Genomic DNA, 283,628 nt, shown 5'->3' on the forward strand with positions numbered 1-283,628 from the left:
TTTAAAAAATTTTAAATACGTGCAAAAAAACAAAAGGATCTGAAGCCATTACACAAAAACAAAGAAAGAAGGACAGAAAGAAAGAAAGGCAGGCAGGCAGACAGGCATACCCAATGTGGCTCAGCAGAAATGAAACTGACTAGTGTCCATGAAAACTAGGTGTAGGTCGCAGAGGCAGCTTGGATTCCGAGTTGCTGTGGTGTAGGACGGCAGCTGCAACTCCGTTTTGACCCCTAGCCTGGGAACTTCCATATGCTGCAGGTGCGGGCGTAAAAAGAAAAAAAAATTGAAAATGCATGTCCTTGGAGAGCAGACTTGTGGTTGCCAAGAGGGAGGGGCAGGGAGGGGGAGGAACCTGGAATTGGGGGTTAATAGAGGCAAACTATTGCCTTTGGAATGGATAAGCAATGGGATCCTGCTGTATAGCACTGGGAACTATATCTGGTCACTTGTGATAGAGAATGATGGAGGATAATGGGAGAAAAAAGAATGTATACATGTATTTGTGACTGGGTCACCTTGCCGGGCAGTAGAAAACTGACAGAACACTGTAAATCAGCTGTAATGGAAAAAATAACAATCATTATAGAAAAAAAAGAAAATGCATGTCCATAGAAAAATTTGTTCGCATATGTTTTTAGAAGCATTATTCATAATAGCTAAAAATGCAAACAACCCAAAATTCCATCAACCGATGCATGATAAGTGAAAGCTGGCATATCTATACAAGGGAATAATATTCAGTCATAAAAGGAATGAAGTATTGACATACGCTACAACATGGAGGAAACCTGGAAACAGCACACTTTGTGAAGGAAGCCAGAGGCCAGGGCCACATATTGTATATTCCACTTATACAAAAAGTCTACAATATGCAAATCTAGAGATAGAAAGTAGATTAGCAGCTACCTGGAGCTGGGCTTGGGTAGAGGGTGGAAAGGGGAAAAGGGAGTCACTACTAATAGGTATAAGGTTTCTTTTTAGGGCGATAGGAATGTGCTAAAATTAGATTGTGGGAGTTCCCATTGTGGCGCTGCAGAAACGAATCCGACTAGGTTGCAGGTTCGATCCCTAAGCCCTGCTCAGTGGGTTAAGGATCTGGCGTTGCCATGAGCTGTGGTACAGCTTGCAGATGAGGCTCGGATCTGGCCTTTCGGTAGCTGTGGTATATAGGCCGGCAGCTGTAGCTCCGATTAGAGTCCTAGCCCGGGAACCTCCATATGTCGTGCGTGTGGCCCTAAAAAGACAAAAAGGACAAAAAATAAATAAATAAAATAAAATTAGATTGTGGTAAAGGTTGCCCCATTCTGTGAATATACCAAAAAATCCATATATTGTATACTTTGTGGCATATGAATTGTATCTCATTAAACCTGGTTGGTTTGGGGATTTTTTTAGCTGCGTGGCGGGCATGTGGAAGTTACCAGACTAGGGATGGAACCCACGCCACAGCAGTAACCGGAGCTGCTACAGTGACAATACCTGATCCTTAACCCTCTGCACCACAAGGGAACTCCATGTTTTCAAAAAAGTCATCAAAAAACTTGTTGGCAGCTTTCACTTTGCTAATTCCAAAGGCCTTTGTCCCTGTCCCACCCTTCCTTGGCTGCTCAGCTGCCTGACAGTTGCCTGTTCCCGCCTCTCTCTTGCCTTCACTCTTTTCAGGCCCAGATGTCACTGGCCACACCCACTCAGTCTCCTTTGCTGGCTCCTCCCCTTCCACCAGCCTCTAAATGCTGGAGGGCCCAAGGCTGTGTAGAACCTTCTTATCATCTCTATGGCTGCTTTATTACTCTGAGGGTTTATTCAATCCTACCCTATGACTTTAAAGACTATCTTACATGCTGATGACTCCAAATAAATAGAGAGCATTCCCGGTAGTCTCAGATTTATCTTTCAGCTGCTTCTTCAACATCTCCCTTTAGTGATCTGAAGTTATCTCAAACTTAATATGTTGAGGCGTTCCAGTGTGGTTCAGTGGGTTAAGGACCTGGCACTGTCACTGCAGGGGCTCAAGTCACTGCTGTGGCCTGAGTTCCATCCCTGGCTAGGGAAATTCTACATGTCATGGGCATGTCCCCCAAAAAACTTAATATGTTGAAATCTGAGCTTTCCATTCTCAGTCTCCCCACCCCACCATCAATCCTATTTCTCCTCCGGTTTTCTTGTCCCAGTAAATAACACTACCACTCACACAATTGCCCAAGGCAACCCCTCTGCATTTATATATTCTCCTCCCGCCCTACACCTCATGTCCTATCTTCCACTTCCAAAATGTACCCCAACCCCACCCACTCCTTTTCATCTACTCACCATTGACTAAGTAGAAGCTACCAGAATCTTTCTTCCTTTCTTTTCTTTCTTTCTTTCTTTTTTTTTTTTTTTTTTTTTTGTCTTTTTGCCTTTTCTAGGGCTGTTCCCATGGCATCGAGGTTCCCAGGCTAGGGGTCTAATCAGAGCTGTAGCCACCAGCCTACATCACAGCCACAGCAACACCAGATCCGAGCCGCATCTGCGACGAACACCACAGCTCACGCGGCTACGCCAGATCCTTAACCCACTGAGTGAGGTCAGGGATCAAACCCGCAACCTCATGGTTCCTAGTCGGGTTTGTTTCTGCTGCACCACAACAGGAACTCCAGAAGCTACCATAATCTTTCAATAGCAACCACCTCCTAACTGTTCTCTCTCTGTTCACTTATTATGTTACTTTCCTGATTAAGATCCCTCACTGAGTCCCATGGCATGCCAAGCCCTGACCTGCCCCAGGGCCTTTGAATGTGTGGGGCTTCTGCTCAAAATGCTCTCCCTTCAACTCTCCATATATGGATGGTCCCTTCTCTACATTTCTCCCTCAGCTCATGTCACCTCCTCAGAGAAGCCTTCCCTTCAGACCCATCTGTATTCTTCCTTCCACTAAATTACTCTTTAACATTCATGCTGTCTTTTCCTTCCCTGCACTTACCCAACCCGGAATTATCCTCTGTGTTTTACTTACACTGGTTAATGAATGCCATAAATATCTATTGTTTCTCCTCTGTGCCAGGCACTGTCGTAGGTGCCAGGGATAAAGTCACTGAATAGACAGGTTCCCAGTCTCCAGACAGCATACAATGCACTGCAAAATACAGATATTCATCAAGTAATCCTAGAAATGACAATATGACCACAAACTCTGATAAGTACTCAAATGAAAAACTATTAGAGGATCAAATGCCTTACATTTGCCGGAGGCTTATCAGGTGCCAGATACAGAACCAAGTTACAAGCTGTCCAAGTGGGGGCTCGCTAGGTCCAGTTGGCTGGTGAGGAAACCCGGGCTGAGTGCCCTTAAAAAACTCAGAGTCACATCATCGGTTGGGGGCTGAGCCGAGGTCAAACTCAGGTGTGTGTGGCCTCGGAGGCAGACACTGTCCTGCCACCCTGTCTCCTGCCACTCTGTCTCACGCCACCTTCGTGAGCACTTGGTCACCGTCTCCACGTCGCATCCACGCCCTCTGCTCACTCCCCAGATCCTGGTGCTTCCTTGGTTTCGGTTCTCAGCCTTCTCTTCCCCGGGGGTTCCAGCGGGGCTGGAGCCGAAAGGTCTCCATCAGTCACGAAGAGTCAGGCAAATGTGGGAAAGCAATCTGGTACTACTTGCTTAAATAACACTCTGACTTTTCTGCTCTGAGATCCCAAAGTTATTCTCAGCTCTCGAGGCTCCCTGAATGCACAGAGTTGCGATGGCATTGCCCGTGATGGGGTGAGGCTGGGCAGACAGGTGACCCTCATCAGTGGGCACACCACTACCCGTGGTGGCTGCACAACACGAGGTATTCTGCACCCCCTAGAAGCAACAGATTCGATGTAAATACCAACAGGGCTGCGTGCAAGAAGGTAAGAAACAGAAATAGACCTACAGCAAAATATCATGTATATAAATGAAAGGTGCATGTGTACAAAACAAGAATATGCATTTTATTAAAATATATAAAACCAGGGAGTTCCTTCCGTGGCTCAGTGGTAATGAACCTGACTAGTATCCATGAGGCCACGGGTTTGCTCCCTGGCCTTGCTCAGAGGGTTAAGGATCCGGCATTGCTGTGAGCTGCGGTGCAGGTCACAGACAAGGCTCAGATCCCAGGTTGCTGAGGCTGCGGCGTAGGCCAGCAGCTGTAGCTCCCATTCCATCCCTAGCCTGGGAATCTCCATATGCTGCGGGTGCAGCCCTAACAAAAAGACACACAAATTAAACAAAATAGAATGGTTGTTAGAAGGACACGGGAACAGACAGGGAAGTGGGCAGGAACCGTGTGTCCTGGTTTACACCTGAGCTCCCAGCATAGCAGTTATTAAAGTGCTTCTTTTTCTGCTCAAAAGTGTTCCTGTTTGTATGATAAACATATATGGTCGTCATTCTAGAAGAAACAAATATGGGCAGACCATGCACAGATCTGGTGGAGGTAACAGCCTTCTGCACTAAGACCCCCAAACAAAATCAATGAATAAACAACAGAAATTTATTTCTCATCGTTCTGGAGACTAGGAGTCCAAGATCAAGGTGTCAGCTGGGCTGGTCTCTTCCGAGGGCCCTCTCCTTGGCTCACAGATGCCGAATTCTCCTCCTTGTGTCTAAACATCCTCTTCCGCCTGTGCCTTCTGTGCCCTAATCTCCCTTCTTATAAAGACACCGGACGAACTGGCTTGGGGGCCTTTCACCATAATGAGCTCTTTAAAGGCCCCATCTCGGAACACATCAAATGCTGTGATGCTGGGGGTTAGGAATTCAACATATGAATTTGGAGGTGGCAGAGGGTATAATTCAGCCCACAACAGAGTTATCCTCGTTTTATGGATAAGGAAACTGAGACTCAGAAGGATTAAATAGCTTTCTACTACTATGCAGGCTTCCATAACAAAACTCCCACGGATGGAGTGGCTTAAACGACAATTTGATTTTCCGAGTTCTAGGAGCTTGGGAAGGCCAGGTCAAGTCCCCAGCAGATCCAGTCTCTTGGCTGTCCTCACCAGGCCAAGAGAGGGATCGTATCTCTCACGTCTCTTCTTACGAGGGCACTAATCCCATTCGTGAGGTCTCCACCTTCATGGCCTAATGACCTCCCAGCAGCCCCACTTCCAAAAAGCATCTCAGGAGTTAGGCTTCAATGTACGAACTTGGGGGTCACGAATATTCAGCCTAAAGCACTTGCCCCGGTCACTCAGGCGGCAGGTGAAGGAGCTGGGTCTTCTGCTCCAAGTCCTGATGCTTGTTGCTACACCCCACAGTCTCCAGGGTCATAGTCTCTGTCCCTGGTCCTCTCTAAGAGCACTCTGACACCACCGTCATTTTCTGGCCATTTCATTTCCTACAAAGCTCTGCATGTCACACGAACACTGGTGATCAGGGCCACGGAACTGGAGGACATGGGACTGGGGGTTCCGAAGCCAGCCGAGGCAGCTGCAGTGGAAGGTGGGGTGGGGGTGGGGCTGCACAACAAAGAAGAGGTCAAGGGTCTATACTTGGGAGCCAAACCACCCAGGTTCCAATCCAGGCTCACACATTGTCTGCCTGTGTGGTCTGAGCCAAGTCACTCAGTTCCTCCATGCCTCAGGTGTGCCATCTGTAAAATAGAGATAGTAACTGTACCCAAGTCATTGTTTATTGAGATGATGAAATGAATCAGTATGTGAACAGTGACCAGTGCTTAGAATGCCCTCCTTGGGGGGCAGTGATGATCATTCCTATCATTTACTAGTGACGGGGCTTCCTTGTCTGATACTCTCCCTGCTCAGTTGGGTTAAATCGCCCTGACACAGGAGCGCTTCTGGATTCCTGTTGAAAGCTTGCAGGAGGGAAAGAACAGGCAAAGACGGATCTACAAAACAGAAGCAGATCACAGACGTGGACAGCGGACCTGTGGTTGCCGGGAGGGAGTGGGTTGGACAGTTTGGGGTTAGTGGATGCAAACTGTTACATTTAGACTGGATCGGCAATGAGGTCCTACTGTACAGCCCAGGGAGCCATGTCCAAATCTCTTGGGTTGGAACATATCCACGAGGAATTAGGTTCGATCCCTGGCCTCACTCAGTAGATTAAGGATCCAGTGTTGCTGTGAGCTGTGGTGTAGGCTGCAGTGACGGCTTGGACCTGGCATTGCTGTAGCTCTGGTGTAGGCTGGCAGCTGCGGCTCTGATTTGACCCCTAGCCTGGGAACTTTCATATGCTATGGGTATGACCCTGAAAAGCCAAAAAAAAAAAAAAAAAAAAAAGAAAGAAGGAAAAAGAAAAAAAATGATGGATAGGTGTCTCCTATCTGAGGAGCAATGATGAAAATTCCGGGAGACACAAGAGCCTTAGGATTTCAGGCTGGCAATGCCCTGGAGAGATCTCAATGGCCATCCCTCTGCCTCCAGCCAGCCCTTCTGTATATCCTCGGCTAGGACGAGGCCTTGAAGAGTCGGGTGACAGTGTGTGGCTGCCAAGAAGCTTTACGGTGCCTCCTACCAGCTCTGACTGCTATTTCGGGACCCACAAAGGTCAAAGTCAGTCCCTGCCTGCAGGAACGGTGAGACACGTGCCAGCAGCAGCTGGGTTCCCCTGCCTCCTGGGTCCCACTAACCTGGAGGCGCGCACCTCGATCCCATCAAGCACAGGGCTGACATAAACGCCAGTGCTGAGCCCCAAGGCACTGCTCTGTACAAAATCCCCAGTGAGCCCCAAGCAGAGAGAAATACAGCTTCTCAGGGCTCATTCCGGGCCTCACCTGCCTCCCCCTTCTCCTACTCCCCACCCAGTGGAGAAGCTTGGCTAACAATTAAACACAGTAGCAATTTAAAACCACCCTGTGGTGGGGGACCCTCTGCCCACCTGCCCAGGCTGCTGTTTACTCTGGCGGGCTGGGCTCCCACCCGGCTTGATGCTGGCACTGAACACTCGCCTATAAAACACCCTGTAAAAGACGCTCCAGGGGCCAGTGAGCCAGGTTTGTGACAGGGGCCCTGTCCTCAGACCTTCTTTTCCCTGGAGCTTGCTTTTTGCTTTACCCCATATCCCACGGGCCTTGTAGATTTTTTTTTTCTTTTTAGGGTGACACCCATGGCATATGGAAGCTTCCAGGCTAGGGGTCGAATCAGAGTTACAGCTGCTGGCCTATACCACAGCTCACAGCAATGCCAGATCCTTAACCCATTGAGCGAGGCCAGGGATTGAACCCACATCCTCATGGTTCCTAGTCGGATTCATTACCCCTGAGCCATGAGAGGAACTCCCCATTAATGTATTAAATAACCACTTATGAGGCATTGATGTCCCTAAGGTAGTCTATGCCTTTGAGACCAGACGAGACAACTCTCTAAACATTCTCCAGGAAGAGGGTCTTGGATTCTTTTGTCCAAACCCAACTCCCTCTCTGGTTCTGTGTGTTCACGCTTCTGCTTCCCCAGATCTCACTAGGAAATGGGTGAAAATTCGAATCAACTCTGCAGTTCAGTGATTAGTATTGCACCAATGTTATTGTCTTGATGGCTGTGCCATGGCTGTGGGCAAGGAAGGGTAACATTAGAAGAAGCTGGGCGAGCAGTACGTGGGAAATCTCTGTACAATTGTTTTCAACTTTTCTGTAAGTCTAAAGTTGGCTGGAAATAAGTTTAAAAAAATAAGGATGTCTTGGGAGTTTCTGCTGTGGCACAGGGGGTTAAGGATCCAGCGGTGCCACAGCTGTGGCTTAGGTTGAGGCTGCAGCTCAGATTCAGTCCCCGGCCCAGGAACTTCCATATGCTGCAGGTGTGCACCCCCCAAAAAAATTAAAATGAAGAAAGAGGAAGTCTCACGAGGAGTTTTGTTGACTCTAGAGCTTCTGTTCCATCTCATGCTTGGACTCCATCATTCTCTACATCTTTCTGCAATCCTTTTGGTATCTCTTTGCCTTTCCCCTCTGTCTGTTTCCCCTTCTCAGCCCGTCTGTGCCCTTCTTTTCTCCTTCCTGCAAAAATCTGCTCTCCCCCACACTCCTCCTCCCTACATGTAAACACCTAATCAGTCACTGAATTCTCTTAATTAAACTTCCTGAATATCCATCAGCCATTGCCTCCTCTCCCGAGCTGCTTCCAAAGCTCCTGGGTTGTCCCACGTAGTAACCCCGATTAGTCCAAGGCCCCCCTTGCTGGACTCGGGGGATGGGCTCCAGTTGGTTCATTCTCCACACTGGGCAGCTCCGAGCAGGTCTAGCCCCCAATCCACGCCATCACTGTTTCGGCATCACCTACTAAAAAAAAGCCCAATCAGGTGGCATTATACTGTGATCCCTATGTCCCCGGCTTCCACTGGTGTCACTGAATCCCAAAGCAAAGTTTGACAGGGCTGTCTGGGCGTGACCTGAAGAACAGTGCTTCTTCCTTCTGAAGGCAGGGAAGAGGGTTTGTATATGTGAAGTTGAGGTTCATAGGCTGCAGGTGCAGGAGAGAGGAGGGAGGAGCAGCGGGAGAAGAGAGAGGTTTCCAGTTCAGTGTCGGCAGAGGACTCAGGAAGGAGAGAAGGCTTCTTAGGATCGTGATCTCAATGGTTTGACTGCAGCTGGGTGGAGACTCCCAGGGGTGCCAGAGTAGCCGGTGTCTTCCAGGCGGATGGGAAAATGGACTGGGGTCCAAGCAAAGGTCATGGCCACATTCCACTCCACCTCTACCTTGTCCCTTTCAGCCACCAGCTTTCAGCAATGCCACCTCCAATCTGTCATTGGAATAAGCTCCATGCAAACGCTTTAAAAACCCACAGATCGACTGTTGGCCAGCTCAGTCGGTAGAGCATGAGACTCTTAAAACCCCACAGATCCTATGAACGCAGCCTTTGCTTCTTCCTAGCTTTATAGCTACCTACTTTTCCCTCAAGATTTTATATTTCAACGGCACCAGACATATCACAACTTGGACGCCATTGGGAGGCAAAGGAGTCAGAGGGTTCATGGGTTTGTGTCCATCAATCATTGGTCAAGGGTGGGGTGGGAGTTGGCTGCCAAAGGGAGGCTGCTGTGTTAGATGGGGGGGCCCAGGGAAGACCTCCTGGAGAAGATGGCATTTGAATCAAATCCTTCAGAACGCGCAAGCAAACTACCCAGGTAGCCCCTAACATCTGTCACTGCACCCGGCAGATAGCAGATGCTGGGTAGGGTCTGTGGGATAGACGCATGGATGCATGAGCCATGAGTGATGCTCTGGGTTCCTTCTCACCTGCAAGGGTAGGGTTCAGGGCTCCTGGTCCCCACCTCGAGGTCCAGGCCCGATGTGGCAGCATCCACCAGCAGGCCTCTTCCAGCTTCCCTCCTGCTGATCACCCAGAGCTGCAAGAGCAATTAGAAGCCGGGGTCCCAGAGCATCCTCGTGAGGCAAGCACTCCAAGTGGTGGAGAGCTGCAAACTTGCTGGGTGCGTGTGGGCTGCCTCGGGAGCAACAAATGAGCCTGTGCAGATGGCGCTGAGATAAATGGCACCATCTTTTTACTGTAGCGGTACCGTCGTAATTTTCCAGCGACATTTATTAGGCGGCATCTCCTTTCTGTAGGAGTGTGCTCTGGCTGGCACGCAGACCGCTGCCAGCAAGGTGGAGTGAGGGACCCAGAGCCAATAACATGATGGGCACCCAGATCTCCGTCTCCCATTTCTTCCCTCCCAGCCTCGCTTCTCACAATTTATAGGCTAGTCTGATGCTCGAATAGCTGTGTCTCTCCAGTAATATGTATTCTTTGCAAGTATTTCCTGCTGCGGCATATCCTAAGAGAACTCCATCAAATAATTATCTTCCCTTTTATTTATTTTTCTTTTCACAGGATCTGCATCACTATAAAATATTCGCTGGGCTCCTCAGAGCAGAAAGCCTTCCCCATGATTGTAACGTGTATTTATGCACAGTATTAAATCCACGCCCCGCAGCTCTTCATCTCAGCCCTTGCTCCATCTCTCAGGGCTCAGGGCCAGCGGAGGGTTCCCAACACCTCCTGATGGAGCAGGGACAGCTGGGGTCCTTGGGGCCATGGGCTCTGGCCACAGGCCCCAGTGGCATGGAGAAGCGGGTCAAGAACCCATGTCCAGGGGCACCCCCTTGACCTTGAGGAAGCAGCCCTTCCCCCAGGGCCTGTGGACTCTTGGCCCAGGATCCCCACCCAGGGAGCCCCCTTTGCCACTGGGAGTCTTGGTGCAACTCAATCTGACTTTCCCTGCATCTCAGAACCTAGAGAAAGTGAGGCGCCCTGGAGCATCTGGGTCCCACAGCTGGGGCTCTGGGCCCTGCTTGCGCTAGTATTTTCCACGCCTCTACACGCACCTTGCTTCTCTGACTCGATGGAAAGCTCCCTGTGGCCAGGCACCATGTTCTCACCTCCCTTATTTTTCCCAAAGCCTTTAGCACAGAGCTGGGTGATCAACTCAGAATTAACAGTGAGTATTTATTGCTTCGGGTCCCTTCCTAGGAAGCATTCTCTGATAAGGTCCTTCCTGCCTTGACCCCTATGCTATATCAACTTTTTGTCTTTTCTTTTCTTTCTTTCTTTCTTTTTTTTTTTTCCCTTTACGGCCTCATCTGTGGCATATGGAAGTTCTGGGCCAAGGGTTGAATCAGAGCTGCAGCTGCAGTCTACACCACAGCCATGGCAACACTGGATCCAAGCTGCATCTGTGACCTATGCTGCAGCTTGCAGCAATGCTGATCCTTAACCCACTGAGCGAGGCCAGGGATCAAATCTGCATCCTCAGAGAGACAAGGTCGGTTCCTTTACCTGCTAAGCCACGACGGAAACTCCTATTAACTTTAACGGAGGCTTTATGATTCTGAAGGAATCTCTCCAACTAGATGGCGCCCCTGCAGCATCTTAGACTCAGAGCTGGAAGCCTTCCCTGGGGCCCCGCCATCCCATTCCAATCCAGCGTGTGCACGTGAATCCTAGATTCGGTCTTATTTTATCTTCCCAGTACCCAGAATACACAACTCCAAGGAAGAGGCAGCAGACTTTCTAGAAAGAGCACACACTAGAAAGAGTCGAGACACTGGATTCTGATGAGTTTGGACACTGTCCTTCTGCCAAAGAGTCACAGAATCTTTCCCGCCTTCATTTTCCTCATCTGGAAATACGGAAATACCATCAAGGTACAAAACCAAAGCTCCAAAGGCCACCGTCATCCCCCTGCCTCCAGATGTGCATCTCTCTAAGTGGAAAGGACACCAGAGGTGGAAATTCAACGACCTTACCTGTGCCCTTGGGCTGGTCAACGCCCACTCCTTTCACCTCTCCATCTTGCTTGCTGTTTAAGTGGAATCTCTGCGTTCTGTCAATTGCTTACCAGGGAGAGCATTTGTGTTTCTCTTTTCTCCTTGCATGGTCTGGAGCTGAGGGGGAGGTTAGAGGGAGGGGACGTCAGGGTGTGGAACCCTCCAGGGAAAATGGTTTTCTATCCAGTACTGTGTCAGGATCGCCTCCCCAACTTTAAACACTTATGCTTGGATTTGCTGGATTAGGTTCTGGGGGCTCTTCCCAGTGGGTTGTGAACCTCCGTCAGGGTTAGAGAGGCCCCGTGGGAGGCCCAGTGGCCCCTCCTCAACCCCCCAACCCCATAAACAGGGTCTGGGCAAACCCCTGGGGTCTCAGCTTCTATCACTGAGCTTGGGAGGCAGGATTTATAGACAAGGCAGCTGACAGCATCCACTGCAGGACCACAGGGACAAACCTCGAGACAAGCCAGGACAGCAGGGAGGGTCGTGCACCAAGAGGAGGGCTGAGCATGAGGCTGACCCCTCCCTTCCTAGCAGACCATGAGGCTCTTAGACCTGCCAGCACTGCCTGGAGAACCTGTCACCCACACTGAGTGTCTGGCCGATTGGATTGACACATGTCCTTCCTCTCGTGGTCACCTGTGGAGTTTCCTCCTCTGCAGCTCATCGCATTCAACTTCCTAGTTGTGTGTAGGCTTGCTGCTAAGATCAGTTTTCCCTCCTTCAAGAAGCTTAATACCTACGTACTGAACAGCACAGGGAATTATATCCAGTCTCTTGGGAGAGACCATGATGGAAGATACTATAAGAAAAAGAGTGTATATATATGCATGGCTGGGTTACTTTGCTGTACAGCAGAAGTTGGCAGAACACTGTATATCAACTCTATTTTAATTTCAAAATAAAAGTTAAAAATATTTTAAAAAGAAAACAGTGAAAAAGAAGCTTAACACCTACAGTGATGCCGCATCCCACCCCCAAGCCTCAGACCCTGCTCTATGCACAGAATTTCCTGAGGCCACAGCTTCAGAGGCCTCTGCATGATAAGCCCTACTGCGGAGACTTCAGGGTCCACCTGACATCCCAGCAGAGGCTGAATCAACTTTAGTCCACATCAGGAAATGGGCTTTGTTGTAGCTTTCTGGGAAGGAGCCATCTGGCCACACAGGGTCACCTCTGGTCTCAGACCCGAGGCCAGACCTGCCTCTGCCTCCTAACTCGCCTTAATGACCGTTTAGAGTCTTCTGTACCTTCTGGGTTTTGCCAGCTTCTCCGACCTGACTGTTTCCCATGGTCTGTTTTTTTTTTTTTTCTAGGACCGTACCTGGGCCTATGCAGGTTCCCAGGCTAGGGGTTGAATCAGAGCTACAGCTGCCAGCCTACACCACAGCCACAGCAACGTGGGATCCCAGCCACATCTAGGACCTACACCACAGCTCATGGCAACACCATATCCTTAACCTACTGAGTGAGGCCAGGGATCGAACCTGCATCCTCGTGGATACTAGTTGGATTCGTTTCCCCTGAACCACGAAGGGAACTCCCTCCAATTGCCTTCTTGATTGACGGGAGGACCTCGTATTTCCAATACACATTTCCATCTGGCAACCTGCGCCGCGCTGCTCGCCCTCTCAGTGCAGGAAGGCCTGGCTCGGGGAGCACCTAGCGTGGTCTCCCCTCTCCTTCAGAGGGCTCTTCTGGAAAAGATATTGCTGAGCTGCTCTCCAAGCTCCCGTCTGAGCATCACGGCCGGGACGTGGACTGTGGACAGGGGGGCCGCAACCTCGAAGCCTTCTCTCCTGCCATGACCTGCTCCAGGAGACTCTCTTTCTAAGGCTGACCCTTGTGCTCCATCCTGGCTGGGGCTGGAGGGTGGGCGAGACGGTTGCCAGCTGCAGACAGGGGTGGGGCCTCTCCTCCGGCTCCCTCCTGACTGCTGCACGCCTCTCTCGCCCAGGGACCAGACACCAATGGAAAGTTCAGCGGCAGCTGTTCGGCATTTACATTTTGCACAGTGCAAGGTTATTTGACTGCCACGATTTGATCTTCTCTAGTTAATAACCTTGACTTATGGAATAAGAGCAGCGATGGCTCCGTTCCTTTTCCTGCCAGGATTCCCGCTGCTGGGTGTGAGCGGGGAGCACAGACCCCTCTCTCCGTGACCCCTTGTCTTTTTGTCCCACCGGGGAGGGGGCCTTGCAGGACAAGAGGAAGCAACAGGCTGTGCCTGGGCCCAGGTCTCCTATCAGCATCTCTCCCACTTCCTCTCTTTGTAGGACAGTTACCTGGCTCTGGTCCCTTTCTTCAGGCACCACTCCTTTCCTGCCTCTCGCTGTCCTCAATACGGAGCCACAGGTAGAACGGGCTGCCGTCCTGATCCCTCTCCTCCCCGTGAGTCCTTCCTGGCAAGGGTTAACCGTGTGTAGAAAATTGATTGCGATTTTAGTAATTCGGTATAATCACAGTCTACCAGCAGGTTGCTTTTCCAGCAGGAGGGTTTGGAATTATTTTCTGGAGTTTGCAATATAGAACTTAAATTAAGCCTCAGAAGTCAGGGGAGCTCCGCGGCATCCCTAATGTGGTGCTAAATTCTCAGCAGCACAGTCTCTGTATTAAAGCCTTTGCTGGCAATTAGGTTCATTAACTATCACAATACCTTATTTATTACTCGTCGTGCCATATGGTTTCCCAGCTAAAGAATGGCGCCCGTTCTCCTACAGACCATTTGGCATCATAAAAATGTTAACAAATAATATTATGGCTCTCGGGGGCACGCGGCCTCGCTGGGTTCTGGGTCTGAAGCGGCGGGAGAGAATATGAAAACATTTTTCTTCTATGGCGAAATAAAAAATTCCTCCAGACAGAAGAACTCAAAGAATAGAGCACTTGCATAACATAAATGGGAGTTTTATTTACTCCCATAATGGTTAAGTCAATATTCCCATCAGCTAGGATTTTTACTCATCTTCCTCTCCACTCTTTGGGGGTTGTTTTCACTTCCGTGGTCCCCCCTCTTACTTCTCTACTTTCGTGGTATGAGGCCAACTACAGCCAGCACCGCCCAAGGTGAGGGGGTGAGCTGCCCATGGGGTGAGGGATATAGTCGGGATTCTCCCATGATTCCCTGGCCCTCATGCTCTGTTGCAGTTCAGCCGCCTGGTGCGGCTGCCTTCTCTGCTCGAACCCTGTCTCGGGGCTTCGTCTCCCAGTTCTATCTGCAGTGGGTGTTTTCAGCAGAAATAGGGAAGTGACGTATATATGCCAGTGTTGACTTGTGACACGAAGACATTCTGCTGCCCCCCGGGCCTTGCCAGTCCTCCCATGTGGAAGGTGGGCATCGGGGTGGCCACAGCAGGAAGTGACACCTCAGGAGGATGGAGAGATGTGCCTTGGACGGCCCGTCTGAGAAGGTCATCGCGGGAGGGCAAAGCATCCCGCTATTGCTTATCCTCTGGATGCGAATGTGCAAGGCAGTTGCCTGGTGTCTACAGCAAAAATTAGATAGAGGAAGAACTCCCTGCTGATTCTCCAGTGTGCAAGGAGCCAGTGCTCAGGTGCGAGGGGCTCCCCTCTTCTCAGCCATGGCTTTGCTCTGAAATGGGCACTATCCAGTCTGGGTTCCACGGACAACTTAATGACTTACCTTCTCCCAAATGGTTCCTTGGGCCTGGATGGAGATGTTCCCTGGGAAGCAATATAATGTCATGGTTAAAATTACGAAAACAGGGAGTTCCCGTGGTGGCGCAGTGGTTAACGAATCCGACTAGGAACCATGAGGTTGCGGGTTCGGTCCCTGCCCTTGCTCAGTGGGTTAACGATCCGGCGTTGCCATGAGCTGTGGTGTAGGTTGCAGACACGGCTCGGATCCCGCGTTGCTGTGGCTCTGGCGTAGGTCAGCGGCTACAGCTCCGATTAGACCCCTAGCCTGGGAACCTCCATATGCCGCGAGAGCGGCCCAAGAAATGGCAAAAAGACAAAAAAAAAAAAAAATTACGAAAACACCAGAGTTCCCTGGGGGCCTAGCGAGTTAAGGATCTGGTGTTGTCATTGCTGTGGCTCAGGTCACTGCTATGGCTCAGGTCACTGTTGTGGCTCAGGTCACTGCTATGGCGTGAGTTCGATTCCTGGCCTGGGAACTTTTGCATGCTGCAGATGTTCAGCCAAAAAATAAAACAAATAAAATGACAAACGCCGGATCTACACTTCCTCAGTTTTGAACCCTAGGATTGTCATCCACCAGCTGTGTAACTTTTTATGGCTCAATGTTCTCATCTCATATAATGGGGGGGTTATATGAGTACCCACCCCCCGGCATTGTTCCAAAAACTAAATGAGTTGGTCTCTCAGAGGTTCTAGGATGGTAGCTGGCAGGAAACAGTGCCATGCGGGGGACAGTTGCGATTAGGAACCATTCTCTTGGGTTATCCCAGGTCCGTGAGGGCTGAGGCACCCCACAGCCTGCCCACTCCTGAGGGTCACGCTGCCCCCTGGGGTCGCCCCTGCCCCGCTCCCTGGGCAGGTCTGGGAAGGGGAGGGTCAGGCGGACGGACCTGGGGTGGCTCTCACCAGGGCTGTGCCCTCCGGCCCACGCCTACAGGGAAGGAGTGCAGAGCATGCGGAGTACATTTCCCCAAAGCTGAGATTCTGAGGAAGAGAAAGAGTAGAAGTGGAGGATAAGAAGATTGTTTTCAGGAACATTAGAGACCAGTTAGAAGTGGGTCATTTTAATCCCATGCAGCTGCTGGAAATTAATTTAATTGTACTGGTGCTGGCTCTTCTCCCTTCCAGCCCATTTCTCTAGCTCCTGATGGAGGGCGAAGCCTGAAGAGAACCAGCTCAGCCCCTCCAGGGAGCCTGGGGCACTGCAACCCTACCTACCCTGGGGCTGCTACCAGTGCTGATGGGTAAGCTGGCATTTTGTCAATCAAGACTTTTTTTGAGAAGGGACTGAGGTGAGACAACAGGGAGAACTTCCCAGGAGCAGAGTGTGAACTCTCTGAATGGGGGAAAGGCTGTAAAACTCTTCTGACAGGACCCTTGCTCCTTGCGTCTCTCCCTGGGGTCTGAGCTCGGCTCAGCCACACACTCGGGCACAGGATCCTCAGCGCAGTCAGGACCAGGAGCAGAGACACGCTGTCGCGGCGGGTTGGGGGGGGGGTACTCACTAATTCAGAGACACACTGGAAGACAGACATTTTCAGCCGCATTCAGATGCTGACATCACAGCCCCCTGCTCTGGCACACACGAGCAAATGCCCGAGTCTGACCAAGGCTGCACATTAAAATGACCTGGGGAGCTTTAAAAAAATACCAACGTCGACGTTTCATCGTCAGAGATTCTGACTTCACCGGCCTGCGGTGGGACCTGGCCAGGGGTGTTTTCAAAGGTCCCACGTGAATCTAATGTGCAAAGCAAGGGTGAGAACTCCCAGGCTCCAGACACACCCTGGCTTCCCTCTCTGGCCCATGTCCTGTCAGTTCCACGGCGTGACCACTAGAGGTCAGCAGGGCTTGGAGGAAGTGGCCGCGGGTGGCCGGCCGACCCCGCCCGGCTCTGGGCTTCTCTAGGCTTGGGGGAGCGCTGTTGAACCTTTTCGTCCCCCGCGGCCCAGAGCGGATGGAGATCCGGCCCCCCGCCGAGAGTGGACACAACGAGGGGGGGTGGCGGCTGCCTGATGGCAGGGTCAAGGCCTGTGAAGCAAGAAAAGCCAACTTCACTTACAAGATATTTTAAAAAGTATCCCTGATGAAAAGCTCTCAAGCCAGGCCTCCTGCAGCGTGTGTCTCTGGGCACCAGGATTTCTCCACCTGGTCACCACCTTGCTCCAGTGCAGGTGGGCGCACTCTGAAGATGGGCAGCGCTGTGACCTGCACACTGAGGGCCTGCATCAATTAAAGAGGAAGTATTTTGCCTTTTTGGTGGGAGGAGCCAGCGTTTGGATTCCAGGGTTGTTTATTTTGACCCACTGCTGCTTGTGCTGGAGAAGAGTCAAGCAGAAAGTCCCTTTACTTTGGCTAAGATGGGGCACACAGAACTGCACAGTGTCCCAATTTCAGATGAGCAAATAGGCATGAACCCGTGGTTCAGTGTCTTTTCATCATATCCAAGAAGGATATAACATCAAGGGTAGACAGAAAGGAGGCCTCCCCACATTTCAATTTAAGAGAAAAGAAAGCCAGGGTAACCCTTACCTTCTATTGACAATACTCGAGCTCAAGAGTGAAAAATGAAGGAGGAGCTGGGAGCTGTTCTCCCATCCTCCTTCCTGTTCTAGTTCCAGCTCCCACACCCCTTGGCACACTGCACGTTCATGCTTCTAGGCTCATGCTTTCTCTTTCCAAATATCCACCTGGCCCTGGAAACTGAGAGGCAGCTCGATGGCAGAATACATTCCTGGCACACAGTAGGTGTACAAGAAAATCTGTCAAACCAAAATGTTTATTGCCAATCTTGTCTTCAAGCTAACTTGAACAGTATTTATTTTTTATTTGCTTTTTAGTGCTGCATGTCTGGCATATGGAGGTTCCCAGGCTAGGGGTCCAATCCGAGTTGCAGCCGCCGGTTTACATCAGAGCCACAGCAATGCTGGATCCAAGCCACAACTGCGACCTACACCATAGCTCGTGGCAACGCCAGATCCTTAACCCACTGAGCGAGGTCAGGGATCAAACCTGCATCCTCATGGATGCTAGTCGGGTTTGTTAACAGCTGAGCCACGATGGGAACTCCTTGCATGCTATTTAAAATCAACCCACAGCAAAAATGTTCTAGATTCTTTTCTATTCAGCATTAATGACCTTCAAACAAAAATGCAGGCTCCTGGGAGTTCTCTCATGGCCCGACAGATTAAGGATATCGCACAGTCACTGCAGTGGCTTGGGTCGCTGCTGTGGCGTAGGTTCCATCCCTGGCCCAGGAACAGAACCCCCACCCCCACCCCCCTCAAAAAATACAGGTTCCTGAGCCTCATCTCGCAAAGAAACAATGACTGGATAGGTTTTAGGGTGAAGTTCAGAAACATGCATTTTTGACTGAAAGCCTTAGGTGATTCTGAAATTGTTGCAGCAATGAGCCCTTCCCTCTTCCCATTCCCCCAACTCCTGGCTGGGCTCTTTACCCAACTCCGTCCAGGGTGGGTTTTTATGCTCCCACCGGGATGTCAGTCCTCCTGTCCAGCCAGCAGGGGGAGCAGTGGAGTGCCCGCTCCATTTCCAGCAGCACAGAGAACCTGGTGTGCGCACTTTCAACAGCACAGCGTCTCTCCTTTCTCCCCCGATTTTATGCTGTCCCTTTCCTTGGATCCCCTTACCAAGCCCAGCAGCTGGGGCAGGACAAACATGCCAGGCCCCCATCCCAGTATGGGGTAATTGGGTTGGGGGGGGTGGGTCCTGACCTTGGGGCTCTGGTCACAACCTGGCCCTTCATGGAATGAAAGGATTTCGGGCAGTCAGAGGAGAGAGGGGTCTGAGAGCCTAGAGTTTAACCTGGTCCCCACCTGGCCACTGCCTGAACCTCCACCCAGACCCTCTTCGTGGCCACTCAAGAGGCACGATTCGGATGTGCTCCACAGCCCATCCTCCCCTCTCACAAAGACACTGTCAGAAGGGCCGCCATCTGCAGGGGGCCATCTCCATGGTCCAACGAGGCTGGGGACAAAAGTATAATAAAAGCTACGATTATTCAGCACTTACTACTTGACCAGGCACTTTATGTTACAGAAGAACTCCTATCAAGGCTAACAGCAGCCACATATGCCTCCCTCTCTCCACTTTACAGATGACGTGAATTTAAAGAATTTGCCTAGGGCATAGCTAGTCAGGGGCAGAGACAGCATTTGAACTCAGATCTGTCAGGCCAAAGCTCCAGAGCTCAACCTGAAGAGAGAGAGAGAGAGAGAGAGAGAGAGAGAGAGAGAGAGAGAGAGAGAGAGAGAAAGAGAAAGAAAGAAAGAAAGAAAGAAAGAAAGAAAGAAAGAAAGAAAGAAAGAAAGAAAGAAAGAAAGAAAGAAAGAAAGAAAAAGAAAAGGAAGAAAGAAAGAAAGAAAGGAAAGAAAGAAAGAAAAGACAGAGCCTCTGGTCCCTCTGGCTGGGCTGGTTGCACAGAGGCTTTCAGGCCAGGTACCCAAAGCCACCAAAGCTCAGCGACTGCTTGACACCCGAAAACCTGCCCTGACTCCAAATCACAAAGGGAAAATGACAGACTTTAAATGTTTTAAAATATCTATTTAAATAACAACAAAAGGATAGGCCTTAACCACAGCTTGCCTCTCAGGTAGAGTTTTGCACAAATGCTGTTTCCAAGGGGACTATGCATATTCTGATGCCCTAAGGAGGAGAGGCCAGAGGCCACCCCTACCCCCACCGCCAAAACCTTCTCCCGCATCTGTCAACACTGTCAGCTGCCCAGGCTCCAAGGATAGAAACCGAAGGAAGCAAAGAGAGCCAGAGTAGACGTCAGGAGTCCTGCTCCGAGCCAGCCCCTGACAGCCACTTTCAGTTTTCCTGCCTGCAGAAGGGGGGCATATATTTGTCCTAACTCCCCCATTGTCATCAGGCTCAACTAAAACCATCTTTTGAAAAGCGTAAAGTCCCATGGTCAAGCCAAAGAGCCTGGATTGTAAAGAATGATAATCTCTCAAAATGGAAGGTACAGGTTCAAATCAGAGCAAGGAACATCTAAACAATTTTCCTGTGTGAAAAAGAATTCCCAGTGTCTTAGGTAATTCTGTGCTCTCCCAGATTTCGGGGTGGGGGGGCGGTCTCAGATTTCATAAAGATAATGATTAACACATAGCACCTCAGAGTCCTTATCCCATTCATCTGTCCTAACTGGCTTATAAAATGAGGAATATCTCTCCTAGTTGCCATCACAGATGCAATGTAACTGACATGCAGAGAGGTGAAGCGATTTGTTTCGGGTCCCTCAGATATAAGAGCTACAGGCTGTAAGGCCAACCTAGACACCAGCCCTCACCAGCTGTTTGATCTTGGGCTACTTATCTAACTCTCTAAGCCTCAACAATCTTATTTGGAAATGGGTATAATAGGAACCATCTTTATGATGGGTAGAGAGCAGCCCTACCTAAGAGATTAAATGAGACAAGGCTTAAAAAATGACCTGGCCCAATTGCTACAGAGTTAGTGCTCCGCAAAGGTAGGCATTGTTATTCTTGATTATTATTGCATTATTATTATCGTTGCTATTATCCAGCGTGCATGGATAATAATCACTAACTTTCTTCTCTAAGCTTCTCCCAAACATACATCAACTTTCTTTCCAGGGAAAAAGATCTCAGCGCTGAGCTCCTTGGGGAGACAGGGCCAAAATGTCAGCCTGACTTTGGATTGAGTCTCAAGATCATGAAAAGAAGACAGAAAAGTTAGACACGGAGGAGGGAGGAAAACAAACATGAGAACTTAGAAACCGGGGGTGGGGGGAGCCGGGCAGAAGGCTGGGCTCTGCGGTGCCCGCCTATTCCGGCTGCAAACCAGTGAAACACCCCTGACCCTGGCAGCTTGGGAAGCTGGACGCCAAAGAGCAAAGTCTAAAAATAAGCCCTGGGTGAACCAGGGAGGTTCCAGGCCACCTGGGAGCCTGGTTTCGCTTTGTTGCCAACAGCTTGGATCCTCATTGTTACAGCAAAATATAAAGTTAGCTCAGGAGTTCCCGCTGTGGCTCGCCGGTCATGAACCCGACTAGTATCCACGAGGATGTGGGTTTGATCCCTGGCCTCGCTCAGTGTGTTCAAGTCCCAGTCTGTGTTCTGGACTAGTGCTGTCAGTTTCAGGTGGGTTAGGGATCTGGCATTGCCATGAGCTGTGGTGTAGGTCTCAGACGTGGCTTGGATCTGGCATGGCTGTGGCTGTGGTGTAGGCCAGTAACTGTAGCTCCCATTCGACCCCTAGCCTGGGAACCTCCAGATGCCTCAGGTTCAGCCCTAAAAAGCAAAAAAAAAAAAAAAAAAGTTCAAAGACTAGAGTCACACTTAGCCAGGTGATGAAGTCAGCACTGCCCAGGCTGAGTGTAGGAGGGAACCTTCCCCACACAGAGCTGTCACTGCACAGAATGTGAGAAGGGGCCCTGGGAGGCCCTGACTGCTGGCTTGATTGCTCTCACCTCCTAGGTCGGGTACCTTCTGGCCACCAGAGGAGACTGGGTTCACATCAGCGTTACTCCAGGTCTGGAACATCTTGTGTGTAAGTGGCCTTGGAGTTAGGCTTGGAAGGGTAAATGATTTTGCCCAGACAGACAGGGAGGGGGGCCCCAGGGCAGAAGACACAGCCTGCCTAAAGCCTCAGAAGCGTGACAAGACTTTGGAGACAGAATGCTGCCAATGTGTAAAGTGTCGTAAAGAACAAGCCATGTAGTTTAGGCCTTAAAAAAATGTAGGCATGAGAAGGGGCACTGACGTGGGGGGAGTGACAGATCGATCCTTTAGAAAAATAACTTCAGTGGCCACTTGGAGGGCACGTTGCCAAGAAGTGGCTAGAAGCTAGTTGGCAAAGCGAGTCAAATGCTTCCCGAGAGCAATCCACCATCTAGTCATGTTGATGATCTTTCTAAAAAAAGAAGTATCATATGACACGAGAGAAAAGGACAGAGAACTTGCAGAAAGCTCCAAGGAGCAGGGCCAGGACCAGGTGAGGCAAGCATGGGGCTGGGCTCTGAGATTTAACAAGGCATTTCTCCAAATCACCCCAGAACCCAGGAGTGATGCTTCCTTAAGCTCTGCACCTGCTTTCTGTGCCTCATCTGCCTCCCTCTGGAGCTGGGTCCGCTAAGGAGCCTGTTATCACTGGCGCCGTGTGTAGGTGGGCGCTCGCCATCTCTCCACGGGGGCAGGTATGGGAGCCAGGCAGCTTGGGTTCCTCTGAACAAGTTTAAATGCAGAGGCAAGAGCACCAACTGGATCCAGTTTTGACTTTAGACTCGACAATCTCAGCCACGTCGTTGAACCTTGGGTGCCTGGGTCCTCATTGATGAAATGGTAAAATGAGGGGAAAGTATTGGGGACAGTGCTGCCCGAACTCCAGGCATGGTCCCCCATCCCGCCTTCTCCCTGGCGGGCACAGAGAGTGGGGACATCACGTTGGAGGTGTCTTTTGGAAGCCCTATCAGGAAAAAGAACTGTGCGATCGGCCCAGCTACCTCAGAGCCTGTGGAAGAACCTATTCCTGCTTCTTCCCCGGCTGTGAATTATCTAGGCCTGAACCGCTCATTCTCAACAACAGGCTGCCTGTTTGTTTAAAAAAGTCTTCCTGGGGAGAGAAAAAAAAAAAAAACCCAGCACATTTCTTGTTTTGCTCTTTCACTCTTGGAACAAATATTTCTTAGGAGCCTACTGTGTGCCAGCCTGGTCCTGGTGCTCCCAATACAACCTCCTGAAAGGGCCCAGGCCCCTGCCCTCAGGAAGCTTACCTTAAGTCGGAGGGAGCTGTAGGGAGGCTCTGGGGGTAGCCAGGAAATAAACAAGCAGTCCTATAAACAAAGGAGGCAATTTCCGGTACTAGCAAGTGCTATGAAAACAAAAATGCAGGGCAGAGGGCCCCCCAGGGGCAGGAGGCAGCTCCTGATAAGGCATCTGTAGGAAGGATTTCTCTGCAGAAGGGTTGTTTGAGTTCTTAAGGTAGAAACAAGTGTATGGTGGGATGGGAGGAAGGTTTTCGGGGGAGGGTGGGAGTCTGGGATCCATCAAGTGCCAAGGCCCTGAGGTGGGAACCAGCAACCTTGGGTTGGGGGATGATTTCTGAACGAGAGAGGAGAAAATGTGTTTCTAGACCTGATGCAAAGCAGCCTATCTGTATTTATATCTCTATCTAATGCTCCATCGCCCTCTCTGTACCAAGGACACCTTATTTGGGTCACAGTGGAACACTGACTGCACTACAGCTGCCCTGCCCCCTCCCCCTGCTCCTTCCTCTATGACCTGGCTAAGCTTCACCACTGATATCTGCTTTCCTCTCTAGAACCACAGACAGCCATCATCGACAGAAGAAGCACTTACCATTTCCTGCCCAGGCTGAAGCCCAGCTGCCCTCTTCTGGGTCGTCTGCTCCTGTGTGGAGGGAGACGGTGCCCGAACGCCTGGGTTCCTCCTGGTGGGAATCAGGGTTACGATGAAGAGAGACCATGTCCCTTCCACACACCTGCTTCATACCTTCTCTCCGTCCAAACGTGCTGGGACCGAGTTTCAGGGGGTGCGATGGAGTTCGCAGAGTGCTAAAGGATTTCATAGCTAGAGTCGTCGGCTTGGCAACAAGCCTAGTCCGATACTTTCATGTGATCCTCGAAAAACTGAGGCCCCGAGGAGGGGAAGCGACTTGCTCAGAGTCAGGCAGTAAGTTAGGGACAGGTCTTAAGGCTCTTCTCAAAGAACGGAGCAAGGACTTTAAAATGTTCAGAGACTGGAGTTCCCATTGTGGCTCAGTGGGTTAAGAACCTGACATAATATCCATGAGGATGTGGGTTCGATCCTTGACCGAGCTCGGTGGGTTAAGGATCTGGCATTGCCGTAGGCTGCAGTGTAGGTCATACCTGCACCTCCGACCTGGCATGGCTGTGGTGTAGGCTGGCAGCTGCAGCTCCGATTGGACTCCAAGCCTAGGACTTCCATGTGCCACAGGTGAGGCTGTAAAAAAAAGAAAAGGTCAGAGACAGGTTCCATGTAATAGCACCGTTCTTGCAGAGGAGGACTTAGAAACACGGAGAGGTTAAGTGACCTGCCCAGGGTTACACAGGAAGCATTTGTCCAAGCCGGCCTTGAATCCAGGTCTTCTGACTGGAAGTCAGTGTTCTTATAATTTCACCTTGCTCTCTCCAATCTGCCTAACAGAAAATCAGCAGGTAAACATTTCAGGATGTTCCAAGGAGATATTAGGGAAGAAAAAAATATCACCATCCTTCATGATTACTTTTTTCCCCTTTTTATTGAAGGCGCTCAATAGGCAGTAAACTCAAAAGAAGGAAAATTCTCTTTCTGGGAAGATAGGCTACACAGTCTTTGAAAAGAGCTTCCACACTGTCAAATATTGGTGCAGTTTATTTGAGTGCTTCTTGAAAGGAGCTCCTACAGAGTGAGACTTTAATAAACCAGAGAAATCCAAGTCTCGCCGTAGACTCTGCAGTCAATTTATAGTCTTTCTTGCTTTTCACCAAATTTCTCTTCCTGGTAGTATTTTTGGCATTTTAATTTTAGACATGGGTGAGGGAGTGGTACAGGATTTTTTTTTTTTTTAAACTGAAGTCTAACATATATATCTCATGCATCATATGTGATTGAACCTATCTGGGCCTCTCACACAGAGCATAGGCGATGGCCCTTAAAAGAAAAGGCTGGGCGGGGTGCAGGCCTCCTCAGCAGGCTTACCGGCCACTTTCCTCCTAAGGCAGAGGGGTATCCAGGAAAAAGGCGCTTTGGGGAATCCAATAGACCTAGTTTTATATCCCAGCTCTGTCCCTGACGAACGGCGGGATCGTGGCCAAACTCTTTAACTTCTTTGAGGCTGCAGAAACCTTAGGTATTCTCATGACATAGAGGAGGAAACTGAGACTTGAGTCAGGAAATGGGCCAAATTTCACATCACTTCTCGGGGACAATCTGGGTTTGAGACCCATGTAGTCTGATTCCAGAGCCCAGATGACGGGGCACACTGCTTCTTCTTCACAGGGTTGTCACCTGTACTAAACCCCAAAGGAACACAGTCATGGGTCGCCGATATAGGAATCATGACTATCAAAGAGCAGTAACAATGTGAAATTAAATTTAAATGAAATTAAATTTCAGAAAGGATATATTTGTGTGTACATATATGTATACGCACACATAGATTTAGCTAGAAAAGGCATCTCCAAATGTGTATCACATGCTTTTCATGGGCCGTACTTCTTACCATCACATGATTAGTATTGCTGGTTATGAGCTGCAGGAAAATCTCTGCCTCACTGCTCTCCAGTCCAACTAATTCTGACCCCAAATTTTCTTTTCCAGCTTCATCACCTTCTTGAGCTTGTTTTGCAAATGAAAGCTTCCCTCTATGGGCAAGATATGTCATAACCAAAGACTTTGAAAAGATGACCGCTACGAATCCTGGTGAAGTGGGAACTGCTGCTAATCTGACTTACATGTGAAGAAACTGAAACAAAGAGACTTTGAAGGTCATTTCATAAGATTTCCAAGAGTGACTGAATGGCTTCAATGACATTCTCCTGATGGGCCCCCAAATGGCTCTGGTCCCAAGTCCTGGCTCTGACGGACTCTATGGCTTTAGGAACATTGCTCTGCTTCCTCTCTTGTAAAATGGTGAGATTGGACTAGATGATGGTTCATTTTGTTCTGTTTGTTTGCTTTTTTTTTTTTTTTTTTGCTGAGGCATGCAGTGGCATGATGTGGGATCTCAGTTCCCAGACCAAGGATTAAATCTAGGCTACAGCAGTAAAAGTGCTGAATCCTAACTACTAGACTGCCAGGGAACTCCCACTAGATGATGTTCTAAATCCCTTTCAGACCTGAGTGTATCGGGCATTTTGAAGCAGGTAACCAGGGTTTGGTTGTCTAAGGTCTAGTATGCTCACAAAAAGTTAACTTCTTGCCTTTTAGTCATGCCTAATGCATATGAGTGGGTGGGAGAACGTGGCAGGACCTCATTTGGAAATAAATGCAACAGCTCCACCCATTCTTCATATCAATCCATGGGCTCATTTCCCCCTTCAGCCTAGAGAGTTCACAGGGTGTGAAAGGAAAAGGGGAGGCACCACCTTCTTACAACCAGCGCGTCCAGGGTCTTTTAACCACTTCCTGGGCTCCATTCGCTTGGTTCCTGCCATCTTACATTGGCACCATGAATATGTCTGTAAATTCTATCACTACAAAGGATGCTCTTTGGTAAAAAAAGCTCCTCCTCAACGCTTCTTTTTTTTTTTTTTTTTTTGGTCTTTTCACCTTTTCTAGGGCTGCTCCCATGGCATATGGAGGTTCCCAGGCTTGGGGTCTAATCAGAACTGCAGCCACCAGCCTACACCAGAGCCACCGCAACAAGGGATCCGAGCCGTGTCTGAGATCTACACCGAAGCTCATGGCAACGCCGGATCCTTAACCCACTGAGCAAGATCAGGGATCGAACCTGCAACCTCATGGTTCCTAGTCGGATTCGTTAACCACTGAGCCACGACGGGAACTCCCGCTTCCTCTTCTATTTCCCCAGTGGGTCATGCTGGACAATTTCTTTTCATCATTTGCAGGGAATTGTGAAAACACACAGGCCATGGGAAAAGCCCATTCACAGACCTGCACTCTTGCTCCCTAGCAAGTGGCTGGGGGTCTCCATGTTCAATCCCCAAGAAACAGAGTTCCCCACCCCACCTACTTCTCCTACTTCCAATGGCCTGGTGGTTAGACTGGAAAAACTCAGTGGTTTACCATCCTGCCTCGGTTGGCCTCCTTCCCTGCTGCTGCTGAAGGGGACTCTGCCACCAAGAATGGAAATTGACCCAAAGGGGAGGAACGCATGGTAGCAATTCCAAGCTTGGCATTTGGAAGCCGGCTGCCTCCTCCTCTTAGTTGTGTGGCCAAAGGGAGGCTGCTTTCTCTCTCTGTCTTAGTTTCTTTAGCTATAAAATGGGAATAACAACTGTACCCACCTCAGGGATTATCTGGGGGAGTAAGGAAATGACCTGTGTCAAGGGTCAGGACCTTTGGTGATTAGCAGTGTTAATTACCTCGCAAGCCGTGTTTGATACATGTCAGGGCAAAAATAAACTGAAGGCATGACTTAAATTTGTTTAAGCCTATCAAATAATATTCATTCCACATAACCACCAGAGTTTTTCATCCTGTTGGCAGTCTTTCTAAGAGACTGCGGAAGGGGCTTTAACAAAATCAGAGGAAATGGAGAGGTCAGATTTGGGCTTTTTTGGTGACTCTGTTATCATTGCTCACACAAAGGTTCTGTGTGGTGCTCTTCCACCCAAATGCCCCCCTCCCCTCCCCACTTTTATTTTGGAAAAAAAAAAAAAAAAAAAGGAAGCAATAATGCAACACCACCACTCCCACCTGTCCTCTTGGAGTCCAGCCTTGTTTGTTAGCTTGTACTTCTGAGGGCAGAATTAGTTTTTCTTGACTCCACACTTCACCCAGCAGGGGATGGCAGGTACACTTGGATTTTTAACAAAGAAGCAAGGCAGATAACCCAAGGCTGAGGGGGGGCCTCTGTTCCTCCTAGAGATTTTTGCAGAGACTAAATCGTTGAGAAAAGCAAAACTAGCTGCCCACGTTGAGATCAGCCTTCCCTGCCAATCCATGATTAATCAACAAGGAAGAAGTTTCCTTTAAGGAAAAGAGAAGAAATATGGACTGGAAGAGAGAGAGCTTGCTTATCACTTTCCTCCAGCCCCACAGTCCCCTGTGAACCCGGGTCTCCAGGATAATTATGCTAAATAGACATGTCTGGGTGAAACAGCTAGCAACTGCCCCTGAGTGTTACAGCTGGGTAAGGTAGCATCTCACCAAAGCAGAAAAAAAAAAATTGAATATCAAGGCACCGCTGGAACAATTCTTATCCTGCAATTTCCCTTCTTACCCTCAGCCAAAGGCAACAGAGGATACCATCTCACCATTCGCCCAGCCAAAGAGACAGTCACCTGTGGCTGGCAGACTGGAGCCTCTCTGCAGAGCCTAAGTGAACAGTGCACATGCACTGGGCAGAGAGGGGTGGGTGGGAGCCTGAGGTCCACACCTGCCTCATCCTGGGCTTCTCTGCAGACCCGTTGGTCTTGGAGCGCAATCCTAAAGGTTAATAATAATCACAACAGGCAGCCCATCATTGCCTCCCTGTCTGGCTGAGAGGTTTACAACTTAAACTCATGGCAGAGGGAGAAATTGGCTCAATCACTTGGAGCAATGGTACATGGAGAGCCAGTTGGGCATGACTGCTATTTAACTCAAGGAAAGCAGGCTGCCGCGCTCAGCGCACCTACATGCTAATAAACACGTCATGCTCCGAGGTGGAAATTAACACTGCCCCATGCCCTCCCAGCCTCACTGTCCATTTGCCATTTGCCTCACTTACCTCATCCTGACCGAATAAATGGGACAGAACTGGGAGGACAGGGCTACAAACAGATGCTCCCAGCGACAGTGTCAATAATCACATCTCAAAGGGAGTTGAAGTTTATTTCTCACAAGACCATACCCCAAATATTTATAACACAGCTTTTTTTTTTTTTTTTTTTTTTTTTTTTGCTTGGCTGAACCAGAGGCATGCAGAAGCTCTCAGGCCAGGGATCAAACCAGTACCACAGCAGTGGACCCGAGCCACTGCAGTGACAAGGCCAGGTCCTTAGCCCACTGAGCCACCCAGGAACTCCTACTAAGGCATTTTGTAGGGAAAACATGAAAAGAAAGAGTATCTGAGATATCTCTAATGACAGTTAATATTTTCAGATATTTTTTGGTGGCCAGGCACCCCTTGTGCATCTTCCTGGCAACTCTAGTGAGATGGGTACCTTCATTGTCCCCAGTTAACAGGTGAGGACAGTGCAACTCAGAGTTTACGTAACAGATGCCCGATCACCCAGGACCTAGGAGGTCCTGAACACAGACCCACGTGAGCAAATCCGAGCCCAGTTCTTGGCCTTTTTGCTACACTGGCTACTCATGGGACAGAGGAAAACATAGGGAATGGCCCAGCGTTCCCAAATTCATACTTTTATCTCTCAAAAGCTTGGACAGGTCCACATTACGAAGTCGTCTCATCCACCTTTCCCCAGCAGGCATGCTGCTCTCCCACCACAAACAAGAAAGCAGCTTTACCCCGGGCCAAGTACTGCAGACACGGAGGTAAACCCCACAATCTTCTGGAGCTCCTGCTGTGGCACAGTGGGTTAAGAATCCAACTGCAACAGCTGGGGTGGCTGAGGCCCTGTGGGTTTGATCCCCTGCCTGGTGCAGTGGGTTAAAGGATCCGGCGTTGCTTCAGCCGTGGCTCACAGTCAATTCCTGGCCCAGCAACTTTCATACACCACTGGTGCAGCCATAAAAAAATCCCCAACCTCCCCCAACAAAACCCCACAATCTTCTTTGTCGCCAAAGAACTTAGTCTAGTGAAAGAGACAGTGAAAGAATAGCATATTCACAGGATCCCCTAGAAGATGCTGGGATCTTTCCTAGTTTTCCCCTTGGCCCTGTCCACATAGGACACTCCATTTTCCAGATGGACCTGCACTACTCAAATCTAATTGTCAAGAGGACCTGGGGTCAGCCCCTTGTCCCAGGCCAGAATGCCAGCTCAGGTACTGTGGCCCTGCTGCTCTGACAAATGAAACTGGGTGTATTAATTAAGGTAAGGCTAGCTACTACAATAAACAAGCTCTAAAACGTATAAGAGCTAAAAACTAGGGTTGTCAGATTTAGTGAAAACAAAGACATCAATTTAAATTTGAATTTCAAATAATTTTTCATGTAATTATGTTCTGTGCAATATTTGAGATATACTAAAAATTATTCTTTGTCTGAAATTCAGATTTAACTGAGTGTCTTGCAGTTTATTTACCAAGCCTCCTCAGGATATCAAATGTTTATTTCTTGTTTCTATAAAGTCCACAATGGAAGCTCTCAGTAGACAGGTAGCGGCCCTCCAGGTTGTGATGCAGGGATCCAGGCTCCTGCCATGTTAGTTCTGCTGACGTCCCCATCACTCAGCTTTCAAGGTATCTCTATGCTCATGGTGTCAGGTCACCAAGGGGAAGGGCATGGATAAATCCACCTGGGAGTGTTTACGGGCTGGCCCTGGGCACAATGGTCTTCTGCTCACAATCCATTCATTGGCGAGAATGCAATCACATGGCCTGTATCCAGCAGCAGGGAAAGCTAAAAAATGTAATGCATCATGTGCTTGGGAAGACGTTTGGAGAACAGCTAGCCAGTCTCTGCCACACTGGGTCATGGCAGAACTAACCTGTCAGTCCTTGTGCCCAATGCATTTCTTATGTGCAAGTCCAGGATTAAGCTGGCAGTCCTCTACCCACTGATGTCCTTAGCAGCAGATCAGATGCTTCCTCTCAGCCCTGGACTGGTTAACTAAGAGCCATTTGGGATTGGGAATACAAGGCCACTCTGGGAGTAAGGAGTGAACTCATATCAATCCATTTCAATTCAATGCAATGTAATCAATCAATTCATCAACAAACACCCAGCATGCGGGTTTCTGGGCTAGGGATTGAATCCGCCCCACAGCTGTAACCAGAGCCACAACAGTGGCAATGTGGGATCCTTAACTCACTGGGCCACCAGAAAACTCCAAATAAATATTTACTGATGCTTTTAGGATAGAGAGAAACGCTTGGTTCTAGGGCTCTGCGGAAGATATAAATTGATATAACCTGAAATAGAACCCAGTCATACCCTCAAAGAGCTGCATGCCACTAAAGGATCCTCAAAGCTTATCTGTATCTCTTAGATTTTTTCAAAGGCTGAGGAAAACCCCATGGGTACAAAGAAATCTGCCCTGAATGTTAAGCTACAGAATAGTCCCTGCTCGCTCAGATTCCGAAAGTCCCATGGGTCTATGTCCATGCCTGCCTGCATGTATCCATTTGTTCGATTAGTTCATTCATGAACGTTTATTGAGATCTGCTCTTCTTGACAGTGTGTAGGCCCTGAGGGCTGGGAGTTGAGGATTTTAAGTTGAATAAGACTGAGACCAAGCCTTCTAGAAACTCACAATGCAAGGGGTGGTCAGAAGACACGGAACTCAGTCAGATACAAGGCCATGGCGGGCAACACCATGATGAGTTTTAAACAGTGCCAGCCTGGGGAGGAAGGAGACATTCATTATGATGGGAGGGTGGCGTGGAGAAGATTACCTCAAGGGTCCAACAGGGAGGAGTTCCTGTCATGGCACAGTGGAAACGAATCCGACCAGTATCCATGAGGACGCGGGTTCGATCCTTGGCCTCGCTCAGTGGGTCAGGGATCCAGTGTTGCCGTGAGCTGTGGTGTAGGTCGCAGACATGGCTCGGATCCCATGTGGCTGTGGCTGTGGCGTAGGTCGGTGGCTGTGGCTGTGGCGTAGTTCGGCAGCTGTAGCTCGGATTCAACCCCTAGCCTGGGAACCTCCATATGCCACAGGTGCAGCCCTAACAAGCTAAAAAAAAAAAAAAAAAAAAGAAATCCATCAGTGAACTTCCCAAAGAAACAAAGGAAGCAGGGTGGGAGGCCGAGCCCAAGGGTCTGGCTCAGCGCCCTCAACAGCCTATGCCCACAGGGCATCCCCTAGTCTCTCACCCCCTTGGCCCTAATGGGGAAAAGGCAGCGAGCTTTGCTCAAGGAAGAACACCAAGGCGGTCTCTCATTTTATCTTCAAAATTCATACGGATTTTGAATTCTATGCCACAGGATCCCAACGTTTGTTTTGCTTTAATGATTTTAACATAACTGGCTTCAACTACCTGTCATGGAGTAAAATCATTTCATCTTGTGGCTTGAGTACCCAACCCGAGCCCTTGTGTTTGAAGAAGCCCATCTCCAGATATTCAGCTTCTAAGAACCTACGGCTGGGAGTTCAGTTTTGGCTTATTTTATCCCTTCTCTTTTCTCCTTGTCCGGATAAAGGGATCATTCATTCAGCTTCGAGGACGCTGAGACCCTTTGTGAAAGCGCAACACAATACCCGTGGACGAAGCCTGGATTCGGTGAACACACGCGTTTACACACCCTTCTGTCAGGTCAGGTGAGAAACATACAGAATAATGCAACGGGGACGTGAGTTTTATTTCTGGACCAAGGTGCTTCTGGTGACACCTTCAAGGAGCATGACCTCCTGGTGCGCGTCCTTCCAGTCCTTCCAGGTTGCGCATGAAACCATAGCTCTCCTGCGGTAACAGCTGCCGTGGATTCAAATCTGCAACTTAACACCTCAGCAGTTAAACCCTTGGCCATTTAACCAGCTTAAGAAAATGTTACATACTTCCCCGCTTCCTGGCCTCCCCACAGAGAAACACCAACATGTGAAACAGAAAAACAACAAAAAAAATACCCCCAAACCCCACACACTCCTCTGTTTCTGATGAGGACTTGGGGGTTACTTTTCAGCAGGGTGCTGGGGATTTCGCTGTGGGACTCCCATGAATGGGAGTCACACGGTTTCACTGCACCCACTTGCTAAGTACCTCTCGACAGCTACAAAATTTTCCTTTTGAAATTGAGGCGGTCTTTCTCAGAACAAATGACATTTCAAGAAAATACCCAAACCACTCAGTCTTGGCCTGGGGCCTGTGTGTTTGTGCTTGTGTGTGTCTGAAAGGGAGAAAATGCCTTTCTCTTCGGTGCAGACGGCCCTTTCAAAGACAACAACATTAAAACATGACGCCTGATAGCTGACAGCCATGGTTGCTATGTCTCGCCCCCAAAGCTTTGTTAGGATCCCCATAAAACCTGGCACATGGTATGTGACACCCAGTGAAACACTGTGCTTCTCCATAATACCCTGAGCCCTGCTGCCCGTCATTAAGGGACCTCTCTTATTAAGCATCTCTTTTTTAAATGGCTGCCATCATCTGGTCCCAGTGTACATTAAATCCCATTATAATTATAAACACACTTCCCCATAACATCCGTTGTGGATTTCATGCACACGGTCTACCCCCTCAGGGCATCTTTGCACTAATAACAACTCAGATTTGCTATTTGAATCGACAACATTAGGTCCCAACACCATTTGCAATATGCCGGAGAGACAGAAAGAGAAGAAAAAGCTTTCTCTTCCTTCATCACGAAGACCTGGGGGTCATGGTGACCCAAGGCCTCTGGAGCGAAAAGAAATAACACTTCCTCTTCTGCTTTTGCCGTACAGAGGAGAAGGGCATATTTCGTCCCTGGAAGAGAAGCCAAGGTGTAACCATTACTAATCAGGTCTCCATGGGGGGATAAAGATGGCAATTACTAATCAAGAAGCCATCTTCTTATCTGGTGTTCTGGGCTTCAATTAACCAGAACCCACACGTCACCTGATTAGGTGCCCCTCTGTTTTTTGGTGGAGGCATGTAAGGAAGTGACATGAAAGAATTAAATTAAATTAAAAAAAAAAAAAAAAAGACAAACTAGGAGTTCCCTGGCGGCTCAGGAGGTTGGGGATCTGATGTTGTCATTGCTGTGGCTCTGCCTACTGTTGTGGCTTGGGTTTGATTCCTGGCCAGGGAACTTCTATATGCCTTGGGCATGGCCAAAAACAAAACAAAACAAAACAAAACAAAAAACCAACCAAGCCAAAGAAAACTATTAACATATGCACTGAGGGCAAATTTGACTCTGCTTAGTGTTTTTTTTGTTTTTGTTTTTGTTTTTTTGCTTTTTAGGGCCACACCCAAGGCATACAGAGGTTCCCAAGCTAGGGGTCTAATCAGAGCTGTAGCTGCCGGCCTACACCACAGCCACAGCAATGCTGGATCCAAGCAACATCTTCGACCTATACCACAGCTCACGGCAACATCAGATCCTTAATCCACTGAGCAAGGCCAGGGGTTGAACCTGCAACCTCATGGTTCCTAGTTGGATTCGTTTCTGCTGCGCCACGATGGGAACTCCGTCTCTGCTTAGTTTTTGGCATCATCTGCATCTGTCTAGGAGATATCTCAACAATGACCTTGAAGCAGATCCTTTCCTTCAGAAAAGGACACAATAGGCCTTCTGTGTCTTCCCCCCAAGAGTCCCCAGTGGGGGGAAGAGCTGAGAGTAGTGTGACAGCCTGGGCATCCTCCAGTAGCCACGGGCACTTCTCACTTGTGGAAGAGACCTCTTTGTTCCATTCAGGGGCTTTACTACCAGGATCCCTTCTTGAAAATTTCATTCTCCATTCATCGCAAGGTTCTGGGGACATAAGAAGTAGCATCTTCTCCCCCGAAGATAGGAGTCCTTGATATATTTTTCATGATGAGAAAGTTTATCTTTAAAATATAAAACTCAAAAATAAAAAAAAAAAAAGATGGAGTTCCCGTCGTGGCGCAGTGGTTAACGAATCCGACTAGGAACCATGAGGTTACGGGTTCGGTCCCTGCCCTTGCTCAGTGGGTTAATGATCCGGCGTTGCCGTGAGCTGTGGTGTAGGTCGCAGACGCGGCTCGGATCCCTTGTTGCTGTGGCTCTGGCGTAGGCCGGTGGCTACAGCTCCGATTAGACCCCTAGCCTGGGAACCTCCATATGCTGCGGAAGCGGCCCAAAGAAATAGCAAAAAGACAAAAAACAAAAAACAAAAAACTCTTGGAGTTCCTGTTGTGGCTCAGCGGTAGTGAACCCGACTAGTATCCATGAGGATGCGGGTTCGATCCCTGGCCTTGCTCGGTGGATTAAAGATCCAATATTGCCATGAGCTGCGGTGTAGGTCACAGACACAGCTCAGATCCCACATTGCTGTGACTGTGGAGTAGGCCAGCGGCTGCAGCTCTGATTTGACCCCTAGCCTGGGACCTTCTCATATGCCTTGGGTTTGGTCCTAAAAAGACAAAAAAAAAAAAAAAAAAAAAAATTCTTTTCCAATTAAAGAGCTGGGACAAAATGATTTGGAATATTTTATGAACTCTGAGGCAGAATACCCCGAACAGAACAATAACCTTCTTCCCAGGCCCCTGTGTAATTGAAGTTTTATTGTAATTCAAAACTCCCTCCTCAACTTTTGCCCGAGATGGCAAAGAGGGGGAAGAATGCAGAGATCCAGGCCTCTAAGTCTACTTACCTAGTGGCCTGACTCAGTGGAGGGCTGCTGGGTCCTTAGCTTGGCTGGCTGCTGCGGAGACCTTGGCTTCTGTGGAGTAAGACGAGAAGGGAAATTAAAAGCCTTTATTTTCTTTTTTCCATCTCACTAGAGGCTGTTTAATCTAGAAGTTAAGATCATGAGCTTTGCGATCGGGAGGGTCCGATTTAAAATCTCAGCTCTATTTAATAGCTCTACAGTCTTGGGTAAGGCACTGAATCTCTCTGAGCTCCATGTTTCCCACCCAAAGAAATGGAGGAAAGAGGGAGTTCCTCTGTGGCTCAGTGGGTTAAGGATCTGGTGTTGTCACTGCTGTGGCTGGGGTCACTGCTGTGGCTTGGATTTGATCCCTGGCCTGGGAACTTCCACATGCCATGGGTGTGGCCAAAAAGGAAAAAGAAAGAAATGGGGGAAAATTAGGAATGCCTTTATTATGAGAGTTGTTATGAGGATTACATAAAACAATATGGGTGATGTGTCAAGATTCATAGTCAGCACTCAGAGTGAGGCATTATTCCCACTGCCTCCTTCCTGTAAGATCACTTAGCCCTGGCACGCCTCCTCTTCCACACACGGAGCTCTGAAGGCTTGTGACCAGTGTGCTCGGGGGTGGGGGCCAGCACCTGAGTAAAGGAGAGGGGGAATGAGAGATTTAGCAGTGGAATCCCACCCAAATCATCTATCCTCTGCCTGTAGCATGACCTCCCCGTAAGGCTGAAGTCTCTCCAATGTTTTTCGGATCTGTCAAAACTGTTGTCCCAGCTTACTTCTCATACCATACCCTTTAAGGAAAGAAGGGAAAACAAAAGAAAACACCTACTACAAATACATGAACGAGAGAGGGGGGGGGGAGGGAGAGAGAGAGAGAGAGAAGGAGAGAAGAGGGAGGAGAAAGGGAGGGACCCGGAGTTTTCTGTTGTAATTTTCCATCCTGCTTGTTTTTAGGTGCTGCCATATGAAATGTCTGAACTGGGGATTCTCATCAGCCTTCCGGAGACCCAAGGACAGAGCTCTGGCTATAAATGGTGCCAGTTTTGGTGGGGGAGCTGCTGCCGCTTTATCTGGGCCCAGTAAACCTTATCAAACTGCTGTGCAGCCAGCCTTCAGCGCTAAGTGGAAATGCTCGGAGCCCAACGCTGGCACTCAGCCCACAGCCTTGCCTGCCTTCCTCCTTTTTTTGTTACCTTCTCCACCTCTTAAATTCGGGCATTAATCTCTCTTTAACACTTACTAACAAGGGCTGGGCTATTTAATGGGCCGAGTTTATGAAGCAAGGGAGATTTTCACATAGCTTGAATATGGCATGGAGGTGGAGGGGCATGAAGGGATTGCTCTTCCTCTCCCATTGTTTCCAGAGAGTCGCTCTTTCTCTGATTTGAGGATTAATAGGAGATTAGATCAGGGGTTAATTGCACACTTCTCCTACTACTGCCCTCGGGAGGGGCTGGTAGGTGGATGTGGACAGAGAGGCAGCAACCTTTAGCAGGTACCATCTAGGCAGAAGCTCAACAGTTTAATGATTCTTTCTGCTCTTTCCCTGGGGAGGTGTTAGGCCCATTTTCTTACTTCCCTCCTCTCTTGCCCTCCTTGCAGAGCAGTTCATTCCCTCTTTTTAAAAATTGAAGTGTAGTTGATTTACAATATTGTGCTAGTTTTCAAGGGTACAGCAGAGTGATCCATTTACACACACACACACACACACACATTTTTAGATTCTTTTCCATCATAGGTTATTACAAGGTATTGAATATAGTTCTCTGTGCTATACAGTAAATCCTTGTTGTTCATCAAACCACTTCTTTCTTAACTTTCTTCAAATCCCTTTCCTCTTACAGACTGCAAAGACCTTAGCTAGGAAAGCAGTCATATCCTAGATGGCTCTTTATTGTTAATCAAACAGAACACCCAGGGACCTGGCTTTCCCAGGCATCTGTTGGATGTTGCTGTATTCACTGCTCTCACAGGATAACTGACTCCCTTCCTTTACTCACCGTGTGCTTCTCCCTCAGCTTTGCTTCTCTCCTCTGACTCCTGCAGGTCTGAGCACTTTTCTTGTGAACAGAGAGGGCTGCTGGCTGGGATGGAATTGCCTATCCTTGGGACTACCCCATTAGCAGCTCTTGAACCCAGATCAGTTCTGATGTAAACCTCCCCCAAGGGGCCTTATGGGGCCAGAGCAGATTTTTGCTTCTATTGGCTTCTGCCACCCTCCCTGACTCTTTAATTCCTGGGGCCCGACTCTCCGTTAGGGACAGTGTCTGAGATGTGCCTGGGGATGTGATAAAGGCACTGAACGTGGGGACCCAGTGACTGAAGCCCCTCGTTGCTAAGGCTGAATGACCTCCAGGGCTGACTCTCCGGAGACCCAGGGAGGGCGCTCTCCGCCATCACCCTCACCCCAACGCTCCTGGACGTTAGCCCACTGCGCCTCTCGAGCCCTATCTTCAACAAGCTCTAGGGAAAAGGGCGGAGAAGGGGACTCTGCGCATCCGGAGATTTCTTCTGGTGGCTCTACCCGGGGGCTACCGACCTCAACCCCATCCTCTAAAGTGGAGGAGCCAGATGAGAGGAACCACTTGCGGTTCTGAATCGTCTTCGGGCTTTTACTCGCCCCCTGAAGACTTTGCCCTGAAGGGGGTGCAGTTCTCAGGAAATGTTTTCAACTAGGTTCCCTGGAGGGCAAAGGCTAGGGGATGGCCAAGACTGGGAGGGAGAAAAGTTTCTCTCAGACCTCGACCTTGGCCTCCAGGGGTCGCGACAGCCAAAATGGGGCACCGCCCCTCGACGATAGAGCCCGCGGACCCTCTAGCATCTGGTTTACCCGGGCCGCGAACTCTGCGCCTGGAGGCTACTGGCAGTCTGGGTGCTCAGAAGACCCGGAGGCACAAAAGGCCTGGGCTTAGGCCGGTAAAGCGCCCTTCAAAAACCGATGTCGAGGTACAGGCAGTGCCACCCCGAGTACGTTTAGAAAAAGTGCAAGGCGAGATGACACGCACTGAATAGGGGCAAATACTGGAGCCAGGGACAAAACTCCAAGCTTGGAGCAGCTGGGGAAAACAAAACCTGTGTCCAGTGGAAATTAAAAACCTGGGGGGGTGGTTGCTCCTCGCCCCTCACCTCCATTGCCCACTCTAAGGCTTCCGAGTCCCTGACCCTCCTCTCCGCCAGCTCCGTTCCTCTCCGCTTGGCCAGTGAGCGGCGGCCGCCGGCGCCCCAGCAGCAGCTAGATGTCAGGCAAAGCCCGGAGCGCGGCGCGCAGGGAAGGGAAGGGAGGGGAGGAAAGGGGTGGGGCGGGGAGCGCGCGCGGGCTTGGCCAGTGCGGGGGGTGGGCGGGCTGAGTCCGGGGACAGCGCGGGAGGGGGGAGGGAAGGGGGGCAGCTGTGGGCAGGGAGCCGGGCTCGGCCGCCAGCACTAAAGATGGAGAGGCGCCGGGGCCTCGCAGGGGAGGGGGCTCGGCGTTGACGTGGGACGCGGCGGAGGCGCCGCAGCCGGTGGTGATTTGCTAACCTCGCAGTAGAGAGGAGTTGAGGGCGATGAGAGCGGGTACTGCGAACTGCCGGGCGATGCCGCCGCTGCCGCCTTGATACCGAGAGCAACAGTTCCCCAGCAACACCCCCCTCCCCGACACAGGCACACCCCCCGAGGAGGCACGCACACCCACCCCACGGCGCCCGGCTCGGCAGCGGTGAGTGGGGGCCCGGGGAGGGGCGCACCGCCCAGCTGTAGCCTTGCGCCGGGGCGCCCCGGGGCTGGAGAGGTCTGGGGGGGCGCGCTCGCTTCGGCCACTCGGCCGTTGGGCTTCTGCCTTGTTTTATTCTGCTTGTTCCCTTCCTGCTGCTGCGGCCGTCGCCACCGGCGGTTGGGGGTCGGCTAGAAGCGGGAGCCTCGGCTGTCAGCTTGGGCGCAGCTGCGTCCCCAACCCTTCCGCTCCAGGGCACGGTCGGGGCGAGAGGTGGGGGGCAGAGCGGTCTGCGGGGGCTGAGGGCACGAGCAGAGGGTTGGGGATCGGGAGGCTTTGTACCACCAGGGGCCAGCGGAGGAGCCGGGAGCCTGTGGGTGCTCATATGTATGCCGACCGGTGCGCGGGCGCGAGATAGGGCTGTGGTTTATTTGTGTGTTTATTCGCCGGCCGGCTGGGAAGCTAGAATCGGAGGATCCGAGGAGTAGATTTAGGGCGAAGGGAAGCAGAACTGGGACTCAGTTGGGTTTTGTTTCTCTTTGCAAAACGTGGTGGGCTCTTTTTTCCTGACTAGAGTTGACCAGCCCCCCCGCCCCAGGTTTTTTTTTGGGGGGGGAGGGGCACCGTGGCCGTGCGCTCTGGAGGGTCTCCAGCGCTCCGGGCCCTTCTCGGCTCTCGGCGGGACCCGCCGTGGCGCCGGAGCTCGCAGTTGCGCTCCCGGCCGCGCTCGGTGGGTGCTCGGCTTTGCACCTGATGCGTTCGGGATGCTTTTCTCACCCCGGCAAGCTTGCGGCTCGCTTGCAGAGCCACTGGAACTCCCGCACGCGCTCGAAATGCGCACGATCTCGCCGGCCCGCGGACCCGCTGGAACGCACAGACGCGCTCGGCAGAGACTCGCTCGCCAAGCTCCCCGGGACGCTCGCAATGTGCTTGGGCCCGGCGCGCCGGCTGCTGGGCGCCACCAGCCCGAAGCCCGGGACCTTGCTCATTGCTCCCGGGGGTCACGGCCCTGGGGCGGAGAGGGAGAGCCCGCAGACCCCTTTTCGTCTTTCCTCCCCCAACTCGCTGTCGGGCTTTTGTGCTTCTCCTTCGCCGCGGGGCGGGTCAGCCTCCTCGCAGCTCTCGCCCAGGCGTCCGGCCCGCCCGGAGTCTCGCCTTTCGTCCGGGTCTCTTTCGCTTTCCCTCTTGCTAGCCCGACTGCCTTTCTCTTTGCCGTCTGGCTCCCTCGGAAAAGTTGCTTCTCCAAGTTTGCTGAAGTCTTCAAGTCTCCGTGGGGGTGGCTGAAAGCTAGGGGTGTATGAGAGCGCGATCGATCCCCGGAGCTCGAGAGGGTTAGCGCCGGCTTTCCCTCGCGCCGCAGGGCTGGGCGCTGCAACCAGCGCCAGCCGGATCGCGGGCGCCAAGCCGCGGGTGGCGGGGACCGCTGACCGAGGCACCCTGATTTCCCTCAGGATCCAAGGAGCTTGCGTCGGGGAAGGAATTCGGGTTAGCCCAGCTTCCGTTCTTTGGATTGACCCCTCCTAGTTCTCTGAAATCCCGAAGTCTGGAAAGCGCATGGTGGCAAGGCGCCCATGAATGGCCGTTTCCCCCCCACCAGCCGCTGCTTCAGTTCTCACCCCAGGGTGAGGAGCTAAAGTGTCTTGATTAGTCGTCTTGTTAACCCTTTCTGCATAAGACTTGTGGCTATAGAGTGAGTAGGGCGCCTTTTGGGAGCGAAGGCCAGCAGCGTTCCAAGAGAGAGGGAGAGCCCTTGCTCCGCTTTGCTCCCAGGTCATTTCACTGCAGTATTGACCACAGCACAGCAGAGGCTGGGAGGGACCTGGGCCTGCGAGGTCTTTCTGACACTCTTTAGACACGTTTGGGAGTCCCACAGCCCTGTTACTGATCCCAGGCGGTTCTTTGGGAGACGCCTTTGTCTCCAGCCCTGTCTTCCCTTCGTATTCATCAAAACTCACACCATAGATACTGTTGTCAGTATCACTTCTTGCACCTCCAAGCCATGTCCAGCATCAGTAACTGCTCTGGGTCATAGGCCTTAGCCACTCCTGGGAGCCTGTGGGACACACTTGGAATTCACCTTCCCAGCATGTGCACTTCTGGGTTTAGGGGTGCTTATTTCTTAGGATCTCTCTATAGGTCCTTCATGACCTAGCTTACATTATACAGGTCCCCCTGACCAGTGGGCACTGGTGGGCAGCAGATAAGTACGACATATTATGTAAGTGCACACATGTGTTAACTCTCTCTTCCTCTCTGGCTGGTACGTGCACACACGTGCACACACACAGTCCAGGTTTTGGATTACATTTCGATTATGAGCACTTTGAGGAACCTATGGGCGGCAGTCAGCCAAGCTAGAATGTGGCTTATGTGAGTGTCTTCCTCTCAGTGTCTAAGGAGGGAGTCAGGCATGGGTTCATCAGTCCTTTGCAGCCTTGAGGAGAGCAGGAGGACAGAGGCATTGGCTGGAGAAGTCGATTTCTGTGCACCTCAACTCTAGGCTGCTAGCCCCAGCTAGATTTCTGTGCACCTCAACTCTAGGCTGCTAGTCCCAGCTAGCCTGGGCTTTGCTCCTGGGTCTACCACGGTGAGACAGGATTTAGAAAAACTTTGTTTTGAAGATAAGGTTTGCTGCACCAGGGGTTTGAGAATGACCTTGCCTAGAGGAAGGGGTTAAATTCTTCTTCTTATTTGTTTTCCTTTGGCCACACTCATGGCATGTGGAAGTTCCTGGGCCAGAGATCGAATCTGAGCAGCGGCGACCTGCACTGCAGCAACGTCAGATGCTTAACCCACCGTACTAGGCCAGGGATCACACCCGTGCCTTGGTAGTGACCCAAGCTGCTGCAGAGATAACGCCAGATCCTTAATCTACTCTGCCCCGTCACGAACTCTTCAATTCTTACCAATTTAAATTAAGTGCTGGGCACCTTCTCTTAATGAATGTTGGCTTTGCACAGGAGCCCCTGACTCTCAGACTTACAGAAAGCCCAAGATTCCATAAGACGCCGCTGTAATTCTCATTTACTTCATTTACTGTCATAGAGCAGTGAACTAGGCCTGTGCTGTGCAGAACCTTCTCTTTACTCTCATCATTCCTGGGCCTGGGAAGGCAGACATGTAGACTTTCTAGGAAGGCCCTTCTCCTCCTTGGAAATCTCTGAGATTCCCTTGCCGAGGGTTTGGGGTGGGTGCTGTTGTTTGAATTCTTAGTTTCAGGTACACTAACTAATCTACCTTTTGTTCTTGCGTCTCTTTTGCCTCTTTTCCCCTTCTCCCGTCTAGCCCAGGAAATCTACCCTGCCCCACCACGCAGAGCCAGGAAGGAAAGAGAGCCTCATGCCTAAGCCTCGGGGAGCACCATGGATCTGACAAAGATGGGCATGATCCAGCTGCAGAACCCCAGCCACCCCACGGGGCTCCTGTGCAAGGCCAACCAGATGCGGCTGGCCGGGACGCTGTGCGATGTGGTCATCATGGTGGACAGCCAGGAGTTCCATGCCCACCGGACCGTGCTGGCCTGCACCAGCAAGATGTTTGAGATCCTCTTCCACCGCAACAGCCAGCACTATACTCTGGACTTCCTCTCTCCAAAGACCTTCCAGCAGATTCTGGAGTATGCATACACGGCCACGCTGCAAGCCAAGGCGGAAGACCTGGATGACCTGCTGTATGCGGCTGAGATCCTGGAGATTGAGTACCTGGAGGAGCAGTGCCTGAAGATCCTGGAGACCATCCAAGCCTCAGACGACAATGACACGGAGGCCACCATGGCGGATGGCGGGGCCGAGGAAGAAGAGGACCGCAAGGCTCGGTATCTCAAGAACATCTTCATCTCGAAGCATTCCAGCGAGGAGAGTGGGTATGCCAGTGTGGCTGCCCAGAGCCTCCCTGGGCCCATGGTGGACCAGAGCCCTTCTGTCTCCACCTCGTTTGGTCTTTCAGCCATGAGTCCCACCAAGGCGGCGGTGGACAGTTTGATGACCATAGGGCAGTCTCTCCTGCAGGGGGCTCTTCAGCCTCCTGCCGGGCCTGAGGAGCCGACTCTGGCGGGGGGAGGTCGGCACCCTGCGGTGGCCGAGGTGAAGCCGGAGATGATGCAGGTGGATGAGGTGCCCAGCCAGGACAGCCCTGGGGCAGCGGAGTCTAGCATCTCGGCTGGGATGGGGGACAAGGTTGAGGAAAGGGGGAAGGAGGGGCCCGGAACCCCAACTCGGAGCAGCGTCATCACCAGCGCTCGGGAGCTACACTATGGACGCGAGGAGAGTGCTGAGCAGCTGCCCCCTCCCACCGAGGCTGGCCAGGGCCCCCCAGGCCGACCAGAGCCCCCCGCGCCCCCAGCCGAGAAGCACCTGGGCATCTACTCCGTGTTGCCCAACCACAAGGCCGATGCCGTGTTGAGCATGCCGTCCTCGGTGACCTCGGGCCTCCACGTGCAGCCCACCCTGGCTGTCTCCATGGACTTTAGCACCTACGGGGGTCTGCTGCCCCAGGGCTTCATCCAGAGGGAGCTATTCAGCAAGCTGGGGGAGCTGGCCGTGGGCATGAAGTCGGAGAGTCGCAGCGTCGGGGAGCAGTGCAGCGTGTGCGGGGTGGAGCTTCCTGACAACGAGGCAGTGGAGCAGCACAGGTAGGCCCCCCTCAACCCCCGACACCCGGGCCCTGAACTTCCAGCCTTGACCTCTACCTTCATGCCCAGCTGTTCCCAAGTCCCAGGGCCTGGCTCCCCTGTTCTCCTTGCTATTTGTGTAAAACCACCTGGGGCGGGGGGCACACTTTTCAGGTGTGGCGAGGGTAGGGGAGTCTTTCCTAAACATCGGGGAACTCAAGGGCGCAGTTTCTTACGAGGCTCTTTCCTCTTTTTTTTTTTTTTTTTTTTTTGCCTTTGGGCTCCCTTTTGCTTTTTCTGCTGTTGCGTCTGTGCTCCTTTGCCCGGAGTGACGGAGAAGTGGGGTGAGGAGGATGGTCCCATGGCCTGGATCTGGCCACGTGGCCGGATGTCAGGTACCTGGTTTCCGCCAAGGCAGCCTGTCTGCACCCCTGGAGGATGGGAGGGGCTGGGTGCTGTGTAGACCACGAGAACAGGTTCTGAACGTCATTCCTGGTGAACATTTATCACCGGAATGTTGCTTCCTCTCCCTTCTCATTCTCTGTCCCTGTAAACACATTTAGAGGGAGTTGATTTAAATTCACGGGGGAAGAACGGGTGTGAGAGACATTGGTCTTGCAGCCTGCAGCCTTATTCTTAGCCCACCCCTGCTCACGTTGAATTAAACACCACTTCGGGCCAGCCTTGGCTTCCCTCTGGCTTCTGTTTCTATATCTCTGGGAAATAACCATTCACTGAGCTTTTATGACCTGCCTGGTGCAAGTGCTTTCCGAGGAGTCCGGTTTTTGTTGTGGCAGTTTTCGAGGTAGATAATATCCGTTGCTGTAGGAAGGTCCCAAGATCTTTTCCCAGGACCCCATAGATGTAAGAGGCAGAGGTGGATTCAAATTCAGGTCTTAACCTTCTTGCACTTTGCTGCCTCTTGGCACCCTTCAGTTCCAGAGAGGCTTGTGTGTACAGAATGGAGGGCTTTGAACATTGCAAGTCAGAAGTGGAGTAAACACGGAGGGACTCAGTAGTGAGTGAGGTGTTTGCCTGCATCGGTGGTACTGATATGCCCATCACATTACCCTCCAGTCCTTTGGGTCACGTAAATGATGTCAGGAAGTCCAGTTCCTCTTCTCAGCTGGGATAGCTTTTCCCTGCACACCCTTTTGCCTGCTGTTTTGCTGATCCTGCGTGGATTCTTCACTTTTGCTCCTCTCCCCGCACTGCCGACCCCACCCCAGTTTCTACTGCTCATTTGGGTACAAGACAGGATGTCAGGGAGAGGGGGTGGGGACACAGAGGTGGAGGCCTCTGGAGGTCATCTGGTTACCCCCAGCTGAGCCCAAACCTCTGGAACCTGCTCCAACACGGCTTAATCGGGGGCTCTTAGATTTGCCTTGTGGAAAGTGCCACTAAGCTAAACGTAGCTGACGTTTTTCCGGTGGGGTGCAAAAAATAACTGCCACTAAGCTGTGTCTTCATGATGTTTCAGCTGCTCAGAAATTTACCAAAGTTGTGTTTGTTTTTGCTCAAACTTTCCTAAAGAGGAAACCCATTCCTCAGATTTGACCAGATAGATTTACTTTCTCCGGATGCGAATTATTTCGGTTATGTGCTATGAGAAATGGGGTAGGATGGAAAGTAATTTTTTAAATTGAGATATAATGGACGTATAACATTATATCAGTTTCAGGGGTACAATGTAACGGGGGCTCGGTGTGTCTGTGTTTTACGAAATGATCCCTACGCTCATTCTAGGTAGTTAATGACAGCCATCACCATATATAACTACACATTTTTTTCCTTGATCGCTTTTAAGATCTGCTCTCTTAGCAGCTTACAAATATACGGTGTAGTATTGTTAGCAGTAGTCATCATATTGTACATTATATCCTCAGGACTTTTGTTTGTTTGGTAACTGGAAATGTGTGCCTTTTGACTCCTTTCACCCATTTTCCCCAGCCTCCATTCCCTGGAAACGAATTTCTTTTGTTCTGGCTCTTGTTGGGTCCTATTTGCTCCTCTTTACCTGGGAGAGCTGTAGAAGGTACCACTCTCCCAGGAGTTCCAGTTTCCCAGTCTGTGGGATGCTTGTTCCTCTGGGGAGAGGTGGAGGCCTGGCTGTGTTCTACCCCCAGAGCAAGGGTGGCAGCTCTGTCTTAGTGTGAGAACTTGGGAAAGTTATGTAACCCCTTTCTTCCTCCCTCCCCACCTTCCCTCTCCCTCTCCCTCTCTCTTTCTTTCTTTCTTTTGGCTGTGCCTGGGGCTGGGGATCAAACCCGTGTCAGAGCTGTAACCAGAGCCATACCACAATGACCGTGCTGGTCCCCCAACCTGCTGAGCCAAGAGTGAACTCCTTATGTAACCTTTTGAGCCTTGTTTTTACCTTCTTCGAAAAGGAGCTAGTCTGCAGGGATGTTGTACTAATGAAGTAACATCCAGAAATCCCTGGAGCTGTGACTTAGTAACTGGGAGGATGAAGGACTGGCCCTCAGTCTCCCATCTCGTGTGGGTCTCATGTCTTCCTCACCCCATCGGCTCTGCGTTCTAGGGTGTCACGTCCACAGCACTGCCATCGATGAGTTGAGTTGGCTGTGAGGCCGTGCAGAGAATGTCCCTGTCCTTGGGAGCTTGTGATGGGGAGGCGCTGGTCCTGGCGTACTCGGCATCACGCTGTGGGCTGCTGACATGGAGAATGTGCTTTTGACTGAGGGTGGAAAGCAGGCTGCGGCAGCCCAAGAAGCTGGAGCCTGGGGCTGTGCCCTGGATGGAAAGCGGTGGGGTCTGAGGACATCTATGACCGAGGGAATGTTCCTTCATGCGCTCTGTCCTGGTTCTGATTGGCAGCCCCTTGGCTCCTGATCAGATGCAAACCTCCAGAATTAAGATGCTCTCCCCCCTAGTTGCTGCCATTCTCTGTTCCTCCCCCTATATCACAACTCCGAGCACAGCACAGACAGAAAGGCAAGACACAACAGAGTGGGAGATTTTGATGTTGGGAGGCTGCAGAATTGCTGTTAATGTAACAGGGATGAACATGATGAAATAACAGGCCACAGGATTTATTTTTATTTTGTTACTAAGCCAGTAGGCTAGAGCACTGATACAGGTTAAGTACCTGCTAGTTATTGTTGTTGCCTTTCTTCTTGGGGACAGCGGGGGTGGGGGTGTGGCATGGAGAGGGAGAAAGGGAAGAGCACTGCATCTCTGGGATGGGATGCAGGAAGGAGGATATGTCAGGAAGCCCATCAGTAGTTTTCCTCATGACCTGCTCCCAAGCTGGTGGCGGGGGGAGGCTGTTGGTGTGACAGTTTGAATGAAACTTTGTGAAGTTGTGGTCCCTGCTGTGCATGGTGAGATGTAAAAGCCGTGTAAGGTAGCCATGCATTGATGGAAAGACCACACAAAGATGCTACTTGGCGAAATTAAACAACACTTGCCTGCCTAAAGTATCCAGAAGCAACTCAGCACAATCAGAACACCTGATAGATCTCAGGTAGATGCAGGGGCCAACTCTGGACCCCCAAAGCTTCCCAGTGGGCCCACATTGCAGGGGATCATGTCTGTTTCATCAGAGTTCCTTCAGAAGGATTGCACGCTCCCTTCCTAGGCCTAGTCTCTCTTCTTTCTCTTTCTGTCCCTGAAAGATGGAACCTGTTCTGCGTGTAGCCTTGTCTGGGTCTGATCTAGGAACCAGCACCACTAGGCCAGGTGCACGCTCTCCTTCTCAGGGTTATGTACTTAGACGTGATAAGATGATGGGGATAGTGTGGTTACTTAAGTGTCAACACAGCCCTCATAGTCCTCAGTCTCCACAGGCTTGTATAGCCTGGTCTTTTTCTTTTTGGCTACACTTGCAGCATGCAGAAGTTCCCATGCCAGGGATCAAACCCATGCCACAGCCAGAGGAGTGACCTAAGCCACTGTGGTGATAACCTCTGGATTCCCTAACCCGCTGTGCCACCAAGGGAACTCTTAGCCTAGTCTTACTATGTTTCTGAATTTAGCTGCAGCATCAGAGTCGGGTCTGGTTTCCCAGGAGCCTCTGGATCTTCTACAGACGAGCCCGGGGACCAGCTCTGGTGTGTGTCCTGCCTACACGCAGTAGGAACTCTTGCCTGATTCGTGAAGGGATGTCAGGAGCCACAGAGCTGGTCCAAGCCCACTCCCTGTACTCAGGTGTGCAGACCTACTCAGTGGTTTCCGGGGCCAGCTGTAGGGTGCATGGACCATGTCGTGGAGACGTCAGGGTTCTGCCTGGCCCTTTGTCTTGACCCCTTTCGGGTGGCCAGCTGCTCGGTTTTCGGTGGTTGGCCTTGTAGAGGGCCAAGAGCCATTGACCTCAGTTTAGGGGAATTTAGAAGTTGTCCTGAACTCTTGATCCCCTTTCATCCTTCTGCCAGCTTCAGGCACCTCTGAGGTCAAACCGAATTCTGTTTGGACACGAGTGTGCTGGGGCGTAAGGATAGCAACGGTGATAATATTAATAATGTCTTTTCTTGGTTGTCCCACTTTTTCCTTTGCAAAGCGCCTTCAGTGACTTGCTCTTGCTTAACTCACAGCCTCCCCTCAGGGGGTGTGGGTCCCTCATTCCATATCTGGGATGGTGAAATCTGAGAAGCTCTGAAAGCTAAAAGGGTTTGTGTAAGTTGGCCGCAAACTCGTTTAGTAGCAAAACCTGATCTGAACTGATGCGAGGCTATATTTATCCTGCCGATTTTGAATATTCATATGTTTTGCTGCCAAAATATTAATGTGTTTGATTACAGAGTGCTTCCCTAGACGACTCTGGGACTGGCAAACACTCTAGGCCCCATAGCACCTTTCTAAAATCTGAACAGTTGGGATTTCTGAAGCACCCAAGGGTTTGGAGTAAAGGATTGTTGGCCATTATCGGCCCTAACATACAGGTGGGGACCGTGAACTTTGGGTAAGTGACATGCCCAAGGTCACATAGCTATAAATGGTTAGGGCCAGGAGCTCAGCTCACTCTCAGATTCACAGTCCCGGGTGCTCCTCCACAGGCCATATAAGCACATGGGCATTGCCGTTCTGGGTCAGATCCATCTGACCTAGTCTTAAGGTGCCAACACCATCCCTAAGATACCACCCTTGGAGGCTACGGGTCTCTTCCTTGACGTCAATCCTAAAGGTCAGGTGGAGCCCAGATCTCTTAGGAGCTATTTATGGCTGCTCTGTCATTCACAGATTTGCCTAAATCCTTTCTGAAACCGTTCCTGTTTCCAGGAAGTATCCTTTTGGGGGTGATGAATGACCTAAGTTTATAAGCTCCTGGGCTCCTGGAGAGCTCGTCTTTTGGAGCCGTCGATTGTTGGTTGTGAAGAGCGGAGGATGGCAGCGGGCTCTGGGGGGTTGAGGCCCGCTGTTTGGGAGGCTGGGTCTCCGTACTCGGCTTGACTTTGCTCACTCGCTTGCTTTCTTCTTTTTCTCCCTCTGTCACTCTCATTGGTCTCTTTTTCATCTTGAGCTTATCGTCTTCATTTCTAAAACTAGCCAGTTGGATGAGCTATTTCTGAATTGGTGAACTCTTTCAAAAGTTTGCCGCTTCTGCACTTACTTATAGCCTCATGAAGTCCTTTTGGTTAATTGAATTTTGCTCTGTTTTGGAATCTGGTTTGGGAGTCAGCCAGCTAAAACAGGGTCAGTTTGATTTGATTCTGTCTACTTGGACTTCGTTGCTTTTTTTTTTTTTTTAGTACTTTAACCTGCTTAGGGTTACTGAGTCATCTGGGATCTAGGCTGAACTCTTGGAAATTTGAAGATGAGTTCTTTAGTTTTCTTTCTAGCAGAAGTAAGTTGCCTGCTCTCTCATCTTGGTGAGAAGTCCCATTTTAATTTGCTGTCGCTATTGGATGGAGTTGCTAATTGCTGGAAGGAGAGGGCAAGAACGCTTTCATTCAGCAACACTTTTTTTCCTTCTGCTTGTTCTGGGACAACTCTGAATCTTTCAAATTGTGATGATCCTACAAGTTAAAATCGAAACTCCGTTCACAACTCTGATTTGTTGCTAATTTGGGGAAAAACATTTCCAATTATTTTAAGTTTTAAAAATGAATGACTTGAAAACAAGTCCAGCTGAAAGCCCGTGTGTGAGACATGAGTCTTGCTAAATGAATACAGGCCTGCCTCACTTCGCCCATTGGAGGGTTCTGGAATTTTCCACAAGAACAAAAGCTTTTCTTGGTCAAGTTCTGTTCTGGTGGTGGTAGGCGAAAGCTCTGACTCAGTGGCATTGACTTTGGTGGAAAGGAAAACTTACCATGGCACCCCCACTCCCTCACCTTCGACCCCATGTGTTTCACGTAGTAAATAGACATTTTGAGCAAGTCAGACTCTCTGGGTCAGAATCCCAACCTGACCACTTACCAGCTGTGTGGCTCTGGTTACATTACTTAACATTACCTGACATTACTCTTGGGGACATTACCTTATTGCGCCTGTTTGCTCATTTGTGAAATGGGAATAATAACAGTACTTACTTACTGGGTTGTTACAGGGATTAATCAGTAAATACTGAGCACTGGCTAGGAAGTAGGTGACCCAAAGTAAATGTTTGCTGTTGTATTTTTGCTGCCATTGTTGTAAAGCTGGCAGTGCAGGGTAAAAATTATGTTCGTGTTGGTCCAGGTCCTGCTTTCCCCCAAAGGTATTGTTTATACGGCACCTAAATAAGAGCTGCCACCTCTGGCGTCCTGTATTTGGAGCTGATACACAGTGACCACCGAAATTTCCCCCTCAATCTGATCTCTTCTAGCGCGGTGGCCAGGGTACTCTTTGTCCCATTGACCTGAAGCCTGATGAGTCATCCCAGTCCTCGTTTAAATTTAGCCGGGCAGCGCTCCACTGGCATCGTTTCCAAATGCCGAGGCAGCTCACCACTGCCCTGTCCCCTTGCCTGTGCATGTGGTCAGGCCAGCAAATCACTGCAGTGGCGGCAGAGCCTAGGAGCACAAACACCTCCTTTCCGAGAAGCCTGGGCTTGTGGACGGAGCATGTTTCAGAGCCCCTTCCCATTCCTTCTCCGCCGTGCAGGATGCTTCTAAGGGTGGATTCAGCAAACAGCGCTTTGAGGGCTTGACACGCCTCAGGTTCTGTGCCAAGTGTGTTTGTATCTTCCCAACCCCTCTAGCCGCCCTGTAGGGTAGATATTTGTTTCCCGTTCCCTGATGGGCAGAGGGGAACCCGAGAGGCTAATGGACCTGTCCCTGGTGAGCCGGTGAAGGGTGGCACCAGAATTTGTGCTTAGGTCTTCTGGCTCCACGTTCATGCTTCTTTCCATAACGTCCTGCTTGGATCTTCAGCCCCTAATGGAGTCGGAAGGGAAGGGGGAGTTACAGGAAGGACCAGCTCCGTGTTCCCTGTGGCCGGTGACCAGGAGGCTCATCACTTGGCCACTAGCTTCCTCTGATGACCAGAGAGGAGGGGGGAGGGAGGGCGCTGCTTAACTGTGCGAAAGGTTTGTGTTTTCCGGGCCGGGGCCACGCGGGTCCAAGAGCACTCCACCATCTCTCACACAGAGAGAGACCAGCTTCTAGGGATAGAGGCCTTTTATGCTGACTCCAAAAACAGAAAAAGGGAGAGAAAAAGAAACCCACTTACAAAAATAAAAATTCCATGCTGTTAATCTCATGCCAGCATAATCAGAATTTCCCCTTTCTACTGTTTCCCCTTAAAAGCCCCCATGTCCTTATTATGCTGGCTCAGTCTGGAAAAACTCTGGTTGGGTTTTTGCCTACGTGAGGCTTAACGCTGCAGCTGCAAAGAGGGGATCCGGTCCTTGATCGTCAGCACGGAAACTTCGGGTAAAAACTCACAAAAACCTGCTGAATTCTAAATTCCTCCCTCACTTTCGACTCTGTCCTTAAGATCTGATTTTCTTCAGCAAGAGCAGACTGTGTTCAGCTTTGCAGTAGGAAAAATCCAAGTCAGATAAGAGAAAGAACTTCCCTAGACAGGGGGGGTATGACTGGCGAAATTACTAGAAGATGGAGTTGGAGAAATCTTGATGGGAGGTTGCACTGTGGGCCAGTTGAAAGTGGTGTTTACAGTTCTCCCCTCTTTAGGGCCCTTTAGATGCCCCAGATGATAAGAGCGAACATATAAGACAGGCATGCTGAGAATGAGACAGGCACCGCCAGACCCTGTGCCTGTCGGTGTGTAGGGCCAGGGCACAGACGGATCTCAGATAGACTTGGCTTTGCCTGCTGGCCCCTCATTGTGAATTGGGGCAGGTGGCTTCCCTTGTCTGACCATCAGGCTCCTGTTCTGTGAAGCGAGCTTAGCCCTTCCCTCTCGATGGGATTCAAACAGGCTCAGTGAGGTACCCTGTCCCCTCGATCCCACAGCAGGGACTCCATGTGAGGCCGCCTCCCTGTTTCCCCGCTTCGCTTGTGACCTCACAAGGGAGCCTCTCGCCTCCCAAGTCCCCTGCCACCCTCACCGGGCATCAGTCTCTAAGTGGATTAACTGAGCGTTGTGATCTTAATGCCATTAGGCCTGTTGGCACGACCCTCCTTGCCATAGTGAGAAGCAGATGTGGCCGACCGTAATGGCCCTGGGTGATCCATCAGGCCTGGAGCGCTGGGGGAAATGCTATGAGCGTCCATTTGGGGGAGTCTTTTATGGCAGCTGGGGGACATGCAGAGCGATGGTCTGAAATGTATTGATTTCAGCCGTTCGGCAGGTTAGATGCTGCCGGGGGGGTCCACAGTGGCTAAAGCTCCCTCTTCCCCTTAAAGAAGGCCCCTCCCCAAGCCCGAAGCCCAGGCCTGATGACTTCCAGAGTTGGAGAGACAGCTTAGCAGGCTCTTGTTTCTTGCCGATGTACCTTATTAGTAGCACCTGGCATCATAACCCACTAATGGGAACCAGCGCTCTCCTCCTGCGTGGCCAGTGACAAGTAGCCCTGTCAGCCGGAGCTCGCCGTGCGAGGAAGTTCCTATTAGCTTTATGGTCAGGAGGACTTGTCCTGTTCAGGAAATGAATGTTGCCGCTAAAGGTCCGCGGCCCTGACCCTGGCGGCATAACCTGTGCGGGCCGGGGAGACCTCGCTCAGGATGCTTGGGATTTCAGCCCCTCTCTGGTTCTCGTCATATGTAAAGAAGGAATCATTGTGGTATGTTGCAGCCTTGAACTTTTGATTTATTCGCTGAGGGCGACTTAACCGTTTCCATGCCTGGATGGCTGTGTGTTGGCAGAGCTGAGGGTGTGGGCCTGGATGTGGGTGTGGAATCTGGGGGCCGGGGCTTGGGGGGGGTGGAGGAGAAGAGACCCCCACATGCAGGCAGAGCTTGTCTGGGGGGGGTGGGATCCAGGGGAGGGGGCTTTGCTTGCTCTCCCTTCCTGGTGGGAGTGTCTGGATATTCTGGGCTGGTTGCTGCTTGCAGAACGGTGGGAAGCTGGGAGGCATCGTGTCTGCGGCCAAACCCCGGTTTGAATTCATCCTCCGCCCATTGGAAGCTTTGCGATGGATGCCTAGCCACCTGCTTCTTCGTTTGCTCGAGAAGTTAAAGACACTGACTTCACACGTGTGCCGGATGTCCTTCGTAAGAGACGGTGCCCACGGGACAGCAACCCCCATGGCCAGGCATGTGGTATGGTCTCAGGGCACAGTATTGGAAAAGATGTGCCTGTTGCCTTTTTTCTTATCATAAAATGGGTCTTAAAATGGAAAACAGGAGTTCCTGTCATGGCTCAGTGGTTAACGAATCCGACTAGGAACCATGAGGTTGTGGGTTCGATCCCTGGCCCCACTCAGTGGGTTAAGGATCCGGTGTTTCCGTGAGCTGTGGTGTGGGTCACAGACGTGGCTCGGATCCCGCGTTGCTGTGGCTGTGGCTGTGGCCAGCGGCTACAGATCCAATTGGACCCCTAGCCTGGGAACTTCCATATGCCGTGGGTGTGGCCCTAAAAAGACAAATAAAAAAAAAAAAAAGGAAAACAAAGGCAGAGCATTTTTTCCTTTTCACACATCAAGCCCCCCACCCACACCCCTCATCACAGCCTAGAATCTTTATAAAAAGACTTCTTAGGTGATTTCTTCTGTATTTTTTTGGCCTGTGAGTAACATTTTCTAAAAGTGAGTTTTGCAGAGAATAGCAGCATCTGACCTCCTTCTTGAGGGGAACTTTCGCCTGACTCTTTGAGAAGAGATGTTTGTGAATTGTCTGGCAGATGAATACGGCACTTTTGCTGCTCTTGCTGCAGTGGCCGTTTTTAAAGGCCCCTGGTGCAAAGGAGTGAACTGCACTTCAGGTCAAGCAGTGGAGGGTGGCCCAGAAACGGTGGGCCTGCGGGGGTGGGGGGAGGGCTTGGACAGGACACCTCCTTCAGGAACCTCAAAACGAAGCTGTCCCCTTGTCACTGGCATTGATGGCAGCGTTGACAGTCGTTCGAGGAAAAAGAAAGATAACTGTGGGCTCGGGTGCAGAGTCAAAGACGGGCGAGGTCACTGGTGGAGGCAGCTGGACCTGGAGTTTGGGGGATCGGGGCCCTGGCCCATGGCTGGGCACCCACACTCTCGGGAGGCATGTTCCCACCCCTCGCAGCCCTCTCTCCATCCTCTCAAAGAAACAGCAGCCCTTGCCCCTCTTAGAGCAGGTGAAAGCTGCTCCGAGGGCGTTCGCCGAGTCGGGATTGGAAATGTTCGATGCAAAAAGTGAAATCGTGACAGTTGTCCCCTGGGTGCTCTGCTAAATTAAGGATCCGCTCGCATTTCTGAGTCTACCTCCCTATATACCCCCACCCCCGTCCCCTTGGCAGAAGGGATAAAGATGGTACCTAAAAGCAATGAGAAGCCGCTGCTAAATCGAGTGACTCTAAAAACATTTTTCTTTCCTTGAAGTTGAGCCTGGAAAACCAGGGCTGGACTTGCAAGTGTGGCAGAGACCCGTTTAGGGTCCAGGGCTGGCCCCTTCCTCAATTCCTAGCACAATGGTTTTCATTGCCACCTACCCCCCTTCTTCCCCCCTTCATAATTATCCACTATTTTACTTTTTGTGTCCTGACAGCCACAGAGTGGGTTTTGTTTTTTGAGCTGAGTAGCTGCTAAATATTCGCCCGGCAGCCAGATTCAATGGCTTGAGGGGGGATAGGCCAAACCTTGGCATCCCCTGTTGCAAAAGTGAAAAATATTTCTGTTTGCAGTTAATTTTAGTGGCAAGCAGATCATGTTAACTGGATGTAATTGCTTCCAGATATGGCGGAGGGTTTTGTGTGTTGAGATGAAGGGTCTGGTAAGTGCTTACTTCCTGTGTAAATTAGCCTATTCCATTCAGGCTTTCATTCTGGGCAGCCCTGGATTCTGTCATTCTCCCATTTTCCCCCCTCCCCAGCCCACAGCCTGGTGTGAGAAGCAGCTTGCTCCCGTCTGTCCGAGCGCAATTCTTTTGTCACTGGGAGCCGCTCACCTCTTGGTGCTTCTGTGAATTTGCCCTTCAGATAATGAGAAGAGTTTGGAAAGGTGCCACCTGGACCCGCTTCTTGCTGGGCGAAGGCGGATCTGCAGAGTCCAGGGGCAGGTAGCATCTCCTGGATCGTGTGGGTGGTGTCTGGGAACCCAGAACTCCTGGTTTTCCTCGGATGGTTTTTCACTGCTTCCCTTGGACCCCTGTTCCCACCCTGGAGAATACCTTTTTCTCCCTTTCTGAACCAAGCACATTCCAGTGGGTCTGAATCCCAGAGAAATGAAATAAATGGCCAACACGGGGAGGACAAGCTTGTGGTCACAGAGGGGAGTTCTATTAGGCACATACGGAGCCACTACTCTTGGCAAAGCCGGTTGGACCAACCCACACGACTGCTTCTCCCTGCAAAAAGGGAGAGGCAGCTCCATCCGGGGAATCTTCTCCAAGTTCCTGCGGATTTCCAGAATTGGAACGGGGGAAGAGTGTTAAGATTCAGGTTCTCCTCAATTCCCATTTTGTCCTGTGGCCAGTCTCGCATTCTCTGTGCTATTTGCATAAGAGGTTGCTGTTTATCTTCCTCTCTCAACTCCGCTGATAACCCCTGCTGTCTGTTTAACAAGCTATGAGGAGTAGATGACTTGATAAATGCCAGTTTTTCCAATATGCAAAGATAGACTGTTGGGGTCAGGGTGAGGGGTGGGGCGGGGCAGGGGGTTGGGGAGCCAGGACCCTCTTTCAGATCGGGGCGGAGATGTGTGAAGGCACCTGATGGCAGAAAACAGGTATCTGGTAAAACACGGTTGCTGCTTTTATCACACCGTTTATCAGCTTCCTGCCCTCCCTGCTTCTCCCCCCCTTTGTGTGGACAGGCGGCCTCTGAGAACAGCTCATTGAGTGGGCCGCCGTGCCCGTGATGGTACAAAACGGGAAATGATGCCTCTTGAGTTCCTATCTTTTCCTCCCTTCATCCTCTCCCACTCCCACAAGTTGCTGGCCGGTAAGCAGTATGTGCTTATTGAAAATATGTAAATCTGAACTCTTACATGGGGTGACTTTTCCCACCTGCCCTGAATTTGCTTCTGCAGGCCGCGTGCCTGATTCTGGAAGAAGCTAGGTGAAAACTTCTGACCCCATCACCTAGTCAATAAGCTGTCTGAGAATCAAACAGAAAGAGTTTGGACTGGCTGCTCAAGCTGGGAACCCAACTGATAGCTTTGTTTTGATGTCCTTGTAATGTTTGCAGATCACGGAGGGTGCTATTTAGAGCAGAGGGTATCTACCAGTGCAGACTTACCGGGAAGTTGAACCAGTGAGTGCAAAGTCCAAGAGATGCTGGAGATCGTGAGATATAGCCCAGGAATTGGGGTGGGGGGGAGCCATTCCTCACTCGGGGGGAGTGAGGGAGCGTGGTGTTTTCTAGGGACCGGGTGGAGTGAGGGGAAGAAGGCAGGTTTCAGAGGGAGGCCACCTGGATAAAAACCTCAGCTCCAGAATTTACTAACCGTGGGCCTTGAACAGGTTACTGAGCCTTTCTGAGCCCCCATTTCCTTGTCCTGTAAAAAAACAAGCCTGCCACCTTTTAGGTGGTCACGTGGGTAAAATACGTGCAAAGGGCACAACATGGTGACCCTTCATTTTGTAAACAGGCCCTACCAGGCTTTAGAACTAGGTACCTGGAAGCCTGTTATTTTGGCTCAAGGGAGCAGCTATGAAAGGCACCGGGGAACTCTTTTGTTTTGGGCGCTGCTAAATGGAGGATAGTAGTGGCCGTGTGCTGGCGGCCAGCAGGTGAAATAATAGGTGAATAATTTGAGTGCGTGGGGAATATGAAGGTTTCCATCTGTGGAGGGCGGCTGCGGGTCTAAAGAAACGTCCGTAGCTCATAAGTGATCGCTTGATCCCGTGATGTGGCCACAGCCCCAGACATTTGGAAAATCTTGTGGAATCCTGTCCAGAGTCTGTGCCACAGTCCTGTGCCTTATCCTTTGGGTAGATTTGACTTTTGGAAATGGTCAGAATAATCCAGGGACAAATCTGAGGAATACAGTGTGTGTGATGACATTGGCGCCTGAGGCTGACGCGGAAGGTGGATTCTGGAAGGAGTGTGTAGAGAGGGCTTGTCAGCTCAGCCCCGAGGTGCATGTTGGCCTGACTTCTTGGGTGGGAGCTGGACAAGGCCAAGGTGCTTTTGTGATTTCCAACCACTGTCGTAGAAGGAGTCGTTGCCGCCGATCATCCAGGCCTGGGGCGGACTCCTCTCATTGCTGTGATGTTTCTGCATTTGTGGTTTGGCCTCCCGTGAGTTTGGGTTCCCAAGAGGCACGGCTGGTGTTTAAAAATCTAGACCACCACGGGTGGATGTCATTTGGAGTTAGGGAGAATGGATTGAGTTCTGACTCATACACTCCAAGGGGGTAGGCCCAGAAGGTTTGCTGGTCTGAGTGTGAGTCCTGACTTCATCCTTCGGGAAGACACTAGCAGGAGAAGGAGCTCGAGTGTTAAAATCCTAGCCTGGTACCTGGCACATCCTCGGCTGTGATTGGTCCGCTTTTCTAACAGCCTTGCTTGTCCTGGACACCTGGAGGGTGGGGAGAGGCTTATTTGTCTTTCTCTCCATGGGAACCACCACTGGGCTGTCAGTCGAGCTCAGATCCACCGTGGGTTTGTCGGTCAGACCTGGATCTTTTGTGACCCGGCTGTGCAGGGGCCCAGGGCTCAGGCTCTCTCCCTCTCTCTCCTCACTTTCCGCATTATTTATAGTAAACCATATTAGAACAGAGTGTTAAAGAGGAAGGCTGAGTCATTCCATTGAAACCATTGATGACATAAATAAAAGCAAAATGCTTACTATGTGTTTTGCACAGTATTTAAGGCCAGGTTGTGCTAATTTGAACGCTCCCAAACTGGATCTGTGAAAGTATACACATGTGGGAAAAAATTCAGGCTGAACCAGAGGGAAGTTATTTGTTGAAAATCCATTTCAGTATCTCCTTTCTCCCTTTTCTTTATTTCTGATCCATGGTCAAATCCTGGTTGTCATCCTTCCTAATGAGAGGATTGGCTTATTCACTAGCTAGGGCTTGTTTATTTTTGGAAGTTGAGGAGTAGTGCAGGGGGGATTCTGCCTGCCCCCGTCCTCACCCCTCTTCTCACCACCTGTTGAGGGAAAGCACTTAGAGTTTGCCACCTGCTTTGCAGGTGTGGGTTCTCAAGGTGACCGAGAATCATAAACTGTTCGAGCTCCAAGGGCCCGTAAAATTGTTTATTTCAACATGCTTGGAGTTCCTGTTGTGGCTCAGCAGATTAAGAACCTGACTAGTATCCATGAGGATGAGAGTTCCATCCGTGGCCTCCACTCAGTGGGTTAAGGATCCGGTATTGCCGTGAGCTGCGGTCACTGATGCAGTTCAGATCCACTGTTGCTGTGGCTGTGGTGTAGGTCATAGCTGTAGCTCCCATCGCTGTAACTTCTAGCCTGGGAACTTCCGTATGCCACAGGTGCAGCCATAAAAAGAAAAAAAAATAGGTTCCTGATGGAGGAAAGACCCCACAGCCAGAGCGATCAGGCAGACACATTGGTAGAAGTATTTGCAGTAATAAAAACCATCTGGGAATTGATAGCCCCTAGAATAAAAAAGAAAAAAATGATCATTTAGGGTGGACTCAGTGGAGGCCCAGAGAGGTTCTCTGATTTGCCCAAGGTCACACAGCACACTGGTCAGGACTGGACCCCATATCTCTGACACTCTGTTTACTTTAATTCCTCCTTCACAAGCTTGCCTGTGACTGCTCACTTCTCCTCCCCACGAAAGAGGAGGTAAAAATAGAATCTGACTTAAGAGCAGTTTTATTTTTTATTCTTTTTTTTTTTTTTAGGGCCACACCCACGGCATATGGAGGTTCCCAGGCTAGGGGTGGAACTGAGCTGTAGATGCCAGCTTATACCACAGCCATAGCAACTCGGGATCCGAGCTGAGTCTGTGACCTACACCACAGCTCATGGCAACGCCGGATCCTTAACCCACTGAGCAAGGCCAGGGATCAAACCCATGTCCTTGTAGATACTAGTTGGGTTTGTTACCGATGAGCCACAATGGGAACTCCAAGAGCAGTGCGAAGTCTTTGGATCTGCTGGGTGGATTTTGTTGTGGCTGCTGCCCACCCCTCCTGGGGGTTGGGTACCACCCATTAACTTCTCTGCCACTCAGCCCGAGTAGCCTAAAGTGCGCGGAGTCCTTTAGATCTACAGGCAGTGCACTGCCAGGGGGTTCGAGTATTCATAAGACCTGGGACTTCCCCTCGAGGAGCTTATACTTTAAGCAGAGGGGTTAAAATACTTAACAGGGGTATGTGAGTGTTGATACCTAGGAGAGAAAGTAGAAAATGGAAAGATTATGGTAGATAGAGGGAAAAAAAAAAACACAAGGAGATTCAGAGATGAAATGCCTTTCACTTGGTGGGAGTAATTTTTTTTTAATTAAAAATTTTTTGTTATGGTTGGTTTACAAAGTTCTGTCAATTTTTGATGTACAGCAGAGTGACCAGTCTCTCTCTCTCTCACACACACACGTATACAGTTGAGAGAGTCATTTTTAATTGAACATTTTTGTTGAACTCTCACCGCATGCTGGGTGCCAGGCTAGGCCCCGGGAATTCAGTGGTGAGCAGGACAAATAGGGCCTCTGGCCTGTGGGGCTTTCTGAATGGGGGAGAGAGATTTGGCTAGCATTCCTGTGAAAAACTACCGCATTGCAATTGTGATAAATGCTAGGATTCTGGATAATGTCACTTCCTTTGCCTGGAATGAGGGTGATTAATACTAGACTTGGTGGTTGGGGTCAGATGGAGGTGCCAGAAATGCCAGGCCAGGGAGGGGACAAGGCAGCATGGAGGGGTGGCGAGAATGTGGGCGGACCTGAGGACAGACTTTCATGCTGCCACTTGCAAGCGCTGATCTTGGCCCCGTGCCTGAAACACTGTGAACCGTGGTTTCCTCATGCCTACGGTGGGGTGAATGGTGAGGGAGACGGTGGGGGCTCGCCTGATGGTTTCAGATAATGCCCTTCACACGTTCTGCAGGGTGCCTGGAACAAGGTAGTTGCTCAATAAATGTAACTGTTGTTGGGTTTGGGGACTTTACTCTGGGGCAGTTGGGAGCCTCTGAAGGCATTTGAGAAGGAGAGGGACATGCTCAGAGCTTTCCACGTTAATCATTTGTGTCTCCCCCCCCCACCCCCCACAACCTGTGTCCTGCCTACCTGTTTCCTGACACCCCGCCCCATCTCTGCCTTCAAGAGTCAGTCTAGGAGTTCCCGTTGTGGCTTCACAGGTGAAGAAGCTGACGTAGTGTCCATGAGGATGCAGGTGCGATCCCTGGCCTCACTCAGTGGGTTAAGGATCTGGTGCTGCTGTGAGCTGCAGCGTAGGTCACAGATGTGGCGTTGGTCACAGATGCAGCGTGGGTCACAGATCCAGCATAGGTCACAGATCCTGCATTGCTGTGGCTGTGCTATAGGCCAGCAGCTGCAGTTCTAATTTGTCCCCTAGCCTGGGAATTTCCATATGCCTCTGGTGTGGCCCTAAAAAGAATAAATAAATAAGTAAATGAATATTAGACAAACCGTAAAAAAAGGAAAGAAGGAAAGAGTCCGTCTGCAGAGGCGTTTGTTCCGAGGGTGACCCTCAGCCCCTTGTCCTGTGTTTTGTACCCAGCGTGGCACGAACGAACCCTTGCCACCTTCTCTTGGTGGGCGGAGGCCCTGGGAGAGGGAGGGGTACTGGGGAGGGGGGCTCCGGCCGTGGGATCGTAGGAAATGACACCACGAAGCTGGCCGGCCAGGCTGTTACCGTCTCTCTGACTCTCTTTTAATAGAAGCCTGAATGTCTGCGTGCAGCCTAACCGTCCCCCGCCCCGCTTGCCTCCCTGATAGCGGCCCAGGGGCCGGTATCTCCCGTGGGCCAGTCTGGGCTGTGGTTGGAGCCCCAGGCAGTGTCTGCAGAGCCACAGCGGCTCGGGGAGATAAGGGCCACGTTGTGTAAGAGGGGCTCGGTCTGTTGGGCCGGCGGCTCCCGGCCCCTGGCTAACTGCTAACCTCAACGGAGCGGCGGGCCCTTGCTGGGAAAGGCCGTTCCAGGGCCCCTCGCTGGTTCCACTGATGCCTTTTTGTGGTTGGATAAAAGGAAGCTCATGTAGGCCGCCCACAGAGCCCGCTCGGGCTACGGGGCTTTGGTTGTTTTGTTTTTCTCTTTTCTTTGTCTTTCTTAAAAAAGAGAAGCTGAAAGGGGGACAGTCTTGCTTGGCACCCACCATCCGTAACCCGAAAAAACATAGGAAACTGGCAGTTCCTAAACCAGGTGGGATGGACACCCCCCTGCCCTGCCTGACACCCCCCGGGTCCTCAGAGGCCAGCTTTGAAAATTCGGTTTGGGGGGACTCTGGGTCTTGGCTCTTGTACTATCCCAGCAGGTGGGTCCAGGGAGCTGTGGCAGAAAATGAACTCTGTATTTGTCCTTGGTGTCCCTCCTCCCTCTGTCGTCCCCGGCCACTCTCAGAATGGATGAGTGAGCCATACGGTGTGTCACCTGCCCTTTAAGGGGTGACAGAGCCCAGTGTCCTGGCTTCTGGCTTTGCCCCATGGTGATGGGCGATGGGCTTCAGGGACCTTGGTGGCCAGCCCCATGCTGAGGCTCTCGTGTGCTCCTTGCCACCTCGCCTTTCTCTTGAAACCTCCCCCCCCGGAGAGGGATGTCACTATTCCCTGAGCAGCCAATTGTGTTTCCAGAGAGTTCTTACTATCCTACCACTACTTCTGCTCTCCAGAGTCACAGAGACGCTGGGCTACAGCCTTTGAGGTATTTGTAGGGTAGCCACGTGTCTTCCTTATTTGGGCAGTGGTGATTTTAGTCCCTTTCACCAGTCTCATAATTTTATTTATTTATTTATTTATTTATTTATTTATTTATTTATTTATTATTTATCGTTTATTTTTTATGGCCACTCCTGTGGCATAATGGAAGTTCCAGGCCAGAGATTGAATCCTAGCCCCAGCTGTGACCTCTGCCATAGGTCTGGCAACGTCAGATCCTTGAACCCACTGCGTGGGGCTGGGAATTGAACCCACTTGACCCAAGCTGCTGCAGTTGGATTCTTAACCCACTGCACCACAGCAGGAACTCCGTCATAACCCTCTTTTAGGTATTTCTAGATTTGTACATTTTATACCACTCCAAACATCCGGGCGATTCCCCGCCGTGACATAAGCAGGTGGGGTTGACCAGTTTGAAGAAGAACCAGCCCCTCAACCTCATCTGTTTAGGATGTTGTACGTCAGCTAAAGTCTGCTAATAGGCCTTTGGAGCGTCTCCCTTCTGTTGTTTTCATGGGCTGCTCTGAGGTTATTTCTCTTGTTCTTGGCTATCTGCGCCTGGAGACGAGAGTGTGGTGTGTGTGTGTGAGAGAGAGAGAGAGAGAGAGGGAACCGGGTGGGGGACAAGAATTAGGAGTTGGATGGGAGATGAGCTGTCTTTGAATATGAGCTCGAACGGATGGTCACTTGCAGGCGTGGCGGTTGCTCCATGCCCACTGCAGGGGTCTGGATCAGGGATGGTCAGGGGAGGGAAGGTGTGATTTAAAAGATTCGAGGTGGTGGCTTATATTGATTTTAGCTTATCTGACCCTTTAGCTAGAGGCTGCTCTTCTCTCAATGTGTCTAACTAGCTGTAACTTAAAGCAGCAGAGAAATGTATATCATCCTTTTCTTTGCATTAATTAGGGCTGGGAAATTCATTATTTAGAGGGATAAGTGCTCCTGGGGAGAGAGGCTTTTAAACCAGTTTGGACCTCTGTGGCCAGGCTGCGTGATTCCCAGGTAGCAGGTGGGGGTGGGCGAGAGTTGGTGAGACATGCGTGGTGGAGAGGAGTGACGGAGGGTCAGGAAGGCGAGGACCCGGAGCCCTTGCAGCCAAGCCTGGATCAGATGTCCTTCTCCAAAGGGCCCGCAAGTGAGCAGCCCTGGGAGCAGGCTTACCCTCGATCTTCCAGGGATGTTGCTTTCCAGGTTTAAAATCCAATGTTTAGCGGTGCAGCAGGTTAAAGATCCAGCATTGTCACTGCTGAGGCATAGGTTTGATCCCTGGCCCCGGAATTTTCACATGCCATGGACACAGCCAAATTTTTTTTTTTTTTTTAAATACAGTCTTTAGATCAACTATTGCTCATGCACATGGCCTGGTTCACCAGAGGTTAAATCCTGCATCTCTTTTAGTCACAAAGCCAGTTACACCTCTGCCGTAGAGCCATACATACCTTTTTGCCTCGGTAGACAGAGTCTAGAGGACCTGCCGGAATAATCGGTGAGTGGTCATTTGTCCGAATTCCAAAACCCTATCAGGATGATTCTCTTCCGAAGCTATGGGGGATGGGCAAGTGGAGCGTACAGCGATTCCCCCACCCCACCGCCCCGAATTCTCTGAAGTTATGTTTTAGATGAAACCTCTGATAACTTCTTTTTTATTTGCTGGTTTATCCTAGAGTGGAGGCTGTGGGCCACGGTGAACAGATCATTTCCCATCCCGACCCGGGGTGCACACAAACATACCTGAAACCAAAGGTGCAAGGGAACTCTGTTTATCTCTCCTGTGTGCTGTGGGCTCTGATATTTTCTCTTCTGCTTTATCTCTCCTATTTCATTTAAAAATGTGAAATCCAGTCTCTCGGGGATAGACCATGATGGAAGATGATATAAGAAAAGGAATGTGTGTATATATATATTTATATGTATGTGTGTTATTTATTTATATGTGTATTATTTATATATATATAATATATATATTATATATATATGACTCAGTCACTTTGACGTACAGCAGAAATTGGTACAACATTGTAAATCAACTATACTTTAACAAAAACCTGTAAAAAATGTGAAGACCCACTAATGGATTGTCACTCAGAGTTTAAGGAACACATCAGTATATTGAGGACTTAGCCAGGGGTATTCAATTAATGAACATTTACTGAGCACCCACTGTATACTAGTTGGTTGCTAAGTGCTTTGGGGTAGTGCACATAGCAATGAAACCCCTTAGGAGTTCCTGCTGTGGTGCAGCGGGATCGGTAGCATCTCTGCAGTGCCAGGACGCAGGTTTGGTCTCCAGCTCGGCACAGTGGGTTAAAGGATCCAGCTTTGCCACAGCCGTGGCGTAGGTCACAACTGTGGCTCGGATCTGATCCCTGGCCTTGGAACTCCATATGCTGCAGGGCAGCCAAATCATAAAATAAAATAAAATAAAGCCCCTTAAAATCTCACAGTGAAACAAAGGATAGCTACACACATATATATGGGTCTGTGTGCATGTGTGTGTGTATACATCAGCCCTTATGCTCAACTGTTATATAAGTGAGATGCTTGGAGAGCACGGCAGAGGAATGGAACAATTCTGATTGAAGCTTCAGGAGGGCTTCATGGAGGAGGCGGCATTTGACTAGCCCTTGGAGGATGGCAAGGCTTTGGAGAAGTAGATAGGAGCTGTCACTTCCATCCAGCTGTGACAGAGTATGAGTGGGGTTGGGGAGCCCATAGATGGCTTAGAGTGCTGGAGTGGGGGAATGGGAGAGCAGGTGGGAAAAAAAGGATTCGGACTGGTCATGGAGTGCTCTGAATGCTGTGCTGGAAGTTCTGGGCCTTTGCAAGGCTTAGTTGGTTGGAGATAAGAGGTTTTAGTAGAAGACAGACCTGGGAGAGGTGGAGGCCATTCAGTCGCTCAGAATGTTAACCCCTCTGTGGCCATCCAGCCTTCTCTGAGTGTTTTGAGGTGGAGGGAGGTGGGCGCAGAGCTTTTCAGGCGGCCTGAATCGGATGCTGGCTCTTCCTGAGTTTTTCTAACTCCTGCCCTTGGTCCACATCTCGCTTTAGGGGAGAGAGAGCTGCCCCTGGAGCCTGCTGGCTGGGACCTTGAATGGGAGCTGTCAGACCTGGCGCACACCTGTCCTTTCTCACATTCGGGCTCTACCTTTGGCAAACATGACGCAGCAGTGCGCACTCAGCCCTGGGCCTCCCAGGAGTCAGGCCCCTTCCAGGAGAGCAGGGTTTGGAATGAAAGTGCTTTTGTTTGGGGCATTTTCTATGCCCCCACCCCCACCCCACCTGGATCGTCCTTCCCATTCTCCATGGTCCCCAGGTTGGGCCTCTTTAGGTAACACTTCTCACCGTTGGGCCCTCTGGCTTGCCCTTTGTTTGTCTCCAGCAGCGTTTCTGGGTGTGCACCATTTCATGATAAGCTCTGCTGCCGTCTTTTTTTTTCTTCATTTTTGGCTGCCCTGCAGCATGTGGAGGCCAGAGATCAGATCTGAGCCATCATTGTGACTTGTGCCACAACTGTGGCAACGCCAGATCCTTTAACCCACTATGCCGGGCCGGGAATCAAACCTCCGTCCCGTTGCTCCAGAGACGCCACCGATTCCCTTGCGCTACAGTAGGAACTCCAGCTCTGCTGCCTTCTTATGAAACCGTTCATGTTTATGTTTTGTCTCCCCAACTACAGAACAGGTTCTGTGAGGGCAGTGACCGTGGTTTCTCCATCCTTTCTCCCTGTGCCACCTGATGCCTTGCTGAACAGGCAGCAGGTACTCGGTAACTCATAACTGAGTGAGGACTCACTCTGTGCTAAGCCCTTCCCCTGAAACTAGCACGCTTCACCCTCACAGCCACCCAGCGGGCTGGGTGCTCTTGGAGGAATACTTGGGGCTTCACCGGTGCCCTCTCCCCAGCTTTGGACTTAGATTTGTCTGCCCCAGGGAGCACCTCAGGCATCTCAGTCCAGCTTTCATCAGGGGACTATGTTGACACTGTTCTTTCAAAGGTCACCTGTGACCTCCTAGTTCTCGAAAGCAGTGTACCTTCCTGGACTGTGACATTGACCCCCCCGCCCCCGGCATTTCCTGAAACTCCATCCTTAGAGGCAGTGTGATCTGGAACATGGAACCCTGCAGCGACTGTATTTGCCTCCCTTTAAGAAAAAAATATCTACTGGCAAACCTTTTTTTCTTGGTCTTTTTGCCTTTTCTAGGGCCGCTCCCGCAGCATATGGAGGTTCCCAGGCTAGGGGTCTAATCAGAGCTGTAGCTGCTGGCCTACACCACAGCCACAGCAACGCGGGATCTGAGCCGTGTTTGCGACCTACACCACAGCTCACGGCAACGTTGGATCCTTAACCCACTGAGCGAGGCCAGGGATCGAACCTGCAGCCTCATGGTTCTTAGTCGTTTCGTTAACCACTGAGCCATGACGGGAACTCCGTGGCAAACTTTTAAAATTAAAGAAACGAAGTATGTATACATGTATGTGTAACTTGACCCCCATGCTGTAGAGTGGGAAAAAAAAAATTTTAAAAAGAAAAAAAATTAACGCCCCCCCCCCCCTTTTCTTTTTACAGCCATGCTGCAGCATATGGAAGTTCCCAGGCCAGGGGTTGAATTGGAGCTGCAGCTGCTGGCCTACACCACAGCCACAGCAATGCCAGATCTGAGCTGAATCTGTGGATTCTTAACCCACTGAGTGAGGCCAGGGCTCCAATCAGCATCCTCACAGAGACTAGTCGGGCCCTTAATCTGCTGAGCTACCATGGGAATTCATGAAATTAAAAATATTTTCAATTGAAGTATAATTGCTTTACAGTGGTGTGTGAGTTTCAGGTGTACAACCAAGTGATTCAGTTATATTACACACACAGCCACACACACACATTCAGGTTCTTTTCCATTATAGGTTATTACAAGATACTGAGCATGGTTCCCCGCGCTACACAGTAAGTCCTTGTTGCTTTTGCATCTTATATATGTGTCTGCCTCTTATTGAGGGGCAGAGGTTTGGTCCCCGTAGTCTGCTTGCTCACCTGCACAGTGCGGGTTGTTTCTCTTGTTCACAGGGAAGGGGATGGACACTGAAGGTGACCCTTTTTCACCCTGTGATGGCACAGGCTCCTGGGGTGACATCCCTGCTGTGCCTCTTCTCTCTCCAGTCTCTTCTTGGCCATCTCATGGTTTCCATGCTGTCCTCTCTGTGGGACTGCCAGATCTCTATTGCTAGGTTTTTGTGTGTGTGTGTGTGTGTGTGTGTGTGTGTGTGTGTGTGTGTGTGTGTGTGTGTGTTTTGTCTTCCTTGTATTGCACACATGCCTTTCTAACTGCCTGCTGGGTACACCGGTCCTGCCAGAAACCAGAACTTGGTGTATGTCGGGCCGAGTTCAGCCTCGTCCCTCTCTAATCTTCTCTGTGTCCTCACGTTCTGCCAGAGGCTCCCCCCTCTTCCCTGGACTGTGGTTTTGTCTGTGGCCTAACCTGCCCTTGGCCTCCCTGGCCCATCTTCTCCCTCTCACTTAACCAGATGGTCATCCCGGTCTCCTAACCAGCCTTCCTGCAGTGCCCCCAACGGTGGCTTGTCACCACATCCTCCCGAAGCAGAGCTCTGGCTGTGTTGCTGCCCTGCTCAAAAACACAAAGTGGCTATTACCGCTTTTCAAGAATAAACTAGAGAATTCTTATCTTGGGGTTCAGCGCTATCTAGGATCTTAGATTCCAGCTATGTTTCTACCTCTTCCCTTACTTAGCACCCCTTGGGAGTAGGGACCATCTTTGTCAGGTCTTTGTTATAACCTCTAGCCCGTCATCCGGCCCGTCACAGCTCAGTTTGATGCTGTTGCATTAAACTCTCGTTCCTTCCTTCATGCGTCACAACGTCTCTGCTCATCGAAATGGGTCCAAAGCTTTCCAGCCCGGGCACAAACCCCATCTTCTTCTCTAGCCTTACTGGGTGTATTGTTCCCCTGGCTTCCCATCGGAAATAAGATGCCTCCCTTTGAACTCCCATCCAAAAGAAGTGTGGATAAAACTTGATCATACTATCATTTCTGGTTATTTCTTCACCAAGGCACCCTAGGTTTTCGTGGTAGGCTCTGGGTGCTATTCAGTTCTATAGCCTTCTCTCCTCCACACCTCCCTCCCCACAGCCTAGCACGGTGTCCTGGACATTATAGGTGTTCTGTGAATTGGAACTCGTTGCTCCGTGAATTGGAAGTTGTCTGATGGATGGCGATCTTCCTGCGGTGGACTGAGCTTTCTGAATATCTGCGATGTGCTACTAAGGGTTGGTTAACCATTGGGGCAAAGCTGGCAGTGAGGCGGAACCCAGAAAGTGGGCCCAGGTTCGGGTATTGCCAAAGCAGAGCCACCTTAGCTTTGGTGCTTTTTCTTTTTTTTTTCTGTCCCCCCCCCCTTTTGTCAGTGCCAAGTTTATCTTAATTGGCATCTTTATCATGGCAGGATAGTCCAGGCAGGAGCAAAGGGCTGGGGACGTGCAAACACCACGTGAAGTGAGATGGCCGGGCCCACACACAAGGCCTTATTGTACAGGAGCAGGTCTTCACGTGCCACTGCCTGTCTTTGCCCCCTGGGTGACAGTGAGCAGGCTCCAGTGACAGGGGCTCGTAGGATCCTCCTCCCCTTCCCTGGCCCTCCAGCACCCCCAGAGGGGACCCACCTTCCAAGGAGAAGCAGCCCTTGGGGAAAGGGAGGCAGAGAGAGCTTTGCTGGGAATGGCAGCAGGGCTGGGGATGGGGGAACATTCGCTGGTTCTCCAGTTGGGGTTTTCCTATGGGTTAAGGGAACCTAGAAGGGGCTGATGCTGAGGAAAGGGCTCAGACAGGACTCCCCTTTGCCCCTGCTCGCCTGCTGAGGGCAGTGGTATCACTGCATCAATTTCTGTGCCTCACTTCAGTAACTAGGGAGCTCCTTGAGGGTGGGGACCATGGCCTTTTCTTTTCTATTCTCCGCCCACCCCCTTATCTGGCCACCCCACCGCATATGGAGTTCCTGGGCCAGGGATCAGATCTGAGCTACAGCCGGGATCCTTAACCCACTGTGCCAGCCGGGAGTCAAACCTATGTCCCAGCGCTCCAGAAATCCTGCTGATCCTATTATGCCACAGCAGAAGCGCCTCTTTTCTTTACCCCTGTGCCCAACCTGGCACAAGGTAATGACCCATGATGTGCTCAGTGGGTTGTAGAAGTGCCCCTGATCCCTGAGACCCAGGGAGGAATCAGCCTGCTCTAGGCTCCTAGAAATCTTTACCTCTCCACACTGGGCTTGGCCAGGGAGAGACAGAGCCTGCTGAGTTAGCTGGAAGGAGGCAGAGGGGATGATGAGGTAGCCGCAGCCCCAAAGTGCCCACTGGGGAATTGTCCCTTTGCATCTATGCTGTGTGTTCTCTGCAAGATTCATGAACCTGGGGCAGGCATGAGCCAGATCTGGAGACCAGAGGGTTGAGGGGTTGGGGGGCTGGTGGGGGGAGGGCCTGGCCAGTCCTCCCCCTTTTCCTCCTTTAGATTTGGCAGGTAAATTTCCAGGTGTTTGCAGTGAAAAGGTCCAGGGGTTTTCTAGGCACCCAGTGGCAGGTGTGAGTCGATGACTCCACTTGGGGCCTCCCTGGGGGCAGCTAGCCAGGCTCAGGGCAGGAAGTGTCTGATTCTGGGTCACTTGGCTGTTCTTGTTGCTGCTGAGATTGTTCCTATAGCCAAGATCTTTGATCTGGAAAGGATAGGAGAAGAGCATCCAGTTCAGCTCCTGACCTTCTGGCAAGAAGAGGGGTATTAATATTCTCAGGTCCATTTCATGGGCAGGTAGCTGAGGCCCAGAATGATGGACCCACCTTATAACTTATAAGTCCTTGAATGTGGCTCCTTCTGATCGTTTCTTTTGGTCCTGACCATGACTCGCTGTGCATGGTTGGGGAGAGATCGTGCTTCACTGACAAGGTGCATTTTCTGTGGGGCGAGGCCATCCTTGTCACTCGAGGCTTGAGAGGGCCAGCAAGGATGTCCTTGCTCTATATTTGGGGCCTCATGCAGAGAGGGTGGTAGGAAGACAGGGCGGCCTCTTGAACTTTGGGGTTCCTCTGAGTTGAGACCTTGCCTGGCTGGCCCCAAGAGGCTGTTGGTGGCTTGGGAAGCAAAGTAGGGATGCCTGGCCTAGCCAGAGCTCCCGAGTTTCCCTCCACCAGCTCCACATCACAGAAATGCCTGGACTTCCTGGTCGTAAGAGGGGAGTTTTGGGAGTTCTGTCGTGGCTCAGTGAAAACGAATCTGACTAGCATCCATGAGGATGCAGGTTTCATCTCTGGCCTTGCTCAGTGGGTTAAGGATCCAGCATTGCCATGAGCTGTGGTGTAGGTCACAGATGAGGCTTGGATCCCACATTGCTGTGGCTGTGGTGTAGGCTGGCAGCTGCAGCTCTGATTCAACCCCTAGCCTGGGAACCTCCATATGCCATGGGTGTGGCCCTAAAAAGACCAAAAAAAAAAAAAAAAAAAAAAAAGAAGAAGAAGAAGGTAATTTTGGAGGACCTGTGTGGCTGAAGCTTTGTTTTGGGGCTGTTTGAGGTCGGGGTAAGAACTTCCTCACCGGTGGCTTAGAGACCCAGCCTTTTGTCTCTCCATCCTGAGAAACACATTTTTAAACTTAAAAAAAAGGACTGCATTTTCTTGGCTGCCATGGGGGCCAGCCTCGGGCTGTCATAAGAGCAGTCAGAGACGACCTCTATTCTCCTGGCCAAGATAGGGGCGTGTGCCCTGTGGCTGCCCTGCCCTTTCTCATAAGATAACTAATATCCCCACGAAACTCAGATTGTTTCTGCTTTTTTTCTGCTCCATTTTCTCTTTGTGGGAAAATTGAAGCAAAATGTTGTTTGTGCTTATTTGCTTTGTCCTCTCATTTTCAGGTTTCTTCCTCCTCTCCCGTATCCCCGACACCTGCCCTAATAAGGTGGAGTTAGTGACAATCGGGGGTGTTATGGCATGGTTAAGGGTCCTTATGGCCTCCTACCTGGCTTCGGAGAGGACAGGCAGTCGACGTTTAATAAGGAACCTTTCGCCATAGTCCCATGTCTCTCCCCCCCGCGCCCCCCCCCCCCCCCCCCGCAAGCTTAATCGAATAGCAGGTAGACGTGAATTCTCAGTTCCTGGCCTGTGTCTGCTGACTATGGTCTGAGCCGCTCGGGGGGGAGGGGGGGCAGGTGGCCTCAGTTTGGTTAGGGGTTTGGTTGCTACTTCTGCACGTCTTTGTGCCTTTCCCCCTATCTTATCTTGCCTTCTTTCTCCTCTTGATGTTTTTTGCAAGTATGTGGCTACACCTAGTGTGATCTGGATCCTTTCTGCTTCTCCAGCTGGCTGGGTCGGTGTCCTGTGGTTGCGATCAAGGGTGGACTCCGGTCTCCCAGCCCACTCCCTTTCTCCTTGCTTTTGTCCACTTGGCCGGACAAAGAGAACAAAACTAAAGGGCCACCCCTCCCCCTCTCCTAAACCAGCCCCGCGGTGCTGTTCTGCGCTGATCTTCTGCAGCCGTTTAAACAAGGGCTCAGATGCCCCAAAGTCATGGGGACTGGCTGGGCCCAAGCGCCCCTCCCCACGAGAGCCCCAAACCAGCTAGGACCCCGTCCTTCTGCCTTCCTGCCCCGTGGTGCCCAGTGGGCGGTGGGGCCGAGTGGAGCCTCTGCGGTGGTGCTGCCCAGCAGCTCTGGTACAGTAGAGGAGCAGGAGGGCCGGGGGCCGGGGCAGGTCAGACAGGCCTCTTTTATTTACAGTACTCTCTTTCACGGCCCCAGTGAAACAGGAGCCCCGAGAGGCTGCAGTGAAAGGGCACTGTGTTTGTGCACCCAGGCCTTCCAGGGCTTGCTACAAAAGGTGGGGGCACCCGGAGCACTGAAGGGCTTTTTGTCACCGGCTTGGGGTGGAAGGGAGGGCGAGCGTGCGGGGGTCGCCGCTGCTGCTGCTGCTGCTGCTGCTGCTGCTGCCGCCACCGCATGGATTGTGAGCATGTGTGTGTTTGGACGACTCTCCGATGCCGCTTAGAACGAATTCTGTGGGCTGGGGCTGGGTGGGGTGGGGGCTGTGTCTCGATCCTCTGGATTTGTTGTAACAAAGGATTCCTTGCCCCCCAGTGTTTCTCCTGATGGTCCGCTGTCTCACAGGAGCTGTGGTTGGGGGTGAAGCCTTGAGGGGGCCCCACCTTCCTCCCCTCACTCTCCTCTCTCCAGAGAGCAGTTTCATGGATAGTCATCAAGTTCCTCGAGCTCCTGGATCCTCGCAGCTGCCATTTCCTGACCCCTTCTCCCCACGTGATCCTTCTGAGCCTCAGTTTGCCCATCTCTGCAGTGGGGGCACAGAGCATCTACCTAAGACACAGGGTTGTTGTAAGGATCGGCTCGCTCAAGGTTCCCTCCTTTCAAACTGACCAGCCGTGGTCCCTTTCTGAGCCTGAGGAGCCACACTGGGGACCCCGCCGAATCTCTCTTCTCGCCTCCCTGGTTCTTGGGGTTCTTCATACTTGTCACCCTCCAGTCTGCCTGACATGATAAAGGGAAGAGGAGGTTTCCAGAAGAACATGCAAAGCATGAAGGTTCGAGGTTGTAGAACAGAGGAAAACACCCCCCAACCACCCCACCCCCAAATTGCCCTTTAAAATTAAGAAGATGAAAAAACCCCTGGTGCCTGCCCAGCCTTGGTAAATTCTGGAAGGCTGACAAGGCTTCCTTCATTGACCCGCTGTGGCTTCAGTAGCTGAGTCCAGATGGGTGTGGAGGCCTCAAGTGTTTCTGCCTTTGCCCTTTAATTATATCTTTGAAACTGTATTGTCAGAGCCAAAAATCAGGGCTTAGTGGGGGCACAGAATGGTTAAATTCAAGCCTGTTCCAGAGAGCCTCGGGCCATTGAGAAGCCATGGGTGGTCCACTGCTGGGGAGGTGGCTGCCCCCAGCTACCGAGGGGCCCTCTGCCTTTCAGCCTTTGTTTTCTGCCCCCTTCCTCCCCTATTGCTGCTCCCACTGCTGCCCCCGAGGGGACTTCCCCCCACCCCAGCGGGGTCCTTGTCCATCTTCCGGAGAGGCAGTTAATAAGCAGCCACGCGTAGAAGGAAGAAGGCGAGCAGAAGCCCAGATAAGGGTGATGCACCTTGGTCTCAAGCGTAGAATTAGAAGGAGCCTCGGAAAGTCTCCTTACCGTGTGCTCATCCCTCAGGCCACATTGGCATTCTGGAAGCAGCCAGAGCCTGGAAAAAGATTGGAAGGACACCGTAAAGGAAGTTTTCCCTCTTTGTCAGGACTGATTTCTCTGCTGCCTGGTTTCTCTGAGGGACTCGTCTGTAAGAAAAATGGAGAATTTTATTTCTCCCACTTAACTCACATCCATTTTCTGGATGGTTTATAGAAAAGACGTCACGCTAGCTCTTTGGGACCATCCTATGGTAGGAATGGTTCTGGATGGTTCTTGTGTTGTCAAGAGATACTTTTTCTTTCTGTATCTCTGTGTGTGGAGTAGTGATGCTGTCATTGGTTCAGACATTGGGCCCTTCGCTGGTTAAACTCTTCAATGTGGACCCTTAAAATATATATATTTGAACTTTTCAATAAAACAGATCTAATTAGATCTTTGATAGTCTGAGATCCTGGTTCATTCACACAAGCCACCCGGAAAGGTTTACTGTCCAGGTGAGGGCACGGACCACCCCGTGGACTGCGGTGTCCTGTGACGCTTTGGGTACCCAGCTCCTGGAGGCGGCTGGGGGACTTAGGCAGACGATGGCAAGTGGGTGGTGCCTCCAGAGAACCATGGCTGCTCAGGAAGTTTCTTTGTGGGCTTGAGCATGGCTGCTGGTAGTCCACGTGGTGTTTTTCTGTGAATTAGAAAAGGTGCCCTTTCATGGGGGGCAGGGCACTCCTACCAGGGCCCGTGACTTGGTGAGCAGGATGCGGTGGGATTTGGTACCTGCTTGCCCCTTAATTGGACCATTGCACGTGGTCCCCCGCCCAAGGGGGCTTCCATGGTTGGAGTGATTTCGAAATGAAAGCTGTTCTAATGAGGTGTTTTGAACCATCGGCGCCTTGGGTGTCTGTGGGTGGGAACAAGAGTTTCCAAAGGTCAAGGCCTCTTGGGGGGTTTCGGGGAGCCCTCAACCAGTCTCGGTGCTGCCTTAGCCCAGGGCCCGCCAGGGCCTTACACCCACCGCACCAGCCTGCAGGCCACCGCGGCTCAACTCCGCATGAGCCAGGGGCCCCTCTGCCTGTTCTGGCATCCTTAAAGCTGCCAGAAACGTCAGGTGGGGTTTATGGCATCCTTTCAGCATGACTGTCTCTTGTGACCGAGGCCAAGAAAAACAACAGGAAGGGGTAGGAGGAATGAAGGACGCCGTGCGCGCAGTCCCGGAAAAGCACAGCATCTTATGCAACCGATTTCTTCGACTTAGATGTGGAGCTGGGGGAAGGAGACCGGTTAACAAGGCAGGATTCAGCCCTTTGCAAGAAGATCCGATGCCCTTACCCCTTTTCTCGTAGTTCTGCTCCCCAAGGCTGGGTCTTTCAAAAGCAACTACTGGGCATAGGCCCGGGGGAGAGTTAAACCCTAGGTCCCTTTAACCTGAGCACCCTTGGGTGCTGTGATGTCAAGGCTCTCTGAAGGGCCCATGGTCAGTAGACCAAGGCCTGAGAATAATTTCCATTTAACTAATTATTATTCTTACTCCAACAGATTCGAAATCTATTTAACTTTTCAGGGTCCCACAGCCTTTTAAATGTTTCAAGTGTATTCTCTCTGATAGGTTACCTTTTCTCTCCCTGTAGGCTATAATTAGTGTCCTTTAGACAAAATTGGCTTAGAATTGGATTTAGAGAAGATAAGAATCAAATTACCAGTATTTATCTTGTAAATTCCAAAAGATCTACTTAAGACACTGTATTAAAAAAGGGGGGGGGGAACGTTTAAAAGAAAAGTTTATTCTATGAAAAAGTAAATTCCTCATAGTCTGAGCATCCCAGGGCCATTTTAATATTAAAGCTGTGACTTCCTTTGGAGGAACAGAAAATTGCCTTTTCCCTTGTCTCAGTTTTTATCTCCTATTGAGCTTCCGAAATATGTTGCCAGGCTTCAGGTGGTGGAGAGCTGAGGTGCTCTGGATTTTCATTAAAATTTGGAGGGTTTGGATTATCTATGAATTGTGGTTTGTGGTAAGACATAACCTTCTAAATATGCCTGTCTTAAAATATACATGCATTTTTTTTTTTTAATCTTGGCATTTTAAGTTATTAAGCTGTTGGGAGATGGGTGAACAGAGGTCTCCTGCACCTTTGCGTGTCCCAGAATGTCAACATGCTAGTTTTCCTGTGCTGCCTAGTACAGTGAGTCCCTAGCAGGTTTGAATAAGATCATGTCAAAAAAATATGCCCGAATTTTTAACACTGTTGGCTCTTAAAGGTGCCAGGCACTCATGGCACATTCATATTGTTCATTAAGCTGTTCAGCTGTGTTCCCTGTACCTGCAAATCCTTCCTTTATTCAAGCCCACTTCTGCTGCTGAACTCAAAACTCTTACCCCTCCAGTGAGGCAGCCTCAGGTTTTGACTGCAGCCCCTGGTTTGTGGCCGAGGTGGCACTTCCCAGGCACTTCTGTGACCGCGTAGGCACTCTCTGCATGGCCTTCTGCTTTAGCAACATGATTGACTGTAGTTTTCCAAATTGGTTCTGCCTTTTTTTTTTTTTTTTTTGGTTCTTATGAAGGTGTTGGCTGTCAAAGCACAAACAACCGATTCCTTTTAGGGGCACAAAAATGTATTTTGTCAGCAGTTCCACTTGTAGGTATGGACCCCAAAGAATGGAGAGCAGGGACTTAGATAACTTGTATACCCATGTTCATAGCAGCATTATTCATAATAACAGAAAGATAGAAACAACCCAAATGTCTATTGACAGATGAACAAATCTGAGGTAAATACATAGAGTGGAATATTATTCAGCCTTAAAAAAGGAATGACGTTCTGACACAGACACTTGGTACAGCGTGGATGACTCTTGAAAACATTATTTCAAGTGAAAGAAGCCACATGTAAAAGGTAAGTCCAGTAGAGTTCCATTCATATGAAGTACCATGCATTTGAGAAACAAATCAAAGAGACAGGGAGCAGGATAGAGGCTTCTGGGGGCTGGGGAAATGGGGGCGGGAATAGGGACTTAGTGTTTAATGGGTACAGAGTTTCAGCTTGGGGTGATGGAAAAATTCTGTGGATGGAGAGTGGTGGTGGTTGCACAACAGTGTGAATGCACTTAATGCCACTGACCTGGTACGCTTAAGAATGGTTAAAAATAGTGCATTTTATGTTATGTCTCTTTTACCAAAGAAAAAATGATTTTATGTGAATTGTGATACCTGCCATTTGAGACAAAATTTCTTGGAAAGCACTTAGCTCATCATACTGTTAAACGCCCTTGGCTAAGTGTTAAAGAAACAATTACCTAAATATACAGTCTTGATTATCGGCTACCAGACTGGCACCCTTTAACCATCGTTATTGTTACTAGCTAGACGGAATATTTCCACTAGGTATTACCTCCCAAGAGGCGTGATTATTTGTTGCGGCCCTGTGTTTTTATTACTCATCTGATTCTAGAAAGGTCTCCCCATTTTTGGCTCTGGAACCTTCTCTCATGACCTCTTTCCAGAGGGAAGGCCGGGGAAAATCTTCCTCTGATTTTTTTTTTTTTTCCCTACGTCAGTAATTTTAAAAAATGTCTGTGGTTTTACAACACAGGGAGGTTTCAGTGAGGAAGGAAATTCATTCCGGGTTTGCAAACTTTCTGAAAATTATGGAAGAGGTGTTTATGCTTTTCGACTCGGTACCTGTGTGGTCAGGGTTTTAGAAGCTTTCTGTTCCCCCTCTGTGGCGTGCCTTGCCCACCCCAACTGGTTGCAGATGTAGCCAGAGATCTTGCGAGCTTCTGAGCAGAAACTTTCAGCTCCTCTTAGTTGGGTTTTTATGTAAATGACAAATTTTCGAAGTCCTAAGGAGATGCACAGTGAAAAATCTATGCCCAAATGAGTTGGCATCTTGAGATGAAAATATCAGCTCTGCAAATGGAAGTTTCCTCTACGCGGTGGTGGTGTGGCAGCCAGCAGCCTTGTTCTGTGCTTCTGAGGCTTTAGTGGCCAGCCAGGGAAGGGACGAGGCTCGCCGTATATATAGTACCAGGCGTGTGGGCGCCTTGGCGCTGATCTGAAAAAGCTTAACTTTGGCATTTCTGGGTTTATTTTAAACCTACAACCTTTAACGCCAGACACAGAGCTTCTTTCCCACTTAATGTAACCATACATTGATGGCTTTTAATTAGTGTTGGATCTTTTTTGGTGTTTTGCAGCTTGGGATATATAAAAAGTCTGACTTAAATTAAAAAAAAAAAAAAAAAAAGCAAACTCCAACATTCTCACGAAGCACAGGAGCTTTTGAAATCCTCACCACCTCACTCCTCCCCTCCCACCAGTTCCTCTTTATTTTTATCTTGAGTCAGGTGGGCTGCAAAGCAAGAGTCCAGTGGAAGCCACGGAATAGATGGAGGCAATTTCCTTATACCGTTTTGGCAGAAACGAAACGTTGGTATTTAAATAACAGCGGTGGTGAGCTGGATTTTCATGGCATAAACATAGTTGATGAAGATCAGTAAGCGCCAGAGTCATGGGCTCTTGGCTATAGGATGAGAGGGGTGGGGTTGGGCCTGTTCCTTCAACACTTTGGAAATGCTAATGATCACTTGTGGTTTCCAAGCCAGAATTCCTCATATTGGCTTGCACGCCGCCACCCCGTGTGGGAAGCCTCTGTGCCACCGCCGAATTCTCCAGTAAATATTTCAGACATCCTGGGCCCTGCTCTCTTTCCCCTGCAGTAAATTACATATTAAAGTAGCCTGGTAACTGAGCACTGGTTGCTGTGAGATAAGGGCCGGGAAATCAATATGTTTGCCATGTGGCTGCTTGTTTATGACACCTGCCTCTGGAACAGTTGAGCAATGTTTTGTTTGTTAAGGCTGCATTTCAGAAGCTTGTATCCTCCTAAAACAACCTCGATCTTACTCGGGGAGAGCGAGGTGCTACAACAGGTATTGATTTTAGTTGTTCTAAGTATGGAATTGCCCTTCTAAACAGCCTGATTCCACCCCCACCCCCGCTGCCCCAAACCTTGAGAAAAGGGAGGTAGATACTCTTGATCCCCCGAACATACAGATCCCAAATCCATCATAGAATGTTTATGATGTGGTCAGTTACAAGAAGGAGGGTCGCTTATAATAAGGAAGCGTAGGTGTTGTTCAGATTTATCTCTTCTCAGGGTACCTGGCTCACACCAGTTCCGTTCTCTCCAAACTCCTGATCTTCCTTGATAAATGCTTTTCCCACAACCACAACCAAATGCAACAAGAAACATATCTATAGCCGCCAGTAAATAAGGATTTTAATCTCAGTCTCCAGTGGGGTTGTATTTTAACTCGTGGATAATACTATTGTCTTGTGACCCAGCCCGCTGATGAGTTAATGGTTCTTAGAGCTGTGCATTGTCAACTCAAGTGAGTGAAGGAGTGTATGTGTGTGTGTGTGTGTGTCTATGTGTGCTGAGGGGTGAGAGGGGTGGAGCAGGCAGCTTTGGAGAGGGAGGGAAGCAGCCTGGTTCCTTTCTTGGCCTTCTCTTTTGGAAAAGGAGCAGTGATACAGCTTCTCTGCTTGCCTTGGGGATGCAGGAGTTCTAAAGTCCATCGCAGACACGTTCAGATGTCAGGGGGTCAAACGTGCTGGTGCACTTGGGGGGCCAGTGGCACACACCCTCCTAGTGTTCCTTCACCTAAGAAGCATTCCGCTGTCTCCAGTTGCTGCTCTGTGCCTTCACATGCGCTCACACAGCAACAGTCAGGTCTGCTTTGTTTTGCCAAAAAGTGAGTTAAAGGTTTACAAAGAAACACGAGCTCTTTAACCCAGAGGCAGCCGCCGCTAAGCTGCCACCCTGTGCCAAGGTCCAGCATCCTGGGGAGATGATCTCTTAATGACCCTGAGATATTCTGAGACCCGATTTTTGTGTGTTCATTTGTTTCTTAACCCAGATGGTCAGGTCCTCCTTAATCAACCGTGGCAAAATGTCACTTTCCTTTCTGTTTTCCATGGGATGGTAAGTGGCTTCTCTGATCATCTCTCTCGGCTCGTGTTTTTCCGAAGGTGACACTTAAAATTAGATGGAGGTGCCGTGCGGGAGGGCGAGATGAGTTGGGTTGTCCCAGCCCAAACCTGGGGAAACTGAGACTGGGCCCGAGCGGCTGACTGAACGGCAGGGGTTCACGTCAACAAATTCCTTTTCCACCACCCTCCACTCCCCTATTCCCTAATAATAGAGTAGGCACAGTAGTTGGCTCATTCTGGGGAGGCTAGTCCATATTTGAGATTTATTTACTTTATGCAGCCCTGGCCCGGATGGATGATGAAAGCATTTAAACCAAAACCGATTCTAGCAAGTATTTGCCCCTGTTGATCGTGGGGTGCCGTTGTAGAGCGTGTGTGGATTTGGCAGGGGGAGTGGTAGGTGAGCTGGCCTCTCTCCTCTTGAATTTGCCCAACCACTGGTGGAAAGAAAAGAAACTTGATCAGGACCCTTCTAGTGATTTTAATTTCCCGGAGATGTGTAATCACCCTGTGGTACTGAGAACTGAATCAACTCTGGCCTTTCTGACAGACCCTTTGGTGAGCTGCAGTACACCCAGCTTTATGAAATTATTAACCTTTTATAAGACTGGGATAGTTATAAACGTTGAGCGAGGCCAGGCAATGACTGTTGGATTCCTCCCTTGGAAAGATCAGGTATTTACTGCTTTCCCGAAATGCAGTGCTGGTTTGGGAGTCCAGAAGGACCCCCAGGATGGGTAAAGACCCTGGAGTAGCTTTGAATGAAGAGATAGCCACGTGGCTGGCTCTCAAGGGATCCAGACGGTCTCTTGAGACCAGGAACATTGCAGGCTGGGTTTGGGGGTGTTTTATGAGTGTTTATGTGGGGCAGTTACCTCCTATAAAGGGATTTAGAACTTCCAGTCATTTATGACCCAGCCCTGTCCGTGTCCTCCAGCTCAGCATTGCTGTTCTCAGGCGCCGTGGAGGCACCTTTTCCTGGGACTGCTTATTAATTCATCCATTTAACCAGATCTGTTTGAGAGGTTCTAGAGAACCTTGCGTGGTTGAGAGAGAAACATGATATGGTAGGAAGAGTCCATATTTTGGAGGTAAGATAGATCTAGATTGAGAGATTGGCCACTTTAAGAAAACATAAAAAAATTTTTTTTTCTTTTTATGGATGCACCTGCAGCCTGTGGAATTTCCCAAGCTAGGGGTCAAATCGGAGCTGCAGCTGCCAGCCTACGCCACAGCCACAGCAACACAGGAGCCTTAACTCACTGAGTGAGGCCAGGGATGGAACATGCATCCTCATGGATACTATGCCAGGTTCTTAACCTGCTGAGCCACAATGGGAACTCCAGGCCACTTTTTTTCCCCTGTCTTTTTAGGGCCACACCTGCAGTCTATGGAGGTTCCCAGGCTGGGGGTCGAGTTGGAGCTACAGCTGCTGGCCTGCACCACAGCCACAGCATCGCAGGATCTTAGCCGCCTCTGCGACCTACACCACAGCTCCCGGCAATGCCGGATCCTTAAGCCACTGAGCAAGGCCAGGGATCACACTTGAGTCCTCATGGATGCTAGTCAGATTCGTTTCTGCTGAGCCACAGTGGGAACTCCTAGGCTACTTATTAAACTGTCTGTCCTTAGAGGCTCCTGTAACATGGGGTTGATGGCACCTCACTTGTAAGGTTATTGTGAGGATCAAATGGAAAAGCACATGTAGTTCTCCTTGCTGTTAAGGTAGCGTCCGATAAATGTTAGTTCCCTGTCCTCCTTTCTCTTCTTAAGAGCAGAGGACCTGCTTGTATTTCTTTGTTTTTTTGATGCCATTGTTCACAGTAGAGATGCGTTTGCGTATCTGTGGCTCTGCTTTGTGTCCATCACAGTGGTGATGAAGGAACGGGGGGGGGGGGGGGGGGCGGGAAATGGGGGGGGATCCCAAATGGGGAGGAACAGGCAAGGTTCTCCCAGGGCTTTTCGTTTCTCTTCCTTGGGAAATCAGGGCGTTCTCCGGGGAATAGACATCCTGGGACTGTCACTCTTCCCTTTGGCCTCGGCATCAGGGACCTCTTTGGTTTGGTGGTCTGTGTCCAGCTCTGTTGTGGATCCTGTCTGGCGTGTTGGGGTTGGCACTGAACGCAACCCTGACGGCTGCGTGTCCTCATTCACAGACCTCTGAGCCTGGGCCTCAGCTGCTTCGTCTTGCAGACTTGCCATTTCCCTTTCCAGGAAAAAAAATGGTCCTTGAAAAATGCTTTCTTACTGTGGCTGTAAGGTGCTGGTGTGTTGTTGGCAGCCAAGTTGGGGTTTGGATCTCCCTGGGGTTTGAGGTTGCTCAAGGACTGTTTCTAACATGCTCTCGCCTTTTTATGCATGGACCGTCCAGGGGATCCTTGGTGAATGTTTCACTCTGGGGCTTTCAGGAGAAAGGTTTGTCATTCGTCATCACTCTCCTCATCCATCACAGCTGCAGTGAGAGTGGTTAGAGGGAAAGGGTGGAATCAGTTGTTCAGATTTTTCCTTCTTCCCGCTCCCTCTGTCCCCATCCCCCATCCCTCCCCACCCCATCTTTCTGGATGTGGACCCGTTGGGAGATGCTTGGGCCAGGTTTCTGGGGTGATCTTGGCATATGTAGGAAGAGGGATGCTTTCTGTTGCTAGCCTGGCGTTGGTCTTGTATCCCTGAGGTGTGGTTTAGTAGGAGGTAAACAGTCACTTAATAATTTATTGGGTGCCTGCAAAATTTTATAGGCAGGAGAGATGAGGGCAATTCTAGGGGAAAGAAAAGGCCAGTCATGAAGCTTTTTGGGCAGCTCCCTTCTTGGGCTTGAAGCCTTTGATGCTTCCCCACAGTCCTCAGAGCTCCCAGTGCCACCCAGGTGTCCAGAGGGGACAGTTGAGTTGGTGGAACCTTGCTCTTTCCATGTGTCCATATGAACCCACTCCGGTCCCATGAGAGCGCCTTTCCAAACCGTGATGTCCTGCTCCGCTTGGCTGCTGGGGACATTGAAAGGCCTTATTTGAAGGCAGCCGTCACTGTATCAGGGGTGCTGGGAGTGGAGGTCTGTAAAATGGCTTTTGGCTGCATGGGTGATGATTCCGCTTTGAACCCCAACACTGTGAATGTTGAGGTTAAAATGCAGGAGCCGAGAGAGCCCCGAGTTCATCGGAAGCCGTCTCCTGCCTTTAGGCGGGGCCTTGTGCTGAAAGGAGGGAGAAGTGTGGACAGTGCAGGGGGGAGGATCCGGAACTATCTGGAATCCTGGAGGTAGACCTGCTCGCCTCCCCTGTCAGCCTGCGTCCAGAGCACCTTTTAACCCAGAGAGGAGCGGGAAGGGCTGCCCAGCACGGCCACCTGGCTGAACATTCTGCTTAAACACACTTTTTTTTTCTTTTTCCCGATTGCTTTTTTAGCGTGTACCGTCTGTTAGGACTGAGGAGGTTTTGGTTGTTGTTTTTGTAACTTTGGGACATAGAAGTCTCTGCTTGCGTTTGTGTTTTCGGTGACCACATGTAAGGGCCGGTGGAATCTTTCTTGTCTTTGCTTTCTCTGAACTTTCCAAAGAGTGGGCCCCTATCTCTCGGCGGGGGGGATTAACTCCTTGTGGCCCCCTGGGTCGTTGGTGCCCCCCCCCCACCCTGTGTCAGCATCTCAACCTCTGTACACAGGATGTTTTCTCTAGCGCTTATCAGATGGTTTAGGAGATGTGGGGTGGAGATACAGGTAACGTTTAACCCATCCTGAATTCCTTTCTCGAGCGGGGGCCCAAGATGAAACTCGGCCGCAGAACAGAGGGTGGGGGGGGCAGGGGTGGGGGGGTGGCTGGAGTGAACCACGCCGCTTTCTCTCTCAAAGGGAGGTGTGGGTGCCTGTGGTGCAGGGGCACAAAGGTGCTTCGTTTTGGTGGCTTATTTAACACCCCTCCCTGACACCAGTGTGTGGGTTCAGAGCCCGGGAAATCAAAGAGAAATTTAACAAACTCTCCTCTCTTGGGTGGAGGCTGAGTAATTGAATTGGTGGGCGATCCACTCCAGTTTCTTCTCTTTTCGCATCTTTCTTCCTTCCTTCCACTCAGACCAGCATCTTGGTCAAGGTGCCCGGTTTGAGCTCCTTTGGCAAAGGGGAGCAGGGAAGGGAGAAGAAACCAGAGCAGGCACCTCTGCAGCCACAGAAGCTTGTCTTTTTTTGTTGTTTTGTTTTTAACCTGGATGTGTCTGGATTCGACAGAGGTCGAGAGTCTCTGTTATTATCATTGGCTGGACATACATGGAAAGGGGGCAGCTAAGGATGCTCATCTCCTTTGAAGGCAGGGAGGATGCAAGCAGAGTAGGGGGTAGTTTAGCACAGCTTTGTAAGAAAGTTGCAAGCCTCTGCCAGCCTGTGGACCTGGCCTGCTGTCTGCGGAAGGACGCAGCTAGTGAAAGACATCCGCCTTCACCTCCAGCACCTAAGATTGAAGCATTGCTCATGCTTTCTGGGCCTGGCTCTCTCTCTGTTACCTTTCCTTCCCACCTACCCTTTTTTGTTCCCATAGCAGGAAGGGAAAAGAAAGTACTCTGGAATATCCAGCAGTCGGCACTGCTCCTAGGAGGCTCTGTCTTAGCAGGGCAGAGGATGAGCGGGGAACATGGAAAATGGATTGGTGCTGTTTTGTGATGGTTTGCTGGCATTTTCCAAAATCTTTTTGGGCATGATTCTCAGATTCAGTGAAGGGATGGATCTCCCAGAAATGAAGAGGTAGGAGATCTTGTGGCCAGGGATCCAGGAGGCCTGGGTTCTGGGATTAGCTCATCAGAGGCTTCAGCCTACCCAGCCTCCAAAAAAGAGAACATCCTTTTAGCTTCTGCAGCATGTTTCCACTGGAAAACCATTCTCCTGGATGGGCATTGACTCATGCACGCTTTTCTTCTAGCTCATATGAAAGAGAAAGGTATATTGCCCTTTAGCACCGGGATAGTCTAGTAGGGGCACCAGAGTCATCGCAACCACTTTGAGTTGCAGGCTTAAGAAGTCCCTTTGGGCATCGGAAGGGGAGTTTGCCTGAGATCAGGCTTGGTCACCACACTTGAGCCATGTTTGCCTTTTTCTGACCCGTTTTTAGCCAGGTGAGTTAGCAGTTTTACCCATCGTCTTCCACCCACCCGGGCAAAACACATTTGGGAAAAGTTAGAGCAGCTGGCGTTTGGCACCTGCAACGCTGACATAGCAGTTCGCCTGATAACGCTTCTTAGTTTCTCTGGTGATCTGAATGTACTTTTCTGAGTCATGCAAGGAGCCTGTGAGCTGAGGCTGGCCAGATAGCCCCAACTCTGAATTAATTCTCATGGGTAAAACCCTGGGGGTGGCTATTTTTTGGTGGAGGTGACCAAAGAGCGGTGGCGTCCCTGCTAAGGCTTCCTTGGAGGCAGTGAGACCTGGCCTTTCTCTGGGTTCCCCCTGTTTGTTAGTTGTGCTCAGATGAGGTTTTTTTCCCTCTCACTGTTCTCTCCTCCTCTCATCCTAACAGTCTCATAGGTAAACTTAGAAGGAAGACAAATACTTCTCAAACTGTCACCGAGGGGGCCATAAAAGAGACATTTGGACAGTGGTGCTGGGGAGATCCTTGTCTTTGTTCCATGTTAATACAAAGGGATCGGGGTAGCCCCCATCACCAGGGAAAGGCGGTTTTTCTTCATTTAGCTTTTAATTGCTTTCTTTCACTTTTATGTATAAAAGATTGTCCATTTAATTAACTCAAGAATGCAATTTCAAAAACACTAATGCTTTACACATGATGGCTTTTAAAATAAAAGTAGCATTCTAATATTGCATAATGCTTTCCTCTCCCTGCCTCTCCCCCATCCCACCACCTCCCCTCCAGTCCCTATTAACCTTTTGCAGTCGAGGGTTGTTAGGAGGAAAGTGCTGGTCCCGCTGTCTCTGCTTCTACTTTCCACGGGGTGGCCGCTCCCTTCTGAAGTGTTCCGTCGCTGCCTCAGAGAAGGCAGCTCATCCCTTCTGCCTGGGGTTGTTTCGTGGCTATATTTACCTTCTTTTGAGGTCACAGGGCCCTGACTCCTGTTGCCGACTTTAAAAAAACCCCATCATTATAGCGGATTACACAGGAAAATGGAAAAGGAAATAAAATCCTAATTCTTAGCCCTGGTTTCTTTTGGAGATTTTATGAGAAGCCCATGTGCACTGGCCTGAGGGTTCCTGGTTTCAGCAGCTTCTCTCTTCTGATTCTCAAGGAAACCCTGCTCGTTCTCATCCCTTCAAACCCCTTACCATGTGAATTCCTCGTGTCCGTGGTCTGTCTTCTGGCCACGGTTCCTTGGAGCCCAGACTTTCCCCCTTCATATCGACTCTCACAGGCCAGTCCCTCACTTGATGGCTGTTGTATCTTCACCTGCTGGACTCGGAAGGGGCAGGAGGACCCATAGAGATGCACACACATCCCTGCCCCTGAGAAAGACAGTCCAGCTGTGAGGTGGGAGATATCCTGGCGGTCCCTTTAATTTTGTAGGCGAGATGAGGGAGCCCCAGAGGGTTCAGTGACCAGTCCAGGGTCTCCTGGTCAACAAGGGTCCTGGGCTGAATGCGATCCACTCGCCTGGCTGATTGCTTAGCCATGCACCTACTGACTTCCTGGATTTTTTCCAGATCCGGGTCCTCGAAGGGACCTTGGACATCACGTGACCCACTCACTCACCTGCTGGAGCATCCTTCCTCTTGTGGTTCAGAGGATGTCCAGAGAACAGCTCTGTAGACCTTGTAACAGCACCGTATGTCAGACGCTTTGTGTTCAGATCTAATTTAACTCCCTCCCATTAGCCCTGTTTCCCATGCTCGGGTGATGAAACGCTTGGTCGTTGAGCGTGAATAAATCCAGTGGCTGCCAAGTATAGCAAGTCATTTTGGAGAAACATCCTCTCTCTCACGGTGTCTCTTCTCCAAAGAACATGATATTTGAGCCTCCCAAAGTGAGGGCAGTGCTGGATTTCCCACCTTGGAAGAACGCTTGTACCGCTTCTCCAAGTGACCAAAAGATTTTGCTTTCCTTGGGGTTGGGTATGTAACCCTGACTTTTTCTCAGCCATGTGACGTGGATATATACACATGCAGCTTGGGAAAAGGCTCTTCTTTGTTTTTATTGGAGTGTGGTTCACGTACAGTGTTGTGTGAGTTTCAGGTGTATTGCATAGTGATTCAGTTATACATACATTTATGAAAAATAAATATAAATGTATATATTCTTTTTATGATTCTTTTCCCATGTAAGTTATTACAGACTCTTGAGTATTGTTCCCTGTGCTATATGCAGTAGGTCCTTGTTGTTTATCTCTTTTAGAGAACTATATAATCGTTATTTATTTATTTGAAGTACTGTTGATTTACACTGTTGTGCTAATTTCTGCTGTACAGCAAAGTGATTCGGTATACTCTTTTATATTTTTATGTGTATCTTTTTCTTTGTATGTTTCTTGTAACATGTATTATGTTATGTAAATGTTTTGGTTTTCTTTTTGGCCACACCTGCAGCATGTGGAAGTTCCCCGGGCCAGGGATGGAATCCAAGCTGCAGCTGCCATCTACACCACAGCTGTGTAACACCAGATCCTTAACCCACTGCGGGGGGGCGGATGGGGGGGGCACTGGGATCGAACCCACACCTCCACGGCTGCAGCCAGATCCTTAACTCACTGTGCCACAGTGGGAACGCCTGTAAATGTATTAAAGCATTTTTTTTTTTTATTAAAGTATAGTTGAGGAGTTTCCTTGGGGCACAGCAGGTTCAGGATCCCGCTATGTCCCTGGTATGGCTCCAGTCACTGCCATGGCATGGATTTGATCCCTGGCCTGAGAATGTCTACATGCTGTAGGTGCAGCCAAGAGAAAGAAAGGTGCAGTCGAATAGATTATAGTTGATTTACACGGTTGCGCCATGCACTCTTTTTTTTTAAAAAATATTTTTTCCGTTATGGTTTATCATAGGACGTTGAATTTAGTTCTCTGTGCTCTGCAGTAGGACCTCGTTGTCTTTCCCCTCTGTGTAGTAGAGTTTATATCTGCTAACGCTGACCTCCCACTCCATCTCTCCCCCAACCCCTTCCCCTTTGCAACCACAAGTTTGAAGAACTCCCTGCTCTCGATTCCAGAATAGGCTGGTAAAACTGGCTTTGGAGGTAGATGTTTTCCCAAGAGGAATAGTGTGCTGGACTGGGAGGGCTGGAGTTTGGTGACAGTACGCTGTTCAACTTTTTTTTTTTTTTCCTGTCCTATTTGGAGAGAGATTTTCAAATTAACCTGGAACCAGTAGAGAATTTAGTAGGAGATTTGGGGCTGGGTTTTTTGTTGTTGTTGTTGTTGTTTGTTTGTTTTTTTTTTTCCTTTTTTGAAATCTGCTAATGGAATCCCTTTCCCACCCCCTACTTTTATTATTATTATTATTGATTTGTACCTAGGAAGCATTCATTGTGGAAGACGCTGGGAGGGTTTGAATGCTGCTGGGGAGAGGAGAGGTTTGATGGGGACCACAGGGCTTTATCATTTATTAATTCCTGGGTTCATTCATTGAGCTGTTTAACTCTCCGTGTGTGAGAGGGCAGCCCCAGATGGTCTTTTGGTGCCAGATTTAGCTCTGAGATCCCAGGCCCTGACAAAAGAGGACACAAAGAATAGCTGAATGTACAACATATTTGCAGCCATTAGGAAGTCTTTGGGCTCAGGCGCTAGCAAGAACACTTATCATCTCCAGCATCTTAGGAATCCTTTTCTCTTGCCTTTTTCCATTTTTAAAAAAAGCCCAGCATGAATCAGTGAGCCAGCTTTTATTATTGCTGAAGTGGTCACAGTTCGTATCTGATTTTTAGAATGGAATCCATGTCCATATGTTTGTTCCCGGATCGCCTCCGTCAGAGCTCCCTACCTTCTGTTCTAGAAGGAGTTCTCTTTAGCATCATGGTGAACCTTTGAGCTCAGGTCCCTTTTTCCCTCTTCACCCTCCCCTTCCCCATTCAACTTTCTCTAAGACACCTCAGAGATTGCAAAGTTGCCAGTAAGGGTTGAGGAGGGTGGCCGGTGGTGGTGACCGATTTCCTTAGGCAGCGGGTGGGGTGGCTCCTAGGGGGTGACCGCCTTTGGTGTGGCAGGCTCTGAGCTCAGCACTGGTACACATTACCTCCTTCAGGCCCTACCACAGACCTTTGGCATCCTGGCGTTGCAGATGAGAAACCTCCTTGGGACATGAGTTCAAAGAGATTAGACATTTAGCCCATTCTTGTAAGTTGGGTGGCTGGGAATCAAACCCAGGTCTGTCTCAGTGCTTACCCTGTGCTCTCAATGCCTTCTGGGATTTTCTCTGTGGATATTGGGATAGGCTGGCTTTAGGGTTGGTGGTTAGACATGGCACCCAGCCAGCACTGGCTTCACCAACTGCAGTTATGCCTCCCTCTTATGTTTGCTTTTTCAGTGGGTCAGTCCCATTTGGGGACTGCAGATGGGGCACATGTGTCATCCTGTCCTATGATGACCCAGGCTTCATTGAGCCTCTCTTCCCTGGCCCTGTGGGAGGGGAGGTTGGGGCAGGGGGGAGCCAGGGAGAGGCAGGGAAGAGAATGGGGTACCTCCGCATCCTTGAGAAACAGGGTCTGTTTCTTCGTCTAGTGGAATTCACTTTGGCCTTTCAGTAGCTCTCCATCTGAATGTGGCAGTTTCCTAAGGAGCTTTGTCCCAGGGCTGAACTGGCCTGCTGGAAAATGCTGTTCCCCAGAAATAAGAGCCAGTCTGTGGTGAGCGAGATTGGTTTTCCGCACGTTGAGGTGGGACATCTTTGGCTTGGCTAGACTAAAAATGCCTGCAGCTTTCTTGGCCTCCCAGACCCCGAGGCCAGGCCCTGTCCCCCATATCTGGTGATGCTGTTCACTCTGGGGAAGACCCGGAGGTTGAGGAAGCTCCCCAAGGCTGGAGTTGGTTGCACAGAGAGGCCCAGATGTTTTGCATAGTTTTTTCCATTGCCCCATCAGGAATGTGTTCCCTCCGGACGGGTTATGGCCTGGAAGTGAGCCTAATGTAAACATCCTTGCCGTGGCTGGTCCCCTTAATCGAATAGAAATGGTTTGGGGATAAGCTGGCTCGGGGTGGGGGAGGGAGGGGAGGGAGGGAGGACAGGGGAGAGATTTAACCATCGAATTGAGACACGAGGCTGTCTGTTGTGGGGGCTGTTCTCCTGGTGGGCTCCAGGCAGACGCAGAGTGGGCACAGCCTTCCTGCCGTTGGTGCAGTCCTGGCCCGTTCTCTGAGGCAGAAGGATTTGCTGAGGGAAAGCCTGGAAACTGTGGTTTGGTTGACCAGCTGGGCAGAGCAGTGAGGGAGAAGGAGATGAGCTAGAAGAGCCTGATGGGGTGGGGGGCCAGGCAGGAGCTGGAGGGGCCACATGAGGACTTTGGGGTGGTGGGCGGCGCTGTTAATTCTAGGATTTTAAGAGCCTTCCACGACCTATTCAAAACTGCTCTTTCTTTCTTTCTTTCTTTCTTTCTTTCTTTCTTTCTTCCTTCCTTCCTTCCTTCCTTCCTTCCTTCCTTCCTTCCTTCCTTCCTTCCTTCCTTCCTTTCTTTCTTTCTTTCTTTCTTTCTTTCTTTCTTTCTTTCTCGTCTTTTTTCTCTTTTTTTTTTTTTAGGGCTGCATCTATAGCATATGGAGGTTTCTAGGCCAGGGGTTGAATTGGATGGAGCTGTTGCCGCCGGCCTATGCCACAGCCACAGCAACGCCAGATCCGAGCCATGTCTGGGACCTACACCACAGGTCATGGCAACGCTGGATCCTTAACCCACTGAGCGAGGCCAGGGATCGAACCCACAACCTCATGGTTCCTAGTCAGATTCGTTTTCTCTGCGCCACGATGGGAACTCCCAAAACTGCACTGAAACTGAAACAGTGTACTTTGAAAGGGCATAAGACTCCCAGAGCAGGGGGTGTGAAAAATGTAGGAGAGTTGTGTGTGCCTGTGTGAGTTCTCTGTGTGTGTGTGAGCTGGGGGGTGGGGGGGGCTTGGGGCTCTTGGTGGGGAGACTGACCCTCTTTACTCTGCCCCCACCCCCCTTACCTCTCTCTTTGAGGGGCTCAGGCTTTCTGGGAGACCCTGGTGCTTCATCCAGACCTTAACGTGGGAGATGGGCCCTAGAGCAGTCTTCTGCAGCACCCTGTGTACAGACACCCCCCACCCCCCAAGCATAATCTGGGGTCACTAAAGGACGTTACACATTATACGTCCGACTTGGGTAGTTTTCGCTTTTATGAGGACGTCGAGGCAAACTCCAAGCAACGTCACGGCAACTGCTCTTGCCCAGCTCCTACACTTTTAAGGGCTTTTGCCCAAGGTGGATTTAAAAGAGCTGGCAGAGATGCTGAGACTGGTGGGTTGGTTTCCCTGGTTCAGATTCTAGGACTAAGAGTCAGGCAGCAGGGGAGACCTCAGGGTCTGGGAGACAGCTGGAACCTCCCCATTCTGACATCTTGGAATCTTGGTGCCTGAGTGTGCCGAGGAGAGGGAAGACGTAAACAATTTAGTTTGCCTTCAGGATGCAGGATCTAATCTAAACATGATTAAGCTGATTTGATTTCATAGATTGGAATTTCTAAGTGATAGAAACTGATGAGGTTAATGTGAAATATTTACTTAATAAAAAGCCTCATTACCTGATGATGCTGAAGGGTAAGGGGAAAACAGCTTCTCAGTAACGCCCGTCTGATCTTTTGGAAATGAAGTTGGGTTAAAGTTTTCTTGGTAAAAACTGAATTCTGTGATCTTGTTTTTACACATGCTGTGCTTAAATATTAACACCAATTGAGCAAATTGCCTTTTAACTGCCTTTATTTGCTTTCATTAACAGTATAATTTAAAAGCTCAAGAATTTGCATAGAACCTGTTGTGCACGTTGGGGGGGTACTGTTCATAAATTAATTAATCGTGAGAACATTATCTTTAAGGAAGGTCATGAAACACAAGCATGGTTTCTGAAAAGCAATGACATGTTTTTTTTTTTTTTTTGCTATTTCTTGGGGACTTGATGTACTTTTGGCTTAGAGATCTCTCTCTCTCTCTCTCTCTCTCTCTCTTTCTCTCTCTCTCTGTGTGTGTGTGTGTGTGTGATAACTTGGCAGGATCAAGAAAAATTTTAATGACTGGACATGTTTTAAGTTAAGTTGAGTGAACCTAATTACACTGTAGTTTCCAAAGAGCTGAAGGCAATACCATTGGTATTTAAGCACTAGTTTCAAAATTAAAACCAACCTATATAATTGGCTGCGCTCCTTAAATTGTTTCTCTCCTCCTCTCGTCATCTCGGAACCACCCCCACCCCCTCACTTTCACACCAACTGGGAGAGAGAGAAACTGGCGCTGCTGTGACTTGACCACCGCATCTGCGTGTAACATGACCTACATTGTCCTTTCATGAATCGACTCCCGACATGTGAAAAGTTTCCAGAATGATTTCACTGAAATCAGTTGCCTTCTTCTGTACAGATGTTTCTGTGGTTTAGAACCTCAGCCAAGGCAAACGTTCTGAATGAGACGGAGACCACCGTGCCCTGCGATGCACTCCTGTGCCCAAGCTCTCTGACACCTCTGTTTTGACCATGCTCTGCCTCTCGTTCCCCTTCCGTCTCCCTCTCCTGGTGCTATTGGTTTGTTGTGGGTGGTTTTCCTAATTAATTTAATCTGCAGTCTTGTTTTTCTGGGTCCACAGATGCCAGAATGCTGAATTTATTTACCTCTTCTATTTTTATTGGCTACCATTGAGACATTTTTTTCCTCTTCTCTTTTACCCTAAATCTCTGCTCTTTTTTGGAGGCTTCCAGACCCACTTCCATAAAGAAAGAATTTCTGTCTTGCGAACACTTGTCAGATGTGTTTTCTTGGGTAGGGGAGGGGAATATATATCTTTTAAATAATATATATGTTTAAAAGAGCATATTCAAAACTCAAAGAATATGGAGTGTTATTACCTCTGTATACCTGACCACATCAAAAGTTTAAAACATTTTGCATGCTTTTCTTTTTTTTTTTTTTGGTCTTTTTGCCTTTTCTGGGGCTGCTTCCTGCAGCATATGGAAGTTCCTAGGCCAGGGGTCTAATCAGAGCTGTAGCCGCTGGCCTGTGACAGAGCCACAGCAACGCGGGATCTGAGCCGCATCTGCCACCTACACCACAGCTCTCGGCAACGCCGGATCCTTAACCCACTGAGCAAGGCCTTGGACCATACCCGCAACCTCATGGTTCCTAGTCAGATTCGTTAACCACTGAGCCACAAAGAGAATTCCTCTATTGGGTTTTTGTCTGTGCCTTAGACATTTGTGGATTCTCTTTCTATATAAATCAGAAGTATTCATCCTTTGTTTGTTGAATGTGTAGTAAATTTTTTTTCCAGTTTATCATTTGTCTTTTAATTTTGATTATGGTTCCTTTTATCATATATCATTGTAATAATTTATCTGATTTGAAAATGTTACATTGATGTCTGTAGAATGGGTAGTATAAAACCTTTAATGGTCATGTTTTAAAATTTGAATTTGTAAAGATAATTCAGATATGGGGGAGAAGGGGGAGAGAGGGAAAAAGGGAAGAAGAAAAGAGAGGATGAAGTTAAAAGGTTGATTTTTTTTCTCTATAAAAAATCCGTTGTCATCTGAGGCCCCCTTCTCTCCAAGGGGAATATTCTTCTGGTGATTTCAGCATGTACTTGTCTCACGAAGATGTCCCTATTCTGAAGAGAATCATCTTAAGAATTGTCCATCCCCAGAAGGCAGCCTCACCCATTCTTTCTCCTAGACTTCTTTCCTTCTTGGTCTTATAAGACCTAGTGAAAATGAAAACTCCATAAAACCACCTCTATTTCTATACACTTTATTTTAATCTTTCAGAGGACCTATTGCTTTCTGGCTTATGGCAGAAATAACTTGTGCGTATCTAATCTCGCTTTCAGGCAAGGACTCTATTCTGTCTTACTCATCTTCAAATTCTGCACAGTCTTCAGCGGTCACTGTACAATCATTATTTTATCCACCTTTGTCCTACGCACTCTTCTGAGACCAGTATAGCCTTCAAAAGAGGCATCTTGGGCCTGGAAGTCCAGTGCTGCATGTATTTTGCATGAATAAAGTTGAGGTATTGACTTGGAAACTGGTTGGAGTTTGGGGAAGAAAAAAAGGGAGAGAAGAAGGAATCCTAGAGCTGCTAAATATCCTTGATCTCAGGATAGTCCCCATCTACAGACCCATCTACTCATGACCCTCCCCTCTCCTCCTGCCCCAGAGTTGAGTTCCTGGTAGTTTATTCAACAGATGAGTATTGAGCACTGATGAGTGTTTTGCTTTGAGTGAGATGATGGAGGACAAATAGATGGCCTGATGCTTGTCCTAGTGGAGTAGTCTCTAGTTTGAGATTTGTTCAGGAAAGGGGGCTAAAAAATGCAGACATTCTGTCAAGGACCCCTTCATGTTTTATCCCTTGTTCTTTTTGGATTTCGCCTCCTCTCATTCCCTCTTCTTAAATGAAGCTGGTTGGGGTTTTTTCAAAGCCAACTCTATGGAGGTTATTGGATCCCCAGTCGTTAACTGTCTCATAACCCAGACAAGACAGGGGTTACAAGTTCTCGTTCTTCATCTGGAACCTGGCATTCATTCTTTTATTTGTGGATTCATTTATTCATTCACTTAGTCATTCAATAAAAAATTTGTTTAGATATTTAAGTACGTGAAGCAGCAAAGCTCTCTCTATTAAAAAGATGATTTTTAATGGAAGTAATGGATGATAAGGATATAATTGTTACTGAGAAACTTACTCTGTCAGCTTAGAACCTCCAGATGATTCAGTAGAAATAGTGCTATTTCTGTCTCTATGACACACTTTCAGAAAGTAAGTAGAAACACTATGGCTCTTTTCTTAAGAGTCTAGGATAACCTGATATTCAAATTGGAGATGATTTCTGGAGAATATGTTCCTGATACTTGGCACAATATTTGTCACAAAGTTGGGGACTGATTAATGTTTGTTGGAAGACGGAATAGTGGATGAATACTGGAAGTAGGAAATTGATGAGAGAGTTATTTTCAGATGTTGGGGGTGGGGGGAGAATCTGATTGGGGAGGGACCGATGGGGCTCCAGTGTTTATATGTGGCTCGTATATCATTCTTTAGACCTTGGAATGTCTGGAACATTAAAAATATTCTTTCGATTCTCTCATCCAGTTGATCTGTGCCTTTGCTGTTAAGTTCCAGCCTTAGGGCTATAGAAGCAGCAGGGAGATGATTTAAACTGTAGTATTTGGAATCTGACTCATATCCCTGAGGACTCGGTTTCCACCCCTGGCCTTGCTCAGTGGTTGGGGACCTGGCGTTGCCGTGAGCCGTGGTGTAGGTCGCAGATGCGGCTTGGATTCTGCGTTGCTGTGGCTCTGGCGCAGGCCAGCAGCTGTAGCTCCCATTCGACCCCTAGCCTGCAAACTTCCATATGCCTCCAGTGTAGCCCTAAAAAGCAATAAGTAAAAATAAATAAATAAATAAACTGTAGTGTTTGTAAAAAAAAAAAAAAAGACCTTCACCTCAGTTCTTTATCAAAGTTCTTTCCAGAAACAGAACATACTTTTTTTTTTTTTTTTTTACCATGGCATGGCAGTCAGGGTGGGAGTTAAGGTGTTCCCTGGAAAGTTCCAACCCTGAGCTGACTTTACGTGAAGTCGTGCAGATCATCCCACTCAAGCGGGCTATTGGGGCACAGAAATAAAGATCCCAGGCGCACAGATTCATCCATTCATTCCATTCTCCTGCCCTCCCACCCTCCCTCTCTCCCTTTTCTTCTTTTGTTAGGGGGGAAGTAGGACCAGACTGTGGAAGGATGGGCTGTCGCTGAAAACCTGTAGCCCCTTTAATTTCTGTATATTCACCTGAGGACCTGCAGCTCTGTATTACTCTCTCTAGAAAAGACCTTCCAGAAAAAGGAATCATTGCATTTATATGTGATGTGAGCAGTGCAGGGAGTATGTTAGTCTCTTTGATACAATTTAAAGTGTTGGGCGGGGGGAGGAATTCCTGTTGTGGCTCAGTGGTTAACGAATCTGACTAGGAACCATGAGGTTGCAGGTTTGATCCCAAGGTCAGGGATCCGGCGTTGCTGTGAGCTGTGGTGTAGGTCACAGATGTGGCTCACATCCCGAGTTGCTGTGGCTCTGGCTCCAATTCGACCCCTGGAATGTCCATATGCCGCGGGAGCAGCCCCAGAAAAGGCAAAAAGACAAAAAAAAAAAAAAGTGTTGGGGGGGGGGTCCTGTCCCCTCTCCAGAGGTCAAAGGTGAGATAAACTTTTTGTTGGTGTTGCTCCCTGCCCCCCCCTTAACTCCCTTTCCTTGTTATCTCAACTCCCAAACATCAGCTTTGATGTCTATTGTTGGGACTTCAAGAGGACTCTTAGCACATGGGCAGGTGTTGGTTTTAGTGAACAGGCGAGAGTCCCACATTCTTCTGGGGCGAGGCGGGGGTCCCACACATTCCTTCCTAATGCTCCCTCCCCGATCCCCGTGGGCGGCCCCAGGATGGGCCAGTGGAGGTAGAGGTGGGAGCAGGGTCCCCAGGCCTCCTCCCGGGCCTGCTGCGGGGTGGTGGTTGTGCACCAGGACTTTCTCCCCTTACTTTTAAAGCCTGTCTGAAGGGGTCTGTCTTCCTTCAGAGCTGCTGAAGAGAGGTTGTCTAACAGCCGCGTATTAGGGTTTCATTAATCAAAGACACTTCCACTGCCCCTTTACAGAAACACAACTGCTTTGGCTGTCCTCTGCTGACAGGCTGCTAATTTATCTTTCCTGGAGGAAGGGAGGGAGAAGGACAGGGAGGCGGGTGGGGGATCGCCACGCTGGCTCCCAGGGCGCACACGTGCGCTCACACGCTGCCTTTCACGTGTGGGTCCAGAGCGGTGACCTCGGGCCACACCCCCTCCCCTCCCTGCCCAGGCAGCGCAGGAGCAACACTACGAGGGGCAGTTCTGGAGAGGGGTCTTTTTTTGGCATATGGAGCTCCCGGGCCAGGGATCAGATCCAAGCCGCAGCCGCAACCTATTCAACCTGTGCTTAACCCACTGTGCTGGCTCGGGGATTGAACCTGCATCTCCATGTTCCCAGAGATGCCACTGATTCCACTGCATCACAGCGGGAACTCTGGTTTTTTTGGGGGTTTTTTTTGGGGGGGCGGTTTTCAAGAACATTTTCACTTCCGATTCCCAAGCAGTGTACATGACTGTGCATTTGCTGAAATCGGGGGCAGAAAGTCTTCGAAGAAAGAAATGAGTCCGAAGGTGTGTAAGTGTGTTTAATGGACACCCTAGGTGAAGTGAGAGGGCCCTTAATACCTGGGAGCCACTGACCTGAGATGTCCAGTCTTCCTTTTCAGCTTTGCTGAGCTTCTCCTGGTTCTCAGGTTGGAATCTGACCCTCTGTAACCTCAGCTTAGAAGATGGACATTTGGACGTTTGGAAACTACTCAGGGCCTCCTAAGTAGGTGATTGAGCCTTGTGTGTGTGTGTGTGTTTAAAGCTAGAGCTCCACTGGCAAGTAGCTTTGAACTCACTTTATTCAGTTCATCAAATATTTACTGAATACCTCCTAGATGTGTCTGGTTCTGTTGGAGAGGTAATGGGGAGGCATAATCCTTTTCTTAGCTCTTAATTTGGGGTTATTACTAGTACGCAAATGGCTGTCATAGAAGAGAGGATAAAACACATTCCCTAAGACAATTAGAAAATGCATTGGAAACGCCAGTACCTTTGACTCATTCTTTCAACAAGTATTTATTGAGCTCTGCTGTGTACCAGACAATGGGGACATAGGGATTCAAAGACACGGTCCTTGCCACCAATCTTAGAAGCTCTGGGGGGGGGGGGGTAAGTCCATAGACACACCATACATTAGAGTGATAATAAGACAAAATTACAATACAAACGGAGTAATACAATGAAGACCAAAGTATAGCGGGAATGCATGGAGGTAGAGCAGTGATTGTGCTCTGAGAGGGGCTGCAGATAAGACTTTGCTGAGAAGGTGACATCTGAGCAGGGTTTGGAAAGACAAGAGGAAGATCACTAATTAGGCAGGAGGTACAGGCATTCCAGGTAGGAGAAACAGCATGGGCAGAGGCTCAGGGGAAGAAGGAACAGAGAACTTCCAGGCCATTGGGTTTCACTGGAGCTGGAGATGTGCGATGAGGTCAGTAGCAGTGGTGGTTAGAGGCCAGGTCGATGCTGTTTGGAAGGTCTTGCTTGCTCAGCAAAGGGGCAGAAACTTTTTCAGTAAGTTTGGGGCAAGATGTTGAAAGCTTTTCATCAGGAGAGCGAAATAATGGGAAATAACACTTTAGAAAGGGCACCCTGACTGTGGCATTGGGGTTGGATATATGGGTGTGAGCCTGGAGTCAGGGGCATCACTTAGGAGCCTGTTGAGTGGTTTGGGCGAGAGGTGATGCAGGTGGAGTTACGGCAGCGGCAGCAGAGGGGGTGGAGGGTGGAGGGTAGATGGCAGGGGCGAAAGGGATGGGTCTCGTTGGCTGGGGGGGATGATGAGGAAGGAGACCCCCAGTTTGGGCTCGGATAACTAGTGGATGGTGGGAACATAAAAGAAGTTCCGGGTGGCAAAGTCATCACGTTTCCATCTCGGACCTGCCGTCAGAGGACATCTTGGGGAAAGTCTGTAGAAGCCGTCTGTGCATTTGCCACCCGTCTTGCGGGGAAGATGTTTTGACAGGAAGACGTTGTCTGTATACGAATTCAGTCGTTGATTGACTTTTGATGATGTTTTAGAGTGCAGTAGAATCAGAAGTATCTTAATTCTGTGGCAGAGAACAGTATTTTTGGAGTCCTCTGAATCATGAGAAGCGTTTTCCTCAAAGACCTTTATTTGTGTGTGAGCTGACATCTGGAGAGCAGAGATAGATACTTTCCTTAGGTCTGAATTCCAGAGCCCTGGGCTCTTCCTTCGCTCCTAATTAATCCTTTGTAGTTAGTGACTGATGAAATCATGACTCTATGAAATTTTAATCCTTGGCTGTATAGACACAACTGACTTTATCACAGGACCCCAGGTGTGTGTCTGAAATTGGTGCATTGAATCTGCTGCATATTTGATGACTTTATAAAATCCACAGAATCTGATGAAAACAGACTAGAGTTTAGGGAAGGTTTTTTTTTTTTTTTTAATTGTTAGTATTATTTTGGCAGCTTTGACTAATTCTCGTATGTGGATCACAGAGTCTCAGCCCTGGGACCACGCACTGTCACCTTCCCTGAGGAAGGTTAGGCCCTGAGGGGTGAAGTGACCTTGGCCTCCTGCTTCATAGACCCTTTCTTCTCTCGCCCCCACCCCCCCCACCCCCTGCCCCAGCCCCAAGGAGATGGGTCAAAGAGAATCGGTCTTGAGGGAAGGGTAGGAAGAGAATAGTGTTTCTCATGGAGGGAGCGTGGAGTGTGTGTCTGGGGTGTGTGTTCCCGCTCTTGTGGTTCTGTCTCCGAGGAGGACACTGCAGGCTGGGGCAGCAAAGGATAGGAGGGCACAGATCCCTCAGAGGACTTGGAGTTCAGTAGATATTTCAGGGTGACCTTTGTGTTGAAGGAGGTCATGTGTGTGAGTGAATGAGTGACTGTGTGTGTGTGTGTGTGTGTGTGTGTGTACATGTTCACTTTCCACCACTGCCAGCCCCTTTAGGAACCTGGACTTGCCTGTGGGATTTCCTAGGAAGGATTCCTACGAGGGACCCGCTAATTCAGCTTCCACTGTGTTTCTGAATGATGCTCAAGTCTATCTCTGCATTAAGCTGGACAGAGAGGACTTTGGAAGCGCTGTGTGTGTGTGTGTGTGTGTAGCACAGCAGGTTAGTTTTGGACAGCCTGGCAGAGGGCCTCTGTCTGGTCCCACCTGGGTCTCTGCAGCGCTGGGGAGTGTGCGTTTCAGCGGCAGCCAGGGCACCAGCTCTCCTCTCCGAGCACCTTGCTTGTGTCCGTCCTTGTGTAGGTGCTTTAAAAGCCAGACTTGATTTAATCCTCACAACAGGTCTGTAGCATTTCATTGCATCAGAGTGCAGATAATAAAGTGATGCTCAGAGTGGTTCCATGCCTGGCCTGGTGTCACCCCGCTAGAAGGGCAGGGCCGGGACCTAGACTGACACCCCGGCTTTCCCACTCCACGCTTGCTGCTAGCAAGGAGAGCTCTTCTCACTGGGGTTCTTGCCTCTGGAGGGAGAAGCAGCTCTCTGGAGAGTTGGGGTTTCTCAGAAGAAAGATTCAAGGGTCTCGTGATAACACAGAGGGCAAAGTCTGGTGGACAGAGCCAGGGGTTCTTGCCTGGAGGGAGCGGACGGAGCCAGGGGGCCTCCTGGGGCCCTTCCAGGAGGGAAGTTGGTGAGAGGGGAGGGGGTGCTAGTCAGCCACTTGGAGCTCTGCCTGAGGCCAGCAGAGCCTTCGACTTTCCTAGGGACCCGAGAGGCTCGTGGAGCCACCCCACACCCTCTGTTTCCAAGGTTCTCTCCAGACTCTGGGGCAGAGCAAGCACTTGGTAATGAGCCGGGCCAGGGTAAGTCTACAGCGTCATTCGCCTGGAACCTCCTTGTCCCCGTCCCCTGTGTCATACCACCTCCCGTGCAGGGTCTGCTCCGTATCGCGTTCTTTAAAACTGAATTCTCTTTGAATCGCTAAGTTGCTCTCCTCTGAAACGAGTGGCCGTTTCCCTTCTACTCTCTCTCGTTTTCTTCCTCTCCGTCTTGGGCCCCACGCTGCACGCAGCCCTGGAAATCACCGAGTTTGAGTTCCCCTGCCTGCTTCTTCTGCATCTCTCCGGAGGCCTTGCTGCTTCAGCCCCATCGTAAGCTCTAAAGGGTGGCCGTGTCATGCCAGGAAGCAAGCCAGGGTCTTCTCTGGGACCCAAGGACCTTTGTCAGCATCTGGCGGCGGCAGTGGTGATTGGTCTGGAACTGGGGTGACGTGCTGGGAAGCAGACGGGAAGATGAAAAGGGGAAGGGCCAGCGTGGACTGCAGGGTCTCTGCCTCCTCATCAGTCTCCATTTTTTTTTTTTTTTTTTTTTTTTGTCTTTTTGCTATTTCTTGGGCTGCTCCCACGGCATAGGGAGGTTCCCAGGCTAGGGGTCCAATCGGAGCTGTAGCCACTGGCCTACGCCAGAGCCACAGCAACGTGGGATCCGAGTCGCATTTGCAACCTACACCACAGCTCACGGCAACGCCGGATTGTTAACCCACTGAGCAAGGGCAGGGACCGAACCCGCAACCTCTTGGTTCCTAGTCGGATTCGTTAACCACTGCGCCACGACGGGAACTCCCAGTCTCCATTTTTAAAGCTCCTGCTGGTCCTTCAGGACTTTGCTTTCCCCTCTGGAGAAGCCGCAGAGCCTCATGCGCTCCAAGAAGGCGCCTCCTCTGTAGCGCCTTGCCAGGGAGCGAGTCCACCTCTCAGGGAGGCCCCACTGCAGTTCTTATGTCCTGTGACGTCCTGCCTGGGAGACCTTGGGATGGCACAGAGTCTTAGGGACAATATTCTTTTCAGATCCCGTTTTCTGGGTAAGGAAGTTTTGCCATTGGCCTGCTAGGAAATGTTGAACAACGAATTCTGCAAGATGCAAACCCCCTGATCTGTAGTGTTTGCTAATTTCGCTAGTAGAAATACTCCCACCCCAGCTGAGGTCAAGCTGCCAGTGTGGAGTCAGTGCAGGCAGAGTTGGGCTAAGAGGCGTGCAGGGTGCAAGCCGGCTCCAGAGCAGCACGGCTTCTGAATGCGAGCATCAATGGACTGGCAGCCCTCGTCAGGCTCCAGAGTGGACTCTCATCCTTGACTGGCTGCCAGGAAGATGGGGAGGGTAGTTCCTCGCTGCATCAGAACGTGAAAGCCCTGGCCGTGCTTTCTGTCTTCGCTGTTCCCACATCTGGTTCTTGATTCTGGTCAGCACCGTGGATATTTAGCAAATATCCTGCCTACGTTGCTTCCATTGAGTTGAATACCTGTGTACATTATCTCATTTAATTATTACGATCTTGCCATGAAATAGGAACTATGACTGTCTTCATATCCCACGTGAGAAAACTGGGCCATGGAACTTGCTCTGGGTTACATCACCTCTAAGGGTTGGAGCCTGAATTTGAAACCAGAACTGTTTGATCCCAGATCCCAAACCTTCACCTTATCTATTATATTTCCAGTTTCTTTTTTTTTTTTCCTTTTTATGGCTGCACCTGCAGCATATGGAGATTCCCAGGCTAGAGGTTGAATTGGAGATGCAGCTGCCGGCCTTGACCACAGCCACACCAGATCTGAGCCACATCAATGGCTTACACTGCAGCTTGCGGCCACGCTAGATCTTTAACCCCCTGAGCGAGGCCGGGGATTGAACCTGCATCCTAATGGATACTCTTAGAGTTCCTTACCTGCTGAGCCACAACAGGAACTCCTGTGTTTCCAGTTTTATAGTATTTATAGACCCAAGGGAGGGTCTTCTAGCACGATCCAGCTTCTGTTGGCAACTGTCTGCTTTGGACCAGCAGGATAGATTCTCAGAGACATAAAGTGTCATGACCCTGTCTTTGGTCACTTTGGTGGCAGGGTCTTGGCTGTCCTTGAAGACCCTCCCTGAGCCTCAAGCCCACAGATTTCACCGAGGCAGAGATGGCTGCATTCTTCATAGACACTGGGTTTGCCTGTTCCAAAAATGGTGATTTCTATAGCAACCATTTATTCTAGCAGATGTGTGCCTGGTATGGTTGGCAGAGGGTGGGATCAGAAATGGAAACGGCCTTTTATTCTTCATTTACTGAACACACGCACACCCTGTATGTGAGGCACGTAAGAGGGGAAAAATATGGCATCCTTCAGGTCTGCGTAAGATCTGGGGCCAAGCAAAGAGGCGGTTATCGTTTAAGGCTGATTTTTGTCTGGAGCGTGAGTTGGGCTGTATTTGGTTTCTGGATCTTTAAGGTGCATTTTTTTTTTTTTTTGGCAGATATACCTGTTGGTTTCAGTTCAGTGGATGTTTGTCACTTTGGTTTCTGTAGAATGTGGACATTTACCGTGGGGGTAGGGCAGTTAAACAAACACACAGAAGACCGCCCTGGTTCTTAAAGAGCTCAGTGTCTAGGCTCATGTTTATTACTTCGGGCTTTTTTGGTAGTAGGTTAAAAAAAAAAAAGGTTCGTGTCCACTTAAGCTAAACAAGACAATTTGTTGTCCTAATACGGGAGTATTTCATGGTACTTCAGGGTAGGATAGGGCCCCCCTTTGAAAGGCAAGTGAACAGAACTGAGAAGCAGCTGTGTCAGAAACCCAGGCAGTGTTCTTTCTTTCTCATCTTCTATTCAGCCCATGCATCTAGTTTCATTTTCATCTCTCTCCAGACCACAGAGTGAGTCTAGAAGTGACCAGCCTAGGACTCCCAGGGTTACATGAAACAGGACCTAATTGAACCTCCCCCGTCTGTGTCCCAGATCCCGAGAGGGAATCTGTGGATGCTTCTGGTCTAGGTGTCTGCCCTTGGCCACTCAGTCATGGAAGGCTTTGTGGGGAGGGTCCTGTCTGGGTCTGCTTGAGCAGACCGGGGGCCTTCCACAACAGTTTTCTCCCAGTTCTGGAGGCTGGAAGGTCCAAGATCAAGGTCTGGCTTGTTCAGGTTCTGGTGAAGGCCCTCCTCCTGGCTTTCTGACAGCCACCTCCTTGCTGTGTCCTCACATGGTGGGGTGGGGGGAGAGGGAGGAAGGGAGAGAGGCAGGAGGGAGAGAGAAAGAGAGAGCAGGGAAGTCCTCTCTTGTGTCTTATAAGGGCTCTAACCCTTTGAATGAGCACCCCACCCGAATGACCTAATTTAACCTTAATTATCTCCTTAGGGTCCTGTCTGAATATAGTCAACTTGGGGGATAAAACGTACAACATAAGGGTGTAGATGAGTGTGGGGTGGGGACACAGGCCAGCCCATAGCAGTCATGGAGTCTATAACACGGCTGCCGGAATCTACCCTGGGGCCTTCTGGACTGGAAGGGGCTTTATCAGCCCCCCCCCCCCCCCCCGCCCATCCCCCGAGAAGGAGGCCACCATCGATGGGAAGGCTGCCCACCGTGCTAAGACAACCCCACCTGCCAGAATAGAATCTGAACCTCATTGTCAGTACAGTGCATTTGGGGTGGATGGCTCTGAGGGGTATCCGTGCATGCGTGAATGTGCACATGGGTGTGTGTATATATGTGTACACACGTGTACATCTGTATCTAAAACCAGAGAGGTCTTTCTGGAGAAGGGATGAAAGGATGTTCGAGCATGGCCTTGGGTCCCTGTCATCTGTTAAGACACTGAAATGAGCTGCTCTCCATATAGGTTTCCACGTGGCATTTGAAATCAAGTATAAGTCCCCATTTCTCATATTCCTGGGCTCTCTGTCCATTGGAGGAGCTGTCCAGAAAGTGCTGGATTCACAGATTGCTCCCAGCTCTATGTTCCCGAGGAATTAAGACTCTTATTGACAATGGCCTTAAAATAGTGTTTTTAATAAAATTAAAAGAGGTGATACAGTGCCACACACCCCTGTAACTTATTGCTAAATGGATACACGGGCACGAGCCTTTTGTGGCTTTAGGCTCCCAAGCCAATGGATTGTGCTGCTACAGAGACCAGATGATGAATATATTTTAAAACTTGGAGCCCGTGAACCATTTATTATTTCTGCCCCCCCCCCCCCTTTGGCTTTTGTCTTTTTAGGGTCGCACCCACGGTATGCGGAAGTTCCCAGGCTAGGAATCTAATTGGAGCTGTAGCCGCCAGCCTATGCCAGAGCCACAGCAACGCAGGATCCGAGCCTCGTCTGTGACCTACACCACAGCTCACGGCAAAACGCCGGATCCTTAACCCACTGAGCGAGGCCAGGGATTGAACCCTCAACCTCACGGTTCCTAGTCGGATTAGTTTCCACTGTGCCACAAGGGGAACTCCCACTTATTATTTCTGAATTAGGAATGAAAACATATGAATAATTTCAACAGGGTTCTCAGCAGATACATTCTGCTTTTAAGGTCCCTTTGTTTTGGGGGAGATGCTCGGGGAGTGATGGGGAGCAGAGTCCAGCTTGATTCTGTCTGTGACTCAGGATATCCATGTCACGTGGGCTCAATTTACCCGTCACCGTGAGGGTTGCGTGAGACGCCTGGCCGAGGGGGTCAGGGTGGCTCACAGAAGCAGATAGCCTTCTTTATTTTTTAATACAGCAGTGTCACCAGGGCTTACAGCAGAGCTGGGCGAGGAAGGTGGGCTCCGGGAGCCGTGTGCTCACAGCGGTGATGACGACGGGAGAGGCAGCAGCCTGCAGCCGGGTTCACAGCTTGGCCCCGATCGCTTCTCCCACCCTCCCCTCTCTCGGGCCTCTTTCCCCAGCCTCCTACCAAACAAGGTCCGGAACTGAGGTGTTCTGGAATGCCGCCCTTGCTAAGCTCGGGGATTAGGGCCGGTCATTTGGAAAAGGGGACGGTGGGAGAGGAAAAAATGCCCCAGCATTAACCCCTTGAGCCCACGGCACTGAGCCGCCTCACCGTTTCGGCCACGGGCAAATCAGCGACTCTTGGCCACCTCCCTGAAACCCGAGCTTCATGCGCCAGAAGGTGACAGTTAAGCCAAGCCAGGCTGATGGAAATCTCTGTCCTTAATGACTCTGCCGGGCACACCTGCTGCAGCCTCTCACTCGATCTCATTGTCAGATGGACCCAGGTATTGAATGGCCACCGGTGCAGACCGTGGCTCCAGGGGGGCTGGGGCGGAGGAGGGGCCCTCTCTTGTCCTCAAGGAGCTTGCATGAGGCAGGGGGCATATTCATCTACACGCGGCCCCAGCTCTCAGAGAATGGCCGAGGCGAGGGGACAGCAGGGCACTGACCCTTAGGGACTGCCCTCTGTGTCAGGCACAGGTCCTAGACCCTCTTCCTCCCTCTGTTTTCCTGTAGCATTTTGTTGGCGTTAAGAAAAAAAGACAGCAGAAACACACACACTCATTTAAAGAAATGAAGCAGTGCAAAGACAGATAAAGAGCTAACAATGTCGCTTATCCTCCCTCCTCCGAGGAAACTGATGTGTGTTTGATATTTATGGCATCGTTTCAAACTTCCAGAAAAGTTTCAAGAATAATAGAGGGAATGCCCTTATCACCTTTTATTAATTTGGGGTTTACTAGTTTTTAACTTCTGGGCTCTGGGTTTCCTTCCTGATCTGGTGGAAGCCTGCAGCCTTTGGTGATAGGAGGTAGGTAGTCTTCCCCTTTTTATTTTATTTTATTATTTTTATTTTTTGTCTTTTTGCCTTTTCTGGGGCCGATCCCATGGCATATGGAGGTTCCCAGGCTAGGGGTCGAATCGGAGCTGTTGCCACTGGCCTATGCCATAGCCACAGCAACGCGGGATCCGAGCCTCGTCTGCACACAGCACAGCTCACGGCAATGCCGGATCCTTGACCCACTGAGCAAGGCCAGGGATCGAACTCGCAACCTCATGGTTCCTAGTCAGATTCATTAACCACTGTGCCACGACGGGAACTCCTATTTTTATTTATTTTTTATTTTTTTATTTTTTGTCTTTTTAGAACTACAACCGTGGCATTTGGAAGTTCCCGGCTAGGCGGGGGTCCATTTGGAGGTGTAGCTGTGGGCCTACGCCACAGCCACAGCAACGCCAGATCCCTAACCCACTGAGTGAGGCCGGGGATCGAATCCTCGTCCTCATGGTTACTAGTCAGATTCGTTTCTGCTGAGCCACCAGAGGAACTCCCGGTCTTCTCCTTTTTGAATGTGAGGAAGCCATGGCCCAAAGTGGTTGAGTGATGCCCCCAAGGTCTCTTAGCGGTCAGAGGGCGTGGCCAGGGTTCCCCCCACCCCATTCCCCATGACATCACCTGCGTGTTCATTTTTGTCTTTCCTCCTAGGACTTCTTTTTCAGTCAAGACTGCAGAAAGTGCCTCCCTTTCCTTCACAAGGAGGAGATGGTGGTGGGAAAGTAGGAGGTGAAAGCCTGCCTTCCTTTGTCCCCCCCCAGACCAGTGACCTTCTGTTCCCCATTCTGGTTTGGGGTGGGGAATGGGGCCGGGGTGCAGGCGGCTGGTTGCAAGAGTGGCTCCCTGCTTCAGACCCTTTTGGCTTTGGACGGTGAGACCCCTGTCAAGAATATCCACACACACAAAACAAGCAGCAACCCAAAAGAATACTTACTCCACAAATGCATCTTTTTTCCCAGTAAGAGGCAACAGCAAGAACAAAACCAGCCAAGTTGCCGTTCTCATGCAGAGATGAAATTGCCACTGCCATTTGGCTGAACATGGGTTTTTGCAAACCCTTGGGACTGATGTGTCCTCCTGTGTGAAAGGAGAGGACCAAGATGCAGTGGTGCTGAGCCGCCCCCGCCCGCTAAAGGTGTCCTCCCGGGGGTGAAGGTTGGATAAGCTGCGTGAGGTTCTGCCATTTTACGGATCTTTCTGGCTCTGAACCTTTTGCTTCTGTGCGCTCTTACCGGAATCCCTCCCTTTGGCCCAGGCGCAGATAATGCTTTTATCTAATGGCAGCTCTGGCCCAGCTAGTCTTTAAACGAGTTGAACACGCTACTCTGAACAGAAATATCTAGGACGGAGCCACAAAACCGGAGCCTCGTGACCCCATCTCCCTGTCCTGTTATCCACGCCGAGTTTTCCTGGCAGCTGCCCCTTTGGTCTTGTTCCCACCCTGGGCACAGGTCGGGTTCTTGGGGGGGTGGTGGCCCTGAGTGTAACCGGGTCTGGATGGACCGACCCAGCAGGTCCTGTGTGGATGGTCCCAGGAAATCTGCCCACGGAGGAGCAGGACAGACAAGGCAGTGAGGGGCTTCCTGTCTGATTTGAGGAGCTGAGGATTCTTGCTGAGAGAGGCTCTGGCATTGCCTTTGTCGAGTGGGGCCGGCAAGTTCTCCGGTGGTGCAGCAGGTTAAGGATCTGGTGTTGTCACTGCAGTAGTTTGGGTTTCTGCTGTGGTGCGGGTTTGATCCTTGGTCTGGGAACTTCCATGTGCCACAGGCCACAGGCGTGGTCGAAAAGTAAATTAATTGATTTACTGGTGGTGGGGCTGCAGTGCAGTGGGGCATGAGAGCTGGGGCAGTGGGCACACACTGCTGCCTTGTGAAGGAGGGGCTGAAAACTTACTTACTGGAGACTTGCCCAGACTGGAGCCAGGCCCTGTGTGTGTCCTTGGCTGAAGCCCGAGGCCCGTGACCTGCACAGGGAGGCCACTCCTGGCCCAGGGACCTTGTAAGTTCCTGCACCTGTGAGCGGCCACCGATCTCTCCACCTCCCCATCCACAGCAGAGTCCCTGCTGCACAAGATGACACTTCCTTACCTGGCGATCAGCTGTGATGTCCCCGACGGTTCCAGGTGTCACAGCCTCATCTCCCCCCCCACCATAGGTATCCCGAACCTTGACCAAGTCAAGACCTTGGACTTTCTTCTTCTTCTTCTTCTTTGCTTTTTAGGGCAGAATCCATGGCATATGGAGGTTCCCAGGCCAGGGGTCAAATTGGAGCTACAGCTGCCAGCCATAGCCACAGCAATGTGGAATCCAAGCTGCATCTGTGACCTACACCACAGCTCATGGCAACGTTGGATCCCTAACCCTCTGAGTGAGGCCAGGGATTGAACCTGCGTCCTCATGGATCCTAGTTGGGTTCATTAACCACCGAGCCACCAAGGGAGCTCCCAGGCCTTTCTTCTTCAAGTTGGGGAGAAGCAGGGAGTGCAGGCTGCTGGAGCCCACCTTGGGCCCTGCGGTGAGGGTACCCTGGCTCCTGACTCCAGGTTGCACTGCCTTTTCCTACCTGTGCCCATCCTGGCACCCCCAAGCCCTGGGAATCACCCAGCCTGGCAACCACAGCATCTCTCCAGGGTCCTGGTCTTCTCAGGATGAAGGCAGGAGGGGACGCCGATGTGCCTTCCTGTGCAGCACCTCTCAGGAGAACCCCTGCCCTGGATGGTTCTTCTCCACAGCATCCCACAGATCACGGGGTTCTCAGGTGATCCGTTGACCCACCTGTGTTGGGACCCCATGGGGCACATGTTAAAATCGCTTGCCCCACAGGGATGGGCTGGAGTCAGAACCCTGGAGTGAGCGCAGAAATCTGTATTAGGCTCCCCAGATCATTCTAACATGCCCTGAAGTTAGAGAAGCTCTGTAGTAGGCTGAAGCCACCACGCCCCTCCCCATAAACACACCCCTGTTAAGGCTGCTGAGATGCCTCTGCCTTCCAGGGGGTGGATGGCAGTGCCTGAGTATGGAGTCAGGTGGGTTCTCGCCTGGGACTCAGGTCGGAGGCTGGAGGAAGGAAGGGTGGGAAGAGGGATCTCAGAATGGGGTTCTTTGGGGGTGCAGGGGGCTCAGGGAGGGGCCTGCTCCATTGCTGCAGAAGCCTGAAGCTGCCACCCACGTGGCCAGCCTGTGCCACACAGGTCTCTTTCCTTAGATGTCACGGGTGCCCCTGGCCATCCTGAAGCAGGGTTTAGGGAGTTTATGGGATTAATCTTGTGCCCTGGAAAATGCAGCTGCATGTGTGTCTCAGAAGGGAGTTGCAGAATCTCGGTGCTGTCTCCTCTCAGGAGGCTAGAGACCACTGGGTGCTGAGGGTAGGGGGTCCTCACTCCACCCACTCACCCCACTTCCCACTGGTATCACTAGTGAGGTGAGGCAAGTCAGTAAAGACCCGACTCGAAGGCTGCAGGGCTGGGACTCAGCCCCTGCCTGGCTCTAAGCCTTTCTTGCACAGTTTTGATAGGACTTTGGTCAATTTCTTTCCCTTTCTGGGAGATCAGTCTCCTGTGCCCTTGTTCCCGCCCTGTCAGGGGGTGCATTGTCCACTGCTACAAGGGGGAGTGGGAAACTTCAAGAGCTGCATGGCTTCTTTAGGAAGGCTGGGGGATCCTGAGGTGTTAGGGACTTGGAGGGGTGATGCTTCTGGGGGATATGGCGTCAATTTGCCCTCACACCTGCCCCGTGCTGGCACCAACACCCGGAAACACCTATTTGGGGATCCCTCCCAGGCAGAGGCAAGGCAGCCAGCAACTTAGATGGCTCTTGCTTTATCACTGGGAAGCCTGGTAGCCCTGGGTGGACCACTGGCTGCTTCCGCAGAGGCCATGTAAATGGTGGCCAAGCCATGGCTCTGGGGAAGGGGGATGCCACGCACACGGGTACAGCACAGAGGGAGGAAGATCTCTGGACCAGACAGTCTGGGTTTGAATCTCTACCCTCACACTTTCTAGCTGTAGCATCTTGAGCAGGTTGCTTAAATATCCGACCCTTAGTTTTCTCATCTGCAGAATGAGAGGCAAGTATAGCAAGTAGCTCCTGGGGTGTGTGATGTTAGGAGCATTCAGAGAAGTGAAGCAATGAAATCTTAGCCCATAGTCAGCACTCAAAATGAGGGTTGGCAGCACTTGGGATCCTGGGTCTGTTCCCTAGACTTGTTTTGTGTGTGTGTGTGTGTGTGTGTGTGTGTGTGTGTGTGTTTAGGGCCGCTCTGAGGCATATGGAGGTTTCCAGGCTAGGGGTCTAATCGGAGCCGTAGCCGCTGGCCTACACCACAGCCACAGCAACACCAGATCCGAGCTGTGTCTTTGACCTACACCACAGCTCACAGCAATGCCAGATCCTTAGCCCACTGAACGAGGCCAGGGATCGAACCTGCATCCTCATGGATGCTAGCTGGTTTCGTTTCCGCTGAGCCGCGATGGAAACTCCTGTTCTCTAGACTTGTGAAGCGAGGCTCGGGCCCTTGAAGATAACCAGCATCTGGTTTGGGGCTTTGGCTGGTAGAACCCTGGGGCCTGAGTTAGTGCAGTTTGCCTTCCCTGGAAGTGGGTGCACACCTGTCACCTGTCACGGTCCTACCCAGGCTCTCTCCTGGGACCCTGGAGCAGCAAGGGGACACGGCGACAGTTCCTGGTGTGGGGCTGGGGTGCACAGGAAAGGGAGAACCAGAGCCTGATGGGCATCCAGATGCCAAGAATCTGTCCGGCAGCCTTGATTTTTAGCCTGGGGTCTGGGTGGGAGGGAGGTGGCTGGGCTGCGGCCCCGAGCCTGTTGGGCCGAGGTCTACACTGTTCATTCTCTGACTCCAGGACTACCTATTTCTCTCTTCTTTACTTCACTTTGAAAAGAGTCAGCAAAATCCTTATTTCCATAAGCATTTTTCTGGCTGTAAAACGCTGAATCCCAAACCTGTTATTATAGCTGTTCATGCTATTTTAATCTGCTCTGTTTAGAGGTAAGAGGGTAGCAGTGACTCTGCAATTACTGAGTACATTTGATCCACGGCGCAGCTCCCGGAGCCGGCGGAGGGCCCTCCGAGTGGGGTGGTGCCGTGTGTGGCAAATCACTTTCAAATTTACTAAAAATATGCCCCTTTGCAGCCATGCAGATATCATAATTTTCTTCCCTGAGGCTTATTGAAATTCCCGTTTGCTTTCTGCCATCCGCTCACGCCCAGCACGTGTCCCTTGGCCCTCCTGCCTGTTCCCTTTCATTCTTTGTCTTGGCCAGGTTCTGTCTGGTCTCTCTCGCCCTCCGCCCCACCCCACCTGCTTTTTCTTCCTCCCTCTTCATTTCCTGCTCCCAAATATTTTCTATTCTACTGACTGGCATGCTAGTGGAACCATTTTTGTTTGCCACAGTCAGGAGAAAAATACTTAGAATTCTAAGTCTACCAACTATTTCACATTTAAACAAGCTGGACCGGCGCTGCGCCTCCTCCATACAGTAATTGTTGCATCCCCAGGCTCCCTTTTCTATCTCTGTTGCTATTTCATTCACTTTTCTATTTGCAGCCGGCGCAGAATATGGGCTTCTCCCCCTCCCTGCCTCCTGCAGCCCGCTTTCCAGCCCGTGACCTTGGCTTCCCCGAGGGCTCCACTGTAAATGAAATGTGGCATTGCCACATGTATCTTGATAAAATATATCAGTGGATGAATTGATTTTCATATTGATTTCCTTGGACGAGCAAGGTGTGTGTGGAAATCGTGTCTCTTAATGATAGTCCTGGAGAGTGGCGGAGGGGAAGGGCAGGCTTTGTTTTGCTCTCACTTAGGAAAAGTTTCTGCTTCTTAGCTTGGGAGAGAGGCCTCTTGGTTTTGTAAGCTCATCCTCTTTGTGGGAGGAACAAGCAGATGTTCCTAGGGTGTGGCCTTCCCCCAGAGAGGACGTGCCACCCCGGTGACTGCCTGGGTCTTTGGGCGAGCATGTGCTTGGATGCTCCCATGCACCTGGATGGCGCCTATTGGAGAGAGCTGGGAAACTCTCCAGCCCTCTCGGAGACCCCGCAGCATAGAGGATCTTGGATGGGCAGATGTATTTGCGTGTGATCTTTATACACCCCCTGCCCCTTTCCAGTTTCATTTGTCAGGTTAGTTGAGAAGTGGCATGTGAATCCAGGACTGATGCTGTGGCCCGAGGGAGCCACAAGGATGTGCTTGACCAGGCATCATTCGTAAGTGTCAGTATCATTGGCTGGGCTTGCATCACTGTGTGTGCTTGCAAGCGTGTGCCTATAAAGATCTGTGTGAGCCTTGTGTATGGTTTGGGTGGGAACGAGGTAGACAACAGTCTCCAGGCTTGCAGTGGCTTTTATTACCAAGCTCTGGACCACCGAAAGGACAGCATCCAGTGCGGTGATCAAAACTTCATTTTCTCTCCTCTGCAATTGCCTTCCCAATTCCCTCTCCCAACCGCTCCTAAATAAAGTAGATGCTTTCAGCCCTCTATTCAATCCAAGACGTGAGCCGATAGTTGAATCTCCATATGAGGCTAAATAAGTATAGCTTAAGGTGATACTGTATATTATGTGTATGCTCATACAATAAAACACAGTTACCTAGAATATTTGGGGATGAAGCTGTGGTAATTCGTTAATGTTTTCTGGCCAACCGAGGCTTAACTAGGCAATCCTTTTGGTTATAAGTGCTGCTGAAAGGCTTTTGCAAAACCAAAATAGTACGCTTTTCTGCTTTCTAAGCGCCAAAGAGTGACATAATTGAATCCTTTGACATTTCATGATCTTGCGGCATATGAGGGCTCGTCCTTGGTTCTTACTTATGATTATACATGTCGCATGGAAAGTGTAGAACTGGTTTGAGTTAATGTTTACTCCAAGAAGGTGGTTCTCAACCGGGGACACTTCTGGCTCCCAGGACACATCTGGCAATGTATGGAGACACTTTTAGTTGTCACAGCTGAGGGAAGCTGTTCCTGGTATGTAGTGGGTAGAGGCCACTGACACGTCTGAGCTCCTTAACAGTGATCGGGGAGGCCCCCTTCCCCACCCCCACTACAAACAATTATTTGCTCTGAAACGTCAATAGTGCTGAGATCGAGAAATGCCCGTTTAGGACATATCTTTAAAATTTGGGGTCCAAAAATTTTGACTAAATTCTTGCACACAAAATATTTTGTTTTCATGGATCTGGCTTTTCAGAAGAATCAGGTGCTGGAAATGTTCTGAATCATTGAAGCCTCTAATTCATTGACATTTATTGTTCCATAGAACAAATAGGGAAGCCTGCCAGTTTGCAGATAGGCAGGCCTGTCCCCAGATGGCCCGCCACTGAATGCTCAGATTCACTGAATCATTTAGGACCATTAAAAACCATTAGGGCCACACTCGCTTCGGATTGAACTAAGCAGAATAAATAATCCCAGAGGGGGCCGTGGCTCACCCTTTTCTCTTTGTCTTTGCAACCTGCAAACTAACTTCTCAGAGACTTGCAGCAGAACTTTCTGATGAGACAAGGTTCATGCTACTTCCTGCAGGTCAGGGATGGCCTGGCCTTGGCACCTTTGGCAGGGTTTCCAGAATATGCAGATCTAGACCTGTATCCTGGTAATTTGATTTGGTTTTGTTTTGTTTTTGTATTTTTAAAAATTAAAATATAGTTGACTTCCAATGTTGTGCCAACACACACACACACACACACACACACACACACACACACACACACACACAATTTTTCTTATATCATTCCGCATCGGGTTCTATCCCGAGATTGGACACGGTTCCCTGTGCTGTACAGCAGGACCTCCTTGCTCATCCATTCTGAATGTAATACTTGGCATCTACTAACCCTGTCCTCCCAGGGCATCCCTGTTTATTGGTTTTGAATGACCCTTAGTGAGCCTTTGGCGGACCCTGGCTGGTTTGGGTTTGGTGGGTGCATCCAAAGGCAAATGGGAGGATTTTGCATATCCTACGTCTTTGATCCTCTTGGAAGACATCGTTGGAAGACGATGGGTCCCTATACTACAGAGTCTTTAAAGCAAAATCGAACTTGTTTGGGGAGAGTTAGGAAGGCTTTAGGGCCTTTCATTACAGTACAGGAAACGCTTTTACTGTGAACTTAATCTCAGACGAAACTTCGGTGTCAGACATTCTGGATCTGTATTTCGCATCTTTGTATTAACCCACACCCTCTTTCTAGGACACTGTAAGAGTCTAGTTAAGTGAAGTCGGTGTGACTGGTGAATGCATGTGAGTAGTTGAAGGAAAGATGTTCAATGCTTGGTTTAATGTGCAGATTACCAATCCACGGTGCCCTCTGGCAGGGGTTCTTTATTTCATATAAACGAAGAAGGAAAAATCTGTCCTTGCAAGACTGACTGATTTTCCAGATCAATCACAGAGGGTGGAGCCATGCAGACTGAGGCGTGGGTCATCTCTTGGGTTGAGTTTTAGAGATTTGCCTTACATTGTACCTTGGGGGTGGCGGGGGGTGCGCAGGGAGAGAGGACGAGAGGTGGAGTCAGGCGGCCCACATCTCGGCCTAGTTGAGCTGACCGCCTTCTAGCTCTGTGACCTTGAACAAGTTGCTTAACCTTCCTGAGGCTCATGAGGACAATAAGACCCCTGTCCAGGCTTGGTTTGAGGATCAAGGGGGTGGGAAAGCACTTTGTAAATTGCAAAGAGCTGAGTAAACATCAGGCACTCGGGACATGGTTCCGGTGTTAAGTAAGAGCAGTGCCATTTGTAAACCAGGTTTTGGGTGCATCCCCAGCATTGTTGGTGAGGAGGCCAGCCTGCTCTGCACGCTCTCCTTTAAGGAAGATTAGATCTCCCCATCGGCCGTCTTCTAGCTGAGATGCTAAATGGAGCCATGGGTGGTACCTGGGGTCTTTCTCCTTCCCCTGCAGACTCTGAGGGGGCCTAGATGTGTCTCCCCTCCTCTCTCTCAGATGGAATTGTATTTATAGCCTGGTATAAATACAATCAGAAGGTTCCTATAAAACTCTGTTATTACTGCAGCACGAAGTTAGACGTGCTTGAGGTTTCGGCTTCTTGGCTCTTCCATGCGGCAATGAATATTTTATGGGAAAGGAAATACTTAGTGTCTGACTCTTTTTATAGTGCAGCTACTCACAGGGCTGGTAACTGTCCAGATCTCTCCAAAATCAAAAGCGTTGCCTGTGTCCATCTCTCTGCTCCTTTCTTCACCAGAATCCATCCTGCTGGTGTTGGTGTTCTCCGGGTGAATCCGTCCATTTACGCCATGTGTGGGGTGCCCTTTCCGACCCTAATGAACACCCTAAACCCAAGGAGTTGGCTGCTCCCCAGCTCTGCCCCACCTCTTCTGGCACTTGGTGGTACTGGTCAGCCCCAGGAGAGGTGAGCTGGAAGGATGCCCTGTGGGTGCTCCACTTGAAGGCCTCCATCCTCTTTCTGCCTTGCTGCCCTCACTCAGTGCCTGTCGCCCCCGGAGGATGTGACCCAGCCTCTCCAAAGCCTCCTTGGATCTTGGGATTCAGAAAGCACTCAGTGAACGTAAGGTCCGGCAGAGCCCAAGGGGCTCCTCCCTCTTAAGGCCTGAGCTTGGGGTGGAAGGCCTTACCCAGAGCAGCCAGCAGGTCAATGAGATGTCCCTTTCAGGCCCTTTTACTGTGGTCCCTGTGGTGACCACACACCTAAGACCAGAAAATGGGGCCTGGGCAGTCTTGGCCCTGGCTTGCTAGGCCCAGGCCTTTAAGTAGAGGAAATGGGTCTCCTGGCAGGTCAGCATTGGTGGAAATGGCTCCTCTGGCACCCAAGGCCGTCCTGGCACAGGTGCTCAGCTGGATTGGCCCAGTGATCCTCAGGCCCGTGTCATGACAACAGCAGCCCCGCAGACCAGGTTTATGGCCAGATAACGATGTCAGGGAACACCCAGCCTCGGGAGCTTGCCCACGGGGCTCTCTCCCCAGAGGCCCCCACAGGCTGGCCAAGGACTTAGGTCTCCTGTGAATTCGGACAAAGCAGCCCGGGTAAAAAAATTACCAATGCCCAGAGAGCCCCAATGTGGAGAGGATGGCGAGTGTGAAGTGTGGCTTCGGAGATACAGATGCAGAGCTGGCTGGGCTTCACTGCTTAGCAAGGATGGGTCTGTGCAAAACACTTTCCATAATCTGCATACGGATCCCACACTTCATTTAGCGGGACCCTGGGAGCGCACCATTTCACCACGTCTGCCTTCTGCTCTGTGTTTGTCTTGGCGCCAAAGTAGGTACAGGGAGAGCGTGATTTACAAACCTCTGGTGGCTTTGGTTTGTCCTTCCAGCCCTGATTGCGTTACCACCAGATAAAGCTGTGTTTCCTCACTGCAGCTTTGTACTGGCTCTTCCAGTGTCCTTTTTACCCCCTCGTCTTTCCTCTTTTTCAGTTTTCAGGCTCCCTGGTGGCACAGAGTGGGCGGGGAGGAGAGGGCTTCTGGTCTTGTAGGATCACAAGCTCCACTGTGCCTTCAGCTGGGAAGGCGAGGGAAGGGTTATTGCTTGTTTTTAATAGATGGAGTGGGATCAGCTGAAGGCTCACTGGAGAAACTGAGCACACATAGCATTTTTTTTTTCCTGGGGTTGGATACACAGTGAGGGTATTGAATGCAAGTGAACATGTAGGGTCCGCCAGGTTGATGGGTGGGATGGAAGAACTGAAATCCTCAAATGGTCTAAAAGCATCATTATTGGTCCTTACTCATCTGTAACTGGCCCTCTTCGTCTGTGAGGTAAACAATGGAGATGGGTAAGAGAAAAAGAACCCAAGAGAGAATAAAGAGGGAGAACGTCTACTAAATGTTGTATAGTAAGTAACTGCCTTGTGCTTTTAAATGAATAGCTTTCAGGTTAATTCCAAAGCTAAGACTGGGCAATTTCCTGGTTCTGGGATCTGGGTAGTCTATAGGTGGAATCATGGGTCTGGGGATCAGATCTGGGTACCAGTATTGAGTGTCTCATTCCGTGTCTAGATAGAGATGTGCTGGATCCCATGGAAGATTCAAGGGTGTATATCTGTAATCCCTTCTCAGAGGTTAAGGCCACACACACACACACACACACACACACACACACGTGCACACGCAGAGGTAGACATAGCCTGTGGATCATGTGAGAGCTGCTTTTCATTCCAGTGCTCCAGAAATTCACAGAGCACCCCCAGGGTATCAAAAAGGAGACACGAGGCGTTCCCGTTGTGGTGCAGTGGGTTAAGGACTTGACGTTGTCTCCCTGAAGACGTGGGTTCGATTTCTGGCCTTGCTGAGTGGGTTAAGGATCCGGTATTGCTGCAGGCTGTGGTGTGGGTTGTAGATGTGGCTCAGATCCGGTGTTGTTGTGGCTGTGATGTCGGCTGGCAGCTACAGCTCTCATTCAACCCCTGGCCTGGGAATTGCCATATCCCATAGATGTGGCCATCCAAAAAAAAAAAAAAAGAAAAAAGAAAAATTAAAAAAAAAAAAAGGTGACACGAGACACTCTTCCTCCTTAGCAGAGCCTTATGGGCTGCCATGATGGAAAGTTTGGGGACCACAGAAGATTATTAGGACGGGAAAACCCACTCCTAAAGATGTATGGTTAGTGAGTGGGGTAGCAGAATAGTCCCCCCCATCCCCAAAGATGTTCCTGTTCTAACCCCTGGAACCGACAAAAATGTTACTGGGAGAGGTAAATTGAGATTGCGAATCACCTGACTTTAAGAGAGAGAGGTTATCTTGGATTCTCCAGCTGGGTCCAGGGTCATCAGTATAATCACAAAGATCTTGGGACGTGGAAGAGGGAGGCCGAAGAGTCAGTGTCAGAGTCAGAAAAGGAGACCGATTTGAGGGTAGAAGCAGAGAACCGGAGAGATGGCAGTGGCGGAAACAGCCTGTGTTGCTGGCTTTGAAGAAAAGGACCATGGACCGAGGAATGAGAGCTGCCTCCAGAAGGTGAGGGACCGCATTTTTCCCCTTGACCCTCCAGAAGGAACACAGGCCTGCCAACACCTTGCTGTTAGCCCGTGAGACCCGCTTTGAACGTCCTGCCTTCAGAGCTGGGAGAGAAGACATTTGTGTTGTTTTAAGCTCTGACCTTTGTGGTGGTTTGTTACAGCAGCCACAGGAAACTCATACCGCAAGGTGGGAGAGATGTGAGCGGCTGGTCCACAGGGGCAGAGGGACCAGTACTCTTATTTTTACTGTTCTCAGGAGCTTCTGCAACAGGTGGCGATTTTTTTTTTTCATCCTTCGCTGGAAAGCCAGGTAGGACTGACCCTCGTCCTGCCCAGTCTCTTGGGCAGCTCCAAGCCAAGCCACCCTGTCCTCCCCGGTACCTCCCTTTCTTCTGTGTCATGGCTCCTCTCTCCTCTGCAGTGCTGTAAATTCACTTCGTGGATCCAAATTCGCATGGTGACTCTGGCTGAGGGAGGGTACAAGGTTGCATAGAATTCGGTTGACGTCTCTCTGCCTTGAGGGTCAGGCTTGGACCCTGGCCAGTGTGAGGTGAGGGGTCCTATGCTCCCCACTGTACCACCGATGCTGCACGATGTTGGGCCTTCTGATGTGCTTCTCCACCTTCCTGCACCCAGATTCTTTTTGAAACTTGTCTTCCTTGTATAAACAACCTGGGTGAAGTTTTAAAAATGGGTAGAGGCGTTCCCATCATGGTTCAGTGGAAATGAAGCTGACTAGCATCCAGGACGATGTAGGTTCGATCCCTGGCCTTGCCCAGTGGGTTAAGGATCCGGCGTTGCCATGAGCTGTAGTGTAGGTCGCAGATGCGGCTCGGATCTGGCGTTGCTGTGGCTGTGGCGTAGGCCAGTGGCTACAGCTCCTATTTGACCCCTAGCCTGGGAATCCCCATAGACTGTGGGTGTGGCCCTAAAAAGACAAAAAAAAAAAAAAAAAAAAAAAAAAAAAGAAAAAAGAAAGAAAAGAAAAGGGTAGATTCTCCCAGGAAGGGCCAAAAATAGCAAGTCTTGGTGTTTTGTGAAAGTTATTTACCGCTGTCTGGAGGGTAAGGGGCTCCATGGAAGGCCACCCAAGGGCAGCTGGGGAAATGAGGTCTTGCCATATCAAGGAGAGGGGCTGGTGAGCTCACAGATCACGGATCTGTCCATCGGCTATCAGAGTCGGGAGGAACAGATGGGGAAACTGAGGCTTGGAGAGCTTACATGGTCCGCAGAAAATCTTAGAAGTCTGTGACTGTCTGAGGGTTCCCCCCCCTCCTAGCTCTGCTGTCTTCTGAGGGTCTTGCCTTCTAGTGTTGCCAGTGTGGGGGCTCTGGGTGAATTGTGATGGTGACAGAGATCAGCTTTCCAGTGTTCCCCCCAAGAGATGAATGAAACTAATCAGATAGAATATTGGCTGGCAGAGAGTTCAGTTGGAGAGGTTTTACTCTCCATCGTGGAACCTGAGATAATGTCTGCTGAGAATGACTGTCTTGGGCATTTCAGTTTTATTTTTAAGATTCAAGTGTAGTTTTAAGGGAAGGGCATCAGCCTCCTTGAAGGTCATATCGTGCAGTCTCTGGGGGTTATGGCTTCACTCTTTTTGCTGGTTAGCAAGTTCCATACCTTCTCTTATTGTCCTATTGTCCTGCCTCTCAGATCTCCACAATTGTCCCATGTTCTTGGTGACAATTCTTTTCTGGGAGTTTAAAAATATTCCAGGTTTTCTGTCTGTAATGCTTGAGTACATTTATTCCTGGATGCCGAGGAGGCCCAAGGACCTCGCAGTCTCTCTAAGGCCTCTGATTCTTAGAAGGTTAAGCCATGATGGAAACAGACGCTGCATCTGTGTCTTCTCTTATTTCGTGCATGCAGGGGTGACCTTGGGGTGGGGGGATGCATTGTTCAGACCAACCCTTATCTCCTATTTGAAGTCTGTTATTCTCATTTCTCTACCAAAAGAGGAACTAAACCTCACTGTTGCAATTAAGGTCACGGCCAACAGCCAGCTAAAGAAGTCAGGGCTCCCTCCTCACACTGCTGCCCTCTCCCCAGCTTTCTGATCCTCTCTAAGATGCAAGTGTTTGGGGAAAGAGAGGGCGTGGAGAGTGAACGAGAGAGATGCAAAGGGTACCTGGGGTACTTCCCATCCCTCGGAGAAGGAACTTGGCCACTCGCTTGCTGAGTGTACTGCAGTGACAAGATGTGGATGTGCAGCTGGCAATTAGGTATGTAAGTGACCAGAGCCAGGGATTTCCAAGCACTTTCGAATGCTGCCAGCCTGCTTGCGGGGAGAGGCTTGGAGGCTTCCAGCAAGACAATTAGCGCGTGTTAGATTGTGTCTTCTGGATGGGAGCTGAGGTTCCCTGCCCACTCTGTTAGAGTTTATTTCATTAAGGTCGACCCAGTCCTTCTCTCTGGGCAGAGAGCATGGCGATGGGTTCTATGGAAAAGACAGCACAGCGGTGGCAGTGGAGGACGACTCCATGGATGGCAGGGGCTTTCTGAGACCCTGGTGGAGTCTCAGTCCTCCCCTAGTGAACGATGCAGGGTTGGGGGAGGGCCCTGCATGGTTGCTCTGGGCACATCGCCCTGTTCTGGTGATGAGGGCAGTGAGCCCTGTGCTCTGCACTGGCGAGAGGGGCAAGGGGACCTTGGTCCTGTTTGGCTCTCTAGGTCAGCTCCCCAGAAGGCAGCAAGCAAGGAGTGGCATGTGGGCCCCTGGGAGGAGCCTGTTGGGGACCAGGATGAAAGGGTGCCCAGGAGCCATTGATCGGCCCACCCCTATGTCCTCTGTTCCCAAGCTGTAATGAAAAGAAGGTGACAGGGAGAGGGTTACAGACCAGACTAGTTTCCATGAGGATACAGGTTCGACCTCTGGCCTCGTTCAGCCGGTTAAGGATCTGGCACTGCTGTGGCTGTGGTGTAGGCCAGCAACTGCAGCTCTGATTCGACCCCTAGCCTGGGAGCTTCCATATGCTGCAGCTGCAGCCCTAAAAAGCAAAAAAAAAAAAAAAGTGATAATGAGAACAGGAGAGGATTCTGAGGGCCATGATGTGGGCTGCTGCCCTTTTAGAGCGGGCCATGTGACTCAAGAGTGGGTAAGGTGAGTGTTCCCAGCTTGACAGACCACAGAGTTTAGAGCCAGGAGAGGATGTAAGAGCTGAGGGAGGAATGCTGGGGGTTTAGAAGAGAGGGTGATACTTCCAGACAGCAGTAAACCTGGGACACAGAAGGAACTCTCTTCGGCTTTGTTGCTTGGAGCCTATATGCAAAACTTGTAGCACCCGTTATCCAGCCTTCAGCCCTGCATCTCCCCTGTTCTTGTCAAGTGTTGTTAGCTTTTTATATGCCTACAGCCTGTGTTCCCTACTAAGTTTTAAGGTCTTTGAGGGTACAGCCTGCGTATTACATGTCTTTGAACCTTTCCATGGTGGCTAACGCCATGCCTTGCATTTAGTGGGCGATAAATAGCTGTCAGCTTTGAGTGAATGGAACTGCCACTCCCTGAGCCCTTCCTCTTAGGGCAACGGCTTGCTCATATTCCCATGGTCTCATTCCTCCTGCCCCCCAGCCAGCTCCCTGTCTTGAAAAGAAGTGGATGCCAGCCTCTTCCTTCTCCAGAGGTGATGTGAGGATTTGTAAGATGAAAATCGTGGGACATAAATGGCAGCCTCAGGACAGAGGGGTCCTTGGAGTCACACCTCTGAAACCTGATGGAGACCCTTCTCCAGGCTCTCTGTTGACTCATGGACTTTCCAGCTCGTTGGTCAAGCAGATCCTCTGTCCTGAAGGGGCGGTGGGGCTGGGGGCTGCCTAGAATTCCCTGGCATCTCCAGTTATTATTTTTATCCTGCTTCCTTCCTTCCTCCTCCTCGCTGAGCTCCTTCATTCGCCAGCTCCGCCGGCGTGTTCAGTGTGATTGTTTCAGCTTTATTTGGAAACTGGAAGCCTCATTTTACTGTAATAGTTCCTTAATGATTTTCTAAATGAAACTTACGTACTTCATCTGCTCCCCCACTTTTCAAATATTAAACAAATATCTCTAAGAGGTTTCCTTTCCCTTTTTACCTTTTTTTCCCCAGAGACCAGCAGTTTGCTCAGCCAGATGGTGGGAGATGGGGTGTGTTGTGGGGATGTGTCCGCTTGTGCGTGTGTGTGCAGTAGGAGGTTCTTAGGGTGGGTGCAATTTCTGTCCAGTCTTTGCTTGTCTTGCTAGAGAGCAAGATGGAGCACCCTGGCAAGTGACCAAAACGGAGTGGGTGGCAGGAAGGCCCTGTTGCCCTGCTATTCCTGCGAGGAATCCACTTGTCCATTGTGGGGAGGCTGTGGATGAGGTCGGAGAGCCAGCATCTGGCCAGTGTCCAAGGCCAGAGGTCATGATAGGAGGGCTTCTAGGGCACGTCAGAGCTCTGCTCTTGAACCACCACTATCCTTGAGTCCACCCTTTCGGGCTCCACCTCCTCCCCCCTCAGCCTTCTGGTCTACCTCGCTGCACACTCCCCTACCACCCTCCCCTAACCCCCACTAACCTGTCTCTGGGCCGGCTACCCCTCGCTCAGAGACGAGGCTGTTCCTGTGCCTGCTTCGCCCTCATCCGACATGCCTCTCCTTTCCTTTGCCTGCTACACTCTTGGTGCCTTCTGGGTCCAGCCTCGAGCCCACAGCCCCTCAGGGGGCCTCGGCATTTTTGATTCTGGCTGACTCTGGGTGTGGTCCTTGCTGGCAGGACCAGACATCTAAGCCTGGGTTCATGCAAGAACGGGTTCATGTTATTTTCTGTATTGTCTTTTCTTTTCAACTAGATGGCAAGCTTTGGGGAGGTCATTGTCCTGCGCTTTTGTTGTATCTTTCACTGTGCCAATACCTGATTGATTCTCAGCCTGTCTGGGCTCGTGAAAGAGAGAGGGCCTGGATGTTTTTGCTCGCCACCATGCTGCGTTGGTGACCAACTTGAGATGACGAGGAGGAAGAAGAAACGCAGCCTAGTGTCTCCTTGTTGCCACCTGCACTCTCATCCATCAGTAGCTGATGGCTTGTTTCATTGGAGGGACATTGCTGCCAGGTAGCAAACAGAAGCAGCCTTGGTATCTTGTAGTCCACGGAGCCAGCTGTCTGTGCTAGGCAGGGAGACGGGGCGTTTGTTCCAATCTTTCCCTTCTTATGCCATCCTGGGGGACAGAAGTATCTGAAGGATGCGTGGCAGGGATGTTGTGTTGGCATTTTGTTCTGGAAGGCTGACCTGACGACTGTCTTTGGAAATGTCCTCATTCTCAGGACAGAATTTGGGCAGTTTTCTCTGCTCCCCTCCTCCCGTGGTCCCTGCCCACACCTCCCACTCCCAGCCGGCTCCATTGTTTGTTTCAAGGAGGGTTTTGGTGGCTGGTCAGTGACTACAGTGCTTAGATCAAAGTCAGCCTCAGTCCTGGGACTTCTCACAATCTGGCCCCCACTACGACCTCTGCAACCCACTTCCTCACCAGACCCCTCTGGCTAGGTCAGCCAGACTCCCAGAGACTTGTCCAGATGACTTGGCCAGCCTTGGCTCATATGATGCCACCATCACGTGGAACTATCCCTTATCCGAGGCCTTTCTGTTCTTAATATTCCCTAAGCCGGGAAGGTAGAGTTTCAGAGCTTACAAAGCGCCCTGAAAGGACCGGCTGAATCTCCCCATGCCCTCAAGCCATCTCTAGCCACACCTCCTGCCCTTTACCTGCTCCTCTTCTGCACACCTGTAACATGGAGTATTTGACAGCGTTTTGGCACCAACCATGTCTTCCTTTTGGGGTTCTTTCTCTGTCTCTCACCAGCTAGGTGGTGAACCCATCAGAGAACCAGAGTTTATTTTTTCTTCTTCTTCAGCCTCATACTAGTGAACATTTATTTTCCACATTATATTCTCAACACTGTGCTGAGTCTTTTTACATACTCCATCTCATTTTCCTACCTCTGGGGTCACCATATCGTTATCCTACTTGACAGATGAGAAAACCGAGGCTAAGAGAATCCCAACATTTTAAAGCTCATAAATCCGAGACCCGGACTTTGCACCCTGGCATTGGAGTCTGAGTTTTTAAATGGTTTGCTCCACCATGTATTAGCATGGTGTCCTCAGAGAAGGTGTTCATTTCCATGTGCCTCAGTTTCCTCCTCAGCAAAACGGAAACAGGGTTGCCTATTGCCGGTCCAGTAGGGTTGCTCTGAGGATCGGGTGAGACAGGGTGTGAAAATGCCTGGTGCATCATGAGTGTTGTATATACCATTCTTGTGATTCTTCTCCGTTATCCTCATCATCTTCATACTGTTGTTTGCATTCCACTGTCACCGCTCGGGCCTCCGCATCATCTTAGCGCCTGAGACAAGGTGATGCACGTGGCTTGGGTTCAGGAAATGCTTAATGAATGAATGAGGGGGCACTTGGGCTTCCAGAGGTGACTTGGTGACAAATACTCAGGATGATGTATTTGTGGCAGCTTCTGATGATGAGGTTGTCTTTGCCAGCATTCGTCCGTGACAGGGTCTTGCGGTGTTGGGGGGGATGGGGGGTTATCAGACATTGTGGGGTGTGATAGACACTGCGGTCGAGAACTTCCTTGTAGCCTCAAAACTACTTTTTCCTTCCCACCCCCTTCCCTGGTAGCTCTGAGCCCTGCCAAGTCTGTGCACAAGCCTTGAAATGACAAAGTACCCTTTAGTTAATTGCAGAACGGATTGCCTAGAGTTAAAAGTTCTGATTTATATGACTATAGCTCTAACTGCTCAATAACACAGGCCTGTAATCTACTTTCATTTCAAACAGAACGGTGATTTATAGGACAGCATGCCGCTTTAGCTCAGAAATGAGGTGTTCAACATATGCTCTGTTGACATAAATTTGGAATTTATCGCTGTTGTCAAAACTGCCTGTTGGACAAAGGTGGGTATTAAGGCAATAAATGGCTCAGAATAGTTTTCTGTCACATTTCCTAACCATTGTATTCAGTCTATTTGAGGGAAAAATATATACTTAAAAGTAATCAAATGTCCAAAATCCATGCATCTTGTTTTGAATGGTGAGAAGAGGGGGGTGGGGTACAGGGAGGGTGGCTGGCTGTGGGGGCTGGTAGAGGGGCGGGGGTGGGGCAGGGGTGTCGTCGAGGAGAAAGCTGTTCCTGAAGTTATGGCCCGTTTTTAAAAGATTCCACTTCGCTTCCTCTCCCCCGTCCCCATTAGGAGGTGGACTTTCCCTTCTCGTTTACAAAGAAGGGGAGGCAAATGAAACCTCATTAAATAAAAATAGTAAAGGACATTTTTATGTGTGGGCTTAAAGCCAGCAATGCCAAGGGGGGAGTCAGTGAGTGGGGCTGTGAGCGAGGCAGAGCCTAATTTTGTTTATGGGGGAAATAAAGCCACCGGCTCGCATCAGTGTCCGTTTCTCTGTCACCCCGGCGAGCCCACGTTTGTTTCCATCTTTTCTCCGTGGGCTTGGAGGCTCCCGTGGGTCACGTGACCTCTCAACCGCTAGATGAGGGTTAGGAAGAGTTGGGTACCAGGCTCTATGAGATATTCTATATGTACCCCATCCTGGTCCTGCTTGTTTATTACTCACAGTATCTCCAAGTCACGCCCACCCACTTACCCATCCCCAAAATATGTCCCGGGCACCCACTGGTCCAGCCCTTAGTGAGACTGGAGCCTGCAGAGAAGTGAGGTTGAGTCTGTCTTGGGGTAGTTTTCCATCTAGCTGGAGAGTCAGAGAAGCAAGCAGCTGCAGCCCCAGTGCTATGGGTGCAACGCACCCATAAAGGATGGCGTAGAAGGGAGGCCTGATCTGCTCGGGGAGTGAAGGGACCCTGGAGGCTGCCTCGGGGTGATGCTCGCTCTCCTGCCGAGCCAAGTGTCCCTTTGTGGCTCCTAGGTGCCACAAGGAGACTACAGAAAAAAATACCCTAGTGATAGGCTTTTTGAAGAAGATGTGTGATGTTGTGGTCAGGGAATGGCTGGTGTTGGGTTTTCCGTGCTGTGTATTATAAAATCCAGGCCAGGGTCCCTGCGCACAGAGGCTGCCACCTCCATTGTCAGCCCCACGCCCTGGAGGGTCGCCGCATCCCTGGAGTTCGGAGGCACCAGGCGTGAAGCTGGGAGGACTTAGCCAAGGCGGTCAGAGTCAAGGTTAGGCATCCCTCTCATTTCTGCATCCTCTCTTTTAAGATTGCATCGCTTGCGGTCTGTGGTCCTAAGAGTGTGTGTCTGTGAGGTGGAAAGTACGAGCATGTCCAGAGAGCTGGCTGTGCGGGGGGCTGTCAGCTGGGCCCCGAGTCTTGGGTATTAAGCGTTTCCTGCACGCTCGGCTTGTGCAGGCTTCCAGGTTAGGAGCCTGAGGAGCAGGCCAGCCGCGTGGTACTTCTCCCTGTGAAAACCAGGCCCAGCGGAGGGAGAGGATGCGCATTTGTTGCTTTTATTTCATTTTTCCTTTTATCTCCATGCCCGCATGCTAGGAGCATCTTGGCCTTGATAAATATGTGCTCTCACACACATACACACCGTCCCCCTTTCTCTTGCCTGTGTGTGTGACACCCACACGCACCCGCACGCACACGCCTACGCACCCCCGGCGTGGACACCATTGTAAGCCTCCTCTGTGTGGTCACCCTCCCTTTGCCACCAACCCCTGTCCTTTTCACACAAAGCTCCCCGTTGGGAAAACTCATAATTTTTACACCACACAGTCTTGACTGGCCATTGCTGGAATTACTGTCTCTTTGAAGTGCTTTCTGCTGGGGCATTTACAGGCCGTTTTAATTACCTGCAGCTTGCAAGGGGCCTTGCTCTGTCCCAGCCTTTGTTTGTTTGTTCTTTGCAAGGAGTCTGTGCAGAAAGAACACGGCTGCCTTCTTTGACAAAGAAAGAAAAGGGGAGAAAAAGAAGTTGGCGGAGCCCTTCGCAAAGCTGCTTCCCCTGCTTTGGGACGCACCCCCCCACACCCGCCCCCTCGAACAAGAGCCCGCCCTGCTCTTGGTTCGCCCATGGTCTCAGCTCCGTGGGTCCCTCTCCTAGGGTTCGCCTGGGAGAGTTTTGTTGGTGTGTGTGTTTTTAGTTCAAGTGTTATTAAGTATATTTTCAAACTTCCCGTCATAGGCAAGCAGGGCTGTCAGATAAAGCTTCCCTCATTGCTGACCAAATCAAAGTCAGCTGCAATGGAGCTGGGATCCTGCTCGTATTTTTTCAACTAAATCTGTTTAAGGCGTGTGTGTTATTAAATTATTGAGTCTGGATGCGGGGTGGAGGGAGGGGGTTGAAAACACATGAGAAGGTAGAACCCACTTGGAGCTGTCTGGGCGTTTCCTTTCCTTGTCTTCCTTTTTTATTCAGTTTTCTCTCTCTAGAATGAACTCAATAGAAAGAACCTTCTTTGGGGGTTTCTGTTGAACGTGTGGCCTGTCATGTCTGCAGATGAAGATGCTTGCTTACCACAGGAGCCTTGGAAATTTAGCTCCTTTTCTGCAGACTTTTAGCACAGAAGGAACCTTCATTTATGTATTCATTTACCCCCCAAATGTACTGAGAAACCAGAAACCTCGTACATGGTTGATGGGAAGGTAACATGGTACAGCACCCTTGGAAAAGAGTGTAACCTCAAGAGGTTACACATAGAGGTGCCAGCAAGCCCACTCCTAGGTGCATTTCTAGGAGCAGGGAGAGCACATGTCCACAGGTAAACTTGTGCACAAAGGTTCGTAGCCGAAGCATTATTTATAATCGTCCAAAGGTAGCAACAAGCCAAAGGCCATCAGCTGGTGAATGGATAAGGTAGATGTGGTGCATATACAAACGACGACGTAAAATGGACTAAAGGACTGATGCTGGCTCCGGTGTGGGTGAAGCCTGCAAACATTATGCTAAGAGAAAGAAGCCAGACACAAAAGGCTTCCTGTGTGATTCCAGCTCATGAAATGGTCAGAAGAGGCAAATTTATAGAAGAAGATAGGTGGGTTAATGGTTGCCAGAGAACTGGGGGCCGGGGGGTGGGTGGGTAGGAGAATGGGGAGCGACTGCTTATGGGTAGGATTTCTTTTGGGGGTAATGGAAGTGTCCTGGAATTAGATAATGGTGAAGGTTGCCCAGCTCTGTGAATATACGAAAAACCAGCAAAAGGTGCACTTCCAAAGGATGAAGTTTATGGTATGCAGATAAGTGCAATAAAGCAGTGATTAAAAAAAAAAAAAAAAAGAAGTATGCCTACCTGGTCCAAAGCACCATGCCAGACTCTGAGGACATAGCAGATGGTTTCTGCCTTCATGTAGCTCCAAGTCTAGTTGAGATGAGGAATGTTAGTAAAAAACCCAGTATGTACCTATTAATCATGTTACGGGCAAGTGCAGTGATGGAGCAGAACCCTGAGAGGGACCTACCCAGAGGGAGTGCGGCTCACGGGCAGTCTGACTTTCCCAGAACCGGGCGCCGTAGGGGTGAGGCGGCGTGTCTTCCTGAGGTCTTCCCCGTAGGAGGGGATAAGGTCCCTTGAGACCCATCCTGCCCTGGGCTCTGGGTGCCCTCATTGGACTCAGCCTCTGTTCCTGCTTCTTTCCCAGGAGGGTCCGGCGAATCCTGGGCGTGTTTTCAGTGTCTCCTCTCTTGCGGGGGGGTTTTCCAGTGCCTTTAGGGGGAGGCAGTGAGGGGACGGGATGGATGGGGGGAGGGGGGTGTTCTCTCAGGTGGGCAGGTGTGAATGTGGATCTGGAGAGGAGAGGGACCTCTGCCTTCTTACACAGGATGCGAAGTCTCTCAGCCTCAGTTTCTTCATCCACCAAACACAGGGTGGTTGAGATGATGGTTATCAAAGCCTTTCAGAGTCAGATGGGCTCTATATAAATACATTAGCATTATTATCATACAATCTCAGCTGACTAGGGCTTTTTTTTTTTTTTTTTTGCATTTTTCTAGAAGGAAGAAACAAAGAACCAACAAAGAAGTGGCTATTGGGCTTTTGCCTTTTTTCGTCATTAAAATGACAGTAACTTTCACAATGCAGCTGCATGTTCATGTAGGTTCATCTGCCCGTTCTGTTATCTTGTGTCCATAACCAGTATTCAGAATGATGGCTCTCTAGGTGGGAATCCTCATAGAGAAGTCATTCAACTTTCAGTGTACTAAAGCAGAAAGAATGAGGCAATATACATTAAGCAGATTTTCAGAAGGGTTTAATTCCTTCTTCTTAGGCCCTTAATAAACCTCAGTTATTTTCAACAGTCTCTGAGGATCCACGGCTGGTCTGTGGGATTTGAAGGTAGCGTTTTGGCTTCCTGGCCAAATTGAGAACATGTCAAAATGAGTTTGGATAACCAGGAGATGCCACATACCCGTATCCTCCACATACCCAAGCAAAACAGGAAGATTAAGGAGGAATCTGCAGCTTTTTGAAAAGGGCTTTCCCAAAAATTGGCTATTAGTGCTCTCTGAAAGCCTCATATGGGAGGGAAAGAGAGAGAGAGAAAGCAAAAATGCTATTCATCCATAACCATAGTTCAATTCCCTTATAGGGTCTTTTAGGATCTGGAGAGAATATTTTGGATTTATTTTTGTTTCCCTTGGGCTGACATCATCCAGCATGCATCATGGTGCCCTGTTTTGGGGTTTGGAAAAAAAAGCTCTGAGAAGCTATAAATCTTAAGGCATTTTCCTCTTTTTTCTCTTCCCTTTTCTAAAAGTACAACTTTTTTTCAGGTTTCTTAAAAAAAAAAAAAAAGAAGAAGAAAAGAAAGAAAACAACAGAAGTGTGTATTGATCCCTTTCCCTCAGATCTTAACTGGCGAGGCTGTAATACCTTGCTTACATCTGCCAGGTTTTTGTGCAGTTTTGCAACATCTCCTTAATCCAGTGAGCATAAATAGAACATTTCAATCATATTTGGCTACCAGGAACTTCGCAGATAAGCACGCTAAGACCTTGTTGAAAGAGACTGTATGAGATTGTGCACGATAAGATCGTCCTATAGCCTGGCGCACAAATGAAAAACTTTTGTTCTTGGTGAAATTTGTTGATAGAGATATTTCAAATAAATGACTTAGGAGAACTCAGTATTTTAAAACAAAGGACCGGTTACCCAACAGCCAGAAGCCCAGGCCTCCTGGAGCTGGGCAGCCATGAAGCTCCTTCTTGGAGCAGTTGCTGCGGGGAGATTAGCAGGGCCCTTTGTCGTTTCTGATGTATTTCAACGCTCTCAGGCAGCCTTATCTGAAAACACTGTACTTGGTGTGGGTATGGCCGCGGGGAATGCCATTGTCCTTCCTCATATTTTCAAGGCTCAGGCAGCTCCTACCCCTCTTCAGTCAGCTCCAGGTTGGCCTTGATCCCAGGCCAAGGCAGAATGCAAGGCTCTCTGAGAACCCCAAGGAGGTTCTCTTCTGGACAATAGGGACAACTCTTCTTGTACTGGTGGGGTGTGTGTGTGTGTGTTTAGGGGCTGTCTGTTTTTTTTTTCTTTTACCTCTACATTTTTTTCTCCTTTCTGAGTCCCCTTTCATGTTTGTTTGTTCATTCATTCAACAAAGGTGCACTGGGGCCCTTCTGTGTTCTGGGCTCAGTGACAGAGGTTGCAGGGATGAATCTGATAGGGATGCTTCAAGAAGGAGGTTTAGTCTTGCTGGTACAGAGTCCTGTCCACACCGCAGCCTTTTAATGTCCTAAACCTGATAGGAAAGGACCTGTGAAATCATCTAACTCAATTCTTGCATTGTTGCAGAGCTGCAGCGTGCCATCTAGAGAGGGTAAGGGGTTTGACCAAAGTCATCTGGATGGTTGCTGGCAGAGCTGGAGGAAACACTGGGTCCCCCACCCCTAGTCCAGTATTTTGGTCAATATACCACACCTAGTCTAGATATTTGAGAAAACAGGCCTTCTTTGGTATTTTCTCTTCCTCCCTTTCAAAGGCTATGGAACAGCCAAATGGCCACCATCTTCCATAGCCCATGGGTTTGGACTTCCAGCAGAGGGGTACTTGCTGTATGCTCCCCCCCTCCGCCACCATTCTGCAGCAAGGAAGGTGTTAACAAGCACTCTGTTTGTTCTTGGCTGCTTTTTTAAATCTGTTGTTTGAAATCCTTGCCTTTTATTGGTATATTTACTTTATGGCATACATAAAGAGCTGTATTAAAAAATAAATTGTGTTGTAAAAGCATTTGGTAATGTTTATTAATATTGACTAGTCAGAGAGCAGCGAACTCTATTGCTCGAAGGATAATTTGTGGTAATACCAGCTAAGCATTCACAGCTTGTCAAAGGACTGTCTAATCTCAACGTTTAAAAAAAAGTAGGTAAAAGGATAATTTTCCCTATTAATGCCTTGAGAAAATGAACATGACCCATTCCCTAACCAATATTAGAAGTATCCTTTCTTTTGCTCCCTGAGGGCACCAGGCCTCCTCTCTGAATCCAGGCAGCCCCAGAGCTGGATTTCAGTGGTCCCGTAGCCGTTTGTCTTGGATGGTTAATGGCTGCTTCCCTAGCAGTAGCTTCTTGTGGGTCTGCTTTGGCTGCCGGTATCTGTGCTGAGGGATTGGGAGGTGGAAATAGGAGCTTGGCTCCTTGGTCCTCCAGGAGCTTACAGTTTTGAAGAACTTGTAAATGGCTTAGTCCAGAATTGTGGACGTGACACTCCAGTAGGTACATCTGGAGGATGACCCTGGATGTGACTGTTGACCCATGGGGACTGGACTGTGTCACTCAGTGCTGGCAGCGCTAAGAGGCATACCTTGGGAAGATACCCTGTTACCCTTAGAAGGTAAGGAACATTCCCTGAGCATCCCAGATGTCCTGTGGATGACCGCCCTGGTTTAGGGGGGAGGCCTCTAGAACAACATGTGCAGAAAATACAGGAGGCTGGACCACGTTCGGAAAAACCCTATAGTGTCTCTGGAAGGTGCTTTTGGGGATAAATCCCTGGTTGCTTCGTAACTTTCTATGTATCTCTTCTCTTAAAATTTGGGCCCAGAATGTCCACTGACTGTCTGGCCTTCCTCTTGTCATTTGGATGGAAGGTCAGTGGACATGGATAGTACATTTCGAGCTTAATGGTCTGGGGAAAAAGAGCGAACTTGTTACTAAAGGGCATAAGCTCTCTCTTCTCTCAGTTCCGTTCCTACTCGGAGAAGTGAGTGAGGCCAGGTGAGGTTCTCTGAGCACTGGGTTGAGGAGTCATTGCTGCTCTGGAGACCTTGCCCACTGTCAGAGCCCATGAGGGGACCCGCCTCACCCGGTGCCTGCGCCAGGGACCCGGCAGCCTGTCGGGGCCCATTGACAGGTCCTGCTCAGGAGGGGAGCCAGAGGTTTGCAAGGTGCTGGGTTCCCAGGGTAAGTGGAGGACCTTGGAGAGTAGATTCCCGTGGGTCAGCACGCTTTTGAGAGAAGAGGATCATTTAGACTGTGGTTTGGAGCTGACTCACAGAGTTTCCTGTGTTGTCCTTGTCTGTTCTGGGTACCCCTAGAAGCATTGAGTAGATCAAGCGGACGGTCATGGGATCAGAAAGCAAAAAGCTCAAGCATCGAGGCGACTTCTGCATGTGGGGCGGCTCAGACCACGCAGAAGGGGTGAGTTAGAAGGACCTTCAGGCTGCCGGAGCCGCAGTGTTGTTGGGATCAGGGGATGGAGTCACTTAGGCTGAGAACAAGGAAAACGTTATCTTATAAAAGCCCTTATAGGGTGGCTTCGCCACTGTATCTTTCCTCATTGAGAGGTGGGTAGTTCTCTCACTTGCTTTCCCTTGTGACAGGTGCCAGTGTTCAGTGTTGGTCTGCCCAGCAAAATTCACTGGGCAGGCACTTTCCTCTCCTGGGAGGAACAGATGGTGGAACAGAATTCCCTCTCTAGACCTGCCCTGCCTCTTGGTCTGTTTTCACTGCCCTTTGCCTCTGGCAGGGGAACTTGGGAAGAAATGGAACGTTGGCCGTCCTGGGCCTTGAACCCATCTCTTTCAGGATTCTCCCCCTTAGTGTGGGGTGGAGGCGGGCTGAGCTTCTCCTGCAGAGCTGACCTACAGAGGGTGCCCCTTAGGGAACAGCCGTGGGGGTCACCCTGGAGGCTGAGGGTGGGGAGGGCGGGGTTGGCATCCGTCTGTCCCTGCTGTCACTTATTCTGCTGCTGTGTTCGGGTGGGCTGGGGAGACAGAGGCTCATCTTGAGGGTGAGAGGTTGGCCTGAAGCTCAGGCTTTATGCAGCTATGATGTAGCCATGGGCCTTCCTTGTGTAGACTTCAGGAACACAGGACCAGGTCCAGCTCTGGGTTGGAGGGTGCCTGTGACGCTCTTGGACTTGGAATCCTGTTTTTTAAAATAAATAAATAAATAGAAATATAGTTGATTTACAGTGTTGTGTTAGTTTCAGGTGTACAGCTAAGTGATTCAGTTATTTGTGTATATATTCTTTTTCAGGTTTTTTCCTATACAGGTTATTATGAAATATTGAGTATAGTTGTTCTATGCAATATACAGTTAGTCCTTATCGTTCATCTTCTTATATATAGTGTATACACTCTATATATCTTATATATACTCTATATATTTTATAGAGAGAGTGTATAGGTCACCCCCCAAATTCCTAATTTATCCTCCCCCACCACCACCTTTCCTCTTTGGTAACTGTAAGTTTGTTCTCTATGTCTGTGATGTGTGTTTCTGTTTTTTGAATAATTTCATTTGTATCATTTTTTTGGATTCCACTGATAAATGATAGCCCATGTTATTTGTCTTCCTCCGTCTGACCTCCATCGCTTAGTATGAGAGCCTCTAGGTCCATTCATGCCGCGGCAGTTTAGCATTATCTCCTTTTTCTATGGCCGAGTAGTGTTCCATTGTGTGTATACACCAGGAATAGTGTTAAGATGAAAGGAAGGTGCGTAGACCCCACCTCAGATGGAGGAATTCCTTTAGCAGCACTGACCAATCACTTCTAAATCAGACCCTAGGCAGAGAAGGAAAAATCAGCGTGGCTTCTGCCATTATATAGTTTACAGTCGAAAGCAGACAGGTTCTTTATGAATTTTCAGACTCACGATAGCACAAACGTGGTTTGAGTGAGCACGTGTCTTGCTAGCCTGGTTTCACACGTGAGAGGTGTGTGGTTGAATCAGTAAGGAGTGTGTCCTTCTCTCCCCTTGTTAAAGGGTTCATATGGCTTACTTCTCATTTCTCATAATGATTCAGTTCCCTTGAGAAAGTAGCCAGAAACCTATGAGAGGTTAACGCTTTGTCTTTTTGGACAGATGTGAAAATCTATTACCTTCAGGGGGGGCGTACCGGGTGGGCCGGGTGTGGTCTGTGGTCAGGCAGCCCCTGGGGGTGGGGGAGCACCTGAGCCTGCTCCCCGAGAGTGGGGACGGGGCCCTGAAGCACCTGGAGGGTGGGTCCTCCACAATGTGTCATGGAGATGCTTGGGCCATCTCGAACGGGGTTACTTTCGAAACAGTGTTCAGCAGGGCTGCTTCTCAGAGAAGAGAGTGTGAAAACGTATATGCAGAAAGGTGCAAAGATGTCCCTGCTGCCCTCCTTCCAGTGTTGCAGGGGAGGCTGATGACCTCAGATGGCCACGAGCAGTCTGACCTTGTGAAAAGGCAGGGCCAGACAAGGAAAATATGAGTGCGTGTGGTTAAGGAAGAGGGAGGCGGAAAGACTTTCCATTTTCATCAGAATGCTTTGCAAGTGGCATCGTGTGGTAGCGGAGGGGGTGGCGGTTGTGGTTTAGAATGACAGACCCTGAGTTCCTACAATGTGTATTCTTACTCCAGAAACCAGCTGGAATTCTATCTCCACGTTGGCCATTCCACGGACTGTGTCTTAGAAAGGCTGTTGGTGACCCTCGAATGCACTCCGATGCTTCCCTGCCATCTCCCTCCCCTTTCAATTAGAAGTCTCCCCCTCTCCACGTCCGTCCCTTGCTGTCTGAGTGATGATAAGAAGGGGATGGGCAAACCAGAGCTGGGCTCGGTTGAACTCCCGGCCCGGGAAGTATCCCCTTTTCCTCTTCTGAATTTTGTGCACTGTACCCTCGTCCACCTGCCAGCGAGGCAGGACCTTTGTCCTCGTACCACATGGGAGGAGGGGGTCACTTGAAGCCATGCTCACCTCTGGGAACTTGCATGGGGCACTGAGTTAGTGGGTCAGGTACGTAGAGGCCGTCACCTTACCCCAAAGATGGGGCAGGAGAGGACACTCATGTCTCGGCCGGAAAATGCGTGGCAGCAGAATGGTTCTGAAGAAAGGCTGGTCATGAGTTCTGGAAGGTTCTTTCACTGAAAGAGAGACCACAAGTGGGTAAAGGAGGGAACTCAGGTCATCTGGATTAGAAGGTTTTAAAATGAGTAGATTTCTGAGAATGGGTGTCAGCTTTGTGTGTGGGCTGTCCTAGCCTGACTGCCTAGGTTTTCTGAGACATCACACAAGTGAAACGAGGCTCGGAGAGAAAAATAGTGTCCCTCAGAGGATTCCTTGGAGGCTGCGCAAAAAGATAGGGGGAGGACTTTTGAGTCACATTGCCTAGGCTCCATGAGAAGCCAAAACCTCAGAGATCACCCGTCACTTTACAGGTGAGAAAATGCTGGAGGTTGTGCTCACGTGATTTGTCCAAGGTCCCAAAGCAAGTTGATGGCAAAGTAGGACAAAAAGCAGGTCTTCTGGCTGCACACCTGGCATCCTTCCCTGTGCCCTGCCTCCCTCTGTGGTAGAGGGCAGGAGTGCATCACCTTACCTAGCACATCCACCCAGTTGGTCAAGAAAGCCACTGATGCCAGTTGCCAGGCAAATCCATTCACACCAAAACAAAAGGCAGTGGGGTTACCCGGAAAGTGTTGATTGGGGTGAGAGACTTGATCTGAGGTCTACAGGAAGAAGAGATGGGAGTCCAGGGGTGGGGACGCTTCTCCTGGTGGTGGCTGCTGAAACCTAAGGTCTGGCCATTTCATTGTTCTTGCGGAAAACAAATCTGAATGGGTGTTTGTCCTTCTCTTCCTCCTGACAGCCACCTGCTGAGAGGTGGGCACCCCTGGAAACTAAGAAATCATTAGTAAAGAAAAGGATGGAGATAAATAAGACCAGGACCCATACCCTGCTGTCGCCCAACCTGACCATGATCATGTGCGTGAGGGTCCCCTCTGGAACCACATAGGAATGGGGCTTTTGCTGTTCCATGGAACAGTTCTTGGGAAAGCAAACATCTGTCATGCCTGGGAAGGGACACTTAGCTGCCGTGCACGCCCGTGTGCGCACGCACACACACACACACACACACACACACGTGCCCGGGTACATATTTTAACACATGCTTTGCCAAAAATGCTATTAGGGCATGTCCCAGTGCCCAGCATTGTGAAATATATTTAGAGTTAAGGCTGTTCAGTGAAAATGTTCTGTACTCTTCCTATTTCTCAATTGGGACGGGTCGGCCTCAGCTGGGAATCAGATAACATGGGGCGGGTGCACTACAGTGTCATGGATGAGGGCCTGCATGCACTTGCGATTGAGAAAGCATTTGTTGTCTTTGGCAAGGGGGCAGGGTGAGCAAGCAAACAAAACCGGGATTGAGAAAGAGTTCTGTGAAGGGGACTGGGTGTGACAGCCATCAGAAGCTGCACACACTGGACACCATATGCTGGCTTCAAGCCACTAGACGGGGATGGCTCAGTCTGGGGCCCACTGGGTTTTGACGCCCCGCTGGGTTCTTGTGGGGTTTGGAAGGTGGCGGCCCTGGGTGGCTTGGTTTAGCCGGCATGATTTGGGTACCAAGACCCAGATCTGGGTACTGCTGGCCCCCGTGTATAATCAGCCCCCTCCTCACCTGCATTTATCTCACATCAGTATCAGCAGCTCTCCAGCCTTTGACTGTTGGTCATGACACATCAGCGTCCCGATGGCAGAGGGCTGGTGGCTCTGAGGGTGCTTACCTGCTGGCCCCACTGCCCTCAGCGCCTGCCTCTGGCTGCCACTGCCTGCTTGCCCTGTCATCAGGGCTGAGGCCCCTGGGGAGGGAGCGGGCCAGGCGCAGAGACAGGGTGGGTGTGGATCCTGCATCAGGCAGAGGCACGTAAAGGCCTGAAAACAGGCGTGTGGGTGGCAGGAAAGTCAGAGTTCCGGGCCAGACAGCCCCCACTCCAGCCTGCAGCTCAGAGTCTTGGCTGTGCTTTTCACGGACCCTCCCCACTAGCCTCCTGCTTCTCTGCATCTGCCCAGCTCCATTGCCGGCTTCTGTCTGGGCAGTGGGGTGGGGTCTGGTGGGAAAGGCCCCCGGTCGAGGGTTGGGATGGGAACGCTGTTGCAGGCTGGGCCCCTAACCAGTGGTTACCACGGCCTCTGTCCCCCGGGGGTGATCACGTGTGCCACGTTTGCCCTTCCAGAATGGCAGGGGTGGTCCAAGGAGATAACGTGCGTGCAAGTCCTCTGGAAAGCCAAAAACCACTACCGCCCCCTTCCATTTATAGAAGGGCATTATCCACTTTCGCCAGACCTTTCTTTCTGTCAAGGCTCAGGCCCTGGCAAGGAATAGAATGAAGACATTTCCAAAGCTGGGCCTTTGGGGAAGGTTTGGCGTGTTGGGGCGTGACCGCGGTTCTCAGAACTTCTGGATGCTTGAGAGGAGCATCTCGTGTCCACGAAGGTGTCTAGCCGTCCATAAGCTTCTTCAGGGCCTACTGTGTGCCTGTTGCTACGTGGGAGCTGGGGATGCGAGGAAGAGAAAAGGCGAGGGAGAGAGAGAGGGGAGGGTGGGGGGTCCAGGTGCAGAGAGAGAGGTTCAGGTGCAGCCCTCCTGGGTCAGGGGTCCCTTGGGGAGCCAGGCACATCTACAGTACAGCCCAGTGAGGGCCGTGCTGGGAGCGGGGTGAGCGCAGGCCCAGCGGCCTCCACGCGTGGTCTGTGCTATTCGACTGAGGGTTATGTCTGTCTTACTGTCCCGGTGCTTCTTCCTTCCTCCCTCCAAAATTGAATCTGTGTTTTGTTTTGTTTTGTTTTGTTTTCCCCTTGGTCCCTCTGCCAGCGGGTGGAGCAGTAGGCAGGGCCCTATTCTTCCTGCCCTTGGACAAAACCAGAAATAGGTGCCTCCTTGGCAGCTGTCCCTGGGAAAGGGGGCTTCAGGCTGCCTGTGGATGCAGGGCTATGTCCCTGTCATTGTCCACCCGCAGCCCTGGTGCCCTCTCTTTCCCTTCCTCCTATTCGCCTGCTGGAAGGATGGCTGCAAAGCCCCCAGGTGGGGGTGGGCCTGCCTTCTATTCCAGCCAGAGCAGCAGCAACCTGTCTTTTCCTTTCCCTACAGGAAGCTGCACAGTGGGATGAAGACGTACGGGTGTGAGCTCTGCGGAAAGCGGTTCCTGGATAGTTTGCGACTGAGAATGCACTTACTGGCTCATTCAGGTAGGCAAGGATACCCTGACCGGCCCTTCCAAGCACAGGCAACTACCCCCTGCCCACCTTTGCGCCCACTCAGAGCATGGCTATTCCCACAGCCCACCGGGCCTTGGTCTACCTGGTCCTGTGGGTGCTCCCTGTAGGCTCCTGGAGCAGAGTCCATCCTGACCCATCCTCCTGCTCTGCTGGGCTTCCTGGGACATTGTCAGTACCCAGTGCCCCGTGTGATCCACCTTCCGAAGTAGACTGCAGTTTCATTAGCAGAACAGTTGTGGAATTAGGTTCTCGCTGTCTAATGAATCTGACTATTGGGTTCACATTATACAGGAGCCTTTAATTAAATAGATATAGAAAGGTTGGAATACAAAGCTAGTTACAGCATGCTCTCTTTTGCAAGTTAATTTTATCCAATTTTAGCAGGGTTGACTCTGCGGCTGCTGGTGATTTTGCTCCAATTCGGGCAAAGCTTCTCTGCCCCCGCGAGGCGTGGAGAGGGGAGAGGGCACTGACCTGCAGCATGGCAGGTGTTCTTGGTGGAGGGAGGGATTCAGCAGGTCCAGGGCTGCTGCTTCGAGGCCAAGGGGGTCACCTGGGTTCGGTGGGAGAGGCCTCCACACTTCCCTGCCAGGGCCAGGGCTCTTTTCCCTCTGATTCCCTTGCCTTTCGATCTTGGGGTCACATTTTGGGAGAGAAGAGAGAGAGCTGTCTTTTCACTTGGTCTTGCTCTTTCCCATCTAGCCCACTGCCAATGTCTGCTCTTCTTTCCCTCGTCGGCCCTCCAGGCGGTTGGCGGTTCGGAGTTGGTAAATGAGCCTAGGCTTTGGGGTTGGGCAGGTGAAGGTTCACATCATATCTGTGACATGTGCTGGATGACCTCAGGCAGATTTGTCCCCTAACCCCCCGTTTCTGCATCTGTAAAGGGCGGATGTTGCTAACTCATATCAAGTAGTTAAGAGAATGTATGATAAAGGCAGCTACAGCACGCTCTCTGCCACACAGTCAGTGTTTAATACATGACCATACAGTTGGTGTTTAATAAATGTCCGTTGCTTCTGCTTCCACCTTCCTCCCTTTTCCCCAGTCCTAAGTTGTTGTTCTGGAGTGTTGCCATCACCGTACACCTGTTGAGGACAGTCTGGCCTCCAGCACGGAGATGCCACTGGGGAGCTTCGTATGCTTCTGCGAGCCCCTGTCTCGCTGCCCAGCCCCTGGGCTCTCTGCACTGTGTGGGGTGCCACTTTCCCAGGCCTTCACAGCCCTGTGTAAGGTGCCCTGACTCCTCACGTCCCACTCTTCCCTCTTCCAGATCCAGGGATGGGGCCACACCAGGCAGCTGTCTCTTGTATCCCCATGTCTTTATGTTCCATTCCTCCTTCCTATGGGGCCTCCCCATACCCACCCCTGGCTCTATGGAATTATCCTGATCCCTGAACCTGCCCCACATGGGCACACAGTCCAGGTGTCCCTGTGTTTGGCATCTGCTTGGTACCCGTACGCTCATTTTATTTTTATAACTCACACCTCTGGTCTTCTTGCTCCCCTTCATCTTTGTAGGTTTCGGGGGTGGGGGGTGGAGGTGTCATGAGCTGTCTGCCAACCGGTTGGTGGCCCTCCCCAAACGCAGAGTGCGGCCTCCCATTTCATTTGCTCTCTGCTCCAGGCCCCTGTGTGGTCTCGAACCACGGGGTGTTGGACATTGCATGTTGGTAGAAGAGCTTGTGGTTACGCTCCCTCGCCCTCGCTGTAACTCAGCCCGGGAAGCTTGCTTTCTCCTTACAGTTTCCTTGCGTCTAGGGTGCTTGCCAGATGGGTGCGCTATCACTTTGCTCCGGGTGCCGACCAGCACAGCTGGCTTTCTGCTCTGTGTGGAATGACCCCTTTCCCTCCACGTGGAGTAACCTTCCCCAGTCTCCCCACATCCTCCAGGGTCCTTCCCACCGGAAGCAATCGTGCCTTCTTTGGGGTCCGTATCTCTTTAGCTGAAGCTGTCTTTGGGCACAATCTTACTTCTCTTGACTTAACCTCCCCCTACTTGGGAGTCAGGATTAGGAATTTGGGCGTCTCCGTCCTGACCAGGTGACCTTGGACAAGAAACAGAAGCCCTCTGAGCCTGAACGCAAGGCCCCCCATTAGACACTCAGCACTTAGCCGAACACACAATAGGCTCTCAGAAATGTAACTTCCCTTTTCCTCTGTTCCCCTGATAGACTGGATAAGCTACTTGGGGACCTGATCTGTTCCCGTGTGTGGAGCATGTACGTGGCACATTACCGGAGTCTTGTAGATACTGGTTGAATGGATGACTACAGCCTGGGAGGTCGGGCACCTCAAGGGAATGCCATGCTCCATCCGGGTCTCTCCTGCAGTAGGAAGCATCTCAGGGCTTCACTGGAGGGCCGCTAGGAGCCCACTGGCCCGAATGTGCTGTGCTGCCCTAGCCAGGGCTCCGTCAGGAAGCGCACCCCAGCAGTGTCTGTAAGGCGGGCGGGGGCAGCACTGAGGGGAAGAGCTGCTTACACACATTCGGGTGGGCCCGAGCCCCCCCTTCAGAGAAGAGGAAGGCCTTTGTGTCAGCCCCCGAGATGCCGCCACTTCAGGGTCCTGTGGTCTCATACGCATACCCTAGCAACTTTGGGCCTCTTTTCCTCTGCAGTCTGTGCAAACGGTTCATCCCTCTGACTTTCACTTGCCGCTGCCCTTGTTAAAGAGGATTCGGTGATGGGGAAGGTGTGATGGGTCTTCACAACAGGGCCTTCATTCCCCCTGCAGATAACTCTTAACCTGCTTCAACGCTGTTTTTTCTGGACCCGCTTACCACTCCCCTCCCCAAGCCCTGTGCCAAGATGGCTTGAAAATAAAACAGCAGCAAGGGCTTCGTGAGGCTAGAGCACACCCCGAATTGTTTTTTGCCCTTGCTGTTAAACAGCAGAGGCCCCAGGCCTCCAGAGAAACCTGGCTGTGTCAGGGAGGTGGAGTTGGGGGGCTGGGCCAGCAGTGCCAGCTTTTTTCCTGGATTCCAGTAGCAGAAGTTGGGTTTTACCCAGTCCAGTTCCTCCCCGAGTCTCACAATAACAGAACTATGTGAGGTTTGAGAGGAGACGTTTAATTAGATGACCAAGGTTTTCTTGGTGCTGAAGGCTCCGTGCAGGGAGCCGACAGCAAGGCTGGCCCCTAAGGGCCTGTGGTGTGGACCCAGCTTAAGGGAGATCAGCAGGGCAGAGCATCACAGAACAACAGTGGTTCCAGAGCCTGGGACCATGTTTTGAGAGGGGGCAGGCCGTGGAGAAGGGAGTCTGGGCTCCGGATCGGGGTCAGGATGCTCCTGGCTTCCCCTCCATGTGGTTGCTGCCCTGGAAAGGCTCGCTCCTGCTGGTTCTCCTTCTCAGCGGAGCTGCACGGCGCTCACTTCCTCGCGGGCTCTGCGTGCTCGGCGCCCCACCCCCTCTTGGCGAGCGTGGCCCGTGTTTGTTATTGTAGTTCTGGCGCTGGGCCAGGCCTGGCTGGGCGCCAGCCTTGTGGGTACAGTGTGTACAGTGAGTGCCGAGCCAAGTTTGTCATCATACACGATTAATTTTTTTTTTTTTCTCATCTGGTAGGGGTGGGGTGAAGGAGGAGGCAAGACGGAGTTTCTCGGATGCTTGAGAACAGGCCTGGTTGAATTCTGCGGAGATAATATTTCCTTCCCAGCTTTCCTTTCTCTCGAATCATCTCCCTCCTCTCCTCCACGTTTTCCTATCCAGGGAAATCGGCCTGTGTGAGATCGACACTGTGAGGTCTTATTTTCAGTGACTGGAATACCAAATTTACACTCCTAAATCAGTTTTCATTGTGTTGAAATTGACAATTTGTTTAATTAGAAGTTTGCCCTGTAGGAGGCCCTTCTCAGAGACAGTTCTTTCTTTCTCTTTCTCTTTTTTTGCTTTTTTTAAGACCCTGCGTGGTAGAAGTGAACGTTCGGTTTCAATGAAGTTTTGATTTCGATTTGAATGCCTTCACTAATCAAGTGTTTATGAGATATACCCGATGATCACAATACGTTGAAATTAACAAACAATCACCCCACTCACTAACTAATGAGATTGATCTGGCCGGACCCTGCATTCTCAGAGGTGGTTTGGGGATCAAGAGGTTTGGGGCCTTGGCAGAGGGGCTTGGGGTGGGAAGAGTGACCTATGGGGTTCTCCACAAAGCTGCTCTTTCTGGGAGGGGTTGTGAATTTGAGGAGGGGGTGCAAGGAGCCGGGGAAGAGACCCAGCCCCTCGTCATCCCCAGATCACTCTGCAATCTCCTACCCATCGTTTGCTGCTGCCGTATCCCTTGTGGGAGCATCCGTGAGCTGCTATCTCGTGCCCACTCCTTGTTCTCACTTAGGAGAACGTCCTAACCCTGGGAGGTCCATGCAGAAACCGCACACCTGGGGGATGAGTTGAGTGGGTTCTGCGATTTGCCCGGGTCAGGTTTCCCATTAGGTAGTGTTTCCCACAGCTTGGCCTAACGTCCTGGTGGATGCTAAGAGAGCACACCCTGTTTTTGCCTTGGCCACATGCTATTTAGAGGCTTGCAGAGTTCTGTGGCCAGCTTCTATTCTGGGAGCATCATCCGTCAGGCTCCGTGTGCTTCTTACTGGAGAACAGGCATCACCCCTGCCCTCCAGGCGCTTACGTCTCATTGGAGAGATGTTTGACCGTGAAGTTGGGATAAAAGAAGGTGGTGTGTGCTGAGTGCCCAGAGTTCTAGAAGGGATTCGGAGGAGGAAGGGGGCTCCTTGGAGAGGAGTGAAATTCTGAGAGGACCCCCACCCCCTCCCGCCCCCCTGGGTTACGGGGTCTCTGTGCAGTGAAGCTGGGGAGTGTAGGCTGGGTGTGGGGGAGGAGACAGGGTTTACAGGGGGGGCTGGGGCAAGATTGCAAGGGCTTTGAATTGCAAAATGATTTGCATTTGACCTATAGCGATTAAAAGCCACAGAGAGATTGGCTGGGGAAGGGGCACCAGTTCCCTCTGGAACAGAAGGGATGCTTGGGCTGGGCTGGAGCAGAGAGTTTATAAGGCCCTTGGAGAAATGGCGTGAGTGTCCAGGGGCAGGGCTGGAGGGTGGCGTGCCCTGTGCATATTGCACTGGTTGGGGGCACGCAGCCTTTCTTTGGGGTCTCCTCCTACACACTCACTCCTCTTCATCCTTCTCAGGGCACTCTGAGCCATGGCCATTGAGAAACCCCCCCAGTACCAGACTCTTCCCCATAGTCAGAGCCACCACGAAAGGACATGGTCCTCAGGTGACAGATTTTCTGATTCCAGCAGCAGCATGGTGTGGTCAGGGCATAGCATTGGGGGTCGGGTCACCGTCTGGCAGGGAAAAGGGCAGGAGGGGTTGGGGCCAGAAACCAGATTGGTTCTCTTATGCTTTCCCCTGTCCTGATCAGACGGAAGGGGAAAAAAAGAGAGAGAGAGAGAGAGAGATGTCAAAGCTCTGTGGATTGCATTTGTTCCCTTTGTTTTTTTTTTCTTTGGGGAACCCTAAGCTTTGGGGTTCAGGGTCCTTCTTCTCAAAGGCAGAGAGTGTGAGAGGAGCAAGGTAGCTGGATGGTGCCCTGTGAGTGCGAGGCGAGGTGAGGGTCTCCACGCCCCACAGAGGCATCGTAGGATGCAAAGACGGTTTCTCGGGACCTGCAGCTTCCTCCTCTCGTTCCCTGCTCTCTTATCTGCTGAGAGCAGAAGACTGGGGTTATCCGGGCAGCTCTGAACCCAGGGTCCACTCCATTTACTCCGTCTCGGCTCACTCCCTCCTTCTGGTTGGCTTTCTGCCCTCAGGGTAAAACCAAGAGATACCCAAGAAGGAAACTTCCCAGGTCTCCTCCGTCTCCCTCAGCATCCCTGCCGAGGTGGGTGCCATCGAAGGTTTGGGTTAAGATGGGATGTGGGTGGTTCGGAGACCGCCATCCCTTTGGCCCTCGTGGCTGCTGGGGGCACAGGCAGAGGGAAGAGAAGCCACTTTCCCCGGCTCTCTCTCTCCACCACCCTCCTCTCTCCCTCCCTGCTCTGAATCTGGCCGGCTTCCCGAACTTTTTCCCAGAGTGGTGTCGTCACTGGCCTGCCGGCAGGTCTGGATGTTCTGCCAGCATTCCAGAGAGTTTATGATCACTTGCAGATGTGCCTCCAAGAACACACTGTACCCAAAGCAGAAATTAATGCAGGCTTGACTGCTGTCCAAGCCCATACCCGGGAGAGACGAAAAGGAAAACAAAAACTGTTTAATGCTGTTTATAAATTATACACTGGCTGATGAAAAATACATTTCTTCCCCCCACTCTCCTCCCCCTTGCTCACTGCCCCCGACCCCCGCCCCCTGCTTGCTTTCTGCCTCCAGAGCCTAAACGGAGACCAGAAGAATATGGTTTTGCCTTTTAGCTCCTGTTTTGGCTGGAATCCGAAACCCCGCTGCTGATTCACAGCCAGGGTATTTTTCCCCTTTACCTGATGAAATATACTGATTTTTCCAGCCCAGATGGGGTATTCTTGGTTTTGTTTTCTGGGTTTTTTTTTTTAACTTTTTTTTTTTTTTTTTTTTTTGGCCAGGGGTGTTGTTTACAGCAAGTGACAGGTCCTGTGATGGTGTTGGGTGCCATGCTGGCTCCAGGGCCATTAAAGTTCCCCCATCTCTGCACCTCAGTTCGGCTGGATGTGTGTGTGCCTGGGTCCCCCAGCCCTGAAGATGTCACATCAGACCCGCCGAAGAGAGAAAGTTCAGAGAGTTCATTGCAGGTCATTGTATTAAACAGTGTTTTCACTGCTTCTCTCCCACCCCTTCACCTCCATACAGCCCCCTGTGTGAAAAGGGGGTTCACGGAGTCCTCCCCCGAACACACACATGTCTCTCCCTCCATATGGTGCCTTAGCAGGGGTTTGGGAAGCTCGTGTATCTGCCCCTCTGGAGCCCAGCCTCTCCCCCTACCCTCCCGTCCCCCATCCCAATTTATTCTATAAATTCGTTTCCACATTATGTCTATCCATTTACATGGCTTTTGTGTTTTTTAATACTGCTAATGTTTATCATTTGCCCAACAGGCTCGACAGATTTTGCTTCCTGTAGAGCATCGAGGCTTTAGAGCCCCCTCGTTGCTAAGTAGCAGTCTCCCTGTACTGTAATGGGCTGATTTTGTATTCCGTTCAGCGCTGTATCTTATTTTTGTATGCAAGACAAAGTGTTTTGATGGAGGACGATTGCGGCAGTGTCTGGAGGCTGTTTGGAGTTTTATGGGCTGTACAGTACACTGTGTGCTCTCTGAACAGAACACAGGCTGTTGAATTTTGGATTGGATTTGTCATTTTTCCCCCCTCAGAGAGGATCCTGTCAGATAGAACATTACTTGAAGGGTGGAGGGACGAAAGTGGAAATTATGTAATAAGCGTCTTTCTCTGTTTTGCCCTCTGTCTGTCTGTCTCTCTCTGTCGCTTTGATTTTTCCGCCCCCCAGATAGGGTGGTTTCTCCCCCCACGCCCCCTTTCGTACCATATGATTCTGTCGGGTCGAGGGTGACGTTCCTATCAAGAAATGAATGTCCCTCGAGACACGGATGCTGGGACATCCTGTCTGTCCTGTTCTCTCCTCCCCTCTGCCTGCCTCCCTCCATCCTCCTGCATTCCGGGCTCCTCTGCTGGCCCTCGTTTGTGTCGAGGGTGGATGGCCATGGGGTTGTCGGGTAGGAGGTTCGTGCGGGATCCACCCAAAGCCGATGCCATTCTCTGATTTCCGAGATCTTTCCGCCTCTCGGGCGTGCCCCCTGCCTGAGTGGTCCTCCGTCGCCCCCTTCTCGCCCTGCCCTCGCGCCCTCGCTCTCTCACCGGGCTGTGCCTGGGGCCCGATGTCCGAGGCTGTGCCCGAGAGACCAGCTGCCACCCTTCCACGTGGTGGCGGCTCTCCCTGCTGGCTGTCCTTCTCGGCGCTGTCTTCTCCGCTCTCTCTAGTGGCAGGTGTTTACCTTTCAGATCTGCTGTCTTCCCCTCCCTTTTCCCCAGTCTCTCTTCATCTCATGCCATCTTTTCATCCCTGTTCTTGCATCTGTGGTGGCCACAGCCTTTTCTCCATGCTCGTGTGCACCTGCTGTCTTCCTTCCTGTGTCTTCATCAGACTTGGTCTCCCCTCCATCTTGGTTGGCTTTCTCTCTCTCTCTCTCTCTCTCTCTCTCTCTCTCTCTCTCTCTCTCTCTCTCACACACACACACACACACACACACACACACACACGCCTCAAAGTGTCTTAGCTTGGAAGTTGGGTGGTGATTGGGGTGGGGGACGAAATGTCACTCTGGCCCAGAAGCCTGGGGAGGACTCAGGAATGCTCTTGGCATCCTGATCCTTGTGTGCTCCTGCCCCTTTGCCTCTTGGAGACCAGAGGGGGCTTTCTCTGGCCTGGTTCCTCCTTTCTCTGGATCCCTGGATGTTTGAGCTGAGCACAGGCGAGTGGATGAGCGGGGTTAGGGTTTGCAAGATCCTTATTGGACTTTGAGGCTAAAGAGCATGTTTTGCTGGCACTGTGCTTTCAGAGGCCTGTGACCGTGCACCTGCGTATGGAGCCGTCAGGCACCTAGGGGTGTGTCACCCTCAAGGACCTGTGGCCTGTTCTGGTGCCCGGCTCCTAGAAAGCTTTTGAAAAGTGCTTGTAGATACTAAAGTGTTTGTACTTCTGGGCAGGGTCTGGGTTTGGTGGAGCTTTCATGAATTGGGGTGCCCTCTTTCAGAAAAAGATTATGGATATCAAATGCTAGAGCCCTTCCCAATGTGGGGGAGGGGGGCCGGGCGCTGAAGCACCTGCTTTATTAGCTTCATGAATGGGGCCTAAATAAACAGAGTGAAGAGCAGCCGGTTGAGGCCCCCACAGTTGGAGCAACCGGGTGGGGAGATTCAACGCTAAGGCTGGGATGGTGACATCTGCTGTGCTCTGAGGACCCTCAGAACGAGGGGCAGCCATGCAGACCTCAGGTTTGCATTCTCCAAAGGGCAGGACCAATCCTCCCATCTTTGGTAAACTGCCACTGGACGTCGATGCCCCTGGATTTTTTTCTCTCTTCTTAGTGCGTCTGGTTGGGAGCCACAGACCAACCCTGAGTCCCACCTCACCCAGAGCTGCCAGGTAGATCAGTACACATGGCGGCGTCCGGCCTCCATGCTGCCCTGCACGGACTCTCTGCAAAACAACACGATGGCCATGCCTTTCCCAGGTGCCCCGTCTGCCTGGGCTGTAGAGCTGTGTCGGATGGAGGCAGAGCGCTGGTCTTCTCATGGTCTATGAGTGTGTGTGTGTGTGTGTGTGTGTGTGTGTGTGTGAAAGAGAGAGAATGTGAGACTGTGCATGTGTGTGACTCTGTGCATGTGTGTGTGTGTGAGACGTATGCGTGTATAATGCTGTGTATGTGGAACAGGAGGGTGAGGGGTCCTGGAGGTGATGGGACGTGTACCTAGAGGTTCAGGGGTCTGTTCTGCTGACCTTCCAGACTCATCCATTAATTAGGGTCAGGGGAGCAAATGGAATTGGGCGGTTTTTTGGGAAGGAGGCTACTTACTTCTTGGAAGATGTGGGAAAGCTACGGTTCTGTTCCCACTAAGGAGGGGCAGCTGTGTGTGCGTGTGTGTGTTTGTGTGTGCACACATGAAAGAAAGAGATTGAGAAGAAGCGTTTACATGAAATACTCAAAATTGTTCCTTTTGCTGTAATGGCTCCACACAGACCATTACCTTGCAGATTTAAAAACTAAATGAGCTCATCATATCTAGTGACTTCCCTCGACATTCATGCTTGATTGCGAAGCCTGCCTTACCTTTGCATTTCAACTTCATTGTTTGTTATGAATTCTCGGATAGCCGTTTCTCCCCCTCTTGGATTCAACCGTGAACACGCTGATTTTGTGCGAGGGGTGGACCTCAACAGGACCCCACTCAACAGGGCCCCACTCGAGAACCTTTTCATGTTAAAGACGGCCCTGTGACCTCTAGGGCAGAGCCTGGCATTTTGAGGGATCCAGGGCGCTGAGGTGGAGGCATGGGTTGGCTTTGGAGGGGGCAGAAGTTTTGCATTTTGTAATTCAATAATTCGCGTTTCGTGTGAATGGTTCTGCGTTCCGTGCAAGACTCTGCATTTTCATAACTGTCTCTTCCACTTTGGGCAGAGGAGGGGAGGGAAGAAATAACAGCAGCAGTATTCTGTGGGCAAAGGAAGAAAACAAGAGAATGGGGCAGAGAACAGGCTAAATTTAAAATTGTAATTGGCTGACTTCCACTGGCTTGCGGGTGTTTTAATGACTCATAATAACTTCATTTAAAACCAGCTGAGCAGAAAATAGATTGGAGAGGAGCCTCGGGCCATTATGGATTTGTTTTTTTTGACAAGCTCGGTGTACAGCAGCCAGGAAGGCTCTCACAGAGGGCTTGGCTGTGTTCTCTCTCTCTCTCTCTCTCTGAGGGTTGGTGGTCTGCCCGGGAGAGATTGTATAGAAACCTAGGGCTGCTTTTTTTTTTCACCCCCCCCCTTTAAAACTGATTAAAAATAGACGCCTTGAGGTATTATTTTAGCATCAGTATGTTTTTTTTTTTTTAACTTTTGATGTGGTAAATGGAACATAAATAAAATTGTTTTTGAAATTACCGAATTAATTAGGTAGTAAAGCCACGACAATGCATAAATTTCCTTTGCTCGTTGCCCTGATCCATATTTGGGGGGCGTTCCCCCCTTTTCCCATCCCCTCCTCCTGTCCCCCACCAGTCCCACCTTCCTCCCCACACGGATCCTCCCTTTGAATGGCAGCGTTCTTTTATCATCCGGGCAACATCCAAATGATTTTTTTTTTTTTTAAAGATCTGTAGGATTTTGACAGGATTGGTTCTATCCCGCTACTCAGTCAGCTCGAGGAAGCACGAGTTTTGGGAATTGCCAGAAAAGGCTCTAACCTGCCTCTGGCTGTTTTAAATAGATCCCGCCTGCTTCCCATGCTAGGAAGTGTGCCAGGCAGGCGAGTGAGCCTTTTTCTCTTCTCTTTTGAAAGTCAGCCGGCTCAGCCATGGGATGCATCTGTCTGGGCAGGACAAGAGGCCGCCCCCCCATCTGATTGCTTGTAGCCATTTATCTATCCCCTCTTATGGCACCTGTCACCTTCTTTGTGTCATAGCTATTTATTTGCTTGTCCTTTTTCGCCTCCTAGACTCTCAGCTTTTTCAGAACGTGTGATTTATTTCCATGTCTCCCATACTTCCTAGCGGAGTGACCTGCAAGGTGGTTACAACTCAGTTGTTTTTGGAATAAACTAATGGCTGAGTGGACCAGTATGTCTCGAGGCACCTGATGGGGAATTGCCCCTGAAGCGCCACCCTGCATCCTTGCAGCCCCAAGGGCCAGCTGTCTAGACTAAAGGACAGGAGTGGAGGCAGGACCTTATCGGTGTGTGCTCCGTGGCATCTCCAAGACCTGACACACAGCAGGCTCTCAGTAAATACTGTTGAATAAATGAATGGCTCTGGACGCACGGTCTGGCTGAGGGGAGAAGACAAAAATCACTACGTAATTGGATGCCTACTGTGGTCCAGGCCCGGTGCTTGGCCTGCTGCAGGTCTAAACTCACTTTTCTCATGTTGACCTTGGTGGTAGTTATGCTGATTCTGTTTTACAAGTAAGGCTTCCAGCATTGCAGTAGCTTGTGTAAGGTCACACAGCCAGGAGCGGCGAAGCTGGATTCCTAGCCAGGGCTCTCTGCTCTCTGAGCTCTTACTTTTCTAGTATGTGGCACGGCTGTGCTGGCCCAGAGGCTTGCTTTCCTGTGTGTAAAGACAGCCAGTGTCTCAGTGCCTGGGGGCTGAGACAGGGAGAATCAGTGAGGCTCTGTCCCTGGGGGTCCTGGGGGTGGGATGGGCGCATGGGCTACTGCTCAGGGCCTTGTACCTGGGTGGCCAAGAGCAGGTGTGTGACTTAGCCTCTTCCTGCTCTTCCCTAGTCATGTGTGTTCAGTTGTAGCTGCCATGGCGACCATTACTCCTCCCTCTTGCCTTAAGGGCAGGGGGAAGGGTAGTTCTGGGAGTGTCGCTAGAGGGTCTGTAGTGAGTAATTGGCCCTCCCACCCAGGTGAGAGCCTGGCTATTTTTTTATGTGTCCATAACTGTCCCACACAGAGAGGAGGGGCTGCACCAGAGAGCTGCCTGTGGTTTCCCACATGGGGACCCAGCTGGGTGCTCTGTTCCTTAGGAGGAGGCCCTCTGCTCTGTGATGCTGAATCAGAGTGAAGGGGCCAGCTGGCCAGTGCTGCATCCCAGAAAGGTGGGCGCTCTGGCAGCTAGGGGTGTCACCAGCCCTTCAGACTTCAGTGTCCTGGGGTGGGATGCGGCAGGAAGATTCCAGCCTCCCTGACCTTTGGAACCTGTCCGGGCAAGCTGGACCACTTGGCATGAGGCTCGTTCTGTCTGTTCTCCAACAACCTCATCTTCCCCAGGCACGCACTGGGGAGGCTGGAGCCTTCTCTGGGGATCAGAACATCAACCAAATGGGAACCAGATGGAGAAGGAAAACCTCAATGACTGTCCTGGGTGATGAGATGTGGCTCTCTTTGGGGGAGAAAATCCTTCATGGATGAGTTCATCAGTTAGCCAGTATCAACTGAGGGCCAGTTGGTGCAAAGCCTGGCAGGACAGACAGAGGGGCTGCAGCTGGGGCCCTTAACCTGCAAGGGGCTGTCGGTCTGGCTAAGAGGATGATGTGAGCCCCCAGCAAGGCCGAGTGGGCCCCACCCCTACAAGGTGGGGGAGAGTTGAGTGTGACAGTTTACAGGAGGGAGAAACTCCTGGGGCCCAGGTTGATGAGGAACAGCGTCGGGGAGGAGGTTCCTTGGATTTTGATGGGCTCTTTTCTGCTGGGAGGGTCCACATGGAGCTTCATGGTGGGCACTGGACCTGCTTCTCTGGAGGACAGGGACCAAGAGCTTTTGAGAACAAGAGCCAGTTGGTCAGGGGTCTCTTCCCTCCCCCTCTCCTTCTCCTCTTCCTCCTCTTCTGCCCACAGAAAAGGCCTTAAGCCCAGTTTCTCCTGCTGGAGAATCCTCAGAGTTCTAAGGATGGCATGACCTTCCTTGGGCTGCCAATTGAGAAACACCTGCATTAACGATTAAAAGCTGGCCCTTCCGGTGGACCCTCCATGTTGAGCTGCCCACAAAACAAATACGACCTTGAAAGTAGGATTTCAAATTGGATGCAGATCCAGAATATTCATATTTCTCATGTCAGACTAGATAAACCCCCCAATATGTGGTGAGTGTTCAGGCTCCATGAAGCCCACCTTGAGAACACACAGCATAGGGGGCTGCAGTGTGGTGGGGCTGAGTTCAGAGACTTGGCCACCCTGGAGGGCAGGGAGGAAGGGGGAGGGGGTCCTTAGGCTGAGGCCCCCCCCCAGCCCCGCCCACCTTCTCAGACCAACCCCCTCAGTGGGGAACCCCTGTATGTGCTTCTTGGGAAGGTGGAGCGGAAGTCCCTTCAGTTGAACCCTGTCTAGGATTCAACCCAACAAAGACATCCCTTCTAGACTTTTCCCTGGTCGTTAACATGCTCGCTCTTCTAATTTTGATTGGAATTCGTTCACTTGCCAGGGAAAAGAAAAAAAAAAGTCAGTTCTAAACTTTTCATTAGGTGGTTGGGATAAGAAGTCTTCTGGGGTAGTCGGATTAAACCTCGGCGGCTCTCACTGACTATTACGAGCTAATTGAGCACGGGGAGCTCATTGGCGGCAGCAATGAGCATTTTGCTGGAGTAGTTATGCAAGGCCATGGTCGTTTTCAGTAACAAGGTAACTCCAGGTAAAGAGAGGACTCCCTGGAACTTTTGATTTGCTGGAATCCTCCTCATTTTATGTCTTCGCTAAGATGAGTCCAGGAGAGACAAAGGCTCAGAGACCAGCTCTTTTGGGAGGTGCAGTCCACTGGGGATTTCTGCCTGACGGGCCCTAATTGCGCGGTCCCTTTGTTGGGGGCTGATGGGGAAGACGCAGCATATCCGGAGAGAGCTCTGGTGGGCCCGGTTTCCACTGATTGAGATTTGGGGTCCAGAATCAGAGGCCAGAAGCCTGGGGACAGCAGACCAGGGAGCAAAGAGACTCGCAGGCCAGCATCTTCCTTGTTGACACATGTGCGTGCTGAGTGCAGGTGTGACTGCAGGTAACGAGGCCAGAATCACACCCTCTGTCTCAGCGGAGGTCTGTCTGTCCTTTGTGGGTGTGGTGTGGGGCTGCATCAGTAGGGTCTTTTCTGCCCCAGAGGTTTCTTGATGGTGGAGTTTTCTTAGACCTGCTGCCCTCCCTGGCACCGCACCCCCAGCCACAGTCACCATCAGAAGGACTAGGCCACCCTCAGGTCCTGGGCTAAGTGGCCTGGCACGGACCTTTCAGTGCCCTTTGGCAGGGGCCCCAGGGCCTTGCCAAGCTGACCTTGTCCTCTGGGTGGCCCTGCCCGGCCCCTGGCCCACCGCCCACCTGCGTTGAATCATGCCCCTCAGAGGACAGCGTGTAACTGTGCTTCCAGATATAGCCCCTGGCCCCCCAGGGGACAGGCAGGGTCATTGTCACAGAGCTGTCCATCTTCCTGACATCGCATACCCCTCCTGGCTTTCTTCCCTCACTTCTCAGCCCTGAATTAAAAAAAAAAAAAAAAAAAAAAAAAGAAAGAGAAAGAAAGAAAGAAAGCGCGTGGCCCTTCTATTTTTTTCCATTCTCCCTCTCCCTTGTCAGTGTGCAGGACTCTGCCTTCAGCCTCTGGCCTGGACGTCTTCTTCCTCCACCTCACAAGTATAAATTTGTCCCAGTCAGAGGCTGGCTGCAGCAAGGCAGGAATGTGTTGTTTGGTTAAATTGTAAAATTAGCTAGGAAAGTTAATGAGGCATTCCGCCTCTGCCTTCCGAAAGAGCAGGAAGTTTATGAAGGTGCTTTGAGTGCCTTGCCTAGGAAGGAAAGAAGGAGGGGAGGGAGCTGGCCGGGAATGGGGAAGAGTCTCGTCCAGGTGAGTTTGTGGCCTCTTAGCCGGGAGGGGCCTGAGAGGTCGGCCCTCAGAGCCTCCCTCAGCCACTGCGAATCCACAGGCGCTCCCCCTTCATGTGCAAGGACTCTGGGACTGCACAGCTGGCTACTACGGTTGGCCATTGAAGCGCCAGATTCCTTTTTTGTGGTTGTGCAAGGCTGAAGAGACAAAGACCAAACACTCCGTCTCAGGAGGTGCCCACAGCAGAAGGGAGAAAGGCAACAGTCGTGATGGCGGCTGGCATTGACCGAGGGCCGACAGGTGCCTGGTGCTGTGCCGACATTACTCCATGGTCTCATGTGATCCCCTCAAGACCCCTGCGATGCCCCCTACGTTAATGTCCAGTTTATGGATGAGGAAACCGAGTAGACTGGCCCAGACTGAGTTGTAAATGCCTGCTACCCCAGCTCCTGGTCTCCAAGTTGGAGGCAAAGTCGTTTCCGGTTCCGGTCCAGGCTGCCCCCTCCTCCCAGCCCCCAGCCCACGTGGCACACACTGCCTGCTTGCCAGGGCAGACCCTGACGTTTTGGTCTCAAAGGGGCCTGGCGGAGGAGCTGCCAGCAGCCTGCGTTCCGCATTCACCAATTTCTCAGATCCTCTAACGACACCAGACCAACCCTCCGGTTTTCCAGCAGCAATTCAATGTCATTTTAGTTGTCAGATGCACTTTTCATAATGCCTAACACGGGAAGTGGTTACCCCGCCTGGACCTTTTTGCATGAGGTCAGCCAGAAAAGGCGAGGATTTTTTTGGAGGGGCAGGGGGAGGTGGTGGGTTTATGCTAAAAAGCGGGCATTAAATGTGACAGGCGATATTGCTGTTTTGAAAAGCGTGGCGTCTCAAGGCTTCTGAATGTTGAGCCTGGAAATGTCAAAGCCGTCGTTGTAATGTAACACCTCAATTATGGTGCAGGGGGGTAAGGAAGAAAGACTCTGAAACCTGCAAGCTTCTTTAGATCCGCAGCCTGAGCCACAATTAAGGTTTCAGAAACACCAAAGGCAAGCCAATGAGTGTCATTTTTAACCAGTTTGAACATTTTACTACTTCCTAACATCAGAAGCACCCAGGCTGGAGAGCCTGCTTCTTGTCCTCAATAAAGTGATTAAGCTGAATGGGTGTTGGGGAGTATTATTAGGCTGAGAAGTGCTAAAAATAGAAATGCTCTGTTTTCTGAAAGCCACAGCAGGCCCGGGCAGACTGGCAGCCTGGAGGTGCCACCGAGGGGCCTGGGGAAGGGGAGAGAGGGTGGCAGTCTCCAGGGCCCCAGGTCTGAGATGGGGTGTGTTGGGTGTTGTGATGGGGGAGCCTGGTGATGGGCCTCTTTCCCGACTGTCATCAAGAAGAGGGTGACAGTGGAAGCTGTGGATTGGCTGCTTCTGTCTTGGTTTTGCAGAACCCTCCAGGGTGTGTGTGCGTGTGCGCGTGTGTGCATGTGTATTAATGAATTTAAAGTAACTGACAGTGCTGGAGTCTAGGATGGACACCTTGGCCTAAAATTTACATAGTCAGCCCTAAACTAATTGGATTTACCTGCTGTTCTTGGAGGGAGGAGGGAGGGATCCAATTTGGGCAGTGAGTAAAGGGCAGATTACAAGGGACACATGCAGAGAGAGCTGGGGAAGGGGAGCCTCAGAGTCGAGCCCAAGTGTCTGCTGTGTGGATCCTGGACTAACTCGGATGCTCAGGAAAGGTGGAAGAAAGGGACTTTTTGGTGAACTGAAGGTCAACCAAAGCCTTGTCTATTTCATTCTTTGTAGTTTGCTGCCATTCATCAATATGAGAGGCCGCTTTTCTACTTTGAGTGAATACAATTGATTGTTTTTAGAATATCTTGCTTGCTTAGAAGTCAGAAGGAGAATGCCCAGGAAGGGAGCCAATTGTGGAAGGATATTCCCAACTGTGGTTTTATTGTAAGTCAGTCTTTTTTCCCTTCTTTGGTAACTTTTTTGTAAATTTTTTTTTCTTTATAAGGCTGCTCATGGGACATATGGAAGTTCCCAGGCTAGGGGTCAAATGGGATCCCCAACTGCCGGCCTGTGCCACAGCCACGGCAGCACCAAATCGAAGCTGCCTCTCCGACCTGCGCTGCAGCTTGCGGCAACGTGGGACCTTTAACCCACCGAGCGAGGCCAAGGGTTAAACCTGTGTCCTCATAGACAGTATGTTGGGTTCTTAGCCCTCTGAGCCACAATGGAACTCTTTTTTAAAAAATTTTTTTGGCCACACTTGTGGCATGCTGAAGTTCCTGAGCCAGGGGATTGAACCTGAGCCACGGCAGTGACGATACTGAATCCTTAACTGCTAGGCCACCAGGAGCTCCTGTAAATCTGAAGATTGGTGGTACCATTTCTTCTGTCAAGCCCGCCACATTTTCATGTCATGGACTCATTCGTCCCCCTAACAGCTTTAGGGGGCTGGGAACATGATGTCCATTTTACAGGTGGAGAAATGGAGGTTGAGTAATACGTCAAAGTCCACAACAGAGCTTTGCTCTGGCACTGCTGTCCCCAGTCCAGGCTCTTTCTGATGGACAGTGGTGATGCATTTCTGGAACAAGAGGGGAGGGTTGTTTTTTAGACAAGAAGGAATGAGCTGAGGAGGTGGCCTCAGAGCTGGTGGGAAGGGTCCCCTATGTCCAGGGGTGAGCCAGGGTGTGAGGAACCACAGAGGCCTCTAGCACCCTGCCTCTGGGACCTTTTCCTGCTCCCCTTCATATGAACTTCCTCCTTCCTCCTCTTTAACCTCTTAGAGAGTTAAAGGCCCTTGAACTTTGGCTAGGTGGGCTTCCCATGCTGCAATTCTGATTGAGTTTGTTTCTTTTTCTTTACACGGATTGGCTATGAGACCTTGGACCTTGGACCAATGAACTAAGCTTTTCGAACCTGTATTTTCACCTGTATAAAATGAGGATGCTCCTAGGATTGACGGGAGGGTTAAATGGTATATGGCACGTAAAGTAATTAGTATGGTGCTTTCTTTATGATAAACATCCAGCGACGGTTAGTTATCAATGTCCTGTAACGACTCTCAGTGCTGCGGCAGCAGGGGCGTCATTGCTCCTCCTTGCAGAGCAGCCTTGTGGGGTCCCCAGCACCCTGGAAAGGGAGGAGTTAGGGAGTAGCTGCCAGGTGCCAGTTCCCATTGCTGGGCTCCTGCATGTGCTTCATCTCAGTGCAAACCACGCAAACCTCCTAAGAAGCTTGTGGTCCTGTTTCTGACTGAGTGGTGCCCCCTGCAGTTGTGCAACTTCAAAGACCTGCCTGTAGGACAAGAGGGGCATATCATTACCTCTTTAGCAGACGAGGAAGCCAAGGCTCAAAGAGGCTAGACTGCTTCTGCTCTTGATGTAGCTGGTGCACACCTGAGCTGGAATCTGTTGCCATCAAAGCCGGGGAAGAGACTTGAGTGTGACTGAATTCTGCCTCCTCCTGGCAGCCCAGCTGGATGTCTGGGATGGCTGTGCCATGGCTTCCTGGTGGGCCTCTCAGGCGAAGAGACGCTCCTGTTTGCCTGATGCTTACAGGTCACAGCCAAGGGGACAGTCAACAGGAGCTTGTATGCAGAGCCCTGCCTGCTGGTTTCTTGGAGGGGGCTGGGGTTCTCACACTGTGACAGCATCTGAAGCCCTCTGAGATGCTTCGTTTCTTGTCAGGTGTTGCAGTATGATGACCTAAGGAGATTTTAACTTAAAAACAAAGTACACACCATGGTCGCGAGCGGAATTGGAGAGAGTTGCTTGGAGGAGGGCGGGAGAGCAAGGGATTCTGCGAAGAGCAAGGATGAGGGAATTTGCTCTGTGAGGGTGTCGAAGAGCCCCCGTGTTGTGAGACGTGGGGGAGGGGGGTCCTGCCAGGAGCAAGGAGGGGCCAGGATGCAGGTGGGGCTGAGCAAGGCTGCCCTCTCTTTTCTCTGAGAACACCTCAAGGGAAGATTTCATTGGAGGGAGTTTCAGGGGATGTTGGAGGACCGGGGTGGGGGTGGGGTGCAGGCAGCAGCTTGTGGTTTTGTGGGTGGTCGGGGTGTTGCTTCTGGCCGTACCCCCTGGAGGGGCCTGGCTTTGCTTTCCTTCCTGTCCAGCAGTTCCCCTGACCCTTCCCTGGGAAGAAGCCCTTCCTGCCAGATTTTGGGTGAGGTCCTAGACAGGGAACTCAGGAGGTGCTTCCGTAGAAGGTAATTGAAGTTGAGAGGAAGATGCCCAAGGCTCAGGTCATGAAAAGTGCTTTGAGGCTGCTGGATGCCAGCAGAAAGCCCTCTTTCGGTCATGAACTTCCCACCTGAGAATCCCCAGATGGGGACCAGGGAGGGAGACATTTGTTGGTGACCAAGGATTGAGGGGATGTCCTGTAAAATCATGGTGGAATCCCCTCCCCCGGGGTTTTTCTGGCCTTTTTGCCTGGTCTTTACAAGTGCCAAGATGGCAGGGCTACCTCTCTCAAGAAGAACGAAGCTGGGAACACACCCGAAAGCTCCAGTGTTCCCTGGAACTCGGGGGTCAGCCTCTGCCTCGGCCTCGCTGGCTCCGCCAGCTCTGTCTGGCTAATGATTCTCTCAGTGTCTGGACTCTCTGTCCTACTTTTACTGCCTGATGGAGCAAGGTCTTCCCCTAGGGGAGGAATCCCCTGGCTGAACCAGGGAACCCAGCCTGGACTGACCCAGCCAGCACCCTCCCATCGCCAAGGGTTGTAAGCCCTTGAGCCTTCTTACAGCCACATCTTGCCTTCTTAGCCATGTGCTTCCAGCTTCTCCAGCAACACCCATTCATTTGTTCCTTCTCCCTTAGCTCTCAACTTAAAACTTGTCATTTACAGACGGAGAGATGGAGTGACTCCCCCAAGGCCACGCAGCTCTGGCAGGGACTGTTAGGACTCTGAGTCCACTTTTCTTTGTGCTGCTGCAGGGAAGCTGGGGTGCCCCTGGGGTTCAAGCAGAACCTGCCTGGAGCCATTTATCCACCTACCTCATCTGAAGGTGTCCCTTCTCTTGTTCCAAATGGCTGAAGACCGTGCATTCAAGAGCCCCAGAGAAGGCAGTATCTTGCCTCTCTGGGCCCCTTACTCATTGCAGGTGGACCTTCCTCCAGGAACTGTGGGGCTGGAGTATTATGAGTTGGAGTTCCTGAGGGCTCAGACCAACAGCTATTCCCCTGGAGCCCATTAACTTGATGAAGTGAAATTATTCCATAATCATAATAACTATTCTGGCACTTCCCACGTACCTAGTACTTCATATAGGTTCTTGTTTAAACTGTCTTTTGAGAATGGATAACCCGCTTTTAAGGAGGGAAGTAAGGCTGCAAAGTTGATGCCAGGACCATACCACCGAAGAATGGCAGAACCCCAAAGCCCTGTCTGCCCACTGGCCACTGGCGGGCTTTACCTCGGGGAGATCGCTAAATTGGCATGATGTGTCTGGAAGGAATTCAGCTCCATCACAATAGGAGCTGACATTCCTCTGGTCAGAGAGGTTTTTGTGCCTCTGCATCAGTTCCCGCCATACCTTGATCAGCCAGTTGGGGAGGTTGTTGGGGGGGAAGAAATGGGTTAAAGATAAGGCGAGCTCCCAGATCAGTGCTCTTCAATTTTAGGAAGATTTCTATGCTGTTGTTTTCACTGCAACAGACTTGCCATCCTACTTGTATCTTAATTAAAATAATCCACCTTAGACTGGTTTGTATTCATCTCAGTAGGAGGACAATATTGGCATCAAAACTTGGCCATGAGGGTTGGGATCTTCTCTTGGTGGAGGTGATCAGGCAATAATGCCTTTACCTGTGCATTGTTGGTTTGTATGGAGTCTTTTGGGGGTACACCACCCTCAGGGGCATTTGCCTTTATCTTCCTCTCCCCAGACCAAGTCTGCTGAAGACTTGTTCAAAATGGGCGTCTCCTCTTTTCTTTATTCTCTTTGTGTTTGGGCTGGGGTGGGGGGGGCAAGAGTATTTTAATGGTATATGTTTGTTGCACGCATTTGATGTCTGTGTGGGTCTCAGACATTGACACAGGGGAGGAAGTCATGGTAATAATGAGATGTTCGTGATAACTAGCTTTTAAGGAGCAGTTGAGGCGGTGGTAGAGACCTTACATGTTACTATTTAAATGAATCATCACTCAATCCTGTGAAGCAGATGCTCGGTTTTCCAGGTGAAGAAATAGGTCCAGAACAGATAGTTGCTTACCCGGGGTGGTGCTAGAAATGGTAGAGCCCAGGACTTGAACCTATGTTTGGTTGATGCCAGAGCGAGGGTTCTATCTACTGGGCTGTGTATATTGAGCATGCGTGTTTGTACTGGCCATGGACTGTGTTTCTAAGCCTGTTGGGTTTCCTGCTGGTGCTAAAAGTGGTAACAAAGGAGCTTTCTGAGCCTCTCTGGGCTGAGAACTGAGTGGCAGGGATCAAGGGGCAAGGTGGATCTCTGTGTTCTTGGTGGAACCTGAGATCAGGATGACAGGATCCCAGTGAAAGCCAAGGGCACCAGGGCAGCTCCTGGTCTTATGACATCCCTCGGGCGGGGGTAAGAACTGGTGGGGAGCTGACTTCCAGAAATGGGAAAAGCCCCCAATTCCCGGTCATTTCATGCCCTCTCACCTGGTCAGGGAGACTGTCCCGGTGGCTTTGTCAGTCCTGCCTTTGATGGAGGTCCCATGTCATTAGTTCGTCCCCCCCACCCCCGAGGCAGGGCCCCGAGGACCTTTCTCCTACTCCGTTGCCACGGAGCCACTACCCTTGAACCATATCCTGAGCCAATCGATAGGGCTGGTTGTTTTCCATGCAGCCCACCTGCTCTGGCTCTTCCCTCTCCCCTGAATCTGTGTACCTTCCAGAGATGCTGCTTCTGTATCAGTTTTTGTTTTGTTGATAAAGGCGAAAGAGCAGGAGAGAGAAAGCTCGAGAGAGAGAGAAAGCTCGAGAGAGAGCAGGCTTGCAGCTCCTCTCAGGGAGTACACATCTCCTTGAGTGAAAGAACACGCAGTGCTGGCCTTTGGAATTGGCAGCCAGTGTACTGTTCTCTGTCAGATAAGAGGTACTGTAAATAAAACTGTACACCATGGGCTGTTGTAAAATGCCCGGCGTCTGTACTCATTGTTCTGACAGCTTATGCTTTTTTGGGTCTGCTGTTTTGGTACGCTGTGTACTTCCTTATGTAAGCAGGCATGCATATCTCATCAGAACAGTCAAGATGTTTATTTTAAAATCTCAAGGAATTAAAAGAAGAAGGACGCAGTACTCAACATTAGGTGCTGGCAAACGTTAGCTGCTGTTCCTTCAATGGTTCCTTTTTCTCTCCCCCCGCCCTTCTTATTAGCACAGGGGTGGGAGAGGGAGGGCTTTTTCTTTCTTTTTTTTTTTTCCTCTCTCATTGGCTTCTGCCTTATTTACTTCAGAGAGGCTCCAGCCCATATTTGACTGGGTTCAGTATCTTCTGCTCCCCTTCCTAGATGCTTGGGACCCCCAACCCCATTTCTGGGCAGGAAGGCTCTGTACTTGGCCAAGGGGCAGAGGCCAGAGGTCGGGGCAGAGGAGAGGGCAGCTGCAGGGAACCTGCCCGCCGTGCGTCTGCTGGATTTCGGCTCTGTTGTTGTTGGAATGCTGGGCCTTGATAGAAAGCTTTATGGGTTTGAAAGTGCTTTTCTGGCATGCCTGTCCTTTGATTCCTGCGAGTCAGGGTGATCTTTAGCCCAGAGGGAAGTGGCTCCCACTCACGGAGGCCTTAGACCGGCTCCAGCCTCCATGTGGGCTGTGGCGACTGCCTCCTTTCTTCTCACCCAACCTGAACCTGCTGTGAACCCTCCTCCTTCCTCTGGCCCCCTCCCCTTTCTGGGGGCATCAGGAAGCCAGGGAGAAAGACCAAGGGGTCTGGAAAATTCAGCATGGTCCGTCCTGTCCCCCACCCTCCAGCCCAGGGCAGCTTCCCCGGGAGACTGGCAGGGGTGAGAGTGTCTGTCTGTGTGTCCGTCTGTCTGTCTCACCCTTACTCGCAGATAAACCAGTGCCTGGCCTGGGAGCAGGATCCCTCAGCAGATCTCTGCAGCCCGAGGAGGGTCCAGTCCAGACAACAGGAGGCTCCTGAACATGCTGGAGGGAGGGAGGGAGGGCTTGCTCATTTGCTGCAGGGCCGTGGGGCCTGGAAGGCCGGGCGGGGAGCAGAGGGGCATCTTGCTGCAGAGGAAGCAGACACCTCCACTTCCGAACCCGGCCCTCCCTTTTCTCCCAAACTGCCAGAGTTCCAGCCGGAGATCATGCCCCTGAGTTTTGAAGAAGGGACAGCAGAGAACCCAGAGCAAGTAGAATAAGGACTCTGCCACCCCCTAGGGGACAGCCTGGCAGTGCCCTGATGGCCGCTGCCCTCTTCCTGGGCCAGTTCTGCACCTGGGCACCTGCCTGAGGGTTTCTTTATCTATCAGGCAGTCAGTAAGCACAGAGAGTGCCTCTGGCAGAGCACTGGAGATGGAGTAGGGGCCAAGCCCGGTGCCACCCTGCTCTCACGGAGCTTGCAGTCAGCTGGGGAGACTGAAAAGAGGGAAGGAACCCAGCAGGTGGCACAGGGCCCAAGAACAGGGCCCCTGGGTCTGGTCGGAGGAGGGTGTAAAGGCTTGGGTCCGGGGGGAGGGGGCGCAAGATATGAAGAGATGCTAATACCGATATGCTGTCCTGAGACAGACTTTCCTTCTTCTTCAGCAAGACAAAATCGCTCACCTTTAAATTAGCAGGATTGGGGTGTGTGTGTGTGTGTGATTATAGTGAAATATGTCTTTACGACTGTGAGACTCACTTTACGCAAGATAAATGGCCCCCAAATAACTGGCCATTGAATTTCAGTAAAATCAATCATACTTTGCACAAAGGAGTTCTTTAAAGGAGCCCTGGCCCCGGGCCTGGCTGTGACGATGGTAGCTGTCACTGACCGGTTCTGTGGATCTGCCCTCAGACATGGGGCTAGGCACCTTCCCCACCTTGTCCCAACCCTGGGAGGGACTTTCTCTTGCTGTTCCCATTTTGTTCCTGTTTTACACACAGAACAGCAGGCTCACTGAGTTGAGGCCACTTGCTGAGGGTCACAAGCCGAGTCTGTGACCTACACCACAGCTCACAGCAATACCAGATCCTTAAGCCACTGAGAGAGGCCAGGGATCGAACTTGCAACCTCATGGTTCCTAGTCAGATTCTTTTCCGCTGCACCAGAATGGGAACTTCTTAACAAGAATTTTGTATTCATTAATATCCATTATTGGGAGTTCCGGTTGTGGCACAGAGGAAGCGAATCCGACTAATATCCACTGGGATGCGGGTTTGATCCCTGGCCTCGCTCAGTGGTTCGGGGATCCGCTGTTGCTGTGAGCTATGATGTAAGTCGCAGATGTGGCTTGCATCCCGCGTGACTGTGGCTGGGGCATAGGCTGGCAGCTGCAACTCTGGTTTGACCCATATGCCATGGGTGTGGCCCTAAAAACAGAACAAAACAAAAAATCCATTGTCTCATTTGATCCTCACAGCATCAAGTGAGGCAGACAGATCCGATCCGATCGTTCCCATTGTACAGATGGGTTCACAGGTGCCTTGAGGTGTGATGACGTGTGTGATGTCCACAGCCGGGGACAGCTGAGCCAGGCCTGGCACCCAGTGCTCCCCGACTCTGGATCTTGCTGTGACCTCCTCTGGTTTCCTGGGACCTGTAACTGCTGGGGAGGGAGCAGGGGGTAACATACTTTATCTTCTTGTGCTTCTGCCTCTCTGTTGTTTCCTTTCTCTCCCTGCCATCCAGACCCCGGCTCTCCCTCTCCCCGCACTGACCCCATTCCAGCCGGCGGCCTCCTAGCTCTTGCTCTGCCCGGGATGAGCTTCCTTAGAGGGCAGTCTCGCCTTCTGCAGTTCTCCCTCCAATGCCCACTCATCCCATGTCAAATAGCCTTCTCTGTCCCTCTTCACTTGGCTCGTTCTCCCATTCTCTCTGGTCACCACCCATTTTGTATTCACTTGACTTTTAAAACCGTTCTTTCCCCTCTGGAACATAAGCTCCCGAGGACAGGGATTTGTCTCTTGTATCCACTTGCTGTAAACCTACTCTTGGCACCTACTTAACAAACATGCAGAAAACATCCCCCGTGTGCAGGAAGAAGATGGCCTGGCCTTCTCCCCACGCCAGGCTGAGCCCCGGGAAATACCGTGGCGGGGGAATGCTGCCGACACGTCCATAGGTGCCCGTTGTGTCCCACTGGCGTGACCTCCTGCCTCACCCCTACCCCCTCGCACCGAGGCTTTATAAATGTATTAGTGGCTGAATGATGTCACCGTAATGCGTTTTGGGAAGAGCCATGTGGTTTACGCACACTTGAGTTGCTCTGAATGCAAACCTGACATCATACCGAAGGCAGCAGTGAACAACGTATGCACAGTAAACAGGCAGAGACTGTCTTATTGATTAACAGATGAGGCCTCTATTATCGATCAAAGCTTGGCGAGGAAATTTATCACTTTTAATTTCAGGGCTGCCAAATATTTCTGCCTCTGAGCCAGCCATTACAGAGACAATTTAAAGGCACACGCCTCCCTGGGAGAGGGGGTGTCTGCCTCTCTCTGCTGGGCCCCCGGGTCCTGGGTCCTGGCACTGCCCATTCTGGCTGTTGAGGCTTGGGGTTTGGGGGTGTCTGGGTGGGGGTGGGGAGTGTCGAGGCTTCATGAATGGGGGCTGGTCTGGGAGCCCATGTCCATGGGATCCTCGTGTGTGTGTGTGTGTGTGTGTGTGTGTGTGTGTGTGTGTGTGTGTTGGGGGGGTGTTGTCACCCACAGTCAGTGAGGACAGGAGGCTTTCACACACTCAGCTCAGTTTCGTGACTTCAGCAAGGCAGGGGTGGGGAGGGGGGAATTTGAGGTCAGCCAGATGTGGTCAGGCCTGGGCTCAGCCGGCAACCTTGCCGAGATCATGTGTGCTAATCTGTTTTATCTTCGTCAGAGCTCGTGTGACGGCACACATCCGGCCTTTGATTTCCTACCTGCCCTCTTTCCTTGCTCCTGCTTCTCAGTCATTAAGGCAGATGCTCCTGCGGCCGCAAGGATGGCTGTTTTCTAAGAATCCTCTTCACCACAGCCCTTTGAGGCTGCAGCCTGAGCAGGCTCCTCACCCAGCGGCTGGGCTCCAGGCCGATGGCAGGGGTGATGGCGAGTCCACAGTGCCCTCCCCTTTCCAGCCCCTCCTCAGGCCTCTCTGCCTCCTTCCTTTTCAGGGAGCCTTGAGAACTGATAGGACCCAAGAAAGAAACACAGTTAAAATCGGATCCCTCCTGGGTCCTCAGAAAATCATTGTTGACTAATGATTTGGGACTGGGGGAGTTTCTCATTGTGAGGGGCTGTCAGTGGCTCCACCCCCACTTCCCACCTGGCCTGCTCCGCCCCAGTACTGCTGCATCACCAGTATCCATGGCTGGAAAGGGGCCCGGCTGCTTCCTCTGTGAACACCCATGCTGACTGCTTTGCCGTCAAGTTCCCTGGCTCTTTTTTGAAGCTCTAGAAGTCTCTTACAGATCCTTGGCCCTGGGACGCCCTGAAGCTTGGAGGGACACCCAGAGGGGATTGTGAGATTCTCTCTGCCTCGAGGTGAAATTCAACTCCAGCTACCTAAGACAAATGACAATATTTATTTATTTATTGCTTTTTAGGGCTGAACCCCCAGCACAGGGAAGTTCCCAGGCTAGGGATCAAATCAGAGCTGCAGCTACCGGCCTATGCCACAGCCACAGCAACGCCAGATCCAAGCAGTGTCTGCCGTTTACACAGCAGTTCATGGCAACACTGGATCCTTAATTTACTGAGCGAGGCCAGGGATGGAACCTGCATCCTCATGGATACTAGCCAGGTTTGTAATCCGCTGAGCCACAGTGGGAACTCCTGACAATATTTATTTTTAAGGCTCTTAGGGAAAAGTAATTTCATATCTTTCCTGGGACATTCTATCATTCATTTAGTCAGTCAGCTGCTGTTTATTGAGCATCCAATAGAAGGTATATCTTACTCCTCATTAGGAATATAGACAAGGCCAATGTCCTCGGTGTTTAGTGGTGTTTAATCTAAGTCTATACTGGTACGACTTGTATTCTGAGTGCTGGCTCTTAACGTGCCAGATACTCCAAGGCAAGGATTTTAAATCTATTAAAAAGTAGTGGAGAGTTCCTGTTGTGGTGCCACGGAATCAGCAGCCTTCTTAGAGCGCTGGGACTCGGGTTCAATACCCAGCCCAGCACAGTGGGTTAAAGATCGTGGGTTAAAGATCAAGTGTTGCCACAACTGCAGCTGATCCCTGGCCCAGGAACTCCATACGCCGAGCAGCTGCCCAAAAAGAAAAAAAAAACAAAACGAAAAATACAAAGTAGTGGAACCATTTTTTCCAACTAGAACTTCAGACAAAACCTTGCGGTATATGAGAGATGAAGTGGATTTTTTTGGGGGTGAGAGAGGGAGTCCAGAGCTCACCTTCCTATTCGTGAAGAGTCTTTGCCGATGGAACCGTAGGGAGGCTGAAGGGTACGGAGACGAAGAGCAAAGCCTCTGAGGTCAGGCTGCCTCGTTCTGAATCCACCTCTGTATTTACCCACGGTGTGATGCTGGGCAAGCGACTTAACCCCTCGGGGCTTGAGTTGTCTCATCTGCTAAATGGGAGTAATCATACCATGCCCTTCAAAAGGTTGTTAGGATGCAATGAAATGATATATCTTAAATATTTAGCCTGATGCCTGGTATTTACTAAAGCCTCAGGATATCTGAGATAGTTTGGAAATCACACTAGACTACTTTCTACTATAAATCTGTGGAAGAAATAGCTCTGCGACTTATGAGACTATAATACAAAACTCAGACACAGGCACACTAAGGAAGCCCTCACAATAGCCAAGACATGGAAGCAACATAAATGCCCATCGACAGAGGAGTGGATAAAAGAAGATGCAGTACATGCATACAATGGAATATTCTGTTAGCCATAAAAAGAACAAAATAATGCCATTTGCAGCAACATGGAGGGACCTAGAGGTTATCATACTAAGTGAAGTTAGACAGTGAAAGACAAACATCATATGTATCACATATGCAGACTCTAAAAAAAAGGATCCAAATGAACTTATTTGCAGAACAGAAATATACTCACAGACTTTGAAAACAATTTATGGTTACCAAAGGAGACAGGTCGGGGAGGAAGGGACTGGGGGTTTGGGATTGGCATATGCACACTGAGGTATATCGAATGATTGGGCAACAGGGACTCTACCCAAAATTCTGCGATAATCCATATGGGAAAAGAATGGATGTGTGTATATATGACTGAATCATTTTGTTGTACAGCATAAATTATCACAGTGTTGCAAATAAGCTATACTTCTGTAAAACTAAAAACAAAACAAAACAAAAGCATGAGTGTTCCCACTGTGGTGCAACAGGATCCGTGGTGTCTGGGGAGTTCTGGGGCATAGGTTCAATCCCTGGTCCAGCACAGTGGATTAGGGATCCGGTCTTGCCACAGCTGCGTGCGGGTTGCAGCTCTGGTGGCCAAAAACTTTTAAAAAAATAAAAAAGAAGAAGCAGCAGCACTTAGATGTGTTGAAAGGAACAAAGTGCAGCGGCAGCTTGGAAATGGCAGAGCCGGGGGAGCGGGGCTTGGCACACGTACACTCCACTCATGGAAATAGGCAAGGACTGGAATGGACGAGAATGAAGCCGGGCATTGCCCAGGTGCAGAGACCCATGGAGGGGTGAGCATCGCCCAGAGAGGGCCAGGGAAGACGACTCCTGATGGAGCTGGACAGCTTCCTGGGTCAGGTTGTGGAAGGCCTGGAAGCCAAGGAAAGGAATTTAGAATCAGTGCAAACCAGGAGCCGTTGTGTCTTTTTGAACAAGGAAGTATGAAGAATTAGTGGTCTTCAGACCACTGCTTCTGTAGGGTGGGTCAGAGGGCAGCCCCTCTTGAGTCATCCAGGGCTTTGGGCACAATCCAACAAGGGCCCTGGGTAGGGGCCACTCTTCGTGCAGTGGAAGAGATGCATCTCAAAGACATTCTGAGAGAAAGCTACCAAGGCTTGCGACAGGTGCTCCCGATGAGATAAAAGAGACCTGAAGACTGTTAGTAACAGAAAGTCCTGTTCATCTTCACATCCTGACACTGTCGCTTTGAAGCTTGTCAATAATGGTTCCAAGAAAGTTGATCAGATTGAATTGCACGGAATTGATTGTGTTTATTCCACAAATATGTACAGTAATAGGTTCCCACGGGGAGTCAGGCGGATGCGGCTGTGCTGAGAGGACACATGCCCTCCCTCAGGGAGCTGGTGGTGATGGGTCCGCGGGCATTTAGGAGGCAGCCTGGTGAGGCTGTGACCTGGACCATCCAGGGTGCGGTGGGCGCAGAGGGAAGGGCTGCCTCACCCAGACGCCGGGCGAGGGGCGGGGAGCTGATGTGTGAGTGATGGATCCGGGCTCGCCTTTGGGGGGGGGGGGTGGGGAGCAGGAATGTCTGAGCCGGAGGAGCCACCAAAAGACCTCATGGTGAGGAAGCATGTGGCATGTGGCTCCTCCAGGGAACCAGAACAGCTCGGCCCGGCCAGAGGCTGGGGATCGAGAACAAGGAGCACAAGAAGGGCTTTGTGAATCACGGGTGGAGTTCGGACCTTAGCCTGGAGGTGCTGGGGAGTCATTTGGAAATTTTAAACGGCCAGGTGCAGGAGGAGGCTGGGGTAGAGCGTGAGTGTAGTTTTAGACACACTGAGGTAGGGTTTTCTCCAGGTAAAGATATGCCAGCCATTCCTGTTTTTGCAGAAGGTGTAGCCTGGACAGCAGGGCACCTTTGCCCTCCTTGCAGCATGTACTCCTTTCCGTCCCTCACCGGAAGCCCCCTTCTTTTGGGGCAGCTCTTCTGGGCCCCGTTTCTGTTTGTCTCGGTCATTCTGGTTTTACTCCCTTTTCTGTCTGGGAGAGCCTTCGGTGGGGACCTTGGGAGCTCAGTTGAGTGGGTGGTCACATCTTCAGGAGGTTGTGGGCTGGCTGCTGGGGCCTTGGGTCATCCCTGACTCGGGATCTTCACAGGGGTGTGCTTGGGGTCCACCTGCACGATTTTGGCCCAGGACTGCCCTTCCTGATGGAGTATCACCTTGATGATAAAGCAACTGCCTCTCCTTTCTTTCAGCGGGTGCCAAAGCCTTTGTCTGTGATCAGTGCGGTGCCCAGTTTTCGAAGGAGGATGCCCTGGAGACACACAGGCAGACCCATACCGGTGAGTGACGGATCCCATCCTCTAGGTCTTCCGTGGTGGGATGGCACACGGATGTGAGTATCTTGGTGGCATCCTTGTTTCCTGGGGAAACTGTGAGTCGGGCTGGTTTGTGCCCAGCTACCCTTGCTTGTGGGGCTGGCTGGGCAGGGATTTAAATGTGTGACTTTGCTCCAGGAGAACAGCTGCCCTGGAGGAGGCTGAGATCTCTGTCACTAACAGGCCACCTAGATCTCATCTTCTCGGGGACTCTGGTACATTCTTGTGGAGGCCTTAGAAAGCCTGTGATGTTATCTAGCCGTGGTGAGGGGTCAGGAAGCCTCCTGCACCCCATCTGACGAACTCTGAAACCCTCATGTGGTCACCGTGGCCTGGCCCTCCCTCTGCTAGCATCTAGTCATTGTCTGAAAGAAAGCGGTTTGTCCACCAGCATGCATTTGAACAATATATTTTTAAGCATAAACATTTTTTTTTTAGCAAAGTTAAAGTGGGTTGATTGATTTCAGCATTAAGCGCATGTTTTCTCTCTCTTTTTTTTTTCTTTTCAATTGACGTATAGTTGACTTATAGTGTCATGTTGGTTTCAGGTGTATAGCACAGTGATCAGTTATCTCTATGTATATACAGACTATGCATATATTCTTTTTCAGATTCTTTTCCCTTATAGGTTATTATAAGATATCGAATAATAGTTCCCTGTGCTCTACTGTAGGTCCTTGTTGGTTTTCTGGTTTATATGTAGTCGTGTGTTAATATATTAATCCCAAACTCCTAATTTATCCTCTCCCCATCCCCTTTGGTAACCATAAGTTGGTTTTCTATGTCGGTGAGACTCTTTCTGTTTTGTAAATAAGTTCATTTGTATCTTTTTTTAAGATTCCGCATGTAAGCAATATCATACTTGTCTTTGTCTGGCTTCCACCACTTAGTATGAGAGTCTCTTGGTCCATCCAAGTGTTTGAACAGTATTGACAAACAATGATATCACTTTGATTTCCATGCTTTGATCTCTCCGCATCGCCGTCGTCTCATGTGGTCGTTGGTGCCATCATTATCATCAGTGTGGCTCACACTTCCTAAATGTTCACAATGCACCAGGCACAGTTCTGAGCGCTTTACCGCATCCCATGGGCCAGTCTTCCCTACTCTGCATGGTAGGAGGCTGCTCCCATGTGATAGGTGAGGAAACCGGGGTTCAGAGGAGGGCAAGGGACTTGCGGAAGTGAATGGAGGGATAAGAGAGGTACGGCTTAGACTGCTGGGTTTCATTCTGGTTCTGCCACTTGCTCTTTTCAGAACCGTGGATAAGTTACTTGAACTGTCTTCATTTGAGTTTCCTCATCTGTTAGAAAAGTGGAGTAATAACTGTACTGATCTCAGAGCATAGCCTTATTATGGGGATGGAATAAGATGTTTTATTTGAAGTGCTTTGCAGACTGCTTGGCTCATAAGAGGCATTCAATAAACAATAGTAGATGCACTCAATTTAATAAATATTTACTGAGTTCCCACAGTGTGTTCAGCCCTGCTGGGGGGTCTTTAAGGCACAGGCGTATTTGGGAGAGATAGATAGCATTCTTCATGGCCCGAGATTCTAACAGGGAGAGAGTGGAGGTGAGTAACTGTGTGATACAATGCCAAGTTATAACAAGTCCTAATAAGAAAAATACGGCAGGATAAAGGGGAGAGAGTGACAGGGTGAAAAGTGTTTTTTTTAGGTCAAATGGTCATGCTTCTGTGAGAGGGTGACATCCAAGCAGAGTCCTGAAGTCAGGGAGTGAACCACTCAAAGTTTTCAGGAAGAAAGGTCTGGGCACAGGGAACAGGCACGTGCAAAAGCCCTGAGGCTGGGTTGACCTGGACAAGTTCAAGGAACAGCATCAAGAGCAGTGTGGTGGCGGGTAGGCAGTGACGTGCAGAGAGGGGCCGGTGATGAGGTCACAAATCAGCAGGGTCTCTCTGCGTTAGCAAGGAGTTTGGATTTTATTCTACATGTGCTGAGAGTCCATTAGTGGGGGGAACATATCTGCAGGTCATACATCTGATAAGAAACTTCTGATTAGAAAATATAATTTTTGAGTCTTCGGACTGAAAAATACAAATTCGAAAAAGTGCAAAAGATCTGAATAGACATGTCTGCAAAAATAGACAAATAGTCACTGAGCCCATGAAAAAGATGCTTGACATCATTAGCCATCGGGGAAATCAAAATCAGAATCACGGTGAGATCCTACTTCACGCCCATTGAGAGGGAGCTCTAATGAAAATGCAGACAGTAAGAAGTGCCGTCAAGGATGTGGGAAGTTCAGAACCCTCACATGCTGCTGGGACTGTCAGAGGCTGCGGCCCCTGTGGAAAACAGTTTGGCAGTTCCTCAAAAAGTTGAACAAAGTTGCCCTGTGACCCAGCAATTCCACTGTTGCGTAAATACCTGAGAGGAATGAAAACATATATCTACCCCAAAACTTGCACATAAATGTTCACACAAGCATTGTTTTTAAGATAGCCAAACATGTAGCGATAACTAAATGCCTACCCACTGATGGATGGATAAACAAAATGTAATATATCTGTACAATGGAAGACTATTCAGCTATAAAAATGACTGAAGTGCTGGTACCTCCTGTAACATAGGTGAACCTTAAGACCATTATGGGAGCTCCCGTTGTGGCTTAGCGTGTTAAAACCCTGACTAGTATCCAGGAGGATGTGGGTTTGATCCCTGGCCTCCCTCAGTGGAATAGGGATCCCACTGGGCTGTGGTGTAGGTCAGACATGGCTTGGATCCCATATGGCTGTGGCTGTGGCTGTGGCTGTGGCTGGCAGCTGTAGCTCCAATTCAACCCCTAGCCTGGGAACCTCCATATGCTGTGGGTGAGGCCCTAAAAAGAAAAAAAAAATATGCTCAATGGAAAAAGCCAGTCACAAAGGCCACATATTGTATGATTCTGCTTTTATGAAACATCCAGAGTAGACACATCTTTAGAGACAGAAAGAAAGTAAATTAGTTAAGTGCCAGGGGCTGGGAGATTTGGAGAGAAATGGGGCGTGACTGCCAAGGGGTAGAGGGTTTCTTCTGGGGGCGATGAAAATGTTCTAAAATTGATTGTGGTGATGGTGATGCAGCTCTGAACGTATTAGAATGGTTGATTTTATACTTTAAATCATGGGTTGTATATTATATGGCATGTGAATTATGTCTCAGTAAAGCTGCATGCACACCACACACACACACACACACACACACACACACACACACGTATGTGCACACACACGTGCACACAGACTTTTATGGAGAAAGGGAAAAGTTCACCACCATTGGAGGGTGTTGAACGGGAGTATGACATGACTTGATTCATGAGTTTAGAATATCACTGTGGTTCCTGTGTTGAGATCTGACCACAGGAGTTTTTGTTAGCTATTGCTACGCAAGGAACTGCTCCTGTGGCAGATTAAAGTGATGATATGTTACTATCTAGGATGGGTCTGGGGTGGACTGTGCTCAGCTGGGCGGTTTTCACTTGGGGTCTCTCTAGTGGTTGCAGTTGGGTGATTCTGGGGATGGAGGCGTCTGCAGACTCAACCCTGATGGCTTCCTCATTCTCTTATCTGCCCTCTAGTCCTCCTCCCTGTGGCCTCTCTCCACAGCAGAGCAGCTTGCACTTCCCAGCTGACTGCTCAGGTCTCTAAGAGTCAGAAAGAGTCAGCAGACACAAACTGCTCTCCCTCTTAAAAGCTAGGCTGGCAACATCTGGCATCACTTCTGCCATATTTCATTGCTCAGGTCAGCCCCAGGTTCAAGGGGTGGAAGGGTAGCGTCTCCTTCTCAGTGGGAAAAGACAGACATATAGGGACTGAGGATTGGTGGCAGGCGTCTGTGGAGACAAGCCACTAAGCTACCACAGGGGCCAGAGGGGAAGAAGGAAGACCGGTCCACTGCCGCCGTTACCGTCAATGTTTTCTTGTCCCGCTTCACAAAATCAGCCTCGCTGAGCGGAACATGTGCCTCCTAGCCCTGGCATGGTGGGCTTTGGACTGATGCTGCCCTGGGCTCTGATGCCAGGAGAGGAGAACCTTCTAGATGAGCTGTCATTCCAGTCAGCGTCTCCCTGGCTCAGTTCTAGAGAAGTCATTGGGCTAGATGATTATGCCTAGAGCTGGTTATCCTGAAAGCCAGGGGAGATTGCAGGTCTCCCAGGGTCCCTTCCCTGTAAGTTTCTTATTGCTGGACCACATGAGTAACCGAGAGTCCTGCTCTGAGAAGTCCAGTCTGAGGGCTAAGAGCCATCTTTGCCAAGCAACTTAATTCTGTCTATCCAGATGAAATTTGCAGTGGCAGGGAGCAGGCTACCCTCACAGCCAGGGCTGGGGCAGGAGGCTGAGTCCCCAAGGGGTGAGCGGATGGGCATGTGGTTTATCCACAGACCCCACACACTTATTGAGCACCTTCTGTGTGCCTGGCATCTGCTGGGGACACGGCGGGCAACAACGCAGGTGTGCTCCCTGCATGTTTCTTTCAAACAGCTTTATTGAGACAGGATCTGCAGCCTGTTCACCTGGTTCAAGTACCCAGTTGGGTTTTGATATATTCGTATATTTTTTAAACTGTCATAAAAGATGCATAACATAAAATTGGCCGTGCTAGCTGTTCGAAAGGGTCCCGGGCGGTGGTGTTAATGGCCTTGCAGCCTGTTTTTAGAGGTTGATACTGGGTCGGCTTTGAAAGTCAGGAGGTGTCTTAGGACCAAAGCCCTCCTGGGGTTTATGAAGTCAGTGAGGACTTGAAACTGGTCCTCACTTTCCAGAAAAGGAAATTTGTTTCAAATATGACGGGAAAGAACCCGGGGTTTGAGTCAGAGGAGGTGGGGAGGTGAGGGCCTGACTCCCTTGCCCAGCAGGTGGACAACCTTGACTTGTTCCCCATCCTTTCTGCCCCTCAGGTCTTCCCACCTGCAGAGGAGTGTGGGGCACCCCTCCTCCCTATAGCAGAGGTGGGGTCTGGCCCCTTCGGAGTTACTTTTGCTGTCTCTCCAAGCTGAATCCGCACTATGGAGAGACCAAGGCGGATGCTTTGAGGAAGGATCCCTCCCATCGGGCTGTGAGCACCAGGCAAGCTTCCTCCCCATGAGGAACATCAGGCCACTCCCTGGTGGGGGGCAGGCTGTGGGCTGGGGGGACAAGCCTCACCAGCCCCTGTCCTCAGTGTAAGGTTGGCAACGAGGTGGCTCTTAGCCCATTTATCACCTATAGTGCTCCTTTCACAGACTATATAGCTCCTCAGACTCTTTTAATAATCAATGAAAGAACACAACCTGAAATCTAGTTGCCACCTCCATTCTATGAAAGGGGACCTCTGAGGAAGAGAGTGGCCTGATTATAAGGCATGCTGAAAAAGACGCTAGAATTATCGGACTGGGAGAAGCCAGCGGGGTACCAGGTGGAGAGCCAGCAGGAGAACAGGGCGAGCGCTCTGAAAAGGAAGAAGAATCAAGAGCCTGGGAAAGTCATGGTAATTCCACCTTGCATTTCTGATACCTTAGTTTATCAAACATGTTCCTCTGTTATACCCTTTAGAAACTTTATTTTTTTGGTCTTTTTATGTCCACACCTGTGGCATATGGAGGTTCCCAGGCTAGGGGTTGAATTGGAGCCGAAGCTGCCAGCCTACGTCACAGCCACAGCACTGCAGGATCCCAGCCATGTCTGCAACCTATGCTGCAGCTCAAGGCAACACTGGATTCTTAGTGCACTGAGCGAGGCCGGGGATCGAGCCCAAATCCTCATGGATACCAGTTGGGTTCTTGACACTGATCCAAAATGGGAACTCCCTTTAAAAAAATGTTATGGCTCCACCTGTGACATATGGAAGTTCCTGGGCCAAGGATTGAATCTGAGCTGCAGCTGCTATCTGTGCTTCAGCTGTTGCAATGCCAGATCCTTTAACCCACTGTACCCGTCTGGGGATCAAACCCAAGCCTCCAAGGAGACCTGAGCCACTGAAGTTGGATTCTTAACCCCCTGTACCACAGCAGGAACTCCTGTTATCCCCATTTAACAGATGAGAACGTGGAGACCTAGGAAGTAAAGAGCTGGAACTTGACTCAACTCTAACTTCAGTGTTCTTTCTACCCATCGCCAGTGGCCTGCATGTTGACTTACTGTTGCCCTTGGGTGTGTGGCTAAATGGTTTAGGAAGAGGGGTCAGAGACAGCCTAGCTTGTGGCCCTGTCCTGTACTCTTTTGGACCCTGGTGACCCATTTAACTGAGAACCCCCAACACCCTAATGACCATGTCCCCTTTGTGAGCAAGGATACAACTTCCCTGGGACAGATCAGGTCTGGGATCCATGCCCAGGGCTGCCTGCCCCGTGCGGAATTAACAGAGCTGGCCAGTAGCGTTGCATCCAATGGCAGTCAGGGCGCCTCACAGGTGTTCTTGACACAGAAAAATGAATTTTACAGAAAATATTTACAGAGTGCCTGTCGTGGCTCAGGGGAAAGGAATCTGACTAGGATCCATGAGGATGCAGGTTCCATCCCTGGCTTCACTCACTGGGTTAAGGATCCGGCATTGCCTTGAGCTGTGGTGTAGGTCACAGATGCAGTTCGGATCTGGCGTTGCTGTGGCTGTGGTGTAGGCCAGCAGCTACAGCTCTGATTTGACCCCTAGCCCGGGAACCTCCACATGCCATGGGCGCAGCCCTAAAAAGACAAAAAGAAAAAAGGAAAATGTTTCCAATTCTGTGTTCGCCAGACGTCATCTTCGCATCTCACCCTTGCTGTCCTGGTGAGTGTGAGCTTCCTTGCCCCCTTCCTGCAGGATCTTGGTGGGCTCCAGCTGGTGCTCTGGGAGGACGCACTGGTGGTTGGGCAGGGCTCATGCTGCGTTGTCACACTTCAGTTTTCTGTTTTGCTACAGCGAAGACTTTGAGGAGATAAACAGAGATCACTTTACACCTTTTATATTATGACAAATACATATTGCAAAACACTGCTGCTTCCAAAATGTTTGGGTTGCAGAGCAGTGAGGAATTAACAGCTCTGCAGCTCCCCAAGATGCTTGTACTTCATTTACACATCAGAATTTTTTTACACCACTCGGTAAAATAAAAAGTGAGAAGGCACACATACACGCACGTACACACTCACACATGCGCCCAGCGCAACCACTTGGGTTCTATATCAGGAATGTCTTAAATTAGTAAGTAGTTCTTTAAGTCCAGATAAACTGATAAATACCATTAATGGCTTAATTTATACTCTGGGTTTGAAATTTGACACATGGACACTATCTTGGCTCAGGAAACACAAGTGGTTTTGTGCCAGAGGTTTTAATGACCGATCAGTAATATAAATTGCTGCATCACTGAACAGAAATAGCTTCTCTGTGTCACTTGATCTGGAAACTTCTCCGGCCAGGCAGCAGTTAATAAATTTAAAAATAATTACCCTCTTCATTCAAAGTCAAACTAATTAGGAGCGGGTTTTACAAATCATAATGTTGTCCAAACCACGGTACATCCCCGTTTGGGACTTGGACAGGCCTGGGGGCAGCAGATCGGGTGGCGTTAATTAGAGGGCAGGGGAGATACCTTGGCTGCTGAGCTGAAGGTGAGGGGGTTGGGACAGTCGTCAGCACGCCCCCTGGGGGAGGGAGTGGGGGGGGTCTCAGTCGGGCGGGTTTGGGCTTGAACTGTGGGGACCTTTGGCTCTTTTAATCCATATAGAGGGAACTCAGGGCAGCTGCCTCTGTGTGATCTGAATATGGGGGCCATGGGGCCATGCTAGTGTTGGGGGGCCAGGCCAGAGAGACTGTGAGAACCTCCAGAGCAGGAAAGGCGGATGTGCAGATAGCTACCTGGGGAGGGTGGACCTACCTGGAGGCAGGGGAGTGGGAGGAGCATCTCTTCAGGGCTCCTCTATGCACTAGGCAAGCTGGGGCCCTGATGGGGTGATCCAGGTTTGTCTTTCAGGCTTCAGAGAAGAGGGACCCTTGGAGCCTGAAGTCCGACTGTGACATTCAGGGTATTTGGAGCATAGTGACAGCCAGAACTTGGGATCTGGTGTCAGACTGTCTAGATTCAAATCCTAGTCCCACTATTTCCAAGTTTTATGATCTTGGGTGGGTGGCTTAACCTCGCTAAACCTGTTTCCTCCTTGGTAACAGGATGGCAGTGATGCTGTGAGGATGTAATTTGGTGATCTGTGGAAGGGCCTTGCATGGAGTACATGATGGTGGTGGTTCCTGGCTGGGTCAGTGAGAAGGGCAGGGCCAGGTTGATGGTTGTGGTGGTGGAGGAATAGGAATGGTGTATAACTGCCTTGCCAAGGGAATGGTATCTTTGAGGATCCCAGACATGTCCTCTAGCCAAGAGGACATTTCCAGTGTGCCCATAGAGCCAACAGCCCGGGAGCCCTCCATGTGCAGCCAGGAGGCTGAGAATGAAGCTTTGCATGTTGAACAATCTTACAGGGCAGATTTGGGGATCTTACTTAAGGCCGTGGTGTCTAGAGTGTCCAAAGCTGCTCATGGAGCCCACCTTCCACTAATATCTAAACCGATGACATGTACAACTAAGACCGGACAAGCTGCAGAGCTGGGATCAGCACAGAGCAGATGCTCCCCCCTCCAGGAGTATCAGAACATGACCTGCCCCATCCTAGAAAAGGCCTCGTTAGTTGGCGCCCTTGAAGGCTCAGGCATCTGGACTCCCCCTGCTGGGATCCTGGCCCATGTCTATTACCAGCAGGAACCTAGGTGTTCTGGAGATACAAATAAGACCGTATGTGTCCTCCCTTCTTATGCCCTCCTAGTGCCATTCCTCAGTTTAGGAGTTCTGGGGCTAGGAAGCTTCAGGATATTAGATGGCCCAGAACACTAGGTTGAACTAGATCTCCAGACTTGCCCCAAAGCAATTCCGCTCTCTCCTCCAGCCCTCACCCTGCCTCACCAGGTCGACGAGGTTAGTGACTTGGGTTTGTTGCAGATGGTAGGAGCCTCTGCAGTTGGTTTGTCTCATCATTCCTTCATTCATTTATTCCCTAAGTTTTAAAGTACCTACTCTGCACGAGGAGCTTTGTGGATTTGTGCCTAAGGGTAAGCAAAACTTGGAGGAAGTGAACAAATAGGATGAACTTGCCTTAGGTACAGATATAATCATAGCTGTACTCTGTTGTATACTTTGGAGTTGGGTTTATTAAGTCTTCATTATAATCCTAAAATGCAGGCAGTGTTCCTCCCGATTCTTTGCTAGAGAAAACTGAGACTTGGAAAGACAAGGAAGACCTGACCAGGGTAGATCGAATGTGTGTCTCAGACTCCTAGCACCCCAGAGCCTGTGTTTTAATGCTTCTTTTCCTCCCCACGTGGGCCTGGACATCATAGCTAAGGTGCAGATTGGGGACTCAACTCTGCCCGCTCAATAGCCCAGGAAACTAGGGCTGAAAATTTTATATTTGAAAAAGGGGATCAGTCAAGAACAAACCAGCCAAAACCAGAATTAGGAGCCACGAGTTCTTACTCCCAGTCCAAAGTTCTCTCCACTCTGACTACAAAATAAGGACTTTCTTTTACTGGCCTAGAAAAAAAAAGTTGTTTCGTTTCCACATTCCCACATCATAGAGGAAGCAGCTTATGCAGATGCAAATGTTGAGATGCTGGTTCTCATCCTCTCTATGTCAGATGAGGGACGGTCCTCCCGTCCAGGCCAACACACGTGGCGGTCAAGGGCAGCCATGCTGCAGGACGTGACCTCCCCAGAGAGCAGGAAGTGGGTGCTGGAGGGGGCCCTGCCCCAGAGCTCTCTCCTCAGGGTGAAGGAGGCTGGGAGGCACCTCACCGTAGCTCTGGAAGGTGGAGGCAGTGGGAACACACACACTCAGTAACCACCCCCTTGGAACCCGCAGAGCTGCTCCCCCACCTCGGTGGTGGTGGTGGTGGTGTCGGCTGCCTGCTCCCGCTGGCTCCTCCCTCTTTCCTGATATATTAAGGATGCTTGGGCAAAGCTTCAGGGACAGTCTCTGGCTCTGCATTTCAGAGGAGAAAATGAAGTCCTTGTTTGGAGGACTTTTGGTGGTGGATGAGCAGGCGGGGCAGAGATTTAAAAGGGTGAGGGCAGCGCTGGGCACGGAGGAGCTGCATTGGGGCGGCTGGCCCCTGTCTGCCAGCAGTAGGAAACCAGCAAGTGTTCTGGCTCCTCCTCCCACGGGCGGCCTCTGGGGGCCTGGCCTCGGAGGTCAGGACGGGGAGGAGGAAGGAAGAGGGGGCAGCAGGAGAGAAACAGAAAGAACTTCATCTACCCCAAATTTTACCTGGAAAGGGGGCAGAATGAGCCCCACAGCCCCGCCCAGGCTGGAGGGCACAAGGAGGGCCAGAGGGTCATTGGATGGACACGTGGACTCTGCTCAGTTTGGCTTGACCCCCCCCCCCCATTGAAAACATAATAGCGTTTGACTTTTATAAATACCAGGGGTGATTTGTATAGCATTTCACGTGGCGTGCCAAGGAATTGAACCTGAGAAAGCCTGAGCTCAGGACGTCATGGGCACTTTGGGAGGGAGAGTCATGTGCTGCTGTTTGTATAGTCAGTGCACCAGCATAGACTTACTCTTGACCTCATTTCATGCTGTTACTATAAAGGCATGTTTGATGCCTAATATAGAGTTTCATTTTCCAAGCACGGGGCTCTCGGCTCTGTGGGAGCTGCTCACTGTGGTGCAGGGAAGGACAACTCAGCTGTCACCTGCTGGTCCAGACAAGCCATTCTGCACCACTCACCCTAGTGGCGCCCAGGGTCCCTCTGGGCTCCTTTGGGAGGGAACCTCTCCCCAGGGCTTCTTTTTAATGAATAAATTGTATTTTCGAGTGGCTGCAGGTTTACAGCAAAACAGAGTTGAAAGCACAGAGGGTTCCCATGTTCCCCCTGCTCCCCACCCCAGCACAGCCTCCCCCACCATCAGCATCCCCCATCAGAGGGGTACATTTGTTACAGCTGATGAACCTACACTGACACATCATTATCGCTCGGTTTATGTTAATGGGTCACTCTGTTGGTTGTACATCCTCTGGATTTAGATAAACGTATAATGATGTGCATCCAGCATTGTATCATACAGAATGGTTTCACTGCCCTACAGCTCCTCTGTGCTTTGCCTATCCATCACCCCCATACTTTCTGTGTGAAGCATTGCTGCCATGAAGGGGTCAGTGGCGTTTGACTCTCTTGGGATTGGAAAAGAGAATTGATCCGAAGGCGAGTTGGGTTAGAAAAGATTGAAGCTCATTTGCTCTGTAGACACCTTGCGCTCTGTGCTGGACATAAATGCTGGGCCCCAAGATGGGGACAGAGCAGCAAGCAGGACTCACCTGGTCTCTGCCTCGACCAGCCTCCCATTGAAGTGGAAATGATGAAGGTCATGGGCGTGTGGGGGCAGCATGGTACTTGGAAAAGCAATAATGACTTCAGGGAAAAAACTGAGTTTTTTTTCTTTTCTTTTCTTTTTTTTCTTTTTTTTTTTTTTTTGGTCTTTGGTCTTTTTAAGGCCGTACCTGCAGCATATGGAGGTTCCCAGGCTGGGGGTCGAATCGGAGCTACAGCTGCTGGCCCACACCGCAGCCAAAGCAACGCAGGATCTGAGCCATGTCTGCAACCTATACCACAGCTCACGGCAATGCCGGATCCTTAACCCACTGAGTGAGGCCAGGGATCGAACCCACAACCTCATGGTTCCTAGTCGGATTCGGTAACCACTGGACCATGACAGGAACTCCAAGAAAGAACTGAGTTCTTATCCGGGCTCTGTCACAGGCTTCCTTTGTGACATGGGACAAATTGCCTTGTTTCTCTGCCTGTATCAAATGCTGGGTGTGGGAATGGGGTAAGGAAAATTGTTGTTGAAGGGGTTCCATGGTTCTAAGCACAGCCTAAGAGTCTGATCTTTTATTAGGTGGTCTACATTTTTCTCAACTTAAGCACATTTATAAGCTATGATTATTATTATCTTTAGGTGTCTATAGTTTCTCTCACCAATAGACAGCCATTTGGTTTTTTAAAATAAGTATAGTTGATTTACAATGTTTCTTCAATTTCTGTAGTCTTTATTCAGAAGCTTATTCAACAAAAAATTAAATGCATGCAGGAGTTCCCTGGTGGCTCAGTGGATTAAGGATCCCACACTGTCACTGCTGTGGCTCTGGTTACTGCTGTGGTATGGGTTCCATTCTTGGCCTGGGGACGTCCGCATGCTGTGGGCGTGGCCAAAAATTTAAATGCGTACGGTATCTGCAGAAGAGATTAAAGGTGAAGATCTTTTGCCTTTTAAAAACCATTCCAGCAGTTTTCAGGGAATGGTAGCATTTGGACCTTTGAGGACTACTGTTCAGAGCGTGCACTGTGCCTAGCACTGCCGTGTTCATATATGATCTGATAGAGCCAGCATAGCCCAACCGAGAGGCGCATTCACTACCAGTATCACTGATGAGTAGTCACAGGCTGGAGAGGTTTAAATAATGCCTCCTTCGTTGGAAGTCCTGGGATTCAAGTTCAAGGACCTGGGTGGTGAGTCTGATGGGGCTTTCGGGGCACCTGTCATCCTCCTACTCAGAGTTGCCGCTTCCCTTTCACTGGGTCCCAATGGTCAGCGTCAGCCCCCGACTCCCTCTCCTCCCTGCTCCCTCCCACTCCCCACCCCCGTGTTCCTCCTCTATCTTTTCAGCTCCCACCCCTTCTTCTCTGACCGTGCTCCCTTCTCCCTCGTGACACCGCTGCTGCCCGATGACAGAAAGGAGTTAATAAAAACCAATGTGTAACTGAAACTTGAAAAGCCATAAATCGCCTTGTTTTTTCTAGGATGTTGGTAGCATTTTGATTTAATAGTTGGACAAACACAAGGGCCTATTTTATTCAGAGTTTACAGGCCTCAAGGCTGTTATTCCTCCAAATTTAATAGCATTGAAATTGCAGGGTTTGCTATAATTTGCCTATCGCTTTCTGCTCTGCCATTGATGTTTATTGTCAGCGGGATGGAATCTCAATCCGACTCACTTAGATAACATGTCTGTTAAACATTTAGATAATTGTACCATCATTAACTTGTCACATTATTTTAGAGATTCAAAACAGAAGCAGGGTAAGTAGAGGTACCAAGGGGAGTGGAGGTGGGGGAGGAAGAGGAGGAAGAGAAAAATCTCTCCTGAGTTAAACAGCCAGGAGGTGAGAGTGGATTTCACACTCTTGGCGTTTCATCAGCAGCGTCTTAGTAAGAGGGTGTGTGCCGCAGAGCTGGGCGGGCAACCCAGGGCTGGCAACCCCGGGGACAGTGCCACAGATGCTCAGAGACCCGCAGCGTTTCATGCCCAGCTTTTGGCCTTTGGCGTACCAAAGATCAATTTTTTAGCTTCCCTTAGAGATGCTGATTGCCACATTATACATAATTACACAGCATTAAGGACAACCTCAGTGTCCAAAGGTAAGAATCTGTTAATTGTGGTCCCTGCATGGAAAGATATCCTCGATGTTTCATGTCATGAAAGGTGGTTAGAGGAAAAGCTTCTATAGCGTGATCTCATTTAATATAAAATACAGAAGCCACCCTGTAAAAGTCTATGAGGCTCTATACCTATTAACAGTGATTGTCCCAGAGACTGGGATTACAGAGGAAAGCGGGTTTTACTTTCTGCTTTATTTATTTCCGAATGATAATAATTAGTATTTATTTCTCTTTGTTACATGATAATCATCTGATTGATTGGCATGTATTATTTATATAATTTTAAAAATTAAGGTCACATTATAAATAATGAAAAGACCACCTTTGAGCCTCATTCCTTCCACAGAGGAGGATTTCTTTTTCGTTCTTTTTTTTTTTTTTTTTTTTTTGGTCTTTTTAGGGCCATACCCACAGCAAATGGAGGTTCCCAGGCTTGGGATCAAATCGGAGCTGCAACTGCCGGCCTACACCACAGCCACAGCAACATGGGATCCGAGCCGCTTCTGTGACCTACACCACAGCTCATGGCAACACTGGATCCTTAACCCACTGAGTGAGGCCCGGAATCGAACCTGCATCCTCATGGATACTAGTCAGATTCATTTCTGCTGAGCCAGGACGGGAACTCCTGAGGGAGGATTTCTAGCAATGAAAGGCTACAGATGCAAGTCAGGGGCTTTGGAGAAAGAGAGAGGACATTACTACCTCAGCTACACTGCTGAGTGCCTCAGCTTCCTGCTATTAAGACAGATACATGCCAGAGGGAGAGCTCAGTACCCTGGGAGGGGCTGGTGCCAGTGCTCACGGGTCACAGCCGCTGTCCCCATTCGCAAGGGCCTGGCAGAGGAGCTGGTTAATGGGAGAGATTTTCCTTTTACACCTAAATGAGGACTGAGATCCCACCCGGGAGGCTGACCCAGGCCAGGGGGCGGTAGGAATGAGCCCCCCTTTCACAGAGGGGAGTTCTGGGAGCAGCTGGATGTCAGCATTGGTGGGGCACTGAGTTTGCCATCCAGAACTGCTCCTGAGGAATTCTGTGGTGTCTGCCTTCTGGTCCCACAAGAGGGACAGGTGTGATCAGTTCTGACCGTCTGGCTTTGGACTCCATGTCCCTCTCACCCCCAAATATCTGCATTATTTACAGTCTAATCATGGACTCCCTGCCTCTCCAGGGTCTGCTCTGTGACTTGGGCATGCAAACTCACCATGGCCTCTCACAGCTTGTGGACACCCGGTGACACAGGGAAGAGGGGAAGATGTACAACTCAAACAACAAGGGTTGCGGAGTTCCCATCGTGGCTTGATCCCTGGCCTCACTCAGTGGGTTAAGAATCTGGCGTTGCCGTGAGCTGTGGTGTGGGTCGCAGATGAGGCTTGGATCTGGCATTGCTGTGGCTGTGGTGTAGACCAGTGGCTACAGCTCTGATTGGACCCCTAGCCTGGAAAGCTCCATATGCTGCTGGTTCTACCCTAAAAAGCAAAATAAAAACCAAAAACCAATGGTTAACTGTTTCCCTGATTAGACTGTAAATAATGCAGATATTTGGGGGTGAGAGGGACAAACAATGTAAATATTTTATAGACTGTAGGCTAAATAATGTATATATTTAGAAAAGCAGCCTAAATATTTCATATACTGCAGCATGGATTCCCACTTACAGGATGGATGGGGCTGGTGGGGCCTGTGGGGTAAGGATGGTGGCACTGTGGCCCCCGGGGTGGAGGGGCTGACGCGTGGCAGTAAGACTATGTTTGTGGGACTCGGGCACAGCAAGGACCAACCACTGTCAGTTACTTGCAACGCAAGTAGTTGAAAGTCTCAAATCCAGATTGTTCAAACCATCTTTTAAATAGCCTGTACTCTTTTTTTTTTTTTTTTTTTTTGGATGTGTAAAAGAGACAGATGACAACCTCATGACAAGAATTTATGTTCAAAAAGCAGCCTGAAATTCAGGAGAATTGAAAACATACATCCACAGAAAAACTTGTACATCCATGTTCATAGCAGCGCTTTTTTTGAGGGGGATGGGTCTTTGCATCTTTTCTAGGGCTGCACCTGCATCATATGGAGGTTCCGAAGCTAGGGGTCTAATTGGAGCTGTATTTGCCAGCCTACGCCATAGCACAGCAACGCCAGATCTGAGCCAAACCTGTGACCTACACCACCACTCACGGCAATGCTGGATCCTTAACCCACTGAGCGAGGCCAGGGATCGAACCCACAACCTCATGGTTCCTAGTTGGATTCGTTAACTACTGTGCCACGATGGGAACTCCATAGCAGCATTATTTTTAACAGCTCAAAAATAGAAACTGGGATCCAAATGCCCATCAACTGTAGGCAAAATGTGGTATGTTCACATGATGGATTATTATTCAGCCATAAAAAGAGATAAACTTACATACTTCAGCATACATGGATGTTGAAGCCAACATGAAAGAAGCCAGACACAAAAGGCTACCTATTGTATGATTCCATGTATGTGAAATGTTCAGGATAGGCACATCCATAGCAACAGAGCAGATGAGTATTTGCCAGAAGCTGAGGCGAGGGGAAAATGGGGAGTCTCCACTAATGGTTATGGAGTTTCTTTGGGGGTGTGATCTAACATACTGGAGTTAGTATTGGTGATGGTTGTACAGCTTTTTCAGGGCATTCAAAACCATTGAATCGTGTTATTTTACAAATGTGTTTTGGAGTTCCTATTGTGGCTCGGTAGGTTAAGAACCCAATTAGTGTCTGTGAGGATGCGAGTTTGATCCCTGGTCTCACTCAGTGGGTTAAGGATCTGGCTTAAGTCACAGATACAGCTCAGATCTCCTGCAGCTCCAATTCAACCCTTAGCCTGGGAACTTCCATATGCCACAGGTGCGGACCTAAAAAAAAAAAAAAAAAAAAAAAAAAGTGTATTTGATGGTTTGTGGATTGTAGCTCAACAAAAATGAAAAGCAGCTTCCAGTTCTGTTGCTGGTGTTTATAGACTCAGCCCAAATCCCCTCTGTCTGCTGCATCCCAGGGTTTTCTAGGTTAGCAGTTTGCAGAATAGTGAGCGTTCAGACAGTGCTGGAGGCTATGGTGCTTTTGGAGTCACTGCATTTCAGAGAAGGCGACAAGGAGTAGGTTGGCTCAGGGATGCCTCCTCCCTTACTTCCCACCTATTCCTCCATTTGCAGAACCAGGAAGGAAGAAAGAATCAGGACAGGCCCCTCACCAGGAGAGGGATGGGAATCTGCAGAGTCAGGAGGAGTCTGGGAATTAGCTGCCCTATCTTATAGATGTCCAGAAGGACAGCCACCCTTTCTCGGGCCCGGGAGGAGTCACTGACCAAAGGCAGGACCCAGACCACATAGACCTAGGCCGCCCATTTTAAGAAATGAGTTGCAGTAGCAATATGTGCTCCATGTGGGGAAATTGGAAAATCCATGTAAACAAAAGAAATGTGTTTCCTGTAATTCCACCAGCCTTTTCTGTTTTCTTTTAAACAAAATTGGGGTGATCCTATGCAATGCATGCTGCTTTGTAATCTGTTGCTTGCATGGCAGCACTCCTGTCTCTTGATGACCATTGTTAACACTGCCCTGGTTTTCCCCACTACCCCATTCATTGTTTTCTGTAAGTCCTGATGTACCTTACTTTGTGCACTGGGACACCCCTTTGCCCTCCATGCTTTGGGGGTTAAGGGGGACCTTCTGGGGACTTCAGGCAAGAGAAGTGACCAACAGATGCAGCACATTCTCACCTCTTGCCTATCGCTCCTTCTGTCAACAAGATGAACAGGGCTGGCCGGGCACTTCCGCAGCACCTGTTTCCTTGGCCACGCCAGGGGAGCTTGAGATGCTCGGAACATATCCGGTCCTCGCATTCCATCTTCTTTAAAGCTGCGTTTGCCTTTGGTTTTCTCCAGCCTTGCAAATGACCACTCGCCCCGGGCCGGATCGGGGCAGGTCATTTACCTTCTTTACCAGCTTAATGAATGGCACTGTCCCGGGGCTGGGCAGAGCAAGGAAAATGCAGGCATTGATTCACCTGCCAAGTTGAAGCCCAGAGTTAAGTAGCAAGGCAAGCATCTCCTATGTTACCCGTCCCAGACCCACCTAGTGAAGATATCCTACCTAAGAAGAGCCCTCCAAGAAAAAAAGGCTTTTCTTTTGGCGTTTCCTTCTCTGAAAGTACCTAGTGGAGGGATTGCAGGTTTGGGTCAGACGATGTGCTCCCTGCCCCCACCCCCCCACCCCCAGGAGAAGATCCATTACAGATTGGAAATGACTTTGTCTCTAAGTGCTCATTGTCAGATGGGATGCACATTCCCCTCAACCAAACAAATATAAAATGCTTCCAGCCTCTGCCTTGAATTTTCTATTACTGTTTCACAGGACTCCAGAGAGTTTTCAGATAGCAATTTGATTAAGCTTATGGGGAAGATCCCATCAGATAACATTCTTTTTCTGCAGGTAGAGATAATGTGTTCAAGTATTAAGTATGTTTTAAAGGTAATTATCTTTTCCATATTCATTTTAGTTACAGGAATTGAAAAGGGGGAGACGTTGCCTCTGAAAGCTGCCCCTTGGGCCCTGGAGTCACTCCGATGTCTCTCCTCTGGGAAACACAGTGGAGGTTTTTGACAAATGAAGGAGCACTGGTGTGTCTGTTTTGCAGTGACTTGGGATCCCCTGTCCCCTGGTCCAGGAGGCGGGGTCTTGGCCACTGTCCTCACCGGGCTCCCTCGCTTGGACTCTCTGTCCGGGGCTGCTTTCTGGGCTCCTCATCCTAAGCTCCTGGGTCATGGAAGGGGGCCTGGCTGCTGCTCAGAAAGAGGACTTGCCTCATCCAATGGTGAGTCGCAGGGCCATATCCTCACCTTCCAAAATAGCACCTGGAATCACCATTTTCGTATATTATGCTCAGTTTGGGGGTGTATTCAGATTAGAAGAGCCTACTTTGAGGTCTAGAATTCTAACATGTGTGGACTCCTAGACTGCCCAACTGGAGCAAGAGGCATTAAGGATGGTGATCCTGAGCCTCAGAGAGGTCCAGTCACGGACCCAGGATCACACAGCAAGTTAGGGAGACATACTGTTGACTAGAACCCAGGAATCTTGCTCGTGGACCATTCCTCCGGTCCCCTCAACGCTGCCATCTCCAGAAAATGGTCCTCTTCCCTTTTCCTGGAAATCTCCAGGGCAGGAGATTCTGCCCATGAGCCCTCCTTGGTGGTCTGTTAGTCAGGGGCTGCCCTGAGAGCTGCCAGGGCCCCTGGGCTCTGCGAAGCCCAGAGCAAGCACAGCACAGATGCTGTGGACGTTCTCAGACCTCACTCACCTACCAGCTGTACGTTTGTAAGCACGCTATCAATTTTTGCAAAATAGAAAAATCAGACCTAAATCCTACCTTCAAAAAGCCAGCTATTGCTTGGGGTGGGAGTGGGGCTGGCGGTGCAACACTCGCATATCTAAAAAGGTGATTGAGGATACAAGGCACTTGAATATGGCACATACTGTGGGGACCCAGAGGTGGTGATTGGAGTGTCCCACATCCCTGTGTTTGCCTGAAATCCTTTCTGCTGCCGCCAGAAACTCAGCAGTTCCTGTGCACAGGATCCTTCACATTAGGTATCTGCCTGCTGGCCCAGGAGCATGTGACAAGATGGGCTGCAGCTTGCAGGTCTGAGGGCAGTCGACTCTGGGAAAGGACCCCAGGAGACAGGCTTATCATTTAAGGCCCGGGATGGTGGCATGCAGAGCCCCATGGTCTCCAGACCGCTGCCCCAGTTCTGTCAGCTAGAGGTGGTCGTGGAGGATGGATGTGAAGCGGGTGGACCAACCTGGGTTTAGTGCTTGGCCTCGTGCTTGGTATCCCAGGTGAGGGTGGCCCTGACACCTACAATGCACACCAAGTGCTTCTTCTTTAGAAGAGCCTTGTTATCTTACACAGCTACACATTAAAATGACTTGGGGGAGCTTTTTAAAAAAAAAAAAAAAAAAAAAAAAAAACAGCAAGCAAGGACTCCCCCCTCCCCCCGCCGCAAAACCAGCTGACTCAGAATGTCTAGCGTGGGGCCCAAGTGTGGATGTTTTCTCAAGCTCCCCAGCACCTATGTGTAAAACGAGGGTTGAGAACTTCTGGGGGAGATAAGATCAGACTCTGCTCTGTGGCCCAGGAAGTGCCTCTAGTCAGAGTCTCGGGCCATCTCATGCCACCACCTACAATGTGTTCATCCTGAGTCACTGAGAATTTTCCATTCTCTCCTTGCTGGTTTTCTTCTCCGTGTATCTTCCCCTGACTCCCGCATGTTCGTGTGTCTTGTCTGCCCAGACTGTGCCTTCTTAGCTCAGTTGTTTTCTATTATGTAAATGTCGAAGCTGTAACCTCTGATATGATGGTTTTGGGGGTGGGCCCTTGGGCAGGTTTAAATGAGGTCATGAGGATGGAGTCCCCATGACGGGATGAGTGTCCTTAGAAGAAGAGGAAGAGATTAGAGCTTGCTGTCTCTCTCCGCTGTGTGAGGATACAGCTAGAAGGTGGCTGTCTACAAGCCAGGAAGAGAGCCCTCACCAGGGATCCCACCATGCCAGCACCCTGAGCTCAGACTTCCAGCCTCCAGAACTATGAGAAATAAATGTCTGTTGGTTAAGCTGCCCACTCGTGGCATTTTGTTAGGAGCAGATTAAGACAGGGTCCTTCTTGGTTACACTCTTCCTCCAAACCAGCAATGGAAAGTGTTTCCTCTTTTTTGTCTCCTGCCCCGTGGACACACGCTACTTGCAGCACTTGGCCGTCTTGCTCCTCCGTGTGTTAGTTGGTGTTGGGGTTGCGGGGAGCGGTTGTCTGAACCATTCTTGGGTCCCTGGACCCTTTGCTGTTGGCCACTCAATAAATATTTGTTACGTGGTTAACCAAAAGCAGTAAGAAGCAGGAAAGGGGAATCTGTTCTTGTCTGAAGTCAGATTTTTGCTCGTCATTTACCAGCCATATGGCCTTGGAGAAGTCACTCAACTTGCACAAGTCTCAGACTTCTTACCTGAAAAATGAGAACTCCATTCTTGCCCCATGTACCCCAAAGCTGGATGTGAGGAGGACCAGAAGAATCTTAGAAAGCAGTAGTGTCCTTGTAAGGTGAAAAGCACAATCCAGAGTTAAGGTATTGTTACAATTGTGACATCTCTCGAGACATTTGGGGGCTTTGACCCCTGCTCTTCATATACCCAGTCTGTGCCCTTCTGCACCCCCTCACCTCATCACAGCCCCTTCCTCCCTTGGCTTCCTCTGTTGCATCTGCCATGCTGTCCTCTGAATATGAATTCTGTATGAAAACAAGTCAAATGCTATTATATATTTTAAATTACAGAGAAAAGAATGAGGGAAGCAGGCTGGTCCATCCAATAATTACATATTCAGTGTAACACGAGGGGCAGACATTAGAGGGAGAGCTGTCCTAGGATTTTTGACTGAATATGATCCGAATAGGTCAGGGAGACAGGTCCCACATGAAAGCATTCCAGATCTATAATTTCCAGTGTGGAGAAAGTTCTAGAAGGAGCTTGAACAGTGTCATTTCTTCCTCATTCATCGCACGGGATTTGAGCACCAACCAGGAGATAGCCAAGGATAGCCAGCCTCGCCTACCCGGCTGCCACCCCCAGGAGCTCACAGACAAGGGGAGAGCTGTGACAGGCGTGCTCAGGAGCAGGAAGGGTGCCCCTGAGGAGGGCGATGGCTTGGAGGCAGCAGGGGACCCTCAGACTGAGCTTCCATCCCATCCTGCTTGAGGGTGAATTTATTCTGCAGGGCTGGTGACGGAGCTGCTCCCCACGTCTTGTGGGATAAGCCTGCGTGTTTGCGTGTGGAGGCTGCTCCTAATCCCTCCTTTCTTGGTCTCCTGTGTATGAGGCTGGGTCTGGCGTTTGTGGAGGGAGGAAGGATAGAAAAGGGCAGGCGGGAGACCCCGGTGCCTGGACGCGGAGCCTCCGCATTCCGGGACCCCCCGGAGGCCCCTCTCCCTGGACCCCTCAGCTGGAGAAGGCCATTGTGCTCCGTCCTGGCCTCTGACCCCGAGGCTCTGGGAAGCAGCAGGTTGCTGACACTTGGACAATCATTTCTTGCAGGACCACTGCCTCCCTCGGGAGCGCCCCTCTCTGCCTTGGGGTGGTGACTGCTCCCCCATCCAGGAAGGGGGGTGGTGAAAGAGGGACATTAGCTCCAGTCGGAGGGGGGTGTCTCCATGGCAGGACCCCCCCCCCCACACACACACACAGCTCCTCCAGTCATGTTCACATACTTTGCTCTCTCACCTGCTGGTTCAGAAGCACCCCCTTCCCAGGGGAAGCTCTGGGAAAATGAACCCAAGAAACGCGTTTCCGGCCCAAATTCCTGCTGGCCTTCTGGCTGTGGGTCTCCCGCTGGCGGGGCAACCCTGGGTTTCTTCCTGGAGGATGACTGCCTCCTTCAGTCTCAGCAACAAAGGCTATTTTTAGCCCCAGAATTGCTGCTTATTAGAAGCAAGATGCTGGGCAAGTTCACTTGCCCTTTGAGAAAGTGAGTTTCTATACTGGTAGAAAGGGGTCCCCCAAACCTGCTTATCTAACGGGCCTGCTGTGAAGCTCAGTGAAATAATTCGTGAGAAGCACTCTGCAGCCCGTACGAGCAAACACACGGTGGCTTATTATGGCTTCTCAGAACCACAGTTTTCCAGTCATTTACATGTGTGTATGATTCTTCCAGTTTCTGTGTGTGTGTTTGGGAGGGGGGTGCTTCCCGAGCATTTCCCCCCACTTCTTTCTAGGGCATCTCAGGAAGCATTATTCAGAAGGGGGTGGGGCTGGACAGAGGACTCTTGCATTTTCTAAAGTGCCACTTTGCATTCCTTTCACCTCGGTCTTAATAATAAATAACTCTGACCGTGCGGCCAGGACCTGGGATGCTCTGCCCAGATGAATGCAAGAATGTGTCTCCAGCAGCCAGGGGTCCCATTCAGGGGGCTTGGTCAGTACCATTTCTCCAGCCATGAGAAAAGCCCTCTTGCTAAGCTATAGAAAAAAAAAAAATCTCCCTTGTGCTTTAATTCTGGAAGAAGCGGATTAGTGTGGCCATATTTAACCTTTGACCCTGACACAAAAGCATTATCAAAATTAGTTACCAAGAGGCTCTGTCTTCCTTTCCCTGCCCCCACGTCCCCCTTTGCTGAGGCCGGTTTAGGACCTTGGTAAAACTCTTCTGAGCAGGCGCAAAGGTTCAGAAGACCGTTGTTGCCTTAGAGACATCCGGGCCCGGCGCTGGATCTCTGCGCTCTCGGGGTCCAAGGTGGGCTAAAGGGCAGGGCTGAGACTCTTGCACTAGAGTGGGGGTTAGAATTTATGGTCTGGAGTTAAAGACTCGCTTTTTCTCCTCTAGAACCAACCTAGTTTTTGGCTCTCTTGGAAACTGGACACTCTTCTGATGATGTATTGATTTTTAGGCCTACATTCACAGAACTTTTTTTTTTTTTTTTTTTTGCTTTTTAGGGCTGTACCCTCGGCATACGGAGGTTCCCAGGTTAGGGGTCCCATCAGAGCTACAGCTGCCGGCCTATGCCACAGCCACAGCCACATCAGGTCTGAGCCGCATCTGTGACCTACACCACAGTCCATGGCAATGCTAGATCCTTAACCCACTGAGCAAGGCCAGGGATCGAACCTGCAACCTCATGGTTCCTAGCTGGATTTGTTTCTGCTGCACCACTGCAGGAACTCCTCATCAGAACTTTTTGAATGTTTCCTTCCCTCTGGCTCCTGTATGATCTGAAAGTACCGGTTGATCTAAAGCATGGAATTTCAGCATTTTCCCCTTCTAGGCAGACATCCGTGGACTTGGAGGATAGAGTGGAGGGGGTATCTGGACCTGAGCATTTCTCTGGGTTTAAATCCCTCCCTGTCATTTAGTCCCCTGGCTGTTTGGACAGTTTATTTGAACTGAGCCCCAGTTTCCTCATCTGCAAAATGGGTGCAGTCGTGATAGTGCCCACCTCCCAGAGTTATTTTTGAAGATAGACACTAAGATTCGGGTGAACTGGTAGATTCTCCTAGAATGGCATGTGGCCCTTAAGAGCATCAGTGCACTCACCAAGTGCTTAGCGACGGTCATTCCTGTTGTCATCCGTGTCCTCACTGCTTCTTCACTACCGCCAGGTCCTGCCTGGCTCCCGCAGCCCTGCCCACACCCCTCCCTACCATCCCCAGCACCTTGGGCGTTTCTGGCTGACCTGCCCTCTTTCTGCCTCCTCTAGCTTAGCTTTCTTTGGAGTTATTTTCGGAATCCCCTCCCTCTTGGATGGGAGGCGGGTGGCTGAGGCCTGGCTTCATTTCATAGCAGAAGTCCAGCTTGGGAGGGAAAGCACTTTATAAGCTCGCGATGAAAGCTGTAAAACGAGATGGTCAGGGATCTGGCCGGGCCTGGTTCAGGATTACGGCGGCCCCTGGAATGCCGAGGGGGCCCCTCTTAAGAAGCCAGTGTCTATTTACAGTGTATCTCTCATAAACCCCAGCGCTGGGGCGAGGGCAGGGGACTTGCCCTCCTGGCATGTGATTGATTATCTGGTATTTATGCCATTGAGGACTTGTCAGCGGTTCAGGGTCAAAGGGTCATCTCACGTGTCTTGCCGCCAATCCGCCTTCTTTTGTACAGTGTGGACCGGGTGAGCCGTGCACAAAAACAGCTTTTTCTTTGCCTTGGGAAAAGGGGGAGGGGGAGTGTCAATGAAATTTTTTTTCAACCTTTTCTGAATGGTGTCCTTTTAATTCTAAAGAACTTTTAATTAAAAGTAGCAGGAAAATTCATCTTGAGAAAGTTTAACTTACCTTAACAGATACTTTTGTGTCCCGAGAAGCTAGGAGTGACTTTGAAAAAAAAAAAAAAGAAGAAAGTAAGTAAGGGTTTTGGTTGGGTCTCTCGCCTTCCCCAGACCGCTTCCAGGATGCCTGGGGTTCCCTAGCACGCCCTGCCCAAGTGTGGCCCCAGCTTGGGAAAGCAAGAGGAAGAGAGGTGTAACGGCCCTAAATACCTGGGAACGGACTTCACTCCCTCTGGTCCAACGTCCTCCTGTTTTAAACGAAGAAACGGAGCCCAGGGTCACATAACTAGCTGGTCGTAGAATCGGGTTCTGTCCTCCTAATCCTCCTTCTGTTGCTCCTTTTAACACGTGGAGCTGTTTCTCGAAGTTTTGGAAGCCGAGTGAAGAGAACTTAATGTACTCTTGTTGCATTTATTTATTTATTTTATTCATTCATTTATTTATTTTTAGCGTTGCACCCGCAGCATATGAAAGTTCCAGGCTAGGGATCAAATCAGAGCTACAGCCGCCAGCCTACACCACAGCCACAGCAACACGGGAGCTGAGCCTCATCTTTGACCCACGCCACAGCTCGCAGCAACACTGGATCCTTAACCCACTGAGCGAGGCCAGGGATTGAACCCACGTCCTCACGGACATTCTGTCGGGTTCTTAACCTGCTGAGTCACAAGGGGAGTTCCCCTGCTGTTGCTTTTAAATCCTGGCTATGGGCAAAGGGGTCAGGGGACACTCCTAGGTCCCTTGGGCTGGAGGGACCCCCTGCTTTAGAACAGGCAGGGTGTGCCCACGTGGCACAGAGGAAATCACTCTGTGCCCCCGTCCTCCCAGAAATCTCCAGAGAGAGGGGCTCCGTGCTCTGCTTGGTAGAAAACGGCAGCACCTCTCCCTCAAAACCTGGTCCCTCTAATCTCAGCTGTCTTTCTGAGCAAGGGACTTGGTTTCCTCCTGCAGGAGCTCCGGAGTGGCCTGAGTGCACGCAGTCTCTCTGCCCATCTCGGGTGAGAGGATCATCCAGAGCTGGGTGTGGACACCTCATCCTGTGTGTGGCACTGCCCTCTAAAATCTTACCCAGGTGACTTCCCTGGTGATGCCCCAGGAGAGGGAAGGGAGACGTTGCTAGGACACTCACGCGAGCTTCTCAGCTCATAGAACAATGGAGGAAACCCAAGCAGAGAAATTCTTTGCCTAGAGTCAGTTATTTGTGGGAGTCATGTGAAACTCATGTTCATGTTTCCTGATTTTGTCCTTCCTGCGTCCCACTTTAAAAAATGCAATAGGGATTTCCCCGGTGGCTCAGTGGGTTAAAGATTTGGCAGTTGTCACTGCTGCACTGCAGGTTCAACCCCTGGCCCAGGAACTTCCACATGCCAAAAATTAAAAAAAAAAATTACCATTAAAAAAAAAATGCAATAGGGGGAGTTCTCGTTGTGGTTCAGCAGAAATGAATCCAACTAGTATCCATGAGGACTCAGGTTCGATCCCTGGCCCCACTCAGTGGGTTAAGGATCTGGTGTTGCTGTGGCTGTGGTGCAGGTCAGCGGCTATAGCTCCAGTTCGACTTCTAGCCTGGAAACTTCCATATGCCGTAGGTGCAGCCCTAAAAAGACGAAAAGTAAAAAATAAAATAAAAAGTGCAAGAGGGAGTTCCCACTGTGGTGTCATGGGTTAATGATCCAAGTTGTCTCTGGCGTGTTGAAGGTTCCATCCCCAGCCTGGTGCAGTGGGTTAAGGAGCTAGTGTTGCTGCAGCTGTAGCACAGGTGGCAGCTGGGGCTCAGATTCAGTCTCTGGCCCGGGAACTTCCATGTGCTGCAGGTTTGGCCAGGAAAATGGAAAAAAGAAAAAAGAATAAAAAATTCAACATAGGAGTTTCCTTGTGGCACAGCAGGTCAAGGCTCTAGCATCGTTACTGCAGCGGCTCCAGTTACTGCTGTAGTGAGGGTTTGATCGCTAGTCCTGGAGCTTCAGCATGCTGTGGGTGCAGCCAGGAAAAAAAAAAATCCCTACTGAGAATTGTCTTCTCGGGAACTGCTTCAGACCTCTGAATTCTGTTCTAGTCCCTTCATTCCTCTGTAAGTTACATTGGTGAATGCCAGTTTGGGCTGATGGGGCTCTACCGTGAGGAGGATACTACAGTGTGTGAGGTCTGGTTCTTGCTCATGAGGAGAAATGAGCACTTAGCGAATCATTACAGAATTTCCAGGGTGCCATGCACTGTGCTAATGCTTAACCTCGATCATTTTGCATGGTCCTTATATCAGCTTTTCAAGGTGAACATTCTTGTTTCCAGATGAGGAAGACATGAAAAGCTTTCCTTGGGGTATGTACCTGGTAACCAGTATAACTCAAACTTACTGAACACCTGCTCCAGGCTAGGTAGTACTAAGCCTTTTAAAATACACGGTCTCGGAGTTCCTGTTGTGGTGCCACAGAAACGAATCCAACTAGTACCCCTGAGGATTTGGGTTCAATTCCTGGCTTTGCTCAGTGGGTTGGGGATCTGGCATTGCCGTGAGCTGTGGTGTAGGTCGAAGATCCAGCTCGGATCCAGCGTTGTTGTGGCTGTGGCAGAGGCTGGCAGCTGTAGCTCTGATTTGACTCCTAGCCTTGGAACTTCCACATGCTGCAGGTGTGGCCCTAAAAAGCAAACAAATAAAATAAAATGAATTAAAATAAAATAAATGATCTCCTTGGATCTACATTAAACCCTGTGAAGTAGGCATTGTTATCATCCTGGTTTTACAGAGTCTGAAACGGGCACAGAGGAGTTAGGTCATGTGCCTGAGGTCACACAGCCGTAGGAAGTGGCCAAGTCAGATTTGAGCCGCAGCGACTGACTGCGTTACCACCCTGCCTCTTTAGGTCTCAGAGCTGGGCTGGAACCTAGAGATTCCTGATGCTAATGCTTGTGATACTGTTTTTTTCCCACTATCCAAACATAAATTTACTGGGAGATCCTATAGATATATATAGACGCATATAAATCAACCAGGGACCAGCAAAAGGTCACTGTGTAATCAGATGCCAGCCTGGGTGGTGCATGGAGAGGAATTTAGAGGAGGAATGTGTTAACAAGGACATCCCCGCGTCGTCTGTGGATTCCTACGGGCATTGGGCCTTTCCATCTCCCATCCCCAGACCAATGCAGGGCCGGTACACCTTACCTCTTGGATAAATGCCGGTTCCATTACTAGGAATGATGTAGTGGGGAAGGTGGGCTTAAAATAAATTTGTTTTAGGAACTGATGTGACTAATAACCATCTCCCTGTCATTGCATGCTGCCCACATGCCAGGTACTCTGCTAGGTGTTTCAGTCATGCTGCACTTTAACCCTTGCAACACCCCAAGGCTGTTTTTATCTCCAGAGTACCTGGGGCAGAACAAAGGCTCTGTACCTTGTCTGAGAATTCAGAGTCTTCCCTTCTCCCTGTGCTGTCAAAATCCATTTCCTTTCCCAAGGCCGAGAAAAAGTCACGAGCAAGGGGGGAAATGAGCAGAAGTGAGTGAGGAAAGCTGCGGAGAGATTGCTCAGCTGACACAGGGGACCTGGGACGCCAGGGGGACGCGCGTGTCCTTTTTCTCTCTGCTCATGGTTGGGAGTTGCCGCTTTGATATAAGGATATCTGGATCTGTGAACTTCACTGTGTCCAGTTAATTGAATTTATAATTCAGCACCCAAATGCTGAAAAGAATTATCTTTTATGTTCCTTAATGAGTGCTATAAAAACAAGTGGCGAATCTAATTTTATGAATGATCCTTTATGACTTACCTGATAAGTAGTAGTTGTTCAACACAGAGGACGCATAACTCAGTCTGGGCCTCAGCTGGCAGCCTACAGTAAAAGCATGTTTTCAAGTGGCCGTCTTGCTCCTCCTGAGTGGCCTGGAAGTCAGTGGTCCCACTGCCTCCTCTAGTAGAGCACGAGGCCCAGGCTCCTCATTCGGGGGGATTGTGGAGAAGGGTCACCTGACTGGCCAGCCAAGAACTCTCACCTCTTAGAACTGGCTCCTACCAGGAAGGGGGAGGGAAGAACATGGCAGCTGATCCCCGTTTCTGCTGGAGGAAATGGGGTCCACCTGGATGTTGCCAGCTGTGCTGGGGAAGAGAATAGAAACACAGTGAAAATATACAGGGGATGTCAAAGAATTTCTTTTACCTTTGCCCTACAACCAAGACAATGAACTTCAAAAAAACAAACAAACAAAAAATGGAGGAGCTTCCGTCATGGCTCAGTGGTTAGCAAATCCGACTAGGAACCATGAGGTTGTGAGTTCGATCCCTGGCCTTGCTCAGTGGGTTAAGGATCTGGCGTTGCTGTGAGCTGTGGTGTAGGTTGCAGACGTGGCTTGGATCCCACGTTGCTCTGATTCGATCCCTAGCCTGGGAACCTCCATATGCCATGGGAGCGGCCCAAGAAGTGGCAAAAAGACAAAAAAAAAAAAAAAAAAAAAAAGGAGAAGAACCTTAGGTTAGACTCTGCTGATAACTTTTGAGTTGAAAAGATGTTCCCAAGAGAGACTGAGGTATCTCCATCTCTAGAATTGCTTCTCTGGAGTTCCTGTTGTGGCTCAGCGGATTAAGAACCTGACATAGTCTCCGTAAGGATGCGGGTTCAATCCCTGGCCTCCCTCAGTGGGTGAAGGATCCGGCGTTGCTGTGAGCTGTGGTGTAGGTCATAGACATGGCTCAGATCCATCATTGCTGTGGCTGTGGCGTAGGCCGGCAGCTGCAGCTCCAATTCAACCCTTGGCCTGGGAACTTTCATATGCCACAGGTGTGGCCCTTAAAAGAAAAAAAAGAAGATTTAGAGCTGCTTCTTGGAGTTCCCTTGTGGTGCAGCATGTTAAGGATCCAGCGTTGTGGCTTCAGTGGCTAGGGTTGCTGCTGTGGTACCGGTTCGATCCCTGGCCCCGGGAACTTCCGCATGCTGTGGGTGCAGCCAAAAAAAAGGAGTTGCTTCTTTTGAGACCGTGTGGGTACATGGGCCCTTAGTTTTTCATAGTTCTTTGTTTGTGTTTTAGGAGTTGAATTTGAATGATTTTGTGATTACACCCTTTAAAAGTAGTAGACATTGGCCATAGAATTCAAGCATCATCTATGAATATAGTTAAAGAAAAAGTGGCTACTCCCATCTGGGAAGTCAGAGGCAGGGGGCTGGACTCGGTGGCCAGTACCCTGCCTGGGGCACTAACCCAGAACAGGAAGGGCTTTGGGCAGGAAACCCTTTGAACAGAGCAGGCAGGGTGAAGGCATGGGAGCCTCATGGAGGAAGGCCGAGATCAGGCGGTGGTTTCCAGTGGTTATCAGCTGTCCTGGTTTATCTTGGGTAAGAACAGGCCCTGCAGCCCTGAATGAACCTTTGTGTGGAGCTGCTGAGCTGGGAAAAGGACAGCCCTCCCTCTCTCGCCACGCCCCGCCGTCCTGTACACACAGCACCTGTAGAGGCTGCAGCCGCGCTCTGCTGGGTGGGCAGGGAGAGGCACAGGAACGTCCTTGATCTGGGCGCTGATTCCCTCCTAGCAGGGCTGAGGCTTTGCGTGGGCAGGAATTTCTGCAGCCCTGATGTGAGTCTTGCCTTAGCAAGAGCTGGCCGGTAGGTCTTCCTTCCTCTGGTCCTCACCTTCCCTCCCTTGTCCCATCCTCAGTAGGCCGATAAACCGACGTCAGAGTCCACAGGGGCTCTGACTTGGTGGCTGACTTTGGTGAGAAGGAGCCTGAGTGACAAGGACAGGGAGAACCATTGCTCCGGCCCTCCAGTTGGAGACTGATGAACTTTGGCTGGGGAATGTCCACCCAGCTGGTCTAGAAAAACCTGCTTGGGCCCTGGAGAAACCTGACGAAACTAGGTGCCATCAGCCTAACAATGTGTACGCTGAAGGCGGCGAGTAGCACACAGGCGCTCTGGCTTAGGAAGGGCCGGGGTGGAAGGATGTGCCTGCGTGTGACCCCTGCGCACCGTTGCCCCTTCCCCGCACCAAAGCCAGAGTCTCACTGAGCTGCGTGTGACTCAGTGACGCCCCGCTCCTCCTATTCTCATAAGTGAAAGAGCCGGCTACTCATTCATTCAGCGTTCATTGCGTGCCTACTGTGTGCTAAACGCTGGGGACCCAAAGATGAGTAATTCCTGGTGTGTTCATTCAGGAAACTCAGAGTGGAGAAGATAGACACGTAAGCAGGTAATTAGAGTGTACAACACTGTGTGCGGTGATGGAGATGTTTGTACACAGGGAAGTGGGGGCGCCCAGAGGAAGGGTGCATGGTGGATCCCCAGGGCGTAAAGAAAGCTTCCTGGAGAAGAAGAAGACACCATAAGGTTTAAAGAAGAGGAAACTAGCCAAGAGGGAGGGAGAGCTGGACGGAAGAAACAGAGCCACGCGTGTTTGGACATGGTGGTGATGTGGCTTCAGCATCACGTCTGAGACAGATGTGGAGGGGAGGCGGGGGGCTTCGGCAGGCCCAGACCATGGAGTCTTGCTAGACCGTCTTAAGGAGCCCAGATTTTATCTGTAGGTGATGGAGAGACCTGGGAAGCCTTTAAAAGAAAGTTACGAGATCAACTCGATTTCCGACAGGCCGCTCGGGTAGTTGTGTGGGTCAGCTCTGGGGGAGGTGACGATCCGCTTACAGGAACCCTGCTGGGGACGCTGGTGGCTTGGACGATGCAGTCTCTCTGAGAGGAAGAGGTACTTAGGTCCTGAAGCATTAGCCAGACTGGGATGGGGAAGCAGAGGACAAGAGGCCTCCACGATGACACCTGGGTGACACAGTGGGTGACAGGGCTGACAACTCAGACAGAGATCCGGGGTCGGGGGTCGAGCTCAGGAGCAGAAGATGGGGGTTTCAGGTTTGGACGCGTTGAGTGTAAGGTGCCTGTGGACCATGCTGAGGGCACTTGCATTTATGGATTTTGCACTGAGAACAGAGGTCCGGACTGGATGTCTGATTATTGGCTTTTGAGGGTCACCAGTTAGGAGAGGAGAATTCCCTGGAACAGATGGGGGGTGGGGGGGAAGCATTGTGAGCTGAACACTATGGGGGCAAAAGGCCTTTTCAGCTGAGATGGGCCCCAGCCCCTGTCAGCCTCAGGCTTGGCAGAAACAAGCAGCGGCCTTGGGTGCAGAGGGACCTCCGGGCGTGGCCTGGTGCAGGATTCCCACAGACAAGTGGTGAGTATGTGCTCCGGTGGCCCAGCCCCTGGCATTCTTGAACCCCAGGGACCTCCTTTGACCAGTGCCCTGGCCCGGGATGGGAGAGGAGAGGCAGGCTGAGGGAATAAGCTCAGAACTGCTGGGGCCTCTCCTGCTCCTGGAGATGCCTCTGAGCAGTTCTGGAAAAGTCTGCAGACAAGGCCCTGCCCTGCTGCACAGCCCTTACCCTTTAGGCAGTTCCTGCTGCCCCAGGCCCCATCTCTTGGCACGTGTGTCCCTTTTCTAAGATTTAGGATGCTTGGTTGTGTCTCGTTTTCTGGATGGAATAGAAGCACTCTGCTTACTTCCAGAGGAAGCTGAGAACAGAGCCCTGTCGGGGTTTGACCTTCCCTGAAACCCTGTCCTCCACTTCCCTCTCCCACACAATCCCAGAATGAACACTTCTCTGGGGTTGTGTGTCCCTCTGTCCCTCTGTGCCCTCCTCCGGTGGCTTGGCATTTGGGGACCAGCTGCCAGAGTGATTGACATAAAGCCAATCTATAAATAAAGTCTTTTTCTTTTCTCCTAAAGACTTTGTGGTTGAGTTTGCCTTCAAGGTCAAGATCAGACCTTTCTAAATAAACACATATCAAAGGATCATTAGCAAAGCAGCACTGTTAAATTGAGATATTAACTTCTGTCAACTGCTTGTTTCTTTTTTGTTCTGTAACTCATGACTGCAGTAGGTTTTTATTATTTTGTCCTTAGGCAGTAGCATCTGGCTTCTGTAGAGACTGTAAAAATTAAAAAGCAACACAAATCATTGCGAGAGAAAAGCAGTAAATCCAATGATAAGAATTTAAAATTAAAATGTTTCAGCGCTTTTATATTCTGCAAAACATGAAATGAATGGGTTTGCTGCCTGTTGCCATAAACCTAACCCAGCTCATCGTCCACTGGAGTTTTTTTTCCTGTCTCCTTCACTCATCGTCATCAATTCTGCCTTGACATGAGGCAAGACATAAAGTGGAAGCTGTGTGTATGTGCGTGTGTGTGTGTGTGTGTGCGCGCGCACGCGCAGTGGAGTTGGGGCAGAGTGACAGATGCTCTGAGACCCACGTCATTTGGATGCTGGAGACGAGAACAGGGGGTGTGCATGGTGGGAACCGGGGTGGGGAGGGCGGGTTGAAAATCTGCACGTCCCCATGGATCAGAATTCTCTTAATTCGCTCTTACCTAGTTAAGCACTAAAAACCAAACAGCAGAACCACCACGCCAGAACCCACAGGTCACACACATAAACAGCATCTTATAGCATCCAAGTGAAATTCTGAAAAGGAATTTCTTGAGCAGGTGCATGATGCTGGATTAGGGGTGTGAACAGGTGCTGGTTCCTTCCCCTTCCAGAGAAACCTAGGCCCTCCCTTGGGGAAAGTGCAGGTGGATGGTACCGGGTGGGATTTCTAGGTCTTCATTCCAAGCAGAAGATTCAGGGTTTCTGTGTTGGGGTCATTCATTGTCTCTCTCTCTCTTTTTTTTTAGCAAATATTTATTTTTAATTTATTTCAAATTTTTTTTTTATTAAAGAGTAGTTGATTTACAAGGTTGTGCCAATTTCTGCTGCACGACAAAGTGACCCAGTCATACATTTATACACATTCTTTTTCTCATATTCTCTTCCATATGTTCTATCCCAAGAGATTGGATAAAGTTCCCTGCGATGTATGTAGGACCTCATTGCGTATCCATTCCAAATGTAACAGTTTGCATGTACTAACCCCAAACTCCCAGTCCATCCCGCTCCCTCTCCATCCCCACTTAGCAACCACAAGTCTGTTCTCTATGTCTGTGAGTATTTCTGTTTTGTAGATAGGTTGGTTTGTGTCATATCTTAGATTCCACATTAAGTGATATCATATGGTATTTTTCTTTCTCTTCACTTAGTAGGAGAATCTCTAGGGGGTCCTTCATTCTAGTGGCAAAATCAAGTTGTGACACAGACCTGGCTGTTGCTAGACTGTAAGGGGGATCCACATCAAACACTTTCTTTCCTGGAGGAACTGTAGCATAAAGAAAAATTAGTTACCATGCTCCCTGCGTTAAACAGCTGGAGGACAGTTTAAGGCTGATGTGGATAAGGATGCAATAGTGTGATCCAGTCAGATGCCGAAGTGCTGGGAGCGTGTGGGTTATCAGAAGGGAGTGGGGCTGGTATAGGGAGAGCTTTCAGGACATGAGTTGCCTTGAGCTAATTGCCAAGTCCATCTGGCCTGGGGCCTGGGAGCCCTGGGAAGCCTGGGGTGAGCATTGTTGGGCGAGTTTATCCCCATGTCCAGAAAGGGCCTTGGGGCCAAGAGAGGTGGGGGGGTGGCTTTTCATACAGCCTGTCCCAGTTTGACTGCTGGACCCACAGGCACGGGGGCAGAGCTCTTTGTCCCGGACAAACTTCTCTTCTCCAGCCTCGGGAGAGGTGAGAAAAGAGAGCCAGTCCTCGGCCTCCGTCAAAGGGAATGAAGGAAAGTGTGAAGATTAGGGACGGAGGGGTCGAGTTAAGAGGGTATGACTAATACGGCCGGTCATTCAGAGGGGAGAGCGCTTTGTTCTCTGTGCCCAGATGGTCCTTGCAATAAAGCAGCTCAGGCAGCAGCAGACCCTTCCAGTACAAGGAAGTGGGAGCAACTGCTTGCCTGCTCTTCTACGGTGACAGAACCCCGGTCCCGGCCCCCAGTAGCAGACATTCCTATCTGACCGGGGTGTCAGAATGGGTGTGTGTGTGTGTGTGTGTGTGTGTGTGTATCATCTCATAGCCTCTGAAAGGAGAGCGTGTGTCCATGTTGCAAGCGGCAGGTGTAAGAAACTTCACGTGGGGCCTGATGCCTTCTCGACTTTGCCTTCCAGCCTTGAGGGTTTTCCAGGTAGTCATGCTAGTTTATCTCCTTCTGTGGACAGGATGCTCTCTGCGGGCAGGGGTTGTCTCTGTCTGATTCCTCAGTGTCTTTCCAAGGCCCACAGAGCACAGCAGCTGGTTCCTATGAGGTGCCTAATAACTAGAAACCCGAGGAGGGCTCCAGCAGCATTCTTCTTTTTCTCTGTTGCCTCGTGGTAGCCATCCATTAATTAATTAAACTAATAATGAATTAGTACATAAGTCAAAAGTCAATCAGTCTGTAATAAGGACCAGCGGTGTAGCACAGGGAATGCGACTCAATATTGTATAATAACCCCATGGATGGATATAGCTATGTGTCTAACTCAATCTCTTTGCTGTACCCCGAAGCTAACACAACCTTGTAAGTCAACCACCCTCCAATAAAATTTTTTTAAAAAGTCCACCTGTCCATCAGTCATCCTGAAATTTGTCACATGGTTCCCATCTGGGGACAGATACGAGGGCTGAAGGAGATGGGGCAGGATGCCCACCAGAACTGTCACATAAAAGGTTTGGGGTTTTGCAGGATCTTCTCTCAAAAACATCTCCGGTAGACGTCGTCCCATTTCACACGTTGACAATATGCGGGCACACATGGGACACAGGATATAGGTATGTGTCACCATGTTCGGTGGCAGCCTTCCTAGCCTGGAGGCCCACATGTAGCAGAAGGATCACCCCGCTCCTTTTCTTGCCCTGGAATCTCCATCCAAAGGCAGCACTGTTTCCTTTGCCTTTGCAGAATCCGTTCAGGCTCCTTAGGCGTGAGGGGAGGGAACCGCCACGCAGCAAAATCACTGAGTAAATAAGAATAATCAAACAGATACTCCCTGGAGAGTTTTCTTCCTATGAAGATGTTAATTAATATGAACACTCTGTTCTCGCGTTCAGAGGCAGCCTCCCTGTGTAGACTTACACGACGCCCATCCGGCCCTGGGTAAATTGTCTGCCTGGGGTCTTCGTCTTTCAGAGAGTGTACTTCTTTGGAGGAACCAAGCCAGATCCTGCCTGTTCAGAGATGAAAGAAGTTGCTTTGTCTACAGTTAAGCACGCAATAAACAAGGACAGTGAAAATTGAAAAAGATGCCTTGGTCCTGGATGCAGTTGAGTTAGAGGAGGCTGCAGGGGCTCCTCCTGTGTCCACTCCTCTCAGCCTCCTCTCTGGCCATCCTGATTGTCTGCCACCCTCACTTCCAGGATGACTGATGGACAGATTGACTTTTTAAAAAATTTTGTGTCTTTTCTAGGGCTGCTTCTGCAGCATACGGAGGTTCCCAGACTAGGGGTCTAATCGGAGCTGTAGCTGCCGGCCTACACCACAGCCACAGCAACGCCAGATCCGAGCCACGTCTGCAACCTACACCTCAGGTCACAGCAACACCAGATCCTTAACCCACTGAGTGAGGCCAGGAATCGAACCCACAACCTCATGGTTCCTAGTCGGATTCGTTAACCACTGAGCCGTAACGGGAACTCCTTGACTGACTTTTTAAAAAATTTTATTGGAGTGTAGTTGACTTACAAGGTCGTGTTAAAAGACTCAGAGCTCACCAGCTGAAGGTCAGAATGGGAAGATTTGGGGTCTGTCTTTGTCTTTGCCCCGTCCACATCTGAGGTCTTAAACAGTCCTCACAGCCATCTGCTGTGTGCTCTGTTCCCCAGGCCCCTCGGATGAAGAGGCAGTCTTTAGCTTTCTCTGTGCCGATATTCCTGCAAAATATACTCTTGTCACAATAGGCCATTATTTCCAAAAAAAAAACACAACTGACATGAAGAGGAAGAAGGAACGGGGAGGAGAGGGAGGGGATGTATGGGGGAGTGTTTGGAGGATGGAGGAGCCAAGGCGGGATAAGGAATTGGTCAGTGCCAGGAGGAGATTCACGCTTCAGAAATGAGTGGGTGTAGGGAGTTCTCGTCGTGGTGCAGTGGTTAACAAATCCGACTAGGAACCATGAGGTTGCGGGTTTGATCCCTGGCCTTGCTCAGTGGGTTAAGGATCCGGCGTTGCCCTGAGCTGTGGTGTAGGTTGCGGACGTGGCTTGGATCCTGCGTTGCTGTGAGCAGCGCTAGAAAGGGCAAAAAGACAAAAAAAAAAAAAAAAGAAAGAAAGAAAGAAAGAAAAAAAGGAGTGGGTGTGACCACGCGACATCCTTGTAACTGACATTCCCTGTTGGAAAACACTCACGGAACGAGGCGGTCCTGTGTGAGCGGTGGTGGGGAACCGTTCTTGACATCAACATCTTTGGCAGGATAGGGTCTTTCTTGCTGGTCTTTGCCACTGATCCCTAGTGCTTCCATCTGGGCTCAGATGGGAAGATTTTGCTAATACCTCACTCCTTTCAATGACCTTTGCCAGAATCCTCCAAACCCACAGTTACTCTAACCTGAATGAACGGAAAGTGTCATCAGTATTTTCTAATTCTCCAAGGCCCCTATGCACCAGCTTGCAGAGTCATAGCTTCCCACCCACCCCCAAGAGTTAGGAAAGAGGCATAAAGACAATGGCGTGAGGACCGCTTTCTCATTTCCCAGGGTTCTGAGAGGCGGGGGTGGGGAGGTAGGAACGGGCAAGGTGTCTGGATAAAGGAAGGGACCTGAATGGATGTGGGCAGGGCCACTTTGCCTGGGACCTGGTGTATCCTGGGGGCTACCTGTCTTGTCATTTTTGCTTCTAAGGACACCTAGTACTGCAGTCATTGCTGACAGATCACCCCTAGAGCCACAAGAACCCAGATGTTTGGCCAGGTCAGAGAGCACCACTGGGTTCAAATCTGACAAAAGCCTGTTCAACCCTTTAAGAAAAATCAGTCTTGATTTTCCTAGCGGGATGGTAGGAGTGGTTATAATGTATGTGCATGGGAGTGACACCGCTTTGGGCATTTCCACCAGCAGCTCTATTTTATGGGTTTTCCATCTGCTTTAGGGATCGGATCTCAGAATAGTAAGAGTATTCGTCACCACCCCACCCCCCAGGAGCAATGAAAGCCCACTAGGAGTGTCATGTGGTGCTGGGGCTCCTGCCTGGGTGTGGTGGGCAACTCAGAGCAGGTCCTGCAGAGATGCCCAGGGCTGCTAGAGTCTTAGAAGAGGAAGACATGGAAGTGGACACCAGGGCCATCTAAGGCCTCGGGTCTGCATTCTGCCCGTGGCCAGGAGAAGCTGCCTGTTTTAACTTCATCTGCCAAACTGCACTCATAGCTCACAGCTTGGGCCAGGAGGTAACATCTGGTAACTCCATTCTGCCACCTTTTCATTCTAAGATCTAGATCCTCCATAGATGCTACTGACGCTCCATCTTGAAGAGACGTCTGAGTGGTTCTGCCCTGGGTACCACGTGGTTGAGCACTTCCGGGTTGGGAGGAGAAGGCAAGCCCAGGAGAGCCCTTGCCCCAGTTCTGAAGCACATGGATACAAGGACATACCTGTCAGATGTGTTCAAGATACAGGAACATACAGACCCTGAAGCCTGCAGGTCACAGGGAATCTGGGCTGGTGGGAGCAAGAGGTGCCAGGGAGGGTAAGGAGGCAAGATGACTTGAAGCTGGTGAGCATCAAATATGAAAGTCTTGGACTTTAGAGATCACACCTTGCCAAAGACGGTGACCCAAGTCCACAGAGGTATTAATAGGTTAAAATTTTATGTACTCATTTGTTCATTTGTCTATTCAGTAAATATTTATCAAATACCCATTATGTCCTTAGTAGCATATTAGGCTCTTGGGAATACAGTGGTAAACAAAACAGAATTCCCATCCTCATGGGGCTCATATCTTACAGAGAGACAAATAAGTATAAGAAAATCATACACAGAATAAATATTGTTATAGTGGAGTCATAAGATGTTACGAGAACATACATGAAGGCCTGCAACTTGCGTGGGGAACTGGGGAGGCTTCTTGGAGGTGGTATCACCTGAAGGATGAGAAGTTATTAAGCAAAGAAGACAGGATGGGGGAGAAAGGGAAGAATGCCATCAGGCTGAGGTCAAAGTGGGTCAGTGCCCAGCGTTGGGAGAGAGGAAGGCAGATTCCTGAACCGAACACGGGAGTGGGGAAGAGGGCTGAGAGCTGCAACTGGAGACGTGGGCGGGCATTAAATGGAAAAGACCCCTCAAAACCACTTGAAGGAACCCTGCCTTTTTCCCAAGGGTGAGGGGAGCCAGTAAAGGTCTTAGGAGACTGACATCAAATTCCACGTTAGAAAAATGGCTTGGACTACATGGTTGTGAATAGATTGGAGGGGTTTAAACTGAAGGCAGGGAGATTGGTTTAGGGCAGTATTGCTATCATCGGGGCAAGAAATTGTGGTAGCTTGAACCAGTGTAGTTGCAGTGGGGAGGGATAAGAAATGGAAGATATTCAAGATCTGTAGGAGACTGAAGAAATTCGGAGTTCCCATTGTGGCTCGGTGGGTTAAGAATCCAACATCTCTGTGAGGATGTGGGTTTGATCCCTGGCCTCACTCAGTGGCTTAAGGAGCCGGCGTTGCCACAAACTGCAGTGTAGGTCAAAGATGCAGCTCGGATCCAGTGTCGCCATGGCTGTGGCATAGGCTGCAGCTGCAGCTCTGATTCCACCCTTAGCCTGGGAACTTCCATATGCTGCAGGTGCAGCCATTAAAAACAAAACGCAAAGGAAACAGAAAATAAAAGCAATGTGGTGATCTGTTGTGGGAGGTGAGAGAGAAAGCAGCCAAGGATGGTGGCCCCTTTTCTTGCTTGGAGCCTAGTGAGGGATGGCGGAGCTTCTTTACTGAAATGGGGATCACAGGAGAAGCTGAGCTTTGTTGTTACTGCTGTTAAATTAATGAACAGTTTGGGTATTACAGTAGTGAGGCTTATGTGACATTCGGTATGGACCCATCCAGGAGGCGTTTGGAGACATAGTCAGGTTTGGAATTCGGAAGAGCGCGACTTGCTGGACGTGTGTATTTTGGAGTCCTCAGCATGTAAATGATCCTTGATGCCCTGGAAGTGGGTGAGTTTACAGAACAAGAGTGTAGAGCAAGAGAGGAGAGCTTCGGACAGAATCCAGAGCAACTCCAACGTACTGCGCCCTCCAGGACAATCCCAACGCATCACGGAGGTTCAAAGAAGTTGCTGGAAGAAACTGGACGGAGACCAGGAGAGTGTGGCATCAGGGAGCTAAAGGAAGAGATTTCAAAAAGGAAAAAGCCATCATCAGTCTTGAAGCTGGTGATTAATCCTCTAAAAGGAAGACTAGACACGTCTCTTGGATTTAGTGACATGGGGTTGTTGGCTATCAGAGGCAAACAGTTTTGGCCTTCATGCAGCAATGGAAGGAGGAGTGAGATCCTGGTGCGTTGAGGAGTGAATGAGCACGTGGGAAGTGAGGCAGCGTGCAGGCAGCTCTCACAGTGGAGGAGGCGATGAGTCAGACTGATCGAAGGTTAGCATCAGCAGGCAGGGTACAATGGCAGGATAATGGGTGAAGGAGCTCGGGAGTTGGCCAGGAGGCAGCTGGGAGTTGAACCATGGGCCTTGAAGTATGGAGTGATGGAGAAAGAAGGAAAGGGGGATGGTTGGGGCTCAAAGAGTGGTTCTGATGAGAATCGCTGGAGGGAGCACTTAGAGGGTGGGAAGGAGGTTTCTGTTTAATGCTTCAGAGGAAAGCTCTTATTGGTGATGGAAGGCCTGGAGTGTCCTAAGCATCCCCTGCAGGGGTCTTCTCAGCTCAGGGTACCTAAGTTCAAACACCACGGCCCACTTATTGACATACTATGTTCCCAGGGCCCTCAACCAGGCCCAGGATCCCGGTTCTAATCAGCTGTCATTTCTCCACTCCCTTCTATCTGGCACATGGTGGACACTTTCATATATTATCTCAGTCCTCCCAGTGACCTTGCATGGTGGGTGTTATGACTCTATAAAGATAAACCAAGACCAGAAATATTAGAAAATGTGCATATGACGCAAATTGGATGCTTACCGGCTAGCGTTCTCTAACTAGGAAGTAAATGGCAGAGCTAGGATTTGAACCAGGTTTTGTATGATTTCAAAGTCCAGGCTTCTTGCGCTACACTAATTTTCTTATTTAATTTTGCAAATTTTTGGAAATACAATTCATATACATAAATGTCGCCATTTTAGGGAGTTCCCATTGTGGCTCAGTGGCTTAAGAATCTGACTAGTATCCATGAGGATGGGGGTTCAATCCATGGCCTCACTCAGTCGGTTAAGGGTCTGGTGTTGCCATGAGCTATGGTGTAGGTTGCAGATGTGGCTTGGATCCTGCGTTACGATTGGCTGTGGTGTAGGCCAGCAGCTGTGGCTCCAGTTTGACCCCTAGCCTGGGAACTTCCATGTGCACAGGTGTAGCCCCAAAAAGCAAAAAACAAAACACAAACAAATAAAAAAAAAACCTTCACCATTTTAAAGTGTACGGTTCAGTGGGTTTTAGTGCACTCATTGTTACCTAACCATGGTCACTATCTCGTTCCAGAACAGGTCCATCTTCTCACACTGAGAGCCTGCAGGTAGTCACTCTTAGTTGCCCCTACTGGCCGTCACCTGACAGCTACTAATCTACTGTTTGACTCTAAGGATTTGCCGATTGTGGACATTTGCTATGAATGAAATCATGTAATATCTGGTCTTTTGTGAATGACTTCTTTCATGTATCATGTTTTCAAGGTTGATCTATATTGGAGCACGAGTGAGTCATTTATTCCTTTTAGCTCTACACGTCTTAGACTAGAAGCTTCTTAGGAGCAAGAAATGTCTTCTTAGCTTTGGTATTTGATGCCTGTGCAGAACTGGAACTCAAGAAACGCTAGGTGCGTGAGTGCACGAGGAAGTGAGTGAATGGTGCTCAAAGCGACGCTCAAGTGACATCTCCCAAGGGAGGGTGGAGGAGGGGTACCCAAAGAGAGAAATGAAGATGACTGAAAAGAGGGCTAGTGTTGGCTAAGAGAACAGAGGTGTCTTCTCTGGCTCTTTGTGACAGGATCGCCAGACACGTGGCTGCGGCCTGGCTCCAGTCCTGGCAGGGAGTGGCCCAGAACCTCCAGAGGAGGAACTGAAAGGGAGGGTCCTAGGAAACAGAACCTACATGGGAGGAAGAAGAACCCCCAACCACAAGTGACATTTCACTGCGTTTTCTTTTTATTATTATTATTATTATTATTTTAAGGCTTCAACTGGCATCTGGAAGTTCCCAGGCTAAGGGTTGAATTGGAGCTGCAGCCACAGACCTACACCACAGCCACAGCAACATGGGATCCAAGTCGCATCTGCAACTTAGACCACAGCTCGTGGCAATACTGGATCCTTAACCCACTGAGCGAGGCCGGGGATCGAGCCTGTGTCCTCATGGATACTAGTCGGGTTCGTAACCTGCTGAGCCACAACGGGAACTCCTTGCATTTCCTTTTTAGAATCTGAGGCTGGGATTTCTCTGCAAATCTTCCTTCAGGGCAGCCAGGGGCGTGCATGTGTGTGTGTGCACACATGCACATGTGTGCAGGGTGGGCCAGGCTGCCCATTGGTTGTCTAAAGAGCGTGCACACTAGCTCGTGTGGGCTTGAGGCCCGGGCTCAGGTCTGCTAGGTACCCCATCTCCTTTCCCTGGAAAGGACTCAGTCAGGTATACCGCCGTCTTGGAAGGAGGGGCGTTCCAGATTTGGGGGAAGTGGGAAAGGCTGGCGGACAAAACACCTTTTGGTTTTGGATCCTGACCACAAGTTTCTCCCCCGCTCTCCCCAAAGGGCAAAAAGGACAGTCTCCTCCTTCTGGGCTTTAAAAGCCATGGTGTGGCCGTTCCCATAGTGGCTCAGGGGAAACGAATCTGACTAGCTTCATCCATGAGGATGTGGATTCAGTCCCTGGCCTCACTCATCGGGTTAAGGATCCAGCACTGCCGTGAGCTGCGTGTGGTATAGGTCACAGGTGCGGCGCCGATCCCATGTTGCTATGGCTGTGGTGTAGGCTGGCAGCTGCAGCTCCCATTTGGCCTTTAGCCTGGGAACTTCCATGTGCCACGCGTGTGGCCCTAAAAAGCAAAAAAAAAAAAAAAAAAAAAAAAAAAAAGCTGTGGCGTGCCTCCTGCCCCTACACCAAAGCCTCCTTCTCAGGCCTCCATGCCTCCCTCTTGTTGCCTGTTCAGCTCGTCTGTAAACCCTCTGTCCTCCCTCTCCCGCCAGATCGCCTGCCTGTTTCCTCTCCGTGTGGCAGGGCCTGAGGTCCATTGGAAAGTCGAGGGGCCCGGGCCCGGCCCCCTCAGTGTCCCACATCAGACACGCTCCCGCCACAGCCTGCTCCCACCTGTGCGCACCACCTCCCCCTGCTGCCTCCGGGGCTGCGGGCTGGAGAGAAAGGTGTGGGCAGGAGGTGGGGAGCCTGGTGAGCAGATGGAGCCCGCGGGGCGGTAGGCGCTTTAAAGGATCACAGAGCCTATCCTCCTTATGTCACTGAGGAGATTGAGGGTTGGGGAGAGAAAATTCATTTCTTTAATCCTTCCTTCACCCGTCCAGCCTTCCCTGTATCCAATAAAAAGTCCTCAAACACCCGTCAAGTCCAAGAAACACAGTGGCAGTATGTTGGAGAAATGAGGTCCCTGGTCTCAAGCAACTTTCGTTCTGATGGGGAGAGGGGAAACAGGAGACCTTGAACTTGAAGCCACTTGCCCAAGGCTAGTTGGCATTCTCAGAGCTGAGCAGTGAGCCTGGACCTCCTGCGGAATCCTTCCCGGGACCTCTGCTTGATGTGATGGCTGCATGCCTCCAGGGAGCCTGAGCGTTCAGTGTTCTTCTGAACAGTAGGTGGAAAAGTTTAGAAGGAATGGAACTGGATTTTAGCCTCGATACTTCTGGGCCACAGAGAGATTGTAGAAATACAAGTAACTTTTGACCAGCTGAGACTAAGGATTCTTTTTTATTTTGGTGAGATATATATATATATATATATACATATATATATGTATATATATGTATATATATATGTATATGTATATATTAAATAGAATTTACCATTTTGGCAATTTTTTGGTGAGATATATATACATGTTTTATATATATATATATGTATATGTATAAAATAGAATTTACCATTTTGGCAATTTTTAAGAGTACAGTTCAGTGGCATTACGGATGATCATGTGGTTGTGCAACTGTCCCTACCTTCCCTCCACAGAACTTTTTCATCTTCCCAACCTGAGATTCTGTCTTCATTGAACAATAACTCCCCCTCCCTCCTCTGAGCCCCTCCACCAGGAATTCTTGACATTTTGTGCCATGAGTCCCTTGGAAAATGGTGAAACCTGTCAGCCCTTCCTCAGAATAATGTCTCTAGATGCATAAAGTAAAATACCTAAGATTACAAATGGAAATGTTAAATTCAGATATCAAAATATTTTAAAATCATTTGTAACACAGCATATATGTGAGTCTTTGTTACACTGTTAATAAGCTCAAGCAGAGGTCGGGTACCTAGGGTTTGTGTATGTATTTCAGGATAATGCACTGTCTCTTTTAATGTGGTATGGAAATACCTAACTATCTAAGGATGACCGAATCACAGGTACAGCTCACTGTTCTGTGGCTTTCATTCTCCATCGAAGGAACTGCTACATTCCAGTTAGAATTTGATAAAAAATAAAGATGGATGGAGTTCTGTTGTGGCTCAGTGGTAATGAACCCGACTAGGATCCATGAGGATGTGGGTTTGATCAGTGGGTTAAGGATCTAGCGTTGCTGTGAGCTGTGGTGTAGGTCGCAGGTGCCACTAGGATCCCGAGTTGCTGTGGCTCTGGCATAGGCCAGCAGCTGTAGCTCCAATTCGACCCCTAGCCTGGGAACTTCCATATGCCTCGGATGTGGCCCTAAAAAGACAAATAATAATAATAATAATCATAAAGATGGCCTATTTTCCCCTTCCAGGTTCACCAGCCTCCTGAATTCTGTCCCTGGATTGCTTGGGGGCGGGGATGTGGCCTCGAGGTCCAGAGACCCTGCCAAGACAGTTTTCTGCCGGGAAGGGCAGTTTTCGAGTCTGGGAGTGTGCTGATGGGCAGGACAGAGTAACGGGAACCCGCCCTGTGCATGGCCCTCGAGGGAGGGAAGGCAGGCGCATCACGGGAACCCAGCCAACAGGGGAAAAGGTGCCCCCATTCTCCCCAAGCTGCCAGCCCTCTGTCTGAGGTGGGCGGGGCCGGTGCCCCCTGGAAGTGTGCCTTCTGGCAGCTCTCCCGCCCCCCTTCCACCTCCTTGTCCCAAGGCTCAATGCAGAAGGGAGACATATGGTCCTTTGTGGACACAGTCTCCCTAGTACAGTATCTTCCCGGTGTGAATGCAGCGCCCGGCTTCCCGGTGTCAGCTGTCGGTCCCCTCCCTCACTGCCCCATCCCCCACTGCCAGCCCAGAGAGCCGCAGGTTGTGGGGAGCAAGCTCACCGCGTCGGGGAGCCCAGCAGAGTTGGGGTGAGCGAGGAGTTGTTTAGTAACACCCACACACACACTCAACACAGAAACTGTTGAAGTGAAGTCAAATGTCTCAAAGTCAGATCCCTTTTTAGTATGAATTTGCTGTGTCTCATTCTGAGCACTAATTCCAATTTAATTGCAAGTGGCCTGAAGCCTCTTCAATAGGAGTAACAAATGGTTTGATTTTGTAAACTTCATCAGACTGCATTTTAAATGCGACACAGTAGCCCAACTCGAATGCCAATGAAGCACTGGAGTAGCTCTCTGTTTACTAATTATCCGTTTTTACTCCAAGCCACGCTGGCTGGCTTGTCTGATTAAATCGGATTTGTGGGATAGAGAACAGCTAGCAGAGTTTTCTCTATAGTAAACGAGATTGAAACTATGGGCCGCCTGGCTGCACACTGTAAATTATATTTCCTTTTAAAGGGGACGTGTCTCTTTTATTTCTGAGTCGCCCCTCCTGCATATTAAACTTTATGGTACAGCAATGTACCCAGCTCCTTCTAAACCCAGCCTCCTCTGGCCCTCCACCTGGTAGCCAGCTCACTTCTGTCGCTTTCTATCTCTCCCAAGGACTGGAAAGGATTCGCGTGGCTACATCCCATATTCCCCACCCCTATTTTTCGGCCACACTCGCGGCATGCAGAAAGTTCCCGGGCTAGAGATCGAACCCATGCCACAGCAGTGACAACCCTGAATCCTTACCCGCCAGGCCACCAGGAAACTCCATCCTTTTCTTTTTTATTCCTTCCTTTTCTCTCTTTATCCCAGAGGTGAGTTTTCATTATTCTGTAATTCTGACAGTGACCTGTGATGATATGGGTTCGTAGAATCCATTCTGAATTGGCTAAAACAGAGTTCTAGCAGGGGAATATACCGAGACCCAACAAAGACTGAGGTTTAGCCTTTCAGAAAGATGTGAATATTGCCGGTCTTGGGCCTTGGTAGTGACAGCGAGAGCAATGAATGAGTCAGTTTCTGAAAACTTAAATTTGTTTTTTGGTCCACCCCGGAATGAAGTCTTTTCCTCTCCCCAGAGTGAAATTAAGATCGCCTGGTTCCTACCTGTGGTTCCCGCAGAGAAAGTCATGGCTCAGGCACGGAGGGGTGGACATTGGTGGGCCAGTGCCCACTCTGAAGCCCAGGTTAGGGCACCTGGCATGTGCCTATGCACACACACACACACACACACACACACACACATGCGTGCGTGCACACTACATAAACTGGGCACGAGGCAGCTCTGAATAAGATAACCAGGCTGTGCTTAAACGCTGCCATTGCTAAGACTTGAACTCCACAAGCTCAACCTGCCCGCCCTGCCCTCACTCTTGGTGTCTATCTTTGTGCCAGGAGCTTTTTATATTTTAATTTGCTTCTGAACGTCCTGCAAAATTAACGTTACGTGCACTTTTCCCTCTTTGGCCATTGTGTGCGGTACCGTGCGGGCAGGCCTGGCGGTGCCTCTGATAGCCTGGTTACCGTGGGAATGAATGGGCGCCACACTCTCAGGCTCACAGCCCGCCTTTTAATTGTTGACAGTAAAAAGCGTTTAAATGCTGCTTAATTTGTAATCATCTTCGGGGGCGGGGGGGAGGAACCATTAAAATGTCAGTAAAATGAATACATCTTTCTCTCTTTTTGGGGTTTGATTTTGTTTATTTATATGGGGTAGTTTTGCTTTGAATTCAGTGCCCGATGTGTGTCTGATATTTAAATGGCTCCGAAACAGTATTTCGTTTTACTTTGAATTTCTGTCTCCCCCAGTCCCTGCTCCCCTCCCACCCAATTCTGTCTCTGGGTCTTTGTCTGGACAAGGTCTGTCTGTCTCCTTGTCTGTCCCTGCTCTTCTAGGTGAGCCGCCTCCTGCCCCTTCCTCATCTCTGGGCTACATTGGGGTTTACAGGACATTTTAGATAAAACCTAAGCTGAGTTTTTTTTTCTCCAAAGACCCCTCTTTAGGGCCCCAGTTCTTCCTCGGGGGCCTCAGGAGGACTTTGGGGATGCCTGAAACTGGAGAGATTGAAAATGTCTTGCACATTTGAAAAGAGAGGAAAGAAAGGACCCAGCAGCAAGTTATTGTACAAAGAAGGAAATTGAGTCTCATCTTCAGGTAGAACCTTGACACCCTCCCAAAAGGCTCTAGACACACTGCTCAAAATTGAAGTGCCTTAGAATTTCTAGTGTGGCTCAGTGTTAATGAACCCAACTAGTATCCATGAGGATGTGGGTTCAATCCCTGGCCTTGCTCAGTGGGTTAAGGATCCGGTGTTGCTGAGAGCTGTGGTGTAGGTCACAGATGCAGCTGGGATCTGGTGTTGACGTGGCTGTGGCACAGGCTGGCAGCTGCAGCTCCGATTAGACCCCTAGCCTGGGAACCTCCATATGCTGCAGGTAAGGGCCCTAAAAAGAAAAAAAAAATTCAAGTGCCTACTATGTGTTGGGTGACATTCTAAGGAGATTCAGAGGGTCTGGTTCTCTGAGCCGCCCTCTCCGTTGTCTTTTCTGTCATCTGGTGCTGGGGGTGTGGGAGAGAAATCTCCCCTCTGCCTCCAGGCTCCCCAGTTTCCACCCCATCAGCCTGACCCTTGCCCAGCACAGAGAGGCTGGCAGGTGCCTTCAGAGCCAGAGATTCAAGAATTGCCCTTCTGGGTGTACAGCCAGTTCTGGGAGGTACTAGCAGGTAACTAACTGGTGGCCCCTGGAGAGGAAGGACCAAGTGGGTTCTTTGGAGTCTTGCTTTCCCCATCTTTCTCAACATCCTGTCTCTCAAGGCTGCTTGAGTGTTCGGAGGGAGAGCCCTGGATCAGCCACAGCAAATGCTCAGGCAAGCTTGCAACTTTGCTGTCTGGTCTGTGACTATCCTTCTGTGTGTCGAAGACAGTGGTTCCCAGTGAAGCCCCGAGATTCTCTTTAACTAAAAGAAGGCAGTTAAGTGAGGCTTTGAAGGAGAAATGCCTGAAATGCATCTCAGCAGCAGGAGAAAGACCTCTCAGTCTTTCAGGACCCTCTTTCCTAGGCCTAGAGTCATTGACTGTTTAGGGTGAGGGGAACCCTTTAAGATCATTTGCTTCTACCTTCATTTTTCCAGTGAGGCTACTGAGGCCCAGAGAGGTCAAGTAACCTACCAGAGAGTACACAGCAAGTTAGCCACTGAGCCAGGACTTGAGGATCGGCCTTCTAGCTGAAGATTTCCGTGCTTTTTCCACTCCTCTTCTTCTGGGAGCCAATAGTGAGAAGTCACAGGAAAGGCTAGGGCAAGAGGACAGTGGTGGGATCCTGCCCTGGCATCTCCTTTCACATGCCATCCTGATTCCCCCCACACACATATTAGGGCCTCTTTCCCAGAAGTCTCAGGACCCGCTGAGCCAGAGGCTGAGCTACTTACAGGCCAGCTGTCATGCAGCCCTCCAGGGAGCTGCAAGCCTCCTGCAGTGGTCACAGGCCAAGGCTACATGCCAGGGAGGCTGGACCAAAGAAGGAGCTGGTTGTAGCTCTGTGTTTATTTGCACCCATCTACCCCCAAGGGAGGGAAGTGGGGAGCCTTTGGTCTGAGGAAGCCAGAGCTAGACAGGTGCCTGCCTGTCCCTTGTAGCTTTACTCCTACAGAACAAGCGGTGGAGAGAAACTGAGGAAGTCCCTTCTTCTCTGCTTGGGTACCAGTCCTTCAAGGCACCAGGGTGCCCACCTGCCCACCCCTCCCCCTCGCCCAGACGGCCCCATCTCCAAGGTCCCATGTCCCTCTGCCAGAGTGGGCGGCACCCGAGAACCGCTTCCATTTCAAACCCCCGGGGGCTAGGCCAGGGTAGACGAGGGGGCCGCCTCTCTCCTCCCAGGGCTGTTGAAGTTGGTCCAATTTTTCAATCTTGGGCCAATTAGTTTCACAAATGGGGGCCCCCGCGGTGCCAGGGCACATTTGTTCCGGGCCTGCGCACTGGCCGGGCCCCATTGTCCTGCCTCCCAGCCCCGTGTGGGCCCATTGTCTTCGCCCCCAGCGGGTGCTGCTTACGGCTGATTTATACGGGCAGGCGTCCTGCGGGCCCCAGGCTGCACCGCCACAGCTGGCGGAGGTGCTTAAGGCCTTGGACCCCGTGACCTTTGCCCCAGTCCTGCTGTCATTTTGAAAGTTACAGACCAGAGGGCTGCATACCTCTCCGGATTTGCTTCCCACCCCAACACCCCCCGACACCCCCCCCCAACACACCAGCTCCCTTTCCTTCTTCTTCTCCTTGCTCTTGGGGTGGAAGTTTGGGTTCTGGAATGTCTGGAAGGATCCAGGAGCTGGGCTGAGAAGGGCAGTGGTGCAGGTGGGAGGTTCCAGAAGAGGCCACTAGGCTCTTCAGATGTGGAGGTGGCTGCTGCTTCCTGATGTTGGGAGAGGCGGAGCTTCATCCTTCCTTCCGTATCTGATGCCAGCCAGGAGAGAGTGTGTTTCCAGCCGTGTGGCGCTGCCAGGGGTCCAAAACTTGGTATGACGTCTTACAGTTGATTTTGTCCCTTGCACCTTGCTGCCAGGGGCCAATCACCCTGGACAGGGTGGCCCAGCATGAGGTAGATGCAACTGGTTAGGCAGCAGAGCACAGATCTGGCCCCATTTTAACCCCTTGACACTCTCTTGCAAACCAAAGTAGACTTTCCTCTTCCTTTTCCACCCCTGCTCTTGTCCGGTTCGTCGGGTTTCTCTGCCTGTTCAGCTCGTTTGTTGGAGTGATTGACAAAATTAGTAAATCCATTCATGTTACTTTTATTGTGCGGGTCTCGATAAATCCCCCGTGTCCGGGGTGCACCTTAATGAGCTAGTGAGCTGACAAATTTGTTTACTGTAGCTGGAGGTGCCGGGTAATGAAATGCACTTGTGTCTGCAGCTTGCTGCTAAACAAATACAGTTTTCTGGGAGCCCAGCATCACTAGCTGCTGCTGCCTGAGGATGTGGCCACATTCCCCAAGAGACTGGGAGGGTTTTATGAGTGAGTGTGTGTGTGTGCACGCTCGCTTTCAGACTTGTAATCACTCCTCTATCCATGGCTTAGTTTTAAAACAAATTTGAATCAGCCGCTCCAGCACCTCCCCTTTTGGTTATTCATTGAGAACTCTCTGCTCCCTGGACTAATGATATGAAACCCTAACATTCTCCCTTTCTCTTGTGGAAACGGAAGGTTATATTGATATATGGGTGCCTTCCAAGATGCTAAGCAGATGAGAAAGAAAGGAAAAAGGGGTAGGGAGGGCTGGAGAAGGAGACTGGAATTGACAAGCCTGAAATTGACAAGAAGGCTAGATGCTAAGGTTTTTAGCTCCTGGCTTGGTGTAGGCAGACCTAACTGAGCCAATGATTAAAGGTGCCCCAGCAGTAGGTGACTATATGTAAGAGACAAGCACCAGTGCACAGACTTGTGGCTAATTTGGTTCCAAAGATGGTTTCTCTGCCCTTCCCGGGAGAGAGACTGTAGGCAGTAAAGGAAACTGTGAGACTGGTTTCCCACTCTCCAGCAGCTGTCACTCCCAGGGGGTCAGCGGACTGACCCTTTCTTGGGCTGGGTAGACCAGGCCCTCCTTGAGCATGTAGCTAGCCTTCTGAGGAAGGCTGGGAGTTTGGGACTCATTCCAAAGGATACTGCACCTGATGCCCGGGAGGAGAGCTAGGGAGGGACCTCTTGGTGCTTTCTTCAGTAGATCCCTTGAAAAGGAGCCAAGCCCTAAATGATAGCACAGGGCGGGGTAGGGTAGTCAAAACGGAGGCGCCCCTGCCCATGTCCTGGGTTGGCCTCTTGCTTCCTTTCTGTCTGCTCCCTGTCCTGTCCCCCACCCCCACCTCCAGCCTCTTGAGATGCAGACAGAGCCTTCCTGCCTTCGGTGTGAGTCAGCCCCGGGCTGCTTGTCTCTGTCTGTCTTTTTCTCCAGCACAGTGGATTATGCAGTCCTGCCACTTTTTTAGCAGTGACCTGGGGCGAGGGAGGAGAGAGATGGGGAAGAGGAAGAGGTGGCAGTTCCTGTGACAGTTTTGGTGTGTGTGGTTTACGAGGGCTGCTCAGGGCTAGAAAGGATGTCTTAGGAAAGAGTAATGGGGCGGGGGTGGGGGGGTGGGGGAGTTGGGGGAGGTGGTCAGAGGAAGTAGAAAGATGTGTCTGAAGGATTTGGGGGCAGGATAGGGGGTGGAGGGTGGGAGGCAGTTCTAGTTTAAATCAGGATTTTTACACACACCCCCAAAGTTGACATTTTCTTCCTCTGGGGGGATAGAAGCTACAGGGCGAGGGTGAGGAAGCAGCACTTCCTGTCTTGGGTGTGATTGGGTGGAGTTGGACACGAGAAGCCCATCCTTGGTCCGTGGGCATGCATACGCTCTCACACACACACACACACACACACACACACACACACACACACACACACACACACAGCCATCACTGGCTTACCCAAAAAAGCCCGGGTATATTTAGATCCCTCTGCTTTTGATTAAGAAACTGCTTATATCTAGGGATAATAAGAGCCTTGCTCTGAGAAGGTGTAGCACCTGAACATCTTCTCCAGCTGTGTACCCCTCTGATCCTGTGCCTTCCTTTCTATTAAAGAGCTAATTGGTATGGAAATGGCACAGGTGTAAACATGAGGGTTTTTGTGTCTCATCATTTCAGACCCAGTCATCACCTGGGTGAAATAAATACCCTGGGTCTGTGTCATCCCTCCTGCCTCCTGTTCCCCCCACTCCCCAGCCTTGGCTTTCTCCCAGGTTTTGGCTAAAATTAACCTAGTTTTAAATTGGGAATCTGTGAGGTGTACATGCCAGGCGGCCAAAATTGGCTGAGCTGCCCTTGGGGTGGAGGGTGGGTGTGGTGGAGGTCGACACTTCCAGAGGAAATTGATGCAAATGAGGGTACAGATAGTTGCATGGGCCTTCCCTTCTTTACCTCTGTCCATCACCTCTGTGGCACCCCTTCCCTTTCCCTAGTTCAGATTCCCTTCAGGAAGACACCCCTTGGAGTCCAGCCTGAGACTGAGCCTCACTCATTCTTCAGAAGAGCGGAGGAAGCGCTATTCTTTGACCTCATAAATGATTTCTTTGGCTCAAGGCCAATTTATGTCTCTGCTTTGCATTGAAATTGACAGGTTGCTAGAAAACAATTCATTGGTAGGATTTGCATAACGTTTGCCAGTTGCCTCCTAACAGCACTATGAAGTTGGTGTTGGAAAGGGCAGGTTAGTCAGGAATACTATTTCATAGATGAAGAAATGAGGCCAGGACATCCCGCTGTGCACAATGGGATCGGTGGTGTGTCTGCAGTGCCGGGACTCAGGTTCGATCCCCAGCTGGGCACAGTGAGTTAAGGATCCAGCATTGCTGCAACTGCAGCTCGGATCTGATCCCTGGCCCTGGAACTCCTATGCCTCGGGGCAGCAAAAAAGAAAAAAAGAAGGAAAGGGAGGGAGGAAGGAAGAAAGAAAGAAAAGAAGGAAAAAGAAATGAGGCCAAGGGCAGTAGCTACCTGGCCCAGGGTCACAAAGCCAGGGAGGGCTGCACCTTTGGGTCAGAACCAGGATCTTTTGACTGGTTCACTGCATCATGTGGTAAAACTGGTCCTTCCAGGGGCTGGATCTTCGCTTCTGGGCAGCAGAGCTCAGACATGGAGCCAGAACTGGGGAGTCCTGTTCAGCCCATCAGATAGACAGGAGAGGCTTTAACAAGATGAGCTGTGTGGAGGTCACTTGATTCCAAGGACAATCTTGTGGGAAGCTCCCGGGAACCCGCTGCACTTGAGCTGGGCTCTCCCCAGCTCTAGCCGTCCATCTCTCTGTACTGTGACTTTCCCTGCCCGTGACCCCCTCTTCCCTTTGTGATTGTCCGTCCCACAGCTCCTTATGTATTCTTTCATGGGACATGCAGCTATTGAGCGCCTACTGCATGCCAGGCCCTGCGCTTTCTCTTAGAGATTTAGCAATGAAAGAAACTGGCGGTGCTTTGGAGGGCTTCCCCACTAGTGGGCAGAGCTGAATGTCAGAAATAAGCGCAACAACGGTTTCATTCTCTTGCCGGAATCTTGCGGGCTCAGAGAAAGAAGGTGTTCTTGGCACTGAGTCCTAAATGGTGTCACTCAACCAAGATGCCTTCTCTAGGGTATGCTTCCTGGAGGAAGCAGCAGGGAGGCTTGTGCAGGGCGGCCGTGATCTGTATCCGGGTTGTGCACTGCAGGAGGATGGCCAGCCGAGGGAGAATTGGAGTCTGGAATCCAGCCGTCTTTGCTTGCCAGAGCTGTGTGCCCAGGCGGGGATCCGTGTCTTCCCAGAGGAAGAGGCATGATTTTCTAATTCAGACAAAGGCGTTGTCTGGGCTGGCATTGGCTCTGCCACCACTTCATAGCTCAGAAGCATTTTCACTTGGGTATCTCATTGGATGCTCTCAACAGCCGCAAGCAGCGTGGCAAAGGATGAGCAAACTGGTCCACAGAAATTCAGTCACTTGCTCCGGGTAAATGGCAGAGCCAGGACGCAGGTCCTTCTTTTGTCTCCCTTGTGTTATGCTGACCTCTGATTTTTGAAGGTCTTTTGCAGCCCGTGGAGGCCCCTTCTCTCTCCCCAGTGTTGTCAGGCATGAGGTCTCTGCACAGCAGAGGAAGGAGCCGTGAGCGTTGAAGGGGCTCAGGCACTGAAGGGAGCGAAGCACTGACATTGCCGGGCCCCTTTGCCCCGCCAAACATCTCACTGCAGCTAATGAATTGCTAATACAATTTTCTAGATAATTTTATTTCCATAGTCCCACATTTTAATGTGTTTCCAAAAGCTAGCATTTATTTGCTTAATCTCCCAGCCTAATAGAATCTGCCCTGACTCATCATACATGCCAACAATCAGCTAGGCAGAAACTACAGCAAATTGTTTAATAACTCAAATCTAGTCTCGATTTTTAACTTGCATGCACCGATAGCGTTTCTTGTGTCTCATCCACTTTTCCCTCCACCCTTTCCTTTTTTTTCTTTTAAAATATTTTTCCATCCTCTCGGCTAAAGGTCTCCAAACAGAAAAATGGAGACAGAGAGGCTGTGGGGGTCTCAGAGCTCCTGTCTCTTCCTCTCTGAGCCCCGCCAGTGTATCGGTGGCCAGGGAGAGCCCCTGTGTCCCATGGGATGTCCCAGGAGGCAGAGACAGACGTAGGGACACTGTAGCATTTCCTTCCCAGGAGGTCACCCTGTGACTTTAAACCTGTCACCAAGGTGCGGAGCTGGCATCCAGGACTTCACATGTACCCATGCTTCCTGACTCAAGCCTGGGCCAAAGGTCAGGTCCTGCCGCTGCCCCAGCTCCCACCTCTCCAGTCCTCTTGCTGTCATTGCAGCCCTACCCTAGACTGGTCCCCACCCTCCTCCAGCGGTAGCACAAAAGCCATCATCTCCCTCCCTGCTTCCAGCCAGTTGCTGCTGCTGTTGGTCCCCACACTGTCCCCAGGAGCATTGCCATCACGTCCTGGTTGGGTCCTGCTGGCAGTCCCCCCTGCCCATGTCTTTTTTCGTGGCACCTCCTCACTTGTAGGATGAAATCAGTCTGGCCCATGTGGCGCCGTGGCCCTCCGTGAGCCGATCCCCAGTAACCTTCCCTGCTCACCTTCATCCTCGGGGGTCTGACCTCTGCCTTAGCTGCTCTGAAACTTGGTGTTCCCTTAGCCTGGCTCCTGTGCCCTCAGCCCCTCCAGCCCTTGGCTTCTCAATACGATGTCCTTTTTCAAAGCCTAACTCAGAATCTCCAAACCCCTCTTGGTGTCAGCCTGTCTTATTCTCTGGCTAGTTAACTTGCTGTGTCCCCCACAAACCGGGGACCCTAGTTCTCAGGCTGATCTCTGAGTCCCCCTTGTCACCTAGCACAGGGCCTCCACTAGGTGATGTCCAAGTCGGCTGTTGGACACGAAGCAGGTTCAGGCCATCCTGAGAAGAAGGGGCTGCCTCATAGGGCAGCTTTGGGGCCCGGGAAAAGGAGGTGGTGGGAGGAGTGAGGCCGAGGGGTTTTCAGTCTGCCCTGCGGTGGGAACTGACCCTGGCAGCTCCTCTGGGCTCCGGGTGTCCTCCTGGGAATGGCATCCGTGTTCCCTCTGATCCAGGGTCCTTCCACACTGGGGATTTCAGGGGATGCCCGAGGAGAAACCTGGGCTCTTAGAGGACATGGCTTGCCCAGGGAGCCTGCCACCTCTTACTGAGGAAAGGCAGGTGTGTGATGCCTGGCTTCATGGGGGCGCTCTGTGGGGCGAGGTTAGGGCCAGAGAGGGGGCTGGCGCTGGGGCTCCCGGGTCTCCACAGTCTCCACTCCCAGGCCTGCTGAGCTCACCACCAGCCCTCAGTCTGCTTCTGCTGGGCAGACCACTCCCCTCGGGGGCCCCTCAGTCAAGTAGGGTGAGCGCCCCAGGACCTTGAAAAGATCCTGCTGGTTCCCAGTGGACTCGGGAGGCTTCAGGGAGCTCTACCTTGTGATTCGGCTTCCAGCGTGCTCCTCGTGGCCCTGGGTTCCTAACTGTTGCTAGAGTGACCCCCAGAAGGCCTGGGGCTCCTGAACCAGCCGGGCTGGAGCTGGCTCGCTGGTGTCTTATTATGCCTCTTCCTGGAGAAGCGCAGACAGACAGGTGGCAGACCTGGAGATAGACGTGAGGCCCGCCCTGTGGTTTCTGAAGTCAGACAGACCTAGGCATTTATAAATCCCAGCTCTGCCACTTTCTAACTGCGTGACCTTAGGCAAGTTATTTAATCACTCTGTTTTCCCATTTGTAAAAAGGGGTGTGAGAATCCTGCCTGGTAGGGTTGCAGGTTTTAAATGAGATGACAAAACAGATAAAGCACCCAGCACAAGGCTTATATTAGTTCCCCTTCCCTTCTGCTCTTTGAGGCCAGGAGCAAATGCGTGCCCTTTCTCATACTCAGTCTCTCCTGCTCAGCCTCTCCTGGACCTGGATGCAGGCAGTGTCAGGGGATGGGGTCGAGCATGGCTGCAGGTGCTGTGAGGGTGGGGTGTGGGGGAATGAGAGGCTGAGCTTGCCTTCCCACTAGTCCGTTGCACACCCAGCCGTGAATGAGACTGAGATGCCCGGACACGCTTCCCATGTGCTGTCTCCATTGATGGGTCTCCATTGCGTCCTGCTCGCCACTGTCCCCCCTTCTACCAAGAGCTCCCAGATTCCACACTGAGCTGCCCACCACTTGCAGCAGCCAAAGTTCTGCCCCACCTTCCACTCTGGGCTGACAGGTGCTGCATATGACCCCCTTTCCTGTTTGTGTCCTTTACACGGGGGGAGGCAGCGCTGGGCTGATCGCAGGTGATAATGCCCAGGTGCCAGTAAAGAGAGGCGAGAAGATGGGCTTCCCAGGGGGAGCTGATGTGCTTAGGGAAATGGAGTCCAAAGTGGTGGGCAAGGAGCTACCAACTAGGACTTCAGTGGAGGTTTTAGGTGCTTCCTTGTGTGGTGCTGAATCCCCGGAGGCCATGGCTCCCTTGCAGCATCAGAAACAGGAAATGGCACCTTGGCCTTTGGAGGCTACCATGGAGTACCTACGTGTGCAGCACAGGGAACTGCCAGAGTTAAATGAAAGTCTCAGGTCCCTCATAATTTTAAGATCTCTTGACAGTTGACCTTGGTCTTGGGATAAAGCCTAAAGCTATTTATTTTTTTTAATGTCTTTTGTCTTTTGAGGGCCGCAGCATATGGAGGTTCCCAGGCTAGGGGTCTAATCAGAGCTGTAGCCACCAGCCTATACCACAGCCACTCGTGATCCTTAACCCACTGAGTGAGGCCAGGGATCGAACCTGCAACCTCATGGTTTCTAGTCGGATTCATTTCCGCTGTGCCACGACAGGAACTCCCAGCCTAAAGCTCTTAACGTTGTTGTCAAGACTCCGTACGACCTGGCCTGGCCACTTCCTTGGCCTCCCCTTTACTTTCTCTCTACCTCCCCGGCAGTCCTATTCCGTCTGATCCTCTGACCTGCCGCATTTCTTTCTAGTTCACAGATACGGTTCCGTCTTCCCAGAATGCCCTCCTGTGGCCAGCGTGCTGGGCAACCTCTCTGATGAGGGCACACCCGTTGTGTACTTTTCCATGGCTAGTTCCCTAGGGCTAATATTTGTTGAATGAATGGACCCTTAAGATGTATGCATTAATGAGTGGAGACTGGTTAAGAGAATCGGGTCTGTAGCCAGCCTCAGGGGAGGATCAAATCCAGGCTGCCTAGGTTTGAATCCCAACTCTGCTGATTGTGAACTCTGTGCTATCTTGGACAAGATACTCAACCTCTCTGGGCCGCCTTTTCTTTATCTGAAGGGTGAGGCTGTAGGGCTCACTTTTCAGAGATGTGATATTTAAGTTCGTTCCATTTGAATGATGGCAGGACATGTCATCTGCATTATCGTGGTTCCTCACAGAGGCCACCCTGACACCCTACCTCCTGCCTCAGGCTCTGATTTGTGCCTTCTTGGGGCTTGGCCCTCAACACAGCCCCCCTTCCTTCGACTGCAGACTCATTTGCTACTGATTAATGCCTGTCTTTCTCCCGCTAGACTTTAGGTTCCATGGGGGCAGGACTTGGGGTTGTCCACCGATGGAGCCAGATACTGGGTGCTCCATCAGCATGGCATGGTCTGGGCCACCTCTGGGTTTGCTGCCACCCATGAGGCCTGCGGGCGCTGTCCTGAGGCTGGCTCTTGCTCCAGCCTCTCCAGGCCCTGAGGCTCTCCCGCCCTGTCTCCCGCAGGCACGGACATGGCTGTCTTCTGTCTGCTGTGCGGGAAGCGTTTCCAGGCCCAGAGCGCGCTCCAGCAGCACATGGAAGTCCACGCGGGCGTACGCAGCTACATCTGCAGCGAGTGCAACCGCACCTTCCCCAGCCACACCGCCCTCAAACGCCACCTGCGCTCACATACAGGTAGGCCAGGGCTGTGGGTGGGCGGGGCAGGGACTCTGGGAACCGCTGTCCAGATTTACCTCCACACACATCAAGGTCAAGTGGGTGGCTGGGCTGAGTCATCCCTCAGCCCTCTTCTGCTCAAGCATCCAGCATGCAGGGGCCTCTGAGGTGCAGGTCAATGTGGATGGATAGCTCTTACTCCGTCCCACTTGGGGACTCTGGGTTCTCCTTCTCTCTGCTCCTAAAAAAGAGAGGGTGCTCAGAGATGTAGGCTCTTGGGTTCCACCCTCAGAAACTTCCATTCCATGGGTGTGGATGGGATCCAAGATTCAATGTTACTAGTAAATATTCCCAAGGGATTCTGATGCAGGTGGACCCTAAATGCATTTAGAGAAAAGCCTACCTGCTTGGTCTCTGTCTCTGTCTCTCTTTTCTTTCTTTCTTTCTTTCTTTTTTTTTCTTTTTTTTTTTTTTTGGTTCTTTTTTGTCCATCCCGAGGCATATGGAGTTCCTAGGTCAGGGGTCAGATATGAGCGGGAGTTGTGACCTACGCTGCAGCAATGCCAGATCCTTTTAACCACTGGGCCAGGCCAGGGATTGAACCTGTGTCCTGCAGATGCTGCCAATCCCACTGCACCGCAGTAGGAACTCCTTGATCTCTGTCTCTGCCGTACCCCCACTGCTCTCCCTGGCCCCACACCACGCGTACTACTGTGTATACATTCCTGATCAGCCTCGGGCTCTTAAGGGAATGTTGCAGCAGAGGGAGGTCCTACTTACTCCACAGGAACAGAAGCACATTTTCTATGCTTGGGCCTCACCCCTCTTTGGGGGAGACAGGGGTCTGGGGTGGGATACTTGGTCCTGAGGGTCAAGAGGCATTTGCTTCCTTGCAGTAGCTCCTGAACCCACCCCCACCCCACCCCCGCCAAGCAAGGTCATGGATGACTTGAAATCCTTTCTTTCTCTGACTCTCTGTGGCTAAAGGACTGCCCATTCTGAGTCTGAATATGTCTTTGCTTGTGTGTGTTCTGTCCTGCGTTTGGGTGAGCGGTGGGTGATGGAACCAGGGAGATGGAATGGCAGACTCTGGGTAGGTACCAGGGTGTGGGCTCCTGTACTAGAGAGGATATAAAAACCTCTGTGGGCATCAAGACAGGACTGGCAGGACCTTGGATCATTCTTGGTTCTTGTCGTAGCCCTGGGATTAGTGGCAGGCTCTGCCGAATATGGGACAGGCTGTGTTTGTCACAGACTGAGCTGGCCTGGCCTGCCAGCAGTGGACATCCTCACCTAGGAGCCTGCCTGCTCTCATTTCGGGATGCCGTTCCACTCAGGGATGCACATTGCCTTAGCACCACCAGATTTGCTTAGAACTTTTGAGATTTGCTGGCAAGGACTCGAGGGCCCAATGAGTAAGGCCCAACAAGACGGGCTAAGGAAGAAGTGATGTGGCAAAGACTTTGTAGTGACCCTATAAGCATCTCCTGAAGGTATGTGCATCTTCCTGTCCACACGTCCCCCACTGGTCCCCACGTCCAGCCTGATCAAAGATGGCCAGTTACGTTTCAGCCACTTCTGGGCATCCGGCTGGGGCCCATCAGTTGGCTCCACATGACCTGAATGATCCCGGTCCTAAGTCCACCCAGGATACGCTCTGCTCTGCCCATGCTGGCTTCTCACAGCTCAGATATCCAAATGTCACTTGTCCCTGTATCAATCAAGGCTCAGATCCCTGGGGAGGAATTATTTCCAGACATCGTTTGGGAGAAGTACTTGGCTCATCTGGGAACCATGGAGCCTGTGTGCTGCCTGCGTCGATTTCACACCAGTGGGCCCTGTGCGCCCAGCCTTACCCAGGCCAGCCCACCCCCACACAATGCCTCATTAATATTCTGTCGTTCTTGGCCCATTTGCTGCTGGGGCCGGGTGTTTAGCATCGGCAGCTGTGTTTGGTAGGTTAGTCCAGCCGCGCTCTTGGCATTGATGGATCCCTGATTCACACGGCTCGTCATATAATAAACTCTCAGCTGTGTTGAAGGGGTTGGGGGGCTGAGGGGCCGACGGGATGGGGCTGGGCTGGGTTGGGGAGGGTGACACAGGGCCTCCGCGATGCCAGGGAAACCACCAGGTGAGAACAGATCCCTGGGGTCACAGGTGCACAGGGCAGGCCGGAAGGGGGTCTAATTAGTCTCGTTTGTCCTGCACTTAATGTCAAGCTCATTAAAAAGGCTACAGAGTTAATCAACATACCACAAATTGGATTTTGAGTTCTGCAGCCAGTTTTGTGTACATTATGGCAACACTGATACGATTAACTCTCAGGGTGAGGATTTTAGGCCAGGTGCTCACCGTGCTTCAAAATCCCTGTGCGTGTGTGTGTGTGTGTGTGTGTGTGTGTGTGTTGGTGTCTTGTCCTTTTTTTCCCCTAGGTTCTATTTATTCCTTTCCCTAGGCTGACTCTAGAGATTTCCTATTTAAACTCATTTAACATGTGATCCACTTCATAATTAAATTCATAAAAATCTGATCAAACAAACCCCTCTGCCTTAACCCTTTGTTTTTTCAACTCCGAGGGCCCCCCTCTGGAGGGGAAAGGCACAGACGGCGGCTCCACCTCCGGGCCGAGCGGGCTGCCGATGTACGTTTTAATTACCGGCTCCGGCTGAAGTCTCACGTGGCCCTTGCTTTATTTATTTATTTCTATCTTAATGAGGATACTGAATCCTTGATTAAAGTCGTAATCGTTGCCGATTCGGTGAGGAGGGGGGAGCTGGCTGTCAGCCGGGGCCGTGTGGGCAGATGTCTACACGGAGAGCGTGGCGTCTGGGCCCAGGCTCTGCCCGCCCGTCCCTGTTAGACGCACACCTGATGAGGACCAGGGTCTGCATGGCATCTACTCTCCTGTGGTTGGATGGGGCTGGTAGCGGGGGGCCAGGCCGTCTGCATAGTCCCTGCAGCCGGGGGCAGGCAGGTGCCAGGAACCGAGGGCACCAAGGACCTGCCTCATCACCAGATCTGCATGTGGGGCTCACTTCTGAGCCCAGCGCGGTGCCCCACAGCATGGTGGGAGCTGGTGTGGAGCAAGAGACGTCTTTGCTCAGCATCTCCCCTCTGACTCCTCCACGGGAGGGCTCCCACCCACCCGGGCTCCCACCCACCCTTCTACGCCCTGGGAGCTTCGTGCAAATCTTCCACCCATGAGAGAGCCCGCCAGCGAGCGGACCCCAGCGTTCACTCCCCACAGAGCCCTAGAAACCCTTCAGAGACATCAGAAGGGATGAGAATGTATGTGGGTACCGGGGTCTACCTTCGAGAAGGGGGAGGTTTGGTTAGCGGCCTGAGGACGGGAGAGAGAAGAGAGTAAAATATCATTTTAAAGAGGAAGTGAAGGCTCAGGCATGCGAGTCTATAACGAGAAGGACAATTTATGCCCAGGCACGAGCGCAGTTTGACATGGGGATAATGAAAAAACGTAGGTCATTGTGGATGACTTAAACCTTCAGCAGCTGAAGAAAATGTATGAAATGCAGAGGACATTACACGGTTGGCAGCCCCGCACATCTGCAGAGGGACAAGTGAAATACAGTGGGCCATTCTTTACCATAAACTGTGGTTGTTGGAGATGCAGCCCAGAGAAATTGTAATTACAGTGACAAGACGAATCAGCGATATTTAAATATTCATGAACAAAGTCTGGGGTGATCAATCTATCTTTATTGTCTGTGCCTTCACTCCTGTAATAAATAAGTAGCTGAAGCCCTCACCTTTCATCCCTCCAAAGCCCCCACTTTGGGTGCAAAGGGAGAGATGGTGAGCCCCCACACCCCAGCTTCTAACCCGGGAGGAGACTTCAGGGTGGAGTGCATGGAACGGAGGCTGATGGGCGCAGAGGCCGGGCCGGGGAAAGGCAGCTCTCCCCAAGCTTCAAATCCTGACATTTCCTGGGCGTCTGCTCAGTGTTGCCCCTGTGCTTCGTGTCAAGGCTCCAGGGATGAGCAAGGCTCCCTTCTGGCCCTCGTGGTGCTTTCATTCTCGAAGCACAGTGAGTGTGACCAGAGATACAGTACAGTATGTCAGTTACCATTCTGCTAAGCAGCCAGTGCCCAGCCTCCGGAACCCAACTCACAATCCCATCTCAGCTGCTTACTAGCTCTTTGACCTTAGGGACCACGTTGAAGCATCTCTAAACATCTCACTTCTCTCATGGGTAAGATGAGAAGGATACTGTCTTTCTTGTAAGGTTGTTGTGATGATTGCATGATATGATCTGTGTGAAGTTCTTAGCACAGTATAAAGCACTCAACAAATGTGGGTCACTTTAATTAGAAAGTGCGGTAAAAATTGTACTCCTGCTACCAAATGCATTTCTGTCTGGGAATAGAGGAGAAAGTGACTCAGTTTACCTGGGCTGGGGCAGCGGAGGATGGCGCTAAAAGGAAAGTTCCAAACCGTGGTGATGTGGTGGGAGCTGGGCTTTGATGAGCGAGTAGGAATTCACCAAGGAGAGGAGAGGAAATCACACAGCAAGAACAGCTGCATAAGACTGCGGAGGAAGGAGAGAAAGATCAGAAGGCATTTGGGGGACAATGAGAACATTGGAGGGGTTTTTTTTGAGGCTAGGAGAGTCAGGCTGGTATGGCTTTTGCCTCTGACCTCCTAGGGGCAAGAAAGCTGGGGGCAGGGTCTTGAAGCCCCTGGGTCTGTTCTGCCCTCAGAGGGCCTGCTTTCTGGGGGTTCTGTTCATCCCTGAATCAAACAGACTCTTGCCCAAGACTGGTCCTTGAGGCATAGATGGCCACTGGGCCAAGGTCAGGGATGGACACATGTGGCCAGGTGTGCTCCCTGTTGATGCCCAGGGGCCAGCAGCAAGGGCCACATTGTCTTTGGAGGTAGTGAGTACAGACAGTCTTACCCCCTGCCCCATGCACTCAGCGTGCCCTGCTGTCCCCCAAAGAGGGGGCAGGGGAAGGCGAGGGCCTGATTCAGCCTCTTGTCCCCACAGGTGACCACCCGTATGAGTGTGAGTTCTGTGGCAGCTGCTTCCGGGATGAGAGCACACTCAAGAGCCACAAGCGCATCCACACGGGCGAGAAACCCTACGAGTGCAATGGCTGTGGCAAGAAGTTCAGCCTCAAGCACCAGCTGGAGACGCACTATCGAGTGCATACAGGTACCCAGGACACGCAGCCCATAGCCAGCTCTGGGACCTGGGTGGGAGAGGGCCACGGTTCCCAGAGAAGCCCGGGTGAGGAGGGTCCCAGGCTGAGCCAGCACGAGGAACAACTGCCAATAAGGCTCAGTGTGGTGACCACACTGAGTGCCGCTTCCTCTGGGCGAGGGCAAGGCAGACATTGCTAATCAATCACAGCACCCTTTCCAGGGGCCCAGACTGGCCTTCCAGGCAGCCATACCAATCGCTCGCAGATGATGTCCATTTGTGACTCCTGATTGAGGGAAGTGAAGGTGCCTGATTAGCTGGAAGTGAAGGCTGGGATGATTTCCTGTGACTTGAGGGTTTGAGTAAGAGCTAGGGGACCTTAAGTTAGGTTATGATGAGGGTTGGGAAAAATTACAAGTTATATGGAGTTTGGTTCAAAGATTAGAGAAGCAGATGTATTTACTAACCCCTCTCTGAGTGTAATGTTTCACCCGTTCACCGGGCCGTCACATTCCTTTTTACAGAAATGCGAGGGGCTCTTTTCTTGGGGCCCAAAGATAGAACAAGTGGAAGTGGTCCCGATGGCCAGAGCTGCCAGAGTTGAGGGTGTGGGACACTAGAGCTGGGCCAAGCCTGCCTCTGGGGGCCAAGTGCACGTCTCATCCCAGCCCTGTGTTCAGTCTGTCACGTTAGTGGCTGAAAACCAGCCACAGTGGGGCGTATTCACAACATGGCTGTCAACACCAGCTACAAAATCAGGGCTTTGGGGAGAGCCTGTTGTTAAACATTTACCGCACAGCTGGTCGGGGGGCTAGATATTCACAAGGCCTCGTCTGAGGATGGGAGGTCGTAGAAGGTGGTGGAATGTGGCAAAGTAGGAAGTCGCTCCTGATCAGGGGAAGCAGCTGCCTGGCCAGAGGGAGGGGGAGAGGTGATCAGGCCGGTGCTGCCGGCCCAGCGGAGAGTGTGTTTACCTGGGAGGGGAGGTGAACCCAGGGAGCCGTAAGCAGAGGATGTGTGTTTTCAGAGCTCTGCTTGGGGCCACCAGGAGAGGATGGGGTGCTCGTCGCTGACAACTGGAGTGACCCCCAGGATTTCCCAGGGCCCTGGGGCTTCCCTAGCCCCTTGTCAGAGACGTGACCTGGCAGACGGATCGTTACATGCATTGGCGTTGACGATCGTAAATAGCCAGTCAATAGTTAGATCACTTTGGCTGTTCATTACTTCATTATTTGCAGGGGCCTCTGCACGGAGGAGTATCGATAGCGAGATGGCTGGCCAGTTAATTACTGTATCGAAACAAGGTTCCCTTGTATCCTCGGCTAGGCTCCAGGGGACTGTAACAGCGGGACAGGCTGTCACCCCGAGGGTGTGGTCACTCATTCCCAGGCTCTCGGTCCCTTCCCTCTTCTAGCTGCCAAGGGGGAGGCAGGGTCCAGGGCAGGTTCTTAGAGCCTTAGAGGAGTCGCCATCCCCCAGTGTAGCATATTTGCAGGATGGGGTCCCCCAGTTTCACTGCCGTTCCCCATCATCTGTAGCCCTGAAAGGACTCCATCCCCTTGCTCCCTGGAAGGAACTGTGTGCTAAAGAGCCATCCCTAAGGACCAAGGAGGCTGTACTGCCCCTTGTCTACATTTCTGTCTCCTTTCTTAGGAAGGGGAGAGTCTGTGGCCCTGAGTGGGTTAAGAGGAAGGCCAGCAGCTGGAGTGGTGCTGACAACACCATGGCCCCAGCTAGGGGTGGCTCTTTACATGAGTTACAGTGATGGAGATGCAGAATGTAGGAGTTCCCTTTGTGGCTCAGTGGGTTAAAGACCCTACATAGTTTCTTTGAGGATGCAGGTTCAAATCCTGGCCTCACTCAGTGGGTTGAAGATCCGACGTTGCTGTGAGCTGTGGTATAGATCTCAGATGCGGCTCGGATCCCGAGTTGGCTGTGGCTGTGGTGTAGGCCAGCAACTGCAGCTCCAATTCAACCCCTAGCCTGGGAATCTCCATATGCTATAGGTGCGGCCCTTAAAAGCCAAAAAAAAAAAAAAAAAAAAAAAGAATGTAGTACATCAGAAACGAACTCAACATTATAAGTCAACTATACTTTCATTATTAAAAAAAAAAAAAAAAGAACGGGGTTCGCAATTGCCCTGGCCACCTTTTAGGCCCTCAGTAGCCAGTTGTGACAGTTGTGGCTGCCACCCTGGGTGGTGTCTCCGTCACCGTGGAAGGCACCGTCCCAGAGGGACCAAAAGGCTCCAGCAAGCCCGGGGGGGGGGGGCGTGCCCTGAGGGTGCCGAGCGTCCCTGGGGTGGCCCTCACTGCCCCGCCTTCCCTCCCCCCACAGGAGAGAAGCCCTTCGAGTGTAAGCTGTGCCACCAGCGCTCCCGGGACTACTCGGCCATGATCAAGCACCTGCGGACCCACAACGGCGCCTCGCCCTACCAGTGCACCATCTGCACGGAGTACTGCCCCAGCCTGTCCTCCATGCAGAAGCACATGAAGGGCCACAAGCCCGAGGAGATCCCGCCCGACTGGAGGATAGAGAAGACGTACCTCTACCTGTGTTACGTGTGAGGCCAGCCTGCGGCCATGGCGGGGGAGCAGGAGAAGCGTTAGAGCAGGATGACGTCCAGAAGGACTGTGCAAAAACCACCACAAAAAACAAAAAGCAAACAAAAAAAGAAAGAAAAAGAGAGAGAAGGACAAGGGAACCTGGGGGCTGTCTGGCTCTGGATTCCCTCTGGGGCTCCAGGTGACCTGGCTGCCTGGCCGAGCCCCCTGCCACCCGAGGGCCCGGCCCTCCTTTCCCGGCTGGAGGTCGGCCGTCTCTTCTTGGGTGGGGGGTGGGGGGGATTTTGTTCAGCTCAGATGGTGGGATGTTTTTCTCTTCCTTCCACTCAGATCCTCCTTTTGTGTCCAGAGTTGGCGTCCAGGCGGGGAGGGAAGGATTCTCTGGTCGGAGTCAAACCATCTTTGCCTGCCGTCCTCTCACGACCCCTGGGAAGACGGGGCTGAGGAACGGGTGGGGTGGGAGGTTGCGGAGAGGGGGCCTGCAGGCGGTGGGGCTGGGCTGGGTCGCTGGTTGATGCTCACAAAGGCAGCTCTGGTTTGCTGGGGGCAGACAGGGGCAGGGAGGGGCGCCTCTACGCTTCCCCCGCTCCATCCATTGTTGGCTCTCCTCCACTCAGCCATGCCAGGTGGCCCCTCCTGGTCTTCAGGGCCCTCTCCCCCAATCCTGTGGCCCCCTGGCTCCCCTCCTCGCCCCTCCCTTGTGGACCAGGGGTGTCTCCCTCCTCCCAGTTGGGAAGCTGTGAGACTCCAGAGCCCCTGCCGGCACTCGTGGCTTTCTGAGAACGTGGACGAAGTCAGTGGAAGAGCCCACCCCGTCCAGCCCTGTCCTGAGCGAGATTCCTGCTGAGCTGCTTCTGCTTCTAGAGTGGAAAAAAGGAGCAACTTGATACACACCGTCCCACCAAACACACGCAAATCCCTACAGCCCTCCTCAGCCCCCCGGAGGAGGAATCCGTGAAAGGGTGTGTTGCCCACGAGGGCCTGGGTGTCTTCCTCCAGAGGCACCTACACCGGGCGGGGACACCTGCCCTGGGAGGGAGGTGGGGAGTTGTGCTGGGGACCTTCGAACACGTGGGCCCCCGACCTGGTGAGCTCTGTGGGAAAACCCAGGTCCAGAGGGGCACAGGATTCCTGGCTCCCAGGGCACCCCCAGTCCACAGGGAGACGGAGGAGGAGGTGGAGGTGTTGAAAGCGCTTTGCCTTGCGTTATGTTTTGCTTCTTTTCTGTGTCCTCTGTTCACCTGTTAGCACATTGTACTTGAATTACCTCAGTTTTTTGTGACCTCATGAGCTTTTTTGACCCCTGTATCTCTTTTTTGGTTGGGGGTTGGAGGAATGGGGAGAGTGTTCTTTTCTGTTGCTTGTGTAAACTAAGAGCTGGTTTAATAGACGCCAGCCAGCCGAGGCTCTCCGCGTCCCCCGGTGACGAGCCTCCCAGGTGCAGGGAGCTGGGCAGAAGGAGCAGAGGACTCAGGATCTGAATGTGAGGGCCGGGCCAAGGTGGGTGCCAGGGATGGGGGACCGGGGGCACAGCAGAATCACGGCTGGCTCTGCCCAGGGCGTGACGTCATCGCGCCCAGCATCGCCTCCGCCTGAAACAGTCTGGAGAGAATTCCACCTTTCCTGTGGTTTGCTGGGTCACCCAGGTCTCGGGGCCCGTGTTTCTCAGATCCTTGCAACTGCCTGGCCCCACCTCGGTGTGCATTATCATGGCCAAAACTGGTCTCTTTGCAGGCCGTTTGGGGACGAGCCGGCCTTGTGTGTTGTCCTGATGGGGCGGGGGGTGTTGTTTTTCTAAAAGCTACCTCTTATGTTCGTCCAGTTCTTTTGTTCCCTTCATGCCTCCCATCCTGCTGCTCTGCTCCCCCCGCCTCCTCTCCAGCCTCCCCTCCCTGAATTTTTGGAAAAGCACATTTGCAATATTTGTGTTCGCTTTGGGACGGGTCTTCCGTTTCATCTCATGCTTTATTTGTAAGATGTGTGTGTGTTTTTCTTTCCTTTCTCTCTCTGAGAAAGTTGTGGCTGCGTTTTTATCTTAGGTTTTAAAAAGTGGTATAGGGAAGCGGTTTGGGGGAGAAGGGTTGTGAGGAATACAGGGAAGTCGGAGGGATGGATGCTGCTGTGACCCCCCTGTCCCTCGGCCCCATCCCTCCTCCCTCCCCTGCAATCTCACCCACCAAATCTGAAGGCCTTAAAAATTGTGTGTTGGGGGGGGTATGGACTGGGGAGACTGTGTCGCTAGACTGTTGATTGGGGGTGATAACATAGGGAGGATGCTATTTTGCAACTATAATAATGACTTAGTGCTTTGGAAAGGAAAAAGAAGTTAAACTTGAACTACATGACTAGAGCAGTTGTGTTTATAATGTGAAGTGTGGACTTGTTGGGGGAGGGGCAGTCTGTAAGAAATCTTTGTGCACTATTGCTGCCCTCCCCCAATCTGGGAAGAACTGGGGACTGGCTGGCCCTTAGGGGATCTGTCAATCCCAGAAAACAGTATTTGAACAGCAAGATGTCATGCAACTTTGGTGGGGGAAGGAAAAAAAAAGGCAAACTATTCCATAGACCCAGCTAACACCTCTTCCTCTCCTGCACCCTTCCCAGCCAGCCTGGGTCTCCGCCCCTGTTTGTAAAGGCTGAAAGGGTTGAGCTGATATTTACAAATTGTAATATTTTTGTAATATTTGTTAGTTCCTTCATCAGTTCTCCCGGACCTTGCCCTTTCCTTTTGTAATGTGAATAGGGAAAAAACAAAAAAACAAAAAAGATTTAAAAAAAAAAAAAAAAAAAAAAACAACCCCTCACCACCACCACCAACAAACCATCCCTTTGTACGTGCGTGTGTGTGCGTGGGCTTATGGTGTGCGGTTGTGTGTTAAATCATGCAGTGTTGTTGTAATCTGGTGTTGCGGCTTTGGATGGTACTCAATCAGCCCCTGCCTGCCCCCCCACCCCCACCCCGCCATCCCCGAAGGATCCAGGTCGGGAGGCGGCGGGAGAGAGAGGGTCGGGCCAGGGGTTTCTGAAGGATGCTGAGTGGGGAGACCTCTGTCCTCGGTTCGCCCCTCCTCTCCCACGCTGAAGAGACGCCTCCAACGGGCCTCTTTCCCAGCTTCCTACTCATAAAGACAAAAAATTCTGACCTTGCCAAGGCAGCCAGGCTCCATGGCCAAGGTGAGGGTCAGAAATTATCCAGAGGCTTTAGATGTGTCTGGACACAGAGGGCTGGGGTGCCGAGGAGGTGCGATCGGGGTGTTTTTACTTCCCTCTTCTTTGTGCCATCTGGCCCCTTGGCCACCCCGCTGCCCTTGGCCGTGGTCCTGCTGACAACCCTGCTTGCTGCCGCCTCATCCGCCACAGTGAGCTCCTCCAGCCTGGAAAGTCCAAGTTGATCGGGAGCCCCTTTCCTCTGTTCAGCTCCTTATCCGCTTGTCCCTTAATGCTTTGGGTGACATGTCCCTCCTCCTCGCCTGTGCTCCTTCCCTGTTCAGTCCTTGACTCATTCAAAGCATTCAAATCCTATGTGTATATAGGATAGACACATATAGAGAGAGATATATATATAGCAAGAGAGAGATATAAAATAGTAAATATCATTGCTGCTTTGGAGGAGGCCACGAATACGGGGAAGGTAGATTTGGGGATGTCGCGGGGGGTGGGGGAGGCTGGGGGACCCAGTGATTCAGTACAATCCAGGGATGCAATGCGGGCTTGTTCAATCTTTGTGCCTGAACAGTTTTTCCATGTTTAGAAAAGACAAAAAGACAAAAAAAAAAAAAAAAAAAAAAAAAACTGCTGCAGTTTTTCACAAGTGTATATGGTACCCTTCTGGATGCTATTGGTACAACCGGCTGCTGGGGTGTCAAGGCCTTAGAGGGACAGGGCCACTTGGCTCGCCTCCTTATAGGGGAGTGAATGGCGCCTGGCCTTCCTGCCCTGTCCATGCAGTGGGACAGAGGGAGGTTTGTGGCCAATTTCCTGCAAGCCCAGCAAGGGTGGAAGCTGAGGGCACTGGAGAGAAAGTGAAGCAAAGATCAAACTCTGATCCTTTTTCCTCAGCCCACCTTAATCGTTCGCCCCCTCCCATCTCATTTCCTCCTTCCTGGAGCTTCATGGCAGCGGCACTTACCGGGATATCTCAGTGGGAGGGCAAAAAGCCAGACCAGCCCTATGGCGGTGGGAAGGATGGAGAGGAGAAAGGCAGAGCCAACCAGGGGAAGGAGTGCAAGACAAACCAGCAGAAAAGGGCTGGGGAGAGGGGGTCCAGACCCCACAGGCTGTCAGCAGCCCCACCTCCCTGAGTCCTTGGCGTCCCACTTTGCAGACAGGGTACCAGCCTCCTGGTGTGTGTCATAGGAGTTGTTCACATAGTGTTATGCATGATCTTCGTACGGTTAAGACGCCGTGGTGGTGCACCATGACATCCGACCCATATATATAAAGATAAATATATATATATATGTATGTAAATTATAGCACTGAGGGCTCTGCCGCCCTGCTGGACCAAGCAAAACTAAGCCTTTTGGTTTGGGTATTATGTTTTGTTCTGTTATTTGTTTGTTTTCGTGGCTTGTCTTATGTCGTGACAGCACAAGTGCCAGTCCGATGGCTCTGTATTACAGAATAGTGTTTTGAATTAATTGATGTTCTAGTTCATGTCTACCTCAGCACCTCCTCTTAGCCTAATTTTAGGAGGTTGCCCAATTTTGTTTCTTCAATTGTACCGGTTACTTTTTGTACAAATCAATCAATTAATCTCTCTCTCTCTCTCTCTCCCTTTCTTTCTCCCTCCCTCCGACCCTCTCAATTCTATTTGTTTCATTTTCTCTTTCCCTCTCCCCCTTCCCCCCTGTGGTCCCAGCCCAGCCCTGAGACCCCGTGTCCTGCTTGCCAGCCCTTTCTGTCCCGGCCCCAAAGCGGTTCACCCAAATTTGTGCGGTCCTCGTTGCAGCTTTCCGCATCTGCCTTCGTTTCGTGTAGATTGATGCGTTTCTTTGTAATTTCAGTGTTTCTGACAAGATTTAAAAAGAAAAAGAAAAAAAAAAGAAGAAAAAAATGAATTTACTGCTGCAGGTTTTTTTCTCTCTCCATGTGTCACTAAGTGAAGTTTGTGCCTTCTATAGCAAAGAGAATATTTTTTACATCCTACTAACAGTAGATTTTTTTGTAGTGAACATTTTTTGTATTTTTATTTATAAGTCTCATAAGAAAAATAGCAATGTTCAGTTGTATACCTTGAATCTGCAGTTAGAAGAGAATAAAGTTAATTCAGTTGTCTCTGGCTTGAAGTGTCTCTCCCCTTTTTAAAAAGTGCTTTGTCTTTTCTGCCTTTTCTTGGAGTGGGGAGGAAGTGAGATCTCTGTCTGGGGATGGGAAAGAGAGTATATGACGCCTCAGCCTCGTGTCTGTGGCGTTTTTATGCCGTATTTGTGAGGCATCTGCCTACTTCACGACATACTTACTCAGTGAGTTTTAATTTTAAAAACTAGTGCTAAAGACACACACACATGGTGTTTGGTCCTTGGCACAGCAGCACTTGTGCATTTACCCTCAGCATAGGCGGTCAGCCAGTAACTTGTACACGAAGCTTTGGGAAGACGGCGGGATCAGAGCAGACCCAGCCCCACGCTCAGGAGCCAACGTTCTAAGCTGCTGAACTGGAGTGTTGGCTTAGATTCCAGCTCGTGGATCACACAGCTGGTGAGCGGCAGAGTCAGAAACTACATCTAGAACTCCAAATGGGGTTGTTGTTTCTTCCCTGACTCCAGAGGTGTTGGTGGGGGGGGGGCACTCCTGTCTGGTCTTCACTAGAGAGAGATTTTCACTTCTTCCTTGGAGCAAAGCAAGCCTCAGCAAGAAGCTGCCACCCCATGAAAGGTCTCTGCGTCTGGCAGGTGGGCCGAGTGGAGAAAGAAGGTTGGAGCTGGGGGTGCACGCCCAGCAAACCACGTGCAGAATAGAGTATTTCAATAAAACACGATGGGCTCCTCCCGCCCTGTCTGAGGGGGAGGGGGGCAGACTGCTTTTCTGGGTCTGTCTGCTTCCCTCTGCCCCGGCATGGGAGCCTTGCCCTGCAGGTAAATGTGGCTGTCAAGCCAGTTCCACTTAATCCTACACACACTGGCACTGCTGGAGCCATCCTCCCTGTCCAGCCCTGACCAGAATAATCAGAAGTTTCCTCACCAAGACCCGGGAACACAGCCGTGAGCATGTTGGCGGCCCCTCCAGGAGTGTGAAACTGGACGGGCCTGGCCTCCAGCGTCACCTGGGGTCACTGGGACCCATGCTCTGTGTGATACCCTCCTGGCACCAGCCTCTGGGAGGCCCAATTCCCTGCCTCACCTGCCGGCTCTGGGCACCCACTGGGAGACGGACCTTTGAGCCCCTGTGTTCTGGGGCCCTGGGCTGGGGTCTGCGCCACCCTAGGTTGCCAGCTGCAAACCACCTGGAGCTACACTTACTCTCTGGGCCAATGATGGTCCCTCTGCCCAGTGGCTTCTCTGTCCCTCTGCACATTCTCCTCCTGCTCCATCTGCTCTTTTCTTTTTTCCTTCACCTCATCTCTGTCTTTTCCTCTCCCCCAATCTTTGTCCTCTCTCTCTGCCATGTCCCCTTCTCTCTCTCTTCACCCTCTCCCCCTCCGCCCCCTCTGTCTCTCTCATTTCTCTTGGGGTTTCTTTTGGCTTTTGTGTTTGTTTCCTATGCGTTGCCTCTTCCCGTATTTCTCATCTCGGAAAACAACCCTTTGGCCCAAATACATTTGGGTTGATTTTGAGCCTCTGCCTCCTTCCTCCAAGCCATTGGTCCATCCCCGTTTTCCCTGGGTTCCTGCTCATTCCCCGCGCCCCCCCTCCGGCCCCCAAGGCCTCCCTGCCCCTCCCCCACCCTCCCTCCCCTCCGCAGGCCTCAGCTTTCTCTTGACAGATGGGAGGGCAGTGAGCACTCCCTCTTTAAAACAACATTTAATCGCCGTTTTCTGTTCTTGGACATCAAAGCCGGGGCTTAGGCGCTGCGCTGGGGTCGCGGTGCGCGGGCTCTGGGGGAGAGGAGGTGAGTGAATAGGGGCTGGGCTGAATGGGCTTTGTGTGGCCGCTGGGGTCTGCCTGCTTTACATGCTCTTTGACCCAGATATGATCTCATGGAGAGAAAGGGGCCCTGGCCGGGCCAGCCTGAGAACGCTCCGTGGCCAGACTCAATCCCCCAGCCGGCCGCCCGCCCCTTGCCCGCCCCCTGCCAGTCCAGGCACAGCTGCCCTCTGCCCCAGCCCGTGCGCTGGGCAGCCTTCTCCAGGCTGGGACTTGCCAAGGGGGCACTCTGCTGGGGTGGGGGGTCGGGGGCAGGCAGCCGGGGGAGGGGCTACGTTCCTCCCAAATGTGTCTCCAGGGACATTAGATGGGAGCCCACCCATCCCCCCAACAGGCGCGCCCTCCCTTCCTGGCCAAGCTGCTGGGGTTCCGCTGGGCAATGGGGTCACAGCCGTAGCAGCCCTCCAGCCTCTCTGAGGGGCCCCCTCTGGCCCAAGGTGAGAGGCCAAAGCACAGAGCCAGCAGAGACTTGCTAAAGACTAGGGCAAGTCGTGGCAGGTGAGAAGACTGAGATGTCCGGCTAAGTCCAAGGCCGCGGCCTTCTCCGTCCAGCTCCATATCGCCAGGGCTCCCCACCTGGCTGCCCCTGAGCCCTCAGCCCCCCAGGATCGGGAGCAATCGGAGGAGGACTGAGCCACGTGCCCTGCCTTCCTCTGCTCCACCCTCTGCCTTGCCGTAGCCAGAGAGATTTCCCGAAAATGCACCCAGCATCACGTGGCGCCTTTGATGAAAATCCCTCAGTACTCTTCAGGTGGAATTCAAACTCCTTGGCAAGGCTTACAGGAGCCTCTGTGCTAGGACCCCTGCCTGCCACCCCAGCCTCATCGCAGGATCACCCCCCAACCCCGGTCCCTGCCACACCCTGCTCTGTGCTGTGGACTGAAGGTGGTTTCCAGCAGACACGTCCCCGTGGGCCTTTGCGTGCGCCGTTTCCGCTTCTGGGAACTTCATCCTGTGCACACACTCACCTCCCTTCTGTCTCAGCTTCTCATTCAGGTCCCTGCCTCTCCCAGGAAAGCTGAGGCTGAATTTGGCGCCCTCCTGTGCCTCCCTGATCCCCTTGTCCTAGTGCCCCATCATCACTGGTTCTCTTAACTCACCACTGACCCAGAGATTCCTTGAGAGCAGGAAGGAGTTGTGGGTTGTGTGTCTGCATATCCCCAGCGCCTAATGCTGTCTGGCACATAGTAGGCACACAATAAATTTTTGTTGGGAAAGACAGGGAGAAGGAGGGGAGGAGAGGCTGTTAGCACCACGGGTAGGGATGGGAGTTGCCAGGGGCGGTGGAACCAGGTAAGGAGATGCACCTTACCTACCGCTGCCCAGGCACCTCTGCCCATGCGTGCATGTCACCATCTGCATACCGGCCTCAGCAGAGGTGCCCCTGCCTCCCCTTACATGTACCCATGTCACTTCATAGAAAGGCCTGAACTGGGATTGCCAGGTGCAAAGGGAGGAGCAGCCAGCCCACAACAGTGGCACATCTCAGGCAGGGAGCTGCCTGGGCATTGTTCTGTGTGTGTGCCTGCGTGAGCATGCGTGTGTGGACATCAGGTCCCCAGCTGTGATGGGGAAGGGGCCATCCCCCAGCTCTCCCGTGGCTCCAGGCCCAGCCCCGCCATCCCCACCCCCAGCCCCTGCCCCTCGTGGGCTGGCAGGAGGGCGGGTTCCTCTCCTGGCTCTGTTTTCGGCTCTACGGGGGGCGTCTCAGTGAAAGTGAACTCACTCATTTAAACCTGACTCCGCAGCCCTGCGGCCCCCTGCAGCGCTAATTACCCTGTAGTTCTAAACTGATTGCTGTACACTAAGCTTAAGCCCTCCTTTATTTATTTACTGACTACATTAATAGCAAAGCTGCTGCTTTCCGCGCGCTCACGACTGCACCCGGCTGGCTGCACCCTGTTCCTCTGCCTCTCCCCTGGTGGTGGTGGGGGGCCCTGCAGGCACGGGTGCAGAGATACAATCTGGTACCCAGCCCCCAAGTCTGTCCCCTTACGAAGCCCCAGGGGCCAGACAACAATGAGAAAGTCATGGCCATCACCCTACAGACTCCCAGACCCAAGAAAGGAGCTCCCTCTCTGGTTCTGACTCTTCAGTAGTGCAGGAGCACCCGGCTTCCCTCCACTTAGCCCCAGAGGGATCTGCTGGTGGGAAAGCCTCCCTTCTGCCTTCACAGCTCCTGCGAGGGCTGAGCCCTGGCTGCGTTTTACAGATGGGTAAACTGAGGCTGTGACTTTAAATGGTTGATGCTGAAGATTCGGGCTTGAAGCCAAGACTTCTCATTCCATCAGCTTCGTTCTTGCGTTTCCTACAGGCTGCTGGTCAAGGTCATGGCCTCCCCGTTCAGGCTTTGGCCCACCCAGGTGTGACCATTCCTGTTTAGCTGTGTGTTCTCACAGCTTCAACTCTTTGCAATGAGGCGGGAAGTCCTGGGTTGAATCAAAGCCTCTGTCTCCTGGCTTTTTTGTGCCTCACATCTGGCAGGTCTGGAGAGCAGAGGCCAGCTGTGGGCTTCTGTGAGATGGTGGCCTGCCTGCTCTCCCATTCCAGGGTGCAGGGGTGCCTGTCACTGCGCTGGCTGGCACTGTCTGCCTCTCCGAGTGCCCTCAAGTCCTACAGGCAGAGTGGGGCCCTGGCCTGGGGGCCTGGCAGCATTCTGAAGCCTAGGTGGGCCCCATCAAGGTGCAGCACATGGGCCCATGGAATCAGCCACCCAGCGCTGCTTGGACTTGGCGTAGCCTGGTGGCTGCTGTGCCTAAGGAACAGGGGCAGCTGAGTTGTGGCTGAAAGAACCTGGTGTTCAGAGTCAAGAGGACCTGGGTCTGAGGCCACTCTGCCATGCAATGTGTGACCTTGACTGTAACTCAAAACCGCTCTGAGGTTCTATCTCCTCACCTGTGGAATGGGGTACAGTAAGGTCTGCCCTGTCTACCCTCAGGGTATTGGCAACAGAGGAAAGGCAAACGAGTCAGTTTTCTTAACACCGCGGGGCTGTAAAAATGAACGTTATAAATTGGTGGGGGACAGGCTTGGGGCTGGCCTGAGATGGGGGCTGTTGGCCTAGTCATTCGCATCCAGAGCTGGAACCCTCATAGCCAGGACCCAGGAGCCTTGGGTGTCTCTAGGGCATCACTGGGACTCTGTCGCCACCTCGTGGACAGAGGCTGCAGGTGCCTCTGCTTAGGCAGGTCTGGAAAGTGACTGGGAAAGCACATCTGCTGGTGAAGGACTTGCGTTCCTTGAGTTGGGCTAGACCAGGTGGAGTTGTGTAAAGGGAGAATGTGGTCCAGGTTTACGCCGGATAAGAAACACTTTAAGCTACTTGGGAGAAAGTTAAGTTAGACTTTCCAGAAGTTCTCTTGAGTCGATATTTCTATCCTGCCCCGTTTTCTCCCTTACATTTCCCCCACTGACCACCTGGCCTTGTCAAATCCAGCTCCTACCATCCCCGAAGGCTGGGTCGGAAACTGCTGTCAGCCAGTCCAAACCCCAGGGATCCATGGGGCCTCACCTTACACTGGGGGAGATTCCAGCTCTTCAAATGCTTTGCTACCTGGAAAGAAGCAGGTGGGTCAAGGGAGGGCTGTGCGAGGAGCTGAGAGCCCCAGCTCTGGCTCGCCGAGGGCCTGGGAGGTGACAGCAGCGGGTGGAGGCAATGGCACCATCCCTTACTTCCTGAGAACCTTTGGAGAGCCTGGGAAAACCACGCCGGAAGGATGCTGAAGTCAGGCCTGCCTCTAAGTAGAACTGCCTTTTAATGCAGCCCCCAAGCCCTCCACAGCCCACCCTGGTTGGTTAACAGCTGCATTCTCTGGGAGCAGTGGTCTATCCAATCCCTTGGACATTTGAGTGTGCAGATTATTTGATTGGAAGTGACCTTAGGTTGGGTCATTTTGTCTCTCTCTTTGCCCCTTGGCCCCTCTATCTGTCTCAAATAGATGCACCAAAAAGGTTTGGAAGACACTTCCCAACACTAAACTTCTAAGACTATGACTCTTGGAACTTCTGCTGTGGTACAATGGGATCAGTGACGTCTCTGGAGCAACCAGATGTAGGTTCAGTCCCTGGCCCAGCACAGTGGGTTAAGGATCCAACATGCTGCAGCTGGGTCATAGGTCGCAATTACTGCTCAGATCTAATCCCTGGCCTGGGAACTCCATATGCCACAGGGCAGCCAAAAAAGAAGCAAAGCAAAGCAAAGAAAATACTCTATGACTCTTGCCAACTGGAAAGATCCTCAGAGTAAAGGATACTTCTGGCTCCACATCACCTGTTAGCACTTGTTTAGAAAGCAGTATTTCAGGTGTTTCTCCCTCCACCCAAAGCAGTGTGGTCCTCAGCTTAGAGTGAGCTTCTAGTGACACTAGGTGGTCAGAAGGGGGAAATGCACCCGTGATCATTGGTCAGAGGGGCAGAGAAAGGAAAAGGCTTTTCTTAATAAATTCCTTTTGGGGAAGGGCGTGAGTCCCGGGGTAGGCTTGGGGGTTGGACCACACAAGTTTGATTTGACCAATAGCCACCTTATTCTCAGAAATCTCTTACCATTTAGCATTCTTCCTTCACCCCGGTGATCCCAAGCACCAGCATTTGACCTTTCCCTTAATTCCCCAGAGTAGAGCTGAGACCAGGCCGCAATATTTAAATTAGATTTCCCTGAAGCCTCAAGGACAATGGAAGAAAATAAGCACCAAGAGCAACATAACATTAGCGCAGCTCTTGGCCTGCCTGCCTTCAGGAGACCCGGCCGTCTCTAATCCCTACCACCAAGGAGCCCAATAAAGTGAGACTAAAGTTGACACATCTAATGGATTATGCATTTGTTCTCCTGTCAAGGTCACCTCCCCCTCCTGGGCTCTGGCTCCCATCCTCCCCTCCCGGTTTTTCCAAACTCTTTGCACTTGGACTTTTTTCCTCTCTCGGCTGCACCCATTTCTCTCTTTCCACCAGGTTATTCCCATCGGCGTACAAACATCTCTGATTTTAACCAACCTTTTCCTTTCTTTAGTGACCACCCGCATCCTCCTTCTTTGAGCAGCAAAATTCTAGAGAGAGCTGTCTCTACACATTGTCTTCTTTCATCTTTCCTACCTTTGCTGATCTGGGTTTATCTCTTTTACTCCAGTGAAATTGTCTTGCCAGGGTCAGCTGTGGCTCCATCGTCCAAAATCCCACGGCTGCTTTGCGGACTTCCTCTTGCTCCATCTCCCTGCCGCCGTCTACGTACCTGGGCCTTTTTGGAAAAGCTCACTCTCCGGGCTTTACCCCCTCCCCCACCAGCTATCCCCTTCCTCTTGCTCTTCGGATATTATCTCAGATGATTTCTGAATGCTTCCCTGATCCTCTTCCCTTAACCACCTACCTCTCTCCCTACGGCATCTACTCGCGGCGCTTTTGGTATGTGCGCATAACTCCCACATTTTTGAGTTCCAAACTCAGTGGAAAACTCCCTTTTCATTATAAATTAAGGTTCTGTTTCCCCTGCAGTTAGGTGTGGCCAACTGACTGATTTCTAACAGCCTTGTCAAAGGGACTCATTTGTATCATTGTTGGGAAAAGGATTTTTAAGAGGCAGTGTCTGCTGCCATTAGTTTCCTAAGGCTGTTGCGACAAATCGCCGCAACTTGATGGCTTAAACTGACGGAGAGTTGTTTTCTCCCAGTCGTGGAGGCCAGAGATCCAGAACCGAGGCGTGGAGAGGACCGAGATCCCTTTGAAGACCCCAGGGGAGAATTTTCCTTGTCTCTTTCTCTCCTGGCAGCCACTCCGCCTCTGTCTTTAGATGGCCTTCTTTTTTCTTTTCTTTTTTTCTTGGTTTTTTTTTTGTTTGTTTGTTTTTTTAGAGCTTCACTCCTGGCATATGGCAGTTTCCAGGCTAGGGGTCCAATTGCAGCTGCAGCTGCCAGCCTCCGCCAGAGCCACAGCAACATGGGATCCGAGCTGCGTCTGTGACCTACACCACAGCTCACGGCAATGCCGGATTCTTAGCCCACTGAGCGAGACCAGGGATCCAACTCTCGTCCTCATGGATACTAACCAGCTTCCTTACCACTGAGCCACGACGGGAACTCCTACAGTGTGTGTCCCTGTGTGTTGTTTTCTTTTCTTTTTTTCTTTTTTTGCCTTTTCTAGGGCCACTCCCTCGGCATATGGAGGTTCCCAGGCTTAGGGGTCTAATCGGAGCCGTAGCCACCGGCCTACACCAGAGCCACAGCAACGTGGCGTCTGAGCCACGTCTGCGACCTACACCACAGCTCACGGCAACACCAGATCCTTAACCCACAGAGCGAGGCCAGGGATTGAACCTGTGTCCTCATGGATACCGAGGGTTCGTTAACCGCTGAGCCACGAGGGGAACTCTGCTGAGTGTGATTTTAAGTCAACCTACCAAAGATTTTATTACATGGGGTTAATGGGGGTTTGGCATCCAATTTCTGCAAAAACAACCTTTAGAGCTATTGGCTTCCTAATCCCTTCCTCCTGCTAGTAACCGCACCCAGAGTTCTTTCCTCTACCTGGTTGTCAGAGCTGCTCTGATCGCTGTTATCGTTATGAGCCATTTTTTTTTTTTTTTCTTCCTCAACTCTGAGCCTCCTGGTCAGCTTCCTAGTGGCTACCTTGGGGCCATTTGAAAGAGCTGGCTCCGGTAGAAACACAATGCTCTTAATGTGATGTCTGCCATGGAATCGAATCCCATTGTAAGAGAATTTTTACTATTGAGCCTCTATTCCTTGAGGTCTTTTCCAGTCTTGTTTACTGTAATTACATCAGGCATAGAAACAGCTTACCTATAACCCCCCCAAACCACAAATATCTGGATTGATCCTATTTTCTTTCACTTCTTCTTGGAAATTTGTCATTTCTCCCCTGAACTCATCTCAGTAATAATATATCTTGCTATAGACCCTGGAGAACAACCGACACACACTAATGGCCGGGTCCTTTTCCCAAAGCTTCTCTCAGGACTCGAGGCTCAGTATAGACTTGGTCTGTCTTTCAAGTTATTGCAGCCAAGAGGTTTCCCAATTGTATGATTCCTGCCACCCTCGGAACGCCACCTTTCCCGCTGCCCATACCACTCCCCTTGCTGGCCGCTGTCTGCTTCCCTGACCCACCCTCTCCCATGCCGCATGGACAGCTTCTTGCCTCACATCACAAGCCTCTGTACCTCGGGACCCTTATTTTCAGGAAAAACACAATTTCCAGCTGTGAACGCGCAGTTTCTTGCTCATTCCAATCAATCTGACTTCTATGGGCACCCGTGCTTGCCTTTTCCTCTCCTGTCAAAATACTTAGTGTTTTGATCGCTATCTAAGGCTCATCCACTTTTAGCTGCTGCCCGCCGTCTTTCTTCCTCTTCGCAGCCAAGCGTCAGAAGTGTTGTTTACACCCTCCGCTGGTTTCTTCCTCCCCCTTTCACCCACCTCAGTCTGGCTTCTGTACTGATTTCTTCATTCGTTTATTAACGTTGGCTTTTATTTTTATCAGTTTCATCCTTATGCTTTCTTTAAATGTATTCATTCTTTTTAAATTCCTTGACTTAAATGCTTCATTCATTATTTGTTCTATTTATTCATACAAATATGAAAGATCATACATCTTTCTCTGCTTTCCCTGTGTTTTATGACTCTTCTCTGTAGAATTTCTATATGGTTTTTAATCTTTGTTGTGGTTTTTCTCACTGATCCAAAGTGTTTAACAGAAAATTTAAAAATTTCTGTGTGGTAGAGTCTCATTTTCTGGTTTTATAATTAATTTTGTGTTTGTTTTTGTTTTTCGGGGCCACACCCACGGCGTGTGGAGGTTCCCCGGCTAGGGGTCCAGTTGGAGCTACAGCTGTCGGCCTCCGCCACAGCCACCACAGCACCAGATCCCAGGGGCATCTGCGACCTACATCACAGCTTACGGCAACCCCAGATCCTTAACCCACTGAGCCAGGCCAGGGATCAAACCTGCAACCTCATGGTTCCTAGTCGGATTCGTTTCCACTGTGCCACAACAGGAACTGCTGGTTTTATAATTAATATCTATTTTATTGCATTTTTGTCAGAATATATTGTTTTATATGATTTATGCTTTGGGGACGTTTTATAATTTCTCTGTGATTTTATATAAGTCAACTTTTGAATATTCTATTAATGACTTAAAAAGAGGTTTACCTTCTGTTTTCAGGCTGCAAAGCTGAATATATTAAAAAACCAAGACTATGTTATTAATTACATTTTTTTTTCTTTTCACAGTCATACCTGTGGCATATGGAAGTTCCAGAGCTAGGTGTCGGATCAGAGCTACACATCAGCAAAAGGTGTTTGCAATAGGGAAACCAGTGTCCTCAGAAATGTGATCAGATTTCTTCTCTGGACACTTTTTCTTGGCCATACCGGTGGCGTGCAGAAGTTCCCAGGCCAGGGATCGAACCTGTGCCACAACAGTGACAACAGTAGATCCTTAACCCGCTGAGCTACCAGGGAACCTCTGGATGCTTCTTTACAGTGGTCAATTTGTAGGTGAAATGTCAAAGCTTATTTCCTTCTCCTTGCCCCCATTCCTACCCCCAAACAAGCTCCCCACTCCTAACTCTGCCCTCCTACCAAAATGCTTCATGTTCCTTGTGCTGAGGCTGTCCGTGCAGGCAAAGCTCCCAGTCCTGGAGTTCACATTCCTAGATGGTTGGCCTCCTGCACCCTCTCGCGATGGGGTAGGGAGAGTGGAGTCTTTCTGGGAGTGTGGACCTCAGAGCCCTGCCCTGCTACTGATGATTCACAATGAACGCTCCTGATCTAAAACAGGTGGGCTCCTGATGGACATCAGCTCTGGCCCCACCATCTATCAGCTCCTCTCCGCCAGTAAGTCTTTCGAGGAAATCATTGCCACTGACTACATGGCCAGGAACTGCCAGGAGCTGGAGAAGTGGCTGAAAAAGGAGCCAGAGGCCTTTGATGGATCTCCACGGGTGAAATACATGTAAGAGCTTGGAGGGAATGGGTTAGGTGTCTGCTGTTTGTTTGAGAGTCTCCATCATACCAGGAGCTTCACTTAACTCCTGAATGGCGAATTTCCCATGAGGCTGATGTAGAAATGGCAAGGCAGATGGAGGCTAAGAAGGGAGGAAGTCAATGGGGTCCCAAGAAGCAAGGAAGAAGAGTGAAATCTGAATCCTCTAAAGACTGAGAGAGGGGAGTTCCCGTCGTGGCGCAGTGGTTAACGAATCCGACTAGGAACCATGAGGTTGCGGGTTCGGTCCCTGCCCTTGCTCAGTGGGTTAACGATCCGGCGTTGCCGTGAGCTGTGGTGTAGGTTGCAGACGTGGCTCGGATCCCGCGTTGCTGTGGCTCTGGCGTAGGCCGGTGGCTACAGCTCCGATTGGACCCCTAGCCTGGGAACCTCCATATGCCGCGGGAGCGGCCCAAGAAATAGCAACAACAACAACAAAAAGACAAAAAAAAAAAAAAAAAAAGACTGGGAGAGGGAACAGAAAGAGCTGGCTAGAGACAAGCCTGGAGCCAGAAAGAGACTGTCACGGAAGCCCACCCGGAATGCCAATGTCTGAACCCAAGCAGGTGGAGAACCTGCTAGGCTGCCTCCATTCTGATTGGCTGGTGCCCTGTTGTTCCAGTTACAACCTCTAGGGGGCTCTAAACTTGTGGAATCGTCTTGTGGCTCTGAGGAGGTGGGACACAGAATTAAGACCAATCTTGCACTGCCAAGTGGAACAGAATTCACTTATGGTGCCTATTTTCATTCGATTTCAGGGCACCACGTGGGTCCACCACAGCCCCTCCATCCCCAAATATCACTCTCCCTAGTTAGGTAAGGTGGTCGCAGTTGTTAAAGTCTTACTCTTTTTGTTTAAGGCTGATTTTTTTTTTTTTTAAGTACAAAAGTGGAGAGAGTAGTGCTAGTCCTGACTAATTCTGCCGTGTGAATGAGTCCCGCATCCTGAGAGAAGCTATAGGTAGGAAAAGAACGTGTGAGATGAGAGGGAGGTCGCGGGGGGGGGGGGGGCGGGGGGGGGGGGACATGGGGAAGGAAGGGGAACGGAGACACTGGAGGCCCCACCCACGTCCCACAAGCTCACTTCGTACTTTTGCTCAGCTGATTCCAGGCAGACTTTCCATTCCTGGGGGCACCTGCCTGGGTCGTGTTAAACACGGGCTGGCAGAAAGAGAACGGGCTAATGGCCAGGGGAGCATGGCCGGTAGAGGGGCCCCTGGGTGGGCAGGTCCTGGCCTTGGCTGTGCACAGCTGGCTTCAGGACCACGTCCCCCTCCAACTCAGTTTCTTCACCTGGAAAACCAATGACCTGCTCTCTTGGGAGTCCGAGTGCCAGGCAGAGTATGGACAAGAGGCATGTGTGTGGTCCACGTGACGAGCACAAGCCAGCTGCCCCGCTTTGCTCTTCCCTCCACTCCAGAGACAGGTGGGCCCGGAGGGAGGAGCGCTTAAGAGAGCGGTCCACCAGGTGCTCGAGGGCCACGTTCTGAAGGAACAGTCCCCGCAACAGGAGATCCTGCCCCAAGTGACTGTGTCATTTCCTCCCTGTGCCCCGAGGGGGCCACCCTGTGCCACCTCAGGACCCTGCTCCGGACCAGGGGCCATCTGGTGCTGGGCGGGGGCTTGGAGACCAGCCTCGTCGTGGTGGGGACGAGAGGTTCTCCGCACGGCCCCTGGAGGAGAAATCCTGTGGGAGGCCCCGCAGGAGACCGGCTTCACCGTTGAGAAGCTGGAGAAAGTTCCACAGGCTGCTGAGATCCTCTTGGATAACCGTTCCGACTGCACGAGGGTGTTTTTTCTGGTGGCCCAGAGAGGAGACCGAGACAAGGACTTGGAGGAGCCAGCAGCATGCAGGACAGGGCTCCAACCATCACTCTGCCACCTCATTCACTTCCCTGTCCATGTAGTCAGCTCCACATAGAACCCTTACCAGCAAATGACCGCTGGGTAAATAGGGCTGCTTATCTCAAAAGGAGAGGTTTCTAATATACTCCCCTAATGGCCCAGGGTTGGGAAAAGGAATTGGACTCGAGAAATAAAGTTGTGCCTCCTTAGTGTTGAGAGCTCTCAGGGTTTCCTGGAAGGAAGGGGTCAGAGTCCTGCTCCTGCTCTCCTGTTTTAGGCAATTCAGACCACATGACTTCTGAGCCTGCTCCCCACCCGCTTCTCGCTCCTGCTAATGTGGCAGCCCCGCCCCATGAAATGGAAAGCTCGCGCGTGGACTTTGATGCTTAGCTCTCTGTCTTACTTGCTCTTGTGGCTTCATGTGGGCACCTCGGAGCCTCAGTTTCCCCATCTCTGAAATGGGAGTCATCACAGCCTTCCCCAGGGTTATTGTGACACCTCTAAGCTATAACATGAATACATTTGCTAAATAACCACACAAGCAATTTCGTGTAAGTTTCAGCTGACCTTATAAAGGCATGTAACAAGCAGTTCTAAACAGAGCTAGAGAAGCTGTTTTCCCTTCATGTCCAGAGCAACCCACCTAACCCAGTTTGGGGCAGGGACAGAGCACTAGGGAAAGGCTTTTTGAAGGAAGAGGCAAGCAGATCAGGGAGATGTAAAGAGTGACCCAGGAGTTCCCGTTGTGACCCAGAGGGTTATGAACCTGACTAGTATCCATGAGGGTGCAGGTTCCATCCCTGGCCTTGTTCAGTGGGTTAAGGGTCCAGCGTTGCCACAAGTTGGGGTGTAGGTCACAGATACGGCTCAGATCTGGTGTTGCTGTGGCTGTGGGAAGACCAGCAGCTGCAGCTCTGATTTGACCTCTAGCCTGGGGACTTCTTCTTTTTTTTTTTTTTTTTTTTTTTTAATTAATTTATTTATTTATTATTATTTTTTTGGGTCTTTTTTTGTCTTTTTGTTGTTGTTGTTGCTATTTCTTGGGCCGCTCCCGCGGCATATGGAGGTTCCCAGGCTAGGGGTTGAATCGGAGCTGTAGCCACCGGCCTACGCCAGAGCCACAGCAACGCGGGATCCGAGCCGTGTCTGCAACCTACACCACAGCTCACGGCAACGCCGGACCGTTAACCCACTGAGCAAGGGCAGGGACCGAACCCGCAACCTCATGGTTCCTAGTCGGATTCGTTAACCACTGCGCCACGACGGGAACTCCCTAGCCTGGGGACTTCTAAATGCCGCAGGCGTGACCCTAAAAAAAACAAAAAACAAACAAACAAACAAACAAAAAAAACAAAAAAAAAAAAGAAAAGAAAAGTGACCCAGGCAAAGGAATCAGGGGTGAAGAGCAAGAACTTCCAGGACAAGTACCAAGACCCAGAGGGGAAACAACCTATTGTGTTTGGTGAACTTCTGGAAAAACTGAAGACATTTGGGTGCCAGTATGGGAGCCCTGTCCCCCAAGGGCACTAAGGCTAAGACACCGGGCACCTGGAGTGGTAGAACAGGCCAGAGCTTCAAGTGAGCAGAGGAGTGTCAAATCACTGATGGTTGGTGACTCAGCGGTGGGCACACAAGCAATTTAGTCACTCAACAAATATTTGTTGAGTGTCTGTGTAAAGCTGGACACAGCCCTTTGACCAGGGCTGGTCTTTACACGAAACATGGTTGCAACATGTAAGCCCTTGATTACATTCTACCCCGTGTGTGTATCTGGGTATATGCGCGTGTGTGTGCACACGCATGTGAGCACATGCATAAGCTGATGACCCACCCATAGAAGTGGGTAGGATCTACCTATAGTGCCACCACCTGAGGGATAGGTGAAGTTGACTCTCCCAAAGGCTGCGTTCAGATCAGGATTAACCACCAGGACACACTTGCAGTAGGTGGACCCAGAGGCTGAGTGCTCACACCCCACCCAAGGAGAGCTCCGAGTGTACACTGCCATGTACGGTGGGAAAGCAGGACTGGGCTGGGAAAGTGTAAGGCAAAGAGCTAGGTAGGCGGGAATAGGGAGAGGATGTCTGGGGAGCATGCTCGGTGGGACTGCAGCGTCCAGTCTCTGCCTCCTGCAGGAGGTGCAGGTGTGCACCTGTCAAAGCTTCTGCTGGGGTCCTGGGCCTTCACATCGGCTCCCTGACATGATATTCAAGTTACCAGGTACAGTTCTGCCTGCCACCTGTGAGTGGGCATTTGAGCATTTGTCTTCCTGGAGATAGAGACCGAGGAGTGTGAGACATGGCCAGGGACCCAAGAGGGTTACCATTTGCTGGGATAATGGGCAGCACGCTTCTGTTAAGCTCCCATTGAGCAGGCATAGGGCTGTATGGGAGGCAGAATTACTAGCTCGGGAGAGGGACGATGGGATGCGAAGAAGAAGGAGGGATTAGTTCCTGCTTGGGAATGAACCAAGGAAGGCTTCAGGGAGGAAGTGGTGGCCAAGATGCATTATAAAGGAGGAGAAACTCTCGCTGTGGCACAGTAGGGTAAGGATCCTGTGCTGCCTCAGCTGGCACAGGTTGCAGCTGCAGCTGGGATCCAATCCCTAGCCCAGGGAACTTCCATATGCTGTGGGTACAGCCATACAAAATAAATAAATAAATAAGGGATGGTAGCAAAGACATTCCTATTGAAGGAAAAAATACTGTTTAAAAAAATGGCCTTAGCACAAACACACACACACACACACACACACACACACACACACACACACACACACAAAAGAAAGGAGTTCCCGTCGTGGCGCAGTGGTTAACGAATCCGACTAGGAACCATGAGGTTGCGGGTTCGGTCCCTGCCCTTGCTCAGTGGGTTAATGATCCGGCGTTGCCGTGAGCTGTGGTGTAGGTTGCAGACGCGGCTCGGATCCCGCGTTGCTGTGGCTCTGGCGTAGGCTGGTGGCTACAGCTCCGATTGGACCCCTAGCCTGGGAACCTCCATATGCCGCGGGAGCGCCCCAAGAAATAGCAACAACAACAACAACAACAAAAGACAAAAAGACCAAAAAAAAAAAAAAAATGGCCTTAGGAAGCCACTGGGTGAATGGTGTGATGTTTGCATTGCCCCAAGGGTGGGATCCCTATGAGAGCAGCAGCGGAGGCAAGGCCAGGAGGGCAGCTTAGACCCCTGGGCTTTGTGAGCTTCTCCCGGCTAATCAGGGTTCATCTATAAATATTTATTTAGCATCTGCCATCTGCCAGGCACTGAGGATGAAAGAACAAGTATGACACAATTCTTGCCCTTGCTGGGCTCCCGGGCAGTTATGACGGCTGTTACAGGAGAGGAGCGCACAGGAAGAAATGCCTCATTGCGGGAATAAGGGAGGCCTGGCAAAGAGGTAGTGTTTGAAGTGAGCCTTGAACCAACCGTGAATACCAGGTTGCCAGGAAAACAGGGAGGGGAGGGGGAGGTGGACTGGGTGTTGAAGGCTTTTGCGGGCAGAAGCAGCAGCTTGGCCAAGGTGGGAGCCCTGGGTGGACATGGAGCCCGTTTGGGGAAACCTTGATAGGAAAACGTGTGCTAAGCACACGCTGGGTCTGTTCTGGAGTCTGGGGATGCAGTGAGTGGGTCCGACAAGGTCCTGCCCTCATTCTGCTGGGAGGGGAAGGGAGGCAGGCGACGAAAGAGTAGAACAAAGCAAGAGCGTGAGGAGCCCCAAGAATGAAACAAACAGGGTGATGCTCTGGAGAATAGCTGGGGTGGAGGGGGGTGGGGGGGCAGGGGGCAGGAGTGCCTGGGATGAACCAAGCTAACTGGCCCCACACAGAGTAGCAGAAGCTCTGGGGGACCAGTGCCAAGCCCAGCAGCGCCCCCCTCTTTCTGAGAGAGCTCCCCTACATGGGAGCGGAGAAGTGCCCTCCTGCCTGTTGGCTAGCCTCCCACAGCAAAGCCCCCTTTACAATGTTCGAGCCCTTCCCGGGCACTCGGGCCTCCAGGGGAAAGGCCAGCAGTGAGTGGGGTGGGTGGCATGCTCCTGGAGGACCGGGCAGGTCACCCTGCTGAATGTGAGCCCCTGGGTGGGGGTGCCCTTGGGGAGAAGGAGGCAGGAGGGGACCAGTCCCAGCCAGGCTTTGGATTGCTTCCCTTGCCCTTCACCCTGTGGACACAAGGGGGCAGCCGAGCCTCGAGCTTGGCAGGATGCAGGGCCAGTGGGGACCTTCCCTCAGCCTTGCTTGTCCATGGCCAGCTCCTTGTCTGAGCCCTGCTCGCCCATCCAGTGTGACCTCTGAATGCTGAAATCATGCAAACGAAGCCACTGCCAGGGCAGAGCACCCAGATTTTCACTGACCTTCACTAATCATATGTGATGTTCGCAGTCCCCCGCCCCCTCCACAGCAGCGGCTGAGGCCCAGGAAACCTAACCCACATCTGCCTGCTTCCAGATCCAGCTAGGGACTGGCCCATAAATAGCCAGGATGACAGACCAAGGGAGAGGCACCCAGCTGGCCTCTGGAAGGGAGTTTTTCTGGGGCCTCTCCTGCAGTGAAAACCTCCCCGGAGTCCCTGAAGCTGTGCTGGAGGATGAGTACAGTGGACAGGACGTGGTGAGTCCATAGGTTCCCTCTAATAGCCGTTCACACGTGGCTCAGGTCCGGAGCTAGGCGTACAAAGGGGAAGTGGATTCAGATTCTTCCCCGAGTCCAGGATCAGGTAGGCAAATGGCCACTGCAGTGTGGTGTGGTAAGTTCAGTGAGAGGGTGCAAGGCTCAGAAGTGCATTCACCTAGACGTGGGCGTGGGGTAGAGCGAGTCACGGAAGGCTTCCTGGAGGTAATGCCCAGGTCCAGTCTTAAGGATAAGAGGGTCGAATCAAGCAAAGGTAGAGAGGGCTTTTCAGACAAGAGAAAAGTGTAAGTGAGACATCAAAGTCAAGAAACAACATGGGGAGTTCCCGTTGTGGCTCAGTGGGTCAAGAACCCAAAATAATGTCCATGAGGATGTCAGTTTGATCCCTGGCCTCTATCCTTGGCTTAAGAATCCGCATTGCCAGGAGTTCCCGTCATGACGCAGTGGTTAACGAATCCGACTAGGAACCATGAGGTTGAGGGTTCGATCCCTTGCCTTGCTCAGTGGGTTAATGATCCGGCGTTGCCGTGAGCTGTGGTGTAGGTTGCAGACGCGGCTCGGATCCCGAGTTGCTGTGGCTCTGGCGTAGGCTGGTGGCTATAGCTCCGATTCAACCCCTAGCCTGGGAACCTCCATATGCCGTGAGAGCGGCCCAAGAAATAGCAAAAAAAAAAAAAAAAAAAAAAAAGAATCCGCATTGCCGCAAGCTGCAGCGTAGGTTGCAGATACGGCTTGGACCCAGCATTGCTGTAGCTGTGGTGTAGGCCTGCAGCGGTAGCTCTGAATTGACTAGCCCAGGAAATTCCATATGCCCCAGGTGTGGCCCTAAAAAGAAAAGAAATTAGATTCCTGATTGAGGAAAGACCCCATAGCCAGAGTGACCAGGCAGACAGATTGATAGAAATATTTGCAAAGATAAAACCAACAGGGAATTGATACCTTCTAGAACATACAAAGAGTAGACAAATGAATAACAATGACAGGAGAAAGTTACCGCCGCCGGCCAAAAAAAAAGAAACAAAGGTATGATGAGGAATTTTATAGAAGAGGATACCTCAAAAGTCACACACATCTTATGGCAGAGATTGCCTCAGGCTTCACCAATTTCCAAATCATCTTTTCTTTGACACAGAGATGGACTGCATTTCTCAGGTCATGTGACTGAATTCTGGTCCAAGGAATGTGCCTGCCTCAGTGTGTGGCTCGACAAACCGCCCATGCTCTTCCCTAAGGGCTCTCTCTTCCCAACCCAGCTGGCTGGATGCAGAGGATCCAGCAGACGATGCTGAGCTCCTAGGAGATGGCGACAGAGCCACACAACGGAAGCCTGACAGCCTGGACCACCTCTCCCTAAACCGCACGGCACTGGACTATGTTGTGAACCAAAAAATAAGCCTTTGTTTTGTTAAGCCACTGAGATTCGGGGTTTGTTATTCATACGCAGTGATTCTTCCTCACCGATACAAATATTTAGGTGTGCTCAAGGTCATCCGAGAAAAGCAAAATAAAAAAAGGATACAACTTCACTTATTCTCATTAGACTGGCAAAAATTGGTAAAGTAGATCATTCCAAGTGTGATGGGGGTTGGAGGATGTGTGTGTATGTGTGTGTGTGTGTGTGTGTGTGTGTGGTGATAGGAAGTCTCACCGCTATTGGGCAGCCTTGCTGGGGGCAATCTGGTGGTTCTTCGTAAAATTAAATATGTGGATACTATGAATCAGCATTTCTACTCCTGGGGATACATACCCCATGAAAATTCTCATACAGGTCTATACAGAGGAGACACAAGTATCTACAGAATGTGGTGCTGGGGAGTTGGGGGCAATCTGGGTGTCCGTCACCAGGGAAATAGGTAATAAACCAGGGGATGCAAGTCATGGAGGATGCAGCGTAGTGGACCGCATGGCACAGCGCAATGTGCATAGGCCTTCAACGCATGGTGAAAATAATGTAAACAAAAACACATGCATAAAAGAGTTCCTATTGTGGCTCAGCAGGTTAAAAACCTGACATAGTGTCCATGAGGATGTGGGTTCCATCCCTGGCCTCACTCAGTGGGTTAGGGATCCAGATCCTGCGTTGCCATGGCTGTGGTGTAGGCTGGCAGCGGAAGCTCTGATTTGACCCCTAACCTGGAACTTCCATTTGTCACAGGTGTGGCCCTAGAAAGAAAAAAAAGAAAGAAAAAAAAAGGCACAAGGAAAAACAGTACATATTTTATAAAAAATACGCATAAATTACATAGATTAAATACCTCAGAATGGTTGCCTATGGGGAGAATGAGAGTAGGAAATGGGAGGTTGGGGAGTTCCCTCTATGGCTCAGTGGTTAATGAACCAGACTCGTATCTGTGAGGATATGGGTTCGATCCCTGGCCTCACTCAGTGGGTCAGGGATCCGGTGTTGCCTGAACTGAGGTGTAGGTTGCAGATGTGGCTCGGATCCCGAGTTGCTGTGGCTGTGGTGTAGGCCAGCTGCTCCAGCTCGGATTTGACCCCTAGAATGGGAATTTCTAGCCTGGGAATTTCTGTATGCTGTCAGTGCGGCCCTAAAAAGCAAAAAAAGAAAAAAGAAAATGGGAGGGGAAAAAAGAAAATGGAATTGAATGGATGAATGCACTGCATAGATTCTTCCCTTCAAGAGCTTTCTGACAAGAGACTGAAGACTGACAATCACAGCTTTTGACTTCTGAGGCTTGGTTTCCTTTGCAGAATCTGATTTCCATGAGGCTAAAACGCCTACACTCAATTTTTTCTTTTTTTTTAATTAAAGTATAGTTGATTGACAATGTTGAGCCAATTTCTGCTGTACAGCAAAGTGACCCAGTCACACATATACATTCCCTGTCTTATATCATCTTCCATCACGTCCTGTCCCAAAAGACTGGCTAGAGGTCCCTGTGCTGTACAGGAGGACCGCATTGCTTATTCATTTTAAATGTGATAGTTTGTATTTACTAACCTGTAATAGTTAGCATCTACTAACCTTAATTTTTTAAAAAGCCCATGTTCAGCCTTCACTGCTCTTTCCAATTTCACAAGCATTTTCTTTTAATCTCTTGACATCATGCCTTTTCAAAAACTAAACAATAAAGAGGAACAGAATTACAAGATCCAATCTTAGCCCAAATGGCTTCTACTCAGAACATAAAATGATTTTTTAAAAATATGTAATAAATGGAGAAAAAATGGAATACATTGTGCTTGTATTTGTATAGCGTTATTAGTGACAGAACAGGTGTCCTAAATATACATATATACTTATCTATCTACATACTTATCTATATATGTATACATATATATAATATCATGATAGTAATTAGTAGGAAACAAGAAAAAAAATCAGTAGAACAGAGGCGAGAGCCCTAATCAGATCTTAGCCACACTAAGGAGGAAGGACACAAAGCAAAGAACCCGAAGGGCGCAGATCCCATTCAAGTTCTCGGGTTTTGCCAGGTGGGTGTCGGGGGAGCTCCACCCTGATTTCCAGCCTCACTGCACTTCGATCAGCATTGCATCTGCTGGGCACACACTAATCTCCAGCAAGCTGGACTCCTGCCACAGTAAAGCCACTGGTGCTGAGCTCTGCCAAAAGCCTCCAATGCCGTCTCCCTAAAGTTTACAAGCTGCGCAGAGGGGGTGGGTCGGGACCCCTCTCAGCCAGGTATGGAGTTGTCTGAAGTTGAGGCTCAGGAGCTCTTTTCTGAGTAGCCCTCTGGGGCCCCACCTCCAATATCGTTTTTCTCCCCTCAGTCTTCTTCCTGTAGCCAAACAGCTGGCCACTCGTGTCCTCCCCTCCCTCCCCTCCTCGGCATTCTTCTCAAAGATTTCTGTAAACTAGGCAACAGATTCAGGGGCTAGTTTAGAATCTGGAGACTCAGAGTTTCCTGGTGGTTTAGTGGTTAGGACTTGGCGCTTTCACTGCTGTGGTCCCAGGTTCAATCCCTGGTCTGGGATCTGAGATCCTACATTGAGCCGCTGCATGTCATGGCCAAATAAATAAATACAATAAAACATGAAAAAAATAAAATTTGGAGGTGCCTGAGTGTAGAAAACCAGACAGATAACTAGATAACCAGAGTTTCTGGCCGAGTCAGCTCAAAACTCTGTCGGAAAATGAGATGTTAGAGCCTTAGGAAATGAAACGCAGCTCTGAGCACTCCCACTGCCCCTCTGGTGGTCTGAGGGGACAACCTCCGTTCTTCTCTACAGGTAGGCATCTCTCAACAAAAGTTCAAAGCTGGGAGGTTGTGCCCTTTAAGAAAAAGTTCCCTGGGAGTTCCCTGGAGGCTCAGGGGGTTAAGGACCCAATGTTGTCACTGTTGTGGCTCTGGTTACTGCTGTGGTTCAGGTTTCGTCCCTGTCCTGGGCACTTCCACACGCAGTGGTCATGGCCAAAAAAAAAAAAAAAAGAAAGAAAGAAAGGAAGACGCTCCCTCCCTCCCTGCAATTAAGGCTCAGATTAATCATCCCTGGACTTACCATATGTATTCATTAAAATCTCAAGCAGACCCTGTGGGACCACATCAAATTTGATGAGTTATCATTTTGCTTGTAATTTTGTTTATTTCTTATTAATTACCAAGTACATGAAAGGCTCCCAAATTGCCAGCTCCACTGACGGCAGGAGTTGCTTCATTCAGCTCTGCCCGGGATTCTGACCTGGGGGCTCACATCTGGCCTCAGGTCTGGTTGGAGCAAAGAACCCGGAAGAGGCTCAGCAGCTTCCCTGCTGCGTGAGGGAGCCCCACCCCCACTGCAGCCGCTGAGGTGAGGGGAGCAGGTTCCTAATTGCTGCAGCAAGGCGTGCCTGCGCAGCCCTTGCTTCCTCGGATAGAAGCAGAAGCCACCGACTGCAGAAGGAGAGATGACTCCTGCCTGCCAGTGGGGTCTGAATCATCTCTGGGGCCTCTGGACGCTCTGATCTAATGGAAGCCTTGATGTCTGAAGCATAGAAGGACTTCTTCCAGAATTGGAAAGAAAAGCTTGGAGGGAAGCTCGAGTGGCAGTTTCTGCAATGTGCCCCGCCATCCTTGCCCTGTTTTTGTTGAGACTGTCCTTTATCCTTTAGTGCCTTTGAGTGATTTAACCCCTTTGGATAAAATTGCGTAAAAAGAGACTCACAGGGCAGGGGCCGGCCTCACAGAGGAATCTTGGGAAAACCTATATGATCAAGGACTCTTGATTTCAAAATCTGTGCTTGTTTTTTTTTGTTTTTGTTTTTGTTTTTTTTTTTGTCTTTTGTTGTTGTTGTTGCTATTTCTTGGGCCGCTCCCGCGGCATATGGAGGTTCCCAGGCTAGGGGTCACATCGGAGCTGTAGCCACCGACCTACGCCAGAGCCACAGCAACGCAGGATCCGAGCCGCGTCTGCAACCTACACCACAGCTCACGGCAACGCCGGATCATTAACCCACTGAGCAAGGGCAGGGACCGAACCCGCAACCTCATGGTTCCTAGTCGGATTCGTTAACCACTGCGCCACGACGGGAACTCCTGTGCTTGTTTTTAAAAGTGTCTCTGCGTCCACACATGCAGGTGTTTTTTTTCATTGTGAGGTACAACATACATAGAAAAACTTCAGAAAACATTTACGTACAGTATAAAGATTAATATAAAATCACCCACTCCCAGGTCAAGACATGGAATATGCAGGGGAGTTCCTGTTGTGACTCAGTGGTCCTTCACAGGACCTGACGTAGTCTTGGTGAGGATGCGGGTTCCATCCCTGGCCTCCCTCAGTGGGTTAAGGATCTGGCACTGCTGCAAGCAGCAACACAGGTCACAGATGTGGCTTGGATCTGGTGTTGCTGTGGCTGTGGCATAGGCCTCAGCTGCAGCTCTGATGTGACTCCTGGCCCCAGGAACTTCCACAAGCCCGCAGGTGCAGACATAAAAATACAAAAAATAAAAAATAAAAGAACATGCAGGATCTCCTCCTACCTGAGCAAAATCCCTTCCTTTCCCTCCAGAGGCAACCACTATCCTGTGGTCTGAAGTAATCATTTCACTGTTTTTCTTACAGTGCACCACTTCCGTAATTCTGCATCACTCAGTAATGTTGTTTACTCTTGCCTGTTTTGAACTTCATATAAACGGAATAAAAGCATAGGTCTTCTTATGACTTGCTTCTTTCACTCTCCATTTGGAGAAGCGTCCTTGCTGATGCCTTTAGCTGTAATTGGTTCATATTCACTCCAATTGATTTATTTATTCTATGTTGCCAAACATTTTCGTTGCTTCCAGTTGGGGGCTATTTCAGACAATGCTTCTAAGCCTTTCTGTGTCTGTGTAAGATTTTCTGTACATATGTCCCAGGTGGTGCATTTGCTGGGCATGGAGTATAGGCACAAACTCAAGTCTACCAGTAAATGCCAACCTGTTTTCCAAAATGGTGCACCAATTTATACCTTTTATCAGAGAATATCTGTTGATCCATGTCGTTGGTGCTGGTCAGATGTAATTTTTGCCATTTGGTAGCTGTATAAGTGTATCTCCTGTGGTTTAATTTGCATTTTACTGATGAGATTAAATATCTTTTCATAGGTTTAGTGGCCATTTGGATTTCCTTTCTTCTTATTTATTCTTTTTGTCTTGTCTTTTTAGGTCCGTACCTGCGGCATACCGAGGTTCCCAGGCTAGGGGTCTAATGGGAGCTCCAGCTGCCGGCCTATACCACAGCCACAGCCATGCCAGATCCAAGTCGTGTCTGTGACCTACACCACAGCTCACGGCAATGCTAGATCCTTAACCCACAGAGCGAGGCCAGGGATCGAACCCCCAAACTCATGGTTCCTAGTCGGATTCATTTCCGCTGTGCCACGACAGGAACTCCCTGGATTTCCTTTCTTATAAAGGGTCTGTTCAAATCTTCTCTGTCGTTCTTTATTTTTGTTTTGATTCATGGAAGTTCTTTATTAATTCTGATTCCAAGTCCTCTGTCACTTTAACTGTTGTAGTTAGTATCTTTTCCTACTCTGATCCGTCTCTCACTCTCTTAATGAAGACTTCGGTTGAAGAGACGTTTTTAATTGTGATATATTCAAACCAATAGATCTTTCATGAACTGTGACTGGCTTTTGTATCTGGTTTAAGAAACTCTTCTGGACCCTTAATGTCATAAAGATATCCTTATATATTACCTTCTAAACTTTAAAGATCTATATATATTTATGAGGTTTTTTACTTTTTATTTTTTTATCATTTATTTATATATGTATTTTTTCTACTGTACAGCATGGTGACCCAGTTACACAAATACATGTATACATTCTTTTTTCTCACATTTCATGTTCCACCATAATTGACTAGACAGAGTTCCCAGGGCGACACAGCAGGATCCCATTGCTAATCCATCCCAAAGGCAACATTCTGCATCTATTTACCCCAAGCTCCCAGTTCCTCCCACTCCACAAGTCTATTTTCCAAGTCCATGATTTTCTTTTCTGTGGAAAATTTCCTTTGTGCCATATATTAGATTCCAGATATGTGATACCATATGGTATTTGTCTTTCTTTTTCTGACTTATTTCACTCAGGCTGAGAGTCTCTAATTCCATCCATGTTGCAGCAAATGGCATTATTTTGTTCTTTTTTATGTCTGAGTAGTATTCCATTGTATATGTATACCACATCTTCCTGATCCAGTCATCTATCAGTGGACATTTGGGTTGTTTCCATGTCTTGGCTATTGGGAATAGTGCTGCAATGAACATGAGGGTGCATGTGTCTTTTTTAAGTAGAATTTTGTCCGGATATGTGCCCAAGAGTGGGATTGCTGGGTCATATGGTAGTTCTATGTATAGTTTTCTAAGATACCTCGTGAGGCTTTTTAATCCACCCGAATCAATTTCTGTGTACTGTACTGTCAAGAGAGGTTCTAATTCCACTTTCTCCCCATGAATACTCATTGATGCCAGAACTATTTATTGAAAAGTCTGCCTTTTTCTCCATTGACCTAGGATGTCAACTCTGTCATATATCAAATGTTCATAGAGGCGTAGGTGTCTCTATGGGTCTCTACTTTGTTTCATGGGTCTATTTGTCAATCCTTGTCCCAATACCACACTGTCTTAATTACTACAGCTTTATAATAAGTATTATATTCTGGTAGAGCAAGTCCTCCTACTTTATTTTTCTTCTTCAGGAGTAGCTACTCTTGGCCCTTGGTGCTGTCATATAAATTTTAGAGCTGGCTTGTCAAGTTCCAACAAAAACCTATTGGGATTTTAATTGGGATTTTACTGAGTCTATAAATCAATTTGAAGAGAAATGACATCTTTACAATGTTGAGTCCTCCAATCCACAAAGTGGGATATTTCTCCATTTATTTAGGTCTTCTTTAATGTCTTTCAATAAAATTTTATAATCTTCTCCATTAATGTCTTGTACATATTTTGTTGGATTTATTCCTAGGTACTTTCCATTTTTTAATGCCCTTGTGAATGAAGTCTGTTTTAAATTTCATTTTATAACTGCTGCTGGTTAGAAATGAATTTAATTTTTTATATTGATTTTGTATCTAGAAACTTTGCTAAACTCTTGTATTAATTTCAGTAATTTATTTGTAGATTATTTTTCATTTTCTCTATATATCATCATTATCTGCTGATAATAATAGTTTCATCTTTCTTCTGTCCAATCTTTGTACATTTAATTTATTTTTCTTCTTACCCACTGTGCTTTCCAAGACCCCGAGTTGAATGTCGAATAAAACTGGTAATCGTTAGCATTCTTATCTGTTTTCAAGTCAAAGGGAAAGATTTTAAATGTGTCAGTGTGATGTTTGTGGAAGTTTTTGTATATAATCCTTATCACATTAAGAAAGTTAAAAAAAAAAAAAAAAAAAAACCCACAGAGTTCCCGTCGTGGCTCAGTGGTTAATGAATCTGACTAGGAAAGATGAGGTTGCAGGTTCCATCCCTGGCCTCGCTCAGTGGGTTAAGGATCCAGCGTTGCTGTGAGCTCTGGTGTGGGTCTCAGACAAGGGTGGATCCCGAATTGCTGTTGCTGTGGTTTAGGCCTGCAGCTACAGCTCTGACTGGACCCCTAGCCTGGGAACCTCCACATGCCGAAGGTGTGGCCCTAGAAAAGACCGAAAAAGTAAGTTGCATTTTATTTCCAATTTGCCAAGAGCTGTTTTATTGTGAATGGATGTTGAGTTTGAGTTTTTTTTTTTTTTCCCCCTCTCTACCTCTGTTGAACAGATCAGATGTTATTTTTCCTTTAATATGTAAATATAATGATTTACATTAATTGATGTTTGACTGTTAAATTGCCTTGCTTTTGGGAAATGAGTAACAGTGTAACTACTAAAAGAATGGGTGTTTGACTGCTTAGATCTGAAATTTGACTCTACCACTATCTGGGAGTGACCTGGGCAAGCTACTTAACCTTTCTGGTTCTCCATCTCTTCAAATGCTGAAATGAGGAGAATAATAGCACCTAAATCACAGGACTATTGTAAAGTTTGCAATATGTCCCAAATGCTTAAACCTGTGCCTAGAACACAGTTAAGTGTCATGTAAGTATTTGCTATTTTATTGACAAGACAATAATTTGTATGGATTTTTTGTATTTGTGTTAATGAGTAATTTTAGTTGGTCATTATTCTTTCTCATAAATAACCTTGGTATTATGGTTTTGCTAAACTTAAATTAGTTGAGAGTGTTTTTCTCTTCTATTCTCTGAGTTCGTGGAAGATTAGAATTATCCGTTCCTTGAATACATGGTAGAATTTATTTCTGAAGCCATCAGCCCTGAAGGTTTTGTGGGGGTAAATTTTTCAGTTTAAGTTCATTGATGGTTATAGGTCCATTCAGGTTTTAAATGTATTGTATATTTACTTTGGAATTTGTAAATCCGAACTTTCAGAATATTGGCATAGTTATTCACAGTATCTTGTTAAAATCTTTTAAAGGTCATCTGTAGCATCTGCCATGAGGCTTTTCTCATTGCTTGTGTATAATCACATATGACATTATTTTTTTATATGTTTGTTAGAATGACCCACGAATTAGCATCCCTGCTTGTTCTTCATTCTTTCTTGAATCTCAGACCTTCCGTCTGGTCTAAAATATGTTATTTAAAGATTTTCACTTGAGAGGACCTGCTAGTGGCAAACTTCCTTTTTTTTTTTTTTTTGGTCTAAAAATGTCTTTATTTCATTAAAATCTTTTTTTTTTTTTTTTTTTTGGTTGTTTTTAGGGCCACACATGAGGCATATGGAAGTTTCTAAGCGAGGGGTCGTCCAATTAGAGCTACAGCTGTTGGTCCATACCACAGCCACAGGCCACAGCAACTTGGGTTCTGAGCCAAGTCTGTGACCTTGGCAGATCATGGCAAGGCCTGATCCTTAACCCACTGAACAAGGCCAGGGATCGAACCAGCCTCGCTACTATCATGGATACTAATCGGGTTTGTTACCACTGAGCCAGGATAGATATTCCTTGTTTAAATTCTTGAAAGACTTTTTGTGGTTCTCGAATTCTAATCTGACAGGTACTCTGTTTTAGCCCAGTGACAATATTTTTCCCCTGTTTTCTGGCTTCTTCTTTTTTTTTTTTTTCCTTTTTACAGCCACACCTGGGGCATATGGAGATTCCTGGGCCAGGGGTCAATTCAGAGTTGCAGCTGCCGGCCTGAGCCATAGCCACAGGAATACTGGATCTGAGCTGTATCTGTGACCTACACCACAGCTTATGGCAACACTGGATCCCTGAGCCAGGCCAGGGAGGGGACTCGCATCCTCACAGAGACAACATCGGGTTCTTAACTGGCTGAGCTGCAGTGGGAACTCCAAGGCCTCAACTGTCTTTCCATATTTTCTATTTCTCTCTCTCTGCTGCATTTTGAATAATTTCTTTCAACCTATTTTTCAGTTTACAAATTTACAAATTTTCTCTTCTGTTATATTTAATATATACATTACATGGTCTATAATGCAATATTTTAAAATATGATATATCTGAATCTGCAATAAGCAGTTTCAGTGGTTTTCAGAAACAGTGTATGACTTGGGAGCTGGTTAGACATATTACTGGCAACTGATATATCAAAATATAGAATATTTTTTCTAAAAAATGTAAGCAATGTTTACATTTTGGGTTTGTTACATATATTTTAGAAAGAGCTGATCTAGCCTCTAGAATCTAGGTATGGTATTTTGAGAAAGAGTTCCCTACGACCTTGATTTTCAGTGTGCTAATTGTTGTAGACTATTTTCTTTTTTTCTTTTTTTTTGTCTTTTTAGCTATTTCTTGGGCCGCTCCCGCGGCATATGGAGGTTCCCAGGCTAGGGGTTGAATTGGAGCTGCAGCTGCTGGCCTATGCCACAGGCACAGCAACGCCAGATCCGAGCTGCATCTGCAAACTACACCACAGCTCACGGCAACGCCGAATGGTTAACCCACTGAGCAAGGCCAGGGACCGAACCCGCAACCTCATGGTTCCTAGTCGGATTTGTTAACCACTGTGCCATGACGGGAACTCCTGTGGGAACTCCTTTGTAGACTATTTTCTCATGTGGTTATGATCTGATAATGAGCCAAATACTCTATCAGCTAACCACATGGGAAGAGGAAATACCAGCGGACCAAGCTCCCAGGCTAGATGAGAAGGACATATTTTCTTTTCTTTTTTTCTTTTTAGGGCCACATCTACAGCATATGAAAGTTCCCAGGCTAGGAGTCAAATCAGAGCTGCAGCACTGGCCTGAGCCACAGCCACTGCAACATGGGATCAGATCTGCATCTGTGACCTACAGTCATCATGGCAACACCATTGAGTAAGGCCAGGGATTGAACCTGCATCCTTGTGGATACTAGTCAGGTTCTTAACCCAATGAGCCACAAGGGGAACTCCCATTTCTTTTTTCTTTCTTTTTCTCTCTTTCTTTCTTTCTTTCTTTCTTTTTCTCTCTCTCTCCCTTCCTTCCTCTTTCTTTCTTTCTTTCTTTCTTTCTTTCTTTCTTTCTTTCTTTCTTTCTTTCTTTCTTTCTTTCTTTCTTTCTTTTTCTTTCTTTCTTCCTTCCTTCCTTTCTTTCTTTCTTTTTCTCTCTCTCTCCCTTCCTTCCTCTTTCTTTCTTTCTTTCTTTCCTTTGCTTCTTAGGGCCGCACTTGTGGCATATAGTAGTTCCCAGGCCAGGTGTCGAATTGGAGTTGCAGCTACAGCTGCCAGCCTATGCCACAGCTACAGCAACACCAGATATGAGCCTCATCTGTGACCCACACCAGAGCTCACAGCAATGCTGGATCCTTAACACACTGACCGAGGCTAGGAATCTAACCTTCATCCTCATGGATACAAGTCAGGTTCATTACTTCTGAGCCACAGTGGGAACTCCTAACTGCCTTTTGTTTTTTTTTTTTTCCTTTGGTCTTTTTTGCTATTTCTTTGGGCCGCTCCCATGGCATATGGAGGTTCCCAGGTCGAATTGGAGCTGTAGCCACCGGCCTACACCAGAGCCACAGCAACGCAGGATCCGAGTCGTGTCTGCAACCTACACCACAGCTCACGGCAACACCGGATCGTTAACCCACTGAGCAAGGCCAGGGACCGAACCCGCGACCTCATGGTTCCTAGTCGGATTCGTTAACCACTGCGCCATGACGGGAACTCCAACCTGAGCTTTTTTGACTGAGTTTCTACGCCTGTAACCAAATGGGCCCTTACCAAGTCACCACCCATGGGATACCAGGCACTCACTGCAATTGTATTTGGTGCACTGTGACAACAGTCCACTACTCACTGGGCGTTTTGAACACTTACTGTGTGTTCCGCCTGGGGACATGCAGGAGGGGATAGAAAGTGAACTGAGCCATAGTCCTTGATCTAAAGGAGCTGGTTGTTTGGCGCATTCTACACATAAAAATTTAGTTTGGGAAGTAAAATTGACACAAAGCCAAGAACAAGTACAAAATCAAGTGCTTGGCTGGTTAAACTCCTTCTAAGGGCAATATGAGTTCAGAAAAGGGAATTTAAGGAATTCTTAAAGGCCATCAAGAACTTAAAGTTCACTTGGAAAGAAGAGTCCGGTGTGGACTGACAGGAACGAGTGTGGGGAGAAGTATGGGCTTGGGGTTTGGGATGGGCAGTGCACATGGAGGTGTATGGAATGACTGGCCAGTGGGGACCTGCTGCGCAGCACAGGGACCTCTCCCCATGATTCTGTGATCAGAACTCTACCCAATATTCTATGCGGAAAAGGAACAGAGGAGAATGGATGCATGTACAAGAATCACTTTGTTGTACAGCATAAATTATCACAACCTGTGAATCAACTAGTCTTCAATGAAGCTTTAAAACAAAAAGGATGGGGGATGGGGGAGGTGCACCCCAGGGGCTGAGAAATGGCAGTGGGGGCGGAGCCCCGTGGGCCACCGAGCAGAGCAGGATGAAGTCCTATGTGAAGCAGGAGGAGGGGGTGACAGGATTGTGGCTGGCCTAGGCACTGGAGAAAGCCTCATCAGTTTTTAAAAATTGCAGAGTTCCGTCGTGGCTCAGTGGTTAATGAATCTGACTAGGAATCATGAGGTCGCAAGTTCGATCCCTGACCTTGCTCAGTAGGTTAAGGATCTGGCAATGCCATGAGCTGTGGTCGCAGACACGGCTTGGATCTGGTGTTGCTGTGGCTGTGGTGTAGGCCGGCAGCTACAGCTCTGATTAGACCCCTAGCCTGGGAACCTCCATATGCCTTGAGTGCGGCCCTAGAAAAGACAAAAAAATAAAATAAAATAAAAATTTCTCTTTTACTCTTTCCAAACTTCATCTGAGGTTCCCTCTTTAGCCAACATTTCTTAGCCCTGAACCCATTTCCTCTCCTCATCTTTCCCTTCTTTTCTTTCTTTAAGCTGTTTATTTTTATTTATTTTTTTTAAATTTTTTGGTCTTTTTAAGGCTGAATCCACAGCATATGGAAGTTTCCAGGCTAGAGGTCGAATGAGCTGTAGGTGGGCAGCCACAGCTACGGGGAATCCGAGCCACGTCTGTGACCTACACCACAGCTCACAGCAACACCGGATCCTTAATCCACTGAGCAAGGCCAGGGATCGAACCCGAAACCTCATGGATACTAGTCAGGTTTGTTACCACTGAGCCATGATGGGAACTCCAAGATGTTTACATTTAAACTACTGTTTGTGACTCTCTTTCCTGGGAGAAGCACTGCAAGGAGAAGAATGATGGTACTGTGGGGAGCTGGCCTGTCTCTCCGAACTTAGAGGTTCTCCCCTAAGATAAATAACTTCCCTGATGAGCCCAGGCACGTCTTCTTGTTGCTAATCCTATGCAGCTGAACTTCACCCCTTGGCCCAGCATTGCACACAGCGCATAACCCTCCCCCTCCCCTCCCCCTCTTCTAGGCTCCCTTCCCCAGAAATTTCATCACTTCCCAGCACAGCCAAAACACTTTTGGTATATTTCTCTAGGTTAGTGTTTAACCAAGCATCTATATTTAAGCGATGGGCTCAACTGATGGAGGAATTACTGAAAGCCAGAGACTCAGGCAAAGAGTTTCTGCTTCTGGTGGAGAGGAAAGGAGGGCAGTGGACCTCAGGGGACTCAAGAGGGAGACACAATGGAATCTGGCTTCACCTCCAAGGATGCTTATCTGAGCCATTTTAACCCTCAGGATTACCTAGAAAAATATTACAACTTTGGGGCCAAACACTCCGCAGAAGACCAGATTCTTAGGCATCTTCTGAAAATCCTTTTCAAGATATTTTGCCTAGGTAAGTGTGTCTGTGGTCTGCGTGTCTCTCCTCTAACTGTGAGTCATATTAGCATTTCAGGGCGTGACAGTTTTGCGTCTGGTCATTATTATTTGGCGGCCCTTTGGGCACCCATTCATTTAACCAGGGTAAAAACTACACTGGGATGGATATTTTGCAGTTGATAAGGTGTTTTATATCTCTTATCTTCCTTGATCATGCAAAAGGGAAGCCAGAAAGTGGGAGTTCTGGCCTTGGTTCTGCATTGATTTGCTGGACCACTAGGCGGCCTCTTCACTTAAGAAATAGGGATCCTGGAGTTCCCGTCGTGGCGCAGTGGTTAACGAATCTGACTAGGAACCATGAGGTTGCGGGTTCGGTCCCTGCCTTGCTCAGTGGGTTAAGGATCTGGCGTTGCCATGAGCTGTGGTGTAGGTTGCAGACGCGGCTCGGATGCCACGTTGCGTGGCTCTGGCGTAGGCCAGTGGCTACAGCTCTGATTCGACCCCTAGCCTGAGAACCTCCATATGCCACGGGAGCGGCCCAAAGAAATAGCAAAAAGACAAAAAAAAAAAAAAAGAAAAAAAGAAATGGGGATCCTAACAGCACAGGGAACTATATCCAGTCTCTTGGGATAGACCATGATGGAAGATAATATGAGAAAGGGAATGTATATATATTTTTGACTGGGTCACTTTGCTGTACAGCAGAAATGGGCACCAACATTGTAAATCAACTATACTTTAATAAAAATTGAAAAAAAAGGAATGGAGATTCTAGTACTTATTCTGTTTCTAACTCAAAGCGTGAGGGAGAGACTTCCCAACATATGAAGAACTGGATGCTTTTTGGAGCAAGACACTATAAAGGCTCAATTTAAAAATATTTTTACGGGAGTTCCCATCGCGGCTCAGTGGTTAACGAATCCGACTAGAAACCATGAGGTTTCGTGTTCGATCCCACGCCTCACTCAGTGGGTTAAGGATCCGGTGTTGCCATGAGCTGTGGTGTAGGTTGCAGATGTGGCTTGGATCTTGAGTCGCTGTGGCTATGGCATCGGCCAGAGGCTACAGCTCCGATTGGACCCCGAGCCTGGGAACCTCCATATGCCGCAGGTGCCACCCTAGAAAAGACAAAAAAAAAAAAAAAAAAAAAAAATTTTACTACTGTATAGCACAGAGAACTATATTTAATGTCCTATGATAAACTGTAACAGGAAAGAATATTTTTGAAAAGAATGTAGGGGTTCCCTGGTGGCTTAGTGGGTCAAGGATCCAGTGTTCTCACTGCTGCGGTGCAGGTTCAATTCCTGGCCGGAAAACTTTTGCATGTTGAGGGTATAGTCGAAAACAATCCATATACATATATATGTGTGTGTGTATACATGTGTGTATATATATATGTAACTGAATCACTTTGCTATATCACAGAAATTAACACAACATTGTATATCAACTACAGTGGAAAAATAAATAAATGGAACTTTAACTTTGCCCTAAAGCATTCCTTAATAGTTTTTACACCATCTGTGTGGCAGTCTTTCTGGATCAAGGCTCGGTTCACCAGAAGCAGACTTTTTCTCCCTTCTCCTAGACCTAAAAATATCCCAGCAAGGTGCTCCACCCTGGATTGAGGAATGGAAAGTAAAAAGATTTTAAAAAGAGACTTGGAGGGAAGAGGGGTGACTAGGGGGATGGTCGTCTCCAGGGCTCTCCTTGGGTGTCCCCAGCACAGTCCTGGCAAACAGGGCAGATCAGATCAGCTCTTTCTGCCACCAGATAACGCCCGACCCCTTCCTCCTTCCCTCCTCTCAACCAGATGGTGTGAAGGGGGACCTCCTGATTGACATCGGCTCTGGCCCCACCATCTATCAGCTCCTCTCTGCTTGTGAGTCTTTCAAGGAGATCATTGCCACCGACTACACGGACCAGAACCTGCAGGAGCTGGAGAAGTGGCTGAAGAAGGAGCCAGGGGCCTTTGACTGGTCCCCAGTGGTGACCTATGTGTGTGAGCTCGAAGGGAACAGGTAGAGAAACTGGGGTTGGCCTTCTGGCTTTCTGAGGGTACCTGGGTGCCGGTTCATTTTTCAGAACCAGGAATTATCCTTAGAGTCCAAGGTGAAACTCAGAGGAAGCAGTGTGTGTGTGCATAAGATTTTTCTAGCAATTATATATTTTAACATATCTATTATTTCATAATGATATATTACAATGATGTAATTCCTTTAACTCACTCTTCTGCCCCTTATGCACTTGCATTTTACACATTTACCTATATATAATCTATATATACTACAACACTAGAATACGTTGTTATTATTTTTGTTTTAAACTGTCAGTAATGCTTTCGTTTTTGTTGTTTTATTTTTAATTGTGGTTAAAAGAATACATATAAAATTTATCATCTTAACTTTTTTTAAGTGTACAGTTTAGTAGTTTTAAATATATTAATATCAGTCTGTAATTTTCAACAAATATATATATTTGCATTATGTATTATGTATACATGCATTATGTATGTGTGTGTGTGTATAATCTTCTGTATTTATCCATATATCTGTCCTGTCTAATATTCTTCATTCCTTTCTGCAGATCTAGGCTTCTATCTGGAATCATTTCTCTTCACCTGGAGAAATTCTTTCAGCATTTCGTTCTTTCTTTTTTATTTTTTGCTTTTCAGGGCCAAACCTGAAGTTCCTGGCTAGGGGTTGAACTGGAGCTGCCGCTGCTGACCTATGCCACAGCCACAGCAACTCGAAATCCCAGCCACATCCATGCCCTACACCACAGCTCATAGCAATGCCAGATCCTTAACTCACTGAGCAGGGCCAGGGATCAAGCCCGTGTCCTCATGGATACTAGCATCGTTCATTAGCACTGAGCCACAAGGGGAACTCCATCTTTCTTTTTTTTCTTTTCTTTTCTTTTGTCTTTTTTAGGGCCACACCCGCAGCATATAGAGGTTCCCAGGCTAGGGGTTGAATCGGAACTGTAGCTGCCGGCTTATGCCGCAGCCACAGCAACTCAGGATCTGAGCCATATCTGTGACCCACACCACAGCTCAGTGGGATCCTTAACCCACTGAGAGTGGCCAGGGATCGAACCTACATCCTCATAGACACTATGTCGAGTCCTTAACCCATGAGCCACAACTGGAACCCTTCATATGCCATTTCAACCTGTAAATGCCTTACTTGGAATTTTATGCTGGCTATTGCCTTCAGACTGAAGATACGGTCTTCAAAATAAAAGTAATTTCAAATTCTTTTCTTGACAATGTGATTTCACAGAATGAAATTGATATTAACTAGAAAAAAACTGTAGCTATGAGGACTCAGACAATATCCAAGAGTATTAAATAAATAAGGAATTTCCCAGGGTTTATAGAATTTCAGGGAAAGCTTATAAAAAAAGTTCTTAGCCATTATCAGACAACACATCTTTCCAAAGTCCGAATCATGTGTCAAGAAGCCTTTTAGAACTTTGTTCTCAATTTCCCTAGCTATTACAAACCTTTCCATCTCCTTCAGAAACGAACCCTTAAAATCTGGCAGGATACTAAAACCATTACTTATCTTAAGCCGGAATCATCGGCTTGTAACAATTGGCTCCAAAGTCACTGTCCCTTCCCAATCACTCAGTTAGACTAAGGAACTGTATTGGGGGCAGTAAAATTCTGCATTCTCACCTTTATCCTCCTACCAGATCCTGTGGCTTAAACTATTTCGGGGATGATAGTGATCCCATTCAACTTAGGTCTTTCTTGCATCTTCAAGTGCCTCTATCAACCCACAACCTATTTCCCCTGAGATTATTTCTTCTTTATCTGAAGCTATTTCTTGCGCTGACTGCTGCCAAAGACAATTGGAGCAGACTCCTGTTCCTCTGCCTTGGGAGAGTGACACAGACATCTAGACACCACGCATCTTCACAATTCTCCGAAAAGCTGTAAGACACTGGCACCAAATTCTTGCCTCACACTCTTCATTTATCAAGTCAGAAAGTCAAAGACGAAGCTATAACTAACAACTCAAGCATGAGCCAAGGGAAATCAGCCTTTGCCTTAAGACATCCTAGGAACGGCATTCATTAACCTCTGGCTCCTGGAACTTGGAACCTGTTGCCTTGTGGTCCCCAGTCTAGCAGCTTCCATATCATCTGGAAACTTGTTAGGCATGCAGACTCTCAGGCTTACCTACAGAATCAGAATCTGCATTTTAATGACATCTGCAGGGGACTGCGTGCATTTTACACATTTACCGAGGACCTATGTCTGGAACAGAGTTTCCCAACAGTCATGCCAGGACACGCTGGTGGGTAGGGATGAATTACAGGTGTGCCCTGCAGGTACTCCTTGGCCCTCAGGGCAGCCAGGAGGGGTCGGGGGAAGCTGGAGCGCCTCCTGGCTGCCTCTATGTAAGAGCGGCTCCTCTGCTTACCTCACTGTACTTGACAGTGAGCCTGAAGAGGTGGAGCTTCTCTGAAGTAAGTGCTCGTCATACAAAGATCTTTTGTATCTGTTTCAAAAGATGGAGTTCTCCTGTGGCGCAGCGGCTTAAGGATCCAGCGTTGTCCCTGCAGCAGCTCAGGTGGCGGCTGTGGTGAGGTTTGATCCCTGGCCCAGGAACTTCCATAAGCCAAGGGCGTGGCCAGAAAAAAATTCATCTATTGCCCTCAATAGACACAGTTTTGCCAAATTTGCTCCATGAGCTAGTGACCTGCCTCTATGCCAAAGCATCTGGGTCTTTTCCTGTCTTATGAAAGACTGACATTCTTTCTCAAAATCAGGATCTTAATGGTCATGATGATTGTCTCAGGGACACCTAGACAAAGCTTCTACCTTTTAGTAAGCTGCCTTCTGTCTTGAAAAGGGGCTCTCACTGTATTATCTCTTGGGGAGAATGAACAGGACAGCCGGAAAAACCTTCAACTGGCCATTTCTTTCAAACTGTAAACATTTCTACTTGGGTGTCTCAAAGCATCTCAAGCTCAATGTGCCCAAAATAGAGCTAGGACCTTCCCCAAATCTGCTCCATGTCTGGTATTCTTCTTTCCTTGAATGGCACTGTCACACAATTAATTGGAGAAGCCAGAGGCCTGGAAGCCAGTCTTGTCACCTCCCTCTCAGTCGTGTTCCATGACCAACACCAGGTTCTGTCCACTTTGCTTCCTTCCTTTCACACCAGTATATTTCTTCCAGTATTTTCCATGCCAGCTGTTTTCTTGGTCCCAGCTACCATCCTCTCCTTTCTAACTGGCCTCCCACCTCCACTCTTGCCCCCAATTGATTGCCTCAGAATATAAGTCTGGGAGTTCCCTGGTGGCCTAGTGGGTTAAGGGTCTGGCATTGTCACCTTTGTGGCGCAGGTTCAATTGCTGGCCTGGGAACTTCAGAATGCTGTGGGTGTGGGCCTTAAAAAATGCAAGTCTGATCACATTACTTCCTTCCTTAGCACCCCCTAACATCTCCCCATGGCTTTTAGGATGAAAAGCAAAATTCTTAACATGGTCCATGAAGCCCTGTCTAGTCTGGCACCTGCTTTGTGGTCCCCAGACTAGCAGCGTCCATATCACCTGGGAGCTCACCTTTTTGCCGCACTTTCTGCCAGGCTCTGCTCTGTTTTCTGAGACCCAGCACCGGCATCCTCCTCCACGTTTCCTCCAACCACATGGCCTTTGCACTTGCCAGTTTCCACTTCCCGGAGTGCTGCTTCCCTGCTCTTTGGCCCCCTTCACGCCTGCTTATCTATCCTCTGTATCTCTGCTCCCCTGACTCCTTTCCCTGATTCTCTAGACTGAGTCAAGCCTCCCGACACTCCTCTCTCAGTGCCATGTGCCCCTCCTGGCTGGCATTTATCACAGCTTTAATTTTTCATTTTTGTGGACAGTCTTATTATGGATTACTTCTTCCTCCCCGCCAGACAGTAATCTCCATGAGGATAAGATTGGTTTCTCATCTGCTCCCCTTGGGGTCCCCACCACCCAGCGCCCTTCTTGGCACACAACGAAAGTTCAAGAAATATTTATAAAATAAGCGACTGCAAGCATTCGGCTTTCCAGACGCTGCCTCCTAGGATGTCTTTCAGCGGTGGCCCAGACCAGAGGTTAACCAGCGCTTAGTCCTTGCTCTGACAATTCGCACGTTGGCATCCAAGCTTATTTAGCTTTTTATTTCCTTTACGCGTTTTGATGGCTCTCCCTCAGGAGGCCCTGCTGGAACCTCCGGGGACCAGGCTTGGGGAGGGAAGTGTAATCAAAAAAAGCTTGTCGGGGAATTCAGATTCACCACCTGCCTTGCAGAGACAGGGCGGGAGGAACCCGCTCCCAATCTGGGGATCATTACCTGGGGTCCGCAAAGACATTCTGACAAAGTGAGCTTCCCAGGAGTCCTACTCTTCATCCTTTTCTTGCTCCCTCTCTCCCCCTTCCCCATTCCTTCAGGCTTTTATAGGCAGCATATTTACCCAGGAAATGGCTGCCCTTTTTAAATTTTTTTTTTTTGTGTGTGTGTGTGTGTGTGTGTTTTTTTTTGGCGTATTGATTCCTTTGAAAGAGTAGATCTTTAAAACTAGAGAAATGGCCACACTGCTGTTAGCTTTCTGTAAAACTGCATAACACTTTTCTGCTGTGTGTTTATTACCGACTCCTTGAGCTAAACGTGAGGCTGAGCGGTAATTGCCTGTGTCCCCAGGCGAGTCCATTTCCCTGCAGGTGGACTCGCGCCCCGAGGAGCCCTGAGGTGTAATCTTTAAGCGGCTGCCTTGGCAACTGAGTTCACCAATGTTTGCAGTGCGTCCAAGGACAAGCAGGTGTCCAGGACCATGGGTGTTTCTAACAAATTTCCCTGTCAAATTGGCACACTCCCTGCGAGCTCTCCAGACTTCACACACAGTTTGGGAACAATTTCCATCATCATCGGACTGGCAAGTACTGGTTCTGTGGCAACTTGTGTTTTTAAAATAGCTTCATACACAATAGGGCACAGAGTCCAACCTGCCCCTGACGTAATCACTTAAATACACATTACCATAATCTTCCCAATACATAGCACCGTCTTTAGGTATATTCGAAAGAACACTGCACTGTCAATTCTTTAGCTTTTTGTACACACTTGAGTTATCCGTATATGCAGACACGTTATTTGAATTTTTTTTCCTAGATTAATTTACCTCTTCAAAGCCATGTTTCACACAGACTTCCATAGTGAGGAATTATTATATTTTATTCTTTTTTTTTTTGTGGCTATACCCGTGGCATGCAGAAATTCGCGGGCCTGGGACTGAATCCGAGCTGCAGCTGTGACCTATGCTGCAGCGGTGGCAATGCCAGATCCTTTAACCCACCGCATTGGGCTGGGGATTGAACCCACGCCTCCACAGCAGTGAGCCACTACAGTCAGATTCTTAACCCACTGAGCCATGGCAGGAACTCCTATTATATTTTTTCTTAAAATGTTCCATCAAATCAGCCACATTCTGTGAGGGGGGGTGGCAGCTTTGTAGCTGATTTCCCTACTTTTAGATTGACTGACCTTCCTGGTTTGCTCAGGGCCAAGATGAATTCCCAGGATGTGGGGTTTTCCGTGCTAAAACCAGAAAAGTCCAGACCAATCAGGACAAATTGGTCGCCCTACTACCCTTTCTATCCCTGATAGGTGACAGGTTAAGGATCCGGCATTGCAGTGAGCTGTGGTGTAGGCGGCAGACACGGCTCAGATTCCACATTGCTGTGGCTGGGGTGTAGGCCAGCGGCTGCAGCTCCGATTGGACCCCTAGCCTGGGAACATCCATATGACACAGGTACAGCCCTAAAAAAAAACCACAACTTTTTTTTTTTTGAACATCCAGACTGTTTCTCAAAGTAGCTGGACCAACCAAAGGTAATTATCATTCCCTGTACCCCAGTTTATTGGTTGGTTCCCTGAAAATAATACCTTACTAAACTTCTTACTGAGATAAAATTTACATGACAATTCACCTATGTAAGTGTGCAATGCACTACTTCTTAGTATGGTCACAGAACTGTGCAATCCTCAGCACAATTTTATTCATATTTATTTATTTAGCCCCTGCCTGTGGAAGTTCCGGGGCCAGGGATCGAACCTGCCCCATAGCAGTGACAATGACAGATCCTTAACTGGCTGAGCCACCACGGAACTCTCTTAGCACAATTTTAGAATATTTTGTGACTATCAGAAGAAACCCTATACCTGTTAGCAGTCTCGAATTTTCCCCGAGTCTTCTCAGCCCCTGGTAACTGCTGGTCTGCTTTTGGTCTCTACAGATTTTCCTCTTCTCAATATTTCGTATAAATGGAATCATACAATAAGTGGCCTTTTGTATCTGGCTTCTTCACTTAGCATCATGTTTTCAAGGTTCTTCCATGTTGGCGCCTGTATCAGTTGTCCATTCCTTTTTATTACTGAATAATATTCTGTTGTATGAATAGACCACATTTTATTTATCTATTTATAAGCTGATGGTCATTTGAGTTGTTTCTGTCTTTTGGCCATTATAAACAATGCTTCTCTAAGTACTAAGTTTTTGTGTGATCATATTCTCATTTCTCTTGGGTATATGCCTATGAGTGGAATTCCTGGGTCAAGTTAAAACTTTTATTTTTATGGCCTTCCCGTTGTGGCTCAGCGGTTAACGAACCGGACTGGTATCCATGAGGACATGGGTTCGGTCCCCGGCCTCACGTAATGGGTTAAGGATCCAGCCTTGCCATGAGCTGTGGTGTAGGTGGCAGACACAGCTCAGATCCCGTGTTGCTATGGCTGGGGTGTAGGCCAGTGGCTTCAGCTCCGATTGGACCCCTAGCCTGGGAACATCCATATGCCACAGGTACAGCCCTAAAAAAAAAGACTAAAAAAACAACAAGTTTTTTTTTTTTTAAACATCCAGACTGTTTTCCAAAGTAGCTGGACATTTTACCATTTCACCAGCAGCATATGTGGGTTCCAGTTTCCCCACATCTTTGGCAACATTTAATAATTATCTGTCTTTTTTTATTATAACCATCCTAGCAGTGGTGAAGTGCTATCTTGTGGTTTGATTTTTGCTTCTTTGATGGCAACAACATTGAGCATCTTTTCCTATGCTTATTGTTAAGCTTCTTAAATGGAAAATTTAACATCGTTCCAACACAACCAAAGGATGCTTGTAAAGAACTGATGATACATACCAGGCTTAAGATTTTAACTGAATATTTAAATAGGATGTCAAAACAGTCTACCTGGAGGTCAATCTCCAAGTTTAATTTAAACCATCTATTTTACCTCATGACCAGAAATGGTCCCAGCATGAGTCTTTCTCACTTGCTCTGATGCTGGGCCATCCTCTGTTCTCTCCGTCAAGCTTTGCTGCCCCAGCAGTTCTCCCGGAGCCAGTGACTGTGTGTTCCCTGCATGTAAGCCTGGCTTTGCACCCCTGGTGCTTTGTTGATTAACCTCCTCAAAAGGCTGGATACCCAATCATCACTCCTACTATCTGGGCTCAGTGGCCTTCTGGGCACTTGACACACTCTGCATTTCTTCTCCTTCTCTCACCTCTCTGGTTTTCTGCTACTTCTTCTCCATTGTCCCTTCCCTTTCTCCAGTGTCTTGTGCCCTCTGTGCGTTTATTGAATTTTGTTTATTGGTTAGTTTGTTCCTTCACCCCTCCTCTAATAAATTCCAAGAAGATTTGAGGACCTGGATCTCCTGCTCTTGCCTTCTCTCCTCCTTTCATTTACAGATTTTCTGTCAAGGAACTCTACTGATTTGGCAGAAAAGGGTAGGATTCCTAGTGAGGCTACTGAGACAACTGCCTCCATCAGGAAACATGCTCCCTATCTGCAGTATCTTTTGGAGCCTGAGACTGGAAACCAGGAGATTTCTTCTCTGTAGAGGGGCCCTGGGCACCATCGTGTGATAGTGATCAACAGTTTCTACAAATGTCTATAGGTCACACCCCCTCCAATAGACTGGCAGCTACAAACATACTCTTTCAGCATTTAAACCCCTTATTACCTGATACGTGTGGGGGAAACAGCCACTACTTTATGGTTTGGCAGAGGGCACAAACGTAACAACAACAACAACAGTAATAATAATAAGTGATGCAGGCACTATGCTAAGTCACAAAGGAAGAAAAGTTCATGGGGGCAGTCCATTGTAGAAGCAGGCAGTTAGATGTTTTATTATTCTTTCCAGATTATTATTTACTTTACAGAAAGATTTAACCCAGTACAAGATAATATGGTCACATTCAGACACCAAAATGGTCTCTTGTTTCCTCTTTCTCTGTTTTTATAACAGGGATGGTCCTAAGGGGTATACATAACATTTGAACAGCACTGCCATTTTCACTCCTCTTTTAAAAAAAGTTTTTTTGGAGTTGCTGTTGTGACTCAGTGGTAATGAACCCAACTAGCATCCATGAGGATGAGGGTTCAATCCCTGGCCTCGCTTAGTGGGTTAAGGATCCTGCATTGCTGTGGCTGTGGTGTAGGCCAGCAGCTGCAGCTCCAGTTGGACCCCTAGCCCCGGAACTTCCTAATGGCATGGGTGCAGCCCTAAAAAGCAAAAAAAAAAAAAAAAAAATTTTTTTTGGCCATGCCTTAGCATGCCAAAGTTCCAGGGGCAGGGTTTGAACCTGAGCCACAGCAGTGACAATACCAGGTCCTTAACCCACTGAGCCGCCAGGGAACTCCTCGTTTTCATTCCTGACCAAAGAGGCCTGGAGTCCACATGAATGGAGGAGCAAGCCATGTTTATCCGCTTGTGTGTTTCAGAGTCAAGGGAACGGAAAAGGAGGAGAAGCTGAGGCGGGCGGTCAAGCGGGTCCTGAAGTGTGACGTCACGCAGAGCTGGCCACTGGGTGCCGTCCCCCTGCCTCCGGCTGACTGTCTGCTCAGCACACTGTGCCTCCATGCTGCCTGCCCGGACCTGCCCACCTACCGCACTGCCCTCGGGAACCTGCGCAGCCTGCTGAAGCCGGGGGGCTTCCTGGTGCTCGTGGACGCCCTGAAGAGCAGCTACTACATGATTGGGGAGCAGAGGTTCTCCAGCCTCTGTCTGGGCCGGGAGGCCGTGGAGGCTGCCGTGAGAGAGGCTGGCTATACCATCGAACACTTCGAAGTGATCTCCCAAAGTTATTCTTCCACCATGGCCAACAATGAAGGGCTTTTCTCCTTGGTGGGGCGGAAACTGAGCCCATGTGTATGATACCAGGCGATCGCCATTAAAGCAATGCCCCTGACCTGCCCTGCTGACTTCAGCCTTGGTTCTAACTGCCGCGGTCATTGTGCTGAGTAGAGGCCATTGCATGGGGCATGATGGTTCACCTAGGACAGGGCTGGAGTGGTCAACCTGCCTAGGAGCCATTGGTTGACCCCCTACTCTGTGCTCCCCACCTGTGCTGGTGTCATGAGGACTCCAAGATGACCAGCTGGCATGTCCAGTCTTTGTTGCCTGCAGTTATAAAAGAAGACCTGTTGGGGAAATAATAATTAAAAAATAAATAAATACATAGATAAAATAAAATAAAAATAAGTCCTTCTTTTCCTTGAACGTCCTGGTTACAATGGCCTGAGCCCACACACACCTACAGCGAAGAGTCTGCAGTTTTTCACTATTCATTTCCTGAAGGCCCCGATGCCTTCTTCTCTCCTAGGAACAAGCTTCTCCTGCTCTTCAGTTCTTGCCTTCCCTCTGGCGACCCTGTCCTCCTCTGGGGTCCACTGAGGTCAGAGAACAGCTGTCACTTTTGCCCCTTAGTCCCCCAAAGGGAGTTGGCCCTTCTTTTATTTCTCTCACCACACCTGAGCCCAGGCTGTGACTTTTCCCTGAAGAGGGGTTAGCGAGAGAGATAACAGGCACTGCGATACAGCTGCCAGTAGAAACAGGTGTCTTCGAGCCCACCTCCCTAGAGAGGTGGAAGGCCACCTGTTGGCAAAGCTCTTGGCCAAGCATCTCCGAGGAGCTGGTGTGCCTCCCAGGGCATGTCTCCAGCCTCTGGTGCCCATGCCCAACATCATGAGACCCTAACACAGAGACTGACGGACTACGGCCCAGGAGCCAGACCCAGATGGCTGCCCGTTTTGTAAAGGTTTACTGGGACACAGCCGTGGCCATTCATTCACATGCCATCTGTGGTGGTTTTCGTGCTGCAATGGCGAGTAATTCCAACGGCAACTCTACATATGGCCGCCAAAGCCTAAAATACCTATTTGGATCTTTGTAGAAAAAGTTTCCTTCTCCTGCCTTGAAGAGAGAAGGAGTTCCCTCCTCACCCCCATCTGAGGCCCCTTTCTCTAGTCCTCTGTTCTCAGCCCAAGACCTCTCTCTTCCTGGAATGACTGAGTGTGGACATTGCAGCTTTCCACAAGGGGGATCTCCCCATGCACAATCACTTTTGTTTTTCGCTTTTTAGGGCCACACCTGCAACATATGGAGGTTCCCAGGCTAGGGGTCTAATCAGAGCTGTAGCTGACGACCTACACCAGAGCCAGAGACATGGGATCTGAGGCACGTCTGTGACCTACACCACAGCTCACGGCAACGTGGGACCCTTAACCCGCTGAGTGAGGCCAGGGATCGAACCTGCATCCTCATGGATCCCAGTCCGGTTCCTTTCTGCTGAGCCACAGCGGGAACTTCCATATTTTTATTTACTTGGTGATACATAACACAGTATGGGTCCGTTTCCAAGTATTTGACATCATAGGACGTTCACATTGCAACATGCTACCCTGCTTACGATTTCTAGAGATCTTGCCCTGAAGGACACTAACAGGCCAGTCCAGGCTGCACTGAGAAGGCCAAAGCCAGCTGTTATTATAAGCAGGTGGGGGGGAGGGGGTCAGGCCTGCGCATCCTTTTTGCACATGACCCCCAGGAGCCAGCACCAGTCACCAGGCCACACGGAAGCCACCAAATCTGTGGGAACAGGGCTCTCCCAAACCCCTGCCATCTACCTCCACCCAGAAGGAAGGAAGGTCACAGCTTCTCCTGAAACATCTGCATTTGGGTACCCCAATGCCCCCACCCCCACCCCCAGAGAATGACTCTGGCTTACCTTTGCATAAATGCAAACAAAAACACAAGCCTTCCTTTAAAACAGGATTTCCTGGTTTGATCTCTTCTAAAAACAGTAATTTCTTTGTAAACCAAGCTTTCAAATGATAGGTTTTCCACTTTTCCCTATGCAAGTTTGGGGGGGGATGGTGGGGTGGAGCTGAGAGCAGACTGGCCATGACAACTTGGTGAGACTGAGCAGAGGTAGATTTTACTTCTAAGGGGTCATTTGCTGTTTGTTTTGCAACTGTTGGTCTGTTTCCCCACTGAACTGTGAGTCTCTTGGGTTAATAGATTCCTCAACCCTTGGGCCAGACCTGGGCACAG

The 283,628-nt window shown here is 50.2% G+C and overlaps 2 protein-coding genes and 5 long non-coding RNA genes across 36 annotated transcripts; 5 read left to right on the top strand and 2 right to left on the bottom strand.

Moving 5' to 3' along the window:
- Nucleotides 1-2,352: 2,352 nt before the first annotated feature.
- Nucleotides 2,353-38,365, bottom strand: LOC106504875 (uncharacterized). Of its 17 annotated transcripts, XR_014815320.1 has the most exons (10): nucleotides 36,966-38,365; nucleotides 34,957-35,025; nucleotides 31,900-32,136; nucleotides 31,094-31,374; nucleotides 23,241-24,916; nucleotides 15,786-15,879; nucleotides 14,879-14,919; nucleotides 11,215-11,352; nucleotides 3,223-9,314; nucleotides 2,353-3,118 (listed from the first exon to the last, which is right to left on the bottom strand). It is a non-coding gene; the product is annotated as an uncharacterized LOC106504875 (long non-coding RNA). The 17 variants fall into 17 exon arrangements; XR_014815333.1 differs by lacking the exon at nucleotides 2,353-3,118 and having other exon boundaries at nucleotides 3,180-9,314; nucleotides 31,973-32,136; nucleotides 38,092-38,365; XR_014815319.1 differs by lacking the exon at nucleotides 2,353-3,118 and having other exon boundaries at nucleotides 3,180-5,603.
- A 119-nt stretch (nucleotides 38,366-38,484) lies between these two features.
- On the top strand, nucleotides 38,485-238,272 carry ZBTB16 (zinc finger and BTB domain containing 16). Of its 9 annotated transcripts, none has more exons than XR_014815311.1 (9): nucleotides 38,485-38,659; nucleotides 41,939-43,283; nucleotides 137,219-137,316; nucleotides 143,119-143,189; nucleotides 143,884-144,069; nucleotides 167,506-167,592; nucleotides 225,113-225,283; nucleotides 230,271-230,438; nucleotides 232,764-238,272. XR_014815311.1 is itself a non-coding variant. In XM_084976105.1 (8 exons), exons 3-8 carry the CDS (start codon nucleotides 42,016-42,018, stop codon nucleotides 232,991-232,993), a joined length of 2,022 nt encoding a protein of 673 aa, XP_084832231.1. In that variant the 5' UTR covers nucleotides 38,680-38,926; nucleotides 40,105-40,275; nucleotides 41,939-42,015; the 3' UTR covers nucleotides 232,994-238,272. The 9 variants fall into 9 exon arrangements, 4 of the variants coding, with proteins under 4 accessions (XP_020918527.1, XP_084832231.1, XP_084832232.1 ...); XR_014815312.1 differs by lacking the exon at nucleotides 38,485-38,659 and adding an exon at nucleotides 38,662-40,138; XR_014815309.1 differs by lacking the exon at nucleotides 143,119-143,189.
- Nucleotides 43,290-76,867, top strand: LOC106504879 (uncharacterized). The gene is made up of 2 exons (XR_014815335.1): nucleotides 43,290-66,481; nucleotides 71,664-76,867. It is a non-coding gene; the product is annotated as an uncharacterized LOC106504879 (long non-coding RNA).
- On the bottom strand, nucleotides 81,017-85,492 carry LOC146399862 (uncharacterized). Its single transcript, XR_014815336.1, has 3 exons — nucleotides 85,377-85,492; nucleotides 84,557-84,752; nucleotides 81,017-81,152 (listed from the first exon to the last, which is right to left on the bottom strand). It is a non-coding gene; the product is annotated as an uncharacterized LOC146399862 (long non-coding RNA).
- On the top strand, nucleotides 167,599-207,129 carry LOC146399863 (uncharacterized). The gene is made up of 2 exons (XR_014815337.1): nucleotides 167,599-203,325; nucleotides 203,944-207,129. It is a non-coding gene; the product is annotated as an uncharacterized LOC146399863 (long non-coding RNA).
- A 10,112-nt stretch (nucleotides 238,273-248,384) lies between the features above and the next one.
- LOC102168180 (uncharacterized) lies at nucleotides 248,385-257,062 on the top strand. Of its 6 annotated transcripts, XR_002335642.2 has the most exons (6): nucleotides 248,385-248,575; nucleotides 248,862-249,036; nucleotides 249,949-250,027; nucleotides 254,155-254,308; nucleotides 255,354-255,515; nucleotides 256,669-257,062. It is a non-coding gene; the product is annotated as an uncharacterized LOC102168180 (long non-coding RNA). The 6 variants fall into 6 exon arrangements; XR_014815314.1 differs by lacking the exons at nucleotides 248,385-248,575; nucleotides 248,862-249,036; nucleotides 249,949-250,027 and adding an exon at nucleotides 252,194-253,131; XR_014815316.1 differs by lacking the exons at nucleotides 248,385-248,575; nucleotides 248,862-249,036; nucleotides 249,949-250,027; nucleotides 254,155-254,308 and adding an exon at nucleotides 252,205-253,131.
- Nucleotides 257,063-270,109: 13,047 nt separating this feature from the next.
- Nucleotides 270,110-281,450, top strand: NNMT (nicotinamide N-methyltransferase). The gene is given in 3 exon segments (NM_001123146.1): nucleotides 270,110-270,263; nucleotides 272,061-272,268; nucleotides 281,018-281,450. Coding segments are annotated over 3 exon segments (795 nt in total).
- The last annotated feature ends 2,178 nt before the right edge of the window (nucleotides 281,451-283,628 follow it).

Source organism: Sus scrofa, chromosome 9 (assembly GCF_054392235.1).
Source record: "Sus scrofa isolate SSC_HxYL_T2T_F1_AM1 chromosome 9, Sscrofa_HxYL_maternal_Yorkshire_Landrace_v2.0, whole genome shotgun sequence".
NCBI lineage: Eukaryota > Metazoa > Chordata > Mammalia > Artiodactyla > Suidae > Sus > Sus scrofa.

What these genes read in the sequence shown, in the direction of transcription:
- ZBTB16 (XM_021062868.2), top strand. Translation starts at nt 42,016, where the DNA reads ATGGATCTGACAAAGATGGGCATGATCCAGCTGCAGAACCCCAGCCAC. An exon ending in CCACCTGCGCTCACATACAG is followed by an intron (nt 225,284 to 230,270) that starts GTAGGCCAGGGC and finishes TTGTCCCCACAG; the next exon opens with GTGACCACCCGTATGAGTGT. An exon ending in GCACTATCGAGTGCATACAG is followed by an intron (nt 230,439 to 232,763) that starts GTACCCAGGACA and finishes CTCCCCCCACAG; the next exon opens with GAGAGAAGCCCTTCGAGTGT.